The sequence below is a fragment of the Equus caballus genome, chromosome 4, assembly GCF_041296265.1.
Source record: "Equus caballus isolate H_3958 breed thoroughbred chromosome 4, TB-T2T, whole genome shotgun sequence".
Taxonomy (NCBI): domain Eukaryota; kingdom Metazoa; phylum Chordata; class Mammalia; order Perissodactyla; family Equidae; genus Equus; species Equus caballus.
In genome coordinates, this window is record NC_091687.1 from 99125517 (window position 1) to 99413874 (window position 288358).

The 288358-nt window shown below is 39.7% G+C and overlaps 6 protein-coding genes and 2 pseudogenes across 10 annotated transcripts in view; 1 reads left to right on the forward strand and 7 right to left on the reverse strand.

The window, feature by feature from the left end:
* Positions 1-2526: 2526 nt before the first annotated feature.
* MGAM (maltase-glucoamylase) lies at positions 2527-189777 on the forward strand. Of its 4 annotated transcripts, XM_070266033.1 has the most exons (71): positions 7627-7733; positions 17869-17995; positions 19686-19855; positions 32455-32575; positions 33591-33700; positions 34246-34397; positions 34983-35154; positions 36916-37015; positions 39252-39364; positions 39670-39795; positions 40840-40971; positions 41115-41231; positions 42099-42212; positions 43272-43356; positions 44716-44833; positions 45984-46155; positions 47426-47542; positions 48117-48271; positions 49326-49410; positions 50183-50239; positions 50792-50916; positions 53557-53645; positions 54324-54373; positions 54812-54979; positions 57716-57868; positions 58223-58423; positions 60237-60391; positions 61502-61670; positions 62054-62150; positions 63002-63114; positions 63964-64089; positions 65260-65388; positions 65644-65754; positions 66063-66125; positions 70678-70812; positions 71519-71606; positions 72435-72573; positions 73412-73545; positions 73680-73714; positions 73805-73921; positions 78083-78231; positions 78835-78919; positions 80022-80078; positions 84512-84636; positions 137096-137184; positions 137976-138025; positions 141069-141236; positions 142452-142607; positions 143744-144019; positions 145639-145793; positions 146833-147001; positions 147828-147924; positions 148386-148498; positions 148971-149096; positions 150930-151058; positions 152522-152629; positions 153991-154053; positions 154837-154971; positions 156550-156634; positions 157718-157856; positions 162054-162187; positions 162458-162492; positions 162593-162709; positions 163291-163439; positions 163542-163626; positions 164458-164514; positions 164910-165034; positions 166140-166228; positions 173497-173546; positions 183208-183381; positions 184697-189777. In XM_070266033.1, the coding sequence occupies exons 2-71, from the start codon at positions 17869-17871 to the stop codon at positions 188132-188134; spliced, it is 11667 nt and encodes a 3888-aa protein (XP_070122134.1). In that variant the 5' UTR covers positions 7627-7733; the 3' UTR covers positions 188135-189777. The 4 variants fall into 4 exon arrangements, with proteins under 4 accessions (XP_014594826.2, XP_014594827.2, XP_070122133.1 ...); XM_014739340.3 differs by lacking the exons at positions 7627-7733; positions 137096-137184; positions 137976-138025; ... (23 more) ...; positions 183208-183381; positions 184697-189777 and adding exons at positions 2527-2661; positions 3091-3136; positions 85730-85818; ... (1 more) ...; positions 87818-87988; positions 89773-90689; XM_014739341.3 differs by lacking the exons at positions 7627-7733; positions 137096-137184; positions 137976-138025; ... (23 more) ...; positions 183208-183381; positions 184697-189777 and adding exons at positions 2533-2661; positions 85730-85818; positions 87178-87227; positions 87818-87988; positions 89773-90689.
* Positions 189778-197291: 7514 nt separating this feature from the next.
* On the reverse strand, positions 197292-205224 carry MOXD2 (monooxygenase DBH like 2). Of its 2 annotated transcripts, XM_070266034.1 has the most exons (14): positions 204913-205224; positions 203851-203997; positions 203201-203362; positions 202871-202954; positions 202330-202377; positions 201879-202046; positions 201587-201689; positions 201246-201412; positions 200827-200918; positions 200444-200540; positions 200247-200306; positions 199061-199191; positions 198395-198509; positions 197297-198081 (listed from the first exon to the last, which is right to left on the reverse strand). In XM_070266034.1, exons 1-14 carry the CDS (start codon positions 205219-205221, stop codon positions 197839-197841), a joined length of 1926 nt encoding a protein of 641 aa, XP_070122135.1. In that variant the 5' UTR covers positions 205222-205224; the 3' UTR covers positions 197297-197838. The 2 variants fall into 2 exon arrangements, with proteins under 2 accessions (XP_001487886.2, XP_070122135.1); XM_001487836.4 differs by lacking the exon at positions 202330-202377 and having other exon boundaries at positions 197292-198081; positions 204913-205216.
* Positions 205225-220202: 14978 nt separating this feature from the next.
* LOC100049919 (probable inactive serine protease 58) lies at positions 220203-227191 on the reverse strand. Its single transcript, XM_001487850.5, has 6 exons — positions 227104-227191; positions 226767-226853; positions 224921-225059; positions 224442-224698; positions 220794-220933; positions 220203-220706 (listed from the first exon to the last, which is right to left on the reverse strand). Exons 2-6 carry the CDS (start codon positions 226804-226806, stop codon positions 220557-220559), a joined length of 726 nt encoding a protein of 241 aa, XP_001487900.1. The 5' UTR covers positions 226807-226853; positions 227104-227191; the 3' UTR covers positions 220203-220556.
* A 5164-nt stretch (positions 227192-232355) lies between these two features.
* LOC100051500 (serine protease 58) lies at positions 232356-239071 on the reverse strand. The gene is made up of 5 exons (XM_005609463.4): positions 238693-239071; positions 237761-237914; positions 235901-236151; positions 233386-233522; positions 232356-232695 (listed from the first exon to the last, which is right to left on the reverse strand). The coding sequence occupies exons 1-5, from the start codon at positions 238730-238732 to the stop codon at positions 232546-232548; spliced, it is 732 nt and encodes a 243-aa protein (XP_005609520.2). The 5' UTR covers positions 238733-239071; the 3' UTR covers positions 232356-232545.
* A 6847-nt stretch (positions 239072-245918) lies between these two features.
* Positions 245919-250250, reverse strand: LOC100051573 (serine protease 1-like; annotated as a pseudogene).
* Positions 250251-259879: 9629 nt separating this feature from the next.
* Positions 259880-264144, reverse strand: LOC100049983 (cationic trypsin-3). Its single transcript, XM_001487947.4, has 5 exons — positions 263988-264144; positions 262348-262507; positions 261315-261568; positions 260636-260772; positions 259880-260125 (listed from the first exon to the last, which is right to left on the reverse strand). Exons 1-5 carry the CDS (start codon positions 264025-264027, stop codon positions 259976-259978), a joined length of 741 nt encoding a protein of 246 aa, XP_001487997.1. The 5' UTR covers positions 264028-264144; the 3' UTR covers positions 259880-259975.
* A 6956-nt stretch (positions 264145-271100) lies between these two features.
* Positions 271101-273289, reverse strand: LOC100051644 (trypsin-like; annotated as a pseudogene).
* A 10978-nt stretch (positions 273290-284267) lies between these two features.
* LOC100050047 (trypsin) overlaps positions 284268-288358 on the reverse strand; it is a 5136-nt gene continuing 1045 nt past the window's right edge. The window contains exons 2-5 of the mRNA XM_001487935.4: positions 286736-286895; positions 285703-285956; positions 285024-285160; positions 284268-284513 (exon numbers count right to left, since the gene is read on the reverse strand). Of these exons, the coding sequence (XP_001487985.1) occupies positions 284364-284513; positions 285024-285160; positions 285703-285956; positions 286736-286895 (701 nt within the window). The 3' untranslated portion in view covers positions 284268-284363. The remainder of the gene's footprint in view (positions 284514-285023; positions 285161-285702; positions 285957-286735; positions 286896-288358) is intronic.

Consider the following 288358-nt stretch of genomic DNA (forward strand, 5'->3'; position numbering starts at 1 on the left):
TTGCTACTAGTTCTTTCTGTGTTTTACATTCAGAAAGAGAATCCAAGTTGTCTAGTGATCACACAGCAAGCTACTTCTTAAGATGCCAGCCAATTGAAAGATTGCCTGTCTTTGGGTGAGATGACCATCCCTTGTCCAGTCAGCTTTGATATCAACATGGAATCTTGTGATTAGGGACATATATAAGATCATTTCCCTCAGCAGGGACCTGTGAGTAGGAATTCTGTTAGAGGGAGCTTTGGACCCATTTTTAGGCTTCATTTTGCTCACTAATATGAATTAAAGAAGACAAGGTTTTAAGTAAAAGCTGATAAAGCTGTAAGACATTGGATGATAGTCAGCCCTGTTCTGTTTCTCTCTAACATAGAACAGTCAGAGAACACTGTGCAACACTGACACTTTGAGGATCCTCTGTCTGGCAGAGACTGGGGAGATAGTGCAAGCATGGTGGTTCCCAGAGAGCAGAACAGAGAGGGGAGTATGTAGGGGAGAGAGGCTGAGCCAGAGCAGAGGGCAATGATAGATAGAGCCTGTGCATGGCTATAAGACATTGCTGGTGCCTTTAAGACATTTTCTATGGCATTCGTTTTACATTTTTTTCCCCTGGGGCGTGGGTCTAGGGGGAAGCGTACTTACCAGGGGCTCATCACAAGGGAAAATTTTTGTAAAATTCTATTTTATGTTGAAAAATATGAAATAAATCATGTAAATTTGCATATTATACTGCCACACTTCTCATAATTCAAAACATTAATTCAAGTTACTTATTCTTCTCCAGTGATCTTTGATTAAAGTTGAACTTCCAAGAACATGTGTTATGTACCTCTTGGTATGTCACCACATACCCCTAGGTTATGTGTATCCTGATCTAAAAAAATACAATTATATGGGGATGCCAAACGATTCAGAGAGACTTCGTGGGGATTTGAAGGTCCTACAATTGCCAGTGGTTGTAAAAGCCAGCAAAGCACAGATAATAGGAGGATAATATGTGTTGCCTGTAGCTTCCACTGGGGTGGTTAGAGATTTTTGGTGAATATATTTACACTGGACAAAGGGAGATAATGAGAACCTGTCAGAGTGGGGCAGGCAGGAACTATTTGGTTGCCAGGCAGAGAGACTCACAGAAACTGGCTGGAAGAAAGGGTGATGAAGATGATGATGATGGTGGTGGTGGGGGTGGTCGCGGTGGTGGTTAGCAGTAGAAGTGGTGATGGTAGTAATAGTAGAGGTAGTATTTTGTTGAAGAAGCGGGAGAATCACATGCAATTCACTTGTACATTGGCCTTCACAGAAAAAGGAAAAATCCTGGTAGCTAGGCTCTCTGATTTTCCTTCTTTGGGTTTGAATGATCTCTTATTTTTGCTACTTTCTACATGTCTATTCCATTCTCTTTTGAGTAAACAAGTATTTTCAGTAAAACTCTGTAATTTCTGCCTCTCAATAACATGACATGATCTCACAGGCCCAATGCAATATGATTTAGACTCTGTGTCTCAAATCGTAATTTCTGGGAGGGAGGATCCAACTGGACCAGATTGGGTCAACTGTCCAGTGCTGGTCCAATCAGCAGTGACCAGTGGGTTAGGGGTGGGCAGGTGCTCTCTGGGTGAAGGGAGGGGAGCCACGGAGGAGATGATAGGAATCTCTAGTATGAGATTTGGGCTTAAAGAGAAGTAGCCATCTGTGAGGTAAGGATGGTAGAATTTGGTAACTGATAGGATCTGAGGATTCCCACTTTGGGAGACATGGTGGAGAGTGAACTTTGAAAACTTTTAATGAATGAACAAGTATCTAGTCTGCAAAAGCAATTTTCTGACTTCAGACTTTATGAACATTGGATTACTAGATTGCAATTAAGTTAGTGCAAGTTCAACCCTGCCGTTATTTGAGTGGCCTTTAACAAGTCGTTTTCTTTAGTTTCTGCTTCCTCATTTATACATGGAGATTAAAAATACCTGCCCCAGGGGCTGGCCTGGTCATGTAGTATTTAAGTTTGCATGCTCCACTTCGGCAGCCCAGGGTTCCCAGGTGTGGATCCTGGGCGTGGACCAGGCACTGCTCCTCAAGCCACACTGTGGCGGCATCCCACATAAGATAGAGGAAGATTGGCACAAAATGTTAGCTCAGCTACAATCTTCCTCAAGCAAAAAGAGGAAGATTGGCAACAGATATTAGCTCAGGGCCAATCTTCCCAACACAAAAAACAAACAAATTAAATAAAAAAAAAATGTGCCCTATCTCATAGGGTTGTTGTGATTAAAGAGATAATATAGATTATAGTGCTCTGAAAACTGCAAGGTGTTATACAAATGCAAAGTTTTATAACTAACATGAATACTAGGTATGTATTATTCCTAGTAACTCTGTCCTTGGACTCACACCTGTGTGCACACGTACCTGACTGTGGGAGTAAGAGATAGGAATGGGTGGAAAGCAGTGTAAAACGCAGAATAATAGATATTTCACAAGGAAAGGAAATGCTGTAATGCTCAGTATAAGTCGCTTCTACTCTCACCTTCCTCTGAGCATTTCTGGGCAGAGAAATTACTCTTACCCCGAAGAACACCATTTCTCCCTTTCCAGGTAGCCTCTGTTGTGAAGAGCTTACATTTGGGGCAAAGGAAGGAAAATCAACTCGGCTGCAAGAAAAGCAAAGAGGTACAATTTAAAGTTTACAAGCTATGGAGACTCTGAGAGATGATTTGTGAGAGGAAGGGGTGTGGACGGCATGTGCTTGTGAGTATGAGTAGTGTGCTGTGATGTAGTGTGTGTGTGTGAGAAAGAGAGAGGGAGAGAAAGAGGGTGGAGAGGGAGAGAGGAAGAGAGAGGAAGAGAGAGGAAGAGAGAGTGTAGAACAAACTAATGAGCTAGGCCTGGCTTTCCTCCAATGGCCTGTGGAATCAGTTCAGTGTGGGGGGCCCGGGTGCTCTCTGCTTGTCCATCAGTGGTTCGTGGATGGAACAGACCACCTTCTCCAGCCCAATCTAGTGAGGCTGTTCCTCGGGGTTGATGAAATGGAGGAGGAATTCTTAACAGAATTTAAGCTAATGATACTGCTTGCTGTATTTTATTTGACTTTATTTTCAGAAAACACGAGTTAACGATGGACTAGGAAGCTGACATTGGATGTCAGGTACTTATTATTTCAGCTTAGGCTCAAAATAATATGATGTCATGCATATTATCACTCCTCATTTACAGAGAAGGCAACTGAGTTTCAAAAAATTTAAATGACTGCCCAAGGTCTGTAGCAAGTAAGTAGAGAATCTGATATTCAAGCCCAGGCTGGTTTGATTCCAAATCCCGTACCCTTTCTATGAAACCCTGTGGGTCCCTCCATTCGCCATTAAACCCCCTTCACCATTAAACCACCATCTGAAGATTTAACTCTAAGCAATGATTTATGATTTATCTTGATTTCAATGTTCTATTCAACCGTTTCAGATGAATAGACTATTAGGGATACTTTTAGTCATCTGATCTATCCATAGTGTACTGCTGGTAAAATCTAGACAGATGAGTATCTTATTTGTGTAAAGATTTTATTTCAGGAATGGAGAATCGCTTAACACATGTTCAATGCTAGTAGCATGGAGAACACACACTGGTGCTCAGCTGTCCCTTCCAAGCTCGATGGTCAGAATAAGCTTCTCCGGTGGGTCTGGCTTTGATGGAGACTGTGAAGGAACTAGTCAGCAGGGACTTGATGAAGGGCCCGCATTCCTCTGAGCACTTTGGGCTATGTACACCTGTGAAATAGAACAACGTATTCTGGAATGTACTATTACTCCAGTAGTTCAGGAAAGAGGAAACATCAACATGAATTGAGCGTTTGGAGAAACTTCACGACAAAGTGAATTTGGCTTTGCAATAGGAGAGGAGTTCACATAGGGAAACAGAGAACATAGACGCTTCTGGTGGAGGGCTGCCCTTAAGCAAATATGCAGAAGCAGCAATGAGCCAAGTTGACTGGTGAACAGTGAAAAAACATTGGAAAAGTAGAGTCAAGAATGATAAAGAGGGCCATAAAGAAAGAAAGAGAGTTTGAAATTTATCCTGAAGAATAGACCATGACTATTTTAGGCTTTAGAACAGAAGCTTGAATCAGTGTTGTTTAGGGAAGGTTGGCACAGGGAGAGTATCCTCACTCATTAGACAATGTGATTCACTGTTGGTCTTTAGGGGATGCCCATGGAGGGTCTCAGGGTGGAAGACTTCCATACTTTTATGTTACTGACGGATAGGCAGTTTGCACAGATTCCAGAGTTCCCTAAGGATATGTACTTGTTCTGTTTGGAGGTATGAGAAGTAATGTTCGGAATGAAGACCAAAGTGACAGATAATCCAGCATTTTCAGTGCTAGGCAGAGAGCTATCTATTTCATGCTTATGACAGCTCTGGGCAGTGCCTTACCTGTGATGGGTCCCTGTTTCCGGTGGAAGTCTTCTTGCTAACACGATACACGATGTGGCTCCAGCGTGCTTTTCCCACAGTATTCCTGAATTTCCCACAAGTGTCTTCCCTGTCTGTATCTTTTTGCTGCAGTTTCCAGATCAGGTCCTGTTCTTTCTTACCTCTGTGCCTTGCTGATGCTGATCCCTGCCCCCAAATGTCTCTCCTTCTCTCCTTTCCTTCCACTCCCATCTATCTACGCCTTTGGTTTCTTTCCTGTTACATCCACTTGTGTGTGTTCTGTTTCCAGTAATATTTGTTAGTGCTTTCTCTTTTGTATCATAACCATTTAACTTCGTACATTCTCCTGGCTGTGAGATTTTGGAGTGTCACTCATATTTGTGTTTGAGTAAAGGCTAGACCAGACTCCCTGGCTTCGCATTCTGGTTTCACCTCTTATTAATTACATAACCTTGGGCAAGTTGCTCTTTGCGCCTCAGACTTCTCATCTGTAACACTGGGATAAATATCTGCCTCATAGTGTAGTTATGTGGAGGAAATGAAATTATGCCTGTGAATCATTTAACATAACGCATAGGCGATAGTAAGCATTGCAGAAATGTTGCTGTTATTTCTATTCTGATAGCACCTTGTTTATAGTGCACGTATAGTAACTAGAGGTTGAATTGACTTGGCGTTAGCAAGTGGTTATTGTTGTGGTTTCGGGAGTTGGAAGAAGAGAGGCAGCCCGGGACCTGATGCCTGATCTGGCCATGGGTTGTGCAGGTCTGGGGAAGGGCGGTGTCTGGGGAATGGGGAGGAGGTCTTGTCATCACGTTACTCCTTCTCACATTTGCCTGGTCTCCACGGCTCCCAAACAGATGTTTTCCTGACATCAGGCCCAGGTAAGGCACCGAACAGCAAACCATTCTGGGCCTCACCGTCCTTGCACCTCGGTCTCACCTGAATCATCTCCTTTTTTAATCCAGGGGCTAAATTTTTCAATTGCCACAGTCAGGCTACGTCATAGATGTCAATATGTAGTATGGGGCCTGGTCAAAGTAGGTGGTCAATCGTTTTTCTTTTCTAAACGTTAATGAGGACCCTGATTTAGGAGAGAAGGAGATATTGGCACAAAGGAGCCTTGGTCGGGAGTCCGGAGTCTGGGCTTCAGTCACAGATGTGGCAGGTGCATGATAATCACAATAATTGTAACTGGCATTTATCAAGCAGTTATTGTGTGACACCAAGTCTTTTACTTGTATTATATTGTTCAACCTTTATAATTTGATTGGATAGGTAACAGTTCTATCTTTGTTTGAGTTAAGGAAACAGAGGCCTGCTTGGCTGTGCTTCCCCAGCTGGTAATCAGACCTGGGCTTTTAGTCACTACCCTACGCGAACCTCACAAAATCCCTGGGCCGAGCTTCCGCATCTGTAAAATGAGTGGGCCATATTTCGTGATCTTTAAAGCTCTTTAGGGTCAATAGCAAACAGTTCACCTGCCCTGACGCTCAGTGGGTGAGCATTCAGACTGCCGTTCAAACCTCTGCTGCTGCTGGGCCGCTGTGGCTCTGAGGGAGGTCATGTAAGCGGAAGGCCTTGGTGCCCACAGGCCTCCATGCACGCCAGTTTTCCTTTCCTTCCTCTTTTAGCTCCGAATTCTTTGACTTCATGATGCCAAAGAAATGCAGTAGATCACTGGTTCCCAATATCTGGTCTGCAGACTCTGATGGCTCCTGAGACATTTCACTGGTGGTCACCGGTGGTGAAACGAGAAAAATAAGGACAAGGAAGTGAACTTTTCAAAAAGATAAATTGATTCTCTTTTGAGAGTCTACATCCACTATGGAATGACAGTGATAATAGATGGTGGCTATTGTTTGGTTTTTCCAGGGGACACATGCAGTGGTCCCTGGGCCTGCATTTTTCCTGAATTTTCACTGGCCCGTAAAAGCAGATGTCTGGCAGTAACAGTGTTGAGCAGGGCTTTTTAAACTCTCTGTGCTAAAGAGAAGACGTTGTTTTTGTTTTTTTAATTTCTAATATGTCACAAACAGAGGCTTTTGTAAGTTTAAAATGAAAATAAATTACTAAAAAAATAAAATTAAGAGCTAGATATATAAAAATACAAGCTCTGTTTGTTAATTATGAGAGTTAATGGACATAAAATTACTGTCTAGTTGCAATAAAATCTTCTAAACGCTTGTCCTCAATTTCGGTTCTTATTTCCTTGGGCAACAGCAGTTCACGGATCACTGGGGTCATCTGGAGGGGTCACAGGTGAGGACAGCGCCCAGCCTCAGAGAGAGTCTGCCTAGCCATGAGCCAGGTCTGCACTGGGAGCTGTGGATGTAACTCAGAGAGCAGGTGAACTTGGAAGGGGGAAATATTTAGGTATTTTTTTCCTTGCTAAAATCTGACTGAAATTTAACATGTCTTTTCATTATCAAGTTAGGCCACAAACCGCAGTAGTGTTAGCAGATCCAAAGACTTTGGTTCCAAGAGATGTTACAGTTACTTTTATCTCATATTTTGAAGATAATCTCAAAATACTGTTCACAGTATTTTGAAATTGCAATGGCTATTAGACTTGCCGCTGGTTTTCTTAGTTAACATATCATTAAAGAAGCACATGCATTACTATATCTCAATTAAACAAATATTCTGGTAACTATAATTCAGTGGTATTGGTTTCCTTTGTATCCTTAAATATTTTATCTCATGCATTTAAAATGTAAATCTAAAAGAGGTCCACAGCAGGCATCAAACTGCCAAAGGGCCTTCATAGCACAAAAAAGCTTAAGGACACCTCTTCTGGAGGGAAGAAAAGAAGAAAACTATTTTGAAAACATTTTCAAAACTATTTCCTTCAAACTCAAATCAGCAGATTGCGCTACTAAATGTCAGCGGGTTCCTGAGTGATTAGAGGTTGCTGGCAGAGAGAGGTCTCTTCTGGGATAAGGGGTTGTTTATTTTCTGCACTTTATTGTGTACACATTGAGTCAGTCTCTGCTTTTTCACAGGCCCTTTGAGTGTCCTCATTGCTGAATAAACCTTCAGCCCTGGAGACTTTACAAGGGGTCAGGGTGGTCGCTTCTTGCTCCAGGGTCTCGGGGATGTTCTCCTCAAAGGAAGACAATGATTACTAATTAACCAGCAAATCTGATCCTGAGAATGAAAACTGGGCAGTGATTTGCATTTGCAATCCATTAACACTGACACAGTAACCAGTTACTAGGGCTGTGACTGCTTTCTGTGGACTATGCTCCTCTGCTTTTATTGCCAGGCCATCCTTCAGAGAGAGCGGGAGCAGCCGCCGCCACTGAGGAAGGGAGGTACGTTTGTAAACTGTGCGCTCACTTACAGCTATACATACATGTGTGCATGCAAGTGTGCATGGACTTGTGCTCATCCTCTTTAGTCAAAATACCCTTGTTATTTTGTTAAACACAGACAAAAGTCAACATCCACAGCAAACCATGAAATTATACACATACACACACGTAAAACAAAATTCAATTCATTTATCTTTCTTCTTGGTGTATGTGTCTGTGTGTGTGTGCACGTTCTTCTGGACGGAGCCTGAATCTACAAGCCCTACTGTGGGTAAACCTGTGTGTTTGCGTTTCTCGGTGTGGTGTGATGAATGACTTAGTATTCTGGGTGAGGTGGCCAGTAGAAATTCTGCCTTGGGAGATGGGGTGGGGGAGATGAAGGAAAGGAGTTAGAATTTCAAGTTAAACTAGAGCATTTTGAGACATTCCTTCTAAAAGGGTGTGGAGTTGGGACTGCGAAGTGCTAATTAGAGAACCCATCACAGTCAGGAAACTGAGAAATCTATGAATTATTATAGGGAAGAGTCTAAGGGTGTGTGTGAAGCATTGGCATGTGTGCAGGTGTCAGTGTGCAGTGGGGAGTGTGAGAGACTTACGTGGAGTCTGGAAGGGGGTTATGGAGGGAAAGACCCAGTATCTGGACTGGCAGTCATGTGTGGACAGAATGGAAGTGCCGAGGGGAAGGGGGAAGGAAAAGGATTGTTGCTGGCTCCTTTCTAGTAAAACCGAAAATCACAAAGGGGTGGGTCCTCACGATTGCCAGCGTCCAGCTAGACACGTGTGGGCGTTTCTTTTCTGACTGGCCTCTGAGGTGGGAAAGAAGAGCTACAACAGGAAAGAGAGGGAGGCCAGGATCCATCTCTTGGGTCTCTCTAGAAAAGGTTGCCAGTGGGTTCCTGATATATGTCTGGACAGTGGCTTTTGTGTGCTAAAGGGACCTCCTGCTCTCAAAACTGTCTATGGCCCCAGTGTCGCTGTGTGAAACAGTGTTACTTTACAAACTGCCCTGTAAGCATGGAATGCTAGGGAGTAGATGGACTTAGAAGAAGAAATTTCCCGCTTAAAATTGGTTCAGGAGATAACTGTGGAATGTGATGAGGAAGATAAGCCTTTCATGCTCTGGTGCTAGGGTCACAGTAGTTCATAGCTGTCTTCCAGAGACGATCTCCATGTGGTTCGGGGGGAAACAAGCTCAGAGAGGTTAAGCAGGTTTTCCAAGGTCACACAGCTGAGTAGGGTAAGAGCTGGCTTTTAGATCTCTGTACTTTGGATGGGACCAGACTTGGGAAAAAAAGGCCATTAGCCATTTTTTTTCCTTCCCATTCTCTAAGTAGCTGGGAGACAACGGACCAACCCAATAAATTTGCCCAGGACTTTTGAGGAACATCGACGGCTCGCTGGGGTCCTCTTTGCAAGTTAGTCTCAGTCTCTGTAAAACTAACTCTCTCTTTTCCACTCAATTTCTTGCCTGTGTTATCAAAGGATTTTTAAAAGAAAGGGTTAGTTTGTCATATGCAAATCAGATGCTGGCTATAATTCGGAAAAGATGAAAGTTTGATTATCCAGTTTTTCCAAATTAGTTTAGATAGCCATTTCAATAATTTGGGCCCCCACATGGTTTGTCTATCTACTTCCCTAAATAATTATAACAGTATCAGGAAAATGAGCGTTGGAAGTTATTCATATAATCATTTTAATTTAAGAGGAAAAAATTACTGTTGGAGTCTGTACAATTTATGTATGATAATAATATGTATGATAATAATATTTTTCCTAACCAGGCTAATTGAAATTGCAACCCCTTACCTCCACATTCGTCGTCTCCTTTCTCCATAGCTCTTATCACAGTCTAACCTGCTGTATATTTGTTTAGTTTGTTTATTGTCTCTTTTTCCTACACACGGGAATGTAATTCCCATGAGGACAGGAGTTTTTATCTGTTTTGTTTGTTGTGTAACCAGCTCCTGAAAGAATGCTTGGCATAGCGTAGGAGTTTCATAAATAATTAATGAGTGAAAAATCAGATCTGCAGTCCTGTTCCTCCAGAGACACAGCATTGATAACTAGATGATGAATAAACCTGAGAAGAAAGTGCATCCACAGCTCCTTCTCCTTGGTCTCATGAAGACTTTAAAACAGTGCTGTGGACCACAAACTGGAAGTCAATTAACTACTACAGGTGCTTAGAAACCACTCTAAAATCCTCCAGGTGCCATGGAGACTGAAATGTTGCTGGGTTGTTTCCTTTTATTCCCATAAGCCTTCTAACCCCATGGTTGTCTTTGGAAGGACACAGGCATCTCCCACATATCCTACCTCCTCTTAGTTTAGAAACCTTGATTATTCATGCCTTTGCGTCACTTTGTGGAAGGTGGCTTTGGATTCAGATTGCCTGGCTTGAAGCCTGGCTCTGAGGTCTGGACCTTGGGCAACCCAGCCTCTGTCAGGCTCCGTTAGGTTATTTGTAAAATGGGAATAATAGCAGTCCCTGCTTGTAGGGTGGTTGTGAGGACGAAATGAAATAAGGCATGTAAGCACTTCTCCTAGTGCCATGCACATTCTAAGTACTTGGTTAATGACCTAGATACTATTTGATAAAACCTTAATCTCACAAAAAGCGTAAAGTAGTGTACAATATGGGGCATTATAGCGTAGAATATAGAGTAGTGAGTAAAAGTTCTGGCTGTGGAGTCCAAAGGGCAGGTGTCCAAATTGTTGCTTTGCTCCTTATCAGCTGTGTGAGATCAGGCAGGTTATTTGACCTTGCTGAAGCTTGATTTCCTCGTCTGGAAGTGGGGCTAGTAGCAGTAACTATCTTGGGGTCATTATGAAGATTGCATGTGACAAATTATGTAAACCTTTTAGCACATTTGCTCAATCATTATTAGCTATTATTATCATTATCATTAAAATTGCACAGTTTTTGTTTGGCATATGAAATAGAATATTCAAGGATTGATGACAACTGCCAAGTAGCAGTTTCTTAAAACATTTTTTCTTTTAAATGCAGTTAAAGCTATTTAAATTATTTCCTATTCTATTTGCCTTCTGCCATTTTTCTTGATCTTGAGTTTTCCTAAATTGCATTCCTGATTGAAAGTTTAGCTTTCACTATCAAGATCTTCGTAATTCAGTAAGTAAGGTCAATCAGATGATGCTGATTAGGGTTTTTTTTTCTTAAGGTTTAAGGAAATGTTTCTCTTCTGTAGCTAGAAAGTAATTATTATTACTCCACAGACCAGGTAACCATATTTTAATGTATGATGTGAAAGGACTTCTGATAAGAGGCAAACAGATTTTTTGAAAATGCAAATGATATTTTATTTGAGTCATATTTACCAATGTGTATTAATTACCTATTGCTGTGTAACAATTTACCCCCAAATTTAACAGCTTGAAACAATACACATTTATGGTCTCACAGTTTCTATGGGTAAGGAATGTGAGAGCAGCTTAGCTGGGTGGTTCTGGTGCAAGGTCTCTCTCTCAGGAGATTTCAGCCAAGATGCTGCCTGGAACTGCAGTCACGTGAAGGCTTGCCTTGGGCCGGTGGATCTGCTTCTGAGATGCCTCACTCACATGGCTGTTGGCAAAAGACCTCAGTTCCTTCCTGGCTATTGGACATTTCCATAGGCCTGCTGGAGTGTCATTACGACATAGCAGCTGGCTTCTCCGAGACATGATCCAAGAAAAAGAATAAGGAAGTGATCCAATAGACCATGGAAGGAAGAAGCTGTAATGCCTTCCTCACCTGGTCTTGGGAGTCACACACCATCGCCTCTGCTGTATTCCATTTGTTCGAAGTGAGTCACTAAACCAGCTCACTCTCAAGGGGTGAGGGATGGGGGCTTGGCTCCACCTCTTGAAAGGAGGAGTATCAAAGAATTTGTGGGCTTTTTTCTGTTTTTCAAAACTACCATATGATTTTGGATAATATTGAATTTTATTTTATTTCACATTTTACTCAGTTCTCTCTCTTTGGATATCCACATTAGTCTCAGTCTTTTTCTGTTGTATGTCATGCTACAATGAAAAACCTTTATCTGTACATATATTTGCTTCCCACACGTGCAAGTATATTTATGGGCTAAATTTCTGTAAATGGAATTCCAGATTATGGGTGTAAGTAACTTTAATAGTTTTTGTCAAATCTTAATTGAGCGTATGGTGTTTACAGTTTGACTAGCAATGTGTGGGTGCCTATTTCTTACTACTGTCTAACACAGTGTGCTAATAAACATTTGGAAAAATTATAAATATTAGTATAAAGAACAATCTCCCATCTCACAGCTATTAGCAACCACCAAGGGAAAGGAGGCATGGTCACTTCAATAGGCATTCTGATAACTCCTCTGCTTGCCAGTGAACGTGAGTCCACTCTTTACGTCATTAGTTAATTTACTTATACCAGGAATGAAAAGTTATTAATTATATGGGATTTTACATGCAAGATTAATATTATGGGATATCTCATAAAGCCTTTGGGAATGTGATGTACTGGGGACAGGACAGGTAAGAAAGATTAGAGTTGGGTAATTTGTTTTAGAAAAAACAAGGAAATTCTTGCAGAGAAAGGTACAGCCCCATTTCTTTTTGCATAGTAAGAGGACATTACATTGACAAACAGCAATTTCTCATCAGTGTATGAGAAGAAAATACTCTTGGCATTTAATGTTTGGCCAAAGGACTGAGGAAGGCTGCTTTTGTCTGAGGAGAATGTGGAGGCTGTGTGAGGACACATTGACTGGGTGGAGAATGAGGCTGCAGAGAAATAGCAAACATTAAGGATGAGCTCAGGATTTAAGGTTCCCAGGCCGAGGAGGTTTGAATGAAGGCCTAAGGGAAGAAGTGAGGGATGTGCTTTTTGAGTGAAGATAGTGTGATTTACAAGGCAGCCCGGGAGAGGAGCAGCGGGTGGGTTGGTGGAGAAAGTGGCCCTTGTATGGGGAAGACTGCAGCTCATGGCTCCTCCTGTTTCTTCCCAGTTCTCTGCACTTTTGTCTCAGATAACGAGTGAGTCACCTGACACATGGGGCCATAGAGCCCTTAGCGGATAAGAAGTTGTATCAGAACAAGTTCACAAGGGCAGTGGGCAGGCGTGTGCAATTGCCACTTCACAACACTGAGTGAAGTGCAGTGCCAAGCTCACGGACAGTGAGATTGATAGATTTCTTAGGGATGTGCTGTTTCTTACCCAGGATCCATGAATATCCTCTCTATGGTAAATAATAATATCATGATACGTTATCCTTTAATATTTTTTTTTTTGCAGTCTGCAAAAGTTGGCATTTGTCCTGTATTTTTTTAAACTTTTTATTAATATTATGGTAGTTTACAACCTTGTGAAATTTCAGTTGTACATTATTAGTCATGTTGTAGGTGCACCACTTCACCCTTTGAGCCCTGCCCCCAGCCCCCCTTTCCCCTGGTGACCACCAATCAGTTCACTTTGTCTCTATGTTTAACTTCCACCTGTGAGTGGAGTCATACAGAGTTCGTCTTTCTCTCTCTGGCTTATTTCACTTAACATACTTCAAGGTCCATCTATGTTGTTGTGAATGGGACGATTTTGTCTTTTTCTATGGCTGAGTAGTATTCCATTATATATATACCACATCTTCTTTATCCAGTCATCAGTTGATGGGCACTTAGGTTGCTTCCATGTCTTGGCTGTTGTAAATAATGCTGCAATGAACCTAGGGGTGCATAGGACTTTTGGAATTGCTGATTTCAAGTTCTTTGGATATATACCCAGTAGTCGGATGGCTGGGTCATAGGGCATTTCTATTTTTAATTTTTTGAGAAATGTCCATACTGTTTTCCATAATGGCTGCACCAGTTTGCATTCCCACCAGCAGTGTATGAGGGTTCCTTTTTCTCCACAACCGCTCCAACATTTGTCACTTTTTGTTTTGGATATTTTTGCCACTCTAACAGGTATAAGGTGATATCTTAGTGTAGTTTTGATTTGCATTTCCCTGATGATTAGTGATGATGAGCATCTTTTCATATGTCTATTGGCCATCCATATATCTTCTTTGGAGAAATGTCTGTTCATGTCTCCTGCCCATTTTTTGATCGGATTGTTTGATTTTTTGTTGTTGAGCTGTGTGAGTTCTTTATGTATTATGGAGATTAACCCTTTGCCGGATAAATAACTTGTAAATATTTTTTCCCAACTGGTGGATTGTTTTTTTGTTTCAATCCTGTTTTCCCTTGACTTGAAGAAGCTCTTTAGTCTGATAAAGTTCCATTTGTTTATTCTTTCTATTGTTTCCCTCATCTGAGGAGTTATGGTGTCCGAGAAGATTCTTTTGAAACTGATGTCAAAGAGTGTACTGCCTATATTCTCTTCTAGAAGACTTATTGTTTCAGGTCTAATCTTTAGGTCTTTGATCCATTTTGAGTTTATTTTTTGAATGGTGAAAAAGAATCGTCAATTTTCATTCTTTTACATGTGGCTGTCCAGTTTACCCAGCACCATTTTATCCTTTAATATTTAAAGTACTTTTATTTGATTCTCACAGGAAGAAGATGATAATTATTATTGTTAATAGATATCATTAGTTTCATTTTAGATAAGAAAACTGAGGCTCAAGAATGTGAAGTAAATTCATTTGGCTACCACAGCAAAAAATGGCGGGGCTGGGAACCCAGCTCAATTTAGCGTGCTCTTGTTCCGAGCAGAAGAACTCAGAGATATGATGAAGCACAAAAATACTAATAAAATGTTTAGCACAGGCATCTTTTGTGAAAGGGAGGAGTAAAGAAGCAAGAAATTTGTGTGACTCACTCCAAAATGACATATTAAAAGCTGGTATGAATTTTATAGATCTTCTAGTTCGATCTCTTTAATTTGTAAGTGAGGAAACTGAGAATTGGAAAGCTTAAGTAAACTTCCCAAGGTCATCTGGCTAGTTGTTTTCAGAATGGGGAATAAAATTCAGGTCTTCTGATTCACAAGAAAGAATACTCTTTCTACCATACATTGCTTTGATTGTGTGGAAGGAAATAACAGGATTGGGCTTTATGTTCACTTAAGGAAGGTACCATTGTTTTATCCTCTAAAACACATTTATGATATACTATAATTAGGAAATATTTGGGTATTTTTCAAATATTCAACCAGGGTGTAAAACGTTATTGGTCAATATGTATAGATTATGCAGATTCTGCCAACAGGTGCTTAGAAAGGCAATAAAGAGGAAGAAGCAGACATAATTCTCATACCCTGGGAGCTCACAATTTGATGGAGAAAAGGGGTGTTATAAACCTAAGGAAGTAGACACACCTTTGGGGAAAAAACCTTAGGAAAACTTATCCTTGGTTAAAAATGAGCTGGGATTAGAGAGGGTGCATTGATATACTAGAGGTGTTGAGAGGGACGCTTTGATGGGTTGAAAACTTTCACAAGGGCCCACACATGTCTCTTACTTCCTTATTTCACTGTCCTCAATTTATACCTACCCCTCCATAGGATAATGTTGTACAGTATTATTACATCCACTGATGAACTCAAAATTCCCAAAGTGGTTCTCAAACAGCAGTGGAGGGAAATTGAATATCAAAGTCATTTGGGAAACTTTTAAAACCTACATTGACGGGTTCAAGATGGCAGACTGATCACAGGATTTTACCTTTTTTCCTTTCCAAACTTCCATTGACATTCTAATAAAGATGTACCAAATGAAACAGTCTGTAACAATATGGAAAAAGAAAAGCAGACAGGCCCATTGTGCTGGGTATATCAGAGCAGCGATGATCTCAGCTCACAATCAGCCTGTGGAAGGAGGTCTGTGGTGGAATTTTGGGGGCAGTTCTGCCCAGAGAGACCACCAAGCCCTGAGCTAGGAGTGTGAGAGTAGAGAGAGGAGGAGAGGGGTGTGGGCCAGTGTTCAGCTGTGGTTGGGCTTATAAAGGGGCTGTGAAAACTATTGTTTTCTAGAAAGTGCATTTACTACTGTATATTCTATTTATAAAAAGATGGTTTTCAACTCTTTCTTTGAGTGTTACAACTCATGTGAAGGCTATTACTCTTTGAACAATGGTTGCCAAGGTCATATGGAGAGGGAGGTGGCTATATATTCTGAAAAAAAAAGTCCCTGGAGAAAGTGATGTACCTCTCCTTCATACTTCAAAAATGATTAATTTAAAGAAATCTTGACATGGATCCTTTTGTAAAATAAATAAAACAAAAATCTGCCCTCTGATTTATATTATTTTTTATATCTAAATTTTCTTTTTTCTTTCTTTTTCACTTGTACTCCTGTGGTTACTGGAGAGGTTCCTGGGATGAAGGCACACTGTTTTACATTTCGTCCTCCCCTTACCTCTTGGGAAAGAGGAATGTGGACACTGCAGTGCACATATGACACAAAGGAATCTTGTGCTGGTGTTTCCGCTCAGTCTTGCTCCCAAATCAACAAATACTCATTAAGAGCGCCCGCCAGGTTGCTTCCAGTGAGGCATTGTGGAGCTCTTCCCAACATTTTTCTCTTCATAGAGCACAAAGAAAACCATGTTAGCATCACTAAGCTAGTTGAAAGAGATCTGGTTTTCCAGAGGAGGCAACTCAGCAGAAGACTGGCCCTGGACTCCGCCTGGCCCCGCCCAGCTGCCCACAGAGTGGAGGGAATCTCTATTGCAGGCTCTTAGACTGACAGTGATAACTCTCCTATAACTTAAGGGGATACAAGAAGCTAATTAGATCATGAAACTCATTTTAGAGATCATTCCAACACACCACCCAACTTGACAATGGATTTGTTTTACTTCTTCTATATAAAATTTTATATAGCTCTTTGAGAAATTTCTCCCTCTATTCTGGCATTTTGTATTGATTGTAGCTTGCTGTAGGCTTCACTCCCTATTGAGTGGCAGATTTCTGCATTATAGTATGGCTCTACATATTTTCTCATGCTTTTGGAGAAGTGCTATATTTGTGTCCATAGATATATGTCTCACACAAAAGGTGAAAGGCAGAGTGTGCACTTACCTAACAGGCAGTGCGGTCAGGAGGAGAATCCCTAAAGTGGAAATCAGGACCCTTAATTGTCCTATTGACTTATCCTCAGCTCTGGGTGAGTGTCATTAAAGCACACAGTACCTCAGTCCTTTCATCTGTACAATGGAAAAATTAGCCTGGCCATCCCCATATCTCAAAGATGTGAATACAGAATGCAATCAGCATAGGATGATGCTATTCTATGTTAATAGACAGGGTATCCCTGGGGTTCTCACAACTTAGCTAAGCCAATGGCACGAAATGTCAAGTTTTCCCTTCCAGAGACAGTAAGCATTATCTAAAAAAAATGCTATGGGAATTTAGTACAAGTGACCAATGGATATATTTTATTTAATGTTTGAGAGAGAATACAGAATGCTGAATGCAAAGGACAAGCTTTCTGAAGAATGACAGTAGAGGAGTCAGAGGAGGGGGCTGCTAAATGCAGTGGTATCTGGGGCAACTGTGGAAAGGACATGAGTGAGTGGTGGGGAATTTGTTACTTGCTACTGATGGAGGGTAGTGCCTCACCTCAGTCTAGCATCAGAATTGTCCCTAGCAAAAGACAGAGTCCTAAAGTGGAAGTGCTGAGGAAGATTTCCAGAAAGGACTGCGTGTGAGGCGTAATCCTCATTTGAGCTTGTGCATGGTGGTTAACTCAGTGTCTGGACAAGACTTTAAATGTGGTCTGTGCCTTCCTGGTAGAAGACTAAGGAAGCCTGCACAGAGTCCTGGGTAACACTGACAGTCCCAGTGGTGTCTGCTTTAATAGCTGTCATTTCTCTTATCTTTCCTACATGAACTGTGCCTTTATGAACCAAATAATAGATGAAGGGAAGTGCCTCTCTATAGGAATGTTTCATCCAATAAATGAATAAAGAATGATAGAATTATGGTATCAGTATGTCACAACTCCTAATGGAATAATGGATCTAAGAAATACTCACCAATGGCTGTTAACACACAAAAAAGAGAGAATCTCCTAGATTTTATATGTCTTCTGATGATGGTTATATGGGGGGGTTTGTTATATTATTCATTCCACTCATGTATACATTTGAGATTTTCCATTAAAAAACTTACTGGGTATTTATTAAACTCAACTCTAAAATTGTTGTCTCTTTTTTGTAGATGGCAAGAAAGAAGTGGAAAAATTTCACTACTTTGGAGCTTATGCTCAGCGCACTTCTGCTTGTGTTATTTATCATCACTATTCCTATATTTGTGCTGTCAGCTAGAGATTCTTTGGGATCAGAAGGTAACAAGGAACTCTAGTGCTCTCCTTCCCTATGTTGTCTTATCAGAGCAAAAACTTCAGAAGTGGCAGGGAGGTGATGCTTTCATGTTCATCCCTGTGAGTGTGTGTGTGCGCCTGTGTGTGGTGGTTGTGTGTGTGTTGGGGAACGCCTAACTAAAACTGTGGCAGCTCCATGGGTATTTGTTACAGGCCCAAATTCTGACACTTTTGTTTCCCAATTAACACAGTGCAGGATTCCACAATTGACACTGGAAATATATTTGCCCAATTTCATTGAATAATTCTAATTTTGTTAACAATAACAATTAACAGTACCCTTATTTGAAAGGCAGTCAAATAAGTATATAATCAATTAAAGTATTTTAGGCCAAAGTTTGGTTCTTTAAAAGGGTAACAACTACCAGAGTTATTTATTAAAAGTTTGTTGAACTGTTTTATTCTAAACTAGGGCTGCATTATACTGGGTTATCTGTGATTTCCTATCTGGGCATCACCTAGGAGAAGCTCCCTAAGGGAAGCAGGCAGTGAAGGGCAGCTTGTGGCGAGAGGAAAAACTGCCACTCCTACCTCATTTCCAGGCATGCGCTTTCTACTTTTGTGGCAAGTTACATTAAATAATCTCAAAGATTGTTCAACTCATAAAATTCTATGATTCTGAAGATGGAACTAAAACCCTTATGTAGAAACTGACACAAATATGGAGTTCTTTTAATCTATCACTTTTGGATTGGGAACACTAATGAAAAGAAAACTTATTAAAAGCCTCATTGTTTTGTCTTAATGTTGCTGTTAAGTTATTGTAGAGTGCCTTAAAGAAATCTCACTTCCTCATTTTAGAATGCCATAAACATGCCTTTTATATTTTGCTGATTTTTAAATCTCAAAGTCCTGGGGTAGATTCTAGCTGCCAGTTTCTAGGTTGGTGGCCTCCCTTTATTTTGTCATATGAAGCTTTACATTTACATAAGAATGCCATCAGTCATAAGCGTTCATTGTTGAGGGATTGCCTGTTGGCTGAACAAGTAGAACTGAGGTTATTATGATTAGGGTGTCAACATTCATGACAACAGCATATACTGCATGTGTTCTATGTGTAAACGTATTGTGAACCAGCTACTGGAGGTGGAAGTAAGGGACCAAAGAAGAGTCTGCAGATTTTCTGGAAAGGGCCAGATACTTAATACTTTAGATTTTGTGGGCCATACAGTCTCTGTCCTAACTACTTAATTCTGCCTTTATAGCTCAAAAGCAGCTCTAGAAAATACATTAAAAAACTGGAAGTGGCTGTGTTCCAGCAATGCTTTATTTAAAAACCATACTGTGACCTGATTTGACCCACAGGCCAAAGTTTTCTGACCCCTGGACTAGAGAAGGTAGATTTGGTTCCCACCTGGGTGAGTTTCCAATCTAATGGTGGAGTCAAACACCTTGCCCTTGTGTGCACTATCTGATAGAGGAGGGCCTTGGTGGTAGAAGGGGATGATGCAGGTATACACAAAGATAAGCATAGTCAGCAAGAACAAAATGAGGCTTTATAAAGTGGATGCTTACATTTCAAGGACATCAGAGTGAACCCAATCAGTAGTGGAGTCCGTGTAACTGGAATGTTGAGAACTAGGGAGATATTGAATAGCTGTGATGTTAAATCTGTCTGGTGGTCCCTTTATGTTTGCTTTCGGGATAATTCCAGATCCTGGGACGACAATGACCCCAGATCCTGGGACGACAGTTACCCTCAATCCTAGTTCGACAGCTATCCCAGATCATGAGACAACAACTACCGTCCCTGCTTCTGCAGAGTGCCCAGTGGTGAATGAATTGGAACGGATAAACTGCATCCCTGACCAGCCACCAACAAAGGTTTGAGTTGTGGATCTTGTTTTCATTTAAAAGTTTATGCCATGGGATAGTTTTCTTTTTTTCTATTTGTAATTCCCAGAGAATTGTTTGCATTGCACCTATTGGTGGCTCAGGAAAATTAATCCTGTATCCATGCTTGTATGACAGTGTAGCTTTGGGAGAGGAAGAGCTGGAAAATTCCGTTGGGTTGACAGATTCAGCAAATAGAAGTACAGGCTGCCCATTTAACTTTCAATTTCAGATAAACAATGAAGAAGTTTTAGTATAAGTATATCCCATACAACACTTGGAACTTACTTATACTGAAAGTGTATTTGTCTTTTATCTGGCAACGCTACTTAGTTACTAGTCCTCTCTGACTCTGTTACTGCCTCTGTTTCTTGCCCTCTGTCTGTCTTTCTCTTCTCACAATTCCAAAAGGTTATCTAGGATCTACAATAAAAAGTCATCCATGTGCGTAAAACAGTATTTAAAATAAGGACAAAGTCTCTAGAGCCATGTTTGGGAAGAAAGAAGGTTATAAATACCAGATTAAAGATTGTGCAGCCATCTGAGTATTTACTTTAGGGCTGTGTTTCTTGATCATTAGCTGAACATTATGATTATAAAATGCATTGCACACACCATATCTGTCCTTTTTCACATTGAGAATGAATGAAAACAAAATGCAGCCTTCTGAGTGAAGTCCATGACATGAAATAGCAGATCTGTATCAGATATAGAAAGGATGCTTGCGGCATGTGATGCTTGGCATGGGGCACTTCCACATTTATCTCTGTAGCCATCCTATTATTAATAGGCTGGAATAATCTGTGATGTTCTTGAGAGTTACTCTTTTGGTTTGTCTAAAGGTCCTAATACCAAAAGACATTTTTTTTTTTTCTGTTTTTTTTTCTCATACTTCTGGAGGCTAGAAGTCCAAAATCAAGTTGTTGACAGGGTTTGTTCCTTTTGAGGGCTCTGAGGAAGAATCTGTTCTATGCCTCTTTCCTAGCTTTTGGTGACTACCATCGATCCTTGGCGTTCCTTGACTTATAGTGATATGAAGCCATCACTCCAGTCTCTGCCTCCGTCACCACATGGCATTCTCCCTGTGTGTGTGTATATTCAAGTTTCCCATTTTTATAAGGGCACTGGTCATATTGGATTAAGGGCCCACTCTACTCCAGTATGATCTCATCTTAACTAATTATATCTGCAACAATCCTATTCCCAAATAAGATCACACTCTGAGGTGATGAGGACTAGGACTTCAACATATCTTTTTTGGGGACACAATCCAGCCCATAGCATGGGCAAAGCTACAGAGATGGGAACTGTGGAAGGTTGGAATTGTTACAACTTGAGACTTTGGGATTGACTGAAATGGCATAGATGCTGATTCAGAGAGAACTAAGGCAGCAAAGGGAGGACAGATGAGAGCTCAACCGTGGATGTGATGGATTTGGCTGGTGGGGAAGCTGGAAGTTAAGGCAGAGAAGGGAACCAGAGCCAGATAAATAGCTTAGAGGAGAGAAAATGCCCAGGAATGGCAATATGGAGCAAAGTATTGGAACAAAACTAGTCAGGAAGTCCAGAGACTGTGTTGAAGGCAAGAGAGATGTCCAGTATGGTAAGTAGTTAAGGATGAGGAAATCCCCAGGAAAGGACAAAGCAGTGGCTTGACCAGCTGTCAGGGCATAGAAGGGCAGCAGCCCGGATGGCAAGCCTGCTAAGGTAGGAAGGAATCCCAGTTCGACCAATTTACCTTACCAAGCCTGTTGTAGTATTTGGTCCCTTTTATCTGGCTTCTTACCCTAACTGAAATGAACATAACCTCCTGGATTTGTGAAGAGACTTGCCTGCTTGGAGTAGGAAGAAATGAGGCCGAACAGAAAAGGTGAATTCAGATTTCGGAAGAACTTGGAAGTCAGGTAGAGGAGGTTTTTTTTTTTTATGTGATACACAGCAGCCAGGAGTGGCATTTAAGGCTGAATGGAATCATGTAACGGGAAACAAAGAGAGAATAAAAGACTTAGAAATAATGGAAAAAGAAGACAGGGTGAAAGAATAAAAAAGCACTTCAGTATGGGGCCAAATGTCACAAAGTTTAGCATTTTGGGTGATATGTACAATTAAACTAAATATTTTTCTTGTCATAGATTCTAGTAGAGGAGATAAGTAAATAAATAACTGGAATATAAATAAAAATTTCATAAGATCTAAAGGAAGTACTGTGGGGATCACAAAATAGCAGAGATTACTATCAAGGAGAAGGTGACAGTCTGGAATTAAAGATAAGTAGGGTTTTGACAGAAATGGGAGGAATGGGAAGTGAATTCAAGATAGAAGAGATAATGTAAATAAAGTGACAGAAGAGGAAATTGTGGGTCACATGCATAACGTATGGAATGGTCCCATATGGCCCCGATAGAAGGTGAGTGCCAGAGAGAACACAATGTTTAAGACTGTAAGGTAGATTGGAGCTTGATGATGGAGGACCATCAGTGTGCTGCTTTGTCAATAGAAATGGGAAATTGTGGTCTAGATGTGTTGCATTTAAGCAGAATGTTTGGCACATGTGTTTGCAGAAAGTTGATTCACAACCATCTACTTGCCCCTGTCATAGTGTGCCAGGAAACGAGCTGCTCAGAAGCTCACCAAGAAGACTAATGCATCCTAAAGTCTGTTCACTCTCCTACGACACTCCATCTTGTTACTGGCTATTGGTGACCTTCAGATGTCATTATTGCCTCAGAAATGTTTCTTTGGTGTTTTATTATAAGACCTTTTAATAAATGCTGTGATATCAAGATTGTGGTTCAATAAACGACCTTTGCCTTTTTCTACGTGTTATAACCAACTGAATTAATCTATGACCTTGGAATTCATACGTGGATCTGCTTTTCTTTATCTAAGCCCTTTCAACAATCTGTTTTTTTCATAGAAGGTATATCTTAGGTATTTTGTTGCACATTTTAAGTACCCTGGGTGCTATATGCTGATCCAGACAGTTGTTGAGAGGCTGAATCTATGGATAATGATGTATTTATATAATGTACTTGTTAAAGGAAAGTATGTGGTTATGTGTAGGAGGAGAATGGGAAGAAATTATGAACATGACGCCAGACCAGGCATAATGTTCTAGTGTTGAGGGTATCGATATGCCAGTTAACACTTCTATCATCTTTCTCCCAGGATTACTTATAAAGATCTAAGAGTATAAATTTCCCTTCAGATGGTTCTTTGTTGTGAATCCCATTGTTTCTTACAATAATGGGAGAGAATCCTGTGTCCAGGACAGGATAAAGTAATCTGTCAAACCACTTTGAGTATTCTTGGGAGAGTTTTTTGGAGAGAATGAGCTCCAGGCGTCCCTTTCATGGGTCTCAGAAAAAAAAATGTTGTCAGGCATCTAAATCTCTAGTCTTGATCGTTAGTTCTGGGCTTTAGCTGGTTGCAGGGCAGCTTCCTTTGGATAGCTCACTGTCATATCCGCTGAACCCATTTACCTCCTCACCAGCTCTCTTTTCCCGCCTCAGCTCTCAGATTTCTGTTATAGTTCCATTACACTTCTAGTCTCTGAGGTGGAAGCAGCAGAACTTTTGCTTGGCTCTTCCTTTCAACCCTTTTTGTCAGTATTTCATGTACTTTAAAACATTTTACTTCACATATTTCCCAGAATAAGCATTTCATCTCCATTCTCACTGCCATCATGTTAGACCATCACTACCTCATGCTTGGATTACTGCAGTAGCCTTCTAGCGTCTCTTCGGAATTCCATTTCTCCCCTATCTATTCCATTACATGCATGACTGAACCTGCTCTGGTGAATATCCTACTTTCACTATATTTCTACCTAACTCGAGTGTTGACGGCATTCATTACTGTACATTGGGTAAAGTCCAAACATTTCATTCTGTCATCTAACACCAAATATTTAACCTTCTTTGTGCGTCTAGAGCCACACACAGATCCTCCTCCCATGCAGATTTTAGACACAGCTCTCTACGTTTATCCTGAACCTGTCCATTCTGAACGAGTATATCACTTTCCACTTTCTTGATAAAGCCTTTTATCCACAATTCCAGAATTCAGAGTTGAATGATCTCATTGATGGCAGGGAGCAGAAATTTTTAGTGTAAATTCCAGATATCCAGCTAGGGAAAGAGATGGTAGATAATAATTTTAATCTCTTTGATTTTCAGGATTAGAATGTACGGTATAAACACAGGAGAACAAGTTTACCTGCTCAAAACAAACCTGCATGCCTTAAGTAACCATTGCAGAATGGTCAGGCCAAGAACAGTTTACAATTATGTGTTTCCTATGAATACCAATAATACTAACGGTCATCTTTATTACATTTGAAACGTTACCATATTTCTTATTAAGAAACTTTGTCATTTGATAAAACATATACTTGGTAATTTATTTATTGGCCTATGATGTCTTTTTCCAAATTCTAGTTTCTTATCAATAAGGGTTTAGTGGATCAAATTTTATGATATATCAGCAAGTACATTGCATTTTGCCAAGACTGTTAAAAGTGTCCACCTTCAAAGTTACTCTGTGTTCACACAGCACTAGTTAAGAGCCATTACATGGTACTGCAAAGAGCAGTGAGCTGCAAAATCTCTGATAGAGCCTTAAGTTTATGTTTTATGCCTTGAATTGATAGAGTAGCCATTGGGCAGCAGCATGTTAGGGGACCTGGGGTACTAGGCTCTAGTCTTGGTTTTGTGTCTGAAAAACTCTGTGACTTGATCACTAAGTCACATTTTCTTGCAGACTGTCAAATCCTTATCAGTGAAATGAGGCAGTGTGCTCAGATAAAGGTATTCATAAAACAAATGACTACTGAACGTGTGCCAGGCACGCTACTAAACTCTGTGGTTAACTAGATTTTAAAATAGTGACGTCAAAGGTCCTGGCACATGTACTCTGCGCATTCACTGCAGTATGATCTTGGGAACTAGAAGGTCTGGATCACGGGAATTGCAAAGGTGGCATACTCGCTTGAAAGTCTTTGCTGTCAGACTTCACTTTGGGATGGAAGGAAGTGGTCAACTTTTCAAACCTGACTCAGAATGCATATATCATAAAATAGCCTATAGTTAAGGCATTTCACTGAGTTGAGATTAATTTTATTCATTCACTCGTTTGTTCAAACTTGCTGAACATTAAAAATTGCTAGGAAATGTTTTAATGACTAGAAGGTGATTTGGAAGTCCTTGATCATCAAGTGTCTTTCAGCTTCTAAAATTCCTGCCGCTATTTGAAAATGGGATATTTTCCTCATTGCACTTGTATCAAGACTTTTCTGGTTCTACTTTTTGTTTACAATATCAGGTTCTCATGGTATTTTAGAAAATAAAGTCTTTGTTATCTATGTCAACAGAGGGCAGAAGAAATATAGAAACTGGATACTTTAAAAATGGATGTCTATTTCCAATGTTTTTAGGAGTCCCTGCAGGTCAATGATAAAGCTATTCTGAGAAGAGCTTGGCAGCGGTGAGCCCTGTTGCTTCTTACCTATTCCACGTTCCCTCCATGTTGGACTGAAACACCAGCCTCGCTAAAATTGCTCAAGTGCCCTGTTTTCTTAGAGCACAGCCACTCCATTTATCTACTCCTGCAAAATGAGCTGCCCCAAACTTAGTGGCTTAAAACAACGATCGTTTTATTATATCTCCTGATTTTATGGGTCAGAGATTTGGGCAGGATTGGGCTGGGTGACTGTCCTGTTCCACGTGGCGTTACTGGGATTACTTGGTGGTATACAGTTGGTGGCTGATCTGGTCTGGAGGGTTCAACATGTCTTCCCTCACCTGCCTGGCACCTCAATGAAGATGGAAATAAGGCTGACCTCACCTGGCCCCTCTCCCTCTCATGTGGTCTCTCCAGCGGGGTACTTGGACTTCTTACATGGTAGCTCTGGGCTGCCAGAGACGGAGGGAAAGTCTGCCAGTCCTCTAAAGGCAAGGCCAGAACCTTTATTGCACCACTTTTGTTGCACTCTGTCGGTCAAATCAGTGAGAGGTCAGGCCTGATTCAACGGGAAGGGCAAAGACCTCACCTCCTGATGGGAAGTGTGTCAGAGAACTTGCAGCCATTGTAAACAGCCACACACAAATGCTTTTTTTGCCCGAAACAGGCATTAGTAAGCGTAAAGGCTGTATGGAGCCACTGGACAATGCAGAACGGAGGTGGATGGGACTGCACAGTGTTAGAGGAGCCAGCACAAGCGATAGGTGTTAGGGTGGTTGGCGGGGCTGAATGAGCGAGGCCGGTGCGGATTGGAAGGGAGCCCGTCCCATCCCCAGTCCCCCCAGTGGCAGGCGATGGCTAATGCTGCTGACTCACTCAGGCCCACTCTCACTGGTTCTCACCTGCTTGCATTTGTTCTTGCAATGTTGCCTTCTTTCTTTTTTAAATGCTACAGTTGCTGAGGTCCTGATTTTTAAAAAAGTCTTAGATCTGCTGCTTTCTAATGATCTAATGATGCACACATTCCAAGTCATGTGTAATCTTACCAGTAAATTATTTTCAACTCACATTGTGGAAAGACATGTGGAGTTACTTCTGAGGAAGTTTCTGGTTGATATCTGATTTCTCTTTTGACATATGCTTTTTGGTATAGAGGGCAGCAATTTCTCTCTTTTATATTAAAATATTTGAGAAAGTCTTTTTAAAACCAAAAGACATACATGCTAAACGTTGTGTTAGGAGAGAGGGTCTGTGACAGATCCCTTTAGACTTCTTCCGTTCCTCCTTTCTACCCATCACTCTGATCAGCGCAACAAGTCTTGGGGTCTTCCTGTTCTTTTCTTCTGTAACAGTACTGAGTCATGGATTATCCATTTTTGTCTTACTACTTCCTGTTTTCTTCTCTTTTCTGCCGTCCTTCCAGGAGCATGAATTACATGTCTCCCAACTATGATTTTCTAGAGAAGTGGTTCTGAGCGTTGGGTACACATTAGAATCACGTGGAAAGATTTTAAAAGATGCTCATGCCCAGGATCCACCCTAGAGTTTCTGATTTAATTCTTCTGGAGTGGAGCCCAGGCATGGTTATTTTTTAAATGTTTGCCAGGTGATTTAAATGTTCAGCCAAGACTGACAATCATTGTTCTAGAGCAGCAGTTCTGAAACTCTGGTCTGATTCAGAATCACCTGGGGGGCTGACAAAGACTGCCCGAGTTCTAGCTTCAGTGCAATAGGACAGGGCTGGGCTTGTGCACATGTGCCAAGTTTTCCAGGTGATTCTGATAGGGACCACAGTTTGAGAGTTCTGGCGTAAGATAGAGCTGACACAAAGGGTGAAGTTGGTACATTTTTCAGCCATTCTTTAGGTTACTGTGTTAGAAGGGATTTTGATGAAAGTATGGAATGTTTTCAGACTGTCTTTTCATATTTATTGCGTGTGATTATTATAGTATTCTTAATAATCCTATATGTGGAAATTCTGGAAATAATGATGAATTTGGAACTCAAAAAAAGGAGGGGAAATTGAGAAAATGGGTAGTTCTTTGTTATTCTCACTTTGGTTTTGATTTTCTTTCTACATAGCACTTAACTTCTTTAAAAGAATTATTAATAAATATTAGAGATGTACAAGAGTATATTACCACTATCCAGCTTAAGAAATAAAACATTATTAGTAGAGATGAATTCCCCCATATACCTCTGCTGTATCTCTGTCCTCTTTAGAAATAAGCACAATTCTGAAGTCGGTAGTATTTATCATGCATTTCTTTGTACATTTACTACCTACATATGTACTTATAAATTATATATATATATATATATATATATATATACATATATAACCTATAAATGAAATACATGTTTTTGCAGTTATTTCCACTTAACATTGTGAGATTTATCTATATTGATATGAATTTCCAGTTCATTTACTCTCACTATAAAATGGTATATCAAAATCTTTCTTTCTCCAGTTAATAGAAATTTAGTTTTTTTCCAGTATCTTGCAACTTCAACAATGCTATTCTCACTATTCTTGTACATGTTTTTACTTGTATGTGTAAGGATTTGGATTCACATCTTCAAGTTTGCTGGATATTGCCAAACTGATGTCCAAAATGGTTGTGCAAATTTACCATCTCACCATCATTCTCTGAATCCTCAGTAACAACTGGGATTGACAGCCTTTTGGAATTTTGCCATTTTGAATGTTATAAAATAGTATCCCGTTGTGGTTTAGTGCTAATTTTCCTGAATATCAGTGTGAGTGAACATCTTTCAGTTGTTTTTTTTCTGTGAATTTCCTCTTTCTATCTTCTGCCCAATTTTATATTGAAATGCTTATCTTCAGCTTTTTTGATTTGTACAAGTTTCTTGTTTGTGTTATTCTGGATTCTAATTCTTGTTTTTATCATATACGTTGCAAATATTTTCTACTGTTATGAGGCCATGTCCACCTATTTTATGCTGCCTTGATGAACAGAAGTTTTAAATTTTAATAGCGTAGTCAAACTTATATACTCCTATGTTACATCATATCTCATACACAATTCCAGGAAGATTAAAGGCCTAATGGTGAAAAGGAAAAAAGTTACAACATTTAAAAAAATTATTATTACTAGCCTATCAGCAAGGAGACAAGGGGGCACTGAGGGCATTTTGAATGCTCTAAAGGAATATTATTTTACATCAAATATTTTACTAGAATGTGGAAGTTTAGTTCTAATAAGTTTTCACCAGCATGGGGCGTAAAATGGACTTTAATAATCAAATTCATATGATTCCTAGCCCCCAACTTTCAACTTTGAACATTGTTTTTCCTCTCTCCCTCCAAATTTTTCCTCACCTAATAAGGCAATTCCCCACCTGTTCCTAACTGCCTGTTTAATAAGCTCAGATACCCTGCTCTCCACAGAAGCTGAGAATTTATGAACACCATATCTTGAGGCAAGATGGATGATCCAAAAAGAGCTAAAGTGTGGGTGGCTTAAATCTGGACAGGAGAAGAAACTCTCAGCTCACATTGTCGTTGGAATTGTAGCTGCTGACAGTGCCTAAATCATGTCTAAGGGCCAGTGCTTCACAGGACACCGCATCCTCTTCATTTGTGGCTAAACCAACAGCCACCTCTATTCTCAGTTTCCTTCACTGATTCTTTCTCTTCTTCTTCTTTTTATTTATCTTTTTAAATTGAGGTGTAATTGACATATAACATTATATTAGCTTCAGGTAGTGATTCAATATTTGTATACATTGCAAAATGGTCACTGCAATAAGTCTAGTTAACATCTGTCTCCATACATAGTTAAAAATTTGTTGTCTTGTGATAAGAACTTTTAAGATCTACTCTCTTAGCAACTTTCAAATATACGATACAGTGTTATTAACTATGATCACCATGTTGTACATTACATCCTCGTGACCTATTTATTTTATAACCGGAAATTTGTACCTTTTGACCTCTTTCATTATTCCTCTGCTTCTATACGACCTCTAAATGTTGTAAATCTCTTCTCTATCTACACTCAATCTCTTGATGGTTTCGTCCGGTATGATGTTTATAAATGGCAACTCCTATGTGCTTGCAAATCACAGTTAATGCCTCCAGCCTAAATCACTTTCCTGAATTCCAGATTTATCTATGCAACTGCCAATTCAGCATCTCCACTTAGATGTTTAATAGATAAATCAAAACCAGCATGTCAGGGGCTGGCCCCGTGGCCGAGTGGTTAAGTTCGCGCGCTCCGCTGCAGGCGGCCCAGTGTTTCGTTAGTTCGAATCCTGGGCGCGGACATGGCACTGCTCATCAGACCACGCTGAGGCAGCGTCCCACATGCCACAACTAGAAGAACCCACAACGAAGAATACACAACTATGTACCGGGGGGCTTTGGGGAGAAAAAGGAAAAAATAAAATCTTTAAAAAAAAAAAAAACAAAAACAAAAAACCAGCATGTCAAAACTGAACACTCTGTCTCCCACATTTACATCCCGAAACCTGCTCCTCGTATAGCCTCCCCCACCTCCTAGTGGCAACTCTAACCTTTTGCCCCTTGCACTTGGAAAAAGTCACAACTTTAAAACAAAAATAAAAGGTTTAATATAATAATACTTATTTTGGATTTCTTTCTATAAATTTTCTTGGTTTTCTACCTAGACAATATTATGTCTGGAAATAATGATAATTTAGCTTCATACTTTGAAATCTTATAAATTTTCTTTCTTTTCTTGTCCTATTGTATTGTCAGGACCTCCAATATATTTTTAATTATAAGAAGTCATAAACATGGGTCACCTAGTCTTTGATTTTACAGGAAATATTTCTAACATTTTGGCATTTAGTAAGATGCTTATTGTAGGTTTTTTGGTAGAGTCCCATTACCCAACTAAGGAAGTTACTTTTTATTCCCAGTTTGTGAAGAATTTTATCATGAATAACTGATGAATTTAAATTATACAGTTATTGTGACGACAATTTTTCTTCTGTCTCATTTTGTGTTTTCCATTTGTTCTGTTCTTTATATACTGCTCCTTACTCCCCCCTCCCCGCAGCCATATACATGTCTTCTTTCCTTATTTTTTACATTTAGGATTTTTCCCCTTAGTTTTCCCCTCGGTCTTATATTGGCAGTCATACAGTATATTACTATTTTGGCAGTTTCTCTTAAATTTTCATTCTCATGTCCAACTTAAAGGGGAATTTTATGCCTTGGGTCTGATTGTTTTTTATGTGCCTTCAATCCTATTCATGTCGTCATTTTTTATAGTTTCTCTCTACACCTGTTTTCCTGGGTCTCACATACTTTTTACTCTCTTCTTGATAAGCACTGCCCGTGCTCTGCTTCTCTTTCCCCTTCTCCTCATAATTGCTTAGCTCCACTATGGAACCGGTATTTTCAAGTTGGCCAACAGAGAGTGTTTACTTTTCTTGCTACTTTGGCCACTCTTTGATCTCTGCCCTTTCCAGTTCAAGGAAGAAATTATTAAGCTTTGGGGAGCACACAAAACCATTCTGTGCAACACTCTTTTCAGAACATTTCTCTTTTCGTGTCATACTGAAGTTTCAGCTGAATGGGTTTTGAAAGGAAAAAACAAAACTGCTGATTGAAGTTGAGCACACAGTGAAACCTGATCCCATAGCAATATAAACCACAGATGGACAGAGTTTTTCCATCTCTAATATTTTCTATTAGCATAAAAACTGGCATTTGATTAAATCTAATTGTTAGCATATCTAAACAATTTATTTTTGTCTTATCATCTCCAAAGCATTGCCATATCCTCCTAAAAATGTGCTTAGCAGATACTCATCCCAGAGTATAGAAAAAATGAAATGGATAGCAAGAGAACTAAGTTTTGGTCCTTGCCTTCTCAATAGCTATTAAGTAACCTGTGGCAGGTCACTTCACTTCTGTGAACCTTACCTCTCTGGGCCTCAGGTTCTTCATCTGTAAATAATGTAGCAGGAGGTATTAGTTATCTACTGTTGTTTAACAAATTATCCCCAAACTTAATGGCTTAACACCACAAACAGTATTTTCTCACAGTTTTTATGGTCAGAAATCTGGCCTTGGTACAGCTGGGTGCTTTTGGCTCAAAGTTTTTCAGAAGACTGCAACCAAGCTGTCTGCTGGGATGGTGGGATGATGCTTTTCAAGCTCATTCATGTGATTGTTGGCAGAATTCGGCTCCTCAAGGATTGTTGGACTGAGGGCCTCAGTTCCTTGCTGGTTATTGGCCAGAGACCTCCCTCAGTTCCTTGCCATGTGGATCTCTCCACAATACAACATCTCACTTCTCCCACAGTGAGGTTCCAACAGAGCAAGTGAAAGAGAGCAAGCAAGACAGGAGACAGAAATCTTTCTGTAATCTAATCTCAGAAACCATATCCCATTATCTTTGCCATATTCTTTTAGTTATAAGTCACTAGGACTAGCCCGCACTCAAGAGATGTCTTTGTACTTTTTGTATTTAATCTGGTAGCTTCTCGCAAATTAGTTGACATGAGAAAGGGATTATATTCATTTTAGTCTCCACCTGATTCAGTCATCAATTGTGGTATAAGGCAGGCACCTTTAGTAAATAAGAACTAGAATCTATTTGGATTTCAAGGAACAATTATTTTTCACCTTGGGAGAAGTTGAGAGAGTGTATATATTTATATGTATATACAAGTGCGTATATATATGCCACATATACATAACACACATATATGTAACATACACGTTTAAAAGTCAAAGCAAAATCGATTTGATTTCAAAGCTTCTGAATAAAGTTGATTGCAAAGTCTTTTATTTTTTAATCCGAAACCAATATAAATGAAACTCCATTTGTAATTTTGAGTTGCTGGTGATATAACTATATTGTAGTTTAGAATATTTAATTAAATTTATCAATTTTATTGTGATGACAGATATGGACTATGTTGCAGTATCTATATTGTTATATAATAACAAAACAAGGAAGGACATTGGCCAGAAAAATTAGTTTTGAGTACAAGCTCTGCACAATTTCTCTAAATATCAGCTCCCTTAGTTTTAAAATGAGATTGATGATACTACAAGCTCAAATTATGTTTAAAACGATAGTGTTCTGCAAACAAACAGATTTCCTTTGACGAATCTCTTATTTCAGGCCACATGTGACCAGCGTGGCTGCTGTTGGAATCCTCAGGGACCCATAAGTGTGCCCTGGTGCTACTATTCTCAGAGTCATGGTTATCAAATGGAGGACAACCTTGTAAACACAAATGCAGGTAAGCCAGACCATGACGGGGGCTCCAGACCCTCTGGAGGCTGGCTCTGTTTGCTCCAGAGGAGAGCTGTGGTGACATGAAGAGTATTGCTGGGCATGGCCATATCACTGCATGTGACAGAAGGTGGGCCCTACTCTTAATCAAGGACTAGAATCTATTTTAGCATCAAAGAAAATATCACTACCTTGGGAGTTGAGAAACACGTTCTATTTCTGACTCTACATTTATGTACCTTTGTAACCTTGTAAAACATCATGACCCCTTTGGTTCCCAAGTTTCTAACTGTTAAGGGGAATGATTTGACCTCAGTAACCTCTGAGGTTACTTATAACTCTAATATAATGTGAGTTTAATGATATGGAAACAATTCCAATTTTATAAACATTTTATGAAAGTTAGTTAGTCAATGTCAGAGTTCATGGACTAAATATCTCCTCTTCTTTCTCCCACCTTAAAATGAAGGGCATAATAATAAACATTCTGGGGGATAACAGGAGGTGACTATCTTAGGGAGGCTCTTAGCATAAAGGAAGAGTCATGCGTCCCCTCCAGAGGCCCTTGGATTAAAGGGTTTTTCTAATAAGGTCTCAACTCTCACCTGGCTTATCATGTAACTAGGGAGATGGCATCAATGTACATGGTCACCTTGATGTAAGATGAAAATAACTGAATAATGTATACACACATTGAGGGCTGAGAGTGTAAAGTGTATGTGATTAACAAAGAATGCCTGATGGGCCAGTGGGATGAGAGTTAGGCCTTTTAGGGGAGATTTTCAATCATTTTTTGTATAAGAGAAGCATGGTTTTTGGATAAGGTAATGACAATCAATGTCTAGCTTCAGAATCTGGTCCCAGGTAGCATGTGTGTATGATGGGGTATCTATCTCTGCTCTTCTTTGGGGAATTAAAGTCTTTTCACCAGCCCCTTCAAAACATAAAGCCTGATTTTTCGTATCTATTGTTTGCAAATGTACACAGCCAGCTATGTAAACCTTTTTCCCTCTACATACTAGGATTCACAGCCCAGTTGAAAAGGTTGCCTTCTCCATCTCTGTTTGGAAATGATGTCAACAATGTCCTTCTCACAGCGGAATGTCAGACATCTAATCGTTTCCACTTTAAGGTAGTTAATTTATTCTTCCAAAATCTATTTGAGAGGTTCTTCTTCTCTCCCTGATGTCTGCTGTTACTACAAAATAGAAAATTTTGCTAATGGAGGTGTTTTTCTCTACTGTCATTATTGTTACTTAGCACCTATGTGTTGAAGGCATCTATAGCCTTCCTTCAATGAGATAACTTCCAAAACATGTATTATGAGTTGACTGGTGAGCTTTGGCCATCCCTTATTCACCCTTGATACCATGTGAGATGTAGTAAGGAGGGAAAAGAAAAAGAATTATCACAGCTTTGAAAATTCTAGGGATAGCCCCTCTATGCAGACTTGCAGTGTGTATTTCTACCTAAAGATTAATTTATGCCTAAGAGTTAAGAATTTGAATTTGGTAATATAATGTGAGGTCTACCTCAGACATAATGCCATTTGGATCAGTGCCTGAGTTCCAGTACCATGAGCACAGATATTGGGAAGCACTTGTGTTGTTAAGGATGCTTCTGTTTTGGAAAAACAGAGAAATTCTCATTTTGGCTTTCTGTTCTCTCTCTGGACAGTTAACTGACCAAAACCAGGACAGGTACGAAGTGCCCCATGAACACGTGCAATCCTTCAATGGAAATGCTGCTTCTGCCTTGACCTATGAAGTTACGGTCTCAAAACAGCCATTTAGCATCAAAGTGACCAGAAGAAGCAACAATCGTGTTCTGTAAGTTTTGAAAATCTGTCCAAGGGTCAGACTAGGAAGGTTATGGGGAAGGGAGGTTGCACGCCTGAGGAAGAGTGCATTTCAACAGCATTCCTGAAGGTTGGGAGCCCACTGTTGGTGACCAGACTCTCCACCTACAAATGTATACTTTTTCTTCCTTTCTTCCTTTTTTTGTGTGTGCTTTATTACTAAGTATTTGTTATAGGCCAGGCACTGGGTCATGTCCTTTTTCTGTTTTTTTCTCTGTTTGATCATTTTTTCCTCTTTATCTTTCCCTTTCTTTCCTCCATCAGTTTGACCACCTATCCATCCATAACTATTTATGGGACATCTACTATAATATAAGAATAGTATTCTGGTCATGTTGGTATGGTGTCTAGGGGACAAATCTAAGAAATGTGTCACATGATACCTGTCCTCAAAAAGTCCTGATCTCTTAGTGTCCAGGGAAAAATGTCAGAGGAGGACAAATTGGGCCAATTAAATAGGGGGTATTGAGTGAAATATAAAGAATACTTTGCTAAACAGTTGTGTTCTCTCCATCCTACTTGCCCACTTGTCCCTGTGTTTCCCATCTGTATCTAGGTTTGACTCAAGCATTGGGCCCCTCTTGTTTGCTGATCAGTTCCTGCAGCTCTCCATCCGTCTGCCGAGCGCCAATGTGTATGGGCTGGGAGAACATGTGCACCAGCAGTACCGTCATGATATGAATTGGAAGACCTGGCCCATATTTAATAGGGACACAACCCCCAATGGGGTAAGCTTTCAGGGTGGGCCCTTCTCCGTTGAATACCATAGCTTCATTCTTGAAGATCACTCCCAGCAGGACAGTATAATGGGTAAGAGTCAGATTCTAGGATGAGGCTGTCTGAGTCTGAATTCCGGCACTACTACTCACTAGGTATGTGCTTCTGGGCAAGTCACCTCTCTCTGTCTTCAGTTCCTCATCTGTAAAATGGGGGTAATGTACTTACTTCATCGGGTTGTGATGGGAATTAATCGAATTAATACACATAGAGTCTCTAGAAGAGCGTCTGGCACATAGAAAGTGCTCAATAAATGTCAACTATTTTTCATTTTAATAAATGTCAACTATTTTTCATTTTATTTTAATTTTGAACTAACTAGTTGTGGAGAAAACATTAATAATATCGACTCTGCACAATATGTTGGTTATTATCTTCATATTTTTGGTTGACCTTTATCAATCACCGACTTACCAGATTTGTCAGCAAAATAGAATAAAATATCAACTAAAATACTGTATTAATTATTCTTTACGTGAAGAATGTTTGAGACAGTGAAAGAATAGAAGGAATAGAATTTTGTTATTATTGTTCTGTTTTATTTTGTTTTGTTTTGATTGCTAAAACCCAAAGCAGAGTTATTTTCTAGGCTCAGCAATACTACATATAGGTCTTGTTCAGCCACTTTCCTGATTAAGCAGAACTAGCGGCTGGATGAAAGGCGATCAAGGAAATAATTTATAAGTGACTATTTTTATACATTATCTTTACAAAAAAACCTCTGAAAAAATAAATATAATTTATTCCATTTAACAGATGAGAAATTGAGACTCAGAAAAGCCAAATAAATAGCCCAATGTAAAAAAAAGTTTGAAGTAACAGAGATAAGATCTAATCCCTGGCCTGTCTAACGTAAAGCCCATGCTCCTTACTATACTATATGCTTATCAGGAAAACAGAAAAAGGGTTGAGTCTGAGCTGCTCCTCTGGGAATGGCTGGTGATGGTTGTTTAATAAGGAACCTCAGATCCTTGCTACTTGAATGGGCACCACTGTGTGAGAAATGTGGGCTCTCAGCTCCCTCTTGCATCGACTGAATTAGAATCCACTTTTAATTAAAGTTCCTATGTAATTCATATGCATACCAAATTTTGAGAAGTGTTGTTCTAGAGCAGTGATTCTCAAACATGAAAATACGTTGGAATCACCTTGGAAAATTTAGCAAAATATCACGGTCTGCTTCCATCCCCAGGGATTCTGTTTTAATTGGGCTGGGATGCAGCCCAGGTTGAGAACTACTATTCTAATGTCTTAGAAGGCCAACTCAATTTCTAAAGACTAGCTATCTCAAGTGGAGCTCTGTCTAGTTGCACGTTAGAAAGATGCCTGATTGATATTAGGTTTGATGGAGCTTTTGCGGATGGGGTTAAGTCAAGCCTCTTGGAGACAAAGTTAAGACAAGCCTCTTTGAGAGAAGAGCTTTTTTTGAACTACAGTTTCAAAATTCTTGTTCTCCCACCTCCTGACAGATACCATAAGCTCTCACGTTCCTACTAGATAAATGGTCATAACTGGCTCATTCAATAAGAGAACACTAATTCACTTGAGTAACATTGACCAAATACAGATCTTGTATTTTTAAAATTTATTTGTGCCATTCTGACCATGAGTTCCCTGCTAATTACTCACATCATTAACACTGATTTCCTAATTCATTTCTAGCCATGTTGGGTTTAGATTATTACATGGTAAATTTAATTATCTTTCTACAGGATGGAACTAACTTGTATGGTGCACAGACGTTCTTCCTGTGTCTTGAAGATGCTAGTGGATTGTCGTTTGGAGTGTTTCTGTTGAACAGCAATGCCATGGGTAAAGGACTAAAGGAATATTCATACAAAAAATCCATAAGAGCAATTTTAAATCTCTTTCTTATGGCACTATGATAAGAAGAACGGAGCCCTTTAAGAATGGCTGAGCCATAGCTTAGCACCTTGTGTGTTCTCTGATTGTTCCATCCCTATTTTGTTACCTGTTGATCCATGGTAGCCATGACTAGGGGTTTCTCTCCTAGCTTATGATTTTGCCAAATCTGGTTGCCTCTGTTGGAGTATTTTCTATTGTAGAGTTAGGACAGCTAACCCTTTCCTATATAATCTGCTCAGAGGCTATTTCTACCAATTTTTTCTTCTCCTTCCTTAGACTTTCACCCACTAGGGGGGTTGATATAATCTCTGGTAGGAAACAGCCATATTCTCTGGGCCTAATGATGACAGTAGCTGGGCCTAACCAGGGAGCTACAACTGAGCATTGTCACATTCAGACACTCCAAAGGTAGCAAGTTAAAGTGAAGTGACAAGGGTCATGTAGAGTAAGATCAAATTGTTTAAGACCAAGCAGCATAATATATTAGGATTCCAATAAAGTAGCTAACTTCTCCATCTTTGAAGGTTTTAGACTAGGTCAATGATTCTCACCTTTTTTCTGCTTGTACCAATAACAACAGATCCCAGTAGCAATGAATCAATCACCACAGGGGAAGAGGAGATGTATCAGAATCTCCCAGGGTTGACAGTGTGCATAGGATGTTGATCCCCACTCTCTTTTCAACTGCAAATCACTGGATTTGATCAGTGCTACTCAAGAGTGGCCTGCAGATGGTTCACAAACTGTTTCAGGTCTATGATAAGATAAGTGTAGAAATTGCGACACAGCATTGCTATAGCATCCAAGTGCATGCATCAATCTTTTTCTAGTAATTTATTTTCATTTTATTTTATGAAGGTATCAGTTTAGAATGAATGGGAAAATAAAAGAGTAAAGATCTGATCCTTCATAGCAGATTGTTTGAGGATCACTCTTGATGATCTAAGAAGATCCTAAGATACCTATATATATGGGGCTTAGGTGGATTTTGAATTTATAATATAATCCTGACAATTTTTCAGTTTGGCTCTTGCTTGATATGAGATTCACTGAGGCTAGTACCTCAGTGTGTCTAGTTGGGTTATATTCCTGCCATAACCATGGAGTGTGGGGTGGGAACATGTTCTTTAGTTGTGAATATCAGAGAGGAAAAATTTTTGCTCTACCCTTTTAGTTGTTTTTCTTGGGGGTCTGTGAATTACACTGATAAAAGACAGATTAGCAGGAGAAAAGACAGGGTTTATTCACATGTACAACATATATACACACACAAAGTGCTCAGTGAAGAGTAACTTAAAGGGGTGGTTAGAATTTGGGGCTTGTATACCATCTTAATAGATTAATGGGAGGGGAGAAAGCACTTATGATAAAACAAATGACTTCTTAGAGGAGGTGGAAGGGATAAAGCACACTTATGGGAAAACAAAAGACTCTTTTTGGAAAGATAAATGAGCCCTTAGGAGAATGAATGAGAGATACGACGGTCTCGTGACAATGTATATTTGGTTAGGTGCCAATTTATTATCTCAGAGAAGATTAGAGTTGCTCCAGGAGAGGCAATTTATGACAGTTGAATTCTTTTTCTCTTCTTGGAAACATCTTTATTACATCTATTCTAACATTTCACTACATGCATTACAGAATGGGTATCACTTCCATTGACTGAAATCACACAGTTCTCAACACAGCTTGCAAGTAGCATTCCTAGAAATGTCTTTATTACGACTTCACTATGTGCATTATAGAATGGGGATCACTTCTATTCACTGAAGTAACAGACAATTGAGTTCTTTTGGGAGGCTCTACTTTTGGTTAGATAAAGGATTTCAGAAGTTTGAATGTTTTCAGCTTAAAATAATTTTTATTCCACAGTGCCTTATTCTGGACCCCGTCATGAACCTGGTTGCCTTTTCATGAGAGATTCAGTCCTGACAAAGGGTTTAAGATGCTCAAGTCACCAGTTATAGAAATCCATCACACACACAAGCACAACGTGCTTTGGCTCTCATGCACTGTGAGGGTAAACTTTGATCATCAGAGTTGGTTCCTCTGTATACAACCTGAGGCATTGGGATCACTTTATTAATGTTCAGATGGTTGGTGATCCTCTGGCCTAAAACTTTGTGATCATCACTCTAGAATAAATTCTAATTTTTATTTTGCTCATTTTTAATCTTTCTAGAGGTTTCTCTCCAGCCTGCCCCGGCGGTCACTTACCGCACCATCGGGGGTATTCTTGATTTCTATGTGTTCTTGGGAAACACGCCAGAGCAAGTCGTTCAAGAGTATCTGGAGGTAAACTTATCATATCATGATTATGACTGAGAAAATCCTAAATAGCACAAAGAAAAGTAAATTTAATAGGCAAATGTGACTCATAAAAATCTGCTATTATAAGTAGTTATTATAAATCTGCTATTACAAATTGACTCAACCCTCAATGATTTATGAAAGGGCTGGGAAAATACGCTAACATTCTAACATTAACGAAATAGTGTGTTGGAAAATGGAGTATGTTTTGTGCCCCCAAGTCAATGCTTAGAAAATGTTTTATTAAAAATAGAGTATTTGCTTGCTTTCATTTCACATATTTCCTTCAGCTCATTGGACGACCAGCCCTACCTTCATACTGGGCACTTGGATTTCATCTCAGTCGTTATGATTATGGGAGCCTGGACAACATGAAAGAAGTCGTGGAGAGAAATCGTGCAGCACAACTTCCTTACGTAAGTAAGGCTTTAGAAAATCCTCCAAAAATTCCTTTGGGGAACTAGAACAACTGTTTATACCTTCTCTCCCTGAGTTAAAAAAAATATGCAATAAAAAGTTTTATATATTCAGAATGTTAGACTTTTTTAGTGGGTCAGCCATTACTTCAAAGAACTAGTTCTCCTTTGTAGGAAATAGTACTTCGAGACCACAACTGTGAGGTTAGGAGGAAATCTGTTCCTGTTTCTATTTTTCTTATCACATATTTTGTTTGTTAAATTTTCTAATGCTTACCTGTATTGACTACATTTTGCATAATGTATTTTTATTTGGGTTCTCAAGGCATTTCTTTCCCTTGTTTAAGTGAGCAAAAGGATACAGTACATGCACGTAACACAATATTTCTGTTTTGAATGGCTAAATTTGAATGTGTTGATTATGTTGGAGGCTGTAATGGGAAATGAAGGTTTAGAAGAGATGCAAAGGGAAAAGCCCCAAAATCTCTGGACTAATCCTCTTCTCTCCCACCCCATTCCCTTTGAGGCAGACAGGTAAGTTCTAGAGCAAGAGTCAGTTTCCCTCTGGGCTGCACTATTTTTATGCAGGTCAAACTAGGAAAGAGTAATTGCCAAAGAAGGCTTGAAGCAGAAAAGAAGTAAGAGAAGAGAATATGGGGTCGGAAAATGAGGGAGAAGTGGGGAGACAATCCCTTCCCCTCTTTATCTTGTGGGTAGAGTAAAATTTAGGTAACGCATGTTTTTGATAGCCCTTGTGATTTGTTGTAATTGTTGTGTTTGGTTAGTTTGATGCTCTAGTCAACAGGTAAGATGCTGCAGTTAACCTGATTGCAGCATCTTAGACCTTAGGGAACCAATGGATTCTTTGGTTTTGAAATTACCCTTCGAAAAGAAGCTCTGAGATGCCAGGGGCCGATTAAGAACTCTGTGTAGAGTCCAGCAGAGTCAGTGTTCATTGTGAATAATAGCAATGATAATTTGACTGACTCATTTTAATAGGGAAATTTCTAGATGCTAAATTGTGGACTTTGTGCATCCTTTCAGGACGTTCAGCATGCTGATATTGATTATATGGATGAGAGGAAGGATTTCACTTATAATCCAGTAGATTTTAAAGACTTCCCAGAGTTTGCTAAGGAGTTACACAATAATGGACAGAAACTCATCATCATTGTGGTATGTCCACCCTCTTTTCCCCCAAATCAGATACTTGATCCTCCTTATCACTACACATACCTCCTGCTCCTTTGTCCACCAATTCCCAATCTCCTTTAAATGTCTTTAGCTTAAAGTTAGGTCCTTCATTGTATTTTCTTTAGGATCCAGCCATCTCCAACAACTCTTCCCCAAGTCAACCCTATGGCCCCTATGACAGGGGTTCAGATATGAAGATATGGGTGAATGCTTCAAATGGAGTGACTCCACTCATTGGGGAGGTAACTTAATGGGGAAGTTGGGGGCTGGTGAAGGGGCTGTGGCAGTGTGTGTGTAATTGTTTTGTTTTGCATTTTCAGATGTCTTATATATGCTGGAGATAAACTATCCCTTTTCCTTTCATCCCCAAATACCTACCAGCCATCTGAGCTCTTACATTCCCTTCACAGCCAAATCCTTTTAAACAATAGCCTAACATACTGAATATCCACTTCCTCACCTCTTATTTGCTCTTCAGCTGACTGCAGTCTACTTTCTTCCCCCATCGCTTCACTGATATTGCTCTGCCAAATGGCACCAGTCACCTCCTAACTGGCAAATCTAACAGAACTGTTTCATTCCTCTGTTTCTCTGTAGTACTTGACAAGTTTGATCACTTCTTTCTCAAATCTTTATTTTTCCTCATTTTCCATGAAGATGTTATCTGCTAGCTCACTTCTAATACCTCTGATTGACCTGAGTGCATAGTGTCAGAGAGGAAGTGGATAAGAAAGGAACAGAGATAAGTAACTGATGCTCGGAACCCTCAATGTGTAATGGATCAGTTGAAATTTATATAGTACTCTCCCTCATTTACTATCCCCAAAATTGAGAGTAGAGAAATTGAGAAAGAACAGTGAAGCAGAGTTGAAGATTAACAAGGATTTAACCATTTTTTTAAAAATAAGTTTCTCCTCAAGTGACTATTTGACTCCTCCTGACATTTCTTCTGAGTATTTGGAGTGCTTCACGTTCTTAACTGAAAAGCACGTGTGCCTGGCCCCCTCTGTTGCTATGACCATATCAGGAATTTCTTTTCTAAGTACTCTTTTTAAATCTATATTCATTTAATTTACTCTGATCAATGTTTTTACTTTTTCCTCCTGCAGGTCTGGCCTGGAAAAACTGTGTTTCCTGATTATACCAACCCTCAGTGTGCTGTTTGGTGGGCAAGGGAATTTGAGCTTTTCCACAACCAAGTGGACTTTGATGGAATCTGGATTGTGAGTTCTTAGTACTTTGAATAGTAAATGACTAACGTTCAGATTGCGTATGTCTATATCTTTGGGTAATGAAGCACAGGGAGAAGAGGAGGAGAGGAAAGCAAGTATGGCAATAATTCTAAGTATTACGTCTTACTATTGAAATAATCTTACTAAAGCATGTAGCTTAGAATCAAAATCAGATTGTCGGAGCTGGAAGTAAACTTAGAAATTTAGTTTTTCCAAGTCCAGCTCTTCTTTTACAAATCAATGAACTGAAGTAAAAATAGAATTATACACTCCTTACTGTGTCGCAAAGTACTTGAACTGTTCAATTGTCAGGTCAGGGCTCTTTCATTGGGACATGTTTGACAAACTGATCAGAGCCAAAGTACCCAGGCGGATGACAAAACTGTGGCTGCAGTCAAAGCAAATGTCTCACATACTATCAAATGAAAAAAACACAAAGCAGCTGATGTTCAGAAAAATTTAGGGAGCTTTAGAGTTGAACATTTTTCTATTTATAAGAGAACTGTATAAAATTCAAACAACACAGAGCTAAAAAGATGAAAACAAAAATCCTCTAAAATGATATCAGCCAAAGACATCCACCATCAATATTTTCGTATGCATCTTTCCAGACCCCTTGCTTGCACAGCTGTTGGCACACTTTCTCACTCTCTCTGCATATGTGTGTGTTTATATATGTATATATATTTATGTGTGTGTATTCATAGCTATATTTGGATATATAGAGAATACATAGGTTGATATATATCTATATAGAGACAGTCATATAAGTTGAAATATTTTTTCACCTAATATGTTTGGAAATTTTTCGTTTTCAGTGAGTATAGACAAAAATCATTATGAAGGGATTTTAAAAAACATTTCCATGAGACTTTCAATGGGTAGAGAAGACAAGAACATCTATTTCTCTCCGTGTACATAAGAACCTATTTAAAAAAGAAACATCTGGAATAATTTCTCTGACTCCTCAAAAAAAAAAAAAGATGCCATCAGTCCAACATAAGTGCACATGTTACTTTGTCTTAATAGTTTCTGCTTTTTGTCTTGTAGGATATGAATGAAGTCTCCAATTTCATTGATGGTTCCGTTTCAGGATGTTCCACAAGCAATCTAAATTATCCCCCATTCACTCCCAGTAAGCCTTGGTGGTTAGTCTGGTTAAAGTGGCAGTGTGTATTTGACATTTTAAATGCATAAGGATAGATATGAACAACCTGGCAAAGGAGTTTATACATAAATGTGCATAGGTAAGGGAAAATGTGGGTAATACATAAAGAAAACTAGGAAAGAAAATCAAAACACTCCATGCTTTCCTAAATGAGGCATAAATTCAAAAGGGGCAATCTAGTCCTTCTACCTACAGTCTGAGCTTTTTCTAAGGGAGGGTCCAGAGAAGATAAGGTGCAGAAGCCAGAGGCTAGTGCTAGTTTATCTTGCTCTTAAATGTGTACCCCACACCAGGTCAGGGCTTACCAAAGAGAGACCAGGTTTGGCCTTCACATGAGGGTCAAGTCTGGTGATGACAGGAGTGTGAAGAACAGACGTGAACCATAGGATGAAAGGAAGCCAGAGCCCAGGGCTTGGGAGGTCAAAGTCAGAGTCAGTGAATATGGTGCTAGTGAGAGTTGATTGGGTTGAACAACACTGTTTATCAGGGTGTGGCCCTAGATTCACAGCGTTGTTGTAGTTGGAAGAAAGCTAGAGGCTCATAAATTGTATCTTGATTAAGAAAGAAAGGAACCTGCTAGAATTATAGCATCTTACAAAGACTTCCATTCTGGTGGAAAAATAGGTAATTGGGGCAGATGGGTCAGAATTAAATGTTGAGGGACTTGGATGGGAGGCTAAACTGTTTATACTTCATTCTTTTGGTGATAGAAGCTATTTATGTTTTGGTAAGAGGGAAATATGATGGTAAAATGGTTTTGGAAATATTAGTCTGGCATTAATGTGCAGTATGAATTAGAATATATATAAGAAGTAGAAAAACCATTCAAAACTCTTGCAATAGTTAAGAGCCACGGGTAATTTGGATCCGAAGCAGAGTGGTGCAATGGGAACAGAGAAGAATAGATGAATGAAAGAGGCATTGGGAAATCATCCTTTGTAATATATGGCCAAGGGAGAGAAGGGGTGAGAAATTAATTTATACTTCCATCCAATATTTTTATTCTTGGGCCAAGTAATTTAGCTCAGTTTGAAGAATTCAGATTGGGCCTCAGGTCTACCTGTATCCTCTTGCTTCCAAAGGCCTGCCTCTAATCACATGAGTGCCCAGGTGGGAGGATATGTATAGGTCAACACAATTTATTTATATGTCAGGGAAACTACTCCAAATGTATAGCCCTCTGATCGTGAGGAATCTGTATGATCATTTACAGAATGGCCACAATAAATGCCTACCCAGGGAGCCACAATTTCAAGTTCTGTGACAGTCAAAGAGCAGGCAGTGTGCATCTTGAGCTCTGGTTGACTGACCCTTCTTTTGTCCCAGGAGTCCTTGATGGGTACCTGTTCTCCAAGACTCTCTGCATGGATGCAGTGCAGTACTGGGGCAAGCAATATGATGTCCACAATGTGTACGGCTACTCGATGGCGATTGCCACAGCAGAGTAAGACCACTATTGCTATGGACTTAGTACCTGATCAAATTATTGATCTTGATAGCGGGCCAGGTGACTCACGTGTATTACTTTTTAAAACTCGGCAAGATAAGTGTGTTTATCATTATTGATTGAATGAAGAAGCTACCTAGCACATAGGGAAGAAGGAATCTAGTAAATATTTATGAAATGTATAAAATGAAAGAATTAATTGAAGGTAGGAAGAAAGAAAGAGGAGTAACTGACCAAGGTCAAACAGCTAATAAATTGTAAAAGCAAAATTAAAGCCCATTTCTTCATGAACCCAAAGCCATGTATTTTCTTCTCTGCCGCAGTGTATAGACTGGAGTATGGAGGGTTAAGTAACCTGTAGACGTGCATGCACTTTGGGGTTTTAAATACTGGCTCAGAATCCTTTTGCTGTGCTATGTCTACCTTTGAGTGTGGATTCAAATTCTGTAGTGAGGAAAAGGTATTGAGAGTTTATTCCGCTTAACTGCGACTCTGACAGCAAGAAGCCACAGCAAAACCACTTCCATTCATTAGCAACGTCATGCATATAACTTTAGCTTTTTTGAAAGTTGTTGAAAAAATTATAGAGTAAAAGTTTTTAAGTATATGTATAGACTTCTAATTTTAAAAATATAACGATATATATTTATGTTTAATTATAAAAGTACACACATACATAGATAATTTTAAAAGGTCTTTTCTTATTACAAAATTATCACCGAAGTATTTCTACTTAAAAAGAATTTAAGTTCCAAAAGGCCATTCATCAGTGCATTTTTGAATATGTCCAAAATCACACAATATGAGAGACCAATGTTTACATATATATGTAAAGTTACATATCTTCCATAAAATTGTATACCTCTAGTCTGTTCCATAAAATTGTATACCTCTCGTTACTAGCCTCTTCAAGGCTGTTTTTGAAATTCTTGGAAGTTACGGAGTTAATGATGTATGTAAAACACCTTAATACAAAACAAACCACAAACATGCTTAATGTATAGACTGCTCCCGAAAGCAACTCTAATCTTACTGGGAGAGAACCGGAACAGAAGAATGGGGTATTAACTTTTTAGATCTTTGGTGTATCCCCTGGGCTGAGACACTAAGGTCACACATTGACTCCCTAAGTCTCTCTCCTTTTCAGAGCGGTCAATACTGTGTTCCCTAGTAAGAGAAGCTTTATTCTAACCCGTTCTACCTTTGCGGGATCTGGCAAGTTTGCAGCCCATTGGTTAGGAGACAACACAGCCACCTGGAATGACCTTCGATGGTCCATCCCTGGCATCCTTGAGTTCAACCTTTTTGGTATCCCTATGGTGAGTCCACATTCCAAGCTCTCTTATGAACCTCAATCCCCAGAAAGCCTCATTCTAGAAAGTTTTCAAACCATAAAGCTCTTCTCTTCTACCCTCTATAGCCCAGGGATTTAATGTCTTGAGAACATGTATTTCATCTACATCAATATGGCTTTAATACTATGAATTCTTTCCTGTACTTACTTCTAAAGATAGAAGTGCAACCTTGAACTGACATCATTGGAATATTTCTTTCTATTAAAGTTTAACATACATACAAAAAAGTGTACGTATCCTTAAGTATACAGTTGAAGAATTTTACAAACTGAACACATCTGTGTATCCAGCACCAAGATGAGGAAATGTAACATTGTCAGAACCCTAGAGGTGGCCTTGGCATCTTTTAATTAAATTCAACATATGTATTTCCTGAGCTCCTACTATGTACAAGACACTGAGCTAGGTATGCATGGTGAAGGTGGAGAAAAGCAGAAATATAATAACAGAAACACATTATCTTTGCTCCAAAAGTTTAAAATTTAGTAAGAGGAGACATATATGTAAGCAAATAATAATGACAAGCTAGGGTAAAAGTCCCAACAGGGACAAAGAAATTAAATGTTACGGGAGATCCTGAGAAAGGGACTTATTAACTCTGACACGATTATGAAGAACAGAGGGAGCCAGGAGAGGGAGTCGAGAAACATCATGGAAAAGATGGTACTTGAGTTTAACCTTGAAAAGTGGGTATAGTTCCTCAGACTAATTTGGAGAGGTCATTTTAAGATTGAGAAATGAACATGAGCAAAAACAGTAAGGGAGAGAATTTGATGTGTCTATAAGATTTGGTGTCTAGGACTAGAATGGGAAATGATGCTGGAAAGATGAGTTGGAACCAAATTTTGAGGAGCTAATAGGATAAGTAGCAAGGAGACCCTGGGCATTTTTGAATAGGTGAATGACATGATCAGATTTAGGCTTTGGAAAATTAATTCTGATAGTGGTGTGGCATGTCAAGTGTTTTACTTACATTATCTCATTTGCTAAAACCCCGGGTAGCTAATTAGTGCCCTCTTTAACAAAATTAGGAAACTGAGGTACAGAAAGGTGAAGTAACTTACTCAATCACCTGACAGTAAAGAGTAGATACAGGATATAACCCAATTCGATCACACTATGTTCACCATCTCTGTAAGATGTTAGCAAAGTTCAGTTGAGAGGTCCATGATAGAAAGCAAAGGGGGGATGCGGATGAAAGTAAGGTATACACACTGTCTGTGTGTCCTTCCAGGTGGGTCCTGACATATGTGGCTTTTTCTTGGATTCCTCTGAAGAGCTCTGCAGGCGGTGGATGCAGCTGGGAGCATTTTATCCATTTTCCAGGAATCACAATGGCCAAGGCTACAAGGTAAGTCTCCCAGGGGATATGATCAAAATAAATTTGGCATACATTAGGACTGGATCTATCTGCATCCTCACTAAGAGATCTGTGGAGCCAGCCTCCTACCTGGTGCTTCACTTAGGCTAATTTGCACCACTCTTTGCAATTAACCAGGACCTCTGATGCGCCATTAACATGCTCTGCTGCCGCAGCCTCTGCTAGTCCTACTGCTGCCAGCAAGGAAATGGCGAGTCTGTGAAGGTTTTTTTAAAATCAAACCTCTGTATAGTTTATCTTCATTGCTCATTTTGTAATGAGCATCAAATGAGGAAATACTTCAAAATTATTTAAATGGCGGTCTCCCAAGAGAGCACTCCTAAAGAGTGAATGAGGGTGACGGAGTTGCAAGGTGAAGAACGGCCACTTACTTGGTGAAATGATCTCCCTTTGCCAACTGTACAGTTCAGAGTAAAGTTTGCAACCCAGGCCCCAGGTCTTTCAGGAAGGAAACTCTTGGTTGCGATGAATGGGGTCTGGAGTTCTTCAGATGCTTCTGTTATTCATAGCCAGATCACAATTATAACCTCTTGTTTCCTCCCAGGCCCAGGATCCTGCCTTCTTTGGAGCTGACTCTCTGCTGGTGAATTCCTCCAGGCACTACCTTACCATCCGCTATACTCTATTGCCATACCTCTACACCCTCTTCTACCGAGCTCACAGCCGGGGGGACACGGTGGCCAGGCCCCTTCTGCATGAGTAAGTTCCCCTAATCCAAAGAAATTTTGTTAACACAACTGGGTGATATTGACTGTATCATCAAATATAAGAATGAAAATTGAAACAATTCAAACAGTTATTCAGATACATATTTTATAACCGGAATACCCAGTTGGTATTTGCAAGGCTATTGCTGCCTAGATACTATTCTTGGGGTGTATTTAAGTGTTATACCTGTTCCCTTTTGGGGAGAGAACTAGACTAAAGTCATGAGACTCAGGGCCTTCTCTTTCTTCTGCCACCAACTAACTCTATATCTTAGACAAATCACTTGAGTTCTTTCATGCTTGGTTTCTTTAGTCTTAATTTAAAGCATTTGGTAGCTTGAACGTTATGGTGTCTTCTGTAATGCAGTATATATTCAGGCTCTAGGAATGAGCCTGTTGTTTATGTACAAATAAGAATATTGTAGAGGATTTCTAGAATTTTTATTGTGAGCCAATGAGCATCTCTAAGTTGACTCTAAAAAAGGACGCTTGAGGCTTTCCTTGACAAAATACACTTAACTCTCTCATGTGTCTGACATTTTAGCCCCTCAGGCATACATCTGCACTATTATATATTCATTATTGTGGATAAGTTTTTCATCTTCTGGAATTCCCTGTTAAAAGGCAGACATCCTAAAAGAGAAAAGAGTAAAATTTTAAATTATCTGCTATTTTTCATGATCAGATCCAGTTCTTTCTTGATTCAGTTGAGTTCAGTTGATAGTCAGCTAAAGTTTTAAAATATATTTCTCATTTTATTTGTTTTTTAAAGGGGAACGTGTCAAATAGAATTACAGCTTGAAGCCTGCCTAGCATAGATACTGGAATAGGAACTTCTGTCCAACTTGGGGGAAGAGTAGGAGGGTATCTGGGCTGGGGAAAATGGATCCATCTACAGGAGTGGGTAGGTGGGAGTTGAATAGGTGTCACAGAACAATTTGCGGGATTTGCACCAGGCAGGGGACCTGCATGTTTTGGACAGCCTGGGGGCAGAGCTGCCAGGAAGCATTGGCCCAAATCTCAGTGAATGTCTCTCTGATCTCCAGGTTCTATGGTGACAGCAGCACTTGGGATGTGCACCAACAGTTTTTATGGGGGCCCGGCCTCCTCATCACTCCAGTTCTAGAGGAGGCAAGTGTTCCCACAGAGACACACTGGTGGTCTCTGCCTCTGCTCCTGCTACCTTCCAAACTCTTCTCTCTTCTTGGAACCATTTATCTTCTCTTTATTCCAAACCCATTTCCAATACATGTGGCTGAGTCAGCATTGAAGAGAGTGTGCTGGGGTTTTGGTAAGTTGTATATCTGATACTTACACATTTTTCTCTCTAGAAGTCTTTTGTCTTGACCAAGTTTGCAACCAGTGTAGAAGCATCTACTGGTGATTCGGGTTTAAGAATGGTCCTATTTGTCGTCAGATTCTCATAGCAGATCATTACTTGCTACATGAGGTACAGGCAGAATGGAGCAGTGCCCCAGCACTCATTCTAAGGTCAGGCCAATCAGGGTGTGATTGTTGCCTCTGCTACTTAGTACCAGTGTGGTTTGGGGCAAGTTATCATGCTGGTTCCTCAGCTGTAAAGGTGAGGTAATCATAGTAGCTATTACTGGGGACTGTTGAGAAGGTTAAATGAGGTAATCACTGTAAAGCTGGAATTTTTATGACACCTTTCAATGTTATTATTATTCCTAACATGGTTCCATTTGGGATTTTTCTCTGAGTTGGCAAGTTATTGCTTCTATTATTCCTATTAGAAGAAAGGCACGATTTGATAACACAGAAAAAAGAGGCCATTTATGCATTCTCAGTATACAGTTAAGAAGTTCCCTAGGAATGCTAAGAAGTCCATTTTATCTCATTCAGAGACTGGGTCATGAAGAATAATATTTTGTTTTAATTTCAGGGTGCAGAGAAAGTGATGGCATATATGCCTGATGCTGTCTGGTATGATTATGAGACTGTAAGTAGCTTTGACTTTTCTTAAGCTCTTCAAGACTACAGCTGCAGCTGCGTAGATGAGATACCCCTAGAGAGAGACACCTATCCATGCACTGAGGAGTGTTTCTATAGTGTTTTCTGTAATTTCATAACAGAGTTGATAAAGTAAGACTAGGTCACAACATCAGTCATGATGAAATCTGCAGAAAATACTTCCATATAATTTATTCAGCAATAAGATAAAGACTCAAGTAGAATGTCTCATGGGAAAATATTGGAAGGGCCAATGGGCAATTTGAGCTTGGTCATGAGTCAGATTACTTGTTTAGAACTATCAGTCCATAGAATATATGTCAAATAGCCTCATCATGGCATAAATGTTCCCCCACACCCCCAACTGGTGATGAAATTTATTGTTCTTAATTTTTTTCCCTTTTCTTGTTTGATTGTCTGACTAAACAGTAATTCAGCTAAGTGGAAAAAGGAGAGAGCTGTAGGTAACTCAGCACGTGGGTAAGAGGTATAGGTGGAGGTGCTGTCATGGCAATGTGTTTGATTTGTCTGCATGCATCAGGGGGGCCGAGTGAGATGGAGGAAGCAACAAGTGGAGATGGATCTTCCTGGGGACAAAATTGGGCTTCATCTTCGAGGAGGATATATCTTCCCTACACAACAGCCAGCCACAACCACTGTAGCCAGGTACAGCGTGTATTGGAGTTCCCTTTAAGGGGGAGATTGGCAAATCTGGTCATTTCTGGTCCCATCTTATGTTCATCCAGAAGATACGGAAGCATTACATGGAGCGTGGGGAGGAAGGGCATTGGTGTGTTTGCGTGGCCATCAAACTCTGTCCCCCAGATTTCCCTAGGCCTCTTCTGAAGAAGCTGTGGTTTAGAGATGCATCCAGATGGATTTTGAAAGACTTAATCCCTGTCCTTCCTTAAACCCGCTGAATTTCTCCTCAAAACACACTGACTGCTAGGGTGGTCAACCTTCCTGATTTTCCCAGGACTGTTTTAATTTTAGCACTGAAAGTCTCCTGTCTTGGGAAACCTCTCAATTCCAGGCAAATTGGGTCTATTGATCACCCTACCTGACTTGGTGAGACAATGCGTCCATTGTGCTATGCTCTTGACTCACTCATCCTCATTTCTAGGGAGTGGGAGTGCAGTTTCTATTCGCCTATAATCTCAATTTCCCATTCCCTTCTTCCTACTGATCCATTTCTTTCTTGTGATGCAGAACAAGGCTCCAAAATTATTTCTTGTGCACGTCAGATCTCCCTCATACCACGGCTTTCTCCTTTCTGATTCTTTGATCCTGAAATTATAGGCTCTATCTGTGCTAGAAAGGCACACATTCATATCTGTGTCTCTAAAAGTATCAGCGCATTTGTTTTTAATAGACTGGGAATTCTTTGGAGATTATAAACCTGTCTTCTCTTTGGAACCTCTCTTACTATTTTAATTTTTCAAATTTAGACTTTTTATGATACTGATGGAAAATACTTCTATGTCCAGTATCGGCTGGTTTCTTTTTCTTTAATTGTTCACCTTCATGCTGTTCTGCATATTGATACCAAAGTTGTCTTTTCAAAATGAAGATCTCAACTTGTTGCCGCTTCTTGAAGTCCAAACTCTTTCATTACTAGGTTGTTCCAGGCCAATCACAATCTTGTTCCAAGTTAACTTAACAATTGTGTATCCTGACACACTTTAATACACACTTCTAGACTAGCCATTCCCTAAAATACCCATCTGTTTTACTTCTTTTGGGCTTCAGCTCTTATTACCCTCTCCAACATCCTTTGCTTGGTGTGTTGTTAACGATCCTTCAAATTAAACTCAGATTTCAGCTGCAAGAAATCTTACTCAACTGTTCCGGCAGAGGGAGTGCTGCCGCTTCCAACTTTCTGGTTACTTTTTTGTTGTTTAGTTGAGTTTTTTTTCCTCCTTATTATTAAGTATTTCAATCCGTTATTTTATACTTTGTATCTGAAAATTCTACTATCTAAAGTCCTTAGGGGAATATAAATCAATTGGTAGTCATTTTGCCAACTTCCTTTCACGCTGGTTTATTACCTTGTGTGTTTAGTAATTTTTTGTTTTTCAAATGCGATGATCTTAAGAATTCAAATGTGTGTCTCATTCATCCAGAGATGATTTGCCTTCTCTTCAGTTGCAAGCGAGGAATTCTGTCAACTTGGTGTCACATTAGCTCCCTTCAAGGATCACGTGTTGCAATTTATCTAGGAGAAAGTAGTATTTTGGTGGGTGGGTGCTTCAGAGTGTCTAGAGTCCTCTAGAATATCTAATGTACCCTACTGCTAGAAGTGTCATTCTGGACTCCTCTAAGTACTTTAACTTTTTTTGTCACTCTTACTTTCTGCTTTGATTATTTGGTGAATTTGTTTAATTTTTCTTGTAATATTTAATGTCATCAATGCAGTTGGGATCTGTTCTGCTTTATATGTCTTAGACTTCCTAGCAAATGGAAGTTCTTCGATATATGTGTGTTAAATGAAAGTGGGTGATTTTGTTGATAATGGAACCTAACTTGCATAGGGCATAGTGGAAGGGTGAACTGTGAAAGAATAGAATAGGAGTGTGAGATCAGTGAGGGAGGCAGCAGGAGCAGAGAATTGGGAGGTAGTCTGGAGGAATGGTGAAGCAAGGAGAGACTCCAAATGAAATTGCTCTTTCTTCACCCTCTTGCTCTATGTCCATCTGTTTCACCATCTTTTTGAGTAGTGTTTTGTGTTTCCTATTCTAAATTGTAAAGCAGATAGTTAGAATGCTTTATTTTTCTCTCTAAATTAATAATAAATAACAAAATTAAGAAAGTTGTCATTATATAGATGGACCATGGACCTTACTGTATTTTGTTGCTTTCTGAGTCAAAATGTTTCCTAGGCAGGGAAAAAATATATCCCCCCAATGGCAGTTAATACTTCACCTGCACACATCATCTCTAAAATGATGAGGCTGAACCAATTTTTGTTTAGGATTTCTTTCTCTTCTAATAGTCTGTATTCCAAATAACAGTTTAATCAGCAGTTTTTATTGTAGCTCTTGCAGTGATTTGGGGGGTGCTTAACTTCTTGCCTCCTACATAGATGTTTATTGCTAATGTTTGTGGTATTTCTATCTTTTGTGACATTACTGATTAATCTAAAGAAAGATGAGCCTTTTCATTTTGCCTTTGTGCCTGAAGAAAAGCAGAGCCTCCTGGCACTAGTAACTTTCCCATTTGTAATCTTATAGAATCCTTCCAAGATCATTTGGCAAAATTCTTTGTGTCTCAAGTCTTTGTCTCTTACAAAAATTTTGTCTCCCTCAGTCGAAGGAACCCTCTTGGTCTTATCATTGCTCTAGATGAGAACAAAGAAGCAAAAGGCGAACTTTTCTGGGATGATGGGGAAACCAAAGGTGAGTACTCTTGAGACAATGTTGCCATTTCTGAACATGCATCTTTGAGTTACTTCTGCTGTTCATTCAGCTGTGGCAGAAATCTCACCAGGCATAGTAGCATTAATAACTCAAGAGAAGAATTTTGGTTTTGGCTGCACTGTTCAGAGGTAGTGGTAAATGGACCACAGATGGAAGGAAAACGCATTTCTACCTCTTAAATCTACCACTGGCTGGCAACATATATAGGCTCTCATTGTATTGTCAATGGGCACCTGAAAGAGATGTTTTCTAGACTGTTCCTGCCACTCAGTGTAGATATCCCCCCCAAAAAATACTTATGGACAAATGTCGATGTTATGAAAAACATACCCATCACGGTGAGGCAGTGAGAACACACTTTTCTAGTGTGTCTCTATCTAGCCGTGCTTCTTAGTGCATTTTTCTGTCTTCAGAGTCCTGACAACTCTCATGGCCCAGGCTTAGGAAATAGATTCACTTGATGCATATGCCTTGGAAGCACTTAGAAGGGGACCTTTTCAAGGTTAAGGTAGGAAGGAGAAGGGAAAACGTGGCTTGGCCTTGGAGACTCTGTCTATAATCTTGTTCTCAGGATGTAGCTTCAAGGAGAGCCAGGGTGAAGTCTGTTCTTCTGTGATGGGCAGGTCAGAGTCTGACTCATCTCTCTCTCGTTTTCAGACACTGTGGCAAATCAAGTTTATCTCTTATGTGAGTTTTCTGTCACCCAAGTGAGTAGCATATTTTTATCAGTATTGGTGTGGGCTTTTGTCTGACCATTTTAACTCACGTGTGTTTGTGTATGTGTGTAATTATATTTGTATCTTCATACTCATTTATGGCTATAGATGAGTACATTTCAATTTATGACTTAACTCTCAATAATTGAATCATCCATGTTAGTAAAAAGAAGCAATGATATGGAGAAATCAAAGTGGTCAGTCTTTTTAAAAGCAGTTTTTAAAAATTTGTGTGTGTGTATGTTTCTCTCTCTCTTTCTCTCTTGCTCAGGGGAGTATTAAAATAAGTTTGTACTCCTTGAGCACACATTAGTAGAGACACTAAGTGGCATTAAGAGCAGTTTTGGGTATCTGGTCCAGGATGGAATATTTGAGTGACTTGAGACTCTGTGGATTAAAGGTACACATTTGTACTTAATTTTTTTGCAGAACCGATTAGATGTGAAGATTTTGCAATCAACCTACAAAGACCCCAATAATTTAGTATTTAAAGAGATTAAAATCCTTGGAACCCAGGAACCTTGGAATGTTACAGTGAAACACAACGGTGTCTCAAGTCAAATGTCTCCTAATGTCACTTATGACTCAAACCTACAGGTAAAAATCCATTTTGCTGAGATAGTTTATCAAGAATTCTTCATAGCTTATAGTGTTCCTTTTGCCAAGGTTGCATGGGTTCCTAGAGGACCAGAGCATACTCTGAGGCCTTGGATGGGGAAGTCGGAGGGTTAGGAGAGAAAAAAAATGAGAAGGGGCCAGAGCTAGAGTGAACAGGGAGCTGCTGAGAAACTGGGATAAGGTAGAGCAGTCTTTTCATCCTTATGTCTTTGGTTGTCCTTCACTCTTCTGTTCTCTCTGGCTAGGGGAGAAGAAGAACAAAGTTAGGAAAGTGGGGATCAGGAATAGAGGAAAAGTGGACCTGAAAGCCACTGGCAGATGCTAGAAAGGTAAAGGTGGGAGGTAGGATTACCAATAATTAAAATTTTGAAGTGCATTCTTTTAGCTCTTTTGAGATATATAGACTCTCACTCTAACACGTATGTTTTTAAAAAATATTTTGTCAAAGAATTTGATAAGCCTAGCCAATGCCTACTTATTTGGTTAGATGATGATAGTAAAATAATTTATCATGAGTTGTAACTAGACCTGATGGCCCTGAACAGGTTGTAATCAGTTCCTCTGACATCTTAGCATTATGAACAGTCCTTTTGCCAAATAGTCCTTACTCCAGTCATCCCAAATGATCTGGGATTGGAAGCTGCTGTGTCAGCATGTTTTGTGAAAGACCTTCGAAATTTGGAGAAAAATGAGAAAATTTAGTCTTCAACTATAATGATATATCGATGACATTTTACATTTTGTCCTGACAGCATACATTGAGGGAGCATATATTACAGAGTTAGAAATAAAGGATTATATGGTTGATTGTGTGTATAGGAAAGTTCAAGCCATTGGAAGGGTACATATATGAAAACAAACTCAATGTTTGTTCAATAAATTAATTATATAAGATAAAAGGAACCCTTTTATTGTTTGGATTTGGGTGGTGAGACAAAATTTATATGCATGAAACTATTGAGAAAAGGACAGGCGACCCAAACCAAGATATAGGTTGGTGTAACCAACATTATGTTATGACTAATTTGATGTTCAAAGCTTGATGGAGTAGCTGAGCAAGTCCCTTGGGGAAGGCAGGGCTAGAGCTGGACTTTGAAAGACGGTGCATCAGGTAGAGACTTGTTCAGCTGCAAGTGACAGGATACTCAGCAAAATGGTAATTTAAACAAATTAGGATTTTTTCCTCATGCAATCAAAAGTTTAGAAAGAGGTCAATTGCTAGCATTGGTTCAGTGGCTCAAGGTTGTAAGGGTTAAAGTCTTTTCTTCTCTTGTGATTAGAAGTGGCTGCTTAATTCCAGTCACTATGGCTCTATTATAGCAGAAAAAAAAAGAAGAAGAAACAAGAAGGCAAAGGTAAAGGTGAAGGGCAGGCCCTTAAGTCAAGAAAGAAACACTTGACCAGCAACTCCCAGTGGACTTGCAGTTACCTACTAATGGCCACAGCTGTGTTAGATGGATTAAAAATTTTGTTCTTAATTGGGAACTTTAATATTCTAAACTGAAATAATGCATAAGAAAGGAACTTTAATACAAAAGAGCCAGCAAGTAACAACGTATTCCACAAATGGGCACCATTTTCCTAGAAAGGGCATTTGCCTAGATAAAGCATTCAAGGTTGAGATATCAGAATAAGCCAATCTCAGGACTGAGAAGAGCCTTGCATTAGTCTGTGAATATTGTTTAATTAGAAAAGGTGGGATTCACTTTTGGAAGGAGATCTGATTGAACAGATACTTGTGGTCAGGTTTTGGAGGGTCTTAAGTGTCAAAGTGAGAAGGATCTCATCTAATTCTCTAAGGGTCTCGCATTGGTCCTTGAGTCAAGGCTGTGCCATTGTGAGAGCATTGTTCTGGGGGGTGGGATTTGCAGTACAGGGAAGTGCAAGATGAATTTAGACTGGGAAGAGACTGGAGAAGGGTGACAATCCTTAGAATGAGATTTTATAACGCTAGACATATCAGGACATCCACTATGGAAATTGCTTGTTAAAGAAGAGACAAATATAAGAAAAATACATTAAAAATATTAAATAATTGAATTAGTGACTGGAATTCAAAGAAGAAGTTTTCAAGTTTTGAGGATTTGGACTTGGAGAAATGAAGAGGCTGGGATATTAGAAATGGAAGGAAATGTAACAATTTTGCCAACTCACCAATTTTGCAGTTGATGAAACTGAGACCCAAAGAATTGAAATAATTTGTCTAAGTTTCTGCAGCAGAGTGGAGATGAGAACCCAGGCCACATGATTCTTATTCCTGTGTTCTTGTCACACTCCTGTGTTCCAGGCCAATGGGGGACACTGGTTTGGGGAACGGAGGGCAAGAAGAGAAGCTCAATTTGGGATGACACCTTGTGCTTGCGTGTGTTAGGCTACAAAGGGAAGTGCAGAAGAGAGCCTTCCTGACAAAATAAGGAGGAGGAAGAGGAGTCAGGGAAGGAAAGAGAAGGGGTGATCACAGAAGGTTTTATTTGATCTGATATTTTTTAAAATTTTATGTACAAGATTCTGATAGAGTTGTGACATTTGGCCTGTTCCCACTGGATAATTTCCTCTTCCTGCTATATGGCTCTCTTCATATGAGCTCTAGTGGTATGTTGCTTGGATTATTGAGAGTCTGGTCTGATTTCTATTTCCTTTCCTAAAAGAAGTTTCAGATCTTGCAAGACCTTTGTCCTAAGGATAAATTTCCTTGTCCCTTCCCCATTCCTACAGGTTGCCCTTATCACAGAACTTGATCTTATCCTGGGAGAAGCATACACTGTGGAGTGGGAGTTGAAGGTAGCGGATGAAGAAAAAATAGACTGTTATCCAGATGAGAATGGTGTTTCTGCAGAAAATTGCACTGCCCGTGGCTGTGTCTGGGAGGTAACCATGCTGACAGCGTTAATGTACATTAAAATCCTCTACACTTAATCTGCAATTTCATGAGCATAGCACCAGTACCTATGTCACTACTTAAAATCCATAGAAAGAAAGGACTTCCAAAGGAACCTGAGTCTTTATCTGGGCATGAAAGATAGGTAGTGACAGGAGTGGGACATTTCTTTTACAAATATTTTGAATGGAGACCAGGAATTTAAACTTATGTCATTGCCAAAGAGTATATAAGGAAATGAGTGATGGTCTGGCTTTATCTCCCCTGTAATTTGCCTTTTCTAGCCCCTTAATATTTATCATCCTAGGACCACATGCTGAGCTGACTTTGACTTTATTTTTCAGGAATCCAGTTCTCCTGGAGTCCCTTTTTGCTATTTCGTCAGTGACTTATACTCTGTCAGTGATGTTCAGTATGACACCCATGGGGCCACAGCTGTCATCTCTTTAAATTCCTCTCCTTATGCCTATGCTTTGCCCTCAATACCCGTGAACTCCCTCCATCTGAATGTGACCTACCATAAGAATGACATGCTGCAGTTTAAGGTATGTGTTTACAGTATATATACATGTATCAAGTACTGGCTAGGCTCTTTTCAGTTCCATTACTCTTTTCTGGTCAAAGTTACTGAACCCTAAAATAAATTTGCTTTTCTAAGTTAACCATGCTATAGTATGCCAGATTATTATCCTAAAAGCAGTGAGAAACCATTGATGGAACAGTAAGACCTGTTCTGATTTGTATTTTGCAAAGATTACTGTGTCTACTGTAAGGAAAATGGTTTGGAGGACAAGAGTGAAAAGGGAGAGACACGTTAGGAGGCTACCAATTAGGTCATCCATGTGAGGGATTGAGCTTAGACTAGGAACAGGAAAGGATATGGAGAACAGTGGACAGTTTCGAGAGACTGAGAAGGTAGGATTACAGGATCTGGTGACGATTACGAGTAGGCGATAAGGGAGAGGGAAGCATCAGGAATGATTACCATGTTTCTAGCTTGTGTCTCTAAATGAATGGTCATGACTTTAACCGGAAGGGGGACATTGAAAAGATTTGGGCTTGGGCAAAATAAGATGATGTGTTCAGTTTTGTACACTGAATTTGAGATATCTACGAAATAGCCAGGAAAGTGAGGGATCTCTTTCTTTTCTATGATTTGATTACATCTGAGGATTAGTGATGGGCTGTTTTTATGTCTATTTCTCTACCAAATTGCAAATTTTTCAAAGACAAGATTTTGTCCTTTCATCATTGTTTGTCTAAAATCTGACACAGAGCTGGTAGATAGTTAGAACTGAGACGTTTATTGAGAGTAAATGAAAGACATCAGGCATTGCCTAAAAGGTTCTTCAAGATGTAATATCAACCTGGACTTTGAGTTCTGCCATACCTTCTAATGCAGGGATGATGGTCTTTTATATTTTTATCCTCACCGTGGCACTGGCATGTGGTAGGCACCTAATGGGTTTGAAATAATGAACTTGCTTGGGTTTCCAGCTTTAACTCTTTCCTAGTCTACCTCCTGTTTGTGCAGCATCTCTCTCCAAAATATGTGCCTCTTTCTGACTCTGCTTTAATGCTCTGTGCCTTCACATTTATTTCTCTACCAGGAATGACTTGATCTCCTTTTTTGTGCTTGATTAACAGTTGCAAAGCTTTTAGGAGTCAGCCTGCATTTTCCCCTTGATACCATCTCAGCCTCCCAGAAATAGTGTTAGGCATTTCCTTCTTTCTAATCTCACAACATTTCTCCCTGGCTTTACATTAGCGCAGATCAATCAGGTGTTGTGGGTACTTCATTTTCACCTCCCATTAACGTGTGAATTTCTTAAAAACAATAACTGTGTCTTTTTCAGTTTAGTTATCCTTGGTGTCTAGTACAGGCAGAATCAGGCAGGAATATAATAGGTTCTCAATGAATCAATTTAGATCCCATTTTTGGCAAGGCATCTGTGATTATTTTAATCAAATAGAGTTCATATTTTTTTGGCGGGGATTTTTTTTTAATTCAGGAAATTTTTCAGGTATTCACATATACTCGTATACCTATACATAAAGTAATAAATAAGTATTCACAAATACCAAACTGATTCTGGACTGATTTTCCAAGATAGTTCTCATGTCAAACCGTACGTGTTACTGTAATAGAGGACTTAAAAATGAGATATGACAGACTTGTGTCGAAGGTTAAATCTGACATTGTTCTTAGATATGTTAATTAAATCCATGGTGTCCTGAGCTTAAAGAAGACAAAGAAATATAGCATTCCTACTCTTTGTCAAAGACATCAATCTTTTGCTAAAGGTATAGGTTTGAAGACTACTATTCTTACCTAAAATCTGTTTCCTCTGGCCCTAGATTTATGATCCCAACAACAACCGGTATGAAGTTCCAGTCCCTCTCAACATACCCCAGGTTCCATCCAGTGCCTCTGAGAGTCGACTCTATGATGTCCTCATTAAGAAGAATCCATTTGGGATTGAAATTCGCCGGAAGAGTACAGGCACTGTAATGTAGGTGTCTCCTAGTCTGTTTTGGAATTGATGGTTACCTGCACATTCGTTGCCAGGTCCACTGTCCTTCGAGACCTCCTGGCTCAAAGCATCACATTCTCCATTTCCTGATTCATGAATAAGTTCTTTCCTTTGAGTCTGTTCTTGTGAGGGAAATCTTTAGTCCCCTGGGAGTAATTACTGAGGCAGTTGCATATACGTAGGGATTCATTCAACAAATGTTTATGGAGTGCCTCTTCTATATTTTGTGGTTATAGAAGGTGAGGTCTCTCTTCTCATAACAAAAAATAATAAGTAAATAACAAAGATAAGTTAAAGTATAAATAAGGATGTTTGGATAGTGACAACTGCTGTGCAGGAAAAAGAGCAGAGTGATTGATAGTTATGGGAGGTTACTGCTTGATACTGTCGTTAGAGTGGGTCTCTCCAAGGAGGTACATTTAAAATAGGCCCTGGATGGGGAGAAGGAGCCACCCATGTGGAGATCTGGGGGAAGGGGATGAACATTTTAGACAGATGGACTGATGGGAGCACAGGCCATGGACCAGGAGCAAACTCAGCATATGAAGGGGAAAAAATGTCCAATGTGGTTGGAGCAATGTAGTAAGTAAGGAGGCGAATGGTGGGAGGTGAAGCTGGGGTTTAGGTGGGTTTCAGATCAGGTATGGCCTTGAAGACTTCATAAGATGTTTTAATGAGAAATCACTGAAGAAGTGTAAACAGGGGAATGACATGATGTGAGATACTCTTAAAAAATATCCCCCCGGATGCCATGTAGAAAGGGAGCTGAAGGGGACCAAGAGTGGAAGGCAGGCCTGGTATGGAGCGGTAGCAGTTGAGGTGGTGAGAAGGGATTAGTTTTGGGGTTCTGGAGGGAGAACTGAAAGGAGGTAGTGAGAGGAAGATAGAAGCATGAAGGCTGGCTCCTGGGCTTTCAACAAGGGCATCTATGATTATTTTAATCAAATAGACTTTATGTTTTGTTTGGGAGATTAACATGGTTCTGGGTGGGGCAAGGGAATCAAGAGTTCAGTTGTCCTTGAAAAGCCAGCTACTTGAAGCCAGTAGAATGGCCGCTTTCTTTTCCAAATATACCTTTTTGTGTTGCAGTTGGGACTCTCAGCTCCTTGGCTTCACCTTCAATGACATGTTCATCCGCATCTCCACTCGCCTTCCTTCCCGGTACCTCTACGGCTTTGGGGAAAATGAGCACACAGCCTTTCGGAGAGACTTAAACTGGCACACATGGGGGATGTTTTCCCGAGACCAACCCCCAGGGGTAAGGGCAGAGCATTTGGGATCTGTGTCTCTGCCTCTCTTCACCCACACACTGATTTCAGATAACCTTGGAAGACGTCCCTGAAAAATGTCTCCCTCTGCACAAGATTGCTGTGGGTTTTGAAATTCCACCATTAGAGATTCATTCCTTTAGGTCTTTCAGAATTCCCAATTGAAATTGGGACTTCATCTTCCCAGACTCAACTTGGATGGTCACATTCTTCTTAGAGAAGTGGGTCAATTCTAAGGCACCTTTGTTTCTATGTGTTTAATTTAGTTCACAGAGAAGACTAGAGACATCTTAGCTATTAATTTTTGTTGAGTTTGTTTCTTGGCCACAATGTCTTTTAACCTTTTACTACTTCTCCTCCATGACTCTCCCAGTACAAGAAGAATTCCTATGGAGTCCACCCCTACTACATGGGGCTGGAGGAGGATGGCAGTGCCCATGGGGTGCTCCTGCTAAACAGCAATGCCATGGGTAAGGTGATGCCAGCATCTCTCCTTATTTTTCTCAACCAATCATTCTTGAGGAACTTTAGAATGTGTTTGACCTAGCTGCCCCTTAAGTCAAAATTATTATCCTGCTTGCAGTTTTTTTTTTTTTCTTTCTGTTTAGGCTTTTTATTTCAGTTTGGTAGCATGCAGTAATCAGAATCAGCCAAAATTTTGTTTGGCGAAAATCATGTAAGAAGGGATGGTAAAACTAAGCAAATTCCAAATATCCTGGAGGTCAGCAAATGGGAGCCATCTATATAATTTGAATTAGTAATAAAGCTATGTGTCAGAGCACTCACTCTGGGAGAATGAGGTCATAAAGAAAATTTTTATCGTATATTGGAAAGGGGGTAGAAAATCAGGAGGTAGGAGGAAAAAGCATACATGAAAAAACTGGTGAAATCTGAATAAGGTCTATACTTGAGTTAATAGTATTATATCAATGTCAGCTTCCTGGTTTTGAGAATGTACAATGATATGTAAAATGTTATCATTTGGGGAAGCTGAGGGAAGAATACAAAGGAACTCTCAGTACTATTTTGCATCTTCTTGTAAGTCTTAACTATTCTAAAATATAAGTTATCATAATAATTTTAAAAAGAACAGAATGACAAAAGATGCTAGATAGTAAAGCACACCAAAGGGAAAAAAATCTAGGGGTGGGTTCCTGTAGACTTCCACTTAACTTCTTCAGTTCTGTGTAGGTATAGTAAAAATACTTTCTCTAATGCTCTATGGTAGGGAAGCATAGGCAGAGGAAGAGGGCATGGATTTCAGGGGTAATTCCTCACCTTGAAGCTTTCCAGCTTGATTAGTATTTTCCTATATTTTCAGATGTGACATTCCAGCCTTTGCCTGCCTTGACATACCGCACCACAGGGGGAATTCTGGACTTTTACGTGTTCTTGGGGCCAACTCCAGAGATTGTCACTCAGCAATACACTGAGGTAGGAGTGAATTCAGTTGGTTACCAAGTATTTATACAGCATATTGCTGGTCTTTCTGGGAGACAAGTAGATTGCAGAATAAGGAGCAATAAATACATACCAACAACCATTAAATTTGCAGCCTCTGAAAGCATTGAAGAGTAGCAGAAGCAGTAGTGGTGCCAGCGGTGGTGGCAGCAGTGGCAATGGTGGTGGTGGTGATGGCGATGGCAGTGGTGGTGGTAGTGGAGGTGGTAGTGGTGACGGTGGTGATGGCAGTGGTTCTAGTGGTGGTTATGATGATGTGATGGTATTGTTGTTGCTTTGGGTTGTGATGGTGGTCACAGTAGTCATGACAGTTGTTTGGGCAGCAGCAAAAAACGCGTATATAAAACTTAGTGTTTGTCGCTAATCTATTCCTGCACGTCAGAGTGCTTTACATATATTAACTCATTCAGTCCTCACAAAAACAGTAAGAAGCAGGTACTTTATCCCCAATTTACAGGTGAAGAAAATGAAGCACAAAGGGGTTGTTTAACTTTTTCCCAGGGTCATATAGCCAGAAGAGATTGGAGCCTGTCTGGCAATCCAGGCATTTTGTCTCCAGATTCTGTGTTCGTAAGCAGTAAGCTAGACTGCCTCTGGGAATCAGAGTAAAATCAGATTCTCCAAAATTCCTAGAGGAGAAGGTCAAGTCCAGCAGGAAGCTTTTCCCAAGGTATCCCACTGGCTCTGCGTCTTCTCAGTTTCTCTGGATTTGAATAGGCTGCTTGTCTAATTCCATGCACTGGAAAAAGTATTCTTATTATTTTGTATACTTCCATCCAGATTCTCCTTTTTAAGGACTAATATTTTCTGTCTATTTTCTAGTTGATTGGTCGGCCGGTGATGGTTCCTTACTGGTCCTTGGGGTTTCAGCTGTGTCGCTATGGATACGAGAATGACACTGAGATTGCCAACTTGTATGATGACATGGTGGCTGCCCAGATCCCCTATGTACGTTCTTAACCTGTGGTGTCCTGGCTCTGGGACCTCACAGCCAACCCCAGTTGTCTCTGTATCTGGATTAGTTTGTCTGATTTATGTGAGGTTCTTTTCTATAAAGTTACAAAGTGCTTTCTCATAGAATATCACCCTGAACTTCATCCCAACCCAGTAATACAGGTGGGAGTCATTGTCCCCATTTTAAAGAGTCACAGTGATTTGCAAAAGGAAGAGGACATAGGGCCAACTCCAGGGCCCCTTATACTGTATCATACTTCCATTCCTTTTACATGGCTTCAAAATGTTTAATCAAAAATGTCCTTGGTACCATAAGAATAAAAGGTTCCCCAAATAGTAGTACTGTTTAATTTAAAAAATCAACCCAAATTCAGTCAGACCATTGTGTGTGTCGATAAAATCTCCGTTCCAACACTTTGCTAGTGCTGCAGAAAATGTTCCCTCGGGTTTGAGCTAATCCCTGGTTGAATGTAGGGATCTTGGGACAGTTTCCAGAGGAAATATGTGTGAAATGAACACTGTCCTTCAGTTGAGGACAAGAATTATCCAATAGTCAGAGAATTGATCCTGTGAACCATTTACATACTTAATTTTATTCTACTTATTTTTCTATTGTTTACAATTATTCCTAATGATGGAAAGTATAGCATGCACTATTTTATTCTTAATAAGAATGCTGTGTTTGATAATCCCCAGGATTGGATATTCCAAAGCAATTATAGGTTTTGCTTTGGGATTTTTTTGGATAGATTTACCATCCATGTTACATTAGTACTGGGTAATTTACACTATGTTATTTTCTCTGAACATGAACCACTGATTCCAGGGCCAGCCTCTTGGGGGAGGTAACCACATTATCTCCTTATATTGGCCACTTACAAGGCACTTTCTCATCCACTGTTTTCATTTATCCTCACAATAGTCCTGCCAGATAGACATTATCATCCTGTATTTTGCCAATTTAATCTTTTCTATTTTATGACTGAAAATTTGAAAATTAGGTGAATTTCCCCAAACCTAATACCTAACAAATAACAGAGCTGGGATTTGAAAAAATCAAAAAGATGCCATCTGAAATTCCCCATCAGTTATTGGAGGGTTATTCTCATCTGGAGCCTGGATTTTTACAACCAATAGCCACTCAGGGTTTATGTGTTCCCCCAGGATGTACAATACTCAGACATCGACTACATGGAGCGGCAGATGGACTTCACCCTCAGCCCCAAGTTTGCTGGATTTCCAGATCTGATTACTCGCATGCATGCTGATGGGATGCGGGTCATCCTCATTCTGGTTAGTCCCTATGTGAATGGGTGGAATCTGTTCAGGAGAGTGAGTGGGCTTTGGTGGAGAAAGCTTTATATTGTGTTTCCTTCCATGCTATGAGTATAGAAGTTGAGGTTCAATATGAAAAGTGTGTTTCCCGGGATTCACAGAAACTCTACAGTTCAGGTGGAACTTAATACTTTCTCTTTTGAGGAGTTCTTTTTTCATCCTGAGTTATTCTCTGGCTTTGGTTTTCTCACCTGACCTGGGCTTTGATTTCAGGATCCAGCCATTTCTGGCAATGAGACACAGCCCTATCCTGCATTCACCCGGGGTGTGGAAGATGACGTCTTCATCAAAGCTCCAGGTGGTGGAGGCATTGTCTGGGGAAAGGTATGATCTGGGTGGTGATCCACTGATTCCACCCTGGGGATGGAGAACTGTTAGTGTGTTTGTGCAAGTTGTTTTTTGGTCTTTTCCATTTGGGCTGTGAGATCCGAAGTTCTCATTTTTGCACTATTTGTTAACACAGTTAAGGAATTTCTAAGGAATCTATGTGCCTTATGGGACCACTTTTCTATAGATCAACCTTGCATGAAAATAAAAGTATTATCACCCCTAGGACCATAGTTTATAGTTTCTTAGGAAATACTACATAATACTATATAGTGCATTGGGTTTGAACATTTTTCTCTCCACAGGTCTGGCCTGATTTTCCTGATGTTGTTGTAAATGATTCTTTAGACTGGGATACTCAAGTGGAGGTAAAGAGCTCTTTGTGGATATTGGGTGAAGTCAGGGTTCCCAGGAAGGCGAGGCCTTGCTCAGGATACTGGACATCTCTGTGCTGTGGGTGTGGGCATGGTGTGGGAAAACACTTAGGGAGCGTGTCCTGTGTTTCTGTCTGTTTGCCATTTACTTTACATGCAATATTTTACTCCCAGTTTGGAGGTGGGTGTTATTATCCTCAGCATAACTAAAACTCAGAGAGCTTACTTTACTTGTCTGTAGTTTTAGGTGACAGAGTGGTGTCACATCCAAGATTCCAAAGACCTGTGAAATTTCCACTGGATGATATCTCTAAGAAGTATTGTCTTTTCCCTCAATTAATATATTTGTTGTTTTTGTTGTTGTTGCCTTGAGTATCACTTTTAAACAGAGTCTCCCAGCCATGTCTTTAGTGATTGAGTCTTTTTCTCTGTGCAGCTCCTTTTCATGGACAGGCTCATCGTCTTCCTTCTTATAAATCCTCCCATCCTTTCTTGAATTTCTCAATTTTGGTATTAGCTCCTAGTTTCCAGCCTTATGTTAAAACTTTCTCTCTTCTGAGAACAGGTTTTTACTAGTAACAGATCTCAGATAAAGATTCAAGGGAGAGGACCTAGCTTCCTATTCTTTCTGTTGCTTCTCAGAGAAGATCACTTGAAGTTTGGTGGTCCAGGCAGCCCACATGCATACAGGAATCTGCCAGGCCAGAGAACTTAAGGGTCATGGGCTCCTTGACTTTTCTTTCTTTCCTTCTTTCTTTATTTAGTATTTCCCCCCCAGCTTAATTGGAGTATAACTGACAAATAAAATTGTATATATTTAAAGTGTACACTGTGATGATTTGATATACATATATATCATGAAATTATTATCACAATCAGGTTAATTAACATATCTATTACCTCACATAGTTACTGTTTGTGAGTGCGTGTGGTGAGAGTGCTTAAGATCTTCTCTCAGAACTTTTGAGTATACAATGCAGTATTATTAACTATAGTCACAATGCTGTACATCTTCAGAACTTACTCATCTTACAAGTAAAGACTTGCGTTATTTGACCAGCATCTCCCCATTTCCCCCATCCCCTAGCCCCTGATAATTACTATTCTACTGTCTGTTTCTATGAGTTCAACTTTGTTTCTTTTTAGATTCCACATGTAAATAAGATCACACCATATTTATCTATCTCTGTCTGGCTTATTCACTTAGCGTAATGTCTTCTAGGTTCATCCATGTTATTGCAAATGGCAAGATTTCCTTCTTTCTCATGGCTGAATAATATTCCATTATATATGTATAAACCATATCTTCTTTATCCACATCTTCATCCATTGATGGCCACTTAGGTTGTTTCCACATCTTGGCTATTGTGAATAACACTGCAGTGAATGTGGGAATACATTTATCTCTTTGAGATATAATTTCATTTCCTTTGTATATACACCCAGAAGTGGGATTCCTGGGTCATATGATAGTTCTATTTTAAATTTTTTTGAGGAACCTCCAAACTATTTTCCATAGTGGCTATACCAATTCAGATTTCTACCAACAGTGCACAGCTTGCCTTTTCTCCACCTCCTTGCTAACATTTGTTACCTCTTGTCTTCTTGATAACAGACATTGTAGCAGATGTAAGTGACATTTCATTGTGGTTTTGATTTGTGTGTCCCTGATGGTTGGTGATGTTGAGCATTTTCTCATGTGCCTGTTGGCCATTTGTATGTCCCTATTGGAAAAATGTGTATTCAGGTCCCTTGTCCATTTTTCAATCAGTTATTTATTTTTTTGCTGTGAGTTGCGTAAGTGCCTTACATATTTTGGATAATAACGTCTTATCAGATATGTCATTGGCAAATATTTTCTCCCATTCCATAGGTTGCCTTTTCATTTTGCTGATTGTTTCCTTTGCTGTGCAGATGTTTCCTTTGCTGTGCAGAAGGTTTTTAGTGTGATGTAGTTCCATGTGTTTATTTTTGCTTTTGTTGCTTGTGCTTTTGGTGTCAAATCCAAAAAGTCTTTACCAAGATTAGTGTCACTGAGCTTTTTCTCCATATTTTCTTCTGAGATTTTAATGGTTTCAGGTCTTACATTTAAGTCTTTAATTCAATTTGAATTAATTTTTGTGTATGGTGTAAGGTAGGGTCCAGTTTCATTCTTTTGCATGAGGATATCCAGTTTTCCCAAAACCATTTGTTAAAGAGACTGTCCTTTCTCCATTGTGTGTTCTTGGCACCTTTGTCAAAGATTAACTGCTATATAGGTGTGGGTTTATTTCTGGGCTTTCTGTTCTGTTCCATTGGTCTATGTGTCTGTTTTTATGCCAGTACCATGACTTTTAAATCATTATGCTGGGAAAGGGGCTGCTTTGACAATCAAGAGTTTGGCTACCACTATATGAGCCCCATAATTCATCAGCCTTTAGGGGCAACACTGCCACCTTGCGGGCATTTAGATATCTAGTGGGCAGTTTTGGTTATCACAAGAGAAGCATCAAATGGCATTTAGTGGGCAGTGACCAGGGATGCCCATGGTTCTGACTGCAGCAGATTTCCACTGAGAATTCTTCTGCCCCAAATGCCAATTGTGCCCCTGATGAGAAACACTGCATTAGGGGGTCATGGTGTCTATTAGGTAGCACATAAGAGATTCTCAGTAGATAGAATAATTATAACCATTTATATTAATAAGACCCACTTAATGAGGCTGGTGGGGATAAGACTACTGATATCTAGGTATAGCCTGGCTGAGGGTAGTATAAAACAGACAAACAGCGGGAAGCCTATGAAAAGCAGATTTCTGGGTCTGAAGCACAGAGACTTAATTCAGTAAGTCTGGGGGGATGTCTAGGAATTGCATTTTGGTAGCACACAATGCATTGTGATAAGCGATCCTGGGGCCAGACACACAGGTGGATACAACACAAGTTGAGGACAAGGGAAAGTGAGGGCAGAAGCAACAGGGCAAGAGTTGAATACAGAGAGGAGTGAAGTGAACCAGCACCTTTGAGAATGGCAGAACACTTTTCACTTCATGGGTAAGGGTCATCAGAGCAACTTTTAGTGAGGTTAATAAATCGAAATTGGTCAAATTTCTCACTTGTATCCCACATGAGATTCAGTTATGACTCAGACATGGCTGGCATTGACTCTGTTTATTCTAATTCTCCATCCCTCTCCCCTACCCCATGTTTCTAACCTCGCCTGACGTGGAGCACTCTGTTTCTGTTGAAATGTTCTCTTCTTCTGGTTCCATGTTTCTACCTCTATTTTCTAACAAAAAGGCATCCTTGGTATGCCTCCTTTTCATGAGATTCTCAGTGATGTGGCTCACTACTCTCTCACTTCTCTGTGAGCGGGAGCCCTGCATTCTGATCCATTTCTGTTTCCTTCTTTGTGACCTATTTTTGCCTTTTAACTAGACATATAGTTCCTACTTGCCCATTTCTGTTTCCTTCTTTGTGACCTATTTTTGCCTTTTAACTAGACATATAGTTCCTACTTGCCTTTTTCTATTGTGTATAAGAGCTGGGGGTTTCCTGGACCAATTTCTCTTTCTGTTGTTCCCCCCTATCCTTGCCACGAGCATTATTTAGCTCTTTAACTCTAAAAATGCACTGATGAACATAGAGGAACCTATTCAGTGAAACATAAAAAGGACCATAAATTTTCATAACAAACAACCTGGACTATATAGAAATTTGTGAATATTTTCTGCTGCTAAGTGGTGTGACTTCACAATTATGCACTGAGCATTTATCTCATGTCAGGTCCTAAACTAAGCACTGTCGGGGAATACAAAGATCAACCAGAAGAATACAAAACAAGGTCCTTGGTCTCATAAAGCTTACACTACAGTTAGGAAGTTATACATTGGATCCACTTTCCAGGTTAAAATAAAGACACGGCTTTTATTATTTGAGGAAGATAAAGAGAAGGGGAAGTTGAAACTTCCTCATGAATCCTCCCAATTTACTTGACACACAATAGCAGTTTTCAGGTGATTCTGAAACTATGGAAAACACAGGTGCATACTAGTTAGGTAGTCTAACATAACGAAATGCAATCTTACCTCTCACTCTCTTTCCCCAATGGCTATGAGATAGGAGAGGATTACCTGGATGTTTCTGTCCAAACTGTTGACAATGCATCTGATGTCTGCCCCTTTCAAGCTGCAGTCTCTCCCTGGCTCATGCTTTGTCTTTGAGCCAGTGCTTAGGAAATTGCAGGGTAGAAGTTGAGTGTTGGGTGTCTAACACATGAGATAGTGAGTTCAGGGTGTTGATTGCTACCATTCATGTTGATACAAAGAGGTACAAAGAGGAACAGTTCATGGATGCTTTCTAAATGCTAGAAAGGTGTCTAATTTGTGCTAATTTCTTTTTTTCGTGCTCATTGTATATTAAATAAGCTGAAAACATTAATTAGTCTCTATTTGGATTATCTATCATCATATAGTGCAGAGCTTTGCATGAGTTACTCTCTCAGGAAATGCTTATTTGCAGTCTAATATATTTTTTTAGGACAAATAAATTATACTTACTTTTTATAGCTATACCGAGCTTATACAGCCTTCCCAGACTTTTTCCGTAATTCAACTGTCAAATGGTGGAAGAGGGAGTTTGAAGAACTATACAGCAACCCACAGAATCCAGAGAAGAGCTTGAAGTTTGATGGCATGTGGATTGTAAGTGTGTGTGTTTGTGTCTGTACATGTGGATGGGTGCGTTTCTATCTTTGTGTGTCTAAGCATTGGTATCACTGACCCTTAATCAAGGAGGATAATAATCTTCCAGAAAAGAGTTGGACGTATCAGGCTGCAATTCCTCCACTCGGGAGTAGAGCATCCCGGATACTCCTCATATCTTGTATCTTGCCTGAAGTTCCTGCTGTAAAACTCCAAGGTGATTACTAGGAATTCCTTGGATCTGCGCCTTGTCTCACACTCTGAGGAAGAATTTTTTTTAAAGATTTTATTTTTCCTTTTTCTCCCAGAAGCCCCAGTACGTAGTTGTATATTCTTAGTTGTGGGTCCCTCCAGCCGTAGCATGTTGGATGCTGCCTCAGCATGGCCTGACGAGTGGCGCCCTGTCTGCGCCCAGGATCCGAACTGGCAAAACCCGGGGCCGCCGAAGCGGAGTGCGCCAACTCAACCACTTGGCCACAGGCTGGCCCCCGAGGAAGAATTTTTTTTAAAAAACCCTCTAGCCAGTCATTCTGTAGGGCTTAATTGATATTTCTCATCAATTCTCAGATGGATTTGATGAGTCTCCCTGGGCTGGTATCTATGGGATTACTGGATGCTGAATGATTTATTCATCACTTCTTGTCTCTGAGTTGATAGGATGTAATTATTTTAAAAAGTAAGATATGTCTATATTTGACATTTCTAGGACATGAATGAACCGGCAAGCTTTGTGAATGGGGCAGTTCCTCCAGGCTGCATGAATGCCACTCTGAACCACCCTCCCTATATGCCATGTAAGGACCCTTGGCCTTCTCTACTGGCAGAGCCATGGCTACAAGGAGTGACCCCTGCAAAAACCCAGCAGTCAGGGGTTTATCCTGACTGCTCAGGGCACATCCTCATTGGGGCTCTGGTTTTTGAGGTGCTAAAGACGAGTATGCTTCAAGCACTTTACTCAGTTGGGTGTGTGCAAGTTTCTCGCCCACTGGATAAATTTCTTGAATTTGTTCAGAAAACATTTAACAATGGTAATGTCTCCAAAGGAGTCTACAGCTAAGTTTCTTAAATCTTCAGGCTTATGTTAATTCTTCCACAGGAATTTGTTGTGCCACCAGCGGGCAGAAAGTAGTGATTTCCCCTTATCACAGAGTCAATGGACTTTGGGGTTACGCTCATGTTCATATCTTGGCTGCAGAAATTATACGCTCTGTGAATTGTATGACCTTCAGCAGATTACTTGATCTTTCCAAATCTCAATTTTTTAAAACTGTAAAAAGAGGATAATGATATCTTCTTCATAGAATTATGATAAGAATCCCATGAAATAATTTGCATGTTAAAGGTCTAGATTGGATCCTGTCATGTAATAAGTATTTGACAACTGTGTGTTCTTCCCCATGCCCCTGCTTTCTTCTGGAGAACATTCCAGGGGACTTGATGTTGAAAGCACCTGTGGGTGCCATTGCGGCTCAGAGCCAAGCACGTTCCCATGTCCCTGGGGAGGAGAGGGACCTATTTAGGGGTCAAGTTAGTTTTAAGATCCAGAGTCCAATCCCTTGAAGAGAGGTTAGGGATAAACAGAATCAGAGGTGGCTGTTATATCACTAAATCTTTGTCCTCAGATTTGGAGTCCAGGGACAGTGGTCTGAGCAGCAAGACCCTTTGCATGGAGAGTGAGCAGATCCTGCCAGATGGCTCCCGGGTGCGGCACTATGATGTGCACAGCCTGTACGGGTGGTCCCAGACCAGACCCACATACGAGTGAGTCTCCATCTCCCATATCCAATGGGCACCATCTGCAGTGACAGCCAGTGACTGATGAAGCTTCCTTGCTTTTCCTTCATTCCCCTTTCCAAGGCCAATGAGATGTTGATTAAAATTATGTAACAGTTCTTATTTATTAAATAAACACTCATGAGAATGGAGCCAGGCCCTGTGATCATAGTTAGGAGAACAGATTTAAATAAGGCATGGTCCTGCCAGTGAGAAACTAATAGTCCTGGTAGAGGAGACACCAGCAATGATTATGCAGTGCAGCTGATGCTATAGTAACTTTAGTTATAAAAGGCATAGAGAACACAGAAGACTGGACATCTCTTTCTTTTATTTAAAAAATGACTCATCTCTATTGGGATTTTTTTTTGGTCATTTCTGTTGGATAGCCAACTGGTATTCTACTAAATCAGCACTGTTACATTTTGTGTGCTCAGTCAATGAATAGTATGAATTGTCCTAAGGAAAGCCTTATAAAGGAATTCACATTTTTCCTCCCCAAATATATAAAAGTAAGTACTGAATAAATAAATTATAAGATTTAGTGATTACTTATTACTTTTAGTGGATCCAGTGAGTTTATTACATGATGAAGTTTTTTGTAAAACATAAATTACTATCTGAAGGCACAACTGTCATTATTGTCTGTATCATCTGGAATCAGTCAGTGGGGACATCATTATGGCTCAGATTTCCATATTCCCTCTAGTAATGCAGGAAACATTTTGTTACTATGCACTAGGCTCAGGAGCTCTGGGAGGAGAAGCTCAGTGGCCTTTCCTCCCCTGCTCTTCCCTCAGTCACCTCCTTGTTCCCTTCCAACCAGAGCTGTGCAGGAGGTGACAGGACAGCGAGGGATTGTCATCACTCGTTCCACATTCCCCTCTTCTGGCCGCTGGGCAGGACACTGGTTGGGAGACAACACGGCTGCATGGGACCAACTGAGGAAATCTATCATTGGTGTGTGGGCTTATTCCTAGGGGCCTCTGCCACCGGGGAGGGCAGTTAGGATCCTCCATAAAGGGTTCTTGGAGGAGAGAGGAGGAGGCAGGTCACGAGTGCCCTGTCTGACACAACTGTGGTTCTCATTGCAGGCATGATGGAGTTTAGCCTCTTTGGCATATCCTATGTAAGTGTCCTTCGAATCACTTCTAATCAAGCAGATGATGACATCTTTCAGAAACCATCAACAGGCTCGTTTTATTCCATCTTGTTTCAGACAGGAGCAGATATTTGTGGGTTCTTTCAAGATGCTGAATATGAGATGTGTGCTCGCTGGATGCAACTGGGGGCCTTTTACCCATTCTCAAGGAACCACAACACCATTGGGACCAGGGTAGGACATTAGCTCATAGCTCCACAGTTTGGTGTCACCAGGAACACAGCCTTCAATTTTAAACTACAATTAATGCAGTCCATATTCCTCAGAAACATCTTCAAAACCGTTAAACCATCATGTTTCTTTTTTTTAAAATTTGATATACTTATATATTGTGAAATGTTTACCACAGTAGGATCAGTTAATATCCCCATCGCCTCATATAATCACCATTTCTTTTTTGTGGTAAGAACGTTTAATATCTATTCTCTTAGCAACTTTTAAGTATATAATATAGTATTGTTAAGTATGGTCACCATGCAGTACATTAGATCACCAGAACATATCCAATTTATAACAGGAAGTTTGTACCCTTTGACCAACATCTCATTCCCCCACCTGCCAGACCCAGATAAGCACCATTCTGCTTTCTGTTTCTATGAGTCCAACTCTTTTTGATTCCACACGCAAGTGAGATGATACAATATTTGTCTTTCTCTGTCTAACTTATTTCACTTAGCACAATGCTGTCAAGGTCCTTTCATGTTGTTACAAATGGTAGGATTTCCTCCTTTCTCGTAGTTGACTAATATTCCATTTTATGTAGGTATGTATGTATATGTCTATATATCTACATACCACATCTTCTTTATCCATTTACCCATGAATGAACATTTAAGTTTTTTCCACATCTTGGCTATTGAGAGTAATGCTGCAGTGAACATGGGAGTGCAGATATCTCTTCAAGATATTGATTTCATTCCCTTAAGGATATACCCAGAAGTGGGATTTCTAGATCATATGGTATTCTATTTTTAATTTTTTGAGGAACCTCTGTAGTTTTCCATAGTGGCTGTACCAATTTACATTCCCACCAACAGTGCAGAAGTGTTCCCTTTTTTCTACATTTTTACCAACACTTGTTATCTCTTGTATTTTTGATAATAGCCATCCTAGCAGGTGTGATGTGATATTTCACTGTGGTTTTGATTTGTATTTCCCTGAATATTAGTGATATTGAGCATCTTTTCGTGTACCTGTTGCCAATTTGTATGTCTTCTCTGGAAACTAGAAATCAATAACAGGAGGAAAACTGGAAAATTCAAAAATATGTGGAAATTAAACAACCAATGGGTCAGAAAGGAAATTTAAAAAAACACCGTGAAACAGAGGAAAATGGAAACAAAACATACCAAAGCTTATGGGATGCGACAAAAGCAGTTCTAAGAGGGAAGTTTATAGTGATAAATACATTAAGAAAAAAGAAAGATTTCGAACAAAAAGCCTAACTTTACACTTCAAGGAACTAGCAAAAGAAGAGCAAACTAAGCCCAAAGTTAGCAGAAGAAAGGAAATAACAAAGATCAGAGCAGAAATAGATGAAATAGAGACTGGGAAAACAATAGAAAAGATCAGTGAAATTAAGAGCTGGTTCTTTGAAAAGATAAAAAAAAAAAAAAAAAAAACCTTTAGCTAGACTTCCTAAGACAGAAAGAGAGAAGTCTCAAATAAATAAAATTATAAATAAAAAGGAGGCATTATAACTGATATGACAGAAACACAAAGGATCATAAGAGACTACTATGAACAATTATATACCAACAAATTGGACAACCTAGAAAAAAAGAGATAAATTCCTAGAAACATACAACCTGCCAAAACTGAATCATGAAGAAATATAAAATCTGAACAGACCAATAATGAGTAAGGAGATTGAATCAGTAATCAAAAATCTTCCAACAAAGAAAATCCAGGGACCAGATGGTTTCCCTAGTGAAGCCTATCAAACACTTAAAGAAGAATTAATGCCAATCCTTCTCAAACTCTCCCAAAAAATTGAAGAGGCGAGAACACTCCCAAACTCATTTCACAAGACCAGCATTACCCTGATACTAAAGTCAGATAAGAACACTAAAAGCAAAGAAAACTACAGGCCAATATCTCTGATGAATATAGATCCAAAGATTCTAAACAAAATAGAAGCACACTAAATTCATTAGCACATTGAAAGAATCACACACTGTGATCAATGCACGTGAATGCAAGGTAACCCTGGGATGCAAAGATGGTTCAACATATGCAAATCAATAAATGTAACATACCACGTTAACAGAAAGAAAGATAAAAATCATATGATCATTTCAATAAATACAGAAAAAAGATTTGTCAGGGGCTGGCCCTGTGGCTGAGTGGTTAAGTTTGCATGCTCTGCTTCGGCAGCCTGGGGTTTGCCTGTTCAAACCCTGGTAGCAGACCACACACCACTCATCCAGCCATGCTGTGGTGGCATCCCATGCAGAAGAACTGGAATGACTTGCAACTAGGATATACCACTATGTACTGGAGCTTCAGGGAGAAAAACAAAAAGGAAGATTGGCAACAGATGTTCTCTTAGGGCCAATCTTCCTCACCAAGAAAAAAAAAGATTTGACAAATGCAACATCATTTCATGATAAAAACTCTCAACAAATTGGATACAGAAGGAATGTACCTCAACATAATAAAGGACATGCGTGATAAACCCACAGCTAATATCATATTCAATGGTGAAACATTGAAAGATGTTCCTCTAAGATCAGGAACAAGACAAGCATTCCCACTCTCACTACTCCTATTCAACATAGTACTAGAAGTCCTAGCCAGAGTAATGAGGCAAAAAACAGAAATAAAAAGCATTCAAATTAGAAAGGAACACGTCAAATTACCTGTTTACAGTTTATATGATCTTATACATAGAAAATCCTAAAGATGTCACCAGAAACTATTAGAATTAATCAATGAATTCAGTAACATTGCAGAATTATAAAATCAACATACAAAAATCAGTTGCATTTCTTTATACTAACAATGAAACATCTGAAAAAGAAATAAAGAAAACAATTCTATTCACAGTAGCATCAAAAAGTGACAAAATATTTAGTAATAAATTTAACCAAGGAGGTGAAAGATCTGTACACTGAAAACAGTAAGACACTGAGGAAAGAAACTGAGGAAGACACAAATGGAAATTTGTCCCATGTGCATGAATCAGAAGAGTTAATGTTGTTAAAATGTCCATACTACTCAAAACCATCTATAAAGTCAATGGCATTCCTATCAAAATTCTAATGGAATTTTTCACAGAAATAGAAAAAGTAATCCTAAAATTTGTGTGGAACCACAAAAGACCATGGATAGCCAAACAAGAAGAACAAAGCTAGAGGCATCACACTTCTTGATTTCAAACTGTATTACAAAGCTATTGTAATCAAAACAGTATTGTACTGGCATATATTAGATGCATAGACCATGGAACAGAATTGAGAGCCCAGAAATAAACGTTTGTATATACTGTCAAGTAATATTTGACAAGGGAGATAAAAATACTTAATGGAATAAAGACAGTCTCTTTAATAAATGATGTTGGGAAAACTGGATAATCACATGCAGAAGAATTAAATTGAACCCCTTTCTTATACCACCCACAAAAATTAACTCAAAATGGATTAATGACTTAAATATAAAACCTCAAAATGTAAAACTCCTAGAAGAAAACATAGGGAAAAATCTCCTTACTGTTGTTCTTGGCAATGGTTTTTTGGATATGACACCAAAAGCACAGGCAACAAGAAACAGAAGCAAAAATTAACAGGTGGGACTGTATCAAACTAAAAAGCTTCTGCACAGCAAAATAAACAATCAACAAGATGAAAAGGCAACCTACAGAATGGAAGAAAACATTTATAAACCATATATCTGGTAAGTGGTTAATATCCAAAACACAGAAGGCACTCCTACAACCCAATAGCAAAAACCCAAACAATCTGATTAAAAAATGGGCAGAGGAACTGAATAGGCATTTTTTCAAAGAAGATACAAAAACAGCCAACAGGTACATGAAATGATTCTCATGTTTCACTGAATCATATTCCTCAGTGTTCTTTAGATTATTCTTTTTGTTTGGGCAGTATTGTAACAAATATATCCCCAAAAGAATGTCTTAGGGGGAAATTTTCTTAGCTGTCCTGGGAGAGCTTCTGTGACCTCTTTCGATCTATTAAAAATCTTCTGTGAGTCTCATCAGTAATCATCTTTGGTTTAGCTATGTGTGATCTTCATCTGGAATGAACGGTCAGTGACCTCATTAAGTCCCCCAGGTCCCAAAGAGTGAGCTCTGAACACTCTTCTTTTCTCCTTTAGAGACAAGACCCTGTGTCCTGGGATGCTACCTTTGTGAATATCTCCAAAACTGTCCTGCAGACCAGATACACTCTGTTGCCGTATCTCTACACCCTGATGCACTTGGCCCACACGGAGGGCAGCACTGTTGTGCGGCCTCTTCTCCATGAGTGAGTGTCTAGCTGGAATCCCAAGGACTAAGGGATAATTTCATTCTATATGGTGGCAGTTCTAATTCTTCCAAATTAAATTAGAGACTTGATTGCTTTTGCCATAAGCTCTCTAGGCACAGATCATACATTTTTACTCCTTTTAGCACAGTGTCAGTCACACCCTAGGTCTTTGATAAAAGGCTATTGAATTTTAAAAAGTTCTCAAAATGATACAATATAGCACAGAGTAATTTCTTTCTAATATGGGCCTGTGAAGACCTACTTATCTTTTGTAGCAGCTCAGGTCATAAGAGAAGCCATTCCAGGGGTATATTTGAAGGATGAAGGCCATTCTTGCATTTCAGATGTGTCATTGGTAAAAAACATGAAACTATTTATGGGTAAGAACATGTCTAAATCCAACCATTTCTGGAGTTTGAAGAACATGACTTGTACAAAGTGAGTATGTACCTGATTAAGGTAGACCTAGGCAAAGAGTAAAGGATGGCATGGAATGCAGCTAGATTTCTGACTTGATTCTGAACGTGAAGAGTTTCTTCAAGGCTTTGGCCTGGATCCCTGTTGGGGTCCTGATTGTGGTACCCTGGTTTCCCTTTCTAGGTTTGTGTCAGACCAGGTGACCTGGGATATAGACAGTCAGTTCCTGCTGGGCCCAGCCTTCCTGGTCAGCCCTGTCTTGGAGCCTGTGAGTATGGAGGCCTCTGATGAATAGAGGATCCCAGCTGTGAGGTTGGTGGATGGGGTGAGGACGAGGCCTGGTCTGGTGAGGGTCCTGAGATGTGGTTTCTTATTCTGCCTCTGACTCCTCTTCTCCCTCTGAGCTGAAGTCCATCATTTAGATGTTCTGGTCTTTGGCTCTCTCATCTTTATTATCATTATTTTTTAAAACACTTTTTGTGAGGAAGCTTGTCTCTGAGCTAACATCTATGACAAACTTTCTCTATTTTATGTGGGATGCTGCCACAGCGTGGCTTGACGAGTGGTGCTAGGTCAGCACCTGGGCTCTGAACCTGTGAACCCTAGGCCGCAGTAGCAGAGAGTGCGAATTTAACCACTACACCACCGGGCCAGCCTCAGCTCCCTCATCTTTAAAATCAGCATAACTAATGCTGATTCATTGGACAATCAAGAACGAAAAAATCTTAGATATATTTGAAGACGGAATCATTTCTTCATTAATGGAAATAAGGAGTATGGGTCAGGTGGGGGAAGTATTGTAGAGAAATCATTACAATCATCTATCATCATTAAAACAGAACTTTTCAGAAAGATTGAGCACTGTGTAAAATCTTGTTGCTGCTGACTAGCTCTTCCCTTCCTCCTACAGGAGGTCCTTAGGCAGCCACTTCTTTATTTCCTCTGTTGACAATGAGGCTTCTGATTAAAATATCAGTTAATTGCATTCTCCCTAAAACTTATTGCACTAATCATAATTTCTGAAGTATTGGCACCATAAACCCAAAAAATTTTCTTCTGCCCCAGACCCAACCTCAGTTTGTTTTTTAGAGAGGTTATTGGTAAATCTATAAGCAAACGGTATTTTTTTTCCCCAAAGACCTGGATCCCAAAGGGTTTTATGGAAGCCACTAGTTTTGAGTAGGCAAATCTCCCCTGTTTGAGAAGCAGGAAGGGGAAGAAGGCTTCCCCAATATTGCTGATCTCGAGAGAAGTGAGACATGTGGGTTCAAGGCCATCAGTATTGTTTTGACTCCTTTACTAAGCAAACTGATTACTCTGCCCTAGCTAATGGAGCCCACTGCCTATGCTTTGTGTGTGTTTAATTTCAGAATGCCAGAAACGTCACTGCATATTTCCCCAGAGCCCGCTGGTATGATTACTACACGGTAAGTTTTTCTCACTGTTTATACAACCTGGGAAAACAGTAGCGTGCACAGGCTTTAGAATCTGACAGACCTCGGGTCAAATTCGCCTCTGTAACCTACCTGATGCATGACCTTGGACGAGTCATTTTAACCTTGTAGCCTCAGTTTTCTCACCTCCAACTGGGGGAGACCACTTCTCTCACAGAATTGTTGTGAGATAACACATAAAGGCATCTCCCTTGGTGCCTGGCTTCTCGTGAGTGTTCTTTACATGTTAGTTTTTATGTTTTCTTATACGACCACTATTCATGGCACTGTATAACGACAGATACCAGTAAACACTTGAAATTGCACTGTAGACTATAGTTTTTATTTATATCTTCCCTGATAGACTATAAATTCATAAATATTAAAGGCCTTTTCCTCTCTGTCTTTTTATTAAATACCTCCTTGTACATCATAGACATTCAAAGAATTGTTAAAGGTAATTTCCCAAGGTAAGTGGAGTCTTAAGCATTACGTGAAATGCACACAGAGGTATGAGGCCCAACCCTTGTGAGCCGGAGCAACGCAAGTGAGTTTAGAAATGTAGAATGAACACATCATTCTGTCATATTACTTTTCTGGGCTAGTCTGAGCCCCAGAGACTCAGCTGGGAAAACAAGGTCTTCCAAGGAAGCTTCAAGGCAGTGTTGTCTTTGCAGGGACACAGACAAGTTAGAGTTTGATTCTAGAGGAAGAGTCAAAGGGGGTGCTTCCTCTCCCTCTAACCAGGACTCCTCTTCTGACTTTCTGAGGAGAACAAAGCAGAGGACTGGACATACAGCAAAAGAATTACAGCAGGTGGGCGAGAAGCAGAGCGTGCTCTGGCCCCTCTCCACCAAAGGGTTTTTGGTGGCATTAGGTGAAAACTGTGCAAGCACAATGAAAATTTTGTTTCTCCTCTTCTTTATCCCATGGAGCCTTGAATCTGCCTCCATTTTTTTGCTGGCTAGGCCTGTCCTCTGGGTGTCAGTAGGTTCAGACTCTGCTATGCCTTCCCAAACAGGGCTTTCCTGAAGGGAACAGCCAATTTTTTTTAAGAAAGCCTCACAGTTGTCCTGAGTTTGCAGTGAAATTGCCAGTATAAAGTATTTAAAATTTTGACAGATATTGGCAAATTGCTTTCTGAAAAGGTTTTATCAGCACCCAGTCCTACCAACAGCTTACAGAAGTGCCACTCAAAGACACTTAACACTTTGAAAGATGAAGAGGAAAGATGTTTTACAGATGGTAGCAAAAGCATGGAAAAGTCTTGGACTTGGTAAACAAGCATGGAGACTTAGGCTCTCCACTTGGATCAGATGATTTAATTCAAGCATTCTAGCAGATCCTTTTTTTTTTTTTTTTTTTTTTTGCCGAGGAAGATTTGCCCTGAGCTAACATCTGTTACAGTCTTCCTCTATTTTATATATGGGTCACCACCACATCATGGCTGACAAGTGGTGTAGGTCCATACTTGGGATTCAAACCTGTGAACCTGAGCAGCCGAAGCAGAGCATGCTGAACTTAACCACTATGCCACATGGCCAGCCCCATCAGATCCTATTTCTGAACTGAGTTTCTTTGTTGTTACACAGATTATTATATACTTACGTGAGGCAGGAGTTTATGTATAATTCATAAAATTCCTGTTTCTAGAGTTAGTCTAATTTCCGTCTCTTCCATTCAACAAAACGTTACATTAGCTTAAATTTCCATCTTGTCTATACAAGAGAGCATATCCAGCATGTGTTCCACTCCACTTGTCTTCCAGTAGTTATCTGAATTTCCAGCCAGAGAAGATGCGTAAATATATCTAACCAGAATCTTTAATATAAGTTGGCAAAATTACAGAAACAATTTACATTCCCATCAGCACTTGATGGAAGTGTTCATCTCCCTAAATCTTTGTCAGCTTCGACTATTAGGTTTTTTTTTTTAAATTTTTGTGTTCATCTTTGTAGCACTCTTAAAGGCAATGTGGACCCTGATGTTCATCATCGATTTGATTTGTGATTATCTTTGATGGGCCATTTATACTTCTGTGAACTTTCTATTCTTTTGCCAGCTTCCTATTAAGTTATTTACACTGTTCATACTGATTTTTAAAGGATATTTACATGTTTAAATTAATAACACTTTGCCATATTTGTTGGAAATACTTTTCCTCTTTTTCTTTTTAATTGTTTATAATTTTATAGAGAGTTTAACTTTAATATAATGAAATTAATGTTTTAAGTCACTGGAATGCATTTGGTGAATAATCAAATGTCAAGATACAGCTATTTTCCCCCGAATTGTCACCTTTCCCAGTATTTTGCTTCGCTAAACTTCCGTTATCATATGCTGTTCTTATCTATGCTAGAATTTGTCTGAAAGGTTTCTCTTTTCTTTTCTGTCTTCAGTTTGTTAATCTGTGAATTGTTTATTCCGTCAGTACTGAACATTTTTAATGACTGCGTGTTTATAGTATTTACTGCTTGGCCTTTAGTTCCCGCTTGTTTTAGGAAGTGGCAGGACAGGCTGATTTCCTTCATTTAGCTGGAGGGGTCTGCAGGACTGAGGCTCTGATCTCCCTCTCTTCTCTCAGGTTCTCTAAATGAGCTGCAAAATCAGCAGTTTACAGCTGTTTGGGGGCCTGTCTCAGTCACGCCTTTGTGATTGAGCATGCTATGAAGCATTTTTCTGTCCATTCCCCTCTCCTTTCTGTCGTAATGGGCACTGTAGTTTGTAGACTTTATTTGGGAGGGAGGAGGCATGGAACTATTCTGACATGTCTTATTGATTACCTATTTTTATGAAGGTAAAGAGAAGACAATGTGTATGAATCAAAGTTTTTATCTGCTTCTGGTCATTTTGTTTGTTTCTTTACAGTGTAGAACATATGTTGGGTTTTTAAAATAGTGGTTCTCAATCATAACCAATGCCTATGCAGTTGATGGAAATTACCCTGTACAAAGGCAGGTTTGGTTGTCTTTTCTTATTTTAATAGTGCTGTTTTTAGATTTTATCTTATCATCATATCTTTACATATATTTTAACAGAAATCTGTTAGGCTAGCCTGGTCAGAAACTATGTAAAGGAAAGTAAACAAGCTTGTAACTTATATGATATTGAAAATGAAATCATGAGAAGATTAAAATCGTGTCATATTTAGCCATAACGTGTAGTAGAATGGAAATATTGAGACAGATAAAGAATTTTAAAGGAAGATAACTTTGACAGTTTTAAATGCATCAAGTTTCACTTGAAAGTAAGATAATCAGTGGAGGAAAATGTCCAGAATTCATAAGATATTGGAGTAAAGTGTCATTAGAAATAATATAGTCTAGTTTTCTCATGATATCATTGATAAAACTGAAGAAATCTAGAGATATGGGGCTGGAATTTTTATAAAGTCCTGTGGACTTTGGAGTCCTGAGGCAGGCCCGTGAAGCAGAGTTCCCCTCAGGGAAGGTGGGACTAGTCACTGTGTTTCCTTCTACCACCTACGTCTGCAGTTGTGTACAGGTTGATTCTGTATAAAATGAAGATCAAGGACCAAAACTGAAGGACTGTTATGGTAGCTTTGTTCCTTACCTCTAAAGTAGTGATTCTCAAGTGAGAGGATTTTGCCTAGCAGAGGATATTTGGCAATGTGTAGAGACAATTTTGGTTGTCACCACGTGGTAGGGGGTGGGGGAGATGCTACTGGCATCTAGTGGATAGACAGTAGTAAGCATCCAAAAAGCACAGGACAGCCCCCAAAGCAAAGAATTATCTCGCCCCAAATGTCCATAATGATGAAGTTTAGAAGCTCTGCCCTAGGTTGAGAAAATGTGATAGGATTGTTTCTAAGGCATTAAGGTTTATGGCTCGGGGTGAGAGAGCACTTCTTGTCACACATGCGGCAAGATAAAGATGTTAAACATAAAGGAAGATATAGTGAGTTAAAGATAAGAATTTGTAAAGTAAGTCAGCTCACTTTAATCATTTCCAGCCAGTAGGAGTCAAAGGTGTTAGTTAAGTTGGAAAGGGTGGGGAGCGGGGGCAGTCAAGGGAGGTGGAGAGAAAGTGAAAGAGAAGGGCTAGAAATGCCATTACAGGGAGTGTATCAGGAGCCAACAAGAAGTGAACAGAAGGATTGCTCAAGAAGTGCTCTCTGACACTGAAATGGGATGTGGAGTGCGGGTAGGGTGAGATACCTGCTAGGATCTCATGTAGTATGTACTGTAAAAACCCTCAAAGATGAGGGATCCTGACGTGAATCATAGCAGCAAAGCAAGACTCCACTCAGCAGCTGGGTGAATGTGGGAAAGTGTAATAACAGGTGTGTGCTGAAGGATCATGAACAGGCAGAAAGTTGAGAAGAGTGGACAAGATGTTTGGTAAACGCCTTGTTCAGGGAGGTGTGTTCTCTCCCTCATCATCTCTTACCTTCTTCTGGCCCACAGGGTGAGGACATTAAAGCAAGGGGAGAGTGGAAGTCCTTGCCAGCCCCTCTTGACCACATCAATCTTCATGTCCGAGGGGGCTACATCCTGCCCTGGCAAGAGCCTGCACAGAACACCCACTTAAGGTGAATGACGGGGCCAGTTTTCTCCTTTACATGCCAGTTAGCCCAGATCCTGGTGAAGCCCACTGATTTTTAAGCAGCACCCTCAGGCCCAAAAGCAATTTTACTACACATTCTTGTTTGTTTCTTTGTTTGTGTGTTTTAACCTTTTCAGAACCTCCTCTCTTTGAATAATTATTAACAACTATTTTAGATCTAAGTGGGTGAGATGATGGGTCTAATCAGTGACAGTTGAAGTGGAAGTCAAACAGGGGCCACCATGATTCATGCTAATTTTAGAAAACCATCTGGCCTTTAATTGACTCTTTTCTAAGAAAACTATTGCTGGAAAAATGTGTAGGTCATATTGAAACTGATGCCCGAGGGTGAGATTCCTCATAAATAAGATTTAAAATTCTAGACCTAAGTATGTATACTAATTAATATTAGCTAGCATCAAGTGAATTCTTGCTCTGTGCCTAGAGCTGTACTAAAATGGAGATTTCTATTCAGACATTATCTATTTTTCTTAACAAAAGGAAAAAACAAACTCTATGATGTAAGTACTGCTCTCATCCCCATTTTGCAGATGAGCAAAGAGAAGCTTCAAGAGGATAAGTGATTGGCTTTGAGTCACAGAGTTAGTAAGTAGTTGAGCAGGGACTAAAATCCATGCCTGTCTGATGTCAAACTAAAATTCGTAGAGCCCTGCTCACTTGAGTCTAAAAATTCAGTCAAAAACTGAAGAACTCAGGACATCTGTAAACAGAACTCACTGTACATTTGTTTAGGAAATTAGGTCATGGAAGGAGGAGGATCAGAGCCTCAGGGTTTTCCTCACAGTGGGGAAAGGAAGGAATCCAGTGAGTTTGCTCGTGGTTTCCTGTAGAGCTTATAGAACCATAAAGGAAAATGCCCCTGGATTGAGTCATTCCTGCATTCCTGAAATGAAGACATACGGTTAATGGAGACAGAACTAGAACTAGATGACAAGTCTCTTGAATCCTAGTACTCAGTCTTTATACCATGAAGCACTCCCTTTATGTTTTTATGAAAATCCTTGGTTTGTGGTTGTGGTTTTGTGTTTAGCTAATGCCTCTCTCTTACCACACTGCAGCCGTCAGAAATTCATAGGTTTCAAGGTTGCATTGGATGACGATGGGACTGCTGAAGGTTGTCTCTTCTGGGATGATGGGCAAAGCATTGGTGAGTAAGGTTGCCTTGAATTCATGTCAATAGCTTGACTAGGCTCCTGGATACTGTTGACTAGGTTCCTGGGTATAGGCCTGCTTTTTTCCTTTTAATATAAAGACAATTTTGCATTTTTGAATATAGCCATTTGTTCCTTTTAAATGTATAATACATATTGTATGTGATCCTTATGCCTCATGTAAATAAAGCTTAATTGTGAATCTCTAACCATTATCCAACTGTACCAATCCACTGTGGAAGACAGTAGTATAGGAGCCACAGGGAAAGTTTCTTTGTAGCCAACTGAAATTTACTTCCATATGGTTTATGTTCAAGGGCACATTCCAAAATTACATGGTTTACTGTCACAGTAAGAGAGGCAATGCCTCTATCAGCTATGCTATTTATTTGGTGGAATTTTCCATTAGGCGATTACTGAATTGGTACACTCTCAGGAGGATGGGTCAAGTACCATTAGCTATTTCTAGACTAGTCATGTCCAAAGAACTTTCTGCAAGATGCAAATGTTCTATATCTATGTTGTCCAATATGGTAGCCATTAGACGTATGTGACTATTAAGCACTTGAAATGTGACAAGTGCATCTGAGGAACTGAATTTTTTAAATTTAATTGTAATTAATTTAAATTTTAATAGCTACATTTTGCTAGTGGCTACTATCCTGGACAGCACAGCTCTAGAGGATAGCCAATGCCGTCTGATTGAATGGGAAGCAAATTAGAAAGAAGCTGGCATGTGGGGAAGAGTGAGAAAGTCACAAGGGCAGGGCATAGGGTGGAAACACCTGTAACAAGGCTCTGGTTAGTCTGCCTTTACTGGATATACTGAGCTTCATGTTCTCCTGGGACTTGTGGCATAAACTAAAGATAAAGGACGAGGATGTCTTTTCTGTGGTTTTCGTTGTTCTCTGGAGATCACATTTGAAAAATTGCCTAATAGCTCTCAAGATAAACCGACCAAGACATCAGTCTTGGTGTTTGTGATGTGGGTGTACATGCCTGTAAGTGCACATATGTGTTCCTCTAACAGAAGGAATCTGGAAATTTGAGGTGACTAGGAAGATGTTGGGAATGGTAGACCACAAGGAAGAGAAGTAGATTAAGAGTACTGTTAGGAACCCACATTATTTGAGGTGACTCTGTCAGACAGATGCATCTATACACATTCATTTCAAACATTTTGTGTAAATTGAAGTTTGGGGTAGAGTCTGACTAATCTCACAAAATGGAACTCTGTAAAGAAGAAAAATAAAATAAAAACCAAAAATCATCCCTACTTTCTCAGCCAAGACAAGTAAGCAATTATAATTCCAGAGCAAAGCTCCAGATCACGCTTACCTTGTTGTTTGTTGCAGATACCTATGAAAAAGGACTCTATTATCTGGCCAACTTTTCTGCCAGCCAGGTGAGTGTGACTGATACTATGAAGGGAGAATACAGTTCTGTTGGCTTAGTGGGATGATGGATATCATGAGGCATAAAGTACCACCTAGAATTCCCTCTCTGCTTGTCTTACTAATTTGCATCCTTTCCTCTAGACTGCAGATAGAGCTTTAATATGCTCCCAGGAAGTTTTCTGTGATTAAATCATTCATGTTTCATAAGTAACTTAAAGCAGTTCACCAAGACACAGATGGACAGACTGTTTCTGTTATTAGCCCTTGTTCCTATGTTGCCTTGGAATGGTCTGCACATTTTATGACTTCTCCACATGTGGAATCTAAGATTTCTGATAGCTGAGACTCTTTGCCTCCTTAGAGTTCAGAGTGATTCTAGAGACCCTGCAGGTGCTTAGCCAATGCAAAATTAATGATAGTTGACAACAGGAGATAGACTGGTAAAATCATGGTCTCTATTCTCTGTGGACTCAAGATGGTGACTCTGAAATTAGTTGTCTTACTTCATGATCTACATTTGTACCTAAGAAGAGGTTGGGAAAAATCTGATTGAGTTTTGCTATTTTTTCCTCTATTTTCTTTTATTTCCAATTGACAGAATACGATGCAGAGTCATGTAATTTTCAACCAATACATCGTTGACACAAACCCTTTGAAACTGGGCTACATTGAGATCTGGGGAGTGGGCAGTGCTCCTGTTTCCAATGTCAGTGTCTCTCTGAGCAGCACAGTTATAACACCCGCCTTCACCTACAACCCTACAACACAGGTTTGTGACCAGTGAAAAGTCCAAATGGTATTTCCCAACCCTGAGATACCCAGTGCAATTCCTGCCTGCTTCCCTTCCAGATGATACCCTCTCCTGCAAAGCCCTTCAGGAAGCCCTCTGTGTTCACTGGGTCAACAGTGAACAGCATGGGGATGAAGGGAAAGTTCATGGGTTATCATCATTTGGAATTGAGTGTCTGGATCTTTATTTTCCATGTATATCTTCTTGTCTGCAAACTTACATAGAACTTGTCTTTACTCCTTCACCTCTGCCTCAGAGATCTACTTCCAAAACAGTTTGAACTACCATATGTCATCAAATATAAGATACCATCAGTTAAAATTGCTTCGTTATTTCATGTGCCACGAAGAAAGAAAAAAGGATTAAAAAAGTATCATGCAATGCGATCATATCATTTAAAATTTCTATTTTAAACATATAGGAAGCTTTGTAAAATTTCTTTAGACATAGATTTTTATCATTTTAATATTTTAATGATAGTACAGAGGGAATATTGGGTGGAGATACATGGACATTGATAAATCTGTGTCAAAATAATTTAGAAGAGGTAAACTCTGAATGTGAATAAATATTAGAAATACCTTAACCAATTTGTATCCCATATTTTTTACTATTTAAATTTTTATGTAAATATTTTAAATTATTTTACTATTTAAATATTTTATTGTTTTACTTATTATTATTTAAAAGAAAAATGCATGGCACGAATTGGTCAAAGTATTTCCTCTGTACTATCAGAAATGGTGGTGATACTTCAGTTCATAGAAATTCTTTCATTATTGTCTATAGGATTTTCTCCAAAGCCACTAATATGCTGTAAATAAGTTTTAATCCTAGCACTTTCTTAATCTCACTATCAGCCAGGATTCATATTCTTTTCTAAAATAATCGCTAAGTGGTTTGCAGTCCATCCATTCATAATACCAGTAATAACAATGAAGTTCATGCGTGCTCAGACAATAACAATTGTCATGAGTGCTGCTCAGGTCACAGTAATTCTAAGACTCTCGATTGCAAGACACAGTCTGATTTCATGAATGCTATATATGCAAAAAATCTGTGTCTTGGAATTAACGCTGTGTAGTGGTTCAACACTTATCCTCATGGTAAATGGCATCTTTCCTTGTTGGCTTACATCTTACTTTTTCTTGAACAATTTTTATTTCCTAATCCTTCCTGATTACAAGGCTTGAGACAAAGTTTTCCCCTCAGTTTTGTATTTTTTGTTTCTTCATATTTGTGGTTTTCTTGTCAACCAACTTCCCCAAGTTTACTGAGAGTTCATAAAGGATTTTGCCCAATTTTGTTGCTGACCAACCCATGGACTGACACACAAGCTAACTACTGCACATGTGGTGAAGCTTTATGGAAAGTATTTGCCTAGAAGAAAGCTGAAATATTGAACTCTTACTGGGCGTTCATCAAGGTTCTCTGAGGGAATGGAAGGAGGAAATCAAAGGAGGGCTCTTGGGAGTGGAAATGAGGACATTTTCTCCAATTTGTCTGTGTAGTTGTCCCTCTGCAGTGGCTGCATGTTGCGTTATTTAGGGCCCTGTTTCTTTTCCCTGTCACTGAACAATCTTTGTACTCTAGGAATTAAGAAACACCCTCCTCACCTGAATATCTGAGGGTAGTCTGACAGCAAGGCAATGAACTGTGAAAGTATCAGAGTGTCATGCAGACCCTGGTTTGTATCTGATTTGTTTGAGTGCAGGAAATTTCAGTCACCAAATTCCCAATACTTTTCCTTTGGTTCCCAACAGGTGTTAAACATCGATGTGACCAGCAGAGACATCAGCCTACATAATTTCATCTCATTGACATGGAGCAGCACTCTGTGAATTTTTAGAGCAAGATCCTAATTATGAAAGGCTTTGAAACTCCTTGTACATCATACCCATAAAATTACTGTGTGTTGCTAATTGGTTCAAGCCCAATATGGTTAAAATATTTCATTAATTTTGTTGTATGTTTTGTCTGCGTCTTAGCCCTGTAATATAGGCAGTAGGGAAGTGTGAAAAATCTATGGGGTACCTTAATGTCTCTGTGTGATCAGTATGGTACTGATCACTCATCATACAACATTTGTTGAAGATGCTCTGGGCCCATGATGGCATGTGTGTGCATGTCTATGTGAGCGTAATCAGGGATTGGGCCCCACTCTTGGTAAATACACAATAAAAAGATTGCCAGGACACTTCCAGGCTCTGGAGCTAACTAAGCCATCAAGAAAATATCCAGAAAGAATATCTGCTCTTGGATTATAGAGAAAAAGGGGCAATATGATGGGAGCATGACATAAGAGGACGGAGAAGCAAACACAGGAAGGATGAGAGGAAATGGACCATGAGGATAAAAGTGATCACGACAAGCAAGAAGATAACTTAAAATATCAGGAGTAGTAGCCTCATGGGGAGGTGAAAGGAAGAGCCAACTCACCTGAAAGAAAGAGGAGGGTTTGGGGAAATGCTTAGCTATAGGACTGGGAGGAGGATGAGATTTAAACAAGCAAAGCTGAAGGCAGGAGTTTGAATATAAAAAAATAACTTCTTTTTGCAGTGGTGTGCTTTGAAATTTGTCAGTCTTATTTCTATACTCTGCCTGATGTATATAACCACAGTTCCCATAAATGCATGAAATTTATATGCCAGAGAAAAATAAAACAAGCAAATTTATCAGAGATTTTGAATCGTGATATTTTGATTCTCACTTTGGGATTAAGGCTGTTTCTCGTTCAGCAAACCCTTGTAAGCTGGTCTTGTCCTTTTTGGCATCAGAGTCCATACAGTCTAATCCACCAAGAGAATGCTCAGATTTATGACTATCCACCCTTTTTCTTGCACCTCTGGCATGGGTTTTTCCTAAGATTTAGGTTTGTGGACATGTGTACTTGGATTGTTGTTGTTTTAGTCATCATAGCAGTTTCTAATTTGGTAAAATATCAATTCTGGAAAAAATAGAATTTTCAACACTGTTGTTTAAAACACTAGATGGTTGGGGCTGGCCTGGTGGCACAGCAGTTAAGTGTACACGTTCCACTTTGGCAGCCCGGGGTTCGCCGGTACGGATCCCAAGTGCGGACATGGCACCCCGCTTGGCAAGCCATGCTGTGGTAGGCATCCCACACAAAAGTAGAGGGAGATGGGCACGGATGTTAGCTCAGGGCCAGTCTTCCTCAGCAAAAAGAGGAGGATTGGCAGCAGATGTTAGCTCAGAGCTAATCTTCCTCAAAATAAATAAATAAATAAATAAATAAAACACTAGATGGTTAAAATTTGGGTTAAAGAAATTATATATTAGTGTTCAACAAGGATATTTAATTTTAGTATTACTTGAAAATCAGTGTGTTAGAAATGCATGTGTTTACTTCCCTATGTCTTTTTTTCTTTTTTTAACACCAGGAAGCCAGGGTCTGCTTGCATACTCATGTGCCAGCTATGTAAGGCTAGACAAACAACATTGTTAAATTGGCTTAATGTTCTAATTATCAAAGTAAGGGGCTTGTGGCTGAGGGCCTGAGCTAACTATGCAACTAGTGAAATGTGGAAAAGTAACAATGGAGTCCCTTGATCAAAGAGATGGGGAGCTTGTCAGCTCTCCTCTAATCAACCCAGGAAGGCTACCAGGAGGCAAGAATTATTTACTTCATATTCGAGAAATATTTTATTTTGTCATCGAAAACATATTGGTGGAAATTGGCTCTGGCTGCCGCAAAATGCTCAAGGAGAACTTTTGTGACTAGAGAATCCTGATTGCCAAGGCCCTGAGTGAGGCATGAGGAGTGTGCAACATTTCTGGTGTCAAGGACCCCATAGTCAATCTGGTGAACCTATGGAACCCCTCCTAAAAATGATCTGCTTAAATGCGTCAAGTACAATGCATGCTATTTAAAAGGAATTCTATTGTATATCAAAGTACACTTATCCAAATATTAAAAAATGTAATAGAGTAATATATGAGGTGATTTTTAACTATCAAAATTAAATAAGATCTAGCAGTGGGACTGATAATGTCATAATTTCAATGTGATGATATTGATAAATGATATTTTGAGAAATCTATTGCAGTTTCATAGTGTGATATGAAAATATCTGATTCTATTTTTGCAAAACTCATGTGCTGCTAAAATAACTGTGCTCTGTTGTCTACATTCATAATCCAAAGAAATGCTAAATTTCAATTATAAATTAGTGAAAAAAGATGTAATTTTCCCATCTATGTTCACAGATTGCCCAAGTTATACCCCTTGGATGTCTGAGGAGCTTAGTTCAAGATTTCCTAGGTGAAGGCATGTCTGCTTCCCAGACTTCAGTTTAACAACTCAGACCCTACGCAGCTGTAACAGTTGCAAGAGTTCCCAAGCGCCAGACTGTCACCTGTCTCTTGAATTCATTCCTATTTTTGGCTTTTAAGCAGCCAGTTCCATATGGACGTGAAGACTATTAGTCTAGAATTGGAAAGATTCTTAGCAGATCTGAGAAAGAGGGTCACTGGAGGAGTTGGGTCTGTGGCTCCCTTAGTTTCTTTCTCTGGAGCAGAGTTGTTCATCTCTAAGTATAAGGTTGCATCTCCCTTGCCCCATCACAGGTCTTAGATCCACTGGTCAGGGCATTTTGTGCTGCTTTTGTTTGAGTGACAGAAATTCAGAAGGAATCTTTAGGGTCAGGAGACTTGGTTAAGTCACATTGTCTCTCTGAGATCATGTTTCCTCGTCTGCAAAATGCTGGATTTCACAGACTAGAGCTGTGATTTCCAAACTATGGAGCTGCACAGAGCCCCAGGACTCTTCATTTCTTTCCAGGAGTGGGGAGAAGGTGGATTGGCAGGGATCGGAGCACCACACCCTGGCTTCAGTTTTTCACTTATTTACGCACTGGAATGCTATTTGAATAAAGAATTTATCATATTAAAAATTAAAATAGCTAATATTTTCCAAAAACAAAAAAAAATAAGTCAGAAGAGTTACATTATTTACATTTTTGCACATCTCTTTAAAATCTAGCTCAATAGAAAAAAACCTGAATTGCCATAACGGCTTCTACGTTCAGTTTTTTGTGATACCTCGTTATGTAGCCTCTGGAAAACTCCACTACACCCAAGAGAAAGAAAGTAAGAAAGGGAAATGCCTTCTTAATGTTTTTCTGAAAATAGTTTTACTTCATGAACCTCATGTTAAGGTCTCAAGGACCTCCCAGAGTGTGGTCTCCAGCACACCTTGAGAACCACGACTCACGGAGCCATACTCATTTGTGGCTACCCCAGAGCAGCCCCTGCAACGTGGACCCACATTTATAACTGCTGGCCTGCTATTAGAGGAAAAGCTGGGGTCTTTTTGACATATTCTCTCTTCTCCAGATCATGTAACTCCACTTTATTTCTTCATAGATGTGCCTACAATGAAAAATAGTAATCCCAAACCCTTTAACTTAAAGTGGAAGAAATTCATCTCCCTTTTCTTATTAAAAACATCCTTATAACATTTATTATCATAGGTACCTATAAAGACAAGGTCATCTTCGCCTTAGCAGATATGGTCTGGGTGTCACCAACATTCCCTTCTTGTCATTACAGCAACATCATTGAGAGTTTTGCCTCTGGCCTTGGAGAATGGTGCTCTGAAAGTTAAGGGTCATACATATGGTTGGTTTATGACTTAAGAATTGCAACCACCTGCTTACTTTGATTACTTTTTGAGCTCTGCCAATAGCTGACTTCAGCATGCCTTCTAATAAACTACTGGAAGGTACTGGGTCACATGCTTGTCTCTATTACTTTTTCATTAGTCAGCACAAGCAAGTGACCCAATATCTTCCAGTTGCTAGTTAGCAAGAAGGGATGGCAAAGTTAGGAAGGTTATGGCTGGGATTGTCAGTTAGCATTGTAATGTGAATGGTGCCACAAATGAGCATGGGATATGTAGAGTTAAGAGTAAAGTACCCCACAATGAATAGAAAGATCTTGTGTAATAAAAATCTCTTTCCTTGATCTTTTGCCAAGATATCGTCCCAATTTGAAATGAGATCCAGGTACATTTTCCCTCTAACAAAGGCTCTCTTGTACTAGACCAAAAGATAAGGTAGATATGTCATTCCAGGAGGTCATAAAGGCAGAAACCAAATTTTTGTGTGTGTGTGTGCGTGCATGTGTATACTTGCCATACACTGAGTATTTGAAGCAAACATGGACTACTATGAGTACCATATTACTTATGGATCTTAGATGCCATAGAAAGATGGCATGCCCTTATAAATTACTATATATAGGGTGTGCGTTATCCCATATATACTATATACCCTCATGGTGGGAATGTAAAATGTTGCTATGCCTTTGGAAAACAGTTTTGCAGTTCTTCAAAAAGTTAAAGATAGAGTTACCATGTGATCCAGAAATTCTACTCCTCGGTATATTCCCAAGAGAACTGAAAATATATGTCCATGGAAAAACTTGTACATGCAAGTTTATAGCAGCATTGCTCGTAATAGCCAAAAAGTGGAAACAACCCAAATGTGCACCAACTGATGAAAGGATAAGAAAAATATGATATATGAATATAATGAATATCATCCAGCCATAAAAAGAATAAAGAATAAAACCATAATAAAGAATGAAGTACCAATACCTGAAGATGCCTGATACCTGCAACAACATGGATGAACCTTGAAAACATAATGTCAAGTGAAAAAAATCAGACACAAATGGGCACCCATTGTCATATTGTATGATGCCATTTACCTGAAATGTTCAGAATAGGCAAATCCATAAAGACAGAAAGTAGATTAGTGGTTGCAGGGATTGGGGGGGTGGGGATTGGGAATGACCTTCAATGAGTACATGGCTTCTCTTTGGGATGATGAAAATGTTCTAGAATTAGATAGTGGTGATGGTTGCCCAAGTTTGTGAATATTCTAAAAACCCCCGAATTGAATACTATGAAAGGGTGAATGTCATGGTATGCAAATTATATTTCAGTTAAAAAAACACCTGAGCTAGCTTAAGAAGAAAATTATAAAAGATAATAGTAACTTATTGAAACTCCAGGAGGTCTAGAGCATCAAGTTTGCAGGCTATGTGGCTAGGGACAACAGCTCAATTGTCCTGTGGAGATTCCACTGCCGCCGCTCTTAGCACGTCTGGCAACTTGTACCACCAATGCTGAGCATAGGACACCACTGGGTCCTCTGTCCCTGTGGCCTCTGAAACGATGTCCATCATCCTGGATTCCACATGGCACCTTCTTCTTCACTCCACTTCTTTCTGGATCACAGGCACATGTCACTGGCAGAGCCCAGGCCACTTGCCTCTACCTTGCCTGAAAGGGAGACTGTGAAAGAGAATTTCTAGGCTCTTCCTTGGGGAGGCAGAATTCTCAAGGTATGAAGTTCGTTAAGTATTAGAAGAGTTTTTTAAAGGTGTTGAGCAGTCAAAGAGCATGATGACTATTCAATAGAGGTGTCTTCCCACTTTAAGATGATATTTCTATTTTAATGGTGCTTCTTTTATTCAGAATAATTGGTCTGAAGGCTAATTGGAATTAATCAAAATACCAAGAGAACTTTGGGAGACAAAAGTGGAGAAAGGAACAATATGATGAACCACTTACTTTTCACTTTTTACTTTTCACTTACTTTTTCAACAAATAGCTCTATATTTAAAAAGGTCTGTGGATATTAAGCAGAGTACTAAGCACAGGAGATACAACAGTAAAGAAGATGCGTAAGACCCTAGCTCTTGAGCTCTTTAGGCTACGTGGGGAGACAAACAAGTATAATCTATTGTGACAAGCAAAGTGATTGGATATGCACAGGAACACAGAGGAGCCATAACTATTAGAATAAACCCGCCTTCCCCTTTTATTAACAAATGGAGCTTTCTCCATGTCACAGGAAAGCAAGGTCCCTTTTATGGTCTGCACTCATCTCCAATTGCCGTCAGCTTTACAGGGCAATAAATCAATCCTGGCAGAAGCTGACTACATCAGCTCAGTCACCTTTGCTCATTGTTCCTCAAGTACCACCGAGGGACGCACACAGCAAATAAAAACATACGGCTATGAGGTGCGTACTTTTCCCATGCGGGTGGTGATTGGAACTACTGGTGTCCCTATCTTCCTATAAATGTCCCATTCTTTCTTCTCTGCTAAGTGACCTGGACAACCCATAGCTTTCCTCTGGATCTGATATTTTCTTCCCTTCCCATAGACAATGAGAAGTCGGAATGAGATAGTGCATGCAGTCATGGGCTGACTGGAGAGGAGAGATGTGCGTGTGTGTGCCCGCGCGCGCGCGCGGACGTGCGTGTGTGCGTGCGTGCGTGTGTGTATGTGAGTGAGTGAGGGGCAGACGGGGAGGATGTTTTGTGAAATGTTCCTCTCTCACTGAGAGAAACCAAGAAAAAATAAGCAGGTGGGATCCTTCTGGTAGTTAGCCCAAAGTGGCATGAATTGGAAGGAAGGCGAATGTGTCTCTTTGATCAGGGAGGGAAATGGCTATACAATTATCAAGGTTTTTAATAATAACTTGGATTTTAATTATTCTAAAATTTTGTTTGATGAGGAAAAGTGGCTGTGGTCAGGGACGGTTTCTAAGTAGGGAAGAATTTCTACCTTTAGGAATTCCCACACTTACCCTCTCTGCCTGGAGAGGTAGGAAAATGCCTGGGGTTGTCCCCAGTCTCCTGAACTTCCTGAGCCGCAGGTGCTGAATCTGCTCCCCGCGGAGGATTAAGGACTGTTGATGAGGTAACTTCTTCTGGTTTGTAGAGGCTGGAAGGACAAGTATCCCCATGGAGAGAAACGATACTTGGAGAAGAAGGCTAATTGATGGACAATGTATGTGCTGTGGTAGTGAGTCATGGGCTGTACATATAAGAAAATAAGTCAGGTGTTGAGAGCGTATGGGGTGGGTCCCTCACACTTCTTTCACTGCCTGAAATTCCACCACTGGAAATTTAGCTCCCTGATCTTTGAGCTCTGCAGTCTAAGAGACATTGTGGAGAGAGTGAGAGCACTCAAGTCCTAATTTAGGAAGCAGGGCATATCAGTTTTTGCCTCAGTTCCACCACAAACCATGGTTAGACAAAAGTTCTGAACATTTATTTATATAATGGCAATCACAATGCCTGCCTGATCAACTTGGATGTAGAAATTTTATGGGAATATAATAATATGATATATTTCTTTTGGGGATTAGAGTAAACCTTTGAATAATTTAGACCAGCAGAGGAACACCTAATAGATTTAGGCTAATAGGAAAGAATAGTTAGTAAACTTCAATTTCAGACTGAAACTCTAATCCTAAATTCCCTCTTGGCAAGTTGTCTGAAGATCCTTGCTCCTCACCCCTGCTTCACAATTAAGGTGCTTATTTTCTTGGCTTATTAGACATCAACCTAAAGGCTGCCTCAGCTAAAAGGTGAAGCTATATACATATGAAAGTATTTGTAGAAATGTTCGTGACATTGGGCTGGGGTTGAGAAGAACAGGGATGTAGGGAAATGGAAAGTTAAAAGACAAGTGAAAAAAAAGAGAGAAAAAAATACTTTGTCCACATAAATTTATAGATTGTCATCTTGTAAATGCTGATTTGGTATGACTGGGCCATAGAGGAGAGAAAAGACTGGGCGGCTGGGCATAGAAGGTGTCATGAAGACATTGATTACAAAGCTAAAGAGTTTATATCTTATCTGGAGAACTATTGAAGACTTGACTATAGGACAACGCAATGACCCTATTTGTGCTATAGGAAGATCAATACAACTGCAGTGCTCTTAATGAATTTCAGGAGCAGAAAGAGTGGGAGCAGGGAACCATTGGGGAAGCTGTGGTCACAGTTCAGGCCAGAAATCATGGCCTGACTAAAGCATTTCCAGCAGGGACAGAGAAGAAGGAACAGATTTGAAAGATGCTGGGAAAGTAGTCCGACAGAACTGGTAACTGACTACAAGAACTAACAGAAAGGGAGGAGTCAAAGAAGGTACCTAGGTTTTCAAAGAAGTTGTGATTCTGTTCCTCAAGGTATTAGTTATTTGAGAAGCAGCCAATTTGGAAGAATTGGCAGAAGTTGGGATTAGGGTATGGGTAGAAATGATTTCATGTTTAAACATGTTGAATTTGCTTAAGTCTATGGGACATTCAAGTGAGACATCTAATAAGCAATTGAATATATGAATCTAAATTTCTCGGCTAGAAAAACAGATTGGATTGTCCTCAGATGTTATTTGAAGTCGTATGAGTGGTAGAGCTTGTTCAAGGAGAGTGGTGAAAACATAGGGAATATCAAAATTTAATGAAATAGGGAACTACAAAGAATATTGAAGAAGAGCCTGAAAAGTAGGTGAAAAACCAATATTGAATGATATCAAGGAAACCAAAGGTGGGAAATTTCAGAGGAGGAAGTAGTTGATAGTGCTAGGTGATTAAGACTGTGCCCATTGTATTCAGCAGCTAAGTCACCAGTGACCTTGGCAATAGCAGTTTCAGTGGAATGCAAGAAACAGAAACCATGCCAGTAATAAAGGAGGAAGGTCATGCAGACAGTGTGGAATTATCTCTTTGCAAAGTTATCTATGAAAGGAAAAGAAATTTATAATGGTACCTAAAGAAGAACACAGAGTCATCAGCAGAGTTCAGGGTGACTTGGGATCTATTTATGAGGAGAAAGAGTAAGTTCAGAGGGAGAGGTTGATGATGAAAGAAAGAAGAAAGCTAATTGGTGAAATAAGGTATTTTAGAAATGCAAAGCCTGTGAGATTTAGAGAATTGACACAGGATTATGCTTAGGCAAGAGGAGAGAAAACTCTTCCATTGAAAAGAGAGGGGAAAGATAAGAATTTACTAGATATGGATAATTTTTAGAGAAAAGCTTGGGTCGAGAAACAGGGAGATGAAATAGTTTTTGCAAAATATTATTTTGTCTATGATGTAGGATACAATATTGGCTAAGAGTAAGAGTGTAGGTGACAGAGGTTGGGGCTTGAAAAGAAGGATCGGTGTTTGAAATTTCTTCTGTGAAAAATGAGAGGAGCTGGCAAAATTGTCAGTCAGCTTGCAGGCCCAGTAGATTTGGGAGATTGTGAACCCAGTGGCATCTTCATTGGGCCAAGCACATAAACTCAGAAGGCAGATGTTTAGATAAATGGTTTCATCATATGGATTCACTTAGCAGATAAAGGAGTAAGGAAGATGAGAGCAAAAATAGACATTGAGTTCCATGTCAGTTAGGGTTAAAACAGGAGGGGCTAAGAGATTAATATGAAAGGAAAGAGAGAAGAAGCCTCAAAGTCATCAAAGAATAAGGAAAAGATGCAATGAGAGAGTAAAAGCACATGAGCTTCTGACCAGTAAATAGGAAGTGGAGGTTAAGAGTTCAGAAGTGGAACAATTCTGGGGAGTGAAAAGTTCCAGGGTATAGCCAACATATGGGGCTGATGGGAATTAGAGTGGTGATGAGAGTCACTGAATTTACAGACTGTCATGAAATCGCGAGGGAATGCTAGATTTACTATAATTAGAGCAGAAGAATGAGTATATATCCAGAATCTGACCTCATTTCATAGATGAAGAAGCATACGTCCGTATAGCTAGAATGTCCACCTGTTATTATGAAAACCAGGACAAGAATTGAAGTTCTTGGATTCCTGGATCAGTACACCCTACAATAGATCAGACATTTTAAAACTTAGATCTATGAATGATCTTCAGGGCTACTGTGAGCCATCAGATTGACATGGGTTTGTATGCTGTGAACACACAAGCAAGCATTATGTTGGAGATCAGGATTAGGTTCACTTTTGTTACCAGATTCTTAAAAGGATTAGTGACCTCTAAATGGTTAAGCATCTTGGCATCATGGCATGGGAACTGGAATAGAAGACTTGGAGTTAAGTTTGGCTACTTTTTCCCTCCATGTGTGTAACCTCCTCTCTACTGTCCAGGGTGGATGTGAAGATCGAAGTGGCATCTGAAAGAGATTTGTGAGCCATCTCAACCCCCCATCTTTCTTTCTCTTGTAATCTCTTCTACTCCCCTCTCTCTCCCTCAATTCTTTCTGTCTGATATGTGTTTTTTTGGACAATATCAACCCCTCTACAGACAAAAAAAGGCAAGAGCCCTAGAGATGTTGGATGTACAGATTAGGGTTAATTGGAGACACTGTGACAAGTAGAAACAAATATTCTCTGGATTGTGTGAAGAGGAATGCTGCTGATAATCAAGTCATCTTGCAAATGAGTTCACACGTTAATCATGATATATATCTATTCTTTTGGATTGATAGAGCTTTGTGGTTTGCTTTAATACTGTTATCTGTGTCCATCTAGATGGCGAGGAAGCTCACTGTATTGGAAGTCCTTCTGATTGTCTTCATCATAATCATACTTGCCTTAGATATCCTCCTGCTGCTTCTTGTGTTGGAGAATCCTTCAGGTAAGGGAGATGCTTGTAGCTGCTGGGTTGGAAGGATTGGTAAAGGAAGTCCCTTCTGGATGCCAAAGAGATCATTTTATTCCTTTACTCTTCAGGATCCCACCACATTGCATTATTCAAAATGCATATCCACAACTAGTTTAAGGCCACCTCCAAAAGACGTGTTCTTTTTTCTGCAACTAAACCTTGAATGCTAGTGATATTCAGTCTTCTAAATGTCATGTGATGCAATTTTAACAAGATGAAAAATTAGGCTCAGCAGATGCCTATTCGTTGACTCAGAGTCATGAAAGTGATAGAACCTTCAAGGAGAAAGAACAGTTGAGGTAATAGTGCCCAATCCTGTTACATTATGGAAGAGGAAATTAGGTTACAGGGAAGTTGAGTGCTGATGACCTTGACCTAAATATATCAATTACATTAGCCTCCAGCCCATATTCTGATTGAGATAGCTATGATGTCTTCATAGATATCTTTGAAACTGTTCTCTCTCTCACAGAAGCATCAAACAGAATGCCTTCTCCTCCATGCACATATTATTCTCTAAATAATATGGTAATGCAAAAATCTATTCTTAATTAGAATGAATTTGAGGTTTATTCTGCTTGGTGAAGCTCATTTTATGTCTACAAATACATTGTAGATTAAGCAGGTGGTGACAAGAAATCGTACTGACAGCAGAGCCCTACCTACTCAATCTCTTTTCATCACCCTTCACAGTAAACATTAAGCCAGTTTCTAGGAACAATTATGACTTTGAAAGACGATTTGAAAACCATTGATAGAAGCTATTTTTAGCCTATTACTATTTTTTCCCTATAAAACGTTTTTTGGGTAATAAGTCTCATGAGATTACTATCCAGTGTATATGAATAAGTAGTTTCTTTTAGTTAGCAGAAAACTGGATCTTCACACTTGCATTCATCCTAAACCATAACCTAGTTAATGCAGAGTAGTCTCACTTTTAGCTGTTTGACATGTGGGACTTCTCTCAAGATGTTTTTTGAAGATATGTTTCCATGCCTTGAAAAGGAGTTTTTTTGTTTAAATTTTTATTGTAGTAAGAACATTTAGCATGGAATCTACCCTCTTAACAGATTTTTAAGTGTCCCATACAGTATTGTTATCCACAGATACAACATTGTACGTCAGATATAATTTACTCATCTTGCATAACTGAAATTTTATACATGTTGATTAGCAACACCCTATTTCCCCCTCCCCCCAGCCCCTGGCAAACACCATTCTATTCTCTGCTTCTATGAGTTTGACTGTTTTAGATACCTCATATAAGTGGAATCATGCATTATTTGTCCTTCTGTGACTGGCTTATTTCCCTTAGCATAACGTCCTCAAGCTTCATCTATGTTGTTGCAAATGAGCAAATCTGCTTCTTAAAATCTGAATAATATTTCATTATATGTTTATACCATATTTTCTTTATCCATTCATGTGTCGATGGATATTTGGGCTGTTTTCACATCTTGGCTATTGTGAATAGTGCTGAAATGATTTCTTTTTTATGAAACGCAAAATTGACATGGGAATGTTAGCATGTCTTCGAGATCTTGAGTTCAATTCTTTTGGATAAATACCAAGAAGTGGGATTGCCGGATCATATGGTAGTTTTATTTTTAATTTTTTGAGGAACTTCCATACTGCTTTCCATAGTGGTCGCACCAATTTTTATCATTCCCTCCATTAGTACACAAGGGTTCCAATTTTTCCACATCCTCACCAACACTTGTGTTCTTTTGTTTTCTTTATAACAGCCACCCTAACAGATGTGAGGTGGTATCTCACTGTGGTTTTGATTCGCATTTCCCTGATGATTAGTGATATTGAGCATGTTTTCTTGTATCTGTTTTGGCCATTGGTATGCCTTCTTTGGAGAAATACAAATTTATTTTTTAATCGGCTTATTTGTTTTTTGTTTGATTGTTTTTACTATTGAGTTGTAGGAGTTCCATATATATTTTATAAATTAGCCCTTTTTCAGATAAGTGATTTGCAAATATTTTCTCCTGTTCCTTATGTTGCCTTTTTATTCTGTGGATTTTTTCCTTTGGTGTACAGAAACTTTCTAGTTTGCTGTAGTCCCACTAGGCTAGTTTTGCTTTTGTTGTCTGTGCTTTTGATGTCATACCCATGAAATCATTGCCAAGACCAATCTGTTGAATCATTTCCCCTATGTTTTCTTCTAGAAATTTCACAGTTTCAAGAGCCTTATGTTTAAGTCTTTAATCCAATTTTAAAACAAATTTTTATTTATGTATATACACAAGTAAGTGTAGAGCCATAAAGATAATAGACATATTTTTGATTTCTTTTTTGAATAGAAACAAAGATACTGAAGGGCCCATAATGCCCACAGTAACTGCTGCCTCAAGCTTCAGATGGAATTCAGGGTTTTGGGTGGCTCATGGAGCCCATTGAACCAGATCCTACTTCTGACGCTGTTATTTGGGGGAGAGGGGATGTCACAAAGGATAAAGGGTAAAGTAAGAATAGTCAGTGCTGGGTGAAAGTCTTTATTTCAAATGAAGACAATAATATCTTCCTAGCTTACCTCATAGCTTGTTGAAAGTGAGTGGAAAAAAAGCAAAAACTAAACAAACAAAAAATAAATGTGTGGGACTGCTGGATATCCACACGTAAACGAATGATGCTGGATCCCTACCTGACATTATATGTGAAAATTAACTCAAAATAGATAAAAGATCAAAATGTAGGAGCCCAAACTGTAAAACTAGGAAGAAAATATAGGCATAAATATTTGTGACTTTAGATTAAACAACAATTTCTTGTATATGATGCCCAAAACATAGCAACCAAAGGAAAAATAGGCAAATTGGACTTCAAAATGGAAAAATTTTGTGCTTCAAAGGACGCTATCAAGGAAGTGAAAAGACAATCCACTGAATGAGAGAACACATTTGCAAATAACATTTCTGATAATGGTCTAGTATCCAGAATATATAAAGAAATCTTATAATTCAAAAATAAGAAGAAAAATAATCCACTTTTTAAAATGAGCAAAGGATTTGAAAAGACATTTCTTTATAGATGATCTACAAATGGGCAATAAGCCATGAAAAGATATTCAGCACCATCAGTGATTTGGGAGACGAAAATCAAAATGAAATACTCTTCACATACACTAAAATGTCTGTAACAAAAAACAGATAGTAACAAGTGTTGCTGAGGATCTGGAGAGACTGGAACCCTCATTCATTGCTAGTGAGAATGTAAAATGGTGCAGCCTCTTTGGAAAAGAATTTGACAGTTCCTCAAAAAGTTAAAGATAGAGTTAACCATATTACTTAACAAATCCACTTCTAGATATATAACCAAAAGAATTTAAAACGTGTTCACACAAAACCTTGTATGTAAATGTTCATAGCAGAATTTTGTATAATAGTCACAAAATGGAAGCAACCTAAAAGTACATCAACTGATGAATAGATTTAAAAAGGTGTTATAACTATACAGTGGAATATGGTTCAGCCATAAAAAGGAATGAAGTACTGTTACATGCTGCAACGTGGGTGAACCTTGAAAATATTATGCCTAATTTAATTAGGACTGCATTAAGTTTTAGACACCAAAGGCCACATATTTTATGATTTCTTTTATATGAAGTGTTTAGAATAGGCAAATCCATAGCTACAGAAAGTAAGCTAGTGTTCACCAGAGACTGGGAGCAGAGGGCAATGGGAACTGACCACTAACGGGTGTGTGATTTCTTTTTGGGGTGATGAAAATGTTCTGGAATTTGATAGTAGGGATTAGCTGCACAATTTTGTAAAATATGAAAAACCATTGAATTGTACACTTTAAAAGAGTGAATTTTATGGTGTATGAATTATACCTCAATGAAAGCCAACCAAACAAGAAGCAAATGTGTTTAACACTTGGAGAAGTGTTCAACGTTGTATGCAAATGTAGATACCAGCTATTAGTGATCATTGACTGGAGAACTGGCTGAAGTGCTGTAACTTTGCCTTCTTCTTTCCTGGAACTGTGATTACGCTACAAATGTTCAACTCTGTCCTTTAATTCCTACGCAGATCGTCCAGTGTGCCCAGAGATCCCTGAATCAGAAAGGATAGACTGTGCGCCTGGCCAGGTGGTGACAGAGGTCAGAGAAATGGGCTCCCTGCTGTTGCCTGCTGGGTTTTATTTAAAAGAAATGAGTGGGAAGAAGGTGGTGGTGGAGTGGATTATGGGCCTGTTTGGAATTATTTCTTTCTTACCTTATTGAAACAAACAGCAACCCTAGGAAAGTAAGGGAAGCAAGGGAGGGTAAAGGGAAGAGGAGGAGGAACTAACAAAAGTGTTGGCCTGTGGGGTCCAAAGTCCAGAGTTGGGGGAGAGTTTCCAGTGTTGCTAATGTGTCAGGAGTGTGATTCTGAGGATAGCCATGGAAGGGTTAAATACTGACTATTCCTTGAGGATAGAAGCTATTAAGCACAGAAGGATAACTGAGTCACTTGTAGAACTCAGGTGACTCATAATAGCAAGGGCCTTCTGGAATCATGTTACTGGCAAGAATATCAACTATTTGAACGCTGCTTAGCTGTGACTTACGAATTTATCATAAAGGTTGCGTATTTTTAGGTTTTATTCTTTTACGCTGTATTCTATGTCTCATAATATTCTATTGGGATATTAATTAGGACTACATTAAATTTTAGGTTGAATTTACACAATATTGATATCTCAGTACTTTTGAATCTTCCATTTTAAAAACATAGAAAGTCTCCCCATCAACTCTTTTTTTTTTTTCGATGAGGAAACTTGACCCTGAGCTAACATCTGTGCCAATCTTCCTTTATTTTGTTCTTGGGATGCTGCCACAGCACAGCTTGATGAGTGGTGTGTAGGTCTGTGCCAGGGATCCAAACCCATGGACCCCAGGCTGCTGAAGCAGAGCACGTGAACTTAACCTCTATGCCACCAGGCTGGCCCCTCAGCTCTTTTTTTGTATATGTACGTTTCCCAATTGAGTTTTATGTTCCTCTTAGTATACATTTTATTATGCATGTATTATGAAGTTTTTTCCTGGCTATTTCATATACATAGTTTCTATTGTAGATATAATCTATTATATTTGCTAACCAGTGCTTCTTTTATTACAATGCTTCTTTTATTAATAATGATTATTTTATATTTATTATATTTATATTTATATATTATGTTAAGTTATATTATATTATTTATTCAACTTAAGTTTCCTATTGTTTCTAAAATGGTTTTTATAGTTTTCTTTGAGTTATTAAGTATACAGTTATATCCTAGGCAAATAATGATACATAAGAATGGAATTTCCAATTCAAAGGATATGTAAGTGACTATCTTTAGCTGATATTGCAAAATAGTTTTTCAAAGTATTTGTACGAATTTACACTCCCTCTAGTGGTATATAAGACTTCAGTTGCTCTACATCCTAACCCACTCTTGATGTTTTCCCCTTTTTCAATATAACTATTTTGTAGTTTTAATTTGTATGTCACTCATGACAAGTGAAGTTAAATACCTTTTTGTATACTTATTGGCTAGATCGACAATCATATTTGTGAAGGGTCTTTTCAAAATTATTTTTTCCCAGTTTTTTTCTATTGGGCTGCTATATTTTTAAGCCTTGTAGCAGTTATTTATATATTCTGGATACAAATCTTTGTTACATATATAAATTTTAAGTATCTTCTTACTCTATAGTTTGACTTACAACTCTCTTAATGGTGACTTTTAATGAGAAATACTTCTTAATTTTAATAAAATTCACTTTATCAATTTTTAATAGTGCATTTTGTATTCTATTTAAAAATTCTTGCCTACTCCAAGGTTAGAAAACTATATTCCTATATTTTCTCCTAAAAGCATTGTTGTTTTATCTTTCAAATTTAGATCTTTAATCAATCTAGAATTGGTTTTTATGTATGGTATCAGATAGGAGTATAAATTATTTTTTTCCTTGAATTTCTAATATACCCATCACCACTAACTGAAATAACCATCTTTTTACCTCTCCATTGTAGTGACACTTTTACTGTAAATTTTACATCTTTATATGTGTGGATCTGTTTCTGGAATCTCTATTTTTTTCGTTGTTACTATATCTGTTCTTTTGTCAATACCATATGCCTTAATTACTATAGCTTTACAATAGATCTTGATAAGTGGTTAAGTCCTCCAAATCATTCCTATTTTTCTTCAAGATTTCTAGCCTATTCTGATCCTTTAGATTTCTGAATAAATTTTAGAATCAGCTTATCAGTTTCCTCACAAAACTTACCGGAAATTTGGTTGTGATCACACAAAATTTACAGATTAATTTTGGGAGAATTTTCATCTTTACAAGAGTGAATACTCTAATCCAAGAACATGATATACATCCCTCTATTCATTCAGATTTTTATTTTTGAAGTTTTTGGTATAGAGTTCTTGAAAATTTTTTCCAAATTTTTTCTATTTGATGTTTGATTTTATTTAAGTATTATTTTTGAATTTTAGTTTTCCATTTGGCTATTTTTGGCATATAGATTTGAAATTGATTTTTGAAATATTGATTTTGTAAGAAGACATATTCTTATATCTACTTGTTATTTCTGCTAGTTTGTCTATAAACTCTTTTGGACTTTTCTTATATAATAATGTTACCTGCTAATAATGACCGTTAAAATTTTTTTCCAATATGCCTTTTTTTCCTTGTTTTGAAATGCCAAGGATCCTTTTTCCTTCTAATTTTTCAATATAGTTTGATATATTGTATTTAAAAGACAATATGCCACTACAGTAGGTTTCAGAAAATGGAACTTTCTGGAGACTGATTTTAACTAAACATAAGAAATAACTTTGAAGTAAAAATTAATTATAAAGGTGGAATTTCTGATTTTGGAAGAAGTTGGCTACACATCATTAACAGAATTTAAGCATCCATCAGAGACTTTACTGAAAAAAATCCTTGCATCAAATGGAAGTTGGATTAGATAATTTTCAAGTCAGTTTTCAATTCTCAAGTTCTGTTAGTCAATAACTTCTGAGGGGGAAATGACACAAAAATCTATTTGGAAGATAGCTGGAGAAAACTCTTTAGAAAAGTTTATTCCTTAGGAAAGAATAGAGATAGGTAGACTTGTTATGAGTCAACTGCTGTAATCCAGACATGAGTTTATGAGGGTCTATGTTATTGTGGTGACAGCAGAATTGGAAAAGATGAAGGAAGCTATATCTCTCTCTCAAAGGTTTGACCTTCAGTGTCTGGGATACTGGTACTGGTTTAAAACTGAAATAGGGATGCTAGGACAAACTGCAGGCAAAAATATTGTGTTTATCTGGATGTACTGAATTTCTTGTCTTACTGCTTTTTATAGAGGTCTATAGACTTTGGAACACCTTATGGCAATGAAACTGATCTTTTGGACTCTACAGATTTCACTTTCAGTGGTAGCAGAGGTACTCAATGTCTGCCTCAGACTTAGGTAAAACAGTTATCCAGAGGTTATCCGAGCCCCAAACTTTCTCCACTGATCCCCTCCAGTCTTTTCTGTTCTCTGAAAAGGATGAGGCAGAACTATCAATTATATATATGGAAAATTAAAGAGTGCATTTAGGAAGATTTTACGGTTATAATGTGATTGCTTTGTTTATAATAGGCATGAAACATTGATTTAAGTTATATTCATATTGTGGTTTTTCAGAGCAATTACATCAGATGTTAACATCTGAAATATTTGTTAATGCTATAGTACCTTTTCCAAACGAGTAGTTTTGTGACATACTCTGTTTTCTTTTAATCACAAAAATCTATGCTGAGTACATTTATTTAATAAGAAAGATTCAGACATTATAGCTATGTACAGTATAAAGTGGGGAAGTCCTTATTCATAATGCTTCCTCTCCATCTCCAAATTCCCTTCCCACAGTCAATAGCTTTGTCTGTATCCTTTTCTTAACCTTTCTATGCTTTCAAACATATTTATACGTTTCACATATATTTATATATTTTTGTTTTAACACAAATTTGATTTACTATATGTTATTTTATAACTTGCTTTTTAAATTGAGAACATTTAAATTTACCACATTATCATATTTTAAAAATACTTTGCTTCTGTTGAGGTAATCATAAGATTTTCTTTTGTCAGTGTTGCGAATTTCATTAAAATATTTCTTAATTTTGAACCATTCTACCTTTTGCCTGATAAACCTTACTTGGCTATTGTACATTAATTCTTTTAATATGCTAATGAATTTAAATTGCTAACATTTTGTTAAAGTTTTATATGCCTACATTGTTTAAGTGAAATTGGCTTATGTATTTTTGTTTGTTTTTTTGACTTTCTTTGTCCAGTTTGTTCCCAGAATTATTCTAGTTTAATAAAATGAATCAAGAAACTTTGCATCGTTTTTTATGTTCTGAAAAAAAATATGTGAAATGAGAATATTCTACTTCTGAAATCGTCTAGGGAAGGTATCATTTTTTTAGGGAAAGTTCTTTGACTACTGCTTACAATTCCCCGTGGCTACTAGACATTTCAGATTTTCTAACTCTTCTTATCTAATTTTGATTATTTGATATTTTACTATTTAAACATCCGAATTACAGTTTCACATTCATTGGGAAAAATTTGTACAGTTTTCTCATAATTCTTATTTGTGTCAAAAAATCCTATTTATCTGTTATTCTCCATTTTTGTTTTGAATCTTGTCTCCCTCTTTTTTTTGTCAAAATAGGACTTGATAAGATATTCATATTTATTTGATCTTTTCAAAGAGTCTCCTTTAGATTTCACTATCTGCCAAACTAATATGAAAACATATCCTCACACTATAGTAATCATCAACGTGAAATCATAGCAGGAATTGATACACACGCCATTGGAGTATAATAGGAAGCCCTCAAACACATATTCTTATTCTCACAAACGTGCACTTAAATTTAGTTTAAAATAAAAATGGCATTTCAAATCAGTAGTGGAAACAAGGTCTGTTTAATTAATGGTGTTGTTTGTCTCACTCGCTGACAGCACTGTGTCATGTGGACTTAGGTGAACGATTGCAACAGGGCAGGCGCTCATTTCATATTTTGAATTGATGACCGCAGATGCTTGCTTCTTTCCTCTTTCATTGATTATTGCTTTTACTCTCATTAAATTTTCATGTAGATTTTGTGGGTTTATTTTGCTCTTTTATAGTTTCTTGGGTTGCATATTGAGTTTTTCACTATGTACGACCTCACTTTCTCTCTGTCATGATCCTCCCTTCCCTCACCTGTGTTGTCTTTTCACTCCTTTGGAATCTCCTGCTTGAGTGTTGTTGTCTGGGCCCATTGGTCTCTTCACTTATCCTTCCTTGCATACTTTCCGTTTCTTTATCTTTGTGTATTATGTTCTGGGATAATCCTAAACTTGCTTTTTAAAAATTCTTTTTTTGTCTTGACACTTTTCTCTTTTACTGTTTCCTTTTTGTTATTCAGTCCAAATATTAAGGAGTTTTAAACCTTGTTGTGCGATACCCTAACTTTCAACACTTTTTTTAAATGGAGGCAACAGTTATGTACCTGTCTCTGAAGATAATAATTCCATTTATTTTGAAGACTTGTGCTGTTTTTTCTGTTAACTGTTTCCTCTAATTTGTTTCTTCTGTTGTTAAGTTTGATGCCTTTCTCTCATGGTGTTGGTTTCTCTCAAATGTTTGGTGGTTCTCGACTGTCATCTTTGATTCAATTATCTATGATGCCTGTCCTATTTACCTTGGCTTACACTGAGTATTTAGGAGGGAAGGAAAGGACTGTGGGAGAAATATGGGGACTTTCCTGAGGGTGTAGAGGGGGCAGTTTATTAGCTGGTGCATTGCATGCCTTCTGGCTCTCAATGTCTCTCCCAACTCCCTTAGCCTCTGAACAAATAATTTGGGATGCCCACCAGTTAGCGAGAGCTAACCAATAGCCATAAGGAATGTTGGATTGGGCAGCTAAGCATTCATACTACAGCTTCCCAATTAATCATCCAAAACTATATTCCACGTTCTCTTCCACTTCTCCACACTGACTTGGCTTGAAGAAATGTTTTTTCTCCTCTTGTGCTTTAAGCTATGAATATATTTTTCCCTAGTGTTGATAAATCTATTTTCTATGTTTGAGGAGTTTTGTAATATTTCTAGTCTGCCATATTGCATTATATTCTGCTGTTTTCTAGTGGATTTGGAATCTTTTCCTTCGTGACACTTCTGTCACTTCATGTAAATTTAGTTGGGTAAAAAGGTGGCTGGCTGTGTTTATTTTAACATTTTGATTCAATTTGCCACCTATTTTATTTATTATAACAAAACATTTTTTTGCATAAATTAATCTAAAAGTTGTAAGACTTTTCGAAATTACATCTCAGCAAATAATAATAATTTTAAAAATCCATAATCAAACCACGCTGAGAAACCACATGCCATTTATTTTTGCCTTGTGGACACTGGATTTTTTTATGTCACCATCTGTCCTAGTTCTATTTTAATTTTCTCTATTTTCCCTTGCTTTACTTTCCTTACTTTTTAGAAAGGCATTTCTTCATGCCATATTGTTAGCCATTTCTATGACTCTTCTTTACGAGCATGTCACAACTGCTTGGTCTTGCATCCCACTCACTCATGGATATTGTGTGCCTCCAGCTTCATCTCTCTTACTCTGTGTTCTTGGCACAATGAACTGGTGATTTTTCTGAGTCTGTCATGCTTGCTGCTTTCTCAGCTTGGAATACTGCTCTGCTGTTCACCTGTCTAACCCATCCTGGTGCATTAGGACTGGATTTACCTTTTACCTACCTAGAAGCCCACCCCATACCACTTGCAGTCTTCTAGGCTGGGTACAATGGCTGGTGTGTGTTTTCTCTTTGCCCCTGGGCACACTATTGGGGCATTCATTTCATCATACAGTAATTATCTGTAAGTTTGCTGAAGGCAAGAATTGCGCCTTATTTATCTGTCTTATTAGTTCCTTGTCTAGTAGGTAATAAATGCATATTGGATGCCTGGATAAATATATGAATAAAAGAAGAATGAATAAATGACTGAATGTAATTATGACCTAACAAATTCTTCTTGGAATAAAATTGTTTATAGATCAGTAGACAATACTTCCTTCGTTTCCTATAATGCTAACTCTATGCCACAGGCTGTCTGCAGATGGCAACATAAATGCTGCTGGAAGCCTGGGTCAGATGCTGATGTCCCTACATGCTTCTTCCCCAGGAACTGGGGCTATAATGTCAGCAATGACTATAAAAATACAAGCGCAGGTGAGCACTGGCTTAATGTTGCCCCAGGGAACAATTTTTTATGGTCTGGATAAGTTAACTGCAAAATAAAGGCGATAAGCTTCTCTCTCTCTCTTCCACACACCCCTAGGGTTTACTGCCCAGTTGAAAAGGTTGTCATCCCCATCTCTGTTTGGATATGATATCGTCGACACCCTCTTCACAGCTGAATATCAGACAGCCAATCGTTTTCATTTCAAGGTTGGTTTGGTAGTTATTGCATATATCTCTGAAGACAGTGCCCCTACGCTGGGTTCAGATCATTCTTCTGTGTGCACTGCATAGAGGTGTGGAGGCAGAGGTGCTTCTGTTCCTCTCTGCAGGAATCTCCTGATGGGATGGGCAGGCTGATTTTTATTTGATAGGGGACACATGATTGAGTGCTTTCTTCTCACCAATCAGGAAACACAGGGTCAAGACTTAGAAGCTATTCTCATTGGGGGGTATTTGAGAGCAAAAATCTCTTGTAAGCTCTACAAGGAAGTGTCTTATCTAGAGTTGTCCTGTCTGTTTTCCTTCTGACAGATCACTGATTTCAATAACATGCGCTATGAAGTCCCCCATGAAAATATTCAGCTGTTTAATGAGACTGTTGATACCTCCAATTTGAGCTATCACATAGAGGTCACTCATATACCCTTCAGCATCAAAATAATGAGGACGAGCAATAAAAGAGTCTTGTGAGTTTTTTAATACCATTTGTATATCTGAATATACAATCCCCATGACATTCATTCTGACTTACTGTGGGTGGGCAATGAGATAAGTATGACTTGGGAAAATGTTTGAAATTCAGAAAAATGTCAAAGCTTTTACTGTAAATCATTAACACCATTAATTTGTCATGACTGCAGAGCAAAGAATAGTGAAATGTCATGTGCTGAGTGTGCTAAGTTGTATAAATACACTTGTGGTTCATGGATATTATGAAATAGGGAATTCTATTATTTTGGAACTCAACTTCACTGTTTATTATTCTAAGTTATTACTTCCTGAGAGACCTACCATCAATCGCTTAACAACAGCTTGAGCTTAATCATAAATTATACTGGAGAAGATATAAGGATTAATGTCAGTAAAATCTATATTCAGGTTCTGGCGCCAGCAAATCACCAGGCAGCTGTGTGATATTGGGCAAAGTACCTCGCCTCATCGGCCTCTGTTTCCTTGTCCATAGGAAGGGAATCAAAAGTCGGCTGTTGTTACATGTACTGAGATAATATTTATAAAGCACCCAGAATAGTACTTGACATGAAGCAGATGCACAGCAAATGTAAGGCCACATACTTCTCTTCCCTCAATCATCCAACATGAGTTTCTGGTATCATATCTCTGGTGCTATGCTCCTCTAGAGATAAAGAACCAGGGACGCCCTAGAAAGGCCTTTAAAGGCAGCGTGAAAGTGGATGATAACACTGAAATGACTATTCTCAAAGTGTAAAGGAAAAGGAGCAGTTTCCTGGCAGAGAGGGCTGTTGGGTGACTCTCACTCTTACTCCATGCCCAGGTTGGACACGAGCATTGGGCCCCTCCTGTTTGCCCAGCAGTACCTGCAGCTGTCTTTCCGACTGCCCAGCGCCAATGTGTATGGGCTGGGGGAACATGTGCACCAGCAGTACCGTCACAACATGACCTGGAAGACCTGGCCCATCTTCACCCGGGATGCCACCCCCACTGAGGTGAGGTGCCCTTCCTCCTGCTTATTGCTCGCAGTAAGGAATATCGTCCCTCCTTTCCAGAAAGTAACCTACAGAGTTATATCTATATATTATTTTACCCAATTTAGATCTGTTTGTATTGGAGAATATGTACTTGTTCTTGAGGTTTATAAACTCACAATTAGTAATATATCAATTTTTAAAAACATCTCACTTTTAAAAGAAATTTAAATTTAAATTTAATGACTATGCTATAGCCTAATATATATTATAAAACACTTATACAAAATAACTATGTCTGTCTTTTACAATTGAGTAGTTATCTAGGGGAGAGCTTCAGCAGGAGCCATTCTCAGTAGAACTTTGTAGACCAAAAAATGCCTCTTTTGTTTTCCCCCTGAGGAAGATTCATCCTGAGCTAACATCTGTGCCAATCTTCCTCTTTTGTTTGAAGATTTGCCCTGAGCTAACATCTGTGCCAATCTTCCTCTATTTTGTATGTGGGTCACCACCATAGCATGGCCAACAAATGGTGTAGGTCTGTGCCTGGGAACCCAATCCAGGTGACTGAAGCAGAGTGTGGGGAACATTACTACTAGGCCAAACTTAACCACCATGGGTCTGGCTCCCTAAAAATGTCTCTTTTGGCAGCTTTAGTCTTGTTCTAGTTCTCTACTAGTCAAAGTGTGTTCCAGAGAGAGCAGAGTTGGCATCACCTGGGAGGTTGTTAGAAATGCAGAATTTCAGGCCATGGCCCAGGCTTACTGAATCAGAATCTGCATTTTAACAAGATCCACAAATGAATCACTTGCGTGTTAAAGTGGGAGAAGAGCTTATCTGTGGTAAAAGATAAGTTTTTCTCCCTTTCTTTCTTTCTCTCTTTCTTTCTTTCTCTCTCTCTCTCTTTCTTCCTTCCTTCCTTCCTTTCTTTTTCTTTCTTTCTTTCTTTCTTTCTCTTTCTTTCTTTCTTTCTTTCTTTCTTTCTTTCTTTCTTTCTTTCTTTCTTTCTTTCTCTCTCTCTTTCTCTCTCTCTCTCTTTCTTCCTTTTTCTCTCTCTCTTTCTCTCTTTCTTTCCTTCCTTCCTTCTCTCTCTCTTTCTTCCTTCCTTCCTTCTTTCTTTCCTTCCTTTCTCTCTTTCTCTCCCCCTCTCCCTCTCTCCCTCTCCTTCTTCCTCCCTCTCTCCTCCTCTCCCTCTCTCCCTATCTGCCTTTCCTTCTCTCCTCCTCTCCCTCTCTCTCTCTCTGTCTCTCTCTCTCTCTCCTTATTCCTTCTCTCTCTCTTTCAGTACAGGATGGGCAGTACTTTTGTCAAATACATTAAAATATATCACTGGGAAAATGAAACTAAAATATTCAAAGACATACAAAATACAAGTCCAAATTTTAAATTAAACAGACATGAAAACTCTTGTAAGTTGCTATAAGAGAGTTTCTAAACTCTTTCTCTTGATTTTTGTACTTACCTTGTTGCTGACTTACAGCAAAGGGTTTGGGGAGGTACCAGGCCATGGACAACACGTAGCATGGTTTTATAGAGCATGTCTTGCAGCCTCCACTGTGCTGATGATGTTTCTCAGATCTGTGCAAGAGCTGCAGGCTGATGTATGTTGCAAAGGAGGGATGGAGCTGAAGTTTTGCAATTAAAATTCCACAGGGGAAGAACAAATCAAGTAGCATATTAACTGGCCCACCCACCAATATCTAATGCAGTGGAGAGAGCATATTTTTTGAACCAAATGAAGAAAAAAAGAAACAATGGCCAGCACATTCTCTAAAATGCTTGGTGAAGGACCCTGACAAATATGGAATGCTAAGCATCATACTAAGTTTGGCTTTCTACAGCTGAAATTCTTGAGTTATATAGTCACAGATTAGACCAAAATTTTTTCTTTTCTTTTCCTTTTTTTCTCCCCCTATACCTCTCCTTCCTTCTTTTTAATATTTTTGTTTAATCTGTATTCTACTCTATTCAAGAGTTGATGCCAAGAGTCTTCCTGGCTATAATTTTAAATCTAGCTTATTTTGCACAGCCCTCCTGGTCTTCTCTATTTTATGTATCATGCTGATATGTAACATATCTCTTCTTCCTCATTTCCTGGAATTTACCATTATCAGTACCTTTGCCCTACACCCAGGGCTAGGTTTGTGACATCACCCAGGGAGCTTCCTTGTAGCTTTCTGTGTATTATAATCTCAAGATCTTCTAGTCTTACAGCACCTTACAGGTACACACATGATCTCTGTTTATATCAGTGCTCATCAATGCCCTGTGACAGTTTCAATATCTTTTTCTTTTTAAACTTTTTTACTACGTAAGTATCATATGTCAATTATAGAAAAGTTAGAAAGCACAGTTAAGCATAAACTTCAAAGTTGCTCATAATACCAAGATCTGCTAACATTGTGTTATATATCATTGCAAATATTTTTTAATTTTTTAAAAATAACTTGATTGAGATATAATTTATATACCATAAGCATTATCTGTTTTACGTGTGCAGTTCAATGATTTTTAGCACACTTACTGAGTTGTGCAACCATCATAATCCAGTGTTAGAATATTTTCATCAGCCCAATATGATCTCTTACAGCCTCTGAGATTTAACCTACTTCCTACCTCACTGTCCACCCCAGATGCAGGCAATCTACTAATCTACTTTCTGTCTCTGGAGATTTAACTTTAAAGACATTACATATAAATGGAATCATACAATATGTATATAGCCTTTGTGTCTGGTTCTTTCACTTGGCATAACATTTATGAGGCTTATTCATGTTGCAGCATGCATCAGCATTCCATTTCTTATTATTGCTACTAGTATTCCATTATGTGGATGTACCATGCGTGTTTTGTCTATCCATTTGTCAGTTGATGCCATCATTTCGATACCTTTTTGATACAATACTAAACTACGTCAGGTGTTGACCAAGTACGTATTGTGCATGGTTTTTGATTTTATTTTAGGGTGAATAAAACACTTTTAACGTGTACTACTATTATTTTTTTTCATTTTTGTTGACAGGGCATGAATAATCTGTATGGAGCTCATACATTCTTCTTGTGCCTTGAAGACACCAGCGGCTCCTCTTTTGGGGTTTTTCTGTTGAACAGCAATGCTATGGGTAGGAGGCATCTTTTTATCTCAGCAAGAATACGTTTTAGGATGCTGCTTCTATAAAAATGACTTTTGCGGTGAGATGACTGTTTAACAGAAGGCATTTTGGACCTACAATGCTTCTGTAGAAACTGGAACCTGAAAGTAGGTTAACCTGTCTACAAATCCAGTTCATGCCGAAAGCTATGTTCATTGAAAAATGCTTCAGGGTTCTTTTGAGATGTAATGTGTCCCAGAATATCTGTAGATAGTAGGATTCATTGATAGACACATTTCAGAGATAACTTTAGATTTCCGTACATAAACCATACTGTCTGTCTGTAGGCAAGAGGCTGTGTTTTGTAGGCTATTGGTCATAGCCCATCCCTTCCCCACTCTAGAATCTTCCTCCTCCAGCTTCTGGATTAATGATACTCTAATAAGTTACTCTAATAATGATAATAAATTATTTTTTATTTTTCATTGTCATTAAATTCATCTCTTAAGGTTTTAAAAACTTTTCCTTTGGGTTAAATGACTCACAAATCCCAGATGTTTGTATTTTTATATGGCCAGATTAAAATAGAATTTGTTTTTGCTCTTAAAATGTCAGTTCTTCATTGGTGATTTGCTCGTATGACATTTTATAAACTTCAACAATTATCTAAAAACAGGAATATGGAGGATTTTCATGTCTTTCAAAATAAGACTGAGACTCTTTTGGATACCTCGGGTACTCATATTCTGGAGAAGAGTATATTTCAGCCACAAAATTCTAACTCTCCTTTTAATCCTTTCAGAGGTCACCCTTCAGCCCGCCCCTGCAATCACTTACCGCACCACTGGGGGCATTCTTGACTTTTATGTGTTCCTGGGAAACACTCCAGAACAAGTGGTGCAGGAATACCTGGAGGTATGGCTTTGTGTTTAGGTGATCATTATGTATTGCTGTTATCTCATACATTCGTTGTAAATTAACAAGGAGAAATTAAAACTTATGAGTAAACTGTGGATTATAAGTGCTGGGATTGTGGGTCTTTCATTCATGTTTATTCATGTATGTTTATTTTGATGCACATTTATTGGGTGCTTTCTGCATGCAAGACAGGCACTGTGCAAGACTTGAGAAATGCAAAAATAAGTCAGACACTAGCCTATCTTCAAGGAACTAATAGCTCAACCTTGTGTGATCACTCATTCCAAAGATCTAAGGCCACAAATCAACAAAGTTTATTCATTTATTCAATAAATTAAAATTAAGTGAAAAGAAACCACGTAAAAGGAACAGTGATATTTATTTTTGATTCAAACTGTAGGACAAGAAGGAACTTTAGCCACCATTTAGACTTTAGACACACTTCCTACTTTATAGAAGAAAAACCTCAGGTACAGAAAGATGAGGTGATGTGTTCAGGATGACACTTAATGGCATGTGAACTGTAGTCCCAGACGCCAGCGAATTGATAATCAATTAGGAGAAATATGACACAGCCTGAAATAGTTGTAATAGGAAATACTTTATAATAAATGCCATTAATGAGGTGCAAATAAAGTATCTGGGAGTTCAGAGGCATGAGAGAAAGCACCGTGCTGAGGGGATTCTCATATTGGAGGGCAAGCACTCTTAGGAATAATGTAAGAGAGGGCTCTGTGTGTGAAGTCTTCTCAATGTTGGCTCGAGCACTTGTAGACTTGGATTTCAAATATAATGCAGTATTTCTTCACTCATCCCGCTCTTAATCCTATGAGTCCTTATTCCTTTATCCTTAGCACATACCACTGTCTGAAATTAGAAATTTATTTATTGCTTTTAGGCTCTGTGAGAGCAAAAATTTAAGTTTGCTTTATGTCACTATATCACAAGTCGCTACATCAGCCCTCGCCACCACGTAAACACTCAGAAAATATTTATTGAGTGAATGAATGTTACTTCTTTCCTCCCAAAATGACACCATTATTCAAATGTTTTCTGCAAATCATTATTTTCTGATGTTGAAGTTGTTGAGAATACATTTAGGTACTTAGTAAAGAAAGATGGGAGTTATAGAATTTTGCAAATTACCATAAGAAATTACTCTTGGCTCTGACATTTTTAGATCTGGGGACTTTATAGAAAATGAAATGGAGACAATGTTTTCCATGTCAGACCTGGTGTTACAAACAGTGTTGATTCTAAATTCTTAGACACTTCTATATTTATGTTTTCAGCTTGTTGGACGACCATTCTTGCCTTCATACTGGAGTCTTGGATTCCAGCTTAGTCGCAGAAATTATGGTGGCATCAACGGATTGAAAGAGGTTGTAGCTCGAAATCGTGCAGCTGGGATCCCATATGTAAGCTGGAACTTCTCTTATCATGCATCAAGCAACATTTTTAATCTTTTATTTTTTGCGTTTAATTCAGTTTATTAGGAAAAAATACAGATAGATAGATAGGTAGATAGATAGACAGATACACCTACTGTCAGAAATTTGCATGCTGAATTACCTGTTTCATTATGGAAAGAGCACAGTTTATGTTCAGATGGATACTGTCTTGAATTTTAGCTTTATTTCTTCCTAGCTCTATCAACGTTGGGCTAGTTAATTAGTATCTCTGTGTCTTAGCTTCCTCCTTTATAAAATGAGAATCTAAGACTTACTTTGGTTGACTGGTAGTGAGGGATGCCTTATACTAAGCATTTAAAGCATGTAGCATGGAGGATGACCACCGCCAAAGTTAGCTGTTATTTTATAAGAGAAAGCAGCATATGGGGAGATATGGTTAATGAGGGCTGATGATTTTAATGATGACTGACAGGAAGTGAGTTTCTTGCGGTGTCCTTGTATACTCCTTTCTGAACTAGCAGACTAATTTTGAAAGTTCTATGGTTACAAAGTACTTATGATGTTCAATGTCCACTAGTAAATAAAAAGATAATTATTAAGTGTATAATGTTTGGTAAATTCCTCCAGAGATGCATAGCATGTAGTTAACGAAGTTATAAAAACAGCTTATTTTGGGTTAGGTCTTTGGAACTGGGGTGCAAGCATGTATTTGGTTAGCATTGGAGGGAAGATTGTACAGGTGGAAATGACTGGCCAGATCTCAAGATTTTTCAATCCCTTCTTGGAGTAGCAATGAGGGCAGGTAGGGAGATGAATTTTTCCTGTGAGAAAACATGTCCATTGTGTTGTTTTGGTGTTAAGGGGAAATTGATTATGTGTTTCATTTACTTCTCCCTTATCTGCCATTTGCAAATACCCAATTCCAGGAGGAATCAGGTCCAATCTTGCCTTGTTTTACAAAGGGCTTTCACATTCATGGTTAACCCTAACTTACTGATATTTTGTCAATGAGAAAATGGAGACACTGCATGGTTAATGACTTTTCTAAGGTCACTGCAGCTAGCTAAATAGCTGGACCAGGATTCAAAAGGGTTTTGGTCTCAGTCTATCCCCATGCCTCTGATGGGAGGGGCTTTTTTGAGGTGTTACTGATTCCAAAACAAATGAGCTTCATTCCATTGATTGGATCTTTCCTGCCATGTGACTGTGGAGCACACCTGGGTCCTAAATGACTGCCCAGTAGTAGAACAAATGATGCTTCGTTGGCAACAGGCTATAAGCCACATTCTCCTTCAGGTCTGTAAGCTAGAGCCTTCTAATGCATGACTACGTGGGGGACACTTACTTAAAAGATTTTCTTATAGCTTTGAGGTATGTGTCAGATTGGGAAAAAAAAAAAAGAGAAGAAAGAGCATCTGGAGTCAAAGGGCCTATCACCAAAGCCCCAGTTGATCCCCACTCACGCATGCGTGTAGCCTTGGGAAACGTCACTTAACTGCTTCACATGTCAATCTTCTCACTAAGTATAACATCTGCTCCTCACAACTTGGTATGGAAACACAAAAATGATATATGTATGAGAGTTTGGTTAATTGAAGCTCTATCCCTTTGTCATTTTTCTCTGTCAATTATTACTCCAGCAGTTTTATGGGGCAGGAAGGCTGTTTTCTCTTCTTGTGATATATTCTAGCTTGATATTTAGAGTCCAAGTTAGTTCATGATTATAACATTATTAATATACTCATTCAAACAAATATTTAAAGAGCACCTGTTTTGTGTCAAGCGTCCAAGCTCTCAAGTTACAGAAATGAATAAGACACAGTCCCTACTCTCAAGTTCTTCCTGATACCTTATAACATTCAACTTTCAGGACCAAGAGATATAAAACTGCAACCTAAGAGCACTGCGTCTTTCAACAAGGACTTATTTACTCCTAGGAGGTAGCCAAGTGCTTGAAGTTCTGGGATCATTAAGAAATATGGCTTCAGCTTTTATGATCAAGAAGCAGAGCTGTAATACTTTCCATCAGCACGGTGATGTTCCCTAGGTTCTGACTGGCCCTTGCTATTGTTTCAGGATGTCCAGTATTCTGACATAGACTACATGGATGGAAAGAAGGATTTCACTATTGATGAAGAGGCGTTCCCTGGTCTCTCAAATTTTATCAAAGACTTACATAGCAATGGAATGAAATATGTAATTGCTGTGGTATGTTTAAACACTTAATTCCCTTGCCTCATTTTTCTTTTCAAAGTGCAAAAGAAATTTACAAAAGCAATATTTATTATTGTATTTATTTATTAGAATCCTGGCATCTCAAATAACTCTGACTACCTGCCCTATGTGAATGGGACAAAAAAGAGAGTATGGATCTTGGATGACAATGGCTTTGTCACTGGGCAGGTAATTTCTCAAGAAAATTAGAGTAAATTACGTTTTGGGAAGTTTATACTTCTGGTATGAAGATGGGTGGATGGCAAGTTATGGCATCATTACTGCTTTCATGGCTGTAGAGGTTTCTTTTGTTATTATTTTCAAACCAGGAGATGTAATAGTAGAATGATTAAAATTCTGAAGGATTTATTTTTTAATTGGAATACATTTGACATGTAACATTGTGTAAATTTAGGGTGTGCAACCTGTTGATTTGATCCATTTACGTATTGCAATACGACTGCCATTGTAGCAATAGTTAGCACCTCTTTCACATCGCATAATTATCATTTATTTTTGTGGTGGGAATAATTAAGACTTAGTCTCTAAAAAGCTAGCCCCTCACCCTTTAATGATACAGATAATTGAGAAGCAATATATTATTAGAAGAAAATTCATTTTTCTTAAAGTCCTACTGCCTCCAAACTTTTTAATTTTCCCCAAGACAATAAATTCAACTATGATAATATAGCAAGATGCTGATAGGCTAATGTTAAACCTACCTCAGCTAATATATATTTAATTTACTTGAGACTTATAGATAGAGCCCAACCTTCAGTCTAATGCAGCAGTTTTAGGCATTGGACTGGACTGCCCTATTTTCAGGGCAGCTGAGCTTTTACAAGAGCACTTTCCACTGAGTAATAAGCACAAAATTCATTTAACCTTTTAGAAAAGATTATTTATAAGCAAAAACAACATATTATTTATAAACATCGTTATTCAAAGCAGGTTTTAGATGACTTTTAATTAACAGCCCATTAAATGAATTCAATCATTTTCTCCTAAAATATTTCCTGGTTAGAACTCCCAGTATTTTAAATAGTTCTTGTCCGAATTGGCCTGAAATAATGAAATTTTACTTTCTTTGTTTAAACAGGAAAAAGATATTCGATGGCTTCTCATCTATCCGATCAGTTGTTTTCCTTTTCTTTTTTCATCCTTTGTTTCCTTGCATCCATTTTACAATTTAGTTTTTGGGGAGAGTCACAAATTTTGATTAAAAAATGATAAGATGCATAGACGCATGGGGCTTCTAGTAGAAGAAATAGTAACCAGCAATAAATGCATAAGTGACCCATCAAATGAACAAATTCACAGCCTTCTCCTTTGTTCTCCAGGGATATCCCGGATGGACAGTCTTTCCCGATTATAGTAATCCAATTTGTACTGAGTGGTGGACAGAGGAGTTCAGTGAATTTCATAAAACTCTGGAGTTTGATGGAGTCTGGATTGTAAGTTGTTATTCCAGGATCAAAATTCTTTTGGAAACAGATATTCCAAGTTTTGAGATAAACTTTGACCCTGATCTATAATAAAATGGTTTGCTTGACATCGTGGTATTAACCCCTTTTATGTCATGCTGAGCTTATATGCAGTAAATTACACCCTTTAAAACCTTGGATTTTAACTCTGGATCTGCCAGCAGCTGGTTATTTCTTTTTGAGAAAGTCCTTTACTTTCTCATGGCCTCAGCTTTTTCCTCCATTAACTGTCTTTCAACTTAAAAATACTGTTTTCTTAAAAGATATAATTGCTGTTATTTGTTGCACTGATTCATTAAAATTTAAAGTTAATCATTAGAGAATAATTTAATGAGCTTTTTTATTTTTTAGGTAGAATATTTCTTTGAAATTTGAAAGATTATCTCTGTTTGTTAGCAGGATTAGGCATCGCATATTTTTAATGCATTTTAAATAAATGGATTTGATCTCAATTATATCTCCTTGTCCTGCACTGAGTGGAATAGAAGGTGGGAAAAATCATAAAATTGAAATATTACCCTATCTTAGGTTCTTTAAGACAATACTGAAATAATAACAGCAACAATAAAAATGACAATATTTATACAAGGTAAGAATAAGCCTCAGGAATGGTATTTCTTAGTTAACTGATTGAAATCAATGTATAGAAGGTAAAATGTGCCTGATATCATTTGGAGTTGGGAAGCATCTCAGATACAACCTATTCCAAAAGATGAAACGGAGGTCAGGAAAATTTAGGAAGATTACTCAAGATCCCAAAATCAGTTAATAAGAGACCCCAGATATCAGGCTTCTTGTTCAGTATATATTCCTCAACAACCAACTGTAGGTCAGTAACATTTTCCATTTTGTGTATTTTGTGTCTTGGAAGGAAATGGATGAAGTATCTAGTTTTCTCCAAGGTTCTGATCATGAGTGTGAATCAAACAACTTGAACTTTCCTCCTTTCACTCCTCGTAAGTTTTCACCTGTTTGCTAATGATGTGGGCAATGGACATGTCTAAAACAACCTCGGTAGTACTCAGCGTGGCCAAGAAGAAGTTCACTTCCCAGTTCAAAGGACCCCCCAAAACACCCTGACCACTCTTCTACTGGAGACCTTGCTGCATTGTTTGGTCTCTGATTACCGTTTTTGCTGCCATGACCTAAGGGCAAGCAGGTGGTAAAAGTATGCCTTCCATGACTGTGCCACTCTGTAGAGTTCTACATTCTTCCATCCTGTTCTCTACCTCCAGACCCCTCATACAAGTGGTTCAATTTTAAACTTTGTGAGAATATCAGAATACTTTAGATATAAACTTCCTTCCATTGAAGTAAATCTATAACTTTGTTAACTTGTATTTATTTATTTTTTTAGCTCATTAGCAACATTTTAAAGCATCAACGGTTCCTTTTAGGTCCTCTCTGTTTTTACGTCCTATATCTAGTGAAACTCATTTCTCTAATCCCTGATTTTGAAAGAATGTGTATGTGTGTGTGTGTGTGTGTGAAACAGTATAGAATAGATTATGCTGTAGAAGCAAAAGAACCCCAACATCTCAATGGATTAACACAATAAAAGTTTATTTTTGTTTGTATAATACTCTAGTGTGGCATGTGTGGCTCTCATCCAAACAGTAACTCAAAGATCTAGTTATTTCCATTGCCTGGTTCTCCCACCTCAGAGTCTTTTGTTTGCAGCTTCTTAAGGGAAGGAGAGAGAGAACAGAGAGAGTTTTATGGATAGGCCTGGAAATGAGGTGTATTCGGTTTGCTCACATTCCTTTGGCCAGAATCCAATCACATCATCTCAGTTTAACTTCGTGCAAAAGTGTGAAATATAATCTTATACTCCCAGGAAGAGAACATAGGCTTGGTGGGCATCTGGCCAGTCTCGGCCAGTTTACTCTGGTTTGTCTACTTTACTTGCACCCTTGGACCAAGATTTGGTTGTTTCCTTAGCCCCTTTTGTTCACTGAAGGAGCGGAGGACGTTTTTAGGAGGAATCTTGACTTCAAACAATTTAACTTCCCGCCAAATCGACCATTTGCTTCCCTTGCTTATTCTTCATCCTTCTCTGCTCAGTCTGTGTTCTCTCAGTTATTTTCACTGTAGATCAGATTATAACATTTCCCTTTTAATCTCTTAATCTTCTTCTTAGCCAAATGTAAGGTTTTTTTTTCTACAGAAAACAGCAATCCTATCACCTTCGGTCTGCTTCTGGCAAGCACCCTGCTCCCTACCTCCCAGCATTGCATTTACTTATTTGTGATCAGCCCCTGTGCCTCATAGCTGGTCTACTTCTCACACTTTCAGGATTGGACAGTACGTGTTAGCATAATAAAGATTTAGATATATTACTTTTGACCCTGGGAAAATATTAGTGTCCTTTCTTATCATTGAAGTGGCTGTGAACCTCATTCCACAAAGTGAGCTGTGCCAGAAATGTAATTTTCTTTATGTTTTATAATTCAACTTAATTTCTGATACCAAACCCTGATTCTGTTGGGTTGGTGGGAAAAACTCAACCTCAATGTTTCCTGGTTTCACCACTGTCTGGAGTTGTGCCTCATACTGAGATCCTGCGTACCAGCAAGGCTTCATGAAAGAGGGCAGGTATGGCCCCCCGGTTGTTGGTCTATAAGGAGAAGAAGGGGAAGAACGAGATTGCAGGCCACAAAGTGGAAAATATTGAGTATTTTGGGCATGCGGATGGGAAAATACAGTAACTAGGGTGATGTCTAGAGGCACGATCTGAGTTCTTATTCACGAAACCATCCAAATGTCATATCTCATTTGTTTAAAAAAGTGTGACTGGGGTGTGAATGCCTGTAAGATGAGTGAAAATGTTCCCTTTTCACTGCCCTCATATCTGTTCCTTATACACCTCATTCCTCTTGATTAAATGTATGTAGATAAATGTGTGTACTTTATGTTTAGTCTCAGATCAACTCTCCATTGCTCTGAGCTTATTTCTCACTTTCTTCCACTCAGTGCCATTCTTTGGGAGCTCAAGGGAATGCAAATTAATTTTAATGATCTATCTCAGAGAGGGGCTTAGTGTAGGCCCCAGGTAGGAAGTAGCATTTAAGAAATAATTTAAAATCTGGAAAGGATTTTATCAGGTAGAGATTGGTGGGGACAGTGTGATAACCAGGAAGCAAACGATTGGGTGGTTATTTTGTTAGAGTTGGTTGACAGGGAAGTGCCTCACTGATGGATATTTCCCCACAGGAGTCCTGGACCACTTCCTTTTTGCAAGAACCCTCTGCATGGACACGGTGTTTCACTCGGGCCTTCACTATGATGTCCACAGCTTGTATGGCTACTCCATGGCAAGAGCCACAGACTCGTAAGCCTGGTTTTCCTCCAATCCCAGATTTGGGGAGGTGGGAAGTGGAGGGTTTCTCTTGTCTTCCATAAGTATGTTTTTCGAATATTTTTTGTGTTTATAGGGATATAGAAGCTCAGACTTTATGGGCTGTTTAAGAGGCCTTCTCATATAACCCCTTGGTTTCTGTGCATAATTATTTTTGATTGTGTTGTGACCAAGGGACTTCATTATTTCAAGGATGCTAGTAGGCAATAATGTCCAAGGTATTTAGAACCCCCAAGCTGGCCCTTGTTTGGGTCCTATTACCGACTGTGTCAGGGTCACCACACTAGGGTTACTTGATTTAGCAAATAAAAATACAAGACGCCCAGTTAAATCTGAGCTGGTTGTATTTCTACTAAAAATTATTCACTGTTTATATGAAATTTAAATTTCCCTGAGTGTCCTGTATTTACCTGGCAATGCTACACCACACCCTCTTGGCTTCCCTCCCCACTGCCTGCTCCAGTCTCCCTCTCAATTTTCCCCTTTGCCCTGAGACACACACACACCACCATCACTACCACTTATTGTGAAAGTCTGACAAAGGCACAGATGCCTCTTGCGAAGTATTCAGTCCTTTTCATACCTTGTCACATGGAATTTGCTGATGACTTTGCAAATTAAGAACTAGCTCCCTGCAAACTCCCCTTGCCAAGTTCCTTCCTTGGAAGGTGGCAAAATACAATCATTATCCCTAAGAGAGCAAGAAATTCGGGGCTAAGCTTAAGAAGATTTTAGTTCTAGATTTGCAAAACTTATGGGGAAACTAAAGTATTCAAAGAGTTGTCAGAGTTCCTCCAGTGGCTCAGAAAGGAATGTCCTGGTCTTCTCTGTGTATTTCCTTTTGTTTTGGTGTTTCGAGAACTCTGTTATGGGGATCAGGGGCAGGGAGGCTTTGACGTGCTTACGGGGTGTTTTTCAATCCTTCTCTTACCTGGCTTCTCAACGTACTTGATGTCATTGCCCAGTCCTCTGAAACTCGGCTCTTGGTTCTCAAGATACCCCTCTGTCCTGCTCTCTGTCCAGCTGTCCTTTCTCACCCTCTGTATCCGGATCTTTTTCATCTACTCTCTCACTAGTGATCAGTTGTGGAGTCAATCTTCAGGATCCTTCTCTTTTCATTCTATGTCAACACGTAGATAATTTATCCTTTCTCATGGTTTTAATGTAGCTTGTTCAGATGATTTTTAAAATCTTTAATTCTATCTTAGGTTTTCCCCTGATTTTCAGACCCAGATATCCAAAACTACCATCTGACCTTCTTGACTTGGATGTCTTATTGCACCTCCAATTCCATTTACCTTACTCTGTTACCTGTTTCTGCCCAGCCTCCACACTCTGGCTAATCATCTTGGAAACCGTTAAATTCCCCATCTTGGTTGGTAGCAACACCATCCCTATCTCCCAGACTCCCAGGTGAGAAACTTGCTATCTTCCTTGAGTTCTTTCTTTCTTTTTTTTTAAAGATTGGCACCTGAGCTAACATCTGTTGCCAATCTTCTTTTTTCTCTTCTTCTTCTTCTCCCCAAAGCCCCCCAGTACACAGCTGTATATTCTAATTGTAGGGCCTTCTGGCTGTGCTATGTGGCTCACTGCCTCAGCATGGCCTGATGAGTGGTGCCATGTCTGTGCCCAGGATCTGAACCAGCAAAACCCTGGGCCGCCGATGCAGAGTGTGGACTTAACCACTTGGCCACAGGGCTGGCCCCTGAGTTCTTTCTGTCTGTCATACTCCCACACGCAATCAGTCTTCAATCCTTTTGATTCTAAAATATTTCTATAACTATCTCTTTTCTTCTCTCGTTGACACTTCTTAATTAATGTCATCATCATTGCTCACATACAACATTACTCTAGTCCTATTCCATTCTCTCTGATTTTAGCTTTATCTCCCACTAACCTATCCTCTACCCTTGCTACTCAAAGTGTGGTCCAAAGACCAGCAATATTAGCTGCACCCAGAAATGTATCAGAAATGCATCATCTTGGGCCTAACCCCAGATCTTGGGACTCAAAATTGGCATTTTAACAAGATCCCCAGGGATATTGAATGTATGTTAAATTTCAAAGAGGACTGCTCTATACTGTTGTCAAAGTGATCTTTCTGAATCACAGGTCTGCTCATTTCTCTCCCCAGTGTAAAATTATTTATGGCCTGGTATTTTCTATAGAATAAAATCCAATCACCTTAGCAAAACCTATAAGGTACTTCATAACCTAACCCTTTCTTAGTATTTTTCTTTTATCTTTTCCACTCTTCATATTTTATGCTCTGGTAATGCATGACTGCTCATTGTCCCCAAATCAAAATGCTACCTCATTCTTTCACATCTTTGCCTGTGCTGTTCTTCCTGCATTAAATGGCCTTCCGTGCCTTGTCCATGCTGCAAACATACACTTATCTTTAAAACCTCACCTCAGATGTTAATTCTGGAAAACTTCCTGACAGTTCTAAGAAAAGATTATTTCCTCTTTTTCTGGGCTACCTTTGTTCATATTGCAATATGCTTAATACGCAGACATCTTGTATTGTAATTTTTAGATATTAATATTTTTTTCTTGCTAGACCATAAGTTCCTTGAGGGCAAAGTCACCACTGTATCCTTAGCCTGAGGAATAGCGTGTGTACTAAAGACATGTTTGTTGAATAAGTGCCTGGCCTGAGAAACAGAAGAAAGGCGGGCCAGGCCCATAGGGGACCTGATGGAGTAGAGGCAGAGGCTGTGCCTACTTTGTTCTCCAGCACCATTTTGTCCTCCTGACTTTGCATTATTCTGGATTTTCCAGGTGAGAGAGAGTCCTTGTCCAGTGAACATCAAAGTTTTTATTTCAATAAAAGAAAATCTTCAAGAAGAAGGCTGATATATTTCTGATTTTATCTTCTCCTCTCTGACTTCTTTCTCACTGTATCTTTCCTAGGAAATAAACTAGATGAATAAGAATCAATTTCCTCATCTTTGAAATGAGAGAAGTGGATTGATGTTTCCTATGGTTCCTTCCTGTTCTGATCTATTTAGACTCCTGGATGCTTCAGTCTAAGAATGGAAGGTCGGAGGGAGAGTACATAAGTGGCCAGGGTGAGAATGAAAGTGTAAGGAAGGGCAGAGAGATGGAAAGAGAATTTCAAATTGCTTTATTGCTAGTGTATCCATGTGATAAAAGTGCTATAAAATCATCATGGGGTTGGTTAATATATTCTAATAGTTATGATTAATAGTTAAAAGGTTCCCTTGACTGAGAAAGTAGTAGGTGTCTTTCTAACTTCTCTGGGTCAGGCAGAATGGCCTATGTTCCCAGAGAACAGTGGAGATAAGTGGAACTTCGTCTTTGGGCATGAGGCAGAGTTGGTTAAAAAACAGATAAGATTTTCTTTCAGTGGGATCTGGGCATCAAGAAAACTTAAGTCATAGGTCTTATGAATATTTGGCTCAACCTTAGCTGGAAGTATAGTTTGGGGACAGTTGTTAGTGGTCTACTCAGAAAATGAAATTCACCTCCCTCTAGGCTGAAAGCAGGAGACTAGATCCTCTCAGAGATCAGGACCTGACCATAAATAGGACCAACCTGAGAAATGGAAAGAGAAACTAAAGGATTTCTGAATAAGATGTTACCTCTAAGACAGAAAAAAGCAGACTGTTATCTAATCTGTATTACCTAAATGGCCTGCTCCTAGATAAACTGTAAGCTCAGATAACTTTATCACTCTTTCAGTTTCTGTCTGTATAACCTGAACATGTTTCTTTCATGACTGATGAGTGCAGGGTGCATGCAATAAAGCCTCTAGCCAGTGGTTATAGAGGTAAAGTATTAACTAGTCTATATCAAAGGAGAAATGAGGATAGGAGTTGAAGAGTTAGTCCTCTCCTCCAGCCTACCCCTGCTTTTTGGTCATTAAATCATCATAAGGGAGCCCTTGACTTTCTTAAACCAGTCTTCTATTTCCCTTTTGCCATTATAAGTCATTCTGTGTTTATAGACTCCGTATATTCTTAGGAATATGAAGTGGGAAGCACTGGTGGTTGTGATAGTGTGTGTGAGGAATTGCTTGGTGCCCAGTGGTACACTTGTCCCAGGCTCTGTATTAGAAGGAAAGACAGAAGACCTTGCTTGCAAAGAGCTAGCAGCAATTGCGGCTCAGGTATTACCATCCTGTAGCTGTTTTATTGTTTGATTTTGGAACACTAAAAGAAGTAGTGAACTGTTTAGCATGGAAGGAGAAGGAGGAAGAGGCATTTCAGTGAAGTGCCTATGCAAAAGAGTGTTCAGAGTAAAAGCTAGAAATAGCCTACGTCTAACTATATGTTATCCTATCCCATGCCTCCTCATGCTGAAGTAATTATCATTCTGAATTCTGTGCTTTTAATTCCTTTGCTTTTGTTTCTACATAGTTTTATTTGATATGTACTACTTTATATGTAACACAGGGAAAATAATATTTTAGCTATTTTTAACTTTACAAAGAGAATCGTATGTCCCATTTTGAGGCTAACGCATTTCAATTAATATTATTTTGTATAGATTAAGATTTCCTAACATTGGGAATTGCTAATAATAGGTTCTGAAGGTTCAGAGGAGCCCAGGTGCATGGATCCCAGCTGGTGTACAAACTCTCCTCTTAGGCGAGCAGTGGACATTGGGTTCTAACCTGAGTTGGTGTTGTGCTAAACAGGATTATGAATAGATAGCCAGGCAAGGAACCAAGGGATACTGGAAAAAGTTTGTCTAAGGGAGAAGATGGGTCCAAGAACCCCAAGCATGATTCCAATGTTTTGTCGACCTAAAAGGGCCTGAGCACAACCAGATCCAACAAGATGGAGAAAACATAATCAAGAGGATGGGGGCCTAAAGAAATTCCTTGGGGGGCTGAACTGTAGAAGTTTGTAGTGTCTCATGTGAGGTCTGAAACTTGATACAGAAATGAGAAAGAAACTCTTAAGAATGCTAAACTAGTTTGTCCCCCTGGTTCATGATACCTTGATGTTTTGTCTGAGTTTGATTGGAAAGCCCATTGCTGTCCTTGTTATAGTGAATCCTAGACATTCACAGCTCAAGTCACAATCAATTGACTGTATTCCTTTTCAGGGCCATGGAGAATGTCTTCCCCAATAAAAGGAACTTCATTTTATCCCGTTCTACTTTTGCTGGATCTGGCAAATTTGTTGCTCATTGGTTGGGGGACAATGCAGCCACATGGGATGATCTCCGATGGTCCATCCCCAGTATCCTTGAGTTCAACCTATTTGGCATCCCCCTGGTGAGTTTCACTCTCAATCAAGGGACTTTTACTCTTTGTCTTTTGACATTCTTTCTATCACCAGTCTTTGAGGGTATCTGAAATCCAAGGAGCATATATCTCACTGTGATGGGTATTGGAAAAATCAATTTTTATGTGTATCATGAGCTGCCTTCTGAAGATAGGATGGGAAAACTTTATCATTGGGTTGTCATCCATGGACTCTCTGAAGTTAGGAAGGAGACACCATGAGTAAAATGTATTGGTATCACAGAAAAATTCCATCAGCAGAGCATCAGTGGATAGCGAAGTATGAAATTGGGAACTGAATATTGAGGAGGAGCCCTTGATAAAACAATCACTTTTCCTCTCATTTGTCAACCCATCATGCACACTGGCTTCCTTCTTCCATTTGGCTAGGGACTTGCCCTGAAAGCCTGGCACTTCTTTAACCATGGAATAATGGGAATAAGAGATTCTTTTTTTCCCTTATCATGTGGGTACACAGTCAATGCTTTCTCCTCTCTCACCAGCCACTGTGCTTGTATGTGTGCTAACTCTCCAGGTAGGTGCCAACATCTGTGGTTATAGAGAAGATGTCTCAGAAGAACTCTGCAGAAGGTGGATGCAGCTTGGAGCATTTTATCCACTATCAAGGAATCATAATGGGCCTGAGTTCAGGGTAAGACCCCCAAGAGTAGTGATGGAAACTTTTTGGCTTATCTAATCTACTTGGTCTCAAGGAGGAGTTGAAGAAAATCCCACAGGTTGGCCCTAAGTGCAGGAGCAGAATAGATATAAATCTTGGCTCATAAGCCTAAAAAGCAGGGTGTCAGGGTGAGGATTTGTGGGAAGGAGTACATATATAATTGAATGTTTTTATTTTTGGAAACTCACTAACAAAGGTGAGAAAGATTGTTCAAGTGTCTATGGTGCTGCTATCACTTCTGTTTCCACCTTATATTAGATGGGACAATTGGAGGACAGTGGTGTGTCACTTCAATTAATAAAAGGGAAACCACCCCTAGATGTGGGAGAGCAAGAAGGAAGGATTCAGGCAGGGGCAGGTCAGTGATCTGAAATTTTTTTCACTTTGTTGCAACATTCTATCTTTCTATGAATGGTTTAGGAGAGCGTCCCCCACTGCTTCTCATGACCCATCCTGTCTTTATCCTCTTCTATCCAAACCATGTTTTTGATGAGCAAGTATATAGAAGTGGATTCAAGTCTCTCTTAAGGGGATATTTCATGATGGCAGGAGCAAGTAGGGTAGGATGCTCTTTCTTTTAATGAAGTTATCTGCAACTGAAATGTTTCAAGTTGAGCAGTTTAGATCCTAATAGGCTCATTAAAATAACTTACTGATGATCATTTTAGACCCAGTTCTTGACTTTGTCCAGTGACATGTCTCTAACCCGGGAAAGATTCACGCCCAAATCTTCAAAGTATTTTTTTTCTCTGGGCTCTCCTAACCATTTGTGATCTACAGGGAGATGAACTATTTCTGAACCTCTGTCTGGAAGCAGGTAGGGCAGGCGCTCTTCCGGAAGTGATGGCCTGGAAGGGCTTATGAAGATGAGAGCATTCACATCACTCAGGCTGCTAGGATATAGTGCTTGTTTTCCTTTCCTCTCAACTAGCGCTGCCAACAGAAAGAGAATGAGAGCCAGACATGTAAGTTTAAATGTAAATTTAAAAAGTAAAAAGAAGAGCAATTATGTTTAATATATTTTATGTAACTATTATATCCATGACATTATCATTTCAACCTGTGTTTAATGCAACATTTTATTAATGAGGTATTTTATATTCTTTTTCTACTAAGTCTTCAAAATTCAGTGTGCATTTTATACTTACAGTACATTTCAATTTGGGTGCTAAATTTTTAGCAGTTGAAGAAAAATGTTATTGTACCAAAACAATAAAGTTACATTTAATGGAAAAAGTATTTTACATTGATTCAATGTTTAGGTTTATAATTAAATTAACTAAAATCAAAATTAAAAGTTCAGTTCCTCAGTCTTCCTGACCGCATCTCAAGTGTTTAATAGCCCTATGTAGCACGTGGCCACCATAGTGGATAGTGTAACTCTAGGCTTTCTCACTTAGAGATTAGAGTGATTGAGGCTGTGGAGTGCTATTTTCTTTGGTATTTGGCCTCAGGGTTTTCATGAGCCCTACACTGACGGCGTGGAGTGGTCTCACGGAGTAGTTCTTTTTGGAGGGGGGAAATAGGCATGTTAGGGAACAAAAGAAAGGAAAACAGTCAGATAATTTTCTCTAAAATTCAGTCCCAATAATACAGTACAGGATGACAAGTCTAAATGTGGCATGCATATCTTTCACACCTTTCAAATTATGAGGAAAATGAACAAAATGAGTGCCCATCACTGATGGAAAATTTTTGTTTCTGCATCCTAGGAAAATTAGATTTCCCTTTGGAAGAATTTTTTCTTTGCTCTTGAATAAAATCTGCTAAAAATTGTTTTCATGATTTCTTCGTACATTGCATGTTGAAGAACAAATGGAAGTCACTGTCTTTGGGATAGAGAAAATAAAACAAATTTTGATGGTGAAAACATTAAAGGCAAAACTAGACATAAATTTTAAAATTACAAATTAATAAAAGTGCATGGAAAAGAAAAGATGGATTGCAGATCATGGTGGTAGGCAATGTGGCTTAAGGCAATGGGTTTCAAAATTCTTTTTTAAGCGTGCAACTTATTATCATGATTATTTCCCAAATGAAGTGTTATGAGAAACCTCTCTATATAAAACAAATTGGAGCAGCTCTGGAGGGAGCAAGGCCCACTATAGCCCCTTTATCTCCATGGCAACCTCTGTGGGCTTCTTCATCACCCCGAGGCTACCATAGACTGGCATCAGAAGACATGCCAAGTTTAAACTCTTCCACTTGCTTGCAATTTTACATTGGGAAAGTCATGTAATCTTTGATATTGCTTTCTCATCTATAAAATCAAGGAGCAAGACCAAGATGCTTTTGGTTCTGGAAATGCTTTGATGTCCTCCAAGTTGGAGAATATGGCTACTTTCATTGAGAAAGCTTCTGATCAGAAGGGAACTTTAAAAATATGGTGGAAATATTTAGTGATTTCCTTCTAGGACCAGGATCCTGCAGCCTTTGGTGAAAACTCTCAGCTGTTGAATTCCTCCAGACACTATCTGAACATCCGGTACACCCTGCTGCCTTATCTCTACAGCCTCTTCTACCGCGCTCATACCCTGGGGGAGACTGTAGCAAGGCCCCTTGTTCATGAGTGAGTTTCCTGACCCTCAAAGACTCCCTTTCAGATCATAATTTCACTTCCCTTTTTAGTACAAACAAGGTTAGTTAGGACCTTGTTGCCATATAAGGTGCTGTTGTCCTATATTGGAAGCTTCACCTCCTTTCTCTGTTTTCCAGGTTCTACCAGGACCCAGCTACATGGGAGGTGCACGAGCAGTTCTTATGGGGGCCTGGACTCCTCATCACGCCTGTTCTATATGAAGTGTGTTTATAATCTGAACAATGGGGTGGAATATCACGCTTGACCTCTTGGCTCTACAGCTGAATAAGCTGGATCCTGAGTATTTCTGGCTGTATTTAAATATAAATGTGAATATAAATGATAGAGAGATCATGAAAGTTTGGAAATTAGAAAAATAGTAATTCTTGGTCCCACTGCCCCATCAAGCAAAACAATTTCCATTTCGCAAAATTGCCTTAAATCCTGTGTCTGTGAGCACATGGCCATGGCATCAACAGGGGCTTTAAATGCCTCCCTGAGTTTGGACTGGTCATCTGTCTGTATTTCCCTTTGACCGGAGGGTATGTGCTACTGAGGGTGGGTTAGGAAAAGAGAGGAGGTGGGGAGGAGACAAGGGAGGGAAAGAGGAGTGCTGCGCAAGGAGAGGGCATTTCCCTGGAGGCCACGTATGAAAGACCACAAGTACTCTACGTGAGTGTGATTTGGGGCAGGGGTGAGTGAGCAAGTGTGGGGGAGAAATCAGGATTATGCTGATCAATGTGTAAACATGAAAGATTGCCAATGTAGTCATGTCAAAGGGCCTTGGAGCTGGCGTTTTAGCCACACCATCTCTTGGCCGCTCCTGCTAATCAGCAAGTGGTCCTCCTGGAAGCCACTCCTGAGGACCTGGCTGGCTGGGCCTCCTCTCACGTGATAGATTACACAAGTAACTCAGTGAATGAATTTTCTCTGCTTCTCTTAGGAAGTTCAGGAGCCTCAAAGCAAAACAAGCAATTTCTAGGTACAGTTCTGCTTGGGGTAAACTGCCCAGCCTTTCTGAGTACTGTGTCTGTACTTTTATTTGCAGAACGGGATGATCCCAACTATCTCTCAGGAATGTTCAGACAAGCTCATGCAACCACACATTGAGGTGTTTTGTAAACTGTAGAGGGAAATGCTAATGTTGCTCATTTTTGCTATTTCCATAGGGTGTGACCCAAGTGAAAGCATACATACCTGATGCCATCTGGTATAACTATGAGACGGTAAGTAAGTGAGGCAGCTCAGCTTGGCTCAGAGGCCTGCCTTACCAGAGGGCAATTCTAAGACTGCTGTTTTGGGAGCTGGGGTAGGATAATAGTACAAGGCTTTACGTTTAGTTCATTGTGTGACTTTTCTGTGAGGAAGGCCTTTCCAAATGTATAATGAAATAATTTGAGTAACTGAGGTAGGTTTATGGGGATTTTCATTATAGCAACCTGGCTGCTATGCAGCTGTCAGGACTAGTAATTAGCACTAGGCTGTGATAACCTAGAGAATTAAAGTCCAGCTGTGGAATCACGGCATGGTGTAATATAAAGAAAAAGGGCAGATTGGAGTCTCAGCTCTGCTCACTACCACTTAAGTGCCTTGGGCAAATCACTTTAGTTTTGTGGGTCTCCGTTTTTCTCTTCTTTAAAATGCGGCAGCTGAACTAGATGATCTCCAAGGTCCCTCCTGGCCCGAACAGCCTATTCTCTGATCTGTTTTCTTTTTGTTGGTTAGGGAGTAGCCATCCAATGGAGGAAACAATTGGTGGAGATGCTACTGTCAGATGAAAAGATAGGACTTCACCTTCGAGGGGGCTACATATTTCCCACCCAGCAGCCAAACACAACCACAGAGAACAGGTAAGCTCCTCGCTCTTCCAAGGTGTGACTCCTTTGGTGCTCTAAGGGGCAGAGCATTGAGGGAGAGGCAAATAAGGACCAAAAGTGGGTAAACAACTGGAAAACATCTCTTGTCACTAATCTTCCTCCCCTCCTTTCAAGGTCAGCCCTAAATTGATATCTTAGTCCTCTTTTAGAGGGAGGTAAGTGTAGCCTCAATTCCGTTACATTTCCATAGTCTTTCACTTTGAATTGAATTAGATTATAAGAATAATAAAACTAATCACTCATCAGGATTTCTTTATGGCCGGAAATTGTCCTCGAGAAGATTCCTTTAGACATGAGAGAATTCAAGTTAAATCGGAGATAAGGGTTATCATGTGAAAGTCAACAAAGCTTCAAGGTGAAGAGCCAGAAAGTTTGGGTTCAAGCCCCAGCTCTACTGCATACCAGATGTACTACCATGGGCAATTTACAATCTGTGTTTCTGCTAATCATTTGTAAACTGGGGATGATGGTAATTTGACTTTAGAGTTATTATAAGGGTTAAAGAAAATAATATAAATGATTTAATGTATATATATCACGGAGAAGAGTGCCTGGCACATGGTAAGCACTCAATAAGTGCAAATAGTATTATCACAAACCCAGTTTTCAGCAGGAGCTGCCTCCTTTATTATTCCTCTTATGCTCATTCACTACTGGCCTCCACTGTCTACCCACACCCAGCTGCCATGGTGCCATACAAGGTCAATATCTACTCAGCGTCTGGGACAGATTCTGAGATTATCTGTCCCTTGGGCATGCGGGGGACTGGTTTAACATAGTTCTATCTATTCTTCGTTCTCTGAAGCTGAGCATTGCTCTTTTACAGTCGGAAGAATTCCCTTGGACTCATTATTGCTTTGGACTATAAGAGAGAAGCAAAGGGGGAACTCTACTGGGATGATGGTGTATCTAAAGGTAGACTTACTTATGGTCCCATCCCTGTGATCTTGGTGCAAATTAGTCATTGCAGGCTGCCCGATATGGCACTGACTCTATTATCACTGATGGTTAGAATCACTTGATTCTGAAAGTTGAGTCAGCCAAGGAAAGTGCATTAAAATAGACCTCAAATGAGCAACTTATGTTATCGACTCTATCAAAGCAACAGACGTTATTGGATTTAGTTTAATTATTCTTTTCTGTGGGTATCATTATTAATATCAAATAATATATTTTGTTAATAGATTTGTAAAATACTGCTTTGATTACTGTTGAGGGGAAAGTAGCTAATTTGCATAGTGTGTTTTTCCACTGTAATGTTTCAATATAAATACCTCACATAAGGTTATGATCTGTGATTACATAAAAATCCTGCCCTGCATAGAATTAGCATTTATTAACATTTATTGGCTCTTAATCATTGCTCTGTATGCAGGGGATGTAAAGATGAATAAGACATAGACATTGCCCTTGAGGAATTCCTGGTCTAGCAAGCTAGATGCAGTGTGCATGTGGATAATTACAAATTCAAGTCAAAATGTTTTAAATCCCCACGGAATTGTACCACAAAGTGCCATGGGAGTTCAGAGAAGGAAGCAGTCGCTGTGGGTTGAAGTGGTCCAGGAAACTTCCATGAAGTTTGACAAAAATGGGTTAGAACTTGGGGGAGCGGAATCAGATGGCAGAGGTGTTCCAGGTGAAGAGGAGCCATCATTGCACAGCTCCTCTGCTTCCTATGGTAACGGATTCTCCTCTTTCTCTTTCAGATGCTGTCACTGAAAAGAATTATATTTTGTATGATTTTTCCGTCACCTCTGTAAGTACTGTTTTTGAGGAACGCACAGTGTTTGTTCTTTTCTATGATTGCTTTTCAAGTTTCTGATTTGCTGTAGATCCTTGGCCATGTGGAATTGGCACAGTGCCTGACTGTGATGGTCTCAGAATGGATTAAAGTTAAAATTTTAATCTGCATTAGATACATAATCCTATAAAAAATCGATATGAGTTCAACGAAGAACTTGTTTTTTTCTAGAAAAAAAAACTCATTGCCTTAGAGTTTTAGGTATTGAGTCCTGGCTTCTAAGATGTGTCCTTATCTGAGGGCACACAGGTGTGTCTGGTATGTAGGGTGTGGTGTGTGCGGGTGGTAAGTGGTGCAATGTCTTTTTGAGGTTCTTCTGTAATGACCTTTCTTTCCAGCCCCAAAAGCCTAGCCTTTGACACGGGTATTGAGTGACAGTTTTGAGGGATTGGAAGATACAGAACACCACTTGCCTCATCTCTGTTTCTCAAGGAGGCTAACAGGAAGAAAGGCAGTAAGGCTAGCAGAGGATGGGAGAAGTCTAATTTGGTTTTCTCAGAAGTCTGGTTGTGCATGGGCAGAGATTTCTTTTGTGGAGATCTCTCCCCTTTATTTATCCTTCTTTTTGAAAAATTCATACTGCTTTTAAAATTATACCTTTTATTTTGAGATAATTACAGAGCCCCATGCAGTTGTGAGAACTAATACAGAGAGTTCCCTTGTACTCCTTACCCAGTTACCGCCATGGAACATATTATGAAACTATAGTACAATTTTACAATAGGGATATTAACATTGATACTATCAAGACATAGGATATTTCCATCACCACAACCATCCCCTATGCTGCCCTTTTATAGCTGCACCTTCTCGCCTTCTCCCCTGACCCCTTCCTTAGCCCCTGCCAACAACTAAGCCGTTCCCCATTTCTGTAACTTTCTGTAAACATTCAAGAAAGTCATGTAAACGGAATCATGCAGCATGTCACCTTGGGGGCTAGCTTTCTTCACTCAGCATAATTCCCTCAAGTTATTATGTATCAACAACTGTTCCTTTTTATCACTGAGTAGCATTCCAAGATGTAAATGTCCACCTTTTGTTTAACCATTCACTTAATAAAGAGCATCTGGGCTATTTCCAGTCATGGGCTATTACAAATTAAGCTGCTATGAAGATTCATGGGTGGGTTCATGTGAGCTACCCAGTCTCTCTGCATCATAACCAGCATTTGATGTTGTCGCTATTTTTTTTTTTTATTTGAGCCATTCTGATAATGGTGTAGTGATATCTCATTGTAGTTTTAATTTGTATTTCTCTTATGTGTAATGATGTTGACCTTTTTTTCATGTGCTTATTTGCCATTTGTATATTCTGTTAGGTGAAATGTCTATCCAGTTCTTTTGCCCATTTTCTATTTGGATTGTTCATCTTATTTTTATGTTCAGTTTTGAGAGTTCTTTATATATTCTATACCAGTCTTTTGTTAGATATATGGTTTGTAAATATTTCCTTTCTATCTGTAAGTGTCTCTTTTTATCCTCAATAGATTCTTTCCCAGAGCAAAAGTTTTTAATTTTGGTGGGTCTAATTTATCATTTTTTTCTTTTCTGGATCATACTTTTTGGTTTCTAAGAAACCTTTCCAGCCCTAGATCTTAAATATTTTCCCCTAAAAATTTTATAGTTTGCCTTTTACATTTAAGTCTGTGATCTATCTTGAGTTAATTTTGATATAAGATGTGAGATTTAGGTCGAGGTTCAATTTTTTGCCTATGTATGGCCGAGTGCTCCAGCCACGTTTGTTGGAAAGGCTGCCCTTTCTCCACTGCATCACCTCTGCACCTTTGCAAAAAAAAAAAAAAATCAGTTGGGCATATTTGTGAGACACCCACCCTTTTTAAACATCAAAGTGTTCTTTTTTTGCTTCAATCTTCAGTTCCACCTTCTTTGTCATGACTCAACTTTGTTCCTTTTGAACTGTGTTCCCCTGAATAAGTTATTTAATTTCTCTGGGCCTTAGATTCCTTATCTGAAGAATGGGGATTATTACAGCTTCAAGCTCATAATTTGCTTTAAGAAGTGAATGAGATAATACATGTAAAATGTTTTGTGCCTGGCACATAGTAAGCATTCATAAATTTTTGTTCTTGTCGTCATTATCATTAAAATGAAATGAAAAGATTATTTGGGCACTATTTTATGTGTATGTGTATGTCTACACCTTTGTGTGCCAATAGATCTCTGTCTGTGCTTGTGTCTTTTTATTTGCTTTGTGAGTACCTGTTACCGAACCTGAAGTGAGTTCGCTCACCCGTTGCACAGCAAGCCAGTCTCTGACACTGGGTATGGTGGAAGAAAGTAGGAATTTTATTTTTGCACAGTGCTGAACAAGGAGAGAGGGCAGCTAATGCTGAAATCCTAAACTCCCCGAAAAGCTAAAAGGAAGGGTTTTTATTTGGGTTTTAGGTAGGGGAGGGAAAGCATATAGCCTTGCTGGTTTCAGCTTTCCCACCAGCCTGTCTTTGGCCTTGAAACTCCTTGCAGAGAGGAGGAAGCCTGTGACCTTACTGGTCAGCAGCTTTCCCACCAGCCTGTATCTCTTTGCGGAGAGGAGATAATCCAGGTGCTTCTCCTTGACGGTGTCTGTCTCCATGGAGGATAGTGGATTCTGGAGCCAGGAAGCCAGAGAGTAAGCAGGGAATGAGTGTTTTGGTTTTAACCCCATATATGCTGGGTTTAATTTGGGGAAACTGATATTAGGGTCGGTATCATACCCATCTTGTCCTCTTGAAAATGCCGTGATGTCAGGAACATATTTTCTGAGTAATAGAATCAATAAATAACCAATGAACCTAAGCAAGCACAAAATGTTATTAAAGGGTTTTAGGACTGTTAGGAGTCTGCATTAACAAATTCCCTGGGGATGATCACCTGGCAGCATTTAGAACCTCAGAGATAAAGGACATAACTTAGATCTCAGAAAGAAAGATGTTGGATGGCATTTGAACACAATTAGAGTGTAATGTACCTGATCTCTAAACTGACTTTTTCCCCCCCAGAACCATCTACAGGCAAAGATTATAAATGATAATTATACGGATCCTAACAACCTCACGTTTACAAATATCGCAATCTTGGGAATGGACAAGCAACCTACTAATTTTACTGTCTTATTTAATAATGCTGCCACCCCCATTCCAAATGTTGTCTACAGTGCTTCAACAAAGGTGAGAGATTATTCCATCCTGCAGGGCCCTTGCCAAAAGCCCTGGCCTGAGATTCTGACAACCAGCTGTCCCTTGCTCTTTTGATTTTGGGCAGTCAGAGAGACAACTGGGTTGCTGGGACATCTACCATATAACATGGGGGATGCAGAAGGAGAAACACGTGCATGCTAAATATGGACCCCTACGCTTTGTTTGTGTTAGGTCTCTGAAGAAGACAGTGGGAGTTCGGACCCTGAAAGAAGGCAGTTGTTCTCGGGCAAATTTAAAATTAAATTTCCTGATCCCAGATGTGATATAGTGAAAATATTATTCAATGCATTGGCTTAATTCTGGACAGTATTTACACATTTGTCCTTTCATTTAAGTTAAAGACTCTCTTTGAGACACAGTTGATATTCTTCCTTACTGTTTTTATAGTTATTTTTTATACCATTACAGAAAATGAGAGTTGGATAAAACACAAGGTATAATCCAGTTTTACTCTTATTGAATAGATTCCCTTACATGATAATCTCTGACAAAAGATTCTAATTGTTAGTTGACTATTTCAAGTGCTGGGAAATTCACTATTTCTTAGGGCAACACCCTTCCATTTTGACAATACATAAAGCAAAAGATAAGAGCTTGATTTCTAGAGTTAGGCAGAATGGGGTTCCAATCCTGGCTCTACTGTTCTCTAGCTGTGAGATCTTGGGCAAATCCTTAAACCTCTCTGAATGTCAGTTTTCTATTTTATAAAATGGAGATAACCATATTATTCACAGCATGTGATTGCTTTATAAGATTAATAGAGATAATGCATATAAAGTGATTATCACAGTGCTTGACCCATATAAATGCTCAGTAAAGTCTAGCTATTGTTGTTACTGCCATCATTATTAAAATATGTGAGCATCATACCCAGAGAGCAATAGTCTGACAATGATCACCCTGCCTGTGATCTGTACGACTTAACATGATCAAAGCCTTCCCATTCAATATTCCGCAGTGACTCCATGAGGTGGGAAAGGTTCGGAATAAGCCAAGTTAATTTTCCGTACAGGGTCAAAAGCCCCAGAGGAGAAAAAATAATATTCCAAGTATCCCATGGCAAGGTGGTATTGGATGAAGGGTTAGCTCCCCCAGTCCTGACTTACAAACCATCAGGGAAGGACGTTATCCAGGTGCCTCTACCTCACCTCCTTTGTCACCATGGCCTCCTTTCTCTTTCCTCAGGTGGTGAGCATCACTGATCTTGAGGGACTGGTACTGGGACGAGAATTCTCCATCGGGTGGAATCTTCCAGTCAGTGACCTGGAGAAGTTCAACTGTTACCCTGAGGACCCCAGTGCCTCCGAGGAGAGTTGTAGGCAGCGGGGGTGCCTTTGGGAGGTAACAATCAAAAGCAGATCACCACAGTGAACACGAAGTTGTAAAAACCATCCCGCGAGTAATTCGGCACTTAGAAAACACTTTCTGAGCATTGATGGTTTGAACAGTAATAATCCTTCAGGAAGAAGACAATCCTGTGCCAAGAGATGCATTATTTTGTCAACTCTGTGTGATAGGTGATCAGTGTTTCCCTCAGATATTCTGATTCAGAAAAAGCTCATTGCCACTCTGGCTCTCTCTTTCCTCCAACCACAACATTTAAAACCTCATTTTTTTTTTTTTTTTGCCATAGCAATAATACATTGGGTATGCATTGTGCATTGAGTATTTTGTGTTTTTTTTAATCTATTGGAGAGTCCAAGCAGGAAGTTAAAGTACAACTGTTTCTCTCCACATGAAAAATAGAGAGAAGGAAAACCAGAGAAAATATGTGATTTCCTCCAGATCACAGTGGGACCAATAGGAGCCCTGGGAGCAGAGCCCTGCCTCAGGATTCCTGTCTTCAGATCAGGCTTCCTGTTGGCCCTTTGCTACTCACTCGTTACAGGAGGCCAATATATGTATGTGTGTTTTAATGGATGTATTCATTTTCCAGGGCTGCCACAACAAAGTACCACAAGCTGGGCGATTTAAAACATCAGAAATTTGTTATTTCAGAGTTCTGGGAGCTAGAAGTCTAAGATCAGGATGTCAACAGGGTTGGTTCCTTCTAAGGGCTGTGAGGGAGAATTTGTTCCATTTCTTTCTCCTAGCTTCTAGCGGTTTTCTTGCAATCTTTGGTGTTTGTTGGTTTATAAAAATATCACCCCGAATTCTGCCTCCATCCTCTCGTAGCATTCTCCTTGGGTGCATTTCTGTCTCTGTGTCCAAATTTCCCCTTTTAATAAGGACACCAGTCATATTGGATTAGGCCCACCCTAATGACCTCATTTAACTTGATCATCTGCAAAAACCCTATTTTCAAGTAAGCTCAGATTCATAGGTACCAGGGGTTAGGACTTTACATCTTCTGAACGTGATTTAACCTATAATAATGGGCATGATGTGAGACTTACTCTGTGTTAACCAACTTCCTCAGTAGGTAGAGCCTCCGAGTGTGGTGTCAGAGGCTGACTGAATTCCTCCTCTTGTTCCAGCACACAACTACTCCTGGTGTGCCCACCTGTTACTACGACACCATCCCTAGTTATGCAGCCAGTAACATTCAGTACCTGCCCACGGGCATCACCACAGACCTTGCCCTCTTGACAGCTCCCGAGTCAGTGGGAGCAGCGGCACCACCACCACCATCATCACGAGGTATGCCACCCCCACCTGCAGCAGCAGCAGCCACCGCTGATGATCTCTCTGCAAAGATTGACTTCCTCCAATTGAGCGTCATCTACCACACAGAAAACATGCTGCAGTTCAAGGTAATCCCGTGTTGCAGATTCTGATCCTCAACATGGAGTTCCAAACTTACAGCTCCGTGCAGATGGAAGTCATTGAAATATCTTTTAGTCTAAATCCTCCATTTTACAGATGAGGGTGCTGAGGCCCAGAGATGTAAAAGGCAGAAACTTAGGAAATATTACAGCTGGGATGTGACCTTAGATCCATCAGGATTGCGAATTTCCTATAATGATGTGTTCTCTTAAGTCATAAACATCCTCAAATGATAATCGCTTAGCCCTGAGAAAAATGTGTCTGCACTGTGGTAATCCCATATGAGTGGCGTAAACTCACTCCCAACATTAGAGTTATTTCTCTATCAGCAGTTCTTAAACTTTAGCATGCATCAGAATCACTTGCAGATCTTGCTAAAACTCAGATTGCTGGGCCTCACCCCCGGCGTTTCTTAGCCCACGACTTTGCATTTCTAACAACTTCCCAGGTGATGCTGATGCTGCAAGGTGAGGGGCCACACTTTGAGATCCACTGCTCTGTTCTAATGGAAATACGATGTGAACCACATATGTTCTCTAGATAGCCGTATTTTAAAAAATGTATTTGAAAAAAATTAAGCTAAATTAATTTGAAAAGCATTTTATTTAATCAGTGTCCTAAAATATTATCATATCACTATGCAATCCAATCACAATTAAGATACTTTAGAATCTTTTAATCCTACTAAGTCTTCAAAATCTGGGTTGTACTTTGCACTTATAGCGAGCCTCAGTTCAGACTAGCACATTTGGAGTACCTGATGGCCTCATGTGGTTGGTGGATACCACCTTGGACAGCTTGGATGTAGACATTGCTTTTCACAATTTAATGTTGGCTGCATCACCCTAGGGATCTTCTAAAGATGAAGACTCAGACTCGGAAGGTCTGGGGTAGAGCCTGAGATTCTGCATTTCTAACAAGGCCCCAGATAATACTGCTGCTTTTGGTCTGAAAAACACAATTTTGAGAAGCAAGGCTTTAGACAAAACTTCTCCTAATCGTAATATATGGGCTAATAATATTATGAGGAAGAGGATGCTCTCTCATGATGTAATACTTCCTGATCTTGCATAACACTGGTCACTCCTCTCAATTTTCCCCACACATCAATCCTGTTAAGTAGGTGGGAACAAGTGGTTGGTGCCAAAGAGTGATTTTAGGAATGACAAGCTGTGCAACATTTGGAAGCTCAACCAGTAAGAAGACCTCAGAGTCCATAGGAAAATTCAGCTCTCTAATTTCTAATATAGAAGCACATGCTCACATAATGTTACACAGTCACACACATACGTGTTCACATGCCACACACTTATAAACACACACCCACATTCTGTCCACGAGATTCGATACCCTTAAATCACAGATTCTTTAAAGGAGGTTCCCTTTCTGACTTTGAATGGGTATTACTGAGGCATTTTTGCAGTTCAGAATCTGTATCAGGCACGGTAGATGGGTAGACCTCACATATATTTGCTTTGGGATATTTGATACTTCTTCCTATGACTCAAACTGGGCAGAAAACATGGGAACTGAATTATATGGGCTGGCATGGGAGGGCTTTAGGTCTGAGATTCTGTCAGAAAGTTTCCTTCTCTCTCCTTGTCAGATCTATGACCCCAGGAATAAAAGGTATGAGGTCCCAGTGCCTCTGAACACCCCTCCCTCTCCAGTTGGCTCCCCTGAAAACCGTCTGTATGATGTCAGGATTCAGAACAATCCTTTCGGGATCCAGATTCGACGAAAAAGCTCCAATACTGTGATGTAAGCACTACGTCTTTGGTTGTAATTAGAGTGATCCTAGATCTAATTACAGTGGTTCTAATTAATGCAAGTGAAATATTAATCTTAGAGACTGTATGTAAATATGCGTGTGTTTGTTCAGCAGAAAGTATATCTATTTCCCTGCTTCAATGGGGATTTCATTTTCTATTAGTCATTAACTTAACAAGAAAAATTAATCAAAGCTTTCAAAAGACTAAGTGTTGTTTGATTTCAGAGAGAGAAAAATACATGTTATACTCTTTCCTCTTGTTAAGTAGAACAGAAAACTCTATTCAGTAAGTACAACAGGTAACATAAGGTAGAAATCAGTTCTATACACACCTCATTAAGAAATAACAACAGGAGCGTCAGGAAAAAGGGGTAAAGTTTACTACAGAGAGCGAAGTGGTTTCTTAGTCTTTGCTTCTATTGACACTGTAGACTTACAGCCTTTTCACAATGGTAAGCATGAAAGGAGTTGTCATCTCTCATCCCTTGTCCAGCTGCTGAATGGAATGCAGTAAAGCTCTGAATTTTGCCTTTGGCTGAAGTTCCTCCTTCTAGGAGAAACTGTTACCTGTGTGCACATGTGGACAATCTTCAGCTCTCTTTGACCATGTGTCTGATTTTCTGTCTGTTGCCCTTTTGGGTAAGAAGTTCCTTGGCCAATCCAGAAAAGTTGTTCTAAGAGTTTCCTACTTTTCTATCAGAAAATTTGCTTAGACCATACTCATTTATTCAGACATTTCTCCAAGCTGATATGCCAGGCAATGAGAACTAGAATAGAGATGAGGGAGACATGGTCCTTGCCCTCAAGGAGCTCGTGACCCAGAAAAGGAGTTCTCAGTCTTCCACACTACAGAATAAAGATGCAAACACAGAACCTTGGTAGTGAATCATGGCTGTAGTTATGACCTGGGTCATTTCACAGTATCCGAACCTGGATCCAGATGTGCAGTCATTCAGGAGGCTTCTGAATCAACTAGACATCCTAAATGTATCTCTAGTTTGTTTTGGTTTGTATGCCTTTGTGTTGCAGCTGGGATTCTCAGCTCCCCGGCTTCACCTTCAATGATATGTTCCTGTCCATTTCTACTCGCCTCCCTTCTGAGTACATCTATGGCTTTGGGGAAACTGAGCACACAGCTTTCAAAAGAAACATGAGCTGGCACATGTGGGGAATGTTTGCTCGAGATGAGCCACCAGCGGTAAGCACAGAAAAATAAGATTATCAATCAGTTTCTCTCTAGGTAAGTTTACTTTATTCTATATGCCCATAAGTGGTGCCATATTAATCAACTTCACCTTATATTGATAAATTCTGCTCTCAGATGAAATAACCCAAATATTATGGAAATACACACACACACACACACACACACACACACATATATTTTCTGTGGACTATGGATTTTAGTTCATAAATTTTTTTTTTTTTTTGAGGCAGATTAGCCCTGAGCTAACATCTGCTGCCAATCCTCCTCTTTTTGCTGAGGAAGACTGGCCCTAAACTAACATCTGTGCCCATCTTCCTCCAGTTTATGTGTGGGACACCTACCACAGCATGGCTTGCCAAGTGGTGCCATGTCTGCACCTGGGATCTGAACCAGTGAACCCCTGGCTACTGAAGTGGAATGTGTGCCACTGGGCCGGCCCCCATAAAATTTTATTTAATATGTTCTATGTATCAGGTACACGTAGAATAAGACACTGTCTTATTTAATAAAACACAGTCTTTGTTCTCCAGAGGCTTATAGGTTAGTAAGACAGAGAGATACAGAAATAATGGTAACACAATGTAATCAGTGCTATAATAGAATTGTGTAATAATAAACAAAAAGAACGTGGCGGGGAGGACGCTTAGCTTTTCACTTGGGATGGAAGGGGGTGTCAAGAAAGGCTTTACAAAAGACATGACATTCTGCTGAAACTTCAGTGTTGAGTAGAGTTTGCTGTCTGGTTTATGAGGTGGAAACAGTTTCTTGGATTTTCTCTTTTTGATTACCCTCTTGCTCTCTCCCATGACTCCCCCAGTACAAGAAGAATTCCTATAGTGTCCACCCCTACTATATGGCACTGGAGGAGGATGGCAGTGCCCATGGAGTGCTCCTGCTAAACAGCAATGCCATGGGTAAGATAGAGGCACATTGCCCTTACCACCGTAGACAGCTGTGACCACTTTATTAGTACCTGGAATATCGATAGAAATAGAGAAATTCAAGGGCAAAGGAAACAGGACAAATAAACTGACCTTCCATTCCTTTAGTTATTCATTCATTTAAGATTTAAGAGCGCTAGGACAGGTAGTAAGGGTAAAATTTTGACTAAACATGGCCTACTCTTATATGACCTTATTCTACTATGATACTTTGGCTCCCTTTCACAGAAGGATTTAAGATGTTGACTTTGAGATTATGTTTGGGGTACCTGAAAATTCATCTCTGATTCCACAGTGTGAGAGAAGACTTTCTAGAGGAGGTGGGCATTAAAGAAAGAGAGTGAAAACAGCAAATTTTAGGGCAGATTCCCAGATAGGATGATTTACAGTTCCAAGGATGCTCCTCCTCCTCTATCTTTTTTTTTTTTTAACAGATGTGACATTCCAGCCCACTCCTGCCCTGACGTACCGCACCACAGGAGGGATTTTGGACTTTTATATGTTTTTGGGACCAACTCCGGAGCTTGTAACTCAGCAATACACTGAGGTTGGAAGTCATTCTATCCATTGATAAACTATCAAATGTTTATTGAGTATTACCACGTTCTTAGCACTGAGAAAGGCCATTTTTTTTTTTCTTAAGTCCCTTGGGTGTCCTGCCTACATTATTGTTGTCTTTTCTGAAAGACAGGTTTTAGTGTTAAGGGGCTATCAAAGCATATTGATATCCCATATGTCTCTTATTATTTGCTAAATAGCCTTTCTAAGAATCACTAATCAGTAATAACCACTGAGTTCTCAGAGTCCCTAGAGTGGAAAGCTCCAGAATATAGGGAGACTTTCTATCTTACTACATCTCCATGGCTATCCACATTTATTCGACTTTCTTATTTTTCTCTAGTAAAGCCTCTTAGATCAGACAGTACTCAGTAGAAGTGCTCAATTCGCTTTGAGTGTAAGCTAACCATCTTTTCTTCCCAAAGAAGTCTACTTGGATCCATTTTTCTTTTTTATTCTAGTTGGTCGGTCGGCCGGCAATGATTCCTTACTGGGCCTTGGGATTCCAGCTGAGTCGCTATGGATACCAGAATGATACTGAAATCTCCAATTTGTATGATGCAATGATGGCAGCCCAGATTCCCTATGTATGAAACTGTCACTTAGCCTGTGGTTTAATTAGTTATAGGAATTTGTGGCTAATTATAGATTGAAAATATCTTCATAAAAATTATTGGTGACTAGTTCAGTATAAAGAAAAAGTAGATGTGGAGGTAGTCCTGTGTGGAAACATTGCTTATTTTAATTTCCTGCCACTCTTTTAAATTTAGGATTCAAAATTGAGAGTTGCTTAAATCCTTCAGCAGTTAGCGGTGTGTCTGGAGGATGTTATTACTCACTGCCTCTGGCCAGGAATATCCTATGGTAGCCATGGCAGGATTTAAGCCATGACTTTGAGGACTTCTAAATGATAATCATGTCAAGATTATGACAATTTTAGGAGAATTATATTGTGACTGTTCTTGGAGAGGATGGATATAAAGTGACAATAGAAAAGAAATCAGTTAAAATCAAGCCTTCGCTTTCTGTTAAATACACACATGCACATATGCATATCCTGCAATGCCAACCTGTCCCCTAGGTGAGTCCCTGGAAGTGCAGGCAATTGCAGTCAACAAGCAGAATTCCACAAACAGCATGCTCTTTCTCCTCTTAGGATGATCAATTTCTCATCACATATTCTTTTTTTTTTTTTTTTTTAAAGAGCCGTGTGGCTTTTTTATTTTAAAGATTTTATTCTTTCCTTTTTCTCCCCAAAGCCCCCCTGGTACATAGTTGTATATTCTTCGCTGTGGGTCCCTCCAGCCATGGCATGTGGGACGCCGCCTCAGCGTGGCCCGATGAGCAGTGCCATGTCCGCGCCCAGGATCCGAACCAACGAAACACTGGGTCGCCTACAGTGGAACGCGCGAACTTAACCACTTGGCCACGGGGCCAGCCCCCACACATTCTTTTTATCTGCTTTCAATTCACCTCCTGAGATATTAGATGATAATTAATGATTGGAAGATGAGAATAAAATAAATTGTTATGGTGTTCTTATAAAAGATAATTTGCAACATTCATCCAGGCTTAATTTTTTCTTTTTATATACTACTATACTAGATACTTGAACTAAACATAAATTAGAAAAGATTGAAAAGTTAAAAGCTGAAAAACGTTCATAGATCTGCTTCACCAAGGCAATCAATGCTAATATCTTGGTTCGTTCTTTTCCAAGCTTCGGCTTGTGCACAAGTCTCTGCTCCCTCAAGCAAGTTTTTCTTAGAGTCTTAAGGCAACACAGATGATTATTACCTTCAGGCCAAAATGAATCATCCCCTTTTTCAACTGGATATTAACTACTTTAGCCATCATTCAACATCATTCATTGAGTGACTTTGATCTGCAGAAATCTAGGTTGGTAGTGTATAGAGAAAAAGGAAGACAAGATTCTCATCTCAAGGACCATCCAGTCAAGTGGGGATAATGGAAATAAATACATTCTAGAAAACTATAAAATAAGGTAGTTCTAAATGTGAATAAATTTAGTCAGGTTTACTGGAGGAGAAAAAGAAACAGATATACAATCTTTTCTTGTTCTTAGGAAAGTCCTACTTTCTATCCTTGAACATGTAACTAGCACTTTGATAAGCTCACTGAGTCTGAGATTGAAGAGTGGAAAAGACATGAATTAAGGGAAAGAAAGCAGAGAGAATTCCATTTGGGGGAACAGAAGGAGAAGGAGTGGGGACAGGTGAGCTAGATGCAGGAATCAGAAAGCAATTTCAACTAGAGAATTGAAAAATCAGTCTAGGGAAATACTGAGATAAGAAATTACAAGGGACTCTGGTGGGGTCAGCAAACAGCAGGACCTGGAGCCTGCAGAGCAGCTTGTGTACCCTGAGGATCCCAAGCATCTTGCTTGCTCCTTCCTGTAGGATGTCCAGCATGTAGACATCGATTACATGGACCGGAAGCTGGACTTCACTCTCAGCTCCAGCTTTCAAAACCTTGGTCTCCTGATTGAGCAAATGAAGAAAGATGGCATGAGATTTATTCTCATTCTGGTAGGTATTTAGAAAGATTAGATCCCATTTTCTGTTTCTATGTTCATGGGTGAAAAATAGTACCACTGAGAGAAACTGGATAAAGAAGAGTACATGAGATCTCCTTGAATGTTTTTTGCATCTTTCTGTGAATCTATAATTTTGAAAAAAGTATGAAAAAGCAACTAAACAGAGGCAGAAAGAACAAATGAAAAAATGGCTTTTAAAAGATGCTACGTTGCAATATTTATTTTTTGTAACCAGGTGTCACCAGGATACAATTCATTATTACTGCTCTCTTGGTAGAATTAGAACTGTGGGCTGAAACACTGAATATAGGGAAAAAAAACCCCTGAAATCTCACTGTTTCAGGCTGTACTCAGAGGGTATAGTTGTATCTTGGTCTCACCTTTACCATAAGGGGTTCAAAAACCTCTCAAGTTACCATTACCTTTGCCATTAGCCAGAAATGGTGAGGCTTAGGGGATTTATTTCTTGTTAACTAAACTCACAAACAACTGAGTTAAGGTCTAGGATACCAACCTATTATTTTACATTGGAAGCTGTGTCTTGATGAAGACAGAAGTAGTTACCAGCAAATGGTCCTCCCTTCTAGCTTTCAACAATTAGAACATTATTTGCTGACTTTTGTATGTCCTGTTTCTTATAGGGATTTTATTCTATTGGAGGGAAACAGCCAATAAATAAACACTATCAAAAGATAATTTCAGGGGCTGGCCTGATGGCGTGGTGGTTAACTTCACGCTGCTCCACTTTGGCTGCCCGGGATTCGCAGGTTTGGATCCCGGACGTGGACCTATGCACCGCTTATCAAGCCATGCTGTGGCAGGCGTCCTACATATAAAGTAGAGGAAGGTGGGCATGGATGTTAGCTCAGGGACAATCTTCCTCAGCAAAAAGTGGAGGATTGGTGCAGATGTTAGCTCAGGTCTAATCTTTCTCAGATAAATAAAAGATAATTTCCGATAGTAATGATTTATATGATCATTGTGAAACAGGATACTATTATAGAGAGTAATTGGGGCAGGTATGGGATGGGTCAATGGGAAGACCACTTTAGACGGACAAGTTGGACCACAGAATAGAAGAAAGAAGTTTCATCTTCTTAAGGAATATTGCTATTACACTGTGGAAACACAATAAATTGGCTTTGTCCACTTGAAGGCAATGTCATATTAACCTAGTTTATCTCCAGGAGTTGTTTTCATACATTAGTATGCTTTTATCTTCAAGAATTTTATAGAGAAACATCAATATATATATATATATATATTTTTTTTTTTACCTCTGAACTATCCATTAGACATAAGGCAAATTATCCATGGGTTGTGTTTTGTTGTTTTTGTTTTATTTGGTATTGAGTTTCACTATTTCTCTCTGCACTGTGAATTGTTAAAATTTTGGAGGGGAATTTCCTCGAATATGTTTTTCTCATGTTTGAGTTTTAAACCCTCTCATTGCAGGACCCAGCCATTTCTGGCAATGAGACCCAGTATCTCACATTCACCAGAGGGCAGGAAAACAACGTATTCATCAAATGGCCTGACAACAGTGATATTGTCTGGGGAAAGGTGAGGCTTTGGAGAAGATGCCTATAATTAATTAGCATCACAATGACTTGATTAAAAGAGGCTCTTAATAAATTTTTGCAAAATATATTGGGTAATTTATAAATCATGAATAAGTAGACATTGTTCTGATACTGATTAGCTCAATAAACATTAATAAGACCAAAGTTACAGGTCTAATCCTCTAAAATATCAGTGACCTTTGTTTTATTGTCTGGAAATATTCTGATGTCCCACCCCTTATGTATACCAGTTGGCCATTTAGCAAACATAAAGCATCCCTTGAGAATGGCTCTGAGATCTATGGCTCCCAGTCACTCACACTCAAAACTTGTACTCATCTTTGACGTATGACGCATACTCAGCCTCCATATCTAAATAAATCATTAGATCCTACAGATTATCCTTCTTCTCTTATCTCCCATAATTCCTTTTTGTGGTCTCAATTCTTATCTTCATTGTTTGGTTTACAGCAACAGGATTTTAGGCGAACTTCTTGACTCCAGATGCCAGTAGCTCTGAGCCAAACTCTGCTCTGTCATTACACTATATTGCTTCCTATTGCTCTGGATACAGCCATGCTCACTGTGTCTTTGAATGTTGCCTTCTCAGCTTACCCAAATAATATCTGCTCTTCAAGACCAACTCAAATATTCCCTCTTATGAAGTATTCTATGACTAGTTTAGCTCTCCCTATTTCTTCCTTTTCTATGTTGTTCTGTATACTCAGACAATGTAGCATACTACTCAGCACTTACGTTCCAGCTGTGAACTCTTAGAAAACAAGGACTATTTCTTACTTAACTCTCAGCAAATACAGACTGTAGAAGAGTGCCTGGTGTATAGTAAGTGCTCAATAAGTGTTTGCTGAATGAATGAATTAATCAACGTATAGTGTATTGTTAATGTCTTTCTAATTATAGATGAAGTTGGTTGATACTATGGATTTTTTAGTGTTTCATATACTTGGGGTCCCCAATACATCATGATGCTGCTTAAAGTATGGAGGCTAAGTTTAAGGGTTGTGAATGGAAATCAACTTTATTTCTTTAGAGTCACACTTCACGTTTGTTATTTACAAAGGGAATTTTGTTATAGGTCTATGACAGGCATCTCAGATAGCTGAGTAATTATTTGAAAGGTGATAGTTCAAGTTCAAAAATGAAATTTTGAAAACTTATGGGATGAGTCAAGAGACCCCATCTTATTTTCACCTAACAGAATTTCGTATATTTAGAGTTTGCAATTTAATTAATGGCAAGAATTTTATGGAGATGCATGTCATTAGAGTCTAACATGTGAAACATCTCATGGTCTGTATGGAATGCCTTTTAAAGGTTTTAATTTTTCTTCTTTTTCTCTAGGTTTGGCCAGATCTGCCCAATGTGATTGTGGATGGATCCCTTGACCAGGAAACTCAGGTTGAGGTATAGTTACACACAAATTTTTATCTACATTGTCCTAAACATCTGGCTTCTTATGAGTTTTATCCCGATGTTTGGTTATGTTGCTCTGAGTTGAGTGTAAAGATCCTCCAATGGAAAACTCAGCACGCAACTAAACTGGAAATGTGTAGAAGGAAATCATGAATGAAATGCCCTCACATGTGTGCCTTTAATGGATTGTGTTTTGCTTGAATCTACTATGGCGTGAAAAATAATGAACCAAAGTCTAAAATATTTTCACTGGAGAGGTTATAAACAGACTGGGTTTTAATGAATTGTCTATGTATAAAAGAAAATGTAAGCCAGTTAAAAGGATTAATGTCCTTGATCTCAGCACTTGATGCCCCATCAGCCTGGGCATCTGGCATCCCCTCCACTCTACAACTCACTTTTCCCTGGATGACTGGTCTCCTTCATTTGGCCCGTGTAGAAAAAGCATTTGCATCTCTAAAGTTTGTTTGTTTAGACACTGACAGTTAATTTTCCAGTTCATATGATTAAATACCCCAGTCATAAAATGAATCCCATGTTTAAAAGGGACTTAAGACTATCTAACCTTGTAGGAAAATAAAGAATGAAATTAGCCTTCCCTGGTCTCTTGTGTCCTCAGTAAACTCTGTGCAGAGAAGCAGACCTGAGGTTAGATCACACACTGAGTGGGGCAGTGCCTTTCACAAGCACCTGCTCATCTCCCCTTCCTGGTCCCCACACTCCCCCTCCTGGACAGACTGAGACCCAACATGAGAGTATGTGTTACTCTTACAGCTGTACAGAGCCTACGTTGCTTTTCCTGATTTCTTGCGTAATAGCACAGCCACATGGTGGAAGAAGGAAATAGAAGAGCTCTATACAAACCCTCGAGAGCCAGAAAAGAGCTTGAAGTTTGATGGATTGTGGATTGTAAGTGCACCCTTAGTGGTTTTTCTTTGGAAATGTTAGCAGTCAGAGCATGGGGAGGCAATTCAGAAACTAGCAATGGAGGGAGCTGGAGCTGGAGGAATGAAGGGGAGAGATGCTGTTACAGAATTGAGGTGCTGGGCACCACCAGGACAAGCAGAGATAATTGCAGTCTGCCCAGGCACAAATTGTCTGGTGGAAGTTGGAGCCCATGGAAGAGATGTGCCACCACTGGAGATGCTGTCAGAGAAAGAGAGTGAAGGACAAATACCCTAGCTTCTCTCATGTCCCACCCCTCTGATATCTTGCCAGTGCCTCCCATTGGCCAAACCTATCCAGGGGCCACTGCTAAGGGAGTCTGAGAGCCCATCTGTGATACAGAACAGAATTGGGGGTGGACAAGGCATGAATATGAGACAAAATCCATATACCATATGGAAATTCTGTACCACAGTGCAAGTACAGATTCCTCTGAAGGAATGGCTTGAAAGACCTCTTCAGACATTTATTACTCGTGTTAGAAGAACGGGGCTTCCTGAGATGTCTCTGGGACATGTGTCAACAGGCTCTTTTACTTTTGCTTTTCTAGAGATGGGAAGCACATCAGTGTCCTAATTTCCTTCCCCATTGTCCAGTGGCCTGAAATCCTGAGCACATTCAAGGCCAGCTCTGAAAATCTTCTCAGTTCTGGGCCAGGCTGAAAGAAGCCTGTGATCCATCCAGAGACAAACCTCTAAGCCCGCTGGCAGCCCTGGGGATTCCCTGGCCATTCACACCTTGAGGATAGATAGGCACAGAGCAGACACGTGAAACGGCACAGATTCACCCAAGCCTGCGGAGACGTGGGTCACTCTGAGGAAGACATACTGACAACTTAGGGACATTTGTTGCACTGGAGGGAAATAGTAGTTCCCAAAATACTTACCTTTGGCTTTCTTTGTACTATTTAAGGTAGTCCAATACACAAAATTTTAACACTGTTGATAAAATAGGCCGTGAATGTTTACCTCAGGAATCTCGATTTCTAGCATTTAAGTAATAAATCCCTGCAAGTATTATTTGATTTCCAGTTTCTGAGTTACCTACATCTTCTCAGGACTGCATCTACTGCAGAAAGTGAGACACTCCTCCTTGTGCTTGGTCCAGGCTGACTTCAGAATTAGTCTAAGCTATGGGACTGAGAAAGAGTAAGGGAAGACAATAGTCAGCGTTGGCCACAGATAAAAGTAAGTAATCCACTTATAGAAAAACCAAGATGAGCTTCTTGTGTCGGAGAGACGAATCAAGAGGAGATTTCCTTAGGTCATGTGTCTAGCATAATCTCAATATTTTCCCACTATGAAATGATTCTCCTGAGTTTAAATATGCCAGGTAAACTAGGACTTTAACACTCTCCTTAAACCAACATGAATTCTTAGAGTCCATTCAGGTTGATGCCTGAGATTAAACAGAGTCAATGAAGTGACCAGCTGATGTGAGGGCTTCAGTAAGATATATGTATCTCCGTGAAGTCAGTGTCCTCCATAGCAAGGGCTATACTGTCCCCGACGTCATGGAGTCTTTTTTTCTAACTCATTGCAGGATATGAATGAACCATCGAACTTTGTGGATGGATCTGTCTGGGGCTGCAGAGATGAAACTCTTAATAATCCACCCTATGTGCCGTGTATGTAAAATGATTACTTTATCAAATTACTACTCTGCTCAAAAACTCTGAAAGTTTCTTTTATTCTCAAAGTGAAGCCTAATTTCGGAGAGAGAAAACACTCTTAAACATGACATAAAATCCCAAATAGAACAACCTTGAATAAGTTCACATAAATAAATTACTAATCAAGCATAGAAATGATGACATGATGTGGTATGAAAATAAACAGGAAATGCCTGATGCATCTGATTACACTGATAACTACGAATTGATTGCTAAAACTTTAAATAACCCCTACACACTACACACACACACACACACACACACACACACACACACTATACACACATGCTCTTTTGATTAGAAAATAAAAATCTAGTCTTTGCATTCTCTCTGCCCATGGTCACAGACACTTCATGAAGGATGCTCTCTGGTTCTCCTCTGATATAAACAGAAATAGAGAATCACAGGACCTGGTTTGAAGGGTCTCAGAAAGTTGAACTCTCTCACTATACAGAAAAGTATAGAAGGAAGTGATTCACCTTCTTAAAAGCACTATACCGGTAATTTGTGGGATGTAATCTGGAATTCAAGTTTCTTGACGTCTAGTTCACTGCTATGCATCCTATTGCTCACTAACTCATTTCCTTCTTTCTTTCCTCCCTTCCTTTCTTCCCTCCTTCCTTCCTTTTTCTCCTTCCTCCTTTAATTTAATATGTGTGTATCAGGCAAGTGCTGACAAATCAGAAAAATTTAGCAACATTAATACAAAGTTGATTGAAACAAGAACTATTCCCTTGAGAACATTACCATCTAGAGGAAGAGACAGTCATAACAACAAATGAGTTATGTTCATCAGTGCTCTCTGACAGCTCTCTACAAATGTTAGAGAGGGCACAAAAAGAGAGGTGCATTTCCCAGCTCCATACCCTGTCCTTACATTTCATTAGCTATAAAGTCACAGGACATTGATTTTGTAGACAAAAAAGTCTTGAAATTGGAACTGTTAACTGGTAACAAGGTTGTTGATTGAAATGATGGGCATTTCTAGGGAGTGTGCAAGTCATGTTGTTCAGGAAATAACTCAGCATTTCCTCTCAGATCTGGAGTCCAGGAACAAGGGTCTGAGCAGCAAAACCCTGTGCATGGAGAGTCAGCAGGTCCTGCCAGATGGCTCCCTGGTGCGGCACTACGATGTGCACAGCCTGTACGGGTGGTCCCAGACCAGACCCACATACGAGTGAGTGTGTTTTTGCCATTTGCAGCAAGGACTATTTTCCTCATTGTTACTTTTGTCTTGTCATATATGTATTGTGCTTGTATCTACGTGATGCTAGTTAAATGGATAAATGTCAAAATATCAGGCATGGTAGCCCAAGCAGCCACAACACCTCTGAGTGTGTTAATAAAGTGGGTTGCTAAATTCACCAAAGTGAGCAGGTGCTAAATATTGCCACAATGGCAATTGTCTTACAGTATATAAATGTTGTATATTAACATGCTGAACACTTTATATTTATACAATGTTATATATCAAATATACTTCAATAAAAAATAAAGTGAGCAATTAGATTGCATTTAGTATATTCATAGAGTTGTGCAGCAATCACTACAATAAAATTTTAGGACATTTTCATTGCCCCAAAAGAAAACACTATACCCACTGGCAGTCATTCTCTGCCCTTGTCTCCACCTCCTGAGCCCCAGCAACTAGTGATCTACTTTCTGTCTGTATGGATTGCCTAATGTGGACGTTTCATATAAATGAAATCATACAATATGTGGCATTTTACATCCTTCTTCTTAAAGATTGTTTTGCCTATTCTAGGTCCCTTGAATTTGATAAGAATTTTAGGATCAGCTTGTCCATTTCTGCAAAATTATTACAGGGATTTTGGTAGAGGTTGCGTTGAATCTTAGAGCAGTTTGGGTAGTATTGCCATCTTAACAGTATTAAGCCTTCTGATCCATGAACGTGGGATGTCTTTCCATCCATTTCTTTGGATCTCCTTTAATTTCTTTCAGCAATGTTTTATAGTTTTCAGTATAGAAGTTATTGGCCATTAACTTTTCAGGTATTTTTCTGCCCCTTTCTCTTTCTTTCCTCCTTCTGAGATTCCAGTTATATGTATGTTGGGATATTTGATGGTGTCGCACAGGTCTCTGAGGTTCTGTTCACTTTTCTTCATTCTTTTTCCTTTCTGTTATTCAGACCAGATCATATCTATTGACCTATCTTCAAATTGGCTGACTCTTTCATCTGCTAGTTCAAATCTGATGTTGAGCCTGGTCCCTCTAGTGAATCTTTAATTTTAGCTATTGTATTTTCAACTCCAGAATTTCTATTTGATTCCTTTTTAAATAAATTCTCTCTCTTTATTGATGTTCTTTTTTTTTTTGAGGAAGCTTAGCCCTGAGCTAACATCTGCTGCCAATCCTCTTTTTTGCTGAGGAAGATTGGCACTGAGCTAACATCTGTGCCCATCTTCCTCGACTTTATTTGTGGAATGCCTGCCACAGCATGGCTTGATGAGCGGTGCATAGGTCTGTGCCTGGGATCTGAACCAATGAACCCTAGGCTGCCAATGTGGAGCACAAGAACTTAACCACTGTGCCACCAGGCCGGCCTGACTTCATTGATATTATTTATTTAGTGCGACATCATTGTCATACTTTTCCATTAATTGTTTATGTATGCTTTCCTTTAGTTCTTTAAACATATTTGTAGTAGCTAATTCAAAGTCCTTGTATACCAAGTCCCCTCAGCTACATTTTCTGTTGGCTGCACTTTCTCCTGTGTATGTGGCATACTTTCATATTTCTTCCCATGACTTAATTTTTTATTGAAAACTGGATATTTTAGATAATAAATTGTAACAACTTTAGCATAAAATCCCTCCCCCATGCCCAGCAGGATTTGTTGTTCTTACTGGGTTTTCATTGTTGTTGTTTTTGTTGTTTTACTTGTAGTTGCTTATTTGTTTAGCAATTCTTCTGTTTCATTCTGTAGATTCTATATTCTCTTGCGGTGTTTGGTCATTGATTTCTTTGATACCCCCCCTTTGTAAGTTCTTTGTTCAATTTTAAGCCTGGCTTTCTTGGTGATACTTCTGGATCAGTCCAATTCAGTGGTCAGCCAATAATCAGTCAGAAGATTTCCTTTGTTGAAGCAAAATTTATGCTGGACATAAGTTAACCAAGCAAGAAAGACTTTATTCAAGGCTATTACAATAAGAGAAAGAGATCAGAACTCAATTTGTGCTCCATTGAAAGAAAAGTCTGGAGAATTTTTGAGAGCTGGGGTAGGGAGGTCATAGGCCACATATATATTTGCTAATTGGACTCAGTGAGAGGCAAAGCAAACTTTTTCATATCTTTGTGATGGGATGTAGTTTTGCAACTTGGAGCAGGGAGAGCCTGCTGAAGTTAGGCTCCTAGCCTTCTGCATAGACTCCAGATAGGAGCACTGTCTTCCTCTCTGATTATATTTCAAACGGATGGCTCCCAGGTCCATGACGTAGACATTCCTGGGTTGTGGCAAGAGGCTTTTAGAAAGATTTACATCTTAAGGGGGTAGAGAAAGAATTCATAGTTATAATGTTTCTAAAGTAAATGCTCTAAGAAACAGGAGATCAGGGTCCTAGAGCCCGGAAGATGCCAGCCTCAAGTTTAGTCAAACTGAGGGGAACAGCAGGCCATCCTGGGCACTGTAAATGCCTTGCCTCCGTGTCTTTTTCCCTTTGCCACGGGGATCAGTAAGAGAAAGGCACGCCTTTGAACTTTAGGAAGTTTGTAAGACAGCCCTACCTTTCACTTCATGCTTGCTCAGGGCCTCACATTCAGCCAGAAGTGACTCATTAGAACCTTCTTCTTCCATGGTTCTTTCCTGGGCATGCAAGAGCCCTGTGTGTGTGCAGTCTTTAAATTCCCAGGAATATGTAGGCGCTAACAAAGCTCTTTCTTATTCCAATTCTCCAGGATTTACTTTTAAATTCCCAGCCAACCTTTTGTTTGCCTCAACAGAAACCACAGTCTGAGCACATGTGATGTCCAGAAAATTGTTATGGTTTTGATAATTCCCTGGGGGGAATTTTTTTTCCCTGCTGCATTGAGCTCTGAGTCCAGTAAAATGGCCACAACACCCTCGGAATAGAGATTTTTCAGGGGACCGCAAGTTAGAAAAAATATTTATTGTGCTCTGGGGGTGGTGCTTTTAATAAATCTCCAAAAAAGGTCAGACTTCTCAGTTTTCTGCAAGGCTGCTGGTTTTGGTGCCAATGAGCTAGGAATGCAGTGGGATGAGATTAGCCCCAAGTTGGAATCCCAGAGACTTCACTATCTTGCTAGGATTGGTAGTTTTTCTTGGAAAGACAGTTTTCATTTCTTTGTATGGCTGGTTAATTTCTAGAGTTCTGAAATGGTTGGTGACAAAGTTCTTTGCACCACTCGCATTCACCCTTACTCTCTGTATCCCTGCCTTCTATCAGGCCTTCATTATCTGCCACTCAGACTAACGTGTGTGTGTGCACATATGTGCACACACATTGTCGCTGTCCATTTTTGGATTTGTTTTGATGTAAAATATTGGAAGTGACCTAAATGAATTCGTTTCCATTACAATAGCTAACTTCTTTTCCTGACATCATTTATTGAACAGTTCATCTGTGTCTATTGATTTGTGATGCTTTCCTTAGCAAATATTTGGATTGCATTATATACTAACATCTGTTAATAGACTTTCACTTTTGTTCCATTGATTTTTCTTTCACACAGTTGTTTTTGTTTTCTGCCTGGGGCTGCCTGCAGACGATCCACCTCCGTGGAGAGCTATTCAAACATCTTTTATGTATATTTTCCCTTGTGTGCAAAATTTATCCTGCTTTTTTGAGCAGTAGCACAGTAGAGTGAATATTACCAAAAAACTGTAGTTGTATATACTTTTTTTTAGGTCCCAGATCTGCCTCCTTGCTCTTTAAATGACCTTTAACAAATTATCTAACTTCTTTGAGCCTCAGTCTCCTAACAGTAAAAGGAGGTCAAGGAAACCTTCCTCATGAGGTTGTGAGACAGTACAGATGAAAGTGATCAGTGTAGTTCCTAGGATTGAGTAATTGTTCCATAAATAACTGTCCTACGCCTCAACCCATCCACTTCTCCTTTCTCAGTGTAGATAGCTAGTTAATTAGATTTTTTTAAAAGAAAGGCAACCCACACTTTAGGTGTTGCTATATCTCCAGTTGTCCTGCTTTGAAGTTCATTGGGACCCTTAGCATCACTTTTAAATAGCAGATGCTTTCAGGGAAGAAACTCTTTGGCTCAAAATGCAGCATGACTGCTGCCTCATGCTTAAGGCTGAAGCTACTGTCTGTGATGAAGTTCCATGTCTGTCCATCCTCAAATTCACTTTCAGTTCACCTCCTTGTTCCCCTCCAACTAGAGCTGTGCAGGAGGTGACAGGACAGCGAGGGGTCATCATCACCCGCTCTACTTTCCCCTCTTCTGGCCGCTGGGGAGGACACTGGCTGGGAGACAACACGGCTGCATGGGACCAGCTGAAGAAATCTATCATTGGTGTGTGGGCTTATTCCCAGGGGCCTCTACGGATGGGGAGGGGACTGGAGTGTGTGCTCTTCAGCTGCATTTGTTATATCTAATCATCATCCATGTGGTCAGTGAAATCAATAGGAGCTGAGTTCTCCATAGGTGTGAGTTTTAATCCACCCCCATTTCTTGATATTTTCATCAAGTGGCCCAGGGCTTAATGGGGGTACAGAAGAGACAGGTCAAATCTACCCTCCCAAAGCGCTGCTTTGTCCAAACAGCTATGTCTTCTCATTGCAGGCATGATGGAGTTCAGTCTCTTTGGAATATCTTATGTAAGTCATAGTGGGGCCATTGCAAATAACCCAGTCAGATTTCAATGTGTCTGCAACCCACAGAAGTCTTACGTCATGCTCTGATTTTGCATCTTCTCAGACGGGAGCAGATATTTGTGGGTTCTTTGGAGATGCTGAATATGAGATGTGTGTTCGTTGGATGCAACTGGGGGCATTTTATCCATTTTCCAGGAACCACAACACATTCGGGACAAGGGTAAGGCAGCTGTTTAAGCAGCAATGTTTGTGTCCTCACCTCACAACTTCCTTTTAGCCCTCAGAAGTATCTTATTTATTTCTTGATAAAAATCATAAAAATCACCAGAACCTCCATTTATTGAAAAAGACACAGAGTTCAAAACCCTAGAATTATCAACAATTTTCAAGAATATACTTTTTCTCATCTTTTGGGGATTAGTGCCTATGAGGAGAGAAGAGTTTATGGCTCCCTATGGAGCTAAGATAAAAGGAACTCCCTTTGCTGTTAAGAATAGTGAATTTATATTGTACTCAAATCCATCCAAGATGTTTCAGTGCTGCATAGAAACATCTCTCTACACAGGTGTAGGGCCAAGACTGGACCAGTGCAGGGACTTAGGAATCCATCATGATAAAGAGGTAGAAGCAAGAAGCTCTAGTTTAGTAAGATGACAGGGGTTGGGGAAAGAGTGGGCTAGAAATGAAAGGAGAAGGGGTGTGTTTCCTACATATGGGATATGTGCCTGCTGGTCCTTTTCTGATACCACCAGGATGGAATAAAGAGAAGGTAATCTGTCATGTGCTCCTGTATCTGTTTAGAGACAAGATCCTGTGGCCTGGAATTCAACCTTTGAGATGATCTCAAGAAACGTCCTCCAGACCAGATACACCCTGCTACCTTACCTCTATACTCTGATGCATAAAGCTCACGTTGAGGGCAGCACTGTTGTCCGACCCCTTCTCCATGAGTGAGTATGGCCTGTTTCCCAAGCAGCAGGTCTCTGCACGTCTTGTGATTAACCCTCTGCAACAGTTATAACAGGGTAGATTTTTCTCACTTATTTTTAAAGGTTTACAGTTGACAACAAAACGTGGGAAATAGACGATCAGTTCATGTTGGGACCCGCCATCTTAATCAGCCCCGTGCTAGAAAGTGTGAGTTTTCCATGAGAGCTCTGAAACCCTCCAATCACATAATCCAAAGTACAGGAAGGGCACGTTGAAGATCATCTTGTCTAGCTCACTATTTTCAGGCAAATTCATTTCCAGAACACCTAAGGGAGATCTTTTCCTTTTTTCAAGGTCTCCATTAATGAGAACTTTGCAGCTTCAGTTGATTGCTCATTTTAGAGTCTTGTTACATTGCATCACTATAAAATTTTTGTTGTTAGTGTGGTCAAGTTGATTCTGACTCCCAGCACCCCTGTGTACAGCACAACGGAACCCTGTCCCATCTTTTTGCGCCATCCTCTTACCTTGTGGTGCTCTATCAGACAATGGTCTACTGCTATTCACAAGGTTTTCATGGCCAATCTTTCTCGAAGTTGGTGGCCAGGTCGTTCTTCCTAGTCTGTCTTAGTCTGGAAGCTTCACTGAGACCCGTCCACCATGAATGACCCTGCTGGTATTTGAAATACTGGGGGCAAAGCTTTCAGCATCACAGCAACACATACAGCCGCCGCAGTATGACAACTGACGGGTGGTGTGGTTCCCTGACCAGGAAATGAACCTGGGCTGCTGCAGTGAGAGCACCAAATCTTAACCACTAGAGCACCAGGGCTGGCCCCTAAAATTTACCTTTCGAAATAGTTTATTTTTCTGTGTGTTTGAAGAAGAATTTCCCAGGATTTTTCTCAATAAAACCTCCAAAACTCTTAAAATCATTAATAACATTCCCATTTTTATCTTAATTCTACAGCAAGAGTTTTAAAAATTAAAATTAAATTATTGGAATATTCATAATGATGTGTTGATTTTATGTTTCAGAACACTTTTGAGATCCATGCTTATTTTCCCAGTGCTCGTTGGTATGACTATAGCACGGTAAGAACTGTTAATTTGTGAAGAACCAGACTGGTCCATGCAGGCTAGAGAGGTGACTCGTACCTTCCTGACTTCCAGACACATATTTTCTATGGCAGTAATTTTCAACCTTTTAGCCATGCAAGGTTTGCTTAAATAAAAGTATCCATAAAAGCATAAATATGTAGAATCTAACCCCCATATCACATTGACTCTCCCCTCTGGAGAATACAGAGAAAAGACTAGATTTTCAGAGTTTTTTAGTAGATTTGAAAATCAGACATTTCCTCCTTAGATATGCAGTATTTTTCGGACTTTCCAACATGCTTCCTTGGAAAGGAAGGACTTATAATAAGACACGCATTCATTTCATCTCTTTTTCTGTCATCATTTCTTGCCTGTATTCTCCCTTCCAGGAATCTGGCAATACAGCCACAGGTGAGTGGAAAACCCTGCAGGCTCCCCTTGATCACATCAACCTTCACATCAGAGGAGGCTACATCCTGCCTTGGCAAGAGTCTGCAATGAACACTTACTCCAGGTAGGGAGGAGAGGTGGAGTTTGATGGCCTCACTTTGCCATAAAGAGGCAACCCTACAGGGAGCTGCCCATCTCATCTCACCCGGGGCCCTGTGCGTAAATAAACCAAATTACAGACAGTTTCACTGATTTGATTCTGAGAGTGCCTTTTGAGTGGGATCTGGGGGAGGATGAATTCATGAAGTCAGTCTTGGGGTGATCTTCTATCTGCAGCTCTGTGTCAAAGGTCCAGGGCAAAAATCTTCCTGAGGGCAGCGTGTGTATCTCTTTCTATAGTATTAAAAAAATGGGGAATATTAATGAACTCCTGGATTGGTGATGGCTACCCAGGAATTTAGTCCTCATTCCCAGGTCTACTTTGGTCAACCCAAGGAGAGATTATATATATGTATATATACACATATGTCCATAGTACATTAAGGAGAACATGCTGTATCAAGAGAGACACACATAAAACACATAAAAAGAACAACAACTCAAAGGGAGACAAGTTAACTTTCAGCCTTGTGGTGTAAAGCGTGGTTTCATATGAAAGAGGGCTTTGAGCTGAGTCTTGAATAATAAACCAGAATTTGAATGTATGAAGACAAGGGAAAGAGATATTCTGGGAGAATTAAGGAACTAAAGGCTGAAAGTGAATTGGAATTGGGGAATAGTTGAATTGGAGAGGAATAAAATAAATAATTATAAAATTCAGGCAGATTAGGATCAGGTCATAGAGAGTTGTGTATGCCATGGTAAGTATGTTGCATTTTATTCTGTAGCAATCTAGAAGCTACTAAAGAATTGTTTGGGTTTTTTTAAAATTAGATCTTCTTCCTAAAGAAGTAGCTTCTTGCATTGCTTATAATATGTGTATAAGTACAGTATGTGTATTTTATTTTTGAAAGTTGAAATTGCACCAAATGTTTCATTAAATTTTAAATGCCTTATTCTATCAGCTTCTAATTATCTTGCATTTTGTCTCATTTTTCCTATTTTTAGAACTTTATGTGAATTTTTAATGCATTGCTCTTTTTTTCTGGATGAGTAAAATTTTCAACAGAAGCTATCCTTCCTTCTTACAACCTACAATCTAGAGAAAAATAACTCTTTTGTTTTTATAGTCGACAAAAATTTATGGGATTGATTGTTGCTTTGGATGACAATGGGAAAGCCGAAGGTGAGATGTTCTGGGATGATGGACAAAGCATTGGTGAGTATGAACTCTCCAGGATCCCTATAAAGCACTCAGAAAAAACATCCTTTAGAAGTTCAGGATATAATTGGCATGAACTGAAAACTTATCTCTATTTCTGCCTCTACTCATAAAGCAATGTTGGGAGAATTTCTGCGACTTTTGCCTGTTCATTTATATTACACTTTAATTATTGTAGAACAGCATATGGTCCCCAGCTTTGTAGGTTCAGCAACTTGATGCTGTGGATTCAGACAGGGGAGATTTATTTCTGTGTAACTGTCTTGCTCTAAGAAGAGCGTGGATGCAAATATCAGGCCAACCATTCACTCTCAGTGGTTCATAGACCTGGCTCTCTAATGTGGGCAACCATCTCTAACCAGGAACCCTTTCTCTCCTAGGTAGGCCCACTCAGGAGACAAATTAGAGCTTAGAAAATTTCTTCATATCTCAGAAATAGGGAATTAAATATTGTCAAAAGAATACTTACATCAGCGAAATATTACTTTCTATGCTCTCTTTCCCCATCTAGGGATAAAATAGTTCTATCTTAGATAATTGGTGTTTTTCACTATAATCAGAACACCCTCTTCTTCAGATATTTCTGTAAAAATACTGACATACTATTACCAACCAACACCCATTTTCTGATACTTATTACTGTGGACCAGAGCATTCTAATCTTGTAACATGTCACAATTATTGAAATTATAGCTTATTTTCCACTAGTAATATTTCTAAAGAGTCCTTCCTTTTAGAATTCTTTATTGTAAGGGTAAATATATTTTCATTAAAGAAAACATTTTAAAGATAGAAAATTAGAAAAAAACATAACTGCTTTTAATATGTTTGCTATATTGCTTTTTGCTTTCACATTACTTAAGAAAATGCTTCACTTTTTATATTGCTGAGATCATATTTAATTTGCAAATCCTTTTTTTGGTACTTAACATAATGACAGAAATATGTCTTGATGTTATTATACACTCCTTATAAACCATTATGATTACCATATTCCATTGAGAGTGTATGCCATGCTTTTTAAAACTTTTTATGATTACTCTCTATACAGGATATAGGATGTTTTCATTTTCATTGTTATAAATAACATCTTTGAGTATTACCCTTTGTTCATATTTCGTATTATTTCCATAGGTTCCATAGGTTTCCATAGATTCTTAGAAGTAAAATTGTTGCCTTTTAATCAACTCAATTGAGTTATATTTACACAAATAAAATGTAATGTATAATAAAGTTTATCCATTTTGAGTATACTGTTCTATAAGTTTTGACAAATGTATACAGTTGTATAGCCACTACCACAATCAAGAACTGGAATATTCTCATAACCCCAGAAGTTCCCCTTTTACTTCTTTCAGTGAACTGCCCTCCCACTCCCAACCCCCATTTCCAGGCCCTGGCAAACAGTGATCTGCTTTCTATCGCTATAGATTAGATTTGTCTTTTCTAGGTTTTATGTAAATAGAATCATACTGTGTGTACTCTTTTTGTGTTTGGCTTCTTTCACTTAGCAAAAGTTTTTTTAAGTCACCCATATTGTTACATGTGAAAGTAATTACTTTTGACTCTTGGATTACATTCTATTAGGTGGGTATACCATAATTTGTTCATCCATTTACTTATTGATGAATAACTAAATTGTTTCAAATTTTTAACATTATGCATAAATCTGCCACGATTGAGTATAAGTCATTTCGTGATCATATGTTTTCATTTGTCTTGTGTAAAAACTTGGAAATGGAATTGCTATGGTGGGTCATATGATAAGTGTATGTTTAAGTGTTGAAGAAAATGCCATGTCATTAACGTAACAAAAGACACTTTGATAGCTTCCATCATTTAGGAAATTCCGAGGGTTTGAGGAGCTCTGTGCCAGAAACCAGGATGAAGACCAAATATATATATTTTATTATAAAGCATAGCATCACATGCCTTCATCACAGCCAAAGTTACAGAGATTTTCTCCTATATTTTTAGAAGCTTTACATTTTTATCTTTTACGTTTAGAACTATCATCTATTTTGTATTAAATTTTGCAATGGTCGAGGTTCATTTTTTCCCCAAATGTTTATCCAATTGATCCAGCACTACTTTCTTAAAAGCAGAATCCTTTTCCTTGTTGTATTGTCTTAGTACTTTTGTTAGCTATCAACAGCTCACATGTGACTGAGAGTCTGTTTTTGGATTGTTTTGCTCCGTTGATCTGTTTATCCTTATGCCAATACCATATTGTCTTGACTGACATAGCTTCAAAATTACATTGGCTATTCTAGCTCCTTTGAATTTCATATAGGTTTTTTAAATCAGATTGTCATTATTTAACAAAAAAAAAACTTGCTAGAATTTTGACTGGAATTGTATTGACTATACAGATCAATTTTGGGATATCTATATATCTATATTTATCATCACCTTCAATTACTTGGATCTTCTTTAATTACTCTTAGCAATGTTTTGTAATTTTCAGTGAATGTGTCTTGCATGTATTTTGTTAAATGTATCCTAAGTATTTCTAAGTTTTTAATGATATTGCATATGGCACTTTAAATTTCTCTTCTCAGTGTATGGATAACAGTATAACACTATATTCATTTAGAATAGTATATAAAAGAGATACTTTTCAATTGATTTGGTTGCTTATTTGTAGATGGAACCTGGCTAAAGGGAGGGATACGAAGGAATTAGATTACTTCTTTTTTCGAAGTTCAAATCTGTCTTTGGACTTAACCCCCTCCCCCCCCCCCCCACCCCACAATCTAATAAGTAAACTCTAGGGAGAGGCATGTGGCATGTTAGAATTCAATAGATGTGGATTCAAATACCATTTCAGTCCTTTACTAGTTGTAGGTCTTTTGGAAATTTACTTTGCATCTCTTTGCCTGCATTTTCTCATCTTTAAAATCTACAAGACACTATTTATCATGTAGATTATTTTTATGAAGATAAAATGATTTAATATAGAGAGAGAATTCTTGGCTCATGGATGTTGAACAAAATGTACCATTAATAAGCAAGATAAATAAAACTCCATTATAAGCTTTTAGGATTAGATATTTTACATTTAAATCAGTGTGGTTAATATGACAACAAAAAGTCCGAAAGTCAGAGAAAGGAGATTAACCAGCCACTCAAACTAGGTTTTAAGAGAGTGGCAGAACTTGCACATTATAAGAGAATAATATGCCACAACGCCAATTTGTAAATTTAAGAACTGTATTTATTAATGGGCTAGAATGGTCCCATCTAATAGGACATATGTATTTTCCTTAAATTAAGTCTATGTGAAAGATGATATTTTAATTAATTAAAGATTTGTTTGGTGAGCAAGAAATCACAGCCAAACGTGTTGGTGGCCATGATGAGACAGTCAACACTATATCACTACATCGACACTTTTGCCAAGATAACTGCAGACGATTTGTGTTGTCAGATCATGCCAAGTCTGATTAGGCAGGAAGTAATTCCATTATCATGGTATGGAACATGGGTGAAAAAGCCGGTTTATAGAGTGATGGGAGATAATGAGATTAGTTTTGCACACTTTGAGTTTGGGATGCCTGTGAAATCTCCTGATGGAAACAGACAATACAGAGTTTGGAAATATGAGTGTGATGATTGAAAGACTGATGAGGAATAAAGCGATAAACCTGAGAGTATTTTAATAATTAGAAATCGTACACTGGATTTAAAGATGAATCAATTAGAGTTTTTTTTGAAAAATACATTTTTTAAAAAAAGAATGCGTTTTTTTAGTTCTTGGGTTTGACTCTAACTTCTTTTTTGTAACAGCTTTATTGAGATATCATTCACACACCATGAAATTCATCCATTTAAAGAGTACAATTCAATGGTTTTAGTATATTTGCTGAGTTGTTCAACCTTTACACAATAAATTTTAGAACAGTTTCCTCACCCCCAAAATAAGCCCTGGACCTTTTAGATATCAATATCACCCCTCAATCGCCCCCACCCGCCATTCTCTCTGGCCCTAGGAAATGCAGCCCTAGGCATCTACTAATCTACTTTCTGTCACTAAATATCTACGTATGCTGGACATTTCATATAAAATAGAATCATGTGGAGTCATATAAATGGAATAAATTTGGTCTTTTATGACTGGCTTCTTTCACTTAGCATAATGTTTTCAAGGTTCAACAGTGTTGTAGCATGCATCTGTACTTCATTCCTCTTGTATGGCTGAATAATATTCCATTGTATGGATACACCACTTTTATACATCTATTCATTGGTTGATGGATGTTTGGGTTGTGTCCACTTTTTCACTCTTAGGAATAATGCTGCTATGAACACACGTTTACTAATTTTTATATAGACATTTTTTCCAATTCTCTTGGGTACACACCTGGGTTATATGATAACTCTATATTTAACATTTTGGAGGACTTCCAGATTCTTTTACCAAGAGATTGCAGCATTTTTTGTTCCATGTAGTGTATGAGGGATCCAGTTTCTCCACATCCTTGTCGATACTTGTTATTATGTCTTTTTGAGTATAGTCATCCTAGTGGGTATGAAATAATATCTCATTGTAGTTGCAATTGATTTGCATTTCCTTGATAACTAATGCCATTGGGCACCTTTTCATGTACTTACTGGCCTTTATATATCTTCTTTGGAGAAATGTCTATTCATATCCTGTGTCAATTTTTAAATTAGATTGTCTTTTTATTATTGAATTGTAAGTGCTCTTTATATATTCTATATACAAGTCCCTTATTAGATATATCATTTGCAAATATCTTCTCCTATTCAGTGGTTTGTCTTTTCACTTTATTAATAGTGTCCATTTGAAGCACAAAAGTTATTCATTTTGATGAAGCCAAATTTATCTTTTTTCTTTAGCTGCTTGTGCTTTTTGTATTATACTAAAAAACCATTGCCAAATCTAAGATCACAAATATTTACCCTTGTTTTTTTCTGAGAGTTTCATAGTTTAAACTCTTACATTTGGGTCTTTGGTCTATTTTGTGTTAATTTTTGTATATGGTGTGATGTAGGAGTCCAACTACATTCTTTTGCGTGTAGATATCCAGTTGTCGCAGTACAATTTGTGCAAAGACTATTCTTTCACCGTTTAATTGTTTTGGAACCTTTGTTGACAATCAATTGATGCTAAATGTGAATATATACATAGTAGAATTGTGGACACAGAAATAAACATTCACATTAAATATATATATGTATTCTTTTTATGCCAGTACCACACTCTCTTGATTACAGTTACTTTTTCAAGAAAGGGCTTTTTTTAGAAAAGATTTTCTCAATCTCGATACTATTGGCATTTTGGGCTAGATAATTCTTTACTGGTTGTGGTGGCTGGGCTGTTAATTATAAGATGCTTAGCAGCATCCCCACGCTCTAACCACTAGTCCCCAAATCACTCTTCCCAATCCCAAGATGTAACAATAAAATGTGTCTCCAGATATTGCCAAATGCTTCACCAGCAAAATCACTGCTGGTTGAGAACCAATGTTTTAAGAGAATCCGGAGTCCTTTTATACAGCTTGAGCTAATTAGGACTAGATTATTGACATCAGAGTGGGTAAATAATACCACACTTAGTGTGTAAAATCAGCCCCCTATGAACAATATATTTCAAAAATTTGAGGAGCAAAAACAATTTTCTATAAAATTTTAGTTTCTTACAACAAGTATATTTTAGTCTTAATGTTAAAAATCAATAGCTGTTAAAGTTTTAAATATTTTACACTTTTAAATTTCTATAGAGAAGCTCTTTGCCCTTTTTCACCAAACAGGCTTAGAAATTCAAATTTAAAATACAGTATAAGTATAGCTTTAGTTTAAATTTTCTGTTAATGGGTTGGCAACTATTTGTTAAACTTTTCCTTACTTATATAAGGAGATTTAATAGCTAGTTCAAGGATAATATTAAATCACCTATATTAGCAGAATTCCATTCTTTACAAATTCTTTCTTAAAACTTCTGAAAGAGGCTATAGTGTTTGCTTAGGTTACATTTTCTAGCCAAGGCTATATTTGAAAATATGGGCTTTATAATTGTTTCCATAAAAGTGGAGGTAATTTGGAAAACAAAGAAGAACATTAGTTGGTTCAGGGAGAGAATTTGTTGGAATATTGTTAAGAGATGGAATGTTGACAAGGGCCAAGAATAGAACGTGAAATGAAACTGACTTTTAATGGGAGTTATAGAAGCCACATGAAGAGAATGAGTTGAGTAGACATCAACTAAGGAGTATTTCAAGGAGCAGATGTCTGGGCACGAAAGTTTAAAACTGCTGAACATCATGAAGAGATATTTACATCCAATATATTATGTAAGAGGTGAATTTGAAAGGATCGGATTCAGCGAAAAAAGGAAACACAGGCGCTGAAGTGTAGGATAGGTAGGATTGAATTACGAATTGAGTACACAGACATAACAAGCAGAGGCTACCTTTTTTGAGACATACAGCACTGAAAAGGAGATGTGGGAGCTTGATATACAGAGAATCCAGTAAAGGATTTGACAGAATGGAGTGCTCTGGAATGTAATTGGAGCCTGAAGGAGCAGAAAGGGTATGGGGAAGAGTTGATAAAGCAAGTTCTGTAGAGGCAGGAGGGCTTGTGATCTACAGCACTCACTGTGAAAGGATGAGCCAAGAGCAGGGAGAGACTAACGAAGATGAAGATGATGATGACTTTGATGATGATAGTCAACAACAAATTTTGAGCACTTATTCTGCACAAGCAATATGTTATGTACCTTATTGCCGTGAGCCAGGCACTATGATTATGTCCATTTTACAGATGATAAAATTTTCAGTAACTTGCCTGGGTTTGCACAACTATTAAGTACAAGAGTGGGGTTTGATATCCATGTCAATGTGACTTGAGAACCTGAGTTCCTAACCACTTCCCCTGCTTTGAGCCTTTATCATCACAGCCATGTGCTCTCATGGCTGTATGCTTGCTATATTGTCACAGAAAAAAACAGTCAGTAGCCTCCACACTTCTTCACCTAAGGTATGTACCTTTAGTTCAACCCAGATTCTCTTCTATTTGCAACCTCCTGTCCCTCATCTCAAAGCACCTTCTTCCATATGCAAAACCCCACAGTAACCTGGGATGAAATCCTCCTTCAGCTACTATCTTTAGTGCGCCTCAGATTTCATGATTATCCTGATCAGTAATTGTGATCCCATAGAGATATTTTCTGACTATGCAAGCTAGCTGCTTACAGTTGAAGCAATGAGTAGTTGCTTATTCTTTTTTCTTGCTTGTAGATACCTATGAAAATGGAAACTATTTCTTGGCAAAGTTTACAGCAGCTCAGGTAAGACTAATTTATTGAATTTTATCGATCCTTTCCCAGTTAGCTACAGATTAAACATTATCAGTTAACTGTATAAATATAATATCATACATCTTAATAGGAGAACTTTCTTTGCTTTACATTTATAAATCAGGTCTGCTGACATGAAAATAAGGAAGAAACAGTCCTTATTTTGACAATTATCTGATATACCATCACCCTATAAAAAGAAACTTGTAATTTGTATAATTCTGGGGAAAAAATTGAGTCCTTATATGTATAACAGATTTTCCAGGGATGAAATAGCATGTTCTGGCTGATAAAATTTTGAGGGATGAATGCTAGATCAGCTATCCATTGCACAGCAATGGTGCATAACAAACAACCCCAGAACTTCAGGAGCATGTAACAATACTTATTTAGCTCATGAGTCTGCAGTGATCAGAAGATCTGGGCTGGACGAGGCTGATCTTTGCTGGCTCACATACATCTGCAATCAGTCATGGGACTGTTAAGGCACTTGAATGATCCTTGCTGTGCTCACTCACATATCTTGGGGGTCAGCTGGCTCTTGGATGATCTAAGATGGCCTTATGGGTGGGTCTGGGCATGACTTTTTCATGATTATGGAAGAGGGCAAAGACAGAAGTGGAAATGATCAAGCACTTGTAAAATCTTCATTTGTGCATCAAGTTGACTAATATCCCATTATCAAGGCAAGGTCACATGGCGAAGGCCAGAGACAAAGGTGAGGTAGAATACCCCATTCAGTGAGGGAGGGTATTGCAAAATTACATGGAAAAGGGTATGGATAGGGAGGGGTGAATAACTATTGATTGAAACAATTATACAATCAATCTACCAGGCATGTTAAATGATTCCATGGATGATCTATATAATTCTAATTAGCGTAGGGGGATCATTCTATGTCAAACCTGGAATTTCCTTCTCTATAAGTTTTACCTATTGATTTGAACTAAGGAATAGTATAGCACAAATCTATTGTGTGTTTTCTACATAACACTGCTTCAAGTCTTTGAAGATGTCCGTCAAATTTCCCTGCTGTCTTCTCTTCTTGGAATTATACATCTCCAGGTTACCTTTACAATTCCTCTGCTTTGTGCTTATACTGGTTTCCAGATCTGATTATTCTGTTTGGACTATGATTAGTCTACATTTCTTTTAAAACATGGTGCCCAGGGTTGAGAGAATATCTTAGAGCTGCACTATCCACTATGGTAGCCACTAGCCACATGTGGCTATTGAACACTTGAAATTTGACTAGCCTACTTTGAAATAATTGAAAGATTATAAAATATTTCAATAATATTTTTATATTGAATACATTTTAAAATAATATTTTGGATCTGTTGGGTTAAATAAAATATATTTTCAAATCAATTTCTCCTGTTTCTTTGTACTTTTTAAAAATGTGGCTTTGAAAAATTTAAAATTACATATATGGTTTGCATTACACTTCTTTAGGACAACATTGACTTTCTACTGCAAAACAGACAAGCCAAAACCTCCGTTGCATGCAACAATAACAATTATTTAGCTCTTTGCCTATTACCTCTTTGTAGCTAGACTCTATTTTCTTATTGTTATTGCTGCACATTGTGTTAATTTTTTAAACACATGTATCAGATGTTTGGTACATATAAATCTCAAGGTCAGCTAAAACCCTCAAATTATTTTTTTTTTATTGAGTTCATAATAGTTTATATCAATGTGAGATTTCAGTTGTACATGATTTCTGGATTATCACCACATAAGTGCTCCCCTTCACCCCCGTGCCCAGCCCCCACCTCCCTTCCCCTGGTAACCACTGAACTCTTGTCTTTGTCCATGTGTTTTCTCATATTCCACATATGAGTGAAATCGGTGTTTGTCTTTCTCAGTCTGGCTTATTTCACCTAGAATAATTCCCTCCAGGTCCTTCCATGTAGTTGCAAATGTGATGATTTTGTCTTTTTTTATGGATCCATAGTATTCCATTGTATGTATATACCTCATCTTCTTTATCCAGCCATCAATCAATGGGCACTTGGATTCTTTCCTTGTCTTGGCTATTGTGAATAGTGTTGTGATGAACATAGGGGTGCATATGTTACTTTGGATTGTTGATTTCAAGTTGTTTAGGAAGATCCCCAGTAGTGGGATAGCTGGGTCATATGGTAGTTCTATGTTAGTTTTTTGAGGAATCTCCATACTGTTTTCCATAGTGGCTGCACCAGTTTACATTCCCACCAGCAGTGTATGAGGCTTTCCTTTTCTCTACAGCCTCTCCAACATTTGTTATTTTTAGTCTTAGTGATTATAGTCGTTTTAACAGGCGTAAGGTGGTATGTTAGTGTAGTTTTGATTTGCATTTCCCTGATGATTTGTGATGATGAGCATCTTTTCATGTGTCTATTGCCCATCTGTATATCTTCTTTGGAAAAATATCTGTTCATAGACTCTGCCCATTTTTTGATTGGGCTTTTTGTTTTTTTATTGTTCAGTTGTGTGAGTTCCTTACATATTATGGAGATGAACCCCTTATCAGATATATGATTTGCAAATATTTCCTCCCAATTGGTGGATTGTCTCTTTGTTTTGATCCTAGTTTCTTTTGCCTTGCAGAAGCTCTTTAGTCTGATGAGCTCCCACTTGTTTATTTTTTCTTTTGTTTCTCTTGTCTGAGAATATATGGTATTTGAAAATATCTTTTTAAGTTTGATGTGAAAGAGTGTATTACCTATATTATCTTCCAGGAGTTTTATGGTTTCAGGACTTATCTTCAAGTCTTTGATCCATTTTGAATTTATTGTTGTGTATGGCATGAGATAATGGTCTACCTTCATTCTTTCGCATGTGGCTGTCCAGTTTTCCCAACACCATTTATTGAAGAGACTATCTTTTCTACAGTGTATGTTCTTGGCACCTTTGTCAAAGATCAGCTGTCCATAGATGTTCAACTTTATTTATGGGTTTTCTGTTCTGTTCCATTGATCTGTGTGACTGTTTTTGTACCAGTACCATGCTGTTTTGATCCCTATGGCTTTGTAGCACATTTTGAAGTCAGGGATTGTGATGCCTCCAGCTTTGTTCTTTTTCTCAGGATTGCTTTAGCAACTCAGGGTCTTTAATTGCCCCTCTGAATTTTAGGATTCTTTGTTCTATTTTTGTGAAGAATGTCACTGGGATTCTGATTGGGATTGCATTGAATCTGTAAACTGCTTTGGGTAGTATGGACATTTTAACTATATTTATTCTTCCAATCCATGTGCATGGAATATCTTTCCATTTCTTTATGTCTTCTTCAATTTCTTTCAATAATGTCTTATAGTTTTCAGTGTATAGGTGTTTCACCTCTTTGGCTAAATTTATTCCTAGATATTTTATTCTTTTTGTTGCAATTGCAAGTGGGATTGTATTCTTGACTTCTCTTTCTGCTGGTTCATTACTAGTGTATAGAAATGCAACTGATTTTTGTAAGTTGATTTTATACCCTGCCACTTTTTTCTGTAGTTGTTGATTATTTCTAATAGCTTTCTGGTGGATTCTTTAGGATTTTCTTTATATGGAATCGTGGCATCCAGAAACAGTGAGAATTTTACTTCTTCCTTTCTGATTTGGATACCATTTATTTCTGTTTGTTGCTTAGTTGGTCTGGTCAAAACCTCTAGTACAATGTTGAATAGGAGTGGTGAGAGTGGGCAGCCTTATCTTCTTCCTGTTCTCGGAGGGATAGCTTGCAGTTTTTCCCCATTGAGTATGATGTTGGCTGTGGGTTTGTCATATATAGTTTTTATTATGTTTGGATACTTTCCTTCTATACCCATTTTATTGAGAGTTTTTATCATAAATGGATGTTGTCAAATGCTTTCTCTGCATCTATTGAGATGATCATGTGATTTTTATTCCTCATTTTGTTAATGTAGTGTATCACATTGATTGATTCGCAGATGTTTACCCATCCCTGGGTTCCTGGTTTAAATCCCACTTGATCATGGTGTATGATCTTTTTAATGCATTGCTGTATTTGATTTGCCGATATTTTGTTGAGCGTTTTTGCATCTATGTGTATCAGTGATGTTGGCCTGTAATTTTCCTTCCTTGTGTTGTCATCAGGTTTTCGTATCAGGGTAATCTTGACCTCATAGAATAAGTTAGGAAGTGTCTGTCTTCTTCGATTTTTTGGAAGAGTTTGAGAAGTATAGGTATTAAATTTTCTTTGAATGTTTCATAGAATTCTCCAGAGAAGCCATCTGGTCCTGGATTTTTGTTTTTGGTGAGGTTTTTGATTATTGTTTCAATCTCTTTACTTGTGATTGGTCTATTCAGATTCTCTACTTCTTCTCAATTTGGTTTTGGGAGGTTGTATGAGTCTAAGAATTTATCTATGTTTTTCTAGGTTGCCCACTTTGTTAGCATATAGTTTTTCATGGTATTCTCCTATAATCCTTTGTGATTCTAGGGTATCCATTGTAATTTCTCCTCTTTAATTTTTAATTTTATGTGTTTGAGACTTCTCTCTTTTCTTCTTAGAAAGGGTTTGTCAATTTTGTTTATCTTCTCGAAGAACCACCTCTTCACTTCATCGATCTTTTCTGTTTTTTTAGCCTATATTTCATTTATTTCTGCTCTAATTTTTATTTTCCTCCTTCTGCTGACTTTAGGCTTTGTTTCTTCTTCTTTTTCTAATCTATTGGGTGTAGTTTAAGCTTACTTATTTGAGACTTTTCTTGTTTGTTGAGGTAGACCTGTATTGCTATAAATTTTCCTCTTAGGAATTCTTTTGCTATATCCTGTACGAGCTGGTATGTTGTGTTTCCATTTTCATTTCTCTCCAGATATTTTTTGATTTCTTTTTATTTTTTCAGTTATCCAATGGTTGTTCAGTAGCATATTTTTTAGTCTCCACATGACTTTCCTAGCCTTTTTCTTGTAGTTGATTTCTAGTTCCATAGCATTGTGGTTGGTCAGAAAAGATGCTTGATATAATTTCAATCTTCTTAAATTTATTGAGGCTTGCCTTGTTTCCCAACATATGGTGTATCTTTGAGAATGTGCCATGTGTGCTTGAGAAAAATGTGTATCCTGCTGTTTTTAAATAGAATGTTCTATATATATCTAGTAAGTACATTTGGTCTAGTATTTCGTTTTAGGCCACTCTTTCCTTCTTGACTTTTTGTCTGGATCATCTATCCGTTGATGTAAGTGGGGTATTGAGATCCCCTATGATCATTGTGTTGTTATTAATATCTCCTTTTAGGTTTGTTAATGGTTGCTTTATGTACTTCAGTGCTCCTGTGTTAGCTTCATATGTATTGATAAGTGTTATGTCCTCTTGGTAGAATGTCCTTTTTATCATCATTTATTGCCCCTCTTTGCCTCTCATTGTCTTTTTTATCCTGAAGTATGCTTTGTCTGATACGAGTATGGCAACACCTGCTTTCTTTTGCTTACCATTTGCTTGTAGTATCATCTTCCATTCCTTCATTCTGAACTTACGTTTGTCTTTAGAACTGAGATGTGTTTCCTGGAAGCAGCATATTTTTGGGTCTTTTTTTTAATCCATCTAGACTTCTGTGTCTTTTTATTGAAGAATTCAATCCATTTACACTTAGAGTGATTATTGATATATGGGGGGTTAGTACTGGCATTTTTTCTCTTGTTTTCCGGTTGTTCTATATTTCCATTGTTTTCCTTCCCGTGTATTTCTGAATGCCACTTCAGTTTGGTGGTTTACTGTGATAGTTTTCTCTTTGTTTGTGATTTGTGGCTCTGCTCTGATTTTTTTGTTTAGTGGTTACCATGAGGTTTGTATAAAAGATCTCATAGATGAGATAGTTCATTTTTTGATAGCCTCTTATCTCCATTGGCCTAAGCAGCTTCCATCCTTTTCCTCTTCTCTTTCTGATTGATTATTGTCACAAATTGTTGTTTTCTGTGTTGTGAGTTTATGACTAAACTGACGTGTTTATAGTTGTTTTTGATGTTTTCCTTCCTTTGACTTTTGTGTTATAATTATTTACTCATTTATTCTGATACAGAGCTACAATTTTCTGATTCTATCTGTCTATTTATCTCCTTGCTCAAGGTTTTGTAAACCTTTTCCTTTTTGTTACAGGTAAGAGGGCTTCCTTCATCATTTCTTGTAAGGGATATCTGTTGGCAATGAACTCCCTCAGCTTTTGTTTATCTGGGAAAGCTTTTATTTCTCCATTGTATCTAAAGGATAGTTTTGCTGGATAGAGTATTCTTGGCTGAAAGATTTGTCTTTCAGTATTTTGAATGTATCATTCCATTCTCTTCTAGTCTGTAAAGTTTCTCCTGATAAAGCCACTGAAAGCCTAAAAGGGATTCCTTTGTATGTTATTTTCTTCTCCCTTTCTGCCCTTAATATTTTTTCTTTGTCATTGATTTTTGTCAGTTTTAGTAGTGTATGCCTTCGAGAAGGTCTTTTTGCATTGATGTAATTAGGAGGTCTATTGGCTTCAAGTACTTATCAATCCAGTTCTTTCTCCAGGTTTGAGAACTTCTCAGCTATTATTCCTTAGAACAACCTTTCTGCTCGTTTCTCCTTCCCTTTGCCTTCTGGAATACCTATAATCCTTGTGTCACTTTTCCTAATTGCATCAGATATTTTTTGAAGAATTTCTTCATTTTTAAAAAATTTTAGTTATTTCTCCTCCTCCACCTGAAGCATTTCTATATTTCTGTCCTTTATTTTATTTTATTTTGAGGAAGATTAGCCCCAAGCTAACTACTGCCAGTCCTCCTCTTTTTGCTGAGGAAGCCTGGCCCTGAGCTAACATCTGTGCCCATCTTCCTCTACTTTATATGTGGGACACCTGCCACAGCATGGAGTGCCAAGCAGTGCCATGTCTGCACCCAGGATCCGAACCAGTGAATCTCGGGCCACTGAGAAGTGGAATGTGTGCACTTAACCACTGTGCCACCAGGCTGGCCCCTATTTCTATCCTTTAAATCGCTAATTCTGTCCTCCAGAATGTCAGCTCTATTTTGTATGGATTATAGATTTTTTTAATCTCATTAATTGTATTCTTCATACCCAGAATTTCTTTGGGCTTTCTTTTTAAGAGTTTCAATCTCTTTGGTGAAGTATTCCCCTGCTCATTAATTTTGCTCCTGAGCTCATTGAACTGTCTTTCTGAGTTTGCTTGTAACTCACTGAGCTTTTTATGATAACTATTTCAAATTCTTTTGGTTGCTTTCTGGAGACTTGTCATTTTCCTTCTGCTCTGAAGTGTTAATGTAGTTTTTCATGGTGTTTGATGAAGTGATCCTTTGCTGGCACATTTGGGGTAGTACCAGGTCGCTGATTCCACCTGCCACCACTGCGGGGTGAGGAGGAGCTGTTTTCTGATCCCATCCCATCTGTGGAAAGTTTTTTGGGTAGAGGTATGCTGCATTTGCCTGGGCGGGCCACAGCAGCTCAGCAGGTTGTGCTCACATGGGCAGGATCTCTGCGCTGGGTGGGCAGGTCAGTCGCCATAGTCAGGGCCTCTCTGCTGTGTGCTACATGGGAGGGGCACTTACATGGGGAATGAGCTGCCACTTGGTGGTCCTGTGTGCTGCTGTGCTCTGTGGGTGGGTGCACCTGCTGAGCAAGTGAGGTGTCTTCTCACCTGCTCTGCACTAAGTGTGGTGGGCACCCATGAGAGGGCTGAGCCTCCACTCTGTGGATCCCCTGGGCATCTGTGCTCCACTGGTGGGGGTGTCTTTTGAGTGGGTAGGGTGCCTTTTCGTCTGTGCTGTGCTGGGGGGGAGGGGCACGTATGCAGTGCCTGAGTGGCTGCCACTTAGTATAGAGCCTTCCCATAGGCAGGGCTGCTGCAGCATGTTGGGCACTCCTCCAGGCTGGGCTGTAACTCTGAAAGTGTTCACACAGGCTGGGCTATCCCTGCCTCCTCCTACAGTCACACATGGCTGCTGTGCAAGGATCCCTGAACTGACTTGCTGCTGCCAGGGAGACGGAGGGGTGTGCTTACTTATTTCCATTAAGTAATGCCTCCTGGGGATCCAGTCCACCCACCTTCAGAAATATAGCTGTGTGGATCTCTTAGAAGTCCTATTGTGCTATGCAGAGAGTCATATGCTGGTTAATGAATGTCCATTTAGTTGCAACTTAAAGAGAAGAGACTGAGGGAACAACTCACTCTGCCATGACGCTGATGTCACTCAGAATTTTGTTTGTTAATAAAACTGTTGATCTAGAAGTCCTGGATTTTAGTTCTATTCCTACTGCTGACTAGTTATTCCACCTAAGGAAGACACTTCCATTGTTTAATCTATTTTTTAATTATAAAATGTTAGATTTCCCTTAAATAGCTCCTAACTCTAAAATTACATTCTTTTGTTATTCCAAACTAGTGATAAATGGTTTCTTATTTCTATATGATATTTGATGGAATTTTTCCTAAATATCGGTGGCTTTAAATGAAAGAAAGTTTTCAACTTTTCTTGGGGTAATTATTATCAATGGTGTGCTGGCTGGTATGGGGTTATGGAAGTATGGGGGCTGATTTGTAGCACATGCTAATTTCTGTGGTGTAAGTACTCCTATCATTTTAGCCAATTTCAAGCTATCAACTGGCTTGTAAAATTCCAGCAGTTTAACAGTAGGCTCTCCCAAATCAATAAGAGCTAGCTCTAGCACACCCATTTGCTTCAAGTTATATTTCTTTCTCTTCATTTTCTCTTGATTCTGCTTGACCAATTAGTCACAAAAGTCTTGGTCATTCTCCATAATGTCAGTTGAACATATTTTTTTGTTTCTACTTTTGCCATCGGAGTTGAGGAGCTTTTAGCTTCGTTCTACTGCAACTATCTCCTTGATTTATTGTATAAAATCTTCATCATCTTACCTTATATGCTTAACCAGTCTTCTGTTTGCTCAGCACCAGCTACCATAGCCCTTGCACTCACTGACTGTGCCTTTGTTCAATGTACCCCTGCCTCCTATTCCCTCTCCCATTCAATTTTATAAATCCTATCTATCCTTTTAGGACTTCTGAAGTTCCATGTCCTTCTTAAGTCCTTTCTTGACTACCTTATTCCCATAGTGATTTTTCCTTTCTATGAATAACTATAACAAATATTCACTATGATTTTCATTTGGGCCTTAATCATGCACCACCTCATGAGTTATCTCACATTATTTTAACCCTTCTATTGATGCTTAAACAGTTCATGATTTAGGTAAGTTCCTGTATGTGTTGCAAACTGTCCCTACTCTAAAGACTATTTGCCATAATTCTTTCTTCACATTGTGTTAACTCATGCAGTACTATGCATATAGGCCCGTAATGATTCCAACAAATCTATGTCATTTAGCTGTGTGGCCTTGAGCTGCTCCCTTCATTTCCCAGAGCCCAAGTTTCCTCATCTGTAAAATGGTGATAATGATGCTTTCTTTGCAAATCATTGTAAGAATTACTAATAATACACGTAAAATAACTTTCATAGTGCTGATACATAAACCTATTTTTGGCATCATCAAATTTATTGTAGCAGGTACCTAGCAACTATGTCTTCATGAAGTGTTTAATTAAGAATAAAAACATCAAAGCAGTACCATAGTAATTTGAGGTTTCTTAACATTGCAATATGGAATATAGTCTATCAACAGATGTGTTACGTATTTTTTCTCTTTACACATTCTTTATAGAACATATTGGAAATTCAGACCATACACAATAAGTATTTGAGTGACTTGAATCCACTGAAAGTTGGATATATTCGAATCTGGGGGATAAACTCTATGTTTGTGACACAAGTGACCTTCACCTATGACAACCAGCAATTCATGGAGACAAATTTCAAGAGTGACCCTTACACTCAGGTATGTCTCAAATTAATGTTATCATATCATAAGTTAATTTTACTATTCTGCAAAATTATAGTCGCTATTATTGTCATTGTTATATTTACTTATATTAAAAAGTTTGTAGATATGTGCAATAGGTATGTTCCTGAAAAGCTGTTGAATTGTATTGTAAAATACACATTACCAGTTCTCCCAGTGTAGTCCAGGGATCAATGATCAATAATCTGATGAAGTCCTTTCTATGTATTTCTCAAAGAAATTGTACTATATGTTAAGGTTGGTCTTCCAGGCTAGTGTAACAAAACTTACTTCCGTGGCAGAGGCTAAAACAGGGAAAGAGTGATTCCCTAAAATTGTTGGAGATTTTCCTGCTCCTTCATGAAATTACTCAAATCCTTGGCCAAATCGATAGATCTTGTAGGTGGGTGAAAATTGGCAGTAAACTGTGGCAATCATTAAAATGAATATGTCCCACCTGTGGTGTGAGATAAAATGATTTGGTTAACAAAACAGAGTGATGTAAATAACAGACCCTAGTACACCCTCTAGTAGGGTCTGCTTTAGTTAACACATCCAACTAATTGGAAGACAAAATACCAGTAGAGTTATCAAGAGTAACCACAAGGGAAAAGTATCCCACTTTAGAACACTGGATCTATCACATATAAGGATCCTGTAAACCATAGGGTGTGGCTGAGAAAAGTAAAATTGAGTAAGTATAGTTCCTGTTTTCTAAAAGGTAAAAAGAGTGCCTTGCTGGTATTTGGATTTTGGAAAATGACCCTCTAAACACTCAAATAGATTCTCTATAATTTCTTCTAGTTCTGTACTTCAAAGCAGTTTCCCTGGACTATTGAGTTCCAAACCACCCTTTGCAAGTAATTACTGTTGAACGTTTGAACACCTTCTTTTTGGGAAACTTTGTAGTATATCAGATGCCTATTATGTGACAGGCACTGGATTAGGTGTGGGGATGGTGAAAACATGAAACCAGCCTGTTCTCAGCAAGGTTAAAATCTACTGACAAAGCCAAAAGATTTTTATAAACATTGGTTTTAATCAAAGCTGCAAATACTTGTGAGCAATGTGGTTCTGACTAAATGAAGTGGACAGAAAGAGATTTCCAGCACAGGGATTATGCACAGAACATCTCTCCATATTTATCTGTCTGGAATCAGCATGACCTGAAAAGGAATCTTCATATGTTTCTCTTACTCTCTTGGAAAAGAATGAATCCAGCATTTTTTGTTAAATTATAATTTGAGGTATGACATAAATGTAAAGTTTAAGAAGTTCTAAAATACCAATTTTCTCTCTTCTTTTCTGGCAGACACTAACTATTCAATTGACTGACAAGGATATCAGCCTGGAAAAGTTAACTGAAATTACTTGGATGTATGGTGATCCTATAGTTTTTACTACACCCGTGACAAGTACCTTCCCAATGAGTTCTCTACATCCTTCTACATCTACTACTAAGGCTACCACTTCTGAGACTATTATCACTAGTTCTGCTAGTACAAGTACTCCTGCTGCTAGGACTACTACTACTCTTCCTATCACAACCCCTCCTTTCCCAACAAGTACTATGGAAGTTACAACTAGTGCTACTGTTCCTATTACCACTGTGCCTTCCTCAACAAATTCTCCTACTGCTAGGACTACTGCTACTCTTCCTATCACAACCACTCCTTTCCCAACAAGTACTATGGAAGTTACAACTGGTACCACTGTTCCTATTACCACTATGCCTTCCTCAACAAATACTCCTACTGCTACTCTTCCTATCACAACCCCTCCTTTCCCAACAAGTGCCATTGAAGTTACAACTAGTGCTACTGTTCCTATTACCACTATGCCTTCCCCAACAAATACTCCTACTGCTAGGACTACTGCTACTCTTCCTATCACAATCACTCCTTTCCCAACAAGTGCCATTGAAGTTACAACTAGTGCTACTGTTCCTATTACCACTGTGCCTTCCTCAACAAATTCTCCTACTGCTAGGACTACTGCTACTCTTCCTATCACAACCACTCCTTTCCCAACAAGTACTATGGAAGTTACAACTGGTACCACTGTTCCTATTACCACTATGCCTTCCTCAACAAATACTCCTACTGCTACTCTTCCTATCACAACCCCTCCTTTCCCAACAAGTGCCATTGAAGTTACAACTAGTGCTACTGTTCCTATTACCACTATGCCTTCCCCAACAAATACTCCTACTGCTAGGACTACTGCTACTCTTCCTATCACAATCACTCCTTTCCCAACAAGTACTATGGAAGTTACAACTAGTGCTACTGTTCCTATTACCACTGTGCCTTCCTCAACAAATTCTCCTACTGCTAGGACTACTGCTACTCTTCCTATCACAACCACTCCTTTCCCAACAAGTACTATAGAAGTTACAACTGGTACCACTGTTCCTATTACCACTATGCCTTCCTCAACAAATACTCCTACTGCTACTCTTCCTATCACAACCCCTCCTTTCCCAACAAGTGCCATTGAAGTTACAACTAGTGCTACTGTTCCTATTACCACTATGCCTTCCCCAACAAATACTCCTACTACTAGGACTACTGCTACTCTTCCTATCACAACCCCTCCTTTCCCAACAAGTGCCATTGAAGTTACAACTAGTGCTACTGTTCCTATTACCACTATCCCTTCCCCAACAAATACTCCTACTACTAGGACTACTGCTACTCTTCCTATCACAACCCCTCCTTTCCCAACAAGTGCTATTGAAGTGACAACTGGTACCACTGTTCCTATTACCACTGTGCCTTCCCCAACAAATACTCCTACTACTAGGACTACTGCTACTCTTCCTATCACAACCCCTCCTTTCCCAACAAGAACTATGGAAGTTACAACTAGTACTACTGTTCCTATTACCACTATGCCTTCATCAACAAATATTCCTACTGCTAGGACTACTACTCCTCTTCCTATCACAGCCACTCCTTTCCCAACAAGTGCCATTGAAGTTACAACTGGTACCACTGTTCCTATTACTACTATGCCTTCCCCAACAAATACTCCTACTGTTAGTGGTACTAGTAATACTATTTCTGTCACAACTACTTCTTTCCAGACTCCTCCCACCACTCTAATTCATACTCTTATTTCTACTCCTAACTCTACTCCTCCTAGCTTGAGCACATTTCCAACCAGTAAGACATTTACTACTGATTTAATCACTGATTTTACAACACCTACTAACGCAGACACCACTCATCTCAACACCATGGATACACAAGGTACCATGATGATGGATGCTATAGTTGCTACTACCAGCACCACAAATAATACCAGGAGTCCAGATACCTCCAAAGATAAATTCACTGCACATACACAACCTGCTACAACTGATTTTATAAGCATTTTCCCCCCAGAAGAAATAACTGCTGCCTCCCTTAGCACTATTAATACTGCAATGCTAACTTCTACAAATCTGGGCAGTGGAACCTCTCCCGTCGTAACAAGTTCAATAAATAGCCTCACTACAGACGGTACAACAGTAAGTACACTTAAATCTGCAGATACTACCATTGCTATAGCAACTGTTACAGACACATTAGTCTCTGCTACCCAGGACCTTATTCACTTTCCCCCTTCCACTGAAGATGTTAAAACTGCCACCACAGACATCACACAGCTCACTACTCCCCATTCTTCTCCTACTACAACACAAACTTTGAGCCACACAACGTTAATTTCCACAAATTTTTCTAATCCAGCTTCTGTCAACGCTACTAACACAAGTACTACATCCATAACTATGGATTCAGTTACTAGAAATATTTTAGATAGTACCATTTCAAGAAACACAAACACAAATACAGGCTTCACCACAGTTACTATGATTACAAATGCTACTCCTGTAGAAACTACCACTCAGGTCACTTCAGCTCTGCCTCCTACAGGCACCCATGGTGCCACCACCACAGAAAATGAATCATTAATGGGACTTACCAGAATCATTACCATGACTAATCCTCCACATATCCCTACTAATGCTTTAAATACCACATCCATTGGCACTGGAAATAGCACTATACCAAGCACCACCAATGTAAATATTACCAATAAAATAACTGGTGTTACCAATATTATAAGCACTCCCACTAGAGATAGCCCAACTACTGTTGATGGCAGCATGACAACTATTCCTATTGTGAGTAATTTTTCTACTACTACAGACCCCAAAATTGCTATTACTCAAGACTTTGCCACTTCCCCACGTACCAACACTACAGATATTGAATCTACTACTAAAGCTACAGGAAATGCCATTATAGCATACACCACCACCATCACTACACATATTTCCAGCACAAAAACTACAAATTCAATGAATACTTCTGACACAGTCCTTACAAACACTTCCATTCCAAGTACCACTGCCGTTTCCTCCACCAACACTATAAACAGTACAGGGCATGAAGTAAATATTACTGATGCAGATAATGTCAGCAGTGTTTCAGGTAACACTACACACATTTCTATTCCAAATATCACAACAGCCTCTGACGGGTTGATGACTGCTGTTTTAGATACAGCAATCCACCATCTGGTAATAACAAATTCTACAGCTAGTAATTTATCTATTATTGCAACTAATGCCACCACAGATGTTACAAATATTACCATACATGCTTTAAATACTACCACTCCTGATAGGAAAACAATGGATGCCTCTGCTACTGCATCTACTTATATTGCAAATGTTGTAAATGCTACTATAGTTCCATGATTATTACTCAAGGCAGGATAACTACTACAGATATCTCTTTAAAACAGTTATTACAGATATAGAAAAATCAATGAACAGATAATGATCTTACACTACATAAGTTTTCACAAATATCAGCACTAGCTTTTATAGAAATGGCTACTCCAAGCACTGTAAACATTACAGATATGTCTAAAGATGCATCCATTACTAACTTTATAAGTGTGATTAAAGAACCTGTGGAATATATACTACTATTTTTTAAATTATAATTATAAATCCTGATGCTCCATAAATTGAACTACAGATATTTTATATATCCTTGCTACAGACTTCACAGATAATTTTGGCTTCTCAAATAATACCACATTAGGCTCTGTAAATACTATTGCTTTAGATGTAGTTATTAAGTTAACCTGACTTGTTCTTGGGTTTTAGAACATAGTACTATAACTGAGAGCACTGGTGATAACTGGCACTCAAATAACCACTATAACAAGTTATTAATATATAGTAGACTATTTAACTAGTAATAATAAAAATAGCACTTTATTTTCCTGTAGACTTTTCCAAGTACCATGGCTACCAATACAGTAATTTGCCAGTACATGTACTGAAAGTATTATCGCTTCTAAAGAGATCCTTACTGTAGCTAAAGATATAGAAAATGCTCCCATTGTGTATCTTGTATAAATTTTGACTCCAGGAACTGAAACAATTCAATTAGGAATATTATATGTTACTTTTACTATCATAGAAAATAAAAATATGATTATAGATGCTAAAAATATAACTTCCCAAGCTTTGCAACCATTACTTCCATAGGTACTGATACTCTGACTACAGATTTGATAAGTACTTATGTTTATAGACATTAAAAGTACCTCCAGGAAGTTATAATTAATCTTACTTATGAAATACTCTTAGGCTCTTGATGTTACTACTAATGAATGGATTCATTTATGTTGCTCTACTCTTCTATAGACCAGAAATCACTCAGATGGAGATGAGTGTGTAAAGATATGGCGTAGGGGAGACATCTCTGCTCTGGGATCAGAGTTCTTAATCTTATTTGCTTTTTCTTTTATCTCTTCACTTTTCCCTTGTTATCTTACTGTGCACACCCTCCTTTAGCGTGTTGGGACTTTCAGCTTGTTCTTGGTCTTTCATATCCAAAGTCACCATTTATCCTTGATCTATTACTGTCTTAGATTACCCAGACCCTCATGAATAGACTCGTGGTCATAACCAAATATAGCCAGTTGGGTGCTATTGAAGGCTTAGCCCTAGGACAGTATTCTCAAAATGCAGTCTGGGGACACATGGGAGGCCCCAAAACTCTTTCTGGGGTCCACAAGGTCAAATCTATTTTCACAATGCTATTATGTTGTTATTTGCCCTTTTCACTCTCATTAGTTTACAGTGGCATTTTCCAGAGACTCTGTTCTGTGTGATGTCACAATAGATGAATATAGAGACAAATACAACAGTCTAGCTGTCTTCTAATAAGCCAGACATTAAACAGATTTACAAAAGATAAAATAATGTCATTCTTTTCACTATTATTTTTTGCTTTGGAAAATAGAATTGTTTTTCATAAAAGTGTATTATTTATGTTAACATTTAGTTGATATGTTGTAATTTTTCATGAATGAAAAAATAAATATTTTACAAAATATTTTACCAATGATGCAATTTTAATTTTTAATGAAGTAATTGTTAATAGATATAACCCACCTAAACAAAGCATAAGGTCTTCAATAAATTTGAATGTAAAGGGGTCCTGAGGCCAAAGAGTTTGAGGGTCATTTTCCTAGGGTAACAACATCCTAGTTCCACACTCAGGTCCTGGTCAAATACTATACAGTCAGCTTTCAGAATCTATTACCAACCGTGGACTGAAAGGACTATGATGGTTGCATCTGTACTGAACATGTATAGATTTTTTCTTGTCATTATTCCCTAAACAATACATTATAGCAATTATTTACACAGCATTTACATTGTATTAGGCATTATAAGTAATCTAGAGATGATTTAAAGAATATGGGAGGATATGCATAAGTTATATGCAAATACTATGCCATTTCACAGAAGGGACTTGAGCATTGGTGGATTTTGGTATCCATGCAGGGGCATGGAACCAGCCCCTCTGTGGATACCAAGGGACAACTATACTGTGAACTTCCCAGCACGTGGGGACTCCAGTATCTGTGGCTTAATGTTCTTAACGCCACATGAATGTCTACCAGCTACTATGAACACATTTGCACAGCCTTCTGACCTACTACCGCAGCTACACTATGTCTGGATGCCTTGATGGTGTTCCACATGAGGGGTACAGATTCATCAGTTAGTTGCACTTGCCTTTTGGAATCTGCCCACAAGCTACAGTCCTCTGAACAAAGTTGATAGACCTTATATCAGAGTATATAAGTCTCTTAACTTGATCTTCCAACTCAAAATAAAACAAAACTCTTAATTGTAAACTGTGTCAGTGGACTTGGTCATAGATTGCTTCACTTGTAGCTTTACTGGGGGAGCCCCAGTGCACCTGTTTTGTTGGCATCACTAATCCTGATATGGGACTAAGTGCCCTGTCTCCCAAGGCACAAGGGATCCTGCTGCCAGCCCACCACACCAGGGCATATTAGTTGGCCAAAGGCTTTGCTTAAAGCACTTAGGATTTGGAAAACTGAGGATGAATTTGTTGAAAGGGTCATAGTTCTGCAGTAACTGAAATTCAATCCCTTTGTATATATAAACCAACCATAATTGAAAGTACAGAACTTTGAAAAGGTAAGCACTCTTGAAAAAAAGAACAACAACTGCAAAACTTAACTAGAGACATTTGAAGAAACTTGAGAATTTAAACTCAAGAGTCTATGCACAAGATGTGTTCCTGGAACCAGGTTCAGAAAACCTGGAGAGGGAAGAGGTCAAAGCAAATATCAGCTTGCTCCATCTGAGTCTTGAGCTTAGCAGGGTCCTGTGCTTACATCAGACCCTAATGCGTCCAGGGAACTCCGTGGGACCAGGTCTAAGAGCACAACTTGCTACCAGATGGTGCAGGAACGACTGCTTCCGGTGGACATTCCTTTCCTTTTCTTGTCTCAGTTTCCTCATCTATAAGGGGTAGTAACCATCAGAACTGCAATTGTACATCGAAGTGCATTTTCAATCTGCTAAATGTTATAAAAAGGTTTATTATTATTATTATTACATGATTCCCTGAGAGTTCTTATATCTGTTTAAACTTTTTCTTTCTGCTGCTCCTTGGGCTTCCTGATAGTAAAGCAGTTTCTCCTTAGTGCTGGTGCTTTATAAAAGGGCTACGCTGAGTCTCTTTTTCAAACTGAAGTTTGAAAGAAAACTTTCTCCAGAGGTCTCCAGCGTGTCTAGTATCTCAAACTGTGCTTCTAAGGGAGCAGGTTTATTTTATTTTTTTGAGTGAGAACAAAATGTTTCATTGCTAAATTAAATAATGCCCATCTTTCCTCACTTTACAAAAAAGTTAATGGATATAATTATCTCAATTTTATGTTACCTTTCTATAATGTTTCTTAAGCTTTTATAATCGCCGCTATTCATATGTTGCCTTCCAGAGAGCTCTAGCTGAGAACAAAATGTATGAACCAATAACAGACAAGAAAAATTTTGCAATAGCCAATAGAGTTCATATGGACAGTGTGTGTATGTGTGGGTGTGTGTTCATGCATGTTATTTTATATGGTAAACACCATATTTTCTGCCAGTAAAATTTTCTCTGATTTGTATGTTGAAATTAAACATATCAGTGTTTTGTCATGTTCTGCAGAGAGCACTGTTATTTGATGGTGACTCACTGAATAAAAGCGCGTACTACAGCTTGGAGAGGCTTTGGCTTACCTCCTGCTCTAACAGTGAGATGTTGAGTTTTGCGACATTCTCCCAAAGGTGACTTTTGTCCACCCTCTGCAATAAGGTGTGGACAGGATGATGGTTGTTCTTCAACTTACCTGCACAAGATTATACTTCTATTCACTTAGGTTTTGTCTAAATAATATATACATGTTGAAGTATTTATTGAAATAAACCATACATATTTTACAATCACACCATAGTGAATGGCGTGTGAGGTGAGATGGGGTTGGTACTCGACTGGGAGGAGCAAGCAGCAATGTCCCACGGCTGGAGGTGTTTTGATGGCACAGGGTGATGGAAAATCTCTGAAAAGTTGGTCTCAACCTAGGCAGGGGCTGACTCAGGGCACAAGATGCTCAAAGATCTTTAGGAAACTGCTTTCGCCCAAGGCTATAGTATTATCATATGATAATTACAAGAGTAATACAAAGTATTCCACTTTCAAATTAGCCTGGAGATTATATTTTTCTTCCTGGCAAGTTTTAATTTATGCTTTGATTATAACAATTCTCATGACCTCTATGAAGATATATATTTCTAATTCCAGCTTGAGAAAAATTTAGTCTTTTATTGAATTATTTAAATAGATGGCAGACTGTGTGATGGATGCAACACAATTTTATTTCCCAATATATGCCTGGATAAAAACACACCCAAGTTGGAACAGACTTTGAGGACTATGTAGTTTAAAATTTGCACCTCATAAAGCAGTTTCCTCTAAACTCTTTCCAATCCTCATCAGCGTCTGATTAAATACTTCCTCAAAAGGTTGCCCATTGAATTGTTGGGCAGTATCCAATTTTTAAAATACTTTTCCTGGTACAGAGATCAATTTTGGTTCCTCAGGGGTCTACTCATGAGCTTTAATTTTATATCTTAAATCTCTCTGATGCCTTTCAGCTTTTTGATGGTGGCTGCTATTTTCCTAGTAATCATTGAAATTAAATCTCTCTCTTTCTCAAACATCCCTCTCATGACATATAGTTTTAAAAAATGCCTATTTACTTTTATTTAAATGTTGCTCTCTTGTAGCTATTTAAATAATTATCTATAAAATTCTAGTGATTTGCAGCTCTAAGAAATACATGTTATTATTCACTTGTTATGCCTGATAGCTGACATTAAGCCAAGGGTATACTGTAGCTTGCAGACTGAAAGTTTTCTGCTCAGAATTGTCAAAAACTCTTGCTTGAAAAAACTAACATTTTTCTAAAATTTTTTGTCCAACTTACTCTATGTGTACCTTTTAAAAAAATATATTTCCTTCATTTTTCATGCTGACTTTGTGTGGATCTTGTGCTGGTTTCTTTTTTAAAATTAACATTTTTATTTTGAAATAAGCTTGGAGAAAAGTTGCAGGAATAGTATAAAGAACTCCAGCATACTTTTCACCCAAATTTCCAAAATATTATCCCTAAATTATAAATTATTCACCTTCTCTCTCTTTTTCCTTTTCCCTCTCTCTCTCTCTCACGCACACACGCGTATAATTTGAGAGTTTGTAAACAAGATGTCTCAATGTCACAGTATGCTCTGGTGTGTATTTCCTAAAACACAAGAACATTTCCTGTATAACCACAATATAACCAGCCAAATCAGGAAATTAATGTTTATGCAATACCTAATATCTAATATCTAATGCACAGACACAAGTCAAATTTCACCAATCATCCCGATAATGTTCGTTATAGAAAACACAAAACAAAAACAATAACAATAGCAACAAAAAAGAATTTGGCCCAGGAACACACATTGCATGCTGCATTTAATTGTTTACTTGTATTTTTGTTTGTTTTTTAGTCTCCTCTGCTCTGGAACTATACCTCAGTCCCTCCTTTTCTTTCATGATTGTGACATTTTTAAGATTACAAGCCAGCTATTTGTAGAATATCCCTAATTTTGGATTTCTGTAATATTTCCTCTAATATTTCATTGAGGCTATAAACTTTTGGCTGAAATAACACAGAACTGATGCCGTGTCTTTCTTGGTACACTATATCAGGAGCCACATGATGTCTATTTTTCCATTATTAGTGATGTTAACTTTGTTTGAGGTGGTGTCTGCCAGGTTTCTCCACAGTAAAGTTACTATTTTTTCTCAGAGTAATTAATAGGTAAATTGTGAGGAGACGCTTTGAGGGTATGAGCTATTTGATTCCTTTTCTATTTGTTTTGTCAACCATTGATGATTCTTGCCTGAATCAATTATCACTATGAATATGTCAAATGGTGATTTTCAAACTTCACATTCCTTCTATATTTACTACTTGGCGTTATAAGGACTCTTCTTTATTTGTTATGTATTCTTTGAGTAATACTTGGTAAATAGCCATTTCTTTGAGCCCCCAAAATGTGCCCCTTCTCTGAGATCCCCACATATCCTCACAATCCAGCAACTAAAAATCTAACTCCTGGAAATGAGGAGGCTTCCAGGACTCTTTTTCACTGGTGTCCACTCTGATTGGTCACTGCCTGTGCCATGGCTTAAATGTGTGAAGTCAGAATGTGACTCCTCCCTGTACAGGAAATGGACTAGTCAAGAGCAACTGAACTTCTAGTTCAGTGGTCCTCAATCTTGCATGCACACTGGAGACATCTGGAAAGTTTAATAATTTGCTATTGCCTGGACTCTACGCCCATCACCTAGGTGATTCTACTGTGCAGTCAAGGTCGAGAGCCATTGTGTTAGTGGAGTGGCAGAGTTGGAGAGTCTTCCTGCTCAGTCTCAGCTGACTGTGTGGTAGCAGGAATGTGGACATTGATGAGAATTCTAGCAAATAGTGATAACAAACTAAGTTATCAGCTTCATGAACGAGAGAGAGTAAGAGGCAGACAAAGAGAGGCAGAGAGAAGGAAGAAGGAAAAAAGAAGAGGAACAAGAGGGCAGAAGAAGGAGAAAGAAGAGAAAGAGAAGAGAAGGGAAGGGAAATGAGGAGAGAGAGAGAGAAATGGGGCAAACTAGGAGAGAAATGGGATAAAGCTAGGTAAAGGACGTGTTGGAATTCCTGCAACTTTTCTATAAATTTGGAATTGTACCAAAATACTCTTATTCTGCAGGAGAGACCAGATTCATTGTAAACATTAGCCTGTGGTTCTTCTTGTCATCACAGAACCACAGAATAAACTAATAAGGGAATAGATTTTTATTTACCCTCTACATTTAGTATGGAGTCTTGGGTAGAGGAGGTGAAGTGGAAAAGGAGTTACAGTCTCAGGGTCACTCAGAGCTGACCTGACCTTAGACACTCCTAAGGGATCAGGGATGACAGAGAGGTCCAAGTGACAAAATATTCTAGGAGGAAGTTGGGGTCATCCCTTTCCACTTCCACTCTGAGCACCTTCCTCTTCAGTGTTCATTAGGCCATGATAAAGCACATACACTGGAAAAAACCTTGAGGTCATCTAATTAAGGCTCCTACCCCATGCAGGAATGTTCTAAAACATTTCCCAGGCAGTGTTGTTCTGAGTTCTCTGTCCAATAGACACATGTCCTTCTCTATAAGTTGATATAAATATGGTTCCTCTCTCAAGGCAGTTGGGAGGAAATGATGGATAGCACTGGGAAAGGCTCAGAGGTGGATAGTGTGAGCCCAAGGAGGAAATGGCTACCGAGAGGCTTGTGGAAGCTTGACCACAGCTCCACAAGGGCAGGTGGGGAGCTTGTGTCATTTCCTGTTCCTTTTTGTAGCTCCTATTCTGACCTAATGTCAAGCATGCAGATGGTGCTCGGTGAATATGTGCATGATCACTAAATGCTGAGGTCAGGAGATGGAGAGAAAATAAAATGAAAGAAGGAAGACTAAATGAGAACAAGAAATTGGAGGGGGACAAAGGAGAGAGTAGCAGTGCCTAGGAACCACTCTGGGCCACGAGCTGGGCAAAGGGAGCCATTGGAAGATTTTGGCTGCAGAACCTAAGGGTGGTTGCCTAGCAGGCTGGAGCTCAGCCTAAGCTCAGACTAAGGCAACAGCACAAACCCATGGTTGGTGTCTGAAACCAGCCAGAAAGTATGTTTTGTTTTTAACCTGAAAGATTGGGGTTGAAAGAATTTGCTTGGAGGGACTTTGAGTAATACAGATTGGAATAGAAATGTCAGACTTGTTCATTAATTTGTCAATGAGAGAACTGATCTGTTCTGCTTGTTTTAAGTGTCTATCTAGATCTCGTCTTTATCTTTGTTTCCTCATGTAACAGAAAGTAATTTGTCTACTTCAAGTAGCTGCCAAATAGCATCAACCATGTTTTAAGATTATTACCTAAAAGGGAAGCCTCCACTTCCTTTGATTGGTGACAACAGAGACACGCAACAGTGAACACAGTCAATCCTCTGGCTTCAGATGAGCCTAGTTGTCTTTGCAATCATGAACCTTGATTTAAGGACAGCAAATCCCTCTGCTCACACATCATAAGGCCCGGAAGTGACCCCAAGCACTGAAAAGATCTAGCACTGAGACTGCAGGAGCTGAAAATGAACACCGAGGATTCTGTAGAATCTCAGAATGGAGCATTTAGAATTCTCCAGGGAGAATGACAGTAAAGATAATAGGCTTGTTGCCTCCCACACACCTCACCAATCCCAGATGAGGGCTATTGCTCTGCCAGGAACAGGGCTATGATGTTAGACCAATCGCCCCCTCAAGCAGTGGCAAGGAGTTTGCTGAGGCCAAATCCCTGGCTTCCAGGGGATTAATATCCCTCTAAATATCTTGGGATAGCCAGGGTAAACGTCCCTACCTGAGGATATGAACAATGAGCAAGGCAATTCATAGACCAGCATCATGACTTTACACCTCAAAGGACTGGGTAGTGCAGAGCTTCTCAAGCTCAGAAGACAGAAATGCTCCCAGAAGCTCTCAGAGCAGCCACCAGCACTGGCATTTTCTGGCAACTGTGGTTGCAAACTGCAGCCTGACTCCACAGGCCACTTGCACGTAGTCCTTGCTCTGTCCGTGTGGATCTCCTTGACATGCTTGGGGCTCCAGGGCTAAGGACTCTCTCTCTCTACCTTGCCTTTGACTTGTTCTCAGAACCCAGTTAAGCCTGCCTGGTGAGTTATGCTCTCAACACGTGGTGACCTGAGTGTTGAGAGTGTGACAGTCGGTGAGATAAACAAAGATCAGCCAACAGTGGAGGCACCAGTGAAGAAAGCAAGGACTGTATTAGATGTTGCATTTGGGGCAGTCAGGTTCTCAAATGCCCTCTGGATGCCTTATACTGGGCCATTCAAGAGACCTCCCAGCTGCTTCTCCTGAGCCAAAGGAAAGAGATGGCAACATGAAGCAAGTTGAGCTATTTAATTTGATGTCTCGAACTTTGTCCCTTATAAACAGAGCCCCTCCCTTTATCACAAATCACACATGTGGGCTTCCTTCCTCTGCCTCACCGGGAAGGTTGAGCAAAAATGTCAGAAGAGAAACAGAAGCACCCTCCAAGGACAGCATGGGCCAAGGATGGTTTGCAAGGCTCACCCTCTGCATTCAAGCCCCTTCCTCCCGATGTAGCATCCTTAAGTGAGCTTGAGCATCAGACTTCTCAGAGAATGATCCATTGCCTCACATCCAGCCTTGAATCCATATTTTGTCAGAAAATATATGATCCCAATAGTGCTTCTAAAGCTTTAAAGGATGACTTGCATAGCTCATCATAGAAGAGCCTTTATGGAACATGCATAATGCCCAGACCCGCAGTGTTGTGGCCTGGGTCATGGGAAGGGGTATGATGGAGGACTTTTTGGGAACCAAAGCAGAGGGGAGTTTCTGTGTCTGAAGATAAGGGAGGCCTGAGAAGAGAAGGGCCTGGGTATGTGACCTGAGGAGACAGCATCAGACTCCAACCTGCAGGGTGGCAAGGAGCCAAGACAGGGCCCCCTGCCCAAAGAATAGGGCAGCCAGGGGGAGGTGCCTTGGGGTAGCAGTCTCAGAACCTGAGAGGGCCATTGGTGCAGCCCTGAAGCCTGCAGGGATTTTGTCCTGGGGCTCCACTTTGCCTCCCGAGGACTCCAGGCAGGGCCCCCGTGGAGTAGGGATGATTTCTGAAATCCAGCCTGTTGCGTTTTCCACTATCTCCTGCAGGAGAAGGAAGACAATGGGTGAAGGCGGAAGCATCTTCACCTCCTTTCCTCTCCTCAGATGTTGCTTGGGTACCCCAGTCCTTGTAGCCTCCCAGGCTAATTGGGAGACTCCAGTCACTCCCACAACCTAGAGCAGCATCAGCCCACTGGCCCATCTTTCTGCTTCCTCAGCCACTCCTTTCCAGACTTAGTGTTCCTGCAATTGTCATTCACTCCCATCATTCTTCTCTTTTCCTGTCTTTGCCCAACACCATCCTGCACCACTGCCTCCCTAACCCTGACAGGGTGGTGTCTCCTGGGACACTCACATCAATGGTCTTTATTATCACCATCTGCTGGGCCTCCTTGCAGGCTTTCTCAGCCTTCTTAATGTTCTCTGGGGTCCACTCAACATTGTTCATGGCCATCATGCCCTCCATGGGACTGCCAGGGGTGGGAGGAACAGAGAATAGTTTAGAGTTAACTTAAAGCTTTGACAAAACATGTTCAAAAAACCCTGACTTTTGTTAGCATCATTTCCATGTCAGGACAATCTATAGGAATGTCTTACAAGTCAATGAGACAAATAGGAGGTTGGCAGAAGGAGAAATATCACCAGAACTCAGAGATGAGAATTTTAAAAAGTGAATAAGAATCATCTGACTCTTTAAAGAAGTGGTTCTTAACCTGCGGGCCATGAAGTCCAAGAAGGTTGATGGAGTGACTTCAGGGAACCTGTAAATACGCTGAAATTGTATGTGAAATGAAATGCGTCTGCACAGGTGTGCATTTTTCTTGGAAAGTAGCTTCAGGGCTTTCATCAGAATCTGAGAGAGGACACTTACCTCCAAATAAGTAAGGGTCACTACTTGAAAGCAAACAGTCTTTAACTGAATCAGGTAGTGCACAAGAAAAAGGCAGACAAAGAATTTGTACGTAAGTGATCTAACTTTTAGAGGTTACATGTGAGAGTCTTATCTTCCAGGATGACTCACTCTGATGCCTCCTCTCCCATTTCATGGGCCACGTAGATGATGTCAGGGTACCCCATGCAACTGGAGATGTTGTTTCGGGGATAGTAGAAGAGGAAGACGAGACACATCTCATTAACGGTGCTGGGACCCCCCTGGAGAAGAAGAGAGCAATAGGGATGGAGAGACAAAGATACAAAGACATGAAGATAGAGGGGAACAAGGCAGACAGAAAATAGTTTAGGTGGTTTTTCTACCAAAGATGCTACCTTTCTTTTCCCTTAACCTATAGTTAGCTCACTGGTGATTACTTACTAATCCTTACCACAGTTCTTCCTTTCTCCTCCTCTATTTCTAATTGGTGGATAATTATTGATATTAGTTGCAAAGAAATAGCACATATATCTGCCCTGTCCTCTACATTTCCACTGCCACTGCCCTGGTTTGAGAAGAAAGAAGATACTGAGTTTCCTGAAAAAGCCACTCCCTTTAGAATGTCTCTGGAATTCCCTATCTCTACATGTCTAAGGCAAGACTGACTCAAATATGTCGCATGTTCAGGTCACTGTAGTAGGACTTTATAATATTCCCTGGTGAATTCTCCAAGACTGGTATCCCCATTCTTCTCTTGTAGTATATATCACTTTCTACTTTGTATTATAATCATTCATGTGGCTATATTTTCTTCCTCAATAGAGTGCAACCCTTTTTGAATCCTACAAGTGCTGAACCATTCCTGACACACAAAATGAGTGGGGTTCCTTGTGACCATAGTAACAATAGCTAATGCTAATTGAGTATTTACTACAAGTCAGGTAATGATCTAGATATTTTACATGTGTTAATCAACTCTCACAACAATCTTATGAGATAGATAGTATTATTGATTCTTTTATGAATTAGGAAACTGAGACACAAAGGGGTTGAATAACTTGTCTAAGGTTGTTGACATTCACCCCAGGCAATGAGGCCCAGAGTCCATGCTCTTAGTCATTGCAATACATTATCTTTCCATGGTCTTAGTGGGTCACTGACAGAGAAAGTGGGAACACTTGTATCCATCTTACAATCATGGAGGTATGAGAGCATGAAAAGCCCCATGTGAGGGGTAATACCAAGGAAATGGCTCCAGCTAGAATAATCAGAGACAAGGCCAGGGATGGGGCTCTGTTCGAAGGTTATTGACTGTGGTGGAGAGATAGGTACTTACAAAAGTCAAGGAGTCGCGGTCCAGCGTCTGGTAGTGACACTCAACCAACAACTCATCTCCCTATTCAGAATGAGACACGAAAGCTGAAAGTAAGACACAGAGGGACTGGTACAGTCTGAGAAGTCTCTTGGCCAATAGCAATGACCGCTGCTCCTGCCTTTCCCCCAACCTCAGCCATGCCTCCCCCAGGCTCCCACCGGCTTAATCTCCACTAGATGAGGTAAATCTCGAGTCTCCTGTAGATTGAAGTCATAGGAGTCATCTTTACAGATTGTTCGGAATTGTGTTCCATTTCTAGAGAGAGAGAAGGGGAGGAGACAAGAATAAGAAGAGGATGAAGTAGGGAGGAGCTATAAACAAAGAAGCAGTGTGTGGGGTCATTCTGTGGGCACAGATTGCTCACAAAACAAAAAAAACTCCTCCTTCCACAGTCTTGTTCTAGTCATCTCTATGATGGGGATAGTTCTAGCTCCTCCTTACTCCCAACCAAGCATAACCTTATGGTGCAGAATAAATAACTATTCCTAAAATTTATTCCCACATGCAGAAGGGAAAGCTGCAAATCCACATCTGCCCTTACCTATATTGCACAGCCTGCAGAGCCCGGCCAGCCAAGTGGGTGTGGAGCAGGTAGCCAAACACCTGTATGTCAGGCACGGGGGCCCCGTTCATCTGTGACAGGGAGGAGATGCAACTGGTTTGTTAAGAAATCTCATCTTGCCCTGCTCCTTGATTTTCCTCCCTTAATATCTGACACCTTCTTTTTATGACTGACTCGAACCCCTTTGGTTCTTACTGGCCCTTCTCCCTGCCCCTCTCCCCTTGTCGTCAAAGCCTTGACTCATTCCCTCCCTTGCATTATCCAGGTGAGTAATTTTTCTGAGCACCAGGCTGTAATCATTCTCCAAGTCTGGGTCTCAGGCTGTGTGTGCTGGTGGATCAGACCAGATCTGTGATGGGGAACAAGGAACTTAGGGAGGATGTGCCTCCCAGCATCACCTCTTCAAACTTCTCTGTCTTACACAGCCCATAGGACATGAAAGACTCAGCACCGGGGGGTATGAAGTGGATGGGGAAGGTGAAGAAGCCCAGCTGGAGGACTCCCATGTCGTATTTGCGCAGCGTGGCAGTATAGTACATTCGAATCCCCGAGGAATCGTACACACCTGGTGCAGGAAGAAACAATCACAGGAGGCAGGAGAGCAGGTCACAATGTGGGGAGAAAGAGGCCCAGCAAAGTGAGCAAAAGGAGGCAGCATGCATCTCGCAACACCTTCCTAGCACCCAAGTAATCAGCCAGCCTTGCCACTTGTTCTTCCAAAAATGCTCAAGATGCTCACCAGGAAGGTTGTGAAAATTGCTGTAATGTATCTCCAGTCGGATCCATTGGGGGTCCAAAGGTGTCCCAAGAGAGATGCCGACATCATCTGGAAACTGGTAACTCTGTTGGATGGAGGGAGCTTTGGCAGCAAGAAGGGCTGGGACTGAGGTGCAGGGACCCAGGGCCTGCCCTTGTTTTCTTGTCCTCAGCCCAGACCTTCCCTGTCTTTCTGTCTTCCATCAGTCCATGATCCAAGTTGCCTGACAACATGCACCCCCCTAGCCATCTATTTCTCTCATCCCAGGACTCACTGTGCCCCCGACAGCCCAGCCCATGATGACCTGGGAGCAGAGGGAGAAGGCAGGGTCAGCCCCATAGCAGTCGCTGATGCCCGTGGGGAGCGTGCTGGCATTGCCACAGGCGTACACCAGGATGTGATGCACCATCGTCTCATTGTGGTGGACCAACTTGGGCTCAAACTGGGTGGGGAGAGAGGGTGGAGAACCATCAAGATCTTCTATGTCAGGTCCTATTCCTTCCATTCCTTTTCCTCAAATAAAACTACACCCATTCCCCACTCATCTCTCTTTCTCTTTCTTTTCCATTTCCTGTCTGTTTTTCTTCCCCAACCTATCATTTTCCCCCACCCTATCTGACTCCTTTGTCAGGCCCCAACCTCTTAAACCCCTTCCCTGAGAGCACAGCATACTAAATCTAGCTGGGAATATCCCAGGACTTCTGAGTTCCCCTTAATAATCTTACCAGTTCATTGTATCTGAGCAGGTAATTTTGCCTTGTTGGATTCTCTCTCTAAAGAAAAAAATGGTTCCCACACATTTGCCACTAATTATAAGATCATACTTTTGTTTATTTGATCAAAATTGAAATCACTCAAATGTGAAATCAGGTGACCAGTTTGAGTTCCCTCCACTCAGACTTCATGACCTGACAGCCCTTGGCCATGTTCCCCAGCCTGCACCCCCTCCTGGGCTAAGAGAGAACAATTCTGAGGCCAGGGTGGGGCTTATACTTTATTCTTTGCAAACACTTGTTAATGACCTTCATCAAAATCTCTGCTACATTGTGGGGCTTGAATAAAACAGTGCTAGGAGCTATAGTTCTGGGCTCAGAAGATCATGAGACTACCACCTCCGCCAAGCGTGGCCTGGTTCTCTTGTTTTCTCCCAGCTGCTTCCCTCCTGCTTCCTCTCAGCAATTTTATGAGCCCATCCCTTCAGAGTCAACTGTGCCCACTGCTCTGTTCAACTGCTTTGACAATGTCCCACTGTCTGGTTCACTGTACCTTGTAGATATGATGTTTCTTGCTAACGATGGGGAGAGGGAGGAAGGTGCAGGCATAGGTGGTGTCATCCTCTGGAATGAGGAACTGGAGAGGGACACACGGCAGCTGAGCTGGGGAAGGACTGAGACTCCCAGAAAAGCAGGTGAAGGGACAGGCCAGGGAAGGGTGTTCACTTTAGGGCAGGTTTGGCAGTTCTCATAGGACTGAGGGAAGTCAGAGTAACCTCAATTCAAGGAACCTACTGAATATTGGGTACAAGAGGAGGGTCTGGACTGAGTGAGAAGGCGGGAAGCGGGCTGGAGGTGGCTGGGTGGGGCAGAGGGATCTTACATCAGTGATCTCCAAGTCATGGATGATGGTGTCTTCAGGGACATCAAGATCATCAGGGTGGAATATTTGTAGCAGGAAGATGGACTTGACAAAAGTACGCTCCCGATCCAGCTTCAGAGTGTCATCCAGGCCGTAGGTGGCCAGCACCCTCATAGTGTCACTCTGGGGGTGTCACGGGCATTGGGTGCTGCTGCCTATGAACAGCACTTGGCACACACCCATACCCAAGGACCAACATAAACTACCTGCTCACGTCTACGCAGTGGAATGGAAAGAGCTTCAGATTGGAGGTCAGAACTAGTCGAGTTGTAGTTCTGCCTCGGAGGCTAACTTGCTGGAAATGTTCAGCAAGCCACATTCCCTCACATTTCCTCTCTATGCCTGTGTCCACAAGGGGTAAATGACACTCAACAAAGGTTCAGTGAAATCTGGCAAGGTTGTCCCATCAGTGGGAATTACCCTGTAGAGGACTTGTGGATTTCAAGAGGGGCACGATTAGGGCAGTACTATGATGGCTCAGAGAGGGAAAAGCCTTCGGAACTGTGGCTGGTTGCCTGAGAAGCAGTGACATTCCAGATTGGGAGTGACTACACCTCTCCAGAAGGAGAAGCTGCTTGTGTTTTAATGCCCTTCTTCCTTCCCTATTTTACCGTAATGTCTTGGTCATGAGGGTCGCAAGAGCGGAAAGGCCTGGAGAAGCGCATGGTGGTATAGACAGCATCTTCCGTTAGCCCCTGTAGCTCAGCATCCTGGCTCCCATCTTCCGCCAGGGTGTCTTCATCTACCAGGTGCTGATCCTGGGGTCCAGGAAAGGTCAAGAAGTTATAACCATGAGCCCCAAGTGGTCACAACTTTGAAGCAGTTGAGGTCCCTTTAGCTCCCCCAAGGTACAAAATTAGCAGAATCCAGGTGTTTATGATGTAGTTTGCTCCTAGGACAGACCATTGCATCAAGGGTGAATTCATGGGGAAAAGGGATGGACAGTGTCTGATGGAGTTTCACCTCCTGACCTTGCTTGACTTCTCTCATTTCAAATCTAATCTCCATAAATCCTAATATCCCTGTATCCCTAACCTGTGAATGTTCACTTATTCTCTGAACTGTCTATGCTATTCATTCTCTCATGTGGCTCTTCACATCGACCCTTCTCTATATAAATGCAGTTCAGAATGGGTGAGATTTGGAGACAAGTGAGCTGCTTCTTCATCTGTAAAATGGGGTAATCATCTACTTCATAAAGATGCTGTGAAGTTTAATATGGAAAGAATTTGGAACAATGCCTGGTTAATCAAAAGTGTATGACAATCTCAAGCTATTATTATTGTAATTGCTGCTGTTGTTGTTAGACTATTTTGTGTTGTGGTCCATCTGGTTGAATTTAAAGGAAATTGAGGATGAGGACTGTGTCCCAAAAAGCTTTGACTGTCCCCTAGTGACTTGCATCTAGTGAGCTATTAGCAAGTATGTGGTGCAGGACTCGTTCTCTCAGTCCAACAGCTCCATTCTCTTAGCACCTTAGGGACATGCAGTCTGGAAGACATAGATTGCAACTCTCCAGTGGATCATTTCTATAGGAAGAGATCAGCAGTCAGATGATATTCTGTACCTGTGCCTTGATATGTTTGGAAAATGTGGATCCTTCCTGAACTCAGAGCCATTCTCAACCAAGCAAGAGACCCTCATGCTCAGAAGGGAGTCACCCTCAGACTTACCGAAAAATAGATGTTGCCATCAGGCAAGACTCCTCCAACAACCAGATCACTTCCCACGTTGGTATAGCGATTTGTGACACCCAAGCCTACCCAGCCAGCTGTCCGGACCTGGAGCTCAAAAGTGATGATCTCAGCCTCAAGGTCAAAGTCCCAGCGCAGGAAAATGACATTGGAAGGATCCAGAAACCTGGAATAACGCAGGCGAGATGTGGGGCCAGGGCCATTGCCTTGGGAGGGGGCTGCCAGGGCCATAAGTAGGAGAAGCCTGAAGAGAAGGGCACAGGCCATGGCTCCTGGAGTCTGGAGCATCTTTCCTGCAGATGAATACTCAAGAGCTTGGACTTATATGTGCCTCTATCTGTGCCAGGCACTGTGCCATGGGGGAGGGACAGACTGGGGCTCTTCTGATCTGATTATCCTCTGGGTTCAGAGTGGTGCCACTTACATAACTCTGGAGGTGTGAGGTGTCCAGAGTCAGTACAGAGCAGATTGCTCTTGCCCTGGAGCAGGAACTTGGCATGAAATTTTCATGAGTAAACCATTCAGACTCTTCCACCTCAATTCTCAGTGTCCTGCCAATGTGCACCCTGCAAAATCAAGGAGGTTGAGTTTCTACTGCCTCTTCTTCCCTCCATTTCTCTCTCTCTCTCTCTTTTTCTTCCCCTACCCTGTCTCCCTTTCTGCTCCTCAATCCCTGTATCCTTGGATGTTCTTACTGGGCACTCTGCCCTCTGGCACCTGTCTCCCACCTCAGATTTTATGGATATTTTCTATTTTGTCTACATATAGAACTGAGGCACTAGCAGAGGGTGGGTGAGACTGTATGTGAACCTACCTTTCAAGTGTAGAAGGAGGGAGAAAAGTTGTTGGGAGGGGGTGAGGGGAAGGCTATGATTGCTATCTCCTGGAGGAGTCTCTGCTGCTAATCCCTGGGAGGACATGTAGAGGGGAAGGAGCCATAATCACCTTTCCAGATGGGCATATCTGGGGTGGCTTTGAGCTTCTGCACGTTCCTGGGGAGGAGCAAGGAGGCGGAGGAGGCGGGGGCGGGGAGAAGAAGGAGAAAATGGGGAATAAACACGAATTTACCTTTGGGATGTTTTGTGCTTTACCCTTCTTCCCACGAATGGCCTTTCAGAGAAGTCATGTTTAGTGACTCTCCACTGGAGGCTCGGTCCAACTTCCCCCCTGGCAAGCACTTTGGTACTATGCAAATGATCAAAGCACAGACGAATGTTAGAATATTGGAACACCAGAGTAAAAGTAGTAAAAAGGAACTTTAGATCCACTTAAATTTTAGACGAGGAAACAGAAACACCCAGGGGTAACATGAGTGGTGCCTGATCCCCCATCCACTCAGTGGCAGAGCTAACACAAGCACACAGGGGCCCAGTCCCAGGCCAGTGCTCTGTCTGTGTTTCCTTAGGTCACCAACATGACAAGGCCCCCAGCCCCTGCTGTGCATTTCCATCATGGCTTGTCCTGGTGGAGGGAGTTGGTGACATTTGCTGACTGCTTCTTAGGGAGAGGACCAAAGTCTCACCTTAACTCTGGAGTTCTTTCCGCCCAGGGTCTGACACAGCTGATTCAGAGCTGGAAATCATCTCATTTAAGCCAGTGTCCTTCCTCCATTAGACAATGGAGAGCCTCTGAAAAATTAACAAGGACATGTGCCTGAGGGCCTCCCCCAGCACGGAAACTGGACCACACATATACACACAGGAATTCAGCTCAAATGGGGGTGGAAAGAAGCTGGAGCATCTGTTTACACCTCCATTCAGGACATGCATATTCTTATTACCTACTGAGTTCATCAAAGCTAGTAAGGATCCAGCTGAGGTTGTTTGCAGCTGTTGTGAGCACCTGAGTAGTAACTGGGGTGCAGTGGGGGAGGAAATACCTTTCCCAAGGGGGTGACCATAATGTCCAGAGAAGGTAGGGAGCTAGGCAGCCATCTGGAAGGAAGAGGCTTACCTCGGCCCAGGGCGGGAGCTGGGCCAACACCAGAGGAGGAGGAGTCTGGGAGGTACTGACCTTGAGGAGCAGGAATCCAGGGAGGAGATAACAGGAGTGTCAGAGACACTCTGATCCCAATCACATTTGGGATTAAGGGTAAGGGAGGCGTTGCAGGGAGACAGGACAGCCAGCCCTGTAAACTGAGATGGGCCCAGGACCAATAGGTTGCCAAGCAATGGCCTTAGGGAGAGGCAGGGGCACGAGAAAGAGCTGGGAGCCAGCACTGCAACTCAAGGACTCTCTGCCCCAGGGCCCAGCCTGACTTCCCCTGGGGCTCTTCTCTCCCTTTTCTCCTTTTTCCCCCAGTGAGAGGTTTTTCCCCTCTCCCAGCCCCTTTTCCTTTCACTGTCTAATCTGCAGAGTGACTCTCTCCTCAGTACAACTCAGGATTAAATGCACATGGCTTCTAGGATGAAGACACGTCTATCTTGGCATGTAGGTTTTTCTAGTATGGAAGATGTGTGATCTGGGCAATGCTTCTCAGAGCTTTGTCTCTCTCCCTCTCTAGAGTGACGAGGTTGAGCAGGTTAAGGGGGCAAAATGCTAAGGTGGGGCCAGCCCCATGGCCTAGCAGTTCAGTGTGCTCTGCTTTGGTGGCCTGGGTTTGGTTCCTGGGTGTGAACCTATACCATTCATTGGCAGCCATGCTTTGGTGGTGACCCACATACAAAAAAGAGGAAGATTGGCACAGATGTTAGCTCAGGGTGAATCTTCTGCAGCAAAAAAAAAAGTCAAGGTGAATCAGCACATGCTGCTTAGAATGTGGTGCAATTGACATTTTGTGCACAATTTGATTGTGTAAATTTGAAGTGTGATGCAGAAAATAGTAATGAATTCACTTTACTCACAAATTTTACATAACAAAAATCTGTATTTTTTTAAAATCAAGTCACATGATTTCAAAATTAGCAAGCCAAGTGAGTAATAAACTGTATTATGCTGTCACCAAATGGCATCAAAAACTGTTATCCTTTGCCAGAATCATGTGAACCATATTGTTATAAGTATTAAAAAGTCAGCAGATTATAAAACAAAGTGAATTTGGGAGGTGCGAACCCCCAGATGCCAGGCCACTGCTGTGCCCTGCTATGTGGACTCTTGAGGGAGATGCATCTGCAGTCTTGCCCTGCTCTAATCCTCTTCTCATTATCGAGTGTCTGTGATGGGCAGACACCACACTTGCAACACTGGAATGCAGTGCACTCCCAGGTCTTGAAATAGTAAAGTTTGATTGCTAAACTCCTCTGTGTCTCCATATTTTGTCTGTAAAATACCAAGGTTGCAGATATGGGGCCTTTTAAATCTAATTTCCCAGATCATTGGCTTCTAAGCTTTCCTAAAAATGAGGCCTCAATGTTAAAACCTTATGAGAACTTGTGATTTTAATCTCAGTTGATTGCTAAGTGATAGGTGATTAAAGAAAGATAAAGGCTACTATTAATTCCCTCATATTTTAATTGAATTTGAAATCCACCATTGCAAGAATAGAAGTCAACTCTTATTACGTACTTAGTCTGTGCCTAGTTCTAGTCTAAGAAATTTTCATGTAGTAATCCATGTACTCCCATGAAATAGCCTGCATTATTATCTCCATCTTATAGATGAAGAAACTGAGGCCCAACTTCACAGTTAGGTAGTGGCGGCACTACGAGTTGTCAGGAAAATATAATTGAAAACAAAATCTCCTCCCAACTCAAAAAATCTCTCCACAAAGGTAGAAGAGAAAGAAAACAGTTTTATTATTGAATAAGCATTAAATCAGAATGTGATAACATCACAAGCATTTGGTTAAGAGACGGCAAAGACAGAGGAAATCTCTTCTATATAAGCCAGCGGATAAAACCCATTACATAAGCAGTCGCTGGTCCTCAAATGAGAGGACTTGACAGGGCCTTCTGTTAATCCACATTTCATTGTAAAGTCACTTGGTAATTGGGGTTTCCATCTGTGTTTGCTAATTGGCTTTATCCAAAGAAAAAGTAAACTTGTCACATCTTTATGACAGGGAATCATTTTACAACTTGGGGCGAAGCATCAGCTCTAAATTAAGTTAAACATCTTCTTTGATATTTATACACTAAAGAGATGGTCACAGTTCCTTGAGAAAGACATTCCTGGGTCTTAATGCTTCCAAGAGGTTATTTGACTTTTAAAAAGTTTTATATACATTTCAAAGAGGCAGAGAAAGAACTGTAAGTTTTCTAAAGCAAATGCTCTAAGAAAACGGAGGGGAGGGAAGTCTCTTCCATTATTTTCAACAGGGAGAATTAAGCCTCTTATGTTTAATTTGGATTTGCCCTTACAGAGGAAAACACAGGTAAGTGGAGATGAGTGTCCATTGTCTACTGCCCAGTGTAGCCTTGCAGCTGCCACTATGCATTCATGAAGATGTCATTATTCAACCTATGAGGATCAGTTGATTGCATTGAGAAGTTTCCATCCCTTGCTAAGATTTGAGGCACAGGTTCAGGAGCACTGTTCTAGGACTCTCTGGGACACAGTAGAGAGGGTGCAGGGCCAAGTACCTTCACTCAGGCACTCAGTGAACATGGGGAGTGTGATGTGTGCACGTGTGTGTGTGTGAGTGTTGGTACCCAGGAAACAGGAAAGTACTCTGCAGTTTGAGGTTTGAGCATCAGTGAGAAGATGAGACAAGATATTGAGTTTCCTGGAAAAGCCACTCCTCTTTGGGTTTCAGACCCAGAGAGTGTCAGCCAGTAACTGCCTCCTTACAGGCCAGGATCCTGCTCTCCTGCCTGGCTGGCCCTTTCCCTCAGTCCCCTGTTCCACTCACCTGCTGGAGAGGGCCTGCAGGGCTAGGGAATGGTACTGTTTCCTGTTCTGTGGGGCTGGGTGCTCATGGCTGCTGTGAGTACAGGTCAGATGCCAGGCAGAGAAAGCCACTCAGTGGGTTGAGGGAGGGAAAGAGGGATGGTCCCAGTGGCACCAGTAGGCACAGAAAGCTTTGCTCCTTGATCTCAGCTTTTGCCAAGATCTTTCCAGGCATAGCCCCTGACCCTGAGAAAGTATCTTTTCTATCCCCAGCAGTCTCCTTCTGCCTTACTCATGGGAACCCCTCTTCAGGATTTGGCTGCAGCTAGTTATTTCTGGGGGTGACCACTATCCCCAGTACCTTTAGCCTGGCCTGCCTGTGTATTTCAGATGCCACTGCAAGCTTCGTGGAACAAAAGCCCAGGTGGGTCCTGGTAGCTCATGGACGGGCTGAAACCCTGCGCTGCATCCTGAGGAATTCCCAGTACCCCTGGATGAGCTGGTACCAACAAGATCTCCAGGGGCAACTAGAGGTGCTGGCCACTCTGCGGTCTTCTGGGGATGAGGAGGTCGTATCTCGTCCTGGAGCAGATTACCGGATCAAACGGGTGAATGACACCGAGCTGAAGCTACACGTGGCTAATGTGACCCAAGCTAGAACTCTGTACTGCACCTGCAGCAAAGACACAGTGAGAAACCCTCCTTGGACAACTGAATAAAAACTATCCCTGGTTCCCAACCACAGAGCCAACCTCTTCCTCTGCTCTGACAGCACCCCCAAGCCTGCTCCCTTCCTACCCCAGAGCCTTTCTTCCTGTGTTTTTAAGACAAGTAGACTTTCTCTGCTGCTTTCCCCTTGCCTTTCAGTGAACACTGTGCCTGAATAGCACAGTGACTAAACCACCGGCTCTCGAGGGCTCAGGCGCCTCTTGTGAGCTTTGGGGAATACTTAATCTCTCTGAAACTCGGCTTGTGTGTCTATAAAGTACAGAAAGTAACTCTACCCAGCTCCGAGGGTTGCTGTGAGGATTAAACAACATAGTTCAGGTGAAGCTCCTAGGATACTACAGAGATACATAGCAAACACTTGACAAAAATAGCAAGCAATAGGGTATTGGAATATATGAGGAAGACATTTGGTGTAAACCTAATTCGGCCCTACTTTGTTTTTCCAAAAGGGACTTACATGGCCATTGAGCATGCATTGTACACCTGCTTTAAGCATTTGCTATGTCCCAAAGACAAGAACAAATGCCCTTAAGACAAAGATGCAACTTCCCTCACATTGGCATTTTCTTAAGGATAAGCGTCTCTCCCTAGGCTAGGAACTGATTGCTGTGCTCACCCTGTGACCACCCAGCTTGAGACAACAGACCCGCTTGTCCACTGAGACAGGAGACCCACTACCTGCTGTGTCCGTCAATTGCTGTACCGCCAGAGCAGTCTCATGACTGTGGTAAAAGGGACATTTCAAACATATGTGAAACATGCTCTTTGAGGATATATAACCACTCTGTACACCCTACTTCTTTGGTGCCCTTCCTTTCTTGGGGAAGGAAGGCCCCAGGCCATATGGTTCTCATATTTGGCTCAGAATAAACTCACCCCAAATTTTCATTTATACTGGCTATGGATTACCTAATACAAACTTAGTATTAGGTATTTTCTATACAGTGTGCATATATAAAAATTATATTACATTTTAATATCAGTCTCAATGCCCAGAGAGGTGCTGGGAGGAAACCTGGAGACATGCTGGGAGCTCAGAAAAGCAATAGAACGAATATCTCATTGTGTGGCCCCCACTCACACTCCTGAAATAAACCCTCACTTTTCCAATTAGGTGCCCATTCTTAGTACTCATCACCACCTAAACTTCTCACACCCCAATCTTAAGTTGATCCTTTTAAAAGTAAGAAACTTAGAGAGGGCCTGACCTAAAAAGGACCAGGGTCTGGAATCCATAGCAGAGGGCTTACCGCATATTGACCTAAAAAGCCATGGCTCAGAAGTGGGTCTGCAACCTGAGTTAGGCCATACGTGGAGTGAGGGCAGAACAAGGAGGCTCAGACCCCAAGCAAATGGCTGGGAACCAGCTGGAAGGTGCATTATGGGAGAGAGGCCCAGATCCTGAGACTCCTGCAGATATGGGAGAAAGGCAAGGCTACTGTAGCTGAGCCGCTCTGCTCTGCTTCTAGCTCAGAGCTTCTCTATCCCACAGGGTGTAGATCAAATGAACTGGTCCCTGTGGTGCAAGGTGGGAGTGAGTACATGAGAACGTACCTCAGTCTCCAATGGTGCTGTGGGTGGTTGTGGCACAGAGCGGCTTGCAAGTGCTCTTTCCTCAGCGCCTGTGGAGAGTGAGGAGCTTTTTTTTCCATCAGGTGGCACCATCTGCCCGCAGTTCTCCAAGATCTGCACAGATTGGTGGGGGAGGGGCCTGACATCAGTCACAGTTGTTGGTCTTCTCTCAGCCCCCTCTCAGGTGTTGTGGTGAACCCCTGCCTAACTGTAGAGGACTAGAACAGTGGTGGGGAGGAGGTCTAGTCTGGCCCAGAGCCCTGGGGACATTTGGTTACTTGTGTTCTCTCATTCTTCCAGAAAGGATACCCCTGTTTGAGAACACCATCACTGGGAGGTCCTTGATCAGAGGTTACCAAGAGGTTGTTAAATACATAGAGAGGAGATGGCAGGGCAGAGAGGCCCCGGTCCACCTGAGAAAAGCTGAGGCCCTCTGCTGGCAGCCCTTGAAAAAGCCACAGCCAAGCATCTGGCTGGAGGGATGGAAGGCATCATTGTTCTGATGGGTTCCCTTCCACCTGAGCCCCTGAGAGCTCCCTGGAGACCTCCCTGAGGCAATTCTGCTCACTTGGACCATGAACTATGCCTTAAAACCATTGCCTAGGTGGTTGATTCCATGGTCATTAAACTAGCCTTCCCAGACTGGCAAATACTAGGAGTTCAAACAATGCTTTTTGATTGAATGGATTATGTTATTCCTTCGTTATTCAGACAGGAAATATCGATCTCTGTTATGTGAGTCTCCTGTCTTCAGGCTAAGGGTGACTTTTCCATGTCTTTACAAAGTATATCTCACTTCATTTTTTCATTCAATACTTTCAAATGCGCTATTAGGCAAGCAGCACTGTCCTTTGTTTGCTTATTTGTTTAAATAGGGAAATGGATGCTCAAGAGCTTGGATGGCTTCCTGTTGTCACAAAGCTAATAGTAATGGTAGAGCCAGGTCTCAAACACAGGAATTATGACTCTAAATCTAGGACTCTCAACACCTCATTATGCTGTCTCTTTGCATAATGAATACATTACTACTGGTTGAGGGAGGTGTTACCTGGCAGGTATCTTTGCCCCCTTCCAAAAAGCCAACGCATATTACCTTGCTGGTGATGCTATCAGGAGAGGCCGTTTGGCAGACGTGTTCAGAGAGCACAGAGAAGTCTACACGTTACATGGCAGCAGGTCATGTGAGTGTCGTACAAAGAAGAGGGAGGAAGGGACCTGCAGGTTTGTCCTAGGATTCAACAGGACCTGATGGAAATAGAAAGAATAATGCTAATTAAATCTAACCATTTGGAGGGAAAGGCAATATATTTTCTGATTGTGTAAATCAGATTCTGCTTCATGGTTGTCTCCATAGTTTGGAGTAGTTTTAAGATTGTGAAATTCTAGGACTGGCAAGTGAATATCATCAGCTAAGACAGCTTCTGTTTGTTCTCCTTTGTCTCAGTCATCCTCTCAATTAGTCAATAAATGTGTAGAATACCTACTCGATTTGCAGTATTTTACTAGACATGGTGTGACTTTCATGAGGCATATTTACTTTTCACTTCCTCTAAATTTTATCTTTCTTCTTTCCTTCCTTATTCTTTCATTTAAGAAAGAAGTTCCTCAGAGAGCAGAAAGCATGAGCTCAAAATTTCACTGGTGGTTCTGAGAGGCAGAGAAAGGGAGACAACTCATCTTTGTTACACTTGAGATTCCTGAACCATGAGTAGAAACACAGCCTGTGTTAACAATCCATATGTAGTCCTTTCAAGGCCCCTGAACCAGAGGGCAAGAGTGGGTCTAATATGAAAGGAAAGGCTCAGATACAGGTGGGCTTAGGGAGAGGGGGGTTGATAATGGGTTAATAATTATTAGGGTTTCAGGATCCATGCAAGTCCTTTGAACTTAGGCACACATCCATAGCATCCTGGTGGGGGCTTGTTAAAGGCAAACTGGGATAAACTGGATATATTGGATTTGGGAGACAGTGAATCCTGACATGGATTAACAGTTAACTAAGCTGAAGAGAAAGTATAGAATACTGGAAAACTTTGCAAAATAACTTAATGTAATTTGTTAGGATTATGAGTGAATTTAAACTTATTTTTCTACTTTTTGTGGGCTTTCTTCATTATAGACAATGAAGGTTTTTGATTTCTGAAATCAGGGAAATACTTCAAAATCAAAGCAACCCTATCTAGCATTTGCCTATCTAAATGATGTTAAAATGTATTTGTCTTGCAGTTATATTTTAAAGACTTGTACTCAAATAAATACAGTAACGTTGCAAAACTTCCTCTCTCTATTTTACACCTGAAGACCTCTTCCATACAGGCAGGGTAAGGCATAGGGACCTGACACCTGAGGAAGGGAAACATACTCAGGTGAATTCTGTCAGAATCTTCTTTGGCTCTCTGGTTTCTGATTTATTTATTTATTTTTGTGTATGTACATGAAAATAGTTTCCATTCTAATTGAAGAAAGATAAACACAGATGTAAATAAATTGTGGCACCCATTAATCCCTTGCAAAGACTTAAGTGGAATTATCATTTATTGAGTGTTTAATACATGCTAAGTGTTATGCTGCATACCTTACATAAGTTATTTATTCCCAACAATCCAGAAAAGTATTATTGGTCTCATTTTAGAGATAAATAAACTAAGATGAGAGGGGTTAAATTACTTAATTACTTGCCCAAGGACACAAAGCTAGTAGCTGTTGAAGTTCAGATGAAATACCAGGTTGGATCCCAAATCCAATCTCTTTCAACTACACTAAGTCTGAGATCATCCTTTTGGGGATCTAGAAATTAGATAAGCTCACAGTGGAGGGGCAGATGGTAGGAGTCAAAGAGGGGGGATGGCAATAACAGGTGGGAGTCAGGTAAGCTGACAGAATCCAGACACCAAAGAATATTGAGGTGAGGGTAGAAGGGCAGTCAGGCAGGCTGTTCAGGCCAGGTGGCCAGCAGAGGCGCAGCAGGCCAGGGAAACGAGCTATATGGCAGCCAATGAGGAGTGGAAAGTTCTGACAGCCAGAAACTGGACTTATATGGGTTTCCAGCAACATCTGAGAAGAGTAAGTTGGAGTCCTAGGCTTGTAAGAGCTGAGGAATCAGACAAGGTTGTCAAGACGAAGACTGCTTTAATGGAATTGGGATAAAAAAGAGGACTTCCTTGTAGGAGTGGAACACAACAGAGCAGAACAGTTATTAGAATTGGGCTATTAGGGTAGAAAAATGTAAAAGCCAGTTTGGCTTGGTGATGAGTCACTAGAGTAAGGAGTGCCTTTAAACTCCTCTCAACTAAAGGTAGCACTGGACCATGTCTTGGGCTGCTATTGTAGATGGGCCCCTAGAGATTATAGATGTCCCAACTAAATGGATCAAGGTAGGGGTCAGAGGCTATAGAAAGCCAGGCAAAAGCAAGTTTGGATACACATTTTATTGTTGAAGTAAATCCTATACGTGATTTACCAACACTTAATAATCTCTTAAAAATAAAACAAAACAAAATCATAGACTGGCAGAGAGAGACAAGGAAAAGACATTTGTCTCTATGCACATTGGTTTGGTTTTGGTCAGAGTAGCTGCCAGAAACCCCAAAGTAAGATAATCAAGGTGCCTAGTACTGTGTGAGTTTTGAAAGGGTCGGGGGACAATGGCCTTGGGATTCCCTACCAATGTCAAACCCTGGACCAGTTTCTCTAATCCCCATCTTTAGATTCCAGTGTGCAAGTTGATTCTCTTCCAATTGTTACAGGCAATGACTTCAATCCAGGGCTTTTCTTCACCCTGATTTTCAACTGAACAGAGCTCATTTTGTGGTGTCTCAAATCTGTTTGTCCTTGAAGTGAATACACAAGAGTTGTAAATTCTAAGAAGCCCTGAAAGTCTCACGAGTGCAGTAGCTGGTGTTCATTTCTGTGCCCAAGAATACACTCTAGCCTCATTTTCACCTTGCTTCTGTAAGATCCTGTCCTATCCATTCACTTTTAGCTTTTGGGATTATGGCTATTCAGCCTTGAGAATGGTGGTTATAGGGGGTATCCCACTACTCAATGGAACAATATGTTCTCCAAATCTTATCATAGGATTTGAGGAGGCTAATGAATGACATCCCTGTTTTCTCCACGTGAATTCTGAACAAATCAAGAGACGTAAAGTAGTAAGGCAGATAGAGAGGGAAATTTCTGGCAATATTTCTTATAAAACTGATAAGGAATGTGGCTTACCTACGTGGCAACAATGGGATTTCCAATGCTGCAACTTAAAATTAGAAAGACTTATTCACACCATTCAGGATACTGAGTGGTGGATTCTGTCATATTTTCTACTAAAAACATAAAATGCAAATGAACAAAAAGGCCTTGAAGAAGAACTTTACAGGTGTCACATTTTCTCCTCCTCAGTGGAGTTTATCTCTTGCTAAAGGGCCTCTTAGATTTTGGTGTAACTTGTTTAAGGAAAACAGACAAATATCAAGTTATTAATTTCATCTCCTTCTCTTACTCTTAAAATAGAAACAAACAAACAATATTACATGGTGATGTTTTTGGGCCCTGAAGAGAATTCTCTCAAGGGTTCTCCATAAAATTGGGATGCCCAGGAATAAAATTGACAGGAAGTTCAAGTTCTTATTTGATTTATATAACCAGAAAACAAGCAAAAAATACCTGACATATTTGGTAATAGTGGACTTATGTTCCTCAATATGCTAAAGTATTACAGCCTCCTCTGTGGGTCACAAACCTCGATAGTTACATTAACTCAATCAATGCTCCTTGAATGAAGGGGAACCTGAGGATCCTAGAGAATGGAACCTGTTCGAACATTAAGAGTCTTCTTTCTAGCCTATGCAAAAGTGACCTGAGTCTATTTACTTGGCCACTTGTGCTCTAGGGACAAGAACATAGCTAAATTTTCTGAGATCCTGGATCTGCATTAGTGCTAATTTATGGTGATGTTGGTGGTGGTGGGGAAAACTTATTGTCAGTACTATCCTCTGATCAAGATGGGGCTTATGAAGATTGAGGGATAAATGGATTTTATCTAATCTAATTTCATCTAAATCTAAGTCTTCCCTAGAGTAATTCAATGGGGCTCTGAAACCATCTAGAATTTATTTCTCTGTTTTCTACGTGCACTATGGATGGTGGGGAGCAGGGGGAGAGTGCTCTCTTTTCTACAATTGGTAAAATCTCTACAACTATTACAATTTCTCCTTGGCCTGTGAAGTGAGGGTTTTTGTTGTAGAAAGGGCTAAGAGAAAGTTGATGGAACTTCCCTTTAGTAAATGGAAAACATTAGCACATTGCAGAAGTCAGTACTATCAATACAGACTTGAAATATGCTGAGTCATAATTTCTGTCATAATCCCATTCAGTTCTTCCACTTGGCCAAGTCAAAGAGTGGTGGGGTATGATAGTGTTTGATTACTGTGTAATCAGGTGGTAACACTAATTACGATTGCTGTTCCATATGTAGCCTCCTTGCAAGAGCAAAAAAATCCAATCCTTCACACACAGTATGCAACTTTCATCTAGAAAGTGCATTTTTATGCATCGTCTTTGAGAAGTTCAGAATTAATTAGCTTTCATTTGTCAGGGACAGCAGTATATTTTTACCTCCACGCTCAGGCAATCATCATTGTTCTGGCTTGGTACCTGAATATAGTCTTTAAGAAACTTGACAGTCTCAAAAGGTACCTTACTGGTCTGCTATATTGATGACATCATGTAGATAGGACTAGAAAACAGGTAATAGCAAATTTCCTGCATGTCCTGGGAAGACAGGAATGTGGTAATGTATAGGCAATATAACCAGTAAAAATACAGTCGGCTGCTTCTGCAGTGAAACTTGTGGGTGTATATCAGGTTCCTCCACCGAAATGAATACATTATTGTACCTTGTGCTCCCTACTATTAAGAATAATGTCTGAATGCCACTAAATTTTATAAGCAACATAGATCTCATTAGGATATCATACTCTGAGCCACTTAATGAGTGATCTAGAAAGTTGCTAGTTTAGAGTGAGACTAAATCCGAAAAGTCTGTCTGGGCAGCACAGGTTGAAGTGTAATGATTGGCTCTGTTTCCTGGGTTTCAACGTTGTAGATCCAATGGTGCTAAAAGTATCTTTAATGTACTAAATGAAGCTTATGGCAAAGCCTAACATGAAAATCAAAGCAGAGATCCCTAAACATGGTAGCAAAGTCATGCTTCTTTATCCTCTTTGGGAAATAGCTTCTGGTTTGCTACTAGGATGTGGTGGGGCCTAAATGCCTGACTCCAGATCACCAGTTGACCATGAAAGTTACTCTAGGTGGAGCTGTCTGGCTCTCTTTGTCATTAATCTGGATATGCTCCACAGCATTCCATCTTCAACTAGAAGTATAAACGGAATAGAGGTAAATTAGGCCCTGAAGGTCCAAATAAGTTGCGTAAGCAATTGCTGTGGGCAATATTTCCTCAGCCAACACTTATGGCCTCAAACAGACTTCTCCATGAGCAGTTCACTGAGGGTGAAAAGGCTTTACTTCAATTATGCATGGCTCTGTTTGATTTGTTGTGTATTACTATGATATTAAATCCTTTCAGGAGGATGCCCTGCAGGGAAGAGGAGAATGGGGGTCTTCTCAGGACACAGACTTTCAATCCACATATCCAGTTGTTCTCTTTCTTGAGGTCAAGATCTCTATGAATTTCTTGGGAGGGGGGGCTAGTGGGTCTTCCCTGATACGCACTCAGAAGGAGCAAAATGAAGGGAAGGGGATAAGAGGTTTGAGGAAGAATTATGTAGCAGGATTTTTCAGGGCCAGCTTGAAGGAGGAGAATATTCTATCCCATGAGAATTCTCACCCAAAGGCTCTCACTTCAGAAGACTTTAATAATCAAGTAGATAAGCTAGTCTGTTCTGAAGTCCTTTTTCAGTCTTCTGAGTGTTTTTTTCATGGCTTCATAAAAAAAGTGAATAATAAGACCACGTGGAGCATATGCAGGACTTCTTGCAAGTCTCGCCTAGCTACCACCGCTGCTGAAGACCCAGCCTGCCAGTGTAAGTGATCTATCTCAGCCCTGATATGGTGGTTATATATTACTGTACCCCGGTATCCCACCACCTGCATGGTGGTAGGTGGCCCCCTTCCATCATGGAGGGAGTAGGTATTTGTCCTCAATGAAAATGACATATTCTAGATTTGGATTATTTCCCTTTCCATCATCACTCCCAACACCACCACCCTTGAATTAACTGAATGTTTTCTGTATTCTACAAAAAAGGAATGTGTTCCAACCAAAGAAGTCACCTTACAATGATAATGGTGAGACAATAAACTGATACCTATGGAATTCGGTGACCTTAACATATGCTTCATCACCTAGAATCAAGTGACCTTATAAATATTGGTATGACCTAGTGAAATCTTAGGACTATTTCAAGCTGGGGAACATTTCCAGAGGCTGAGATACTCTTCTGCAAAAACCATCTATTTCTCCTATAGCTAAAATTTCAGTTAATAACATACATGAAGGTGAAGCTCTCACAATTGCACTTAGTAACCTATGCACAAAATGTTGCTTTTCAACACTGCAAGCTAGGCTTTGTAGGTTTAGAGGGTTTAGAACCCTAGAGAGGACAAGATTTACTGCCAGAATTTCTGTCTCCTGAGAAGAGGTCTCTTCTCCCTTAGCTGGGCTATAAGGCTTCAATAGTCTACTTGTAGAGGCCACAGGTAGAACTCTGTAAATCTCGTGTTTGTTTTCGTTCTTTTGATCCTCAGTCAACTGGCCAAAGGCAACTCCCCATGGAAAACTATTAATTAAAACTCTCAGGTGGTAACTGGAGCTGCAGAGGTGAGGTGAAAAGAGAAGGAAGGAAGAAAAATGCAAGAGAGGCAACTGGGAGAGAATGGAGTTCCTGGGGAAGCTGGCGTGACAGAAAGATCAAACATGGACTGGAAAAGTCTGTCCTGGACTCCCTGTTTATCCGCTATGGTGTGACCTTCAGTTAACTTTTGTATTAAACTCTCATGGCTCAAGTCCCTACCCAGAATCCTGCAAAATGAATGACCAGAATCTATGCCTGGTGTTGAGAGTTGCATAGGCGAGGAGAAGCCAATAAAATACCTCCCACCATCTCCTAAACCCTTTCCTCTCGCCTATACTTCTACTTAGCTCACTCCTTGTCAGACTTTCTTTATCCAATTGGCACGTGCAATTCGCCCAAAGCACATGTTGTTTAATTCGGTGCAAATAGTAGGGTTTTTGTCACCCAAAATGGCTATCGAGTGGCCTTTTAAAAAATAAATCAGTGATTAGTTTCTTAGAGAACACAATCCCCACTTCATAAACTTCAACTGCCTAAGGGGTATTGAGTTTGCCATTTCATCAAGAGGGAAAGAAGGGTGGTCATGTATAGTCACAGTACAAGTATGTACGAGTCACCCACTCTGTTGGGCAGAAGTGAGGCGGATATGCATAAGGCAACCCAAGGATTCTGTTTCGATTTAATTCGGAGGCTGGACATGGGGACAGGCTGTGTCACATGGTCCAGAATTACTGCCATGGGAGCTCAGTTGTTTTGGATTGTGGTTTCAATCCAGGGCATGTAGTTAAAGATTTTGGTATAAATGCCAACGTCAGCTCTCAAAACACATCCGTCTGTAAAAGTCAAGATTCCTTGAAGTATTCCATTGCAGACTGCTGGGGCAGCGGTGACTTCCTGCCAGGAAAAAAGAAACCAAGTTATCTTTCTGGCAACAGATACAAGGAATAAAGTGCGAAAATTAAGGCATTGAGAGTACCTTACCTTGCAAGGCTTCCTCCTTCCTGGCACAATGCCCACACACAGCATGGTTTCTTTGATGTTCTGGGCTTTATAGGTATTGCGGCATTGACTCTTGGAGATTACAGAGATGTTCACATTTTGTAGTGAGTTGGGGTCACTGGCTATAGGAAAGAGAGAAATAGAATTTCTTTGAGTTATTAGATACCAAACTTTTTTTTCCCCTTTTTCTCTTTTTCAACATATTTCTTCTTCTCCCGGCAGAAAGCAAAAGAGATCAAACACTGAGAGAAATCAGAATTGTGGCAGCTAGGACAACAGGCAGTTATCAAATTAAACAATTTCTCATGATGCAAGTGTCTATCTCCTTATAAAAAAGATTAAATTCTTGGAAGTTACATGTAAATAGGAGACATCTCTGCAATGAAATGAAACAAATTACTTTAAAATTTTCTGGAAATTTAAACATTAAAAGAGTGTGCTTTGCGGTGGAATTTTTCTTTACTTAGTTTAATTTCAGATCTTGTGAGCTCTAATGTATATTATTTTTCCCATACTTTAAATTAATTACTGACTTCTTTTTAAATTTTTTCATTGAAATATATTTGATGTGTAACACCGCACAAATTTAAAGTGTACATGTTGATTTGATACATTTATATATGTGAGAATGATTCCCATTGTAGTGATAGGACCTCTTTCATGTCACATAATTATCATTTCTGTTTTTGTGGTGGGATTAATGAAGACCTAGTCTGTTAGCAAGTTTGATTACAATACGATATTTTTGTTTATATTCATTATACCGTGCGTTAGATCTCCACGACTTATTTATCTACTAGTTGCCACTTTGTACCCTTAAACAACATCTCTCCTATTTTTACAGTTTGAAGGAATTTAGAGCTCTAAGCCTAGGTTTTCATTTATCACATCAAAAAAATCCAGTATCTGCTCCAAAAAAAAAGCCAAAACCACTCAAAAAGTGATTTTCTTAACCCCATGAAAGCAGGATTTAAAACTGGGCCTCTTGATTCCTAGTTCAAATTATTTCCTCTATATCAATGGTTCACAAATACTGTGAACTGTGCAGACTCATAACAAAGTTTTTCCAATACGTAACAAAATGAGAAAAATGAGAACAAAGTAGTACCTATGCATATGTGAAGTGTTCTTGCCAAGGATTCACTTTTGGAAAGAAGTATTTTACTTTGAAATTTTGCTTTTTACTGGGAATGTGTTTATTTGAATGTCTTTATTTGAAAATGTTATATTAATTCTTGAAAAGAAAATATTTGAGATTCTTTGCTTTGTTTTTCAGTCCAGCAATAATTGCATGGCTCAATATTTATTTTGGGATTGCCTGTTTAGCAAATGCTTGCTTAACTGCTTCATGAACCAGATGAAAATAAACTGCACGTTTTTGTAAGTCACATCTCTTTTTTGACTCAAGTGGCATAACACAGATGAATCAAACATGCTTGCTCACCAGAGGGACATTCCCTATTTCCACAACTCAAATTGACTGTCAAAGGACAAAAAATTTCTACTTGTCTAAAGGATATTATGCTAAGTGAAATAAGTCAGACACAGAAAGACAAATACTGTATGATATCACTTACGTGTAGAATCTAAAACAGCCTAACTCGTAGAAACAGAGAGTAGAATGGTGATTACCAGGGCCTGACGGGTGGGGGACATGGGGGTATGTTGATTAAAGGGTACAAACTTTCAGTTATAAGATGAATAAATTCTGGAGATTTAATGTACAGCATGGTGACTGTAGTTAATAATATTGTATTGTGCACTTGATATTTTCTAAGACAGTAGATTGTAAATTCTCTCACCACACACACATATAAAAGGTAAATATGTGAGGTGATAAATAATTAGCTTGATTCAGGGCATCATTTCGCAGTGTATCTGAGTGTCAAAATGTGATGTTATACACCTTGAATATATACAATGTTTATTCCTGAATCATACTTCAATAAAGCTGGGAAAAATGAATTTCACTTTTTGATACATTCAAGAAAATATACCCTGAGTTCTGAAGATATTTACCAAAGAGCGGTTAAAAAAGGTTTGAGTAATGGCAGCATTGTTAGGATAAGTGTATAGCTGCCTCTTGGTTTCTATAAAAAGAAATTAGAAGTGGATGGATAAATATAATCTGACAGGCTTATTTAGAAAGAATCTCCTGGGGCCGGCCCCGTGGCCGAGTGGTTAAGTTCATGTGCTCCGCTTTGGCAGCCCAGGGGTTTGCCGGTTTGGATCCTGGGCCTTGACATGGCACCGCTCATCAAGCCATGCTGAGGTGGCATCCCACACGCCACAGCTAGAAGGACCCACAACTAAAAATACACAGCTATGTACTAGGGGGCTTCAGGGAGAAAAAGGGAAAAAAAAAAAAGAATCTCCTTTCCATACTATGTCAATGTATGATGTATATTATATGTGTATGATGTATATTAAATATACTCAATGTACGTGTATATTAAATATACATCATATGTTTTTATATATATATATTAAATATACTCAAATAAACTTACTCATGAGTAAAATTGTATTAATAACCCTCCCTAAGGGACTATATCATATTTACATGTTTTTTATAGTTCATCAACCTCCCCCCTTCGCCAGTACTCGCTGCTATCTTGATTAATACCTACAGACAGTTGATTAGAATTTGCATAAAAATTTTGGAATGAGATAGTGGGCAGACAGGCACAAAACTTAGAAAAGAGAAAATTGTCTTAATTTGTTCAAAGTTTTTTCATGGAATTTGAAATGTGTAACAGAAGAAAGCTTAGGTAGAATACGTAGTTCAGTACATAGAATATACGTAGAAGACTTCCACTGATAAAAATAGCGATAATTTCAATTTTCTGAAGAAATTACCAAATGTTCAGAATGTTATCAGTTAAAAATGTTTCATAGGGGCTAGCCCCGTGGCCGAGTGGTTATGTTCGCGCGCTCCGCTGCAGGCGGCCCAGTGTTTCGTTGGTTCGAGTCCTGGGCGTGGACATGGCACTGCTCATCAAACCACGCTGAGGCAGCGTCCCACATGCCACAACTAGAAGGACCCACAACGAAGAATATACAACTATGTACCGGGGGACTTTGGGGAGAAAAAGGAAAAAAAATAAAAATAAAAAATATTTCATAAATATTTTTCTTAAACTTTTAATTATTCATTTGTAGAACAATCTTGCATAAAGAAGTTCTGCCTGATCTAGCACAATATTATGTATTTATCTTATGTTTAATTCATTATTTTATGATATTTTAAGACTTTAAGTTTCTTTATTGCTTGGAATAGTTTGAAAACATCTGGTATAGTTTGTGCCACACTTTAGAGTTAAGAAAATTGAGAAAAGATAAAGTGACCTGCTGTCACACAGCAAATTAGTACTAGAATACAAATGTCTTCTTTCCGCTAACACCAGTTCTATCATATGTGAAAACAAAGATAATAGAAAGATATAACGAGAACAAAAGATTAAAGGACTCCTTCAGTGAGATACAGGGAAAGAGAGAAGAGATGAAAAGGATGAATAAAGAGGTTAGAAGAAAGCCTCATTGGGAATAACTGCAGAAAGCAAGAGCAGGGAGTGGACAGAAGCATGTCCAATTCCGAGAGAAGAAGAATATTATCTTGAAGTCACTCACAGTCATCACACAGGTTGTAGCCCCAGGTGGAGACAGTGCACATAGCTTTTTCGGACACAGGTTCAGTGGGTAAGCTGACCAGATTCACATAGTCGTTGAGTTGAATATTTGTTTTCAGCTTTATTAACATGAGGTCATTTTCAGTAGAAGCAACTGAGAAGTATGGATGATAAATGATCTTCTCGTACCCAACAATTTGTACATTATTTTCCTTGTCATTTGATGGGTTGGTAACCCCCAATATCACCTGAAGACTCCTGGAACAACATGGATTCTCATGAGACAACTTAATAGAGACAGCTTATCCATCCTCATGGGCTTTATTAGCTCCTCCCCACAGAGTTTTTTCTGTACTCCTGAGCATACCCAGAAGGCCTCCATGACCCCATTTAATTGGGCAGTGGTCCCAGGCAGGGGCCTGTGTCCGTGCCCAACCTGAGAACCCAAAAATAGAATGGTGTTGGGTGCTTATTACTCACGGTAAGTTGCAATGTGCAGCTGTGATCACCCAAAGTGGGTGGATCAGGACTCCAACACAGGGCAAGTAATCAGATTTCAAGTATGCCAAGTAGGGGAAGGTGATGAAATCTGTGTAATCTGGATCAAAGGCTAAAACAACTGAAAGAGAAACATAGACAGGAAATTCTGAGATTATTTTAGGGATCACTATAAAGAAACAAGAGAAAATTAATTACCTGGCTCAAGTTCTCTCCAGTATCTTTATCTGTAAGCTGAATTTGTAAACTGTCTTACCTTGTTCTGAAGCATGAAGAAAATGATAGAAACATGTCTATTTCAAGAGATAAAAGCATTTTCCCTTTTAGTTATCAATAAATATTCTTCAGATTAAAATACAAGCTTTCTTAAATACCTTCCACAATTCAGTGGGCATATGTTGAATCAAATCATGGAGCGCTTATTATTTTTACCATTTTTAGAATGCTTTTACCAATCTTATCCCTTTCTCCCAACAACAATGCAAGGCTGAATGATATAAATGCTGTTTAAAGAACAGACCATATGCTAACAGAGTATGAGGAAGGGGGAAATCGTTTATTCATTCAACAAGTAAACATTGAGTTCCTAGTATGTGCCAGGCTCTGTTTTAGGTGCTTAGGTTACACGGCAAACAAAACAGAGAAATATCCCTGCTCTCATGTGTTCTAATGAGAGGAGACATTCAATAATAATAAATATGATACATGGGCAAATGACCCAGTATGTTGAGTGGTGATTAGTGCTATGGAAAAAAAGGTAGAACAGAGAAAGAGGGAAAGGTAATACTAAGGATGTGCGAGTGAGCCTGTATGTGTGCCTGTGTGTGTGCGTGTGTGCATGTGTGTACGTGTGCATGTGAGTATGTATGGTGGGGCATTGGGCAGTATTACAGCAGCAGTCAGGGTGGACCTCATGGGAAATGTGAGAGATGAACAATGATATGATGATGGGGAAGTTAGGTAATCAGATATCTGGGGAATGGGATTCCGGGCAGAGGAAACAGCCGGAGCAAGAGTCCTAAGGCTTGCTTAAGGAATGTCACAGAGGCCAGTGGGGCTGGTGGGGTGAGTGAGGGGAAAAAAGCAGGAAAGGAGGGAGGTCTAAGAAGTGATGCAGGTTTTGTAGAATGTTGTAAGGATGTGGAATTTTCTGAGTGAAACATGGAACCGCTTGAGGGTTTTGTGTGAAGGAGTGATGATGATTTCGTTATGGAGAAGTGTTGAGTGTAGGAGTGTAAAGTAGAGAGGTCTGTTACAGAGTAATTTGATAATCCTGGCAAGATATGGTGGCTTGGACTATAGTGAGCAGTGGAGGTGACGAGATGTGATTGGATTTGGGATATGTTTAGAAGACACAGCCAATACAATTTCCCAAACAGATTAAACACGGAGTGTGAGAGAAAGAGGATTTTGCAGCGTTCCAATGTTCTTGCCTGAGTAACTGGAACCATTCTCAGACAAGACTAAAACCGTTGAATGCTCTGCCGTGTCCATTCGTTGGACCCCTGCTTTCAACCTTGGCCTCCACTTCTTATTCTTTCATGCTAATATCAGTCGTGTTCTACACAGGCCCAGAGTCAGGTCTCAGTCTTCCTTAGGACCAGGTCTGGTATTGGGGTTTCAATGTCCATGTCTCCTCAAAAAGCATACAAGCAATAAACCCGGGGTGAGTCAGGCAGAAAACCCATGGGGACGATGGCAGTGATAGGAGATAGAGAATTAATCCTATACTCGCACTCTGGAACGTTGCCTCTGTCTCTATCCATCTGTCAAGATTCTCTCAGGATTTCTTTCTGGCCAGTAAAGAGAAAAATAAACAGACACTCACCAGGCAGGTTTAAGAGAGCCCAGAAGATGATAAACTTCATAATGATGTCAAAAGCCTTTTCAGAGGATGAGGTTCAGTTCGAGGTCTCTGGAAAGCATGGAGAGGAGGAAGGGAAAAGGACTAAGTAGGATCAAGCAAAAAGGGGTTCTGAGGTTGGAAAAATTACTATCTGAATTCTTTCAGTGGCAGTATTCAGTTCCAGAAGAGGTGGCATCAGTGTGAGTGGTGTCAAGTGTTAGAGGGACAAAAAGAGAGATCAGGTGACTTGATCCCTGACACTGCAGAGAATGGGTCTGGAATTCAGTGTTTTGTTCTCTTTCTTAAGGGAAGAAAGTACCTAAACTGAGAAACTTGAAGCTCACGGTCTTTCCTCCTCTCTGGTCCCACCTTGTCAAACTCTGAAATCAGGTCTCTCTTGAGATATGCCAGGATACTGGCCCCTCCCGTCTATGTGATGCCAACCCCCGTTTGTGTGACACTGACATGTATCTCCAGGGCCATAACCCAGACTCTGGTGCTGAGCTTGAACCCTCTGCCTGACACAAAACTCCTCCATGAGATATATTAGCCCTTTCTTTCCTTCGTGTCACTACTCACCCATGTATTCAATCAACCAGCCAGCCAATAAGCTATATTATGTGTCTGACTCATGCTATGCTTTGTGTGAACTGTTGAGGAGTGTTGCGAAGAAACTGTTCCTGCCTTCAAAGAGCTTATAGACCAGTGCGGATGATAGACACATCAACAGTGAATTACAAAACAAAGTATTCAGAGCTAACAATCTAGGTATACCACTGTCTTGGTGGAAATATTTGCAAAATATCTGTTAAATGATTTATATCCAAAATATATACAGAAATTTTAAAACTCAATAATCAGAAAACAAATAACCGAATTAAAAAGTGTGCCAAAGGTCTGAACAGACACCTTATCAAACACATTAGTGTACTCAGACTGCCATAACAAAATACCTCAGACTAGGTGGCTTAGACAACAGACATTTATTTTCTCAGAGTTCTGGAGGCCAGAAGTCCATGATCAAGGTGCCAGCAAATTCAGTTTCTGGTGAGAGCTCTCTTCCTGGCTTGTAGACAGCAGGCTCTCACAGGGCCTTTCCTCTGTATGAGTGTGTAGAGAGAGGAAGAGCCAGCTCTGCGTTGCCTCTTTTTGTAAGGACACCAATCCTATCAGATCAGTGCCCTTCCCTTATGACCTCATTTATTTCATCTTAATTACGTTCTTATAGGCCCTCTCTCTAAAGACAGTCACGTTAAGGTTTAGAGCTTCAACATGTGAATTTTGAGAGGACACAGTTTGGTCCTTAACAACAAAGAAGATATAAAGATGACAAAAAGCAGATGAAAAGATTCTCAACATGCCATTAGAGAATTACAAATTAAAACAGCAATGAGATACTACTACGCCTAGGACAGGGGCTAAAATTCAAAGCACTGAAGACAACAAATTTTGGCAAGGAGGTGGGACAGCAAGAACTCTCATTTATTGTTGGTGGGAATGCAAAATGGTATAGCTACTTTGGGAGACAGTTTCGTGGTTTCTTACAAAGCTAAACATAATCTTACCTTATGATCCAGAGCATTTGTACTCCTAGAGATTACCCAAATGAGTTGAAAACTTTATGTCCACAAAAAACTTACACATGAATGTTTACAGCAGCTTTATTCACAATTGCCAAACCTTGGAAGGGAGTAAAATGTCCTTAAATAAGTGAATGGATAGACAAAGTGTGGTGTATCCATACAATAGAATGTTCTTCAATGATTTAAAAAAATGCACCGTCAAGTGATGAAAGACATGAGGGAATCTTAAATGCATGTTACTAAGTGGTAGAAGTCAGTCTAAAAATGTTATATAGTGTATGATTTCAATTTATGACATGTTGGAAAAGGTAAACTGTAGAGACAGTTAAAAGATTGGTGGTTGGCAGAGTTTGGGGAGAAGGGGAGAGGTAGGTATACAGGTATACACTGTAAAATTCTTTCAGCTTTGTTGAATGTTTGAAATTTTCATAATAAAATGAGGGAGAAATATTTTTAAAAATTGAGGTATGTACATTAGAGCATAGAGTTAAAGATACTTCTTCAATTTACATTCTGTGTAAGGAAGGAGTACTCAGAAGTTACACTTTACCTGGCTCTTAGAGTAGGGGAAGGGGCTTGTCTGGCATAAAAGAGAAAAAAATAATTCAGAAAGAAAAATAGGTTTCTGTAAAGGCATGAATACAACATGGCATGTTTGTGGAACCACAACCAAGTGTTAAAGAGGTAGGTGGAGAGATAAACAGGAATCAAATAATGAAAAGCCTTATTATATAAGCCTTGCCTATATAAAACTTGCATAATTCTTTATTGTGTAGGCGATAAGGAGCCAATAAATTCATTTTTTGACAAAATTCTATTGACTTGTGTGGAGGACAGGCCCAAAGTCTCATGTTCACACCCTGCATAATCTCCAGTTGCCTCCTGTTGAGTGTGGGTGACACCTGTGACTTGCTTCTAACTAATAGAATAATGGTAAAAGTTATAGGATGTCATTCCTATGAATGTGTTAATATGTAATGTTGACATTGCATCTATATCTATGTCTATCTAATCTAATCTAATCTATCTATCTATCTATCTATCTATCTATCTATCTATCTATCTATCTATCCATCTTGCTAGCATGTACAAGATAGAGTCTTCCTGCTGGCTTGGTGAAGTAAGTGGCCATGCTGAGGAAGCCCACGGGGCAAAGAACTCTGTATGGGTGGCCCCTCTGCACTAAGGACAGCCTTGAGGCCCTGAGGGTAGCTTTCAGCTGACAGCCAGCAAAAAGCAAGGGTCCTGTGTCATACAATCACAAGGAAATGAATTCTGCCAAAAATCTGAGTGAGCTTAGAAGCAAATTTTTACCCTGGAGCCTTGCTAGACCCTGAGGAGAGGACTCAGCTAAGCCATGCCTGGACTCTGGACTCACAGAAGCTGTGAGCTAATATATAAATGTTGTTTTAAACTGTTCAATTTGTGGTAATGTTTTTACGCAGCAATAGAAAACAAATGCTAATGTATACTGAGTGCTAGAACTTCATTAGATATTTGATGGTGTAGTGGTAAGGGAGATGAGAATCTTGCCCTCATAGATCATAAAGACTAATAGGGGAGATAGATGTAGTAACTCTTGCCATCATGAATGTCACCCTGTTGGGTATTAAGGGAGGTAGAAAGCATAGTAGGGGCCCTAACATAAGGGTCAGAAGAAGACCTCCCTAGGGAAGTGATGTTTGAGGCTTGAAGGATGAGTAGAAGTTAAGCAAATGAAGAGATGGGGAAGAAGTCTCTGGGAAGATGAACAAGGACTCAAAAGAGAGCAGAGCGCATACAAAAGAATTTGAAGGGAGACACAGAAGAATCATACAGAACAGATCTTTCAGGAATTGTCAAGTAAAAACCACCTGCAAAGAAGACAGAGGAGGCAGTCAGAGAGTAGATCGAGGGAGCATGTCCTTGGGCCCTCTATTTTAGATGGGAGAGGCTTTATCTCGCTTAAATGGTGACAGAAATAAGCCAATACATAGGGGAAGTTGAAAAATGCAGAAAAGTAGAGATAATCAATAAAGCAAGTCCATGAGGAGGTCAGAGGAGATGAGATCCATATCACAGGTGGAGATAGAAGCTGTAGATAATAGTACCTTGCTTCCAGAAAGGATGGGGAAAAAAAATGAATGGGAAAAAAACTAATATATTTGCAGGTTGGGTGGTAGGAAGTTGAATGAGGTGTCTTCCGATGGTTTCAACCTCCCTCTACTCATAAACCAGAAGTCATATACTGAAGGCGAGCCCTGAAAGTTGAAGGAGAGAGGAGAATGTTTGAAATGCCCATTATGGAGAAATATATAGACAATTGACTGAAAAAATATAGGATTATCAGTAAGTGTTGAAGACATAATTTAAGAGTTACAATAAGTGATGAGATGAGCCTCTTATTAAAAACTCTCGGACAAATATAGATGTGATTCAATAAAGGGGGCAGTGAGCATTGGGCAGTGAATCAGAGACAGAAAGCAGGAGTAACTTGGAATGAAGCTGCTAGAGAAGATAGGCAAACAGAGAAGCTTGGGGTTTGGATGGGCCAGAGATTACAAGAAAAAGAAGCACAGTTAAGTTAAATGGCCTCGGTGTCTAAATTTGAGAGTATGATTGTTGTGTATGTGCCAGGAGAAGGTGTGGTCTTAGTCATAACCTAGCTTTGTTTGCTTGTTTGTTTTTTGCTTTGGTACGGGAGAAAAAGCGTCCAGGCTCAGAGTATATCAATGTGCAAGAACCAACCCACTTATGTAACCTCTACAGACAGACACATGGACTCACTATCTCCCTCATGGGATGGAACTCCAAACATCTTTACTCTTTGCAGAGTCTCCTTCTCCTGTGGCGTGATTCTCTCTTCCCCTCTCACTGACCCTCTCTGTCCCTCTTTCCATTTTTAACACATGATTTCATGTCACATCACATTGCCCCTCCCTTTCCCATAACTCCACAGCCTCTCGTATATCACTCTGGACATCTACTTTTGGCCACTCAGAATCCTCTCAATTCTGCACTTTTAGGGGCTCTGGACAGTAGGTCTGGGATGCTGTACATCTCCCTACTATATGCCAGTGTGAGAATTCTGAGCACTTGCCAGAGCTCTTCCCTATAGCACAGAGCTGCACTAAAGTCTGAGGTTACTACTCATAAACATAGAACTCCCCAGTTGTTATTGCCCAGATATCATCAGAGATCCAGGTCTTTGTCTCTAGCTGTCTACTAGAAATGACCACCTCCATGCCCTTCAAGGATCTCAAACATAATATACCCTATCTCTTCTAATTCATGCCCACATCTCCAAATCCTTTACATTTGAAAACACTGGTTCTCTCCATATCATCTTTGAGAACCACCAACTGCCCACTTGCCCAAGTCAGAAACTTGGGCATTATCCCAGACACTTCCCCTTCTTTTTCTACTCACAGTCAATACATCTAAACTGCACAGATTCTGCTTCCTTAGTATTTCCCACTTCAGAAATTCGACAATGGTCTCTCTATCATGGAGGCTTTAAAGATACCCTCTCTGATGCCTACAAGATAAAAATCTAAATTCCTTTACTGAACAGGCTAGGCCCTTCACTATCTAACAGCTGCTCACCTACAAATAATCATCTTTTATCAGTCTTTCTCCTCCCCTGCAGACAATTTATTTTATACCCTCCAGTATTACTTATATTTTCCAGAACATGCCTGGTTTTTTAACATTTTTCTGGTTTTCATTTAACTATACCCTCAGTTTTACAGTATTTTCCCCTAATTTGCCTGCCTCTTTGGTGATATCTTCCCTGACTCTGACACTCAGCAGGGTTTTTTCTATGCTTTTATGGAACTTATTGCTCATCTCAGTTATAGCACTTGTCACAAGATATTAAAGTTGGCTAATTGATGACAAAGTCTATGTCATCTTCACTCATGTAACCTTGGCATATGCAGTACATACGGAATAGCTGATGGTTTAATAATTTTTGAATGAATGAACAAATGGTGGGGATGTTGCTAAATTTCTTATCGTTTTCCAGTTTATATAGTAAAGAGATTGGGGTCATGGCATGAGTTCTTAGTGTCACTTTTTTTTTAATTGAATGTTTTCCATTTGGATTCTGTTCAAGAACAAGAAAGACCAAGAGATTTGTGGATCCAGTATAGAAATCATGAAGATATTGCACTGAGGATATGGAGGAAAGAGGAGCCTCAGTGGGTATTAATGATTTTCATGATCCATCTTGCATAGGAATAAACTTCTGTGAAGAATCCTTCACTTCCCAGGGTGACACTTCCTTTTGCCCAGGACAGGATTCCACGTAACCTCCCACTGCAGATGGCTGGAGCAGCTGAAACTTCCTACCAGGAAAAGGGAACAAGACATCAATGTTTCTTTGTTCTCAGGGAACAATAATAAATCCCAAAAAGTAGCACTTTATAGTTGCAGAGGCATCTAAGGGGGTGGATTCATTTTTCTTGAGAGGGGACAACCCTCTCTTCACATCCACGTAGGTCTCACCTCTCTTGGTTCAAACTTAATCCAACCTGAGTGTAAGCAGGAGAAAGAACAAATGGTTCTACTCAGAATCTCTCCCACTCTAAAAAGGGGAAGGGGGAGTAATGACAAAACCAAAGACTGGGGGCCAGCCTGGTGGCGTAGTGGTTAAGTTCACACGTTCTGCTTTTCGGTGGCCCGGGGTGCGCTGGTTCGGATCTCAGGCGCTGACGTGGCACCACTTGGCAAAAGCCATGCTGCAGTGGGCATCCCACATGTAAAGTAGAGGAAGATGGGCATGGATGTTAGCTCAGGGCCAGTCTTCCTCATCAAAAAAAAAAAAAAAAAAAGAGGAGGATTGGCAGTAGTTAGCTCAGGGCTAATCTTCCTCAAAAAAAAAAAAGAAAAAAACCCCACAAAAACCCCCCCAAAGACTGAGGAGGGAGAGGAGAGTGACTTCAGGCCCGTTGGATGAGTACCCTTTGATTTCTTGCAATCACCTCTCCTCCTCATGGAGCCCTGGCTATCTTCCTAGCTGGGGAAAGGAAAGATACCTTGATTTTAGACATGCTCTTCAGAGGCTGTCCCACACACATGATGTTTACTATCATTCTTCCATCTAGCATATTCTGGCAGTCATTGAAGGGAAGAGAATGTTTGTTTATCCAAGTCAGGATGTCAGGGTCACTAACTGTGGAAAAGAGAAGACAAATGAAGTTCAGGGTGTTTTCCTTATCATATATACTGTTGAGATCAGCCCGTTTTGTAAATACAATAATCCCTGAGAATATTCAATGCAGATAGCCAACATTCCATCCTTCTTAGGATCCTCGTTCAGTATCTCTGTGTTAGAGCAGTGGATTCAGAGCATCAAGTCCCATCAGATCTGTAGTTCTCTCTCTACTATGCATAATTTAGAAAACTTTGAAAATCCACGAGAAAATTATGAATGACTATGAAAAGAGACAGACACAAAGCCACTGTTCCCAAGAAACCCTTACTTTTGGCACCTACTTCATCTTCTTTACATTTAATCATAAAGGGAGAAAACTATTTTTAATGTGTCTAAAAGTGCTTTTTTAAAGAAATAGATTATTTAGTAATGGGTTATTTATAAGTGTATATATGTGTGTATATGTATTAATATACATAAATTTTCCCCTCAGAAGTCATATTGCTCATCTCAATCATAGCAATTATTACTATACTGTTAGCCTCAGGATGCAAGGATTCTAACCAAGGTATTACATAATTTTAATCTCCGGTAGAGAGCAGCAGGAGGAAGGAAACAAAAAATTGACCACAGCCTAGTGTTACTTATGGAGCAGGATTTTTCTGATAGAGTATATCCAATCTAATGTCCTAAAGAAGATTAAACCAGATAGTGTCAGGTTAGAAAAGAGAGGAGTTATGTTGAGTTTTAAGTTTTTATGGGAATTCAATTGACGTATATAGAATAAACTAGGTGAAAGTTTTTGAAACAATGAATTACTAAAAAATATTGGGAGCCTTGAACCAGAAAGCTTATAGAATTACAATTTTTCGCTATGATTCTGACTTGCAGAGCCTGTGTGATAAAACCCTTGCAGTACAGTTTTATTTTGTTTTCAAATGGTATATTATAAATTACTTTTGTAAAATGTGATGCAATTAATTTGAATAAGACGTAAAGTTAAGGATAAAAATCATGAAGCTTCAATTTATTCAGAAAATATATTCACTTAGATTTTCAGGAATGTTGCTTCTAAATTGAAAATGAAGTTACAAATACTGAAATATAAAAGTCCCTACTTTTTATTTCCGTTTTTTTACAAAACATTGATTTTAAAATTTCCCACTTTTTATTTGTTTTTATAGAACAGACGGCTTTTTCTGTAGGCACCAGCACAAAGTTTAAGCCTGATTAGTATCCATGGCAACTAGCCTCAGCAACACAGCTTTAGCAAACCAATCAATGAATGCCACTTTTTAAACTCAGCCAATCAGAAGCCCTTCTAATAAAGGTGCCCCAGAGTGCCAAACAATCAACAAAAATCTCACCCAAGTTATCGTGCCTCCACAGATGATGTCAACCCTCTTAAGACTCTGAAGGTCTTCCAGTTCCTGTATAGAAACTTCCCACAAATCCCACATAAACCCAGTACTCAGCTCTGCTCAGTGAGACTGTGCCTGCTTAGCATTGCTCTTCCTTACTATAATAAGCAATAAATTTAGCTTTATCAATTTATTTCAAATATCAAGTGGTGGTTCCATCATCCTTTGACAATACCTAAAGAGAGTATAACGAGTTATTAGTAGCCACATGAAGTAAAGGCTACGAGGGACCAACCTTCTCTGCTCATACCAATTAGAGTTCAGAGGGTAGAAGGATGTGTGCCTGCAACCTGGGTGGTGGCAATTTTTCCCAGAGGCATGTCAGACCAGAGGGACACCAACAGTATATCATAATAATCAACTCCCCTATGAATCCTGCTAGTCCCCACTTCAAAGTGAGAACTATTGGAGGAAGCAATAGATCTAAGAGGTCTCTGCAAGGAAACAGCTCTGGTGATGTGAGAGATGGCTGCCTCCACCACCTTCTTATCTCTCAGAATCCACTTGAATGAATCACCATCAACATAAGGTTGGGTATGGCGGGGAGTGGGAAGTATTCTCTGTTGGCTCACCATATCACTTGTTTTGTTTTTGTTTTTCTCACTGCTGTTCCATTAATTTCTTGGTGGACTATCAGCAGCCACAGGATGTCTTGAATAGTATCTCTAAGGTGAGGACTTCTAGTTTCCCCAACTTTATTTAAGTTCAGTTCCCTGGACTCTTGTCTATTGAATGTTCTAGAGATATAACAATTACTGCCTGCTCCATGCATCAGTGTAGATTGGCTTCCCTACATCAATCAGTCTCTTTGAATTTTATCATTTGGCCTCTACTCTTGATAGTATAAAGTCCTGGCAGTAATCACTCTAGGGTCAAGAACAATACCTCATAGCAGTTATTTCCTTCAAGTATATTCCTCCACATTTTTCCCAACTCCAAAGTCTCTTCAGGATGAACATAGAGTCAAATACTTACGGTTTTTATACTCATTCCAGATCCAGGTTGGGATAAAGCAGGTATCATTAGTTGCTAAGTGTTCCATAGCTACGGCTATGGTTCCTACATGGCTGTTGAGTGCCGCAGGCTTGGACAGTTTTATCATCATCAGGTCATTTTCCAGAGTTTCTTTGTTGAATTCAGGGTAGATCACAGTCAATGAGTAATTCCGTATCTGCTCTTTCTTATTTTTGATGCTGGGTTGATAAACTCCCAGTCGGATTTTAACACTTCGGAAGAAAGAGGGCAGGAAGATGGAAAAGAGCAGGGTCACAGAATGTAAGAACTGCGACAAACATCAGAAATGACCTTCCCCAATCATCTTAATTTTATCTCTTAGACCGGAGAACTGAAGTGACCTGCCTTGGTCTGTAAAATAGTAATAACAATAGTTTACAGGATTATTGTATTAGAGTCAATGTATGTATAGAACCTGACATCACGGTATGTACCACCTAGAACACTCTCAGCACAGTCTAGTTATTATATTATTATTGTTTACTGTTAAGATTTGGATAATCCAAATGAGTAGGTAATAGAGATGGCACCACAATCCATTATTCTAGAGCTCTTTGCCTATACTACACAGCCTCAAGCAACTCTAGAACAAGCATATTGGACCCTTTGTTTCCGGCTATTCTTAGGCCCGTCCCAGCTGCTCTCAGGCCAAGTAAGATAGACTCTTAATATCATCAGGTAAGACGGACTCTACATAGTCTATCAGGATTCCCACTTACCACTTTCTCTTATATTTCCTGGACAAATTCAAACCCACCTATTTCCATTGCCAGGAGTCCAGTCATACAACAGATACAAGAACCATTCCCTACCAAAAACAGTTCATGCATTAGATCTAGTGGAGAAAAAAAAAATCAGATTTTCCAACTTCAACTCTTGGAAGGAATGAACTGTCTTTATTTCCTTTATATTTCTGATAAGGCGCAGAGCAAGGGTTCACTCTGTGTTCAAGTAAACTGTTTTTGAAAAACTAGGTGGCTGAGAGCTCTGAGTTTGAAATAACCCTTGTATACTGCTGAAACTCTGAATAGGTCCCAGTCACAAGACACATCTCTCACCCAATCACAATAGAGACACTGAAATTTACAAAGGATAGCATTATTTTGTGCAGTGCCCCTTGCCCTTCTCCTGTTTCCTGCATCACATCATATGGCTTCTGCCTAACTCTTCAACCTCATCCTGCGAACATCCCTCCTACTCTATACACTCAGTCAACACTGACCTCTGTTTGCCAAATACTTGAATATCTTTACAACTTCATGGACTTTATGTACACTCTTCCCTCTGTCTGGAATATTCTCCAGGCTTTATTCACTTGGCTGCCTCATCTTCTTCCTATTGGTCTCATCTCTTCAAAGAGGCTTGGCATGACCACCCTAACTAAGGTAGATCTCTTGTTTGATTCCGGTGTATTACAGCTTGCCACTCTTTTTGTATTTTATCTTTGGCCACTTATTTGTTTTGGCTTACTTCTTCTACCAGAATGTAAGCTCCATGAGGGAAAACTTATTTCCATCTCATTCCCTCGCTGTTTTCTCAGTGCATTAAGCAGTCCCTGGCAGATAGTAAATGTTCAATAAATATGTTGAATGAATGAATATTATTTACTCTCCATGAGAAAGAGTCTTCTGACACCTTCCTATTGATCTCCTCTTAAACCACCAAAATGTGTATTATTTTCCCCATTGGGAAGAAGAGCCTCTCTCTTCCTGGACCTTCTGATTCCCTTAGGATATCATTAAAACTTGCTGAGATGCCTCATAAGACTTACTTTCATTTAAATAGATTTCTTCCAGCTCCCAAGAGCAAAGGGATACTTACGGTAAGGGGCAGTGAGCAGCTGTCAATACCCACTCAGGGTGAATGAGAGACCCCACACAGGGTTCTGGGCTGGATTGCAGATAGACCATGTAAGGAACAGGAAAATCTTCTTGTAAGTCCAGCTTTTCATTTTTAGAATCGTTGGCCAGAACAACTGTCATAGGTGGAAAGAGACAAAAAGTTTGAGAGGCGAGAGTTGGCTAAGGCAGTTTTTCCCAACCTAAGGTTTTCAAAGATATTATCAAGGTCTTCACCTTATTTTAAATATTTTTTTTTAAATCAGAGGGAATTATGCATGTCACCCAAGCTATACACATTAAGAAAACCAACATGTCTCTTTGCTTGAGATAGAATTATATTAAAGATCTGTTAAACTAGCACATGGGCTTGTCTGAGGCTGATCAGAAACTGGCAGCACTGTGTATTACAAAAGTGAAAAAAGTGAATTATTACTTTAGAAACATTATTTTTAATTAACTTTTGCCAATTAAGCATGGAAGTAAAAAATTGCATACTGCCTGACTTTGGTGATCAAAGCTCTGGGGAGGACCATGAGGCTTCCAGAGCCCTGACCCAGCCCACCTTCCTTTCCTGTGCCCACTCCTCTAAAGCCCATCTGCCCAGGGAAAAGGAAGTGTGGCTGTCCAGGAAAAGTGGCAGTCTAGGAAGTCACACACCCAAGACTCTTGGGAGAAAGTAAGCCACATGTGGTGACATAACCTAACATGTTCACAGGTCTCAGAGAGGCTTAGAGAGCATGCTGACGGGATGAGCTGCACACGGAGAGTGTTTCCTTCCATTTCCTTCAACAGTTAATTGAAGCAAATGTTCACCACTTCCTATCTCTTCAGTTGTGGCTAGCTGCTTCTCCTTCCTCCCCTTCCCTACACAATCCCATCTCCTTCTAGGCCACTGCAAGGCCTCAGACTCACCAGCTGCACTCATGAAAGCAAAGATGAGACAGCACTTCATGGCAGGCTGTGATCTCACCAGGAGCAGACAAGTTGGATCAAGTTGTAAACTGTCCCAATTTTCAGTCCAAGTGCCCTTGACAAGAACTGCTGGGGGAGAAACATTAATTGAGGGTCATGAGGAAAAGCAAGGATCTTACAGCAGTTTTCAAACTAGTCCTCATCAAAACCCAGTTGTATAAGGCATGGCTGGGAGCTGTCTCTGGTATGAGTGAAAGAGAGAAAGGAGCAGACCAAGTCAAGACCCTGGTGCCTCTTCTCTGCTCCTAAAAATCTCAGGAGTGATGATGTATCTGCTGACATTTTTCCTCCCCTCTTTGTGACATAGCCTTTCTTTGTTGTCCCCTCTTCCCTTTGTGACTGTGGCTCCTCTCTCTCTGGCCTCACTTGCCATCTCCCTTCTTCCAGAGAGTCCCTCTGTCATTCTCAGAGACTCATCAAACATGGGGATGTGAAATAAATTTGATAAACCATTCCTCTGGCCCCTCCCCTCCCATTTTAGTGATGAGGAAGCTGTGGTCCTCATGGAAGTTAGAGGCAAAGGCAGGACTCAGAAATGAGTCTCTAGATTTCTTCTGACATATTGAACCTTACCTGAGTCTTGTGCTCCCAGAAAAGAGCAGTGAGTAAAAAATTCTCCAGGAATTTTGTATTCTAGGAAATGGTGGGCCACAGAGAATTGCCCATCACCACATGAGCTAGAAGAGACTGTCTACTCTTTCTTTTGGTTCCCAAAAGACTTGAGATGACTTCTTTGTTTACCTGTGATAAGGTCAAACACAGACCTTTCCCCTTTTGCCTGAACTTGCTGACATGACCAGACACAGACCCTCCAACTTTGTCTCACGAATGATTAGCTGAGCTTAGAACTATTTTTCCCCTGAAACTAGCTGAACATATAGAGATAAACACTTCTGTTTCGCTAACTGGTTGAGAATTCTCCTGATTGCAAAACAACCTCAACTGTGAATCTCTCCACCTGTAACTTGTGCATTTCTCCCTATAAAAGTCTAAGGCAAAACCATCCTGCTGAGACATTCTGATCTTCAGATCTGGATGCTCTTCTTATTGCAATAGTCTGAATAAGGTCAATCTCCTTACCTGTTCAGTTTTTGTCTTTGACACTTAGTACTCTTTCCAATGCACCACAGTCCTTTCTATAAGTTAGCCTTACATGATAACTTTCTGACAGAGATATGTGATAGTGAGTTCAATCAGGGATATTGGTCTATCATTTTCTTGTACTGTCTTTCTCTGGCTTTGGTATCAGAGTAATACTGGCCTCATAGAATGAGTTTAGAAGTGTTCCTTACTTTTCAATTTTTTTGGATAAGTTTGAGAAGGATTGGCGTTAATTCTTTAAATGTTAGGTAGAATTCACCAGTGAAACCGTCTGGTCTTGGTTTTTCTGGGTTGGGAGGTTTTTGACTCCTGATTCAATCTCTTTATTCATTATTTGTCTGTTCAAATTTTCCATTTATAAGGTGCTTAGAACAGTGAGTTCTAGTGGCAAACAGTAAATGCCATATAAATGCTTGTTAAATAAAATAATTGTAACCTTAAGATCCCCATATTTTCCAGCTTCTGGGGACGACTTTCTATCTTAATGTCCAAAAGTTGTTGTGAAGTCCTTAAATCTTTTGAAATTTCCATGTTTACTAAAATAGCAGTGAAGAGCATGGACTGGAGTCCAGCTTCTAGGGTTCAATTTCTCGCTTCAGGAATTCCCTAGCTGCCTTATCCTGAGAAAACCAGTTAATCTCTTTAAGCCTCAAAATGGGAGGAATATTAGTACCTATCTCATAGGATAGTTGTGGGGATTAAATATTATTTAAAAGCACATAAACATAGTGTGTGGCACATAGAAAATAATAAATACTAGTTATGATTATTATTACATTTTTGCACCTCTGCAAAAGTGAGAAATCAGTCCTGAATCCTAAGAAGGATCAAACCTTCAGTATGTTCCTGGTCCACAGAATTGTGTATTTTGGCTCCAGTATGGTCCAGGAACATGGTTCCTCCTCAAGTCAGGGATTCAGAATTATTGAGCACCTGTGGGTTTAAGGACTCCTCAATCCAATACAGCTCTCTCTGCTGAGATAAATTACTACCCATTCCAGTTCTAAACATGTCTCGCTTGTAACATCCGCTGACAAATGTGACTGAAAAGATGTGGGAGGATGAGGGGGGAGCCAATCAGTAGTCCTAATCTGCTCTGTGCTGTACTCGTTCTCAGCTGGCTTTCTCCTTGGAGATGAGTATAAATAACGAGAGTTTTGTAAGGTGGTAAGTGTTAACAGTAAATTTTATAAACTAAACATCCTGGGAATTTCATTAAAAACAAACTTTACTTTTGTTTTATACCTATCACACGTTTATTGAGAAAGATACAAAAAAGTAACAACAGAAATAAGAAACAAAAACAACAAAAACTCACTAATTACAACTACATTTAGAGTTGTTCATTAAGAGTATATCAGGCATTGCAAAACTATCTCTTTTGCTCTTCCCATTCTCTATAATTTTCCTTCCCACTAAAAATGTTAACAATTCTTTAAGGCTTTTTTTAAAGAGCAGTTTTAGATTCATAGCAAAATTGAGAGGAAGGTAGAGAGATTTTCCATATACTTCCTGCCCACACACAGGCATAGCCTCCACCATAATCAACATCTTCCATCAGAGTTGTACATTTGTTACACTCAATGAACCTACATAGACACATCACTATCACCCAAAGTCCACAGTTTCCATTAAGGTTCACTCTTGGTGTTATGCATTCTGTGGGTTTGGACAAATGTATAATGACAGGTGTCCATCATGGTATCATGCAGATTATTCTCACTGCCCTAAAAATCCTCTGGGCTCTGCCTTCTCGTCCCTCCTACTCCATCCCAACGCCTGGAAATCACTGATCTTTTTACAGAATGTTGTATTGTTGGCATCATACAGTATGCTGCCTTTTCAGATAGATTTCTTTCATTTTTTAATATGCATTTAAGGTTCCTCCACGTCTTTTCATCATTTGATAGTGTATTTCTTTTTAGAGATGAATGATATTGCATTGTCTGGATGGACCACAGTTTGTCCAGTAACCTATGGGAAAACATCTTGGTTGCTTCCAAGTTTTGGCAATTACAAATAAAGCTGCTATAAACATCCATGTTCAGGTTTTTATGTGGACATAAGTTTTCAGCTCTCTTGGGTAAATACCAAGGAGTGTGATTGCTGGATAATATGGTAAGAGTACATTTAGGCAGATTCCTTGGCTTAGATAAATAAAAAATGATTAGAATGAGCCACTCAGAGTTACTGAGTATCTCAAAGACTAAATAAAGACTTTTGTATTTGTATCCTTTCAACAAGACAAACATTCTTAACTGACTTTTAAAAGTATAAAAAAGACTAAAATAATACTAAGATAGTAAATTAGTTTTTAAAGGTATTTTAAAATTTGATTTCAATACTAAAGTTACGTGCTATAAAAGATAAATCATTAGAATAGTTTGCATTTAAAAAATAAATCAACTAAGATTTCTAGGGAAAAAGAGGCCTCTATTTGTTTTATTACAGCAAGTTTTCTTAGATAAATTCATCCTGAGCACATGTTGAAATTCTTTGCTTGTCAATGGGAAAACTAACAACTGGATTACAGAATATACCAATTTGAAGTAAACTTACTTCTACCCTGCTTATATAGTCTATCTGAAAAATAATATTTACATAAGCAACTAAGCTTGTAAGTGTGGATATTGCTTTATTTTACGTAGCTGTTAAAGGTCATAACCATGAAGTTGACAATTGAGAGCCATCTTCTCAGAGTTTTCAGGATCAAGTGATAAGTAAGGTAAATTTATCTGTTACTATAATTAGACATGAGAAGCAAAAAAATGTGTGTCTCTATGCAGTTGTTCCTAATGTCAGATAGTTACCTCTTTACATTTCTTTGTTTTTGCTACAAAGCTACCATGTCTTCCTGGATCTTATTGAATCATGAATTGGGTATTTATTTGTAGTAAATACATTTTAGGGAGAGATATTTCTTCTGACTCTACAAAGTGGCTTTTTATTTTAAATTGTAGTATGTTTTCATAGGTCTGTTGACGTTTTTCTTTGATTATAGTTTAGAAGCAGATGTATGCTGTCTAGTCATCCATCCCTTTATCGTTCACTTTTCCTGTGGCATTTGCATTGATCAGCATTATATTCTATAGTCTCTATTATTTTCTATGTATCCAATAAGACTGTATATACCATAAAGGCAAAGTTTTGACTGTTTTCTTTCCTGCTATATCTTTGGTGCATAAAACAGAGTCAGGCACATAATAGGCCCTCAATAAGTATTTGTTGAGTAGGTGGTTGGATAAGTGAAGAGAATAGCTATAATGTCCACTGCGAGACATACCAGGTTTATTTAATCAATCCTCTATTAATGAATATTTGAATTGTGTCTTGATTTTCAGGCTTATGTAGATAATGCATCAATAAGCATCCTTGATTATTCTGGTGGACTTGGCGGCTGCCTCCTTAACATCCACTCCTTCTTCTTTTGATAACTGCTTTTATAATTATTCAGTTAACCAAACATATACCAAGAAGGCCATGTTTATTGCAGAATGGAAAGTCACTGCTTGCTCTGATGGTATGCCCTGTAACTTAATTGTAAGTTAATCAGCATAATCCCATTCGATTATTGGCTCAGAGATGTGCAAATGAGAAAATTCAGTTAAAGAGACATGACATGATGTCTGCCAGGGCCTTCTGGGAAAGAAGCTTCCTAGATCTTCCGGGAGCAACTTTATTTATCTCTCTCCCTAGATACAGACAAGGGAGAGTATTGCTCTGAGAGCCATTTTGATCACAAGGCTTTATCCTGAGGACAAAGCTGACTGTAATGCAGAGGGCAAGGACAGAAATAAATTGGGTCCTGGATGACATTTTTGAATTGCTCAATCAAACCATCCTCGAAGCCCTTCCGATTTCTAAGATTCCATTAGTACATTTTTAAAGACTGTGAATTGGATTTTCCGTTCCTTGCAACCGAATGACCCCTAAATGATACACTCACATTTATACATCTTTTTTTCTGTTTTTACATGCATATTTTAATAGGCTAGAGTTCTAGAAGTTAAGTTGCTAGGTCAAAGAGCATATATGTTTCACATTTTAATATAAATTCACAAATTGTGAAGAGTTAGATTTTAAACAAAATAAGAGATAGAAAATGGTGAGATATACTGAAAAGGGACTACTGGTTGGCATCAAGAAAAATGATTTATTTTCCCTTTTCATACTTTTCTCTGGGCTTGCCCTGAGCTTTTATATATCACACTTATCTTGTCAGGTCTCTGAATCTTCCCTCTGCCTGAGGTGGTTAGGCGAGTAAGCGTATACTGGTGGTGGTGATGGGATGAGGTAGGAAAATATTTCACTAGGAACAAGAAAATCTTCAAACTCATTTGTTTCTGGAGAAAAGCCTCTTTAGTTAATGTAGATCAAAGTCTTCTTATTTTAACAAAGAAGAGCTATAAGTGAAGTTAATTTAGGTATATGCAAATACAAAAGCAATTCAGTAAGAATTAAGGAAATAACACAAGACAGGTTAGTTATGACCAAATATTGAAGATCCTTGAATTCCAGGCTAAGGAATTTGGGCTCCATCCTAGTGTAATTGATAAGGCAATATTAGGGGCTTAGCACTGCTCCCTACAAATGTGCCATCCAGAGTTACAAAGGGATGGAAATTGGTAATAGGGGGACATATCTTCCTATACTTTCCTCTCCCAAGATATCTGTTATGGACTGGATATTCGTGTCCCCCCCAAAATTCATCTGTTCTAACTAACCCCCAATGGGATGGCATTAGCAGTGGGGACTTTGGGAAGTTTAGATGTAGTCCTATGGGTGGAGCCCCCATGATAGGAGGAGTGTCTTTAGAAGAGGAAGAGACTAGATCTAGCTCTCTGGGCCGTGTGCAAGAAGATAAGGCAAGAAGGCAGCTGTCTACAGCCAGGAAGTGCCCCTTCCCATTTCCTGTGGCACATTGATCTTGGACTCCTTAGCCTCCTGAAATGTGAGAAATCCATGTTTGTTATTTAAGCCAATTTAAACTATGTATTTTGTTATAGCAGCCTGAACCACTAAGGCAAAATTCTCCTTCATCTTACCACTGGGCTGAAAACATTTTCCACTTTCAAACCTCGTTCACCTACTCTAATGTTTCTATGCCCAGACTCCATGTATCTTTCCCTTGATCTATTTCAGATATGCACATGAATCATGTCTTGGGACATATACTCCAAACCATCTTCCAGATGATCCATTGAACAACCTAGAGTTGGGGGAGCAGTGTTGAAAATTAAGACCTACCTCTACAGATAGGGCTGAAGAGATCAAATAACACCTCTGTAGCCAAGACTTTTATGACCTTAGGATAATAGATCTGTTTTCTCCAAACTTATCTGCATTTGCATTTTTTTATTTTTTGCTTATAGTTCGGAACAGTACATAATTTGGGTTGGTATTTGGGGATTCTGGTTGTGAAAGAGGGGCCAGATTGCCTGCAGACATCACACCTACTATAGCAATAAACCCAGTTAGAAACAAGAAAGGTCCTGGAGACCTGGGATACAGTGGTAGGTGAAACCATGAAAAATGCACGAAATCTGTGGTTTTTAAGACTTTATTCATCTAGATGTTTCCCTTATCTAGCCTCAAAGAGTTTTAGAGAGATTAGACCAAAAAAGGGAAAGAACAATGTCACAGTAGTAGCAATGCCTTAGGAATAAGGATAGCTGGTGCTTCACCTCAGCTTTGCTATGAACTAGTTGAATGACTTTGGGCAGTTGATTTTAACTTCCTGCACTTAGTATCATTATCTGTTCAAAACTGTGATGGGAACGGTGATCCTAACCTTATTCATCTCTATATCTCCAATGTCCCACACAGATTCTGGCATAGAGGAGGTGATCAGTGCATTTATTTTGATTAGGTTGAATGAGTAACTAAATATCTTTTTAGGTTTTATGTTCATATAATACTTTGATTCTATGTCCACTTTCTTATTCAGCAGATAGTTTCAAGAGAAAGTACAAAAATACAAAGTAGAGGACAATTCTAGGACATATTTGGTGTAAGACAAATGTTTTTATTAAGCTATTGTTTTCAGGCATAGGAGGAAGGTGAAGTTAACTAACAGGAGATGGATTATGAAGAGAGAATGGTGTAGAGTTGGCAGCAATGGTCTGCTGAATCCAGTCCACATAGTTGCAGACCTTGGTGTAGACACCAAGTTTGCCTTTCAGAGTTCAGCCATGGCCCCAGGAGACAGTACCCCGGAGCTCTCCGTTGCAGACCACAGGACCACAAGAGTCATACTGAGCAAGTCAGAGGAGACAATTAGAACTCTGAACTATGCCCAGATGGGAGAAAGCCTCAAAGATGTTCCTCCAGTATCTTGAAGACATCATCAGGCTACTGATCTTCCATGAAGAACTCTTCTTCCCCTGGAAATCCAACCCTCAATCTCCATACTACATCCCGTTCTTTTTTCTCCCTCCTTCTGGCTCCTCCTCTTTCTTTCCTTGGTTGCAGACCTGTAGGGCCAAGAAGAGTGAGGGCTGTGGAGTGTAATGCTGCCCAGCTAGCCCTGCTGCTTTCAAAGAGCTTCTTTCTACAATATACCTCCCAGGATGGCATCTGGATGTTTTTTGCATATAATCACTGTGTATCTTTTGCTCTTAACCCTAACCCTTACTATGGCATAAAGGAAATCCATCATTTATCCCAAGTCTATCCCTCACCCCTCAAAATCAGTCCCAGAGACAGCTTTTCAATCTTCTGTGTTTCAGGAAAGGGTAAATATCATGGAGATGCACGAGGCTGAGTTGGAGGAAGGAGTGAAAAGAAACTAACCTGGCAGGAATCCTTTCCAGACTCCAAGAAGCCTGTACAGAGCATGCTGTTGGTGATCTGGCCAGATAGGCATTGTGGCAAACAAATGTTGGAGAGGATGGGAGCTTCCAGACACTGCAGGAGATCAGAGAGGTTGACTGTTGGGTGCAAGATTGAAAATGGAAGATTACCCATGTGATTCCTGGAAATTTCTTTCCCAATCTCTCTCTCTCCCTTCTTTCACAATACTCCTGCTCTTTCTCTCAGATTGCCAGTAACTGCTACTTGGGAAGAACAACTTTTATTTGGAAGGTGTTCCAATCAGTTTTTGGTGAGGAAGATTGTCCCTGAGCTAACATCTGTTGCCAGTCTTCCTATTTTTCTTTTTTCTCCACCAAACCCCAGTACCTAGTTGTATATCCTACTTGTATGTATTTCTAGTTGTTCTATGTGGGATGCCGCCACAACATGGCTTGACGAGCTGTGTATAGGTCCGTGCCCGGGATCTAAACTGGCGAACTCCAGGCTTTTGAAGTGGAGCACGTGAACTAACCACTTGGTCATGGGGCTGGCCCCTTCCAATCAATTTTAACTCACCAGTTATTCTCTCTGTGATACTAGGCTTCAGTGACCCCAGATTTCAAATCTACAGACCTTATTTCTTAAGCAGGTCTATCCTTCAGAAAATACCAAATCCCTGAGCCTCTGTTCTGTTGACCTTCTCAGTTTCTAGTTCTCTGCAAATCAGTAATTACACATCAGATGAACACCTAGCTCTATATAATATTCATTTTTGTTGTGTTTCCAGCAGAGGAATCTTCCTCATTTCAAGTCATGTATTCTAAAACTCCATATAGCCACAAACTATACTCTGTGAACCTTGCCTTGAATGACAGTTTGGAGTAATTGACCTGAAACATGCCTTTCACCTCTAGGATTCTCAGACTTGCTGCCTCTATTCCAGGTGACACTTACAGCCATTGCTCAGGGTGTTGCCCCAGCCAGAGATGAGGCACTGGTTACTAGCAGCAGCACAAGATCTTGGCTGAGAGTTTGTAGATGTTCAGGAGCTGATAGTGGCCTGGGAGCTCAGTTTAATCAGCAGGATGTTATTATCAATGGTGTTTTCATTGTATTTGGGGTGGGGGATGACCATGGCTGAATTAATGAATTGTTCGTTGCCCTTAACGACTTCAATGTTGTATTCTCCCAGATGCACCTGGATTCAGCTGGATTAAAGGATTACAAGTTTCCTAAGTATCCAACTTGAACTTTTCCCCCTTCCGAGGACACCCTAGTCATGAGCATAATACAGGCATCATTCCCTTCAAGCATTTGCAGTCATGGGTAATTGTGCCCTTAATGTAGTCCTACCAGATATGGTGCACGTTAGTGTATTTCTTAGGTAGGTGCCACTACAAGTACAGACTTACAGCCCACAATCTTGTGAGAATATTTAGGTTTAGGAATAGAACCAAAGGATGCCAAGAAAACAGTGGGAGGTGAAAGGGAACTACACAGCACCTGCCATTTCTCCTCTGGTTGGGACTATCAATTACTGTAGGGAGACATGACAGGAATTCGAGGTCTGACAGAACATTAAGGGAGTAGAATGAGTTGTTATTTTTAGTGATGACTGTAAATTGCATATGTGTTATCACCTCCATATGCCATCTTTTCCTGGTTGAGCTATAATGATTAGGACTATTTACTTGTTAATGCTCTTAAGCTAGTTCCAGTCCTACTTCATCACTCAGTATTTCCCCTCCTGTGTCTTTAGTACCATCATTTGGAAGGACATCAGGGAACTCTAAGTGTACCTTTCCATGAGAAAGTCCCTCAATACATCATACAATTTCTGGGGAGAACAATGTGGCTTTTAGAATCTGAATGCTCACTACTCAAGCATAGCTCTATAATTTACCCTGATTGTGGTTTGGCAGGGCCGGGGAATGAGTTGATCTTAGAGAACAGGGATGTTTGTCTTGTTTATTTGTGACTTGTAGCAGTGACTAGCAGACACAACCCACAGGTCGTTGATGAGGGAGCCACCACAGAGGTGGTAGCCAATGTTCAGAGATACCTGATAGAGGACGGAATTCTCCTGACACATGTAGCCCCTCTCCAATCTTGTCATCATTTTCATTGAAGAAAGAAACTGACAGAAAAAAGTTGGAAACTATCCATTAAACAGATCATCTTGGAATTTCTACTCACCACCAAGTTTTTGCAGATTAACCGGAAAATAGCAGATAATGTTTTCTTGTCACACATAGTTGGAAATGGTGATTTAAACATAAGCTTTTCAAGATGTTATTATTCTATACCTTTAACGTATTCTACTTATACTATTATAAGTATCTAATTTTTATGCATTAAATTTTATAAAGATACTGCATTCTTTTACATAGGTACCACACACACACACAAACTCATATACCTTCATTCACATACACACACATGGATCAGAGACTCTGTACATAAGAAATACCCTGGACACCAGTACTTAAGGATATAAAGAATACTTTTTACCAAAACCCTGCTCAGCATCCATGGAAATAGGCATTCAATAAAGCTCTGTTGTACCCATGGTGTTGTTTACTTGTGTGGCTGGTAGGGCACAGATATCCCCAAGAGGTAACAGAAAGGAAGCTTTAGAAGCCACCTGGGAATATTCTGGTCGGGAAGAAAATGGCAGTTTGTACTTTTGTTTCCCTAATTGCTCTTCATGGTTCTCGCCTAAAATTTTCAGGAAGTGATTTCATAGAACATTATAAGCTTTCCCTCTCCAACCTTTCCACTTATCCCAATTATCTTTCCAATGTTTTCCAATTTATTCAGTATTGTGAAGTCTGGCCACTGATTTATTAAGCTTCTTACAGCTTCAAAAGTCTCTAATTATATTATATGCTCCCTATTATTTAAATAGTTTAAAATAATTTTGGGAAAGACATTCCCAGGTGTATAGAAAGGTGTATTGAATTTATGCCTGCCCAATTAGAGAAAATTTGCAGTAAGTTTTAGTAATATAACATTTAGTAGTATAAAAGTAGAAATAGTCATTTCTTTATTTCCTTCAATAATTGAATGGCATGTTACATTATGCCGCAGAGATTTCATTAGCAAAGATGTTGTAAAACCCAGCCCATAACTTTCATTCACAGAAAATCAAATATCTTTGCCTGTTAAGATGTCCTTTAGTACAGAGGAGACTCAGGCTCTGACCCTCATGACCTCTTCAAGGAGCACAAGATTAGTCATTGGTCTCAATTATTAACTCCTAATCCTTAGAAAGATCGAAACAACATTTACTTAATGTTGACCATCCTTTCGTTGTCTCTCATCCTTCATAGATTTTACCTTGAAGTTCAGGGCTATTCTGCCTTAGCCCATCTACCCCGATCACTCCTGCTCACTGTGATCTTTCCCCATATAGTGAGATTTAATTATCTGTAGACACATGTATTACACACTGTTGTTTTGAATTTATAAGTCTCTTGAGTACAGAGATTGCTTTCAACATTCCAGAGTACAAACTTAAATATGTGACAGACACCTACTAATTCATTTATTGTTGGAGACTCACCAGTGGCTCCCAGGAGAGCAAGGAAGAGAAAAGTCTTCATGGTTACTCAATGGATCTGGACCACAGACTAGGATGAAGAGTTTTCATCCACAGCTGTTTATTTCTACCTCATTGACACTCATGGCCACAGGTGACAGTAAAGTGATTTCCCTGAAAATTCAGAAACCCAAATTTAGAATTCAATTGTGCCTACTTGAAGATAATTCAGTGTTAAATTTAAACATCAACCTTTGTCTTTCTTTCCAGAAGTTTATGGAAATGGAAGTAATGGACCCACCTGGTTGGAACTGTTCCCCATAATAGAAAAGTAAGTTGGAGTAAGGTCACCCAACAGGGCTCCAAGTGTCCTGATTCCCAGACGAAATTCTTGGGTATTTGTCTTGCTTAACTGTGAACCTTCATCTTGAGTACTATCTTGAGAAATTGGAGCTGGTGCGTTTAATTAAAAATATACAGAATATAGCCTGCTGAATGAGATGGCACAAACCACCCACATGAGGTCAGCAGAGTTCCCTCAGCACTCAAGCTCCCTCTTTGGGGTAGTTAATACCTTGGGGTTGTTTTGATTGAAGGCTTAATTTCTTTCTTTCTTTTTTCTTTTTCCTTTTTTTTTTTTTTGAGGAAGATTGGCCCTAAGTTGACATCCGTGCCCATCTTCCTCTACTTTATATGTGGGATACCTGCCACAGCATGACTTGCTAGGTGGTACATATGTCGGCGCCTGGGATCTGAACCGGCAAACCCTGGGCCACCAAAGTTAAGTGCGAACTTAACCTCTATGACACTTGGGTGGCCCCTGAAGGCTCAATTTCAATACACCCACACAAAGAAATAGTCAAAAGATTTGTTACTCACAGATCCCAGAGGCGAGGGGGTGCAACTGAGCCAGGGAAAGGGCAATCCTCAGGTGCCAGGTGAGGAACTAGCAGGAGGTAAGAGAGCAGGGCAACAAGCATCTCTTATTTCTAAGGTGGTTTGCATGGAGGTCATTAACTTTTCACGGGCTCCACTTTAAGTAGTTATTTTTTAAAAAAGCAAAGCTGGTCTTGGGGTGGGAATCCTAAGCTTCAGTCCATATCTAAATGTCCAGACTCTGGGTGTGAGCGGGGTTGTCATACTGTAAAATGCCTAGGCAGCAACTCAAAATGAACATTTTTCTCATCACAATTGATCTTGGGATGCCTGGACATTAGTCTTTAGGGAAAATCATGGGCACTTTCTGAATGACGGAGATATCAAAAGTCACTGGCAAGGTTTTGGTCACCCAGCGCATGAAACATTTAAGCATAGAAAAAATGCCAATCAGCAATATCAACAGGCAAACAACTGTTTGAAATCCTGTCCGTAACTGTCTCTCTCACTTGCTGGGGTCAAGTCAAGAAAATAAATCTAGGTCCTTGGGTAAGATTAAGGTAGGTATTTGATTGAAACTTGGGTCAGATTATGGAATACTTGTACCTGTTGGGCCATTTTTTGTAAGTTTGTCCGAATTTGTGCAGAATTATTAATAAACATGAAGCAAGTGGTACACTTTACAGCACATATACCCCCTTCCTTGGCCTATAGCTAATGTAAAACTAAAGAGTTACCCTAAACCATGTACAATAAAGAATCATGTTGTTGTTGCATTAAGGCAGGCTTTAGTGTAACAGCCCAACGTGTTGAACCAGCATGGCTACAGGTTAATGTTTGTTTTAATAATTTTTTCTTGCATGACCAGTGCTGCATTGCCTGACCCCGTCCCTGCGAGGCATAGTAACAGACCTACTCCCAACATAATGGGAGTGAATACTGCATGCTTTCGATGTGAGGGAGAAGAAGGAGAGAAGAATTGGGGGTCCTGTTCAGTGATTTTTAAGTGTGGTCCCAGGGAGGCTCAAGTACACCGGTATGAATATATAGGACTCCCTAGGAGTTGGCATGGAGGCAAACATGCAAGTACAAGATACGGTCAGGATTCCAACCCAGGAAATCTGGCATCAGAGTCTGTGCTGTTAACCACTATGCAAAACTTCCCTAGAAAGTTCACCAGAATCTGGAGACCAAGATAGTACAGAATTCCCGGCCAATGATAATAGAATTGAAATTTTTGGAGTGTTTACTATGTGTCTGGCACTGTGGACAGGATTTACATACATCAGCTCTTTCAATCCTCACCAACAACTTTACGAGTGTTGTTATGATTTTACCATTTTATAGATGGGGAGGATGAGTCTTAGAGAAGTTATTTATTTTGCTCAAAATTTTATAGCTGTTAAGTGGTTAATACAGCGTTCAAACTCAAGCAGCCTTATTTCAGGGTCCATGTCCTTCTCTGCAATGCCATAAATACAACAAAAGAGAACAATATGAACTCTACCAAACCAGGGGATGACTCTAGGAAGCACACGGAATTCTGAAAAATCCAAGAAATGGGTTCCTGGGACAAGAATTGTCAGAATTAATGGAGTATGGCAAAAATATCAAGAGTAAGTGAATCTCAGTGAGAACTAACTTCCAGCCACACATATCCAGACTCTACACCCACACAATATATATGTGAATTGCCTGCCAGGATGCTATTCCTGCTTTAGCAAATAATCTCTTCTGAAGAGATCCTTTCTGTTTCCTTTACTGAAATTTAGTTAATATGAAGATGATTAACTAGAAGGCAGAGTTTTTCAACCCCATCATTATTGACCTTTTGGGCAAAATAATTCTTGTTGTGGGAAACTGCCCTGCACACTGTAGGATATTTATCAGCATCTCTAGCTCCTATTTGTAGTTATGACCACAATAAATGGCTCTAGACACTGCTAAGTGCCCCCCACGAGTCAAAATCATCTCCAGTTGAGAACGACTGAGAAAATGAGAAAAGATGGGCAAAGTACCTTCTAAAAAGCTATAGCCAAGGGAAAGCGCCTTGAGCTCTAGGACAATTTAAGCATTCATTAACTGAAAGAATGGCATACAAGGCAGGGACATGTCATTCATTGATCCCTAACATCAGGAAATACTAAGGAGTAAGGGAAAGTGCGGGATTCAGAATGGGGAAGAGGAAGTCTTCTTATGCTGTTGAATTATCTTCCATTGCTGAGGGAGTTATTGGATGAGTTGTTGGAAGCTGTATGATTCTACATCACCCCTGGAACTTCCCCTAACCTCATGAGAGTTCTTGGCCCACATGAAAATCACAACATTTTAGAGCAGAGGTTTTCACAATAAGTGGCTCATGTGCTGCTATGTCCCAGAGGGCTGTCTCTGGTGTGTCCTGGGCATTATTACTTGAACCCCTTCTTCCAGGAAAAGAAAGAGTGAGGGTTGCTAGCTTTATCTAGGATCAATTGCAAATTCCCAAATCAACACCTTGAGCTAAAGAAACATGGACCTGACTGGCTGCAGTGTGATGATTCTTTAGTCATCTAAAGCAGTAGTGGGGATGTGGGGAAAATGTAAGTGATGGTTTCCAGTCTTCAATTATTCCCATGTTGCATGTAAACCACTTAGCACAGTGCCTGTAATGTAGTTACATTCTGATTTATAAACAGACTTCTTTTCCTGAGTCGCTTCTTAGGGAAAGATGTTGATATTTCGTGTGTTGGTGACTTTTTAATCTAATTCACAGTAAAATGAACATGTGTCATTTAGTGGAATAGCTATTTAAGTTAAAAAATGGTCATTTGTGCACTACCTAAAATCACGTTGAAGACTGCTATTGATGTACATTCCAACATGATACTAGGCTGACAAAAATGATACTAGGTTGGACAAAACCATGGTGGGAAAAACCAAAGATCCCTGATGATGGTGGTTGTAGTGGTTGCTGTGAGTGGAAGGGGTATGGAGGGGAGTAGATCTGGATATTAAGTGAACGCAGTTAGTATTCCAAGTGAAAGTGACCCCTATTGAAGAGGCCAGGAGAATACAGGATCAGTATGAGGTGTCTCTCTATATGTGTATGCGTGCTTGTCATTTATGTAAATTGAATGAAGAAATCTGAAGAAGATATCCTTGCATGATTGTATGGGAGCTTGGACCTGCAAGATGCCTTTTACTTCTGAGATATTGTGAATCATTCTGTGATGTTTGACCCTGGAGAATTGGTTTGAAAGTTCCAAGACTCAATATTATTTTTCTTTTTTTAGGCTGTTTTAATTTATTGACAACATTGGTTTATAACATTATATAAATTTCAAGTGTACTTCATATTTCAACTTCTGTATAGACTACATCGTGTTCACCACCAAAAATCTAGTTTCCAACTGTCACCATATGCACATGTGACTTTACCCCTTCCACCCTCCACATCCTCCTTCCCCTCTGGTAACCACTGATCTGTTCTCTTTATCTATGTGTTTGTTTGTTTGCTTCTCTTCCACATATGAATGAAGTCATATGGTATTTTTCTTTCTCTGTCTGATTTACTTCATTTAGCATAATACCTTCAATGTCCGTCCATGTTGTTACAAATGGCAGTATTTCATCTTTTTTATGGGTGAGTAGTATTCCATTATATATATATATATGTACTATATGTTCTTTATCTGTTCATCCATCAATGGGCATTTAGGTTGTTTTCAAGTGGTTGCTACTGTGAATAATGCTGCAATGAACAAAAGGGTCCATATATCTTTTGAATTGGTGTTTTCGTGTTCTTTGGACAAGTACCCAGACTTGAATAGCTAGATCTTATAGTATATTTATTCATAATTTTTTGAGGAACGTCCATACTGTTTTCTGTAGGAGTAGCACCAATTTACATTCCCATTAGCAGTGTATGAAGGTTCATTTTTGTCCACTTCCTCTCCAACACTTGTTATTTCTTGTCTTTTTATTTTTAATTTTTTTATTTTACATTTTTTGGGAGGAAGATTGTCCCTGAGCTAAAATCTGTTGCTACTCTTCCTCTTTTTGCTTGAGGAAGATTGTTGCTGAGCTAAAATCTGTGCCAATCTTCCTCTATTTTATGTGGGATGCTGGCACACTGGGGCTTGATGAGTAGTGTTAGGTCTGCACCCAGGATCTGAATCAATGAACCCTGGGCCACCAAAGCAGAGTGTATGAACTTAACCACTACACCACTGGGCTGACCCCTCTTTTCTTTTTAATATTACCCATTCTGATGGGTGTGAGATGGTATTTCATTGTGGTATTGATTTGCATTTCCCTAATAATTACTGATGTTGAACGTCTTTTCTTGTGTGTTGGCCGCCTGTATACCTTCTTTGGAAAAATGCCTGTTCAGATCCTCTGCCCACTTTTTAGTCAAGTTTTGTTGTTGTTGATGAAGATTAGCCCTGAGCTAACATCTGTGCTAATCCTCCTCTGCTTGATATGTGGGCCACCACCACAGCATGGATGATGAGTGGTGTAGGTCTGTGTCTGGCATCTGAACCTGCAAATCTGGGCAACAAAAGTGAAGCTTGTCAAACTTAACCACTAAGCCATGAGGCCAGCCTCAAGTTATTTGTTTTGTTGTGTTAAGTTGTATCAGTTCTTCATATATTTTGGATATTAACCCCTTATCACATATTATTTTTGAATATCTTCTCCCAATTGATAGGTTGTCTTTTGGTACCATTGATGGTTTCCTTTGCAGGGCAAAAGTTTTTAGTTTGAGGTAGTCCAATTTGTTTGTTGTTCTTTTGTTGTTCTTGCCTGAGGAGACATATTCTAAAAGAGTCTTCTAAGACTCATGTCAAAGAGCATACTGTCAACGTTTTCTTCTAGTAGTTTTATAGTTTCAGGCCTTACATTCAAGTCTTCAAGGAATTTGAGTTTTGCATAGTATAAGATAATGGTCTACTTCATTCTTTTGCATGTGGCAGTCCAATTTTCCCAATATCATTTATTAGATTCAATAAATATTTTTGTTCTGCACTTTATATGTGTGAACTTCTATTCTCAAAAACATCAATGGCTTCTTATTTACAACCAACTCTGAATATGCCACAGTGTGTGTGTGTGGGGGGGTCTCCTTCCTCAGTCTACTCTCATGAAAAGAGCCATGAGCAATGTATGGGGGATGCTCATATTCCTTTTGCCAAGCAGAGTGGATTCGTACCTATAACCAATGTGTAGGGAAACTTTTAAACAAGAATTCTCCTCCCTGAAAAATGATGTACTAAGAAACTTACTGAAAAACTGAAGTAAACAACCAGGGCAGGAAAAATACAAAAAGAAACAAGGTGCAAAGTACATGCTTGTGTGATAACCTTGATGCTAACCTCAGAATCTATGCTAAACTGAATTTCTAATCTTTGCTATATACAGGAAACCAGGGTTAGAGAACAGAATGATCTTTTTTGGTAAAATGAACCCTGGAACTGATGCAGGGATGGCGAGCCGAAGAGTCAAAAGAAAGATTTCTTGGACTCTCAAGGTCTGGCAGTAGTACTCTTTTATTTAGAGAATAGTATGGAATAGCATGGGGACAGGACCCATGGGCAATAAAGAGCTGCTGCTCTGAGTTGAGGGTTAGGGCTAAATTTATAAGGCACGGGTACACGACTTATTTTTACTGGAAAAAGAAAAGATGATGTAAAAAGTCATTAAATGATTTCAGTGCAGATGGGGTCTGGTTATTGTGCAGTCGTATAACTTTAGATACGAATCTGGTCATACAGATCGGCATGTAGGTGAGGATGCCCTGGGCTTCTCTCCCTGGGGCAGCCTTAATCTACATCAGAGCCACACCTAGGTTTCCTTGAGAACCCTCCTCAAGGATGCAATTAATTTGAGAGCATTTCTACTTTAGCTACATGTGATTCTCTCACAAAATTATTTGCAAGGGACAGCCAGGTTTTTCTGTAAAGAACCAGAGAGTAAATATTTTAGGCTTTTCCGGTAATATAGCCTTTGTCACAACTACTCTGTTGTTGTTGCTTGAAGGCTGCCATAGACAATACGGAGATGAATGAGTGCAGCCGTGTTCCAATTAAACTTCCTTCACTACAAGATGCTGCCGGTCAGATTTGTCCTGGGCCACAGTCACTTAACTCTGTTCTAGAAGATAAGAAAGAAATTGCCCCATGTCCAGACTTGAAATTGAAATGACTCAGTTTCAATGATTAGGTATGGCTTGAAATAAAATTAGTAACCTTAGGGGAAACATCTCACTGTTGCCTTTACTTAAAATAATGTTTTAGGGAGAAAAGAAGAGGGGGATTAGAGATTTAGGACAGGGATGTTGGAAAGACAGAGAACAGTGCAGGGAAGAAAAGAGACTGACAAAGACAGAAAATTGTATCAACGTATGAGAAGCAACAAAATATTGGGAAAGAACACTTAAATCTTATGACCAAGTTCTAGCCTTGATTCTGTCACTAGCTTTTATTTGTTTGTTAGTCTCAGAACTTTAATATGCTCTTGTAAAAAATGAATACCCACATAAAATAATGGAGAAATAGCAGAAGTTAAGAAAATCTTTGATTCACACATCAGAGTTTTGTGAAAGTGCCAATAGAGCTAATTAACGTCTCTTTCAGAATTCCCTTCTCATTGTTCTGTCTTCCTCTTTGTGGCCAGATCCTACCTCCAACCCACAAGATTAGATGGGAAAGCATACCTAACAAAAGAACCATTAATTTGTATCATAGAAACAGACAGGGATGTGTACCTGGAAAACACAGCTGTCAGAACAACATGTAGAAATACCCCATGAAATAGCTTGGAAACTTGGAACTCCTGAATATGATAGGCTGGTGAGGCATTTATGGAGAGAAAACATCTTACTGGATTAGAAAGAAATGGGATCAGGAAGAAAAACAGAATGTAGATGGAGGATGAAGTGAAGCTGAAGGTCAACATAGAGCATTGTAAATGGAAATGACAAGAAACAGGAACAGGACTTATAATACATGGCCGTATCAATTTGTCAATAAAACAATTTTCTGTCAGATACATTTATATCCCCAACGCGAAGATCAGCACATAGTAGGAACTCAGAAAAACTGATTTTTTGGTGACTGTCCTCTCAGACATTCATTTTCCACCATCCATGTTGTTCCAAGTGGAGTAGAGAGACCCACTTATTTGCTGCTGGGTTGGTAACATAAACAAGAGATCACAGAGGCTGGAAATTTAATCTCTGTCACTGAATCTTACTTCCATATGGGAGGAAAAGAAAGACTTAACGATCACTTCTAGGAAAAGGAGCAACTTGATAGTCTTCATGGTGGTTCTCCAAATGCACTTGGAGTGATGCAGAAGAATGAGGGCACAGTCCAATTTATAATCCCCAAACCAATCTTCTCTCTAGTCCAAGGCCCCAGGGCAACAGGTGGAATATGATAGGAGACACCCAGATGTTCATCTGGAGGGGCTTCCTTTTCTCAAGTATGGCAAACATTGTTGCTAGGTTAATTGTAAACACAAATAAAAAGGGGAAGGTGGGATTTGCAGTAGACACCATATGGCTAAGACCTTCTCATGGCTATGGTTTATTATGGGTTTCCTGCAAAAACAACACAAGATCACTGCTCAACACAACTCTGCATCAGTCGAAAACTGAAACACTTCTAATACAAGTGATATATAAATGCATCTCCCACTGTATATATTCTCCCTCTATGATTTTTTGTAAACTAATTTCTTATGATTCATAATTATCTCTAATATCAAAAATTCCTAGCCACTAGAACAGGGAGAATTAAAGTTTGTTGTTTAAGCCACGTAGGCAAAGGTAGTTTGTTATAGCACACCGAACCGCTTAACACAGTATTCTCCTTCATCTTATCCCCACCAAACTTCATTTACCTACTCCAATGTTTCCATGCTCAGAGCCCATCTATCATTTCCCTTGATCCACACCATGTATGCAAAGGACTCCTGTGTCAGGGCATATACTACAAGCATCCTCAGGATGATCCATAGAATAACATGGAGTTTGGGAGAGTGATATTGAGCAACCGAAACAGGATGTCTGTGCTGCCTCCCCAGAAAAGAGTTGAAGAGATAAAAAAAAACCTCTATAGTCAGAATTTTACGACCTCAGAGTCATAAATCTGTTTTCTGCAAACTTATCTGCCTTTGCACTTTTCTTTTGTTTATTGGGCAAAAGATGACATAATTTGGGCTGGGATTTGGAGGTTCTGGTCGCGGGAGAGGGGTCAGATTGCGAGTGGACATCACATCTACTATAGCCATAAAATTCCAGCTAGAAACAAGAAAGGTCTTAGAGACCTGGGACATATAGGCAGGTGAAACCTTGGAAAGTGCAGGAAATTTGTGATTTTTAAAACTTACTCCATCTAGGTGTTACCCTTACCTAGCCTCACAGACTTTCGGATAGATTACAGAAGAAAGACAGAGCATGATGTTACAGTAGTATCAATGCCTTGGGAATAAGGACAGCTGGAGCTTCATCTTAGCTTTACTATGAACTAGTTGAATGAATGTGGATGGCTGAATTTAACTTTCTGCGTTTAATGTCATTATCTGTTCAAAAATGTGGTGGGAACAGTGACCTTAACCTTATTCATCATGATAGTCTCAATGTTTCACACAGAGTCTGGCATAGAGGAGGTGACCAGTATGCTTATTTTGATTAGGTTGAATGAATAACTGAATAACCTTTCAAATTCTATCTTCATATAACAGCTCAATTCCACGTCAATCCACTTACTTAGCACACAGTTTCAAGAGAAAGTTCATAAATATGAAGTAAGGAAAGATGTTGGACATAATTGGTCCAGGACAAAATGTTTTTATTTAGCTACAGGTTTCAGACATAGGAGGAAGGTAAAGTTGACTAACAGGGGATGGGTCATGAAGAGATCAAGATGTTTAGTTGGCAGCGATGGTCTGCCTAATCCAGTTCACGTAGTTGTAGACCTTGGTGTAGACACCAGGCTTGTTTCTCTGAGCACAGCCATAGCCCCAGGAGACAATGCCCTGGAGCACTCCACTGCAAGCCACAGGGCCACCAGAGTCACCCTGAGCAGGAAGGAAGAGACAGTTAGGACGCTCAACTATGCCCAGATGGGAGAAAGCCTCCAAGATGTTCTTCTATTATCTTGGAGCCATCTTCCCAGGCTATTGATCCTTCAGACAGTACCTTCTCTTCCAATGGAAACCCACCCCTCAGGCTCCATACCACATCCCTCTTTCCTTAGTTGCAGACCTGTGGGATCCAGAAGAGGTGGGGATTGGAGAGTATAACTCTGCCCAGCTAGCCCTGTTCCTGTCAAAGAGCTTCCTTCCACACTATGACTCCTGGGAAGGGTGCCTCAATGCTGTTTGCACACCATTGTCTGTGTACCTTTTTGCCCTTAACCCTAACCATTACTATGGCAAAAAGGAAATCCATCATTTATCCCAAATCTATCCCTCACCCCTCATAATCAGTCTCAGACACAGCTTTTCCATCTTCTGTGTTTCAGGAAAGGGGAAATAAGGCAGAGATGCATGAAGGTGAGCTGGACGAAGGAGTGCCAAGAAACTAACCTGGCAGGAGTCCTTTCCACCCTCTAGGAAGCCTGCACAGAACATGTTGCTGGTGATCTGGTTTGGGTAGGAACTGCGGCAAGAACTATCGGAGAGGATGGGAGCATTCAGACACTGCAGGAGGTTAGGGTAGTTGGCTGTTGGGTGCAAGAGTGAAAATGGAAGAAGATTACCCAGACGATTCCTGGAAACTTCTTTCCCAGTATCTCTCCTCTCCCTCCCAGTACTCCCACACTTTCTCTAAGATTGCCAGTAGCTGCTATTTTGGAAGCACAACTTTTATCTGGAAGGTCTTCCAATCAGTTTTAATTCCCAAGTGATTCTCTCTCCGACACTAGCTTCAGTGACCTCAGAACTCAAATGCGGAGACTATTTCTCAAGCAGGTCTGTCCTTCAGGAAGTACCAAATCGCTGAGCCTCTGTTCTGTTGACCTCCTTAGTTTCTAGTTCTCTGCAAATCACTAATCACACTTGGCATCTTTATCATAGCTCATTTGTGTTACGCTTTCCAGCAGAGGAACCATCCTCATTGTAATTAATGTATTCTAAGTCTGCATTTATCCCCAAACTGTTCTCTGTGAACCTTGCCCTGAGTGACAGTTTGGAGTAATTGAACCTGAACATGCCTTTCACCTCTAGGGTTCTCAGACTTGGTGCTTCTGTTCCAGGAGACACTTACAGCCACTGCTGAGGGTGTTTCCCCAGCCAGAGATGAGGCACTGGGTACCAGCAGCTGGGAAAGATGCTGGCAGAGAGATCGCAGACACTTTAGAGTTGATGGAGGCCGGGGAGCTCAGTTTAATCAGCAGGATGTCATTATCGTAGGTCCTTGAATTGTAGCTGGGGTGGCGGATGACCTTGGCTGAATTAATGAATTGCTCATTGCCCTCAGTGACTGCAATGTTGTGTTCTCCCAGACGCACCTGGAATCGGCTGGATGAAAGGATTACAAGTTGCCTCAGTATCCAACTTGAGCTTTGTCCCCTTCCCAAGACACCCCAGTCATGAGCACAACGCAGACACCATCACCTTCCAGCATTCACACTCACAGGTAATTGTGCCCTTAAGGTAGTCCTACCAGATGTAAACGGGCTGGAGTATTCATTAGGTAGGTGTCACTACAAGCACAGACTCTCAGCCCACCATCCTGTTAGAATAGTTAGGTTTAGGAATGGAACCAAAGGACCCCAAGCAAACAGTGGGAGATAGATTGGAATGGGTGGTGATTAATCAGCACCTGCCATTTCTCCTCTGGTTGGAATGACCAATTACCGTAGGGAGATGTGGCAGGAATCTGGGATCTGACGGACTATTAAGGGAGCAGAATGAGTTGTGCTTATCCTTATTCTTGACTATAAATTGCATGTATGCTATTACCTCCATATGCCATTTTTTCCTGGTTGAGCTATAATGACTAGGACTATTCACTCATTAATGCTCTTAAGCTAGTTCTAGGCACACTTCATCACTCACTGCTTCCTCTCCCATGTGTTTAGCACCATCATTTGGAAGGACATCAGGGAACTCTAAGGGTACCTTCCCATGCAGTAGTCCCTCAATACATCCAACAATGTCTTGGGGGGAAAATGAGGCTTTAGGATCTCAAAGCACACCCCTCAAGTCTGAGACTGTAGTTTACCCTGATTGTGCTTTGGCAGGGCTGGGGGAAGAGTGGATGTCAGAGAACAGGGATGTTTATATTGGTTACTTACGACTGGTAGCAGTGAGCAGCAGACACAACCCACTGGTTACTGATGAGTGAGCCACCGCAGATGTGGTAGCCGACGTTCAGAGACACCTGGTAGGGCACGGAATTCGCCTGACAGGTGTAGCCCCCGACAATCTTGTCATCATCGTCAGTGGAGGAAGCAACTGACAGAGAAAAGTTGGAAACTATTTGCTAAACAGACCCATCTTGGAATTGTTACTCATCACCAACTTTTTGCCTATTAACCAGAAAAGAGCAGATAATGTTTTCTTGTCACACAGAATCAGGAAATGGTGAAGTTAATGTAATATTTTTCAAAAACTTATTTTTTTACACCTTTGAAATGCACCCTACTTATACTATTATAAGTATGCAATTTTTATACCTTACATTTTATAATTATACTGTTTGTTTCACATTTCTACCCTCAACACACACTCACAGGAACACATTCACACAGCAACTCACATGTCAGAGACTCTTTACATAAGAACTGCCCTGGACACAACAACTTGATGTCATAAAGAATACTTTTACACATAACCCTGCTCAGCAGCCATGGAAATAGGTGTTGAATAAAGCTCTGCAGTACGCATGGTACTGTTTACTTGTGCAGCTGGTATGGGGTAGATATCCCCATGGGGTAACAGAATGGAAGCTTTAGAAGCTACCTGAGAATGTTCTGGTCTGGAAGGAAATAGGAGTTTTTACTTTTGATCCTCGAGTTTCTCTTCTTGGTTCTTTCCTATAATTTTCAGAAAGTAATCTCATAGAACATTATAAGTTTCTCTCTCCAACCATTCCCCTTATGGCAATTATCTTTCCAACAGTTTTCAATTTATTCATCATTCTGAAGTCTGACCCACTGATTTATTAAGCTTCTTATGGCTCCAAAGGCCTGTGATTATATTATGGGTGTCCTATTTTTCAAATATTTTAGAGCAATTTTGGGAAAGACATTTACAGGTGTAGAGACAGGTGTATTGAATTTATGCCCAGCCAACTTGGGAAAATTTAGTAGTAAGTTTATTAATATAACATTTAGTAGCATAAAAATAGAAGTAGTCATTTCTCTATTCCTTTTGATAATTGAACGACACATTTTACTCTAGAGAGATTTCATTAGCAAAGATGTTGTAAAACCCATAAAGGGTTTTATGCCCATAGCTTTTATTCATGAGATATGAAATATCTTTGCCTGTTAAGATGCCCTTTAGCACAGAGGAGACTCAGGCTCTCACCCTCAAGACCTCTTCAAGGAGCACAAGGTTAGTCATTGATCTCAATTATTAACTCCTAATCCTTGGAAACATCAAAACAGCATTAACTTAATGTTGACTATACTTTCCTTTTCTCTCATCCTTCATAGATTTCACCTTGAAGTTCAGGGCAATTCTGCCTCTATCCAATCTACCCTGATCAATCGTGCTTACTGTGATGTTTTCCCATATAGCGAGACAATTATGTGTAGACATGTGTACTAGACACTGTTGTTTCGAATTTATAAGCCTCTTGAGTACAGAGATTACATTCAACATCCAGAGTACAAAGTGCAAACTTAAATATCTGATAGATACCTCCTGGTTCATTTATTCTTAAATATGTAATAGGCAACTACTGATTTATTTACTAATAGAGACTCACCAGCGGCTCCCAGGAGAGCAAGAAAGATCAAGAGCTTCATGGTTGCTCACTCGATGTGGACTGGGGAGTAGGATAAAGGGTTTTCAACCACAGCTATTTATACCTCTAGCTTTGTCATTGACACCCATGGCCACAGTTGTCAGAAATGTGATTTCACTGGAAACTCACAAATCCAAATTTAGAATTGAATTCTGTGCCAAGTTGAAGATAATTCAGCATCAGATTTAAACATCAACATTTGTCCACTTTTCCAGAAGGTTATGGAAATGGAAATAATGAACCACCCGAGTGGGATCTGTTCTCTTAATAGAAAAATAAGTTGGAGTAAGGTCACAGAACAGGGCTCCAGGTGTCCTGATTCCCAGACAAAATGTTAGATATTTGGTTATCTCAAGTGTGAACTTTTATCCTCAGTACTATCTTGAATGCTATACCCTGATGTTTAATTAACATGGGCTTTTTTATAATTATATAATTTTTCTTGTGGTCTTCTAGTCTTGTATATCCATGCTAACTTTTCATTATTAATAGGAAAAACTTGTTCCCTTGAAACAAGAAAAATTGTTCCGATTTGAAACTACCATAGGCTAAACAGGAATGTGGAAGAATGATGATAACTTACATTTATCTAGAACTTATTGAATATTAGAGTTATTCTCAATATTTTGCCTATATTAGTTTAGTAATTCTCATAACAACCCAACAACATACCTATTATTACCCCCACTCTACAGATGGGAAAAGTGAGGCACACAAAAGTATAGAGGACTTGACCAAAATCATGCATCAAGTACAAGGTATAATCAGGATTCCAACCGAGGTAACCTGGCTTCAGAGTCTGTGCTCTTAACCACTACACAAAACTTCCCAAGAAAGTTCACCAGAATCTGGAGACTAAGATAATACAGAATTCCTGGCCAATGATAGCACAACTGAAATTTATGGAGTGCTTCTATGTGTCTGGCACTGTGGATGGGATTTACATGCATTGACTCATTCAATCCTCACCAACAATTCTATAAGTGTTGTTATGATTATTCCCATTTTATATATAGGAGAAAGTGATCCTTAGAGACATAATCTGTTGTGCTCAGAGTTTTATAGCTATTATATGGTTAGTACAAGATTGAAAATCAAGCAGCCTCATTTCAGTGTCCATGTCCTCCACTGCAGTGACATGAACACAATCAGGGAGAATGATCTGAACTCTACCAGTTAACAGCTATTCTGGGGAGCCAAGAGAATTCTCAAAATTCCAAGAAATGGGTTCCCGAAGCAGGAATTGTCAAAATTAATGGGGTTGTGGCAGAAATATCCAGAGTAAGTGAATCTCAGTGAGAACCAACCTCTAGTCACATGTAGCCAGATTCTAACCCACAGAATACATTTGAAAGCCTTTCCAGGATGCTATTCCTGCATTAGCCAAACATGAAAGGATCCTTTCTGTTTCCTTTACATTTGATATTTTGCCATAATGAAGATGATTAACTAGAAGGCAGAGTTTCTCAACCCCAGCACTACTGACATTTAGGCCAGATAATTCTTGTTGTGAGGAACTACCCTGCACACTATAGGATATTTTTCAGTGTCCCTGACCTCTAGTTACAAGTAACACTAGCCCTTCCTTCTGGTTATGACAACAAAAAATTGCTCCAGATATTGCTAAATATCCTCTGGTGTTCAACAGCATCCCCAGCTGAGAATACTAATCCAAAGAGAAAAGATGGACAAAGTAGCTTGTAAAGCTATAGCCATGGGAAAGTGCCCTATGGTCTAAGAAAATATAGGCACTCGTTAACTACTGAATGAATGGCACACAGGGCAGGGGGCTGCCATTCATTAATCCCTAAACATCAGGAAATGCTAAGGAGTAAGGGAAGCGACGGGGTCCAGAATGAGGAAGGGGAAGTCTTCTCATGCTGTTCAATTATCTTCCTTTGTTCAGGAAGTTGTTCAATAAGTTGTTGGAAGTTGTATGATTCTACATCACCCCTGGAACTTCCCCTGAACTTCATCAGAGTTCTTGGCCCACATGAATATCACAACACTGTAGAGAAGAGCTTTTCACAACAACTGGCTAATATGCTGCTATGTCTTAGAGATCTCTTCCTTGTGTGTCCTGGGCTTTATCACTTCAGCCCTTTCTTCCAGGAAAGGGAAGAGGGTTACCAGCTAAGGGATGTTATCTAGAATCAATTGCAATTTCCAAATCAACAGCTTGAGACAAAAGAACACGGACCTCACTGGCTGCAGTGTGATGATTCTTTAGTCATCTAAAGCAGTAATGGGCATGTGGGGAAAATGTAAGTGATGGTTTCCAGTCTTCAGTTATTCCCATGTTGCATGTAAACCACTTAGCACAGTGCCTGTAATGTAGTTACATTCTGATTTTTAAACAGACATCTTTTCCTGAGTCGCTTCTTAGGGAAAGACATTAATATTTCATGTGTTGGTGAATTTTATCTAATGCACATTAAAATGAACACATGCCATTTAATAAAATAGCTATTTAAATAAAAATATTCACTGGTGCACTACTAAAATCATGTTTAAGACTACCAGTGATGCACATACCAACATGTTACTAGGCAGATTGTTGGACAAAATGAGAGTGGGAAAACCAAGGATGCTTGATGATGGTAGCTGTAGTGGTTGTGGTGAGTGGAAGGGGTATGGAGGAGAGCAGATCTGGGTACTAAGTGGAAGCGATTAGTATTCTAAGTGAAAGTGACTAGGAGAATGCTCCCTATTGATGAGGCCAGGAGAATAGAGAATAAGTATGAGGTGTCTTTGGACATATGTAGGCATGTTTGTCATTTATGTAAATTAGGTGAAAAAATCTGAAGAAGATATCCTTGCATGACTTGTGGGAGCTTGGACTTATAAGATACCTTTAATTTCTGAAGTACTGTGAATCATTCTGTGAAGTAAGACCCTAGAAAATTGGGTGGAATGTTCCTAGACTCAATAAATACTCTTTCCTGTACTTTATGTGTGCCAAAATTCTGTTCTTAATAACATTCATGAGTTATCGTTTACAATCAACTCTGTATATGCCACAATGTGTGTGCAGGGGTTCCTTCTTCAGCCTCCTCCCTAAAAATAGTGATATATAGGGAACACTCATATTTCTTTTGTCAAGCAGAGTGGGTTGGTACTTATACTTCTTTTCCTGATTTCAAACACATGGTGGCCCAGAGGCATGTGTCTGTGTTTAATTAACCTGTATTAGTCAAATCTCTTTCCCATGCACATGGCTTAGTGGCCTTGGAAGGATTGTTTAAATTTGTGCCTAACTGGGGGTTGATTGGCCTTGGCAAATATATTGACATTTGTATTGGCAGGAGCAAGGATCTTGCCCCTAAAGGATTTTATGCTCTTTTCCTGAATGGAATCTGTTTCTTTCCTTAGCTATTCCAGCCACTTTTCTTGGTAGCACACCACTAGTTACCAAGGCCGTGCTGGCTCTTTGCCACAACAGTGTGTAGGGAAATTTTTAAGCAAGAATTCCTCTCCCTGAAAAAAGATGTTCTAAGAAACTTACTAAAAAACAACCAGGGCAGGAAAAATACAAAAAGGAACAAGGTGCAAAGTACATGCTTGTGTGATAGCCTTGATGCTAACCTCAGAGTCTATGCTAAGCTGAATTTCTAATCTTTGCTACATATAGAAAATCAGGGTTAGTGAAGAGAATGATGATTTTTGGTAAAATGAACCCTGGAACCACACTTTGGTTTCCTTGAGAACCCTCCTCAAGTATGTAATTAATTTGAGGGCATTTCTACTTTAGCTACATATGATTCTCTCACAAAATTGTTTGCAAGGGTCAGCCAAGTTTTTCTGTAAAGAACCAGAGAGTAAATATTTTAGGCTTTTCCGGTAATATAGCCTTTGCCACAACTACTCTGTTGTTGCGTGAAGGCTGCCATAGACAATACGGAGATGAATGAATGCAGCCGTGTTCCAATTAAACTTCCTTCACTACAAGATGCTGCCGGCCAGATTTGTCCTGGGCCACAGTCACTTAACTCTGTTCTAGAAGATAAAGAAGAAACCATTAAATGCCCCATGTTCAGATCTGAAACTGAATGGTGGCTAAGTTTCAATGATCAGGTATGACTTGAAATAAAATTAGTAATCTTAGGAGAAACATCTCACTGTTGCCTTTACTTCAAATAACGTCTAGGGGAAAAGGAGGAAGAGAGGTATTGTAGATTTAAGGCTGGAATGTTGGAGAGACAGAGAACAGTTCAGGGAAAAGAAGATACTGACTGAAATAGAAAACTGTATCAAACTATGAGAAGCGACAAAATATTGGAAAAGAAAATTTAGATGTGGTGACCAGAGTTCTAGCCATCATTACGTCACTAGCTTCTTTGTTGTTAATGTTCTTCTTTGGACTTTAATATGTTCATGTGTAAAATGAATACCCACAAAAGTAATGGGGAAATAGAAGTTAAGACAATCTTTGATCCGCATATCAGAGATTTGTGAAAGTGCCGAAATGACCAACTCATGTCTCTGTCAGTATTCACTTCTCATTGCACTGTCTTCCCCTTTGCAGCCAGATCCTATCTCCATCCCACAAGATTAGATGTGAAAGCATATCTAATAAAAGAGCAATTAAGTTTTATCATAGAAACAGACAGGTGTGTATACATGGACTATCAGAACAACATGTGCAAATGCTCCCATGAACTAGTATGGAAACTTGGAACTCCTGAATATGCTGGGCTGGTGAGACATTTATGGAGATAAAACATCCTATTGGATTGGAAAAAATGGAATTAGGAAAGGAAACAGAATGGAGATGGTGGTTGCAGTGAAGCTGAAAGTCAAAATAGAGCATCGTAAATTGAAAATGATAAGAAACCAGGAAAGAAGTTATAACACATCCCATATTAAATTTTCTATAAAAAAGTCTTTTATCAGATACATTTCTTTCCCCAATACAATGTTGAGCACATAGAAGGAAGTCGGGAAAACTTGTGTTTTGATGATTGTCTCCAAGCTCCATCATCTAATCCCTTCAATATGCCCACCTTGAGTCTATGGAATGTATTTTCTACGTTGAAATAAATTGATATTATTCAGCTCTAAAATATTTTTCTATTATAATTTTGGAAACTATGCTTTGGAAAATCGGAATAGAAACTGTGAAGCATCCTGAATTCACTCTAGGGACAACATATAGATCCTGTGGGACTTAAGTTGGTGAGCAAACCAATCACAGGGCTGTAACCCTCAGAGCCACAGTCATTGTCGCTTTCCTACTCTGCTCCTTTTGAGGGACAGTCTTCAGGCCACAAGCATTTAGCAAACTTAGCAGAGAATACGTGTTCACTTAGAGCAAGTCATGTCAAGCTAACCCCATCTTCTTTTGGGTTAGCTTATTAGAGTGAGGAATTCTGAGAAAGACTGGGAAGTAGCATGCCTTGTTTTCAGCAAAGTACTTGACAATGTTTCCTCAAGATATTTGCATTAAGGAGCTAAGACATACATGCTCTTGATGTGGTTCTCTGAGGTAGACTCAAGGCTGGCGAATGATTATCTCCAAAGTGCTATCTCAGAGCCCATATTAAATGTAGCAGAAACTCCATGAGGTTTTTGATTTGAGAGCACAGAAAGCCAAATAGTCAATTCACTAATGACCCAGAGCTGAGAAGAATCACTGTCACAGATGACTGAATCAAGGCACCAAAGAGATCACATTGAATGTAAAAATATGCCTGGCTTGTCTTAGTAGCTCTCCAATTCTCTTAGTTTCTTAAGTGCTAATATCAGAATCATCTGACTCATAATTCAGATATAATGCCATTCCTAGAGAGATGGAATTCAAAGAGACCAAGGCCAATGACACAGGATCAAATCACATGGTCAATCATCCTTCTGGGATCTTGTCTCCTCTGGGCTCAAGCATCTCAGCTGTTGCCACGTTCCTTGTGGTCTATCCTCATTGACTCACTGTATCCAGTAAAAGGGTGTTCTCCTGTCCCCAAGTTTTTGTCTTAATACTCACTTGGTTCCCCATTTACTTAGAAACATTGTTCAGTCTTACGCTTACCAGTCTCTGGAACAAAACTGTCAACCCCTAAGCCTGAATTACTGCCTCTTCCATCCATCAGATGCTTACAGCTAACTCCCTGGGCCTCCCCCAGTCTTCAGACCTCGACTCCCAGTCACCACAGCTGCCTACTCTCACTGCTTCCTATTGCCCATTTCTCAGGCCTGTGGTGATTTTCTTCTCCAGTTCCCTTGATTTAAATAGACATAGGCAAAATAAATTCTGTCCATGGAGGATAATCTGCCTGGTGAGAGGAATGGATTACCTGACCCTCAGGGATGGCTAAAGAGATGGTGACCTGGAGAAGAGGTCCCCAAGGGGACATGGCCATTGTTGTCAAATATCTGACATATTGACATGTTAGAAAATACAGAATTGTGTCACAAAGATACAGATGATCCACAAGGATTAGGACTAAGGAGTGAACATTATAAAAGAGCATGTCATGGCTCAGTGTAACAAAGAACTTTCTAACAACAGATGGCAACCCATCTGGGGAGCAGCAAAAGGCTTCTCTCTGCTGTATCAGAGGAGAGATCTATAAAGTCCTTTCACAGTTTTGAGAGGAGGTTTTGATGTTATGGTAAACTTTCCTTCATCTTAGTCTTTATCACTCAAAAAGTGTAATTGTTCATACAGATAAGTACACTTTTGTATTTGAGACTCTACGAAGCAAACTGTGTCAGCAGTCGCCAGTTGGTTGGGCTGCAAGAAACTCAGGTAGTGTGCAAGTGTGGCCTGATTTGGCCTTGCTAATTGGTGAGTGGCAGCAACCTGAATTGAAACTGGGATCTCAGAGGAAGCAAAGGTTGTCTCTGGGCCAAGAGTTGCCAATCTTGTGGCCCATAAGCATCATGAGGAGGTGGTGGTTAGAAATGCAAAGGAATTCTGATTATTGGGAGGGACCAAGAAGCTGAAGTTTTGAAAAGGTCCTTAGAGTGACTCTGATTTAGGTGATTTGGGGAACTCCCTTGGGGAAACACTACCAGAAACATTTCCTTTGAAACCTTGACCAGTTTGGAAGGATGGCAACTATTTTAGTGAATGTATTTTACTGACAGGTCTATGTGAGAGATATGAGCCCTCCCTAGGTGAGACAAGGTTAAAGAGGGTTCCATACCCTGGATCTGAGCCCAGGGAGGGTGGAAACTCCTCAGTTGGCTGCCATGGTGTTCTGAATCCACTGGATGTAGTTGCAGACTTTGGTGTAGACTCCAGGTTTGCCTTTGAGGGCACAGCCTGCACCCCAGGAGACAATGCCCTGAAGGATTCCATTGCAGGCCACAGGCCCCCCCCGAGTCCCCCTAAAATGAGAAGAAGAGAATGTCAGAAGTAGTGCCTCCACCTCTTTAGCAGATGCAGAGTCCAGGGCAGGGATGGAGGGAAACCCACCTGGCAGGCATCCTTCCCACCCTCAAGAAAGCCCAGGCACATCATGCTGTTGTTGATCAGGCCTGGGTAGGCTTTGCGGCAGGTGGTGTTAGAGAGTATGGGGGCCTTCAGGCATTGCAGAGAGTTAGGGAGCTTAGACCCATTGCTTTCTTCCTTTTCTGTGGGAGAGCTCATTCCTGCACAAGGGCATGGTGATATTTGCTATCTACAGATATTGAATAACACCCACCTATGCATGGATATGGACTTTTCCAATACCCTTTTTCCAAACTCCTTACAGAGTAAGCTTCTGCAAAGGGCAACAAAGCCTTTCTAATAACAATAATAACAATTAAAAAAAAAACTAGTACTATCTTTTTTTGACCACTTACTATGTGCCTTTTACGGTTCTAAGCTCATTACATGTATTATCTCTTTTAATCCTTATACTCAACCAGTAAGTGAGGTATTATTATTATCTCCATTTTGCAGAGGAGGAAACTTACATATGCTAGTTCAAACAAATTCCCACAAGAAAACTGAGCCATACAAACCTAGGCAGTGTGTCTCCACAGCCCTTGACCTCCTCTTGACCTTAGCCTGACTGTAGTGACTCTTCTCTCAGTGAGTCACCCTGAGGCTCACTCACTAGCAGAAGGGTGTGTACTGCTCTAGCCAGAGATCAGGCACTGAGTCCCCATCTTGGTGCAGGAGCTGACAGGGAGATGGTGTTCACACTCTTGCTGAAGATGGCTGGCTTGACCAGCTTGATTAGCGTGATGTCATGCCCTGTGGTTATGCTCTTATAATTGGGTTGTTTGATGATCTTGACCATACTGATGATCTGTGTGGTCTCTTCCAAGACTGTGAGCTTATGTTCACCCAGTCTCAGTTGGAAGCATCTGCAAAGGGAGAGAAGAAGACACAGTCCTTTTGCTAATCAGCTGGGTCTTGCTTTCACACTCATAGTCCCACCATGTGGTACCCCAGCAGGAGCTTACAAGCAAATGAAACAACCCAAGAGAAAACTGGCTTCATATATGGAGTTGCAGAAATCTTTATCTGATAGCAGATTGTATCTTATGTGGAAACAGAGGCAATGAGCAGAGCACTCTCGCTTTTGAGGCTCTCTAACATTAGCTAGAAGTTGACTACAGGCTGTTCAAAATGTGTCAAGAGAGAAGAAAATGATGTGGACACCCAGGAGGTCAGGAGTCCCTGGAGACAGGGCATCTAAAGTTAATTATAGTGGAAAGTTGCACATTAGTGGGCCTAAAGTTTCAGGTAAGTAAGATGAATAAGTTCTACAGGTCCACTGCACAACATTGTACCTATAGTGAACAACACTGTATTGTACATTTAAAAATTTGCTAATAGGATAAATCTCATGTTGTTTTATTACTACAATAAAGTAAAATTTAAAAAAGAAAAGAAAAGAAAAGAAAGTTAATTAGAAAGTCACGGTTTAGTGAAGACTAAGATGCTGGAATTCAGATCATGAAGAAGGCTTTAACCATAGAGAAGAAGGAGACATTTTATTGAGAGATGAGAGGATGCTCAAGAAGATGGTTACAAAGCAAGTTTTCCTTATTAGCCCGTGAACCTCTCTGCCAGGGCCTGTCCTCCTAACATGATGAGTGAAAGCCAAGAAATCAACCTGCAGGTGGTGTCAACTGCCACCCACGGGGGCTCCAGGTGCCCACATTTATGGTCTGTAGCAGTGAGCAACTGACTGCACCCACTGGCTGCTGATGAGGGTGCCGCCATTCATGTGAGATCCAACATACAGGGATAGCTGATAGAGAAGGACATTGATGTCACAAATATAGTCCCCTACAGTTTTGTCATCATCATTGTCACCACTCATGGGTAAAGCCCCTAGGAGATGAGAAGGATGGGGAGAATATAGTTGAAGATCATGCTTTGTCCCAAAACTTCTGGTAAGAAGGTAGATTTGAAAATATGCAACATAGCACTTCAGGTCAGAACACTGGGGGTGTTCTGCTAGTCTAGACCTCTGTTTTCTTCTTTTCCCAAATGAAAACAGTTTTAAACATGCTGTTTGAAATATAATACGGAGATCTTGTCAAGATGGTGGCGTAGGCAGACTCTGAACTCATCTCCTCCCATGAACACAGCCAGGTTACAACTATTTTTGGACAAATTACCCTGGATATGAAACTGAAAACTGGATAAAAAGAACCCCTCACAAAAAAGGACAGTCCTCACTAAGGCAAAAAAGGCAGAAATTCCTTTTGGAGAGAACAAAAGCCACCTTCAGCATCAGCGGAGTTTCTCAGCCAGCCAGCTGGGAGCCACCCTAAGGTACGCAGCCCTCACTGGAGGAGAGAGGTCCTGAGGAGGGTCCCAATACTGCTATAAGCATCCTTCAGAATCAGCACAACTGAGACAAGGGTCTTACTATCTGGCTTTGCTGGCTATTAACTGCAGAGAGGAATACTCCCAGAAAAGCTATCAGACGAAAGCCGAAAAGACCTGCATCTTAAAGGGCCCATGCACAAACTCACCCATCTCAGCAACCTAAAATCACCAGAAAGAAAGCTGACAGTCCTTTGGTGAGAAGAAACTCACCTGCTAGGCTCTGGTTGCATCTTGGTGAGAGGAGAGACCTCTCCAGAGACTGAGACATTGCTGGTGGCCATTATTGTCACCTAGTCCAGGTGTGCTGACACAGGCAGATGCCATTGAAGTTCTTCCCCTGGCCTGTTAGTCCAGGGGTCTGCCACACCCACTAGAGTGCAGATTTAATCTAGTTCAGTTGAGCAGGCAGCCTGCTCTAGGGACCGGCCCTGCCCAACAGCAAGCCCTCAGGCTACTTGTTGGCCTGCATTGACTGGGTGCCTTGATCCTCTACAGGCAGGGAAGTGTGTCCACCTCTGTGGGGCAAAGCCTGTGTGAGGACCAGGGCAACTGTGGGGGACATTGATGAAGAGGTGGGGGCCTATGCAGTTGGGCATTGGGTATGCTCCAGGAGGTTGGGAAGTGTGCATGGACCAGGACTGTGTTCACGGTGTATGTGATCCTGTGGGTTGTGAGGCTTATCAGTGGCAGAAGACCTGTACTTCACAAATAGCCATAAAAGGGATCAGCCCCACCTTCCAAAGCCTGAAACAATTGAGTGCTCCCATGCCTAGGGCCAGACCCACTCAGCTGTATTCCTAAGAGAACTGACAATAGACTTGTAGACCTCAGGCCTATAGCAACGGTAAGCTCCTGAGCCTAGCAACCAGCTACACTGGGTACCAACCCAATTAATAGGAAAACTGCAACAGGAGTGTGCTGTTAGACCTTGCAGCCAATGGTGCTGAGGTTCCCCAAATCAGATTTACAAATAGCTGGCCAGGGAAGGAAAGACTAGGCTCCCTGGGTACCTAATTAAGAGCAACCCTGCCGCAGCAGAAGGACACAAGTAGCCCAAAAAGGGGTCACTCCTGGGTCGTTTGGACTGATGATGAGAGGAAAGCCCACTGCTGGGCCTCAAAAGGCATCTCTTACACAAGGCCACTTCTCCAAGATCAGGAGATGTAACCGACTCACCTAATACATAGAGATAAGCACAGAGAAAGAGGTATAATGAGGAGACAAAGGAATACATTCCAAACAAGGGAACAGGACAAAACTCTAGAAAAAGGACTAAATGAAACAGAAACAAGCAACCTACTTGACAAAGAGTTCAAGCAAAAACTCATAATGATGCTCATTGATATTGGGAGAAGGCTAGATGAACATAGTAAACTCATCAACAAAGAACTTGAAAATAGAAAAAAAGAACCAAGCAGAAATGAAGAATGCAATACTGGAAATGAAAAATCCACTAGAGGGACTCAATAGCAGAGTGAATGATACAGAAGAATGGATCAGCCAGCTAGATGAAAGATTAGAGTAAATCACCCAAGCTGAACAGAAAAAAGAATTAGACAGAATAAGAACAGTCTAAGAGAAATCTGGGACAATATCAAGTACACTAACATTTGTATTATAGGTGTCCCAGAAGGAGAAGAGAGAGACAAAGGGACAGAAAATCTATTTGAAGAAATAATAGCTGAAAATTTTCCTAACCTAAGGAAGGAAACAGTCATCCAAGTACAGGAAGCACAGAGAGCTCCAAACAAGATAAGCTGAAAGAGGCCCACATCAAGGCACATTATAATTAAAATGTCCAAAATGAAAGATAAAGAGAGAATCCTAAAAGAGGCAAGAGAAAGGCAACAAGTGACATACAAAGGAAAACCCATAAGGCTATCAGTGAACTTCTCAGCCAAAACTCTACAGGCAAGAAGAGACTGGCATGACATATTTAAAGTGCTAAAAGGAAAAAAACCTACAGCCAAGAATACTCTATCCATCAAGGTTGTCACTCAGAATGGAAGGAGAGATAAAGAGCTTCCCAGACAAGCAAAAATTGGAAGAATTTGTCACCAAGAAACCAGTTCTACAAGAAATGCTAAAGGGACTTATTTAAGTGGGAAAGTGAAGACCACAAATAGGGACAAAAAAGTTACCAAACCCCCGCCCCCCGAAAAAACCAGGCAATAAAATCACTGGTAAAGGTAAAAATATAGTAAAGGTAGAAGATCAACCAACTGTGAAGATAATATGAAGGCTAAAAGACAAAAGTACTAAAAGTGCCTGAAATAATTGAAATAATTATGAGGGTAATGGATAGACACACGCAAAACAAAAGATTAGATATGATTTCAAAAACATAAAATTTGGGAGGAGGGGAGTGAAAAGGTGGAGTTTTTAGAAAGAGGTTAAGCTAAAGAGTCTATCAACTTAATATAGACTGCTATATACATAGAATATTATATAGCATCCTCATGGTAATCATAAATCAGAAACATATAATAAGTAAGCAAATAAGTAAGACAAAAGAAATCAAACATATTACTAAAGAAAGCCGTCAAACCACAAGGGAAGAGAGCAAGATAAAAAGAAAGGAACAGAGAAGAACTACTAAAACACTCAGAGAAAGAAAACAACAAAATGGCAATAAATACATATTTATCAATAGCTACTTTAAATGTCAATGCACTAAATGCTCCAATCAAAAGGCATAGGGTGGCCAACTGGATAAAAAACAAGACCCGTATATATTCTGCATACAAGAGACACACTTCAGACCTAAAGACACTCACAAACTGAAAGTGAAAGGATGAAAAAAGATATTCCATACAAATTGCAAAGAAAAGAAGGAGGGGTAGCAATACTTATATCAGACAAAATAGACTTTAAAACAACAACTGTAACAAGAGACAAAGAAAGGCACCACATAATGGCAAAAAGAACAATCCAACAAGAAGATATAACTCTTGTAAATATCTATGCACCCAACATAGGAGCACCTAAATATATAAAGCAATTATTAACAGACATAAAAGGAGAAATAGTAACACGATACTCATAGGGGACTGTAACACTCCACTTACACAAATGGATAGATCATCCAAACAGAAAATCAATAAGGAAACACTGGCCTTAAATGGCACATTTGACCAGATAGACTTAGTAAATATATATAGAACATTCCATCCAAAAACCAGAGAATACACATTCTTTTCAAATGCACATGGAACATTCTCCAGGATTGATCACATAATAGGCCACAAAACAAGTCTCAATAAATTGAAGGAGATCGAAATAATACCATGCATCTTTTCTGACCACAAAGGTATGAAACTAGAAACCAACTACAGGAAGAAAATCAGAAAACCCACAAAAATGTGGATATTAAACAAAATGCTACTGTACAACAATTAGGTCAACGAAGAAATCAAAGGAGAAATGAAAAAATTCCTAGAAACAAATGAAAATGAAAATATGGCATGCCAAAATCTATGAGGTACAGCAAAAGTGGTTCTAAGAGGGTTTATAGCAATTCAGGTCTACCTCAACAAAGAAGAAAAATCCCAAATAAACAATCTAATAGTGCATCTAAAGGTACTGGAAAAGCAAGAACCAACAAAGCCCCAAATCAACAGAAGGAAAGAAATAATAAAAATCATAGTAGAAATACATGAAATAGAGACTAAAAAAACAATAGAAAAAATTAATGAAACCAAGAACTGGTTCTTTGAAAAGATAAACAAAATTGACAAACACTTAGCTAGACTCACCAAGAAAAAAGAGAGAAGTTTCAAATAAATAAAATCAGAAATGAAAGAGGAGAAATTACAATGGACACCACAGAAATACAAAAGAAAATAAGAGAATATTATGAAAAGCTATACACCAACAAACTGGATAATCTATAAGAAATGGATAAATCCCTAGAAACCTACAGTCTTCAAAAACTGGACCAAGAAGAAGTAGAGAGTTTGAATAGACCACTCACCAGTAAGGAATCAAAACAGCAATCAAAAACCTCCCAAAAAATAAAAGTCCAGGACCAGATGGCTTCCCTGGTGAATTCTACCAAACAATCAAAGAAGAATTGGTACCTATCCTTCTCAAACCTTTCCAAAAAATTGAAGAGGGGAGGCTTCCTAACTTATTCTATGAAGCCAACATTATCCTGATACCAAAACTATACAGGACAACATAAAAAAGAAAATTACAGGCCAATATCACTGATGAAAACCAATGCAAAAATTCTCCACAAAATACTAGCAAATTGAATACAACAATATGTTAAAAAGATCATACATCATGATCAAGTGGGTTTCACTCCAGGGATGCAGGGATGGTTCAACATCCAAAAATCCGGAAACGTGATACACCACGTTAACAAAATGAAAAATAAAAATCACATGATCATCTCAATAGATGCAGAGAAAGCACTTGACAAGATACAGCATCCATTTACGATAAAAACTCAAAATAAAATGTGTGTGGAAGGAAAATACCTCCACATAATAAAGGTCATATATGACAAACCCACAACAAATATCATTCTCAATGGAGAAAACCTGAAAGCTATCCCTCTAGGAACAGGAACCAGACAAGGATGCCCACTGTCACTACTCTTATTTAATATAGTATTGGAAGTCCTAGCCAGAGCAATCAGGCAAGAAAAAGAAATAAAAGGGATTGATATGGAAAAGAAGTGAAACTGTCACTCTTTGAAGATGACACGATTTTATACATAGAAAACCCTAAATAATCCACTAAAAATACTTTTAGAAATAATAAATGAATACAGTCAAGTCGCAGGATACAAAATCAACATAGAAAAATAAGTTGTGTTTCTGTACACTAACAACAAAGTAGCAGAAAGAGAAATTAAGCATACAATCCCATTTACAATTGCAACAAAAAGAATAAAATACCTAGGAATAAACTTAACCAAAGAAGTGAAAGTTCTTTACACCAAAAACTATAAAACATTGTTGAAAGAAATTGAAGAAGACAAAAAGAAATGGAAAGATATTCCATGCTCTTGGATTGGAAGAATTAACATTGTTAAAATGTCCATACTTCCTAAAGCAATCTATAGATTCATGGCAATCCCTATCAAAGTTTCAACAACAATTTTCACAGAAATAGAACAAAGAATCCTAAAATTTATATGGAACAACAAAAGTCCCTGAATAGCCAAAGGATTCCTGAGAAAAAAGAGCAACGCTGGAGGTATCACACTCCCTGAGTTCAAAATATACTACAAGGTCATAGTAACCAAAATAGCATGGTACTGGCACAAAAAAAGACACACAGATAAATGAAAGAGAATCGAGAGCTCAGAAATAAACCCACACATTTATGGACAGGTAATATTTGACAAGGGAGCCAAGAGCATACAAGGGAGACAGGAGAGTCTCTTCAATAAATGGTGTTGGGAAAACTGGACAGCCACATGCAAAAGAGTGAAAGTAGACCATTCTCTTACACCATGCACAAAAATCAGCTCAAAATGGATTAAAGACTTGAATGTAAGACCTGAAACCATGAAACTTCCAGAAGAAAACATAGGCAGTACGCTCTTTGACATTGATCTTAGCAGCATATTTTCAAGTACCATGTCTGACCGGGAAACGGAAACAAAAGAAAAAATGAACAAATGGGACTACATCAGACCAAAAGGCTTCTGCACAGAAAAGAAACCATCAACAAAATGAAAAGACAACCTAACAATTGGGAGAAGATATTTGCAAACCATATAGCAGATAAGGGGTTAATATCCAAAATATACAAAGAACTCATACATCTCAAGATCAAAAAAACCAACAACCCAATTAAAAAATAGGCAAAAGATCTGAACAGAGATTTCTCCAAAGAAGACATATGGATGGCCAAAAGGCATATGAAAAGATGTTCAACATCATTAACTATCAGGGAAACGCAAATCAAAACTACAATGAGTTGTTACCTCACTCCGATCAGAATGGCTATGATTAACAAGACAGGAAACAATAAGTGTTGGAGAGTATGTGGAGAGAATGGAACCCTCGTACACTGCTGGTGGGAGTGCAATCTGGTGCAGCCACTATGGAAAACAGTATAGAGTATCCTCAGACAGTTAGGAATAGATCTCCCATGTGATCCAGCTATTCCATGGCTGGGTATTTATCCAAAGAACTTGAAAACATAAATGCGTAAAGACACATTCATCCTTATGTTTTCATTGCAGCATTATTCACAATAGCCAAGACCTGGAAGCAACATATCTGCCCATCAGGTACAAATGGATAAAGAAGATGTGGTACATATACATAATAGAATACTATTCAGCCATAAGAAATGATGAAATCCGGCCATTTGTGGCAACACCAGTGGACCTTGAGGGTATTATGCTAAGTGAAATAAGTCAGATGGAGAAAGTCAAATACCATGTGATCTCACTCATAAGTAGAAGATAAAAACGACAAGAAACAAACACTTAGCAACAGAGATTGGATTGGTGGTTACCATAGGGGAAGGGGGAAGAGGAGAGGGCAAAAAGGGTGATTAGGCTCACATGTGTGGTGATGGACTATAATTAGTTTTTGGGTGGTGAACACGACGTAATCTACACAGAATTTGAAATATATTATGATGTATATCTGAAAGCTATATAATGTTATAATCCAATGTTACTGCAATAAAAAAAAAAGTTAAATGTGGTCATAAGGGTGGAGCCCTAATCCAATAGGACTCGTGTCCTTATAAAAAGAGGAAGAGACACTAAGGAGAGTGCACACAGAGAGGAGGCCATGCAAGGAGACAATGAGAAGGTCATCTGCAAGCCAAGGAGAGAGGCCTCATGAGAAACCAACCCTGCTGACACCTTGATCCTGGACTTCTGGGTTCCAAAACTGTGAAATAAATTTCTGTTGTTTAGGCCAAAAAAAAAAAAAAAAAGGAAATATAATACACATTCATGTATGAAACTTACAGAAGCACAATACAGTATCAATTCAATAATACAGAAGACAAACTTTATCTCAAATTCTACTCAGTGAAAATAACAACTCTAAATACAATAATGTAATGTAAGACATTTATTCAGATAATTTCTTTGTAAATACTTGCCCACATATACACACTCACATACATATATATAATATATTTTCATTATTGAGGCTCTACTTCACATGCTATTCTCCAGCATTTTTTTTAAAAGATTTTATTTTTTTCCTTTTTCTCCCCAAAACCCCCAGTACATAGTTGAATTTCTTCGTTGTGGGTCCTTCTAGTTGTGGCATGTGGGACACCGCCTAAGCGTGGTTTGATGAGCAGTGCCATGTCCATGCCCAGTATTCGAACCAACGAAACACGGGGCCGCCTGCAGCAGAGTGCGTGAACTTAACCACTCAGCCACGGGGCCAGCCCCTCTCAAGCACCTTTGACTGAATGAATTAATCTACTCTAAAATGTCTTAAGTGGTAGAACAAATTTCACAGACTTACCTTGAGGGGTCACCCAGTAGGAAAACACAAATACGACCACTTGTGAATGGTAGAGAAATCAGCATAAGCGCCACTGATTGGTTTAGTAAAGCTATAACAACTTCCACAATAAACAAATCAAATCAAAATGGATGAGTATATTGGACAGTCAGTATATAGAATGAGAGGTGTAATCAAGCTCTACATTTTCAGAAGTTATGTATTGGAAAACTGAAGGTTGTATAATGTCATAGAGGCAATAAGAATGGAGCCAGCATTGAAACCCAGTTTTCCTGACTCTGGATATAGTGCTTCCCTTGACATCCCAGTGACTCCTGTCCATATAGTTGAGGTCACTTTGTATATGAACACGATCGTTTTCACGGGAGGACTTACCTCAAAGGACATACTAGAGTGTTCACATTTTATTCTATTAACAATATGCAGCCTCTATTGGGTGTGAAAAGGGATCATGAAACTGGCATGCGATGAGAGAAAGACTAAGGCAATTTTCTCCCATATCTGCCTATTAGATAGAAAGGATTCAGGGAGTGGAATAGTTTTAGGAACTGCTTGTATGAAGGATGGATGGAAGGAACAGGGATCAGAGGATGGGAGGGGAGCAGGGAAAGAAGAAGAGAGGGTGCCCTGAATCTGAGATCTGTGATAAAACTTGCTAGTAGTCTGGGGACAAAACAAGATTTTTGATATAAAGGAATATTCCTAAGCTGTCTGTCCCAGACGAATACGGGGAATACTTTTGGTTCTCTCAAGACCCTAACAGCACAAGGAAGGATGTGACTTGGGTAGAATACCTGACTAGCCCACATGGAGACTTTCCAGCCAATGAACAGACATTTTTCCAACTCTAGAAGGCCTCAACTGAATGTGGTTTCTGCAACTTTAACTTTCATATTATAACAAGAGGGTCCAAAGCTGACACATCTCTTGGTTCTCATTCACATCTAAAGCCAGGAATCCAGGGTAGAGAAAGCTGTGAGGGGCAAGGACCAGCAACAGTGACCTAGAGAACATACATATGCATATTGTTGCATATGGGTAAACTCCAGGTCTTGATTTGCTAGGGACAGTTATAGCTTATGCATGATGACCTGCTAAAATTGTTAATTGTGTCATTTTTCACTCTCAAAAATGTCCGCGTTTGGTCAATCAGTTACATGGCCACCCTAGTTACATGGCAAGGTCTCATGTGATCATCAGACCTGGGGTGGGGGGTGAGACTGGAGTTTGATGTTGCTGGTTGCATGCGTTTTTGATTCCTCTCAGACATTCATTTTCCATTCTCCATGTTATTTCAGAGGGAGAAAAGAGACCCACTCATTTGTTACTGAGTTTTTGACCTACACAGGAGATCACAGAAGCTGGAAATTTAGTCCCTATCACTGAATCTTACTTCAATATTGGAGGAAAAACAAAAAAGATTTAACAGCAATTTTTAGGAATGTGAACAAGACAATGATCTTCCTGGTGGTTCTCCAAATACATATGGAGTGGTGCAGAAGAATGAGGGAACAGTCCCATTTTTAACCTTCAAACCAACCAATCTTATCTCTAGTCCAAAGCCCCTGGGACACAGGTGGAGTATGATAGGAGACACCCAGAGGTTCGTCTGGAGGGGCCTCCATTTCTCAACCATGGCAAACATTTTTGCTGGGTTAATCATAAACACGAGTACAAAAGGGAGTATGGGATTTGCAGAAGCAGACCCCAAGTAGTTAAGACCTTCTCACAACCTTGGTTTAATATGGATTTCCAGCAAAAAATGACAAAAAGAGCACTGCTCAACAGAACTCTGCATCAGTTAATGGATGAAACACATCAAATACAAGTGATGCATAAGTCCTTTTCCCACTGTATAAATTCTCCCTCTTTTTATAAACTAATTTCTTATAATTCATAATTTCTCTCTAATACCAAGACTTTCTAATCACCAGAACTGTAAGAAATTAAAGTTTGTTGTATAAACCACGCAGGCAATGGTAGTTTGATATAGCAGCCTGAATTGCCCAAGACAATATTCTCCTTCACCATATCACTGCAGATATTTTCCCCTACAAACTTCATTAAGCTTCTCCAATGTTTCCATGCTCAGAGCCCATCTGTCTTTTCCCTTGATCCATACCATGTATGCACAGTACTCATGTGTTGGGACATGTACTCCAAACCATCCTCTGGATGATCCATAGAACAACTTAGAGTTGGGGGGAGTGGTATTGAGCAACTTAAGCAGGGTGTCTGTGCTGCCTCTCCAGATAGGGCTGAAGAGATCAAAAAACACCTCTGTAGTCAAGATTTTATGAACTCAGAGTCATAAATCTGTTTTCTGCAAACTTACGTGCATATGCATTCTTTTGGGACTTATAGGTCAAAAGATACATAATTTGGGTGGGGATTTGGGGGTACTGTTGGTGGAAGAGGGGCCAGTTTGTCTATAGACATCATGCCTATTACAGCAATAAAATCCCAGCTAGAAACAAGAAAGGTCTTGGAGAACTACAACACACAGGTAGGTGAAAACCGGGAAAATCTAGGAAATCAGTGATTTTTGAAACTTTCTCCATCTAGAGGTTTCCCTTATCTAGTCTCACAGACTTTCAGATGGATTAGAGAAAAAAGAGAGAGCACGATGTTGCAGTACTAGCAATGCCTTGGGAATAGGGATGGCTGGGGCATCATCTCAGATTTACCATGAACTAGTTGAATGACTTTTGGCAGTTGATTTTAACTTCCTGTTTTTAATGTCATTATCTGTTCAAAAATGTGATGGGAACAGTTACCCTAACCTTATTCATCTTGATAGTCTCAATGTCCCACACAGAGTCTGGCATAGAGGAGGTGACCAGTATATTTATTTTGATTAGGTTGAATGAATAACTGAATAACCTTTCAAATTCTATCTTCATATAACAGCTCAATTCCACGTCAATCCACTTACTTAGCACACAGTTTCAAGAGAAAGTTCATAAATATGAAGTAAGGAAAGATGTTGGACATAATTGGTCCAGGACAAAATGTTTTTATTTAGCTACAGGTTTCAGACATAGGAGGAAGGTAAAGTTGACTAACAGGGGATGGGTCATGAAGAGATCAAGATGTTTAGTTGGCAGCGATGGTCTGCCTAATCCAGTTCACGTAGTTGTAGACCTTGGTGTAGACACCAGGCTTGTTTCTCTGAGCACAGCCATAGCCCCAGGAGACAATGCCCTGGAGCACTCCACTGCAAGCCACAGGGCCACCAGAGTCACCCTGAGCAGGAAGGAAGAGACAGTTAGGACGCTCAACTATGCCCAGATGGGAGAAAGCCTCCAAGATGTTCTTCTATTATCTTGGAGCCATCTTCCCAGGCTATTGATCCTTCAGACAGTACCTTCTCTTCCAATGGAAACCCACCCCTCAGGCTCCATACCACATCCCTCTTTCCTTAGTTGCAGACCTGTGGGATCCAGAAGAGGTGGGGATTGGAGAGTATAACTCTGCCCAGCTAGCCCTGTTCCTGTCAAAGAGCTTCCTTCCACACTATGACTCCTGGGAAGGGTGCCTCAATGCTGTTTGCACACCATTGTCTGTGTACCTTTTTGCCCTTAACCCTAACCATTACTATGGCAAAAAGGAAATCCATCATTTATCCCAAATCTATCCCTCACCCCTCATAATCAGTCTCAGACACAGCTTTTCCATCTTCTGTGTTTCAGGAAAGGGGAAATAAGGCAGAGATGCATGAAGGTGAGCTGGACGAAGGAGTGCCAAGAAACTAACCTGGCAGGAGTCCTTTCCACCCTCTAGGAAGCCTGCACAGAACATGTTGCTGGTGATCTGGTTTGGGTAGGAACTGCGGCAAGAACTATCGGAGAGGATGGGAGCATTCAGACACTGCAGGAGGTTAGGGTAGTTGGCTGTTGGGTGCAAGAGTGAAAATGGAAGAAGATTACCCAGACGATTCCTGGAAACTTCTTTCCCAGTATCTCTCCTCTCCCTCCCAGTACTCCCACACTTTCTCTAAGATTGCCAGTAGCTGCTATTTTGGAAGCACAACTTTTATCTGGAAGGTCTTCCAATCAGTTTTAATTCCCAAGTGATTCTCTCTCCGACACTAGCTTCAGTGACCTCAGAACTCAAATGCGGAGACTATTTCTCAAGCAGGTCTGTCCTTCAGGAAGTACCAAATCGCTGAGCCTCTGTTCTGTTGACCTCCTTAGTTTCTAGTTCTCTGCAAATCACTAATCACACTTGGCATCTTTATCATAGCTCATTTGTGTTACGCTTTCCAGCAGAGGAACCATCCTCATTGTAATTAATGTATTCTAAGTCTGCATTTATCCCCAAACTGTTCTCTGTGAACCTTGCCCTGAGTGACAGTTTGGAGTAATTGAACCTGAACATGCCTTTCACCTCTAGGGTTCTCAGACTTGGTGCTTCTGTTCCAGGAGACACTTACAGCCACTGCTGAGGGTGTTTCCCCAGCCAGAGATGAGGCACTGGGTACCAGCAGCTGGGAAAGATGCTGGCAGAGAGATCGCAGACACTTTAGAGTTGATGGAGGCCGGGGAGCTCAGTTTAATCAGCAGGATGTCATTATCGTAGGTCCTTGAATTGTAGCTGGGGTGGCGGATGACCTTGGCTGAATTAATGAATTGCTCATTGCCCTCAGTGACTGCAATGTTGTGTTCTCCCAGACGCACCTGGAATCGGCTGGATGAAAGGATTACAAGTTGCCTCAGTATCCAACTTGAGCTTTGTCCCCTTCCCAAGACACCCCAGTCATGAGCACAACGCAGACACCATCACCTTCCAGCATTCACACTCACAGGTAATTGTGCCCTTAAGGTAGTCCTACCAGATGTAAACGGGCTGGAGTATTCATTAGGTAGGTGTCACTACAAGCACAGACTCTCAGCCCACCATCCTGTTAGAATAGTTAGGTTTAGGAATGGAACCAAAGGACCCCAAGCAAACAGTGGGAGATAGATTGGAATGGGTGGTGATTAATCAGCACCTGCCATTTCTCCTCTGGTTGGAATGACCAATTACCGTAGGGAGATGTGGCAGGAATCTGGGATCTGACGGACTATTAAGGGAGCAGAATGAGTTGTGCTTATCCTTATTCTTGACTATAAATTGCATGTATGCTATTACCTCCATATGCCATTTTTTCCTGGTTGAGCTATAATGACTAGGACTATTCACTCATTAATGCTCTTAAGCTAGTTCTAGGCACACTTCATCACTCACTGCTTCCTCTCCCATGTGTTTAGCACCATCATTTGGAAGGACATCAGGGAACTCTAAGGGTACCTTCCCATGCAGTAGTCCCTCAATACATCCAACAATGTCTTGGGGGAAAAATGAGGCTTTAGGATCTCAAAGCACACCCCTCAAGTCTGAGACTGTAGTTTACCCTGATTGTGCTTTGGCAGGGCTGGGGGAAGAGTGGATGTCAGAGAACAGGGATGTTTATATTGGTTACTTACGACTGGTAGCAGTGAGCAGCAGACACAACCCACTGGTTACTGATGAGTGAGCCACCGCAGATGTGGTAGCCGACGTTCAGAGACACCTGGTAGGGCACGGAATTCGCCTGACAGGTGTAGCCCCCGACAATCTTGTCATCATCGTCAGTGGAGGAAGCAACTGACAGAGAAAAGTTGGAAACTATTTGCTAAACAGACCCATCTTGGAATTGTTACTCATCACCAACTTTTTGCCGATTAACCGGAAAAGAGCAGATAATGTTTTCTTGTCACATGTAATCAGGAAATGGTAAAGTTAACGTAATTTTTTTCAAAAACTTATTGTTTTACACCTTTAACATCACCCTACTTATGCCATTATATGTATCTAAGTTTTCTGCTTAATTTTCATAAATATCCTTGTTTTTTTTCGCTATCTACCATACACTCACACCCACACGAACACATTCATACACTTGCACCAAAACTCACAGATCAGACTCTTTACATAAGAAACACCCTGGGTACCACTACGTATGGTTGTAAAGATACTTTTTACACAAAACCCTGCTCAGCAGCCATGGAAATAGGTGTTGATTAGAGTTCTGCAGTACGCATGGTGTTGTTTACTGTGTGACTGTTATGGGGTAGATATGCGCATGAGGTAACAGAATGGAAGCTTTAGAAGCCACTTGAGAATGTTCTGGTCTGAAAGGAAATAGGAGTTTGTACTTTTGTTCGTCGAGTTTCTCTTCTTGGTCCTCTCCTATAATTTTCGGGAAATAATCTCATAGAACATTGTAAGGTTTCCCTCTCCAACTTGTTCCCCTTATTGCAATTATCTTTCCAACAGTTTTCAATTTTTTCAGCATTGTGAAGTCTGCCCCCTGATTTATTAGGTTTCTTACAGCTCTGAAAGTCTCTGATTATATTATACATGCCCTATTGTTTAAGTATTTTAAAGTAATTTTTGGAAAGACATTTCCACGTGTGTTGAATTTATACCTGCCCAATTTGAAAAAAGTTAGTTGTAAATTTTAATAATATAGCAGTTACTGGTATAAAAATAAAAATAGTCATTTCTCTATTTTTTTTGGATTCAAAGCTTTATTAAATAAGAATTTGTTTTCCCTTCTCTCGTATTATTTTTTTAAAGTAATTTTATTGAGATCATAATGGTTTACAACTTTGTGTAATTTTGGGTGTACATTATCATTTATTACTTTCTGAATAAACTTCACCATGCTCACCCCTGGTAGTCCTATTTTTATCCATGACCATACCCTTTATGTCTTTCACCCAACCCCCAATCCCCTTCCCCTGTGATAACCAGTAATCTGTTCTATTTATCCATGTATTTGTTATCTTCCACATATAAGTGAAATCATGCAGTATTTGTCTTTCTCTGTCTGGCTTATTTCACTTAACATCATACCCTCAAGCTCTATCCATGTTGTTGCAAATGGGATGATTTCATCTTTTTTATGGTTGAGTAGTATTCCACTGTATATATATACAACTCTATCAAAAAGTGGGCAAAGGATATGAACAGACATTTTTCCAAAGAAGATATACAGTTGGCCAACAGGCACATGAAACTATGTTCAACATCACTGATTATTGGCAAAATGAAAAATCAAAACT

What these genes read in the sequence shown, in the direction of transcription:
- MGAM (XM_070266033.1), top strand. Translation starts at nt 17,869, where the DNA reads ATGGCAAGAAAGAAGTGGAAAAATTTCACTACTTTGGAGCTTATGCTC. An exon ending in CCCGAGACCAACCCCCAGGG is followed by an intron (nt 61,671 to 62,053) that starts GTAAGGGCAGAG and finishes TGACTCTCCCAG; the next exon opens with TACAAGAAGAATTCCTATGG. An exon ending in AAAACATGCTGCAGTTCAAG is followed by an intron (nt 144,020 to 145,638) that starts GTAATCCCGTGT and finishes TCTCCTTGTCAG; the next exon opens with ATCTATGACCCCAGGAATAA.
- MOXD2 (XM_070266034.1), bottom strand. Translation starts at nt 205,221, where the DNA reads ATGCTCCAGACTCCAGGAGCCATGGCCTGTGCCCTTCTCTTCAGGCTT. An exon ending in AGAAACATCATATCTACAAG is followed by an intron (nt 202,378 to 202,870) that starts GTACAGTGAACC and finishes TTTTTTCTTTAG; the next exon opens with AGAGAGAATCCAACAAGGCA. An exon ending in GCTGGGCTGTCGGGGGCACA is followed by an intron (nt 201,690 to 201,878) that starts GTGAGTCCTGGG and finishes TCCATCCAACAG; the next exon opens with AGTTACCAGTTTCCAGATGA.
- LOC100049919 (XM_001487850.5), bottom strand. Translation starts at nt 226,806, where the DNA reads ATGAAGTTTATCATCTTCTGGGCTCTCTTAAACCTGCCTG. An exon ending in GCTGCACATTGCAACTTACC is followed by an intron (nt 224,699 to 224,920) that starts GTGAGTAATAAG and finishes ATGTTGTTCCAG; the next exon opens with GAGTCTTCAGGTGATATTGG. An exon ending in CTACAACCTGTGTGATGACT is followed by an intron (nt 220,934 to 224,441) that starts GTGAGTGACTTC and finishes TCTTTCCTATAG; the next exon opens with CCAGTGACCCCAACTCACTA.
- LOC100051500 (XM_005609463.4), bottom strand. Translation starts at nt 238,732, where the DNA reads ATGAAGTGCTGTCTCATCTTTGCTTTCATGAGTGCAGCTG. An exon ending in GCTGCTCACTGCCCCTTACC is followed by an intron (nt 236,152 to 237,760) that starts GTAAGTATCCCT and finishes TTTCTTCCGAAG; the next exon opens with TGTTAAAATCCGACTGGGAG. An exon ending in AGAGCATGTCTAAAATCAAG is followed by an intron (nt 232,696 to 233,385) that starts GTATCTTTCCTT and finishes TTTTCCTGGTAG; the next exon opens with GAAGTTTCAGCTGCTCCAGC.
- LOC100049983 (XM_001487947.4), bottom strand. Translation starts at nt 264,027, where the DNA reads ATGAAGCTCTTGATCTTTCTTGCTCTCCTGGGAGCCGCTG. An exon ending in GCTGCTCACTGCTACCAGTC is followed by an intron (nt 261,569 to 262,347) that starts GTAAGTAACCAA and finishes CCTTTCATCCAG; the next exon opens with CCGATTCCAGGTGCGTCTGG. An exon ending in GTGGAAAGGACTCCTGCCAG is followed by an intron (nt 260,126 to 260,635) that starts GTTAGTTTCTTG and finishes CTTCCTGCTCAG; the next exon opens with GGTGACTCTGGTGGCCCTGT.